The 233385-nt window shown below is 37.6% G+C and overlaps 3 protein-coding genes and 1 long non-coding RNA gene across 9 annotated transcripts; 2 read left to right on the top strand and 2 right to left on the bottom strand.

Annotated features, from left to right (window-relative positions):
- The first annotated feature begins 4724 nt into the window (after window positions 1–4724).
- SLC9A9 (solute carrier family 9 member A9) lies at window positions 4725–180705 on the top strand. 5 transcript variants are annotated; one of them, XM_085232522.1, is made up of 16 exons: window positions 4725–5097; window positions 10791–10993; window positions 15790–15867; window positions 16474–16550; window positions 42145–42260; window positions 49904–50009; window positions 72903–73041; window positions 73848–73953; window positions 81999–82087; window positions 96520–96633; window positions 98249–98360; window positions 102015–102168; window positions 126726–126774; window positions 130034–130113; window positions 177680–177785; window positions 178308–180705. In XM_085232522.1, exons 1-16 carry the CDS (start codon window positions 4923–4925, stop codon window positions 178530–178532), a joined length of 1929 nt encoding a protein of 642 aa, XP_085088648.1. In that variant the 5' UTR covers window positions 4725–4922; the 3' UTR covers window positions 178533–180705. The 5 variants fall into 5 exon arrangements, with proteins under 5 accessions (XP_085088648.1, XP_085088651.1, XP_085088652.1 ...); XM_085232523.1 differs by having other exon boundaries at window positions 4728–4847; XM_085232525.1 differs by lacking the exons at window positions 177680–177785; window positions 178308–180705 and adding an exon at window positions 176704–177672 and having other exon boundaries at window positions 130034–130095.
- Window positions 148114–206883, bottom strand: LOC146543626 (uncharacterized). The gene is made up of 3 exons (XR_014885379.1): window positions 206341–206883; window positions 205701–205774; window positions 148114–148253 (listed from the first exon to the last, which is right to left on the bottom strand). It is a non-coding gene; the product is annotated as an uncharacterized LOC146543626 (long non-coding RNA).
- Window positions 206884–221768: 14885 nt separating this feature from the next.
- CHST2 (carbohydrate sulfotransferase 2) lies at window positions 221769–224359 on the bottom strand. Its single transcript, XM_010716643.4, has one exon. The coding sequence runs from the start codon at window positions 224357–224359 to the stop codon at window positions 223076–223078; it is 1284 nt and encodes a 427-aa protein (XP_010714945.2). The 3' UTR covers window positions 221769–223075.
- A 125-nt stretch (window positions 224360–224484) lies between these two features.
- Window positions 224485–231414, top strand: LOC116217046 (uncharacterized). 2 transcript variants are annotated; one of them, XM_085233497.1, is made up of 4 exons: window positions 224485–225123; window positions 226018–226102; window positions 226740–226879; window positions 227253–231414. In XM_085233497.1, the coding sequence occupies exons 1-3, from the start codon at window positions 224485–224487 to the stop codon at window positions 226745–226747; spliced, it is 732 nt and encodes a 243-aa protein (XP_085089623.1). In that variant the 3' UTR covers window positions 226748–226879; window positions 227253–231414. The 2 variants fall into 2 exon arrangements, with proteins under 2 accessions (XP_085089623.1, XP_085089622.1); XM_085233496.1 differs by adding an exon at window positions 226477–226558 and having other exon boundaries at window positions 226740–231414.
- The last annotated feature ends 1971 nt before the right edge of the window (window positions 231415–233385 follow it).

Raw genomic sequence — 233385 nt, 5'->3', positions numbered from 1 at the left:
ATCAGCATTATTTACTGTTTGTAAAGGTTGTTTAAAATACCTGTGAATGGCAAAAGTTGATATTAACTTTTATTCAGATATCATTTTTCACTTAATGATCTTAGCCCATTTACAAACAAGCCTTGAAAATTACGTAATTATTGATCTTGCCAGTCGTAAGATTAAATAGCATGGTAGTATCTGTAAGGAATCCAGCTAAGTCAGTGATGTCCTACACATGTAGGTAAATTCTGACAGCTCACTTAAAAAAAGTTACCTCTTGCTTTGTATCAGCACTTCACAGTGAATGAATGATGACAACAAATCAGAAAGATGAGAAAGAAAACATTATCTCTGTAGGCAAATGTGTCCCCAAACAGGAAACAACTATGTTGTGAAACACTAGAATTTTTCAGTTACACAGACAGACAAGGAAGCAGATTTTTTTTCTGTTTGAAAGTTTTAAAGAAAATTATTCTCTCATGTAATCACAGATCCCCTTGTCTGTGATGGGTGGCTGTGTTTGGAAAGCTGATTTAAAATTCTTACATCTCTGGGAGGAAAGCCAGCCCTGTAACATGACAAACACTATTTAGAAGCAAATTTCCCCAAAACTATACAAACAGTTGTGCCAAGTTTTTGGCAGAATTTAAGCACCCAAGTCCAATACCTGCAACTTAAATCTTCCATAATGGAAAACACTAATTACAGCACTTCCCCAATATCTACTGCCATGCATGAAGAAAAACATTCAAAAATCACTCACTGAAGTATGCTTGTACACACAAACAGAACTGTTTAGCCTAGCCTAGGCATTATCTACAAGAGATAGAAATCTTATGTCATTTCTGCCAACTTTTTTGTGGCTGTAATAGATATTCCAATATTAAAAAACAAAAACAAACAAACAAAAAAAAAACAGAGAGATGTTTAGACTTAGGATCCAACAGCTGTTGTATATCCTCAAAGGCTGCTTTGGAATAATTTAGCTACTTTCTGTAGTGGTGTGATTTTTTTCTACCAGAATAATTCAGCTCTAGGCAGCCCACAATATGAAAGCAGTTGAAGTGGTAAAATACATAATTTATCCTCATCCATTACAGCAATAAGCATCTTTTTATCAGTACAGTTACGTTGAAGTTAAGGAAACTTACTCCTTTAACTATCAGTAAAGGAAAAGGTTTGCTTTGTGTCTAGATTAACTTGTTAAGCCTAAACCATATTCAGGAAGTGCCCTGGTTTCAGCTGGGATGTGCATAAAAGCCTTCATTTAGTTAAAAGTCAACCTTCAGAAACTTACAGCTTAATAAAAGTGTGAATCTCAGAACAAGTTTGCGGTTTTTTTGCTCAGTAGAAACAAAAGAACAAACAAATTGAAAATAAAAAAAAAATCCCTCTAATGACCCTTTGGTTCTTTCTGCAACAGTTTCACACCCAGAGACGTAAGTTGATCAACCACTGCAAAGTTTAATTATTCCCCATAACATATTTGCTTTTAGAAAATTCTTCCTGAAGAAGGTCTGGTTTTTGTTTTCCCCTTAAATAACATTTTTCAAACAAACACTTACAAGCTCGAGGTAAAATTATTTAGTGGAGAATTAAAGCAGAGCAAACTATAATAATTTTGGTCAACTAATGCACTGCTTGCCAATTTGCACTGCGTATGTGATAGCCAGCATAACCCTTTTTCCTAATATTTTTCTGAGGATGTTTAGTATGTTCTAAGATACTTCATATTAAAAGAGAAAACAGCTGGGAAATACAGAATTCCAGTTGTTACTACAAGCTAAATTCTTCTGCCTTGGCTCCTATACAATAAACCTTTTATTCATGTGATTACATACTAGTTTTCTGATGTGATGTGAACAGTATGCAAATGGACAGGACACAGAGAATGCATAACTCATATTCCAACCATTTCCACTACCCATTATAGGGTAATAAATTAAAATATGTTTATTATCCAAATCTAGTACTAAAACTATTTGTTTCTATCCACATTTGGGTATGGTGTAAATTGCTATAGTGTGTGATAGTTTCACAAACATGCTGCAGCTTATCTTGTGGGATGAGGAAGAATTACAGCCCTTCTTTGCAATAGGGGAAGTGAAGCTTTGGGAAATAAACACGTGTTTTTAGTACTGTATAGCACAACTGCTCTAACATTTAAGACAGAGAAATTCCATATTATCTGGTAAGAAATAGGGCTCAGGTAGATTCAGATAGAAGAGGAAATTGAACCTTGCCTCCAAACCTGATATGAAAACCATAATCACTGAGATCCTCAGTATAAAATGCCCTCCTTCCTCTGTTCTGTGCTTCTTTTCCTTTAATTTTGAGCACCTGCAAATTATTTATTTGGTGAGGAGAGCCAAAAACATTGGTTTTTATAGTGATAGATATTGAATAGGGTTCATTTCAAATTATTTTTGTTTTGCTTTTGTACATCTTCAGTGGAGAAGCATCAGTCAATCTCATAGTATCTACTGAGGTCACTGTCATTTCCAAACTATGAGGGTGATATCCAAATCAAGTTTTCATTCTTTTTTCGTCCCTTGGAAAAGTTTTAAACTTCAGCCACATGACTCTTAATATTTTTAGAAGAATTGAATCCTTTCCATTTATAATGAAATATCAAAGTTTTATCCTTATTTAAGATTGAAATGCATGAATCATTTAATTTGGGATGGGGTTTTTTGGCCTACTTTTCATCTCTGAGACTCCACAAATAATCAGTTCAGAGATACAATTTTGGCTTTGTACTAATGAAGTTTACAAATTATCAGGTAAAATTACAGAAAGAAAGATAAAAATAAGAGAATTACAAATGAGAGAGAAGACACTGTAACTGCAGAGTAAAATCAATGATAAAGAAAAAACACCTGGTAATTGAAGAAAAAACATGAATTTAAAAAAAGCCAGGCTCTGTTCAGTGGTGCCCAGTGCCAGGACGAGAGGCACTGTGTACAAACTGACACAGGATGTTTCCTCTGAACACCAGGAAGTGCTTCTGAGCTGTGTAGTAATAAAGCACTCAGACGGGGACCAGAGAGGCTGTGGGATCTCATTGGAGATCCCTGCCCTGGGTGGTCTTGCAAACAGAGCCTGGAGCAGATGGACTCAAAGCTCCAGCCATTATGTGGTTTTGTGTGATTCTGTGAAAAAGAACTGTAGGACAACAACTTTTCTTCACAGAAAGTGAAAGAAAATCTGAATACATGAAATATGATGAAACTAGCTTAGTAGGAAACTGAATTGTTTGCCGAGTGAAAGTGATTACAAAACATTGTAGACTGAAGCAACAGTGCCTCCTTAGAAATAGTCATTCTGTTATAAGCTACAGCTCTGAAATTACCAATAGTACAGACATCTAGGTATTTATTTCAAGTATTTGATCAATACTTGATTTGGAATGAATACTCTATATCTTAGTTTGCCCAAAATCTTAATAACTAACTAACTAACTAACTAAATAAATAAATAAATAAATAAACAGATAGATAGATAAAAATCAGTGAGATTGTGAGAAAGAATAGTGAGGAAAATATTATCTTCTTGTACGAAGAAGCAGAACCATTTTTTTCTTGATAGATTGAATATGAGAGCTCTTTTAGAATTCTTCCCTCCTGCACAGCACAATACTGCAGCTTTAGGCCAGGACAGAAATCTTCCGTGAGGATTAACTATTAAGAGTAATACAATTTCTGCTGCTTTCCTGGCTTGAGCAATGAAAACATGCAAAGAGCAGACATGGTATAAAGGAAATTCTACTGCTTTTTATTCAGTTTGATAGGTTTGGGGTTTTTTAATTCTTTAAATTCTATGTTATCCAACCTTTGCTTTTCCACATACTTCTGGTTACCTACAGGATGAAGGTGAGTTCAGGGCTTAAACCTTGAAATCCTTATGCATTGTTCCCTGCTCAGGAGGTACTCCAGCACTCTGAGGGCCACAGAGGTGATCAGAAGACTGGGGACTTCCCCTATGGGCACAGGTTAAGAGAGCTGAGGCTCTTCAGTCTGGCGAAGAGAATGCTCCTAAGAGGACTTTATAGCAGCCTTCCATTAACTGAAGGGGGCCTCCAGGAAAGCTGGGAGGGGCTTTTTATAAGGGCATGTAGCAACACGATGAAGGGAAACAGCCTTAAACTGAAGAGGGTGGATTTAGACTAACCATTATGAAGAAATTCTTTACTGTGAGGATGGCAAGACACTTGCACGAGTTGCCCAGTGAGGCTGTGGATGCCCCCTCCCCAGAGGCGTTCAAGGCCAGGCTGGACAGGTCTGTGAACAACCTGGTCTAGTGGGAGGTGTCCCTGCCTATAGCAGGGGGCTGGAACTAGATGATCTGAAGGGTCCCTTCCAACCAGGAAGCTGTAACTTCCAACCTAAATCATTCCATGATTTTCTTGAAAAAATGTAATACCACCTTCTATGTTGCCTACACTTAAAAGTGGGAAAGTGGAAAGATCTTTTATAAACTTCTAAGGAGTAGTGAAGGTTGCTATATCATTCTTTTAGTGACAGTTTTTCCAGCTAAAACTACAAAGACCAAATATGATTTTTAGGTTTCAGATTGTGTTTCGGAATGAAAATTTATGAACGCAGACTAAGTTTTACAACAAAATCTGAGCAAATTGGCAGAGCCTGAGCTTTGCAGACATTTGTGCATTTACAGCTGGAGCAAGCACAGTGCAGTGATGCAACCGTAACATTAAAAATAAGACAGGGCAGCTTTAAGACAGAAACAGGAAGCTGTAACTAGAATCCAGCTGAATTCTGAGCTGGGGCACTTTACCGTGAGGCTGCAAATCAAGCAGATGTGCTTGCTGTGAATTGCTACAGTGTCTGGACTTTTTTATACCAAAGGTGATAACACCTTCCTTCTTCTGTGATTTTTTTTCATTCTTTTATATTGTGTGTGTTCTCTGTAAAGGGAATGAAATGGAGAAGTTGAAGAAATATGCATTGCTGAAAGATGAAGATCAGTTTTATCATGAGGGAGCTGTGGAGTTGCTAGTCTTTAACTTTCTGCTCATTCTTACAATATTAACAATTTGGTTGTTTAAAAACCACCGCTTCCGCTTTCTGCATGAAACTGGAGGAGCTATGGTTTATGGTGAGTATAAATTCAAGTGCTGGTTTGACATAGGAGTAGTTGCATATTTGTAACCGGGCACTTAGATCAAGTGCTGACAAAGCTCAGAAAACATGCTGAATGAAGTGTCATCAGCCCCTTAAATGTGCAGTAAAATAAGAATGTAATATCATCTCTTGTGCAGTAGTACAGGTTGACTTGTTGAGTGAATACCATGGGCTGTTTAACCTCAAGATGTGCAGGTTACGTTCCTATACATGCAGACTGCCACTGAATGACACTTCCTAAGTCAGAGAATTTACTATTTCTCAAAGTACAAATGCCCGCAGTTAAAGAAATGATTTAACATGCCTATTTTACACGCTAGTTTTGTATAACATTCAAAGTTTTAGACTAAGAAGCTTTATTAATCCACCCAGTTATCTGAAGTTTGTTTTTTCCCCCACAGTTCTTTAGAAAAGCAGACTACAAAGAATGCCTCTCTTGAGCAATCTCTGAATGCTGTCATTGTACTGTAATTTCAATTTGCCTGTCAAATTCTAATCTTCTTTTATGCTGTTTTGCAATATTGTGCATCAGTTTCATGTGAAATCTTCTGCACTGACCACCAATAATAATTACTCACTAGTTGTATAGTCTTTGTGTATAAGAACAACTTATTATGCCATTCTCTCTTGCTACCATTTCATTTTTCTCATGTTTGATTTTCGATTCTGTAGCCATATGACACACATGCAATGTATAATTGTCAAAATGGAAGAAAAAGATGGAAATTATAGCTCTATAGAGACCTCATCTTGACTCATCTTAATCCCAGATTGACTCATTCTTTGCACGTTAAATACTTCAGCAGTGTGATACCAAAACCAGTTTTGTTAAAGCTGCACTTCTGAAGAATATTTGCATCATACCGCATGCAAACACTGCAATATTTTCATTGCAATCAACTTGTAGACTATGGCAGGTGAACTAATCAACTTGTAAACTACTATTGTTGTAATTGCATGAGTGACTTGTATAACAGCTTTTCCCCGCTGTTGTAGTTTCCCATGTGCAGCTGATGACATTTGCTGAAAGCTGATAAAAAAGAGAGAAATACAAATGGAGCAATATGACATTAGACAAATAAGATAGGATTTAGAGTTTTATCTTCTTCCACTTTGCTATCTGCTCTAGCTCCATTTTGCTGCCTGCCCAAAACACAATCTACACATCATGAAGATAACCAGCTCCTGATATTCTTTGGATCAATAAAGAGATCAGTGCTCCAGCAAGACAGAGTTTTTGAATTATTAAAACAGTCATGAACTAAGGAAATGATCCTCATGGTTGCAAGTAAGCTATTTAGACTTGCATTATTTATGATGACCTTTAAACATGGAAACATTTTCATTCATAGAATCTAGAAAGCTGATCATGTCCCTTCTATTCTTCAAAATTTTGAATATGGGTTTGGGTATCTTCAGCATTATGAAACTGTGATCATGAAAATAAAGTGGAATTTCTGAGGTAATGATAGAGATGTTAGATGAGCTGACAGCAACTCCAGGAGAAAAATCAGTTCAGGAAATCATCATAGCACCAAGTACTGACAGTCAGGTAAATCCTGTCCTACTCTCAGTGCAGCTAAGCCTGAGTCACTTTGCTATAGCTGATCTTCTCCTATACAATTTCTGTCTTTATTATCAGAAGTTATCTTTTATGTATGTTTTGCATTATAATACATCTGCCCTGCAGCTTGCTTTACTGTAGCCCATTGAGCTGTTTCCTAGATATGTGAATGACAGTACAAGAAGCCAACAGTTTTTCTTCAAGTGACAGAATATTGCCACTTATTTGCAGACTGTGTCCTACAGTATGATGGACAGGTCTGCATTCCTTATCAAGGCAGCATGCCATCAGAGGTATAGTGGTGGAAGGCATGGGGAAAGTGAAATACGAGGAAGACCAGGAGGAAAGAATAGAGACATAAACAGGAATTTTTAAATTTTCTGTAAAATGCTGAACAGACTCAACTTAAACACTAAGAATGTACTGATAGTACATTCTGTTTAAAGTATACATACAGTTTTCCCCCTGCATAAACTTCCTAGGTAAATGCATCCTTAGGCTGAACAGTTTCAACAAAAAACAACTTGAAAATAGTCTATTTAGAAACATTAAAAATTGAAAATAATTAATTTCTTAATCAAATCAGTGTTTCTACATTAAATATAGCTGCTCCATTTACACCAATAACCTTTCAATATTTACCAAAAAATAAAAAAAAAGCACCTTAGTTTAAGCTTATGCATGGGTGTTGTTTTTTTTTTTTTTTGTTCAAATACTGTTTACCTGTAGATATAGTGTATGCAGTTATTTCATGGTGTTTAGCTCTTTAAATTACTAACACTCTCAAGTTCTTCTGTTTCAGCACCAAATAAAAAGTCAGTTACTCACAAAAAAACAAAGAATGCAGACTTACTGTTTTTTTGTTCACCACTTTGTTCTCCAGGATCTTGGGGGACAGGTTTCTCTGCATATTGTAGCTTGCTTTGACAGACCCTAAACAAGAGCCTCAACTTACTTTCTTGTTTCTGTATATCAAGGAGGCAGGTGAATATGAAAGAGTACTGTTGTGCTACCTTGCATAGAAGGAGCAAAATTAACATATTTAGATGGTAAGCACTATAGTAAGCACTTTCTCAAACACATTGAGAGTGTACACAGAAAATCAAATAAGGCTTCAAAAGAAATTGTGCATGAGCTTGTTAGTCATCTCATGTAGGGCTGAATTTCTCTAGATCACTAAATCATAAACCAGGTCTATTGCAAAATTCCCCATAGAACACATAATTCATAGCCCTTCATTTTAAGAGGGAATTATCCAGGCATAGTAAATGAAAAAAGTAGACTGTAAGCAGCCAAAGTTCTTATCCACCTCAAAATTTAGGAATCAGAGCTGAAGTGCAGGTGCTACCAGTTATGTGTAATTAACAGGTTAAAGCACTCTTGGAGGTAGGCAACCAAAATTAAACTTTACTAACAAAAACAAATCCAAAACATTATCCCATCAATATGGTGACATTATCTGTTAGTCTCATTGGCTCTACCAGTTAAAAACCATTCTCAGTGTGGATAGTTCTCACACTAGGGAATACAAATGAAGGTGAGGCTGGTAAAAGGTGCACCTGCTTTTAAAGCTGTGTTCCACAGAACTGGTTTATCAGACTGAAAGGAAATCATAATGACAAAGAACAGAACACAGTAGAACAGCACTTAGTAGAAAGAAATGGCACCATGTCAGAGGACTTTGAGCTGCTTCATGAAGCTTGGAAGGGATTGGAGGGCTGAGATTGGAGGTATAGCACTCCCTGCCCCAGTAGCTCAATTCCTCACAGGTATGCAGTGGGAATACTTGTTGAGCCTAGACTCTTCTGGAGGTTCCCTTAATGTTCTTATTTAAAGGGAAGCTGACCACACAAAGGCCTGGAAAAAAAAAAAACAAAAAAAACAATCTTGTTTAGCTCAAGAATTTGGCATGGGTGACTTAGAAAATCCCTTCCAATACTCTTCCCTGGGATTAAGAACTTTTTTCTGCTTAGAGAATATGCAGAAGTTGGAAAAACTGCATTAAATTTGAAACATGGTTCAGGTCTTAGAAATTGTTAGCTTTTTTTTCATAGTAAAAAATGGTTACCATGGTATTTCCCAGAACCTTTTTTTCTTTAAACAAACAGTAAGAAATATTCTACACTATAGAAGCATGATTTCACAAAATCATGATTTCAGTTTGGAAGGTGGAGTAGAGGAAAGACAACTACATTATCCAGCTACTTAAAAATGAATTATTTATATTAATAATCTGGACTCCTGATTCTATCATTAAAGAGATATTATGTAATAATTTAAAGAAGAAAGTGCATTCCATAAATGATATACTTACTGAAATATAAAATATAATCTTCTCAGATTTTTAATTTACCAGCATTTTTATCTAGGGACTTTGGCCCAGTTATTATTACAGAAGGAACAATACTATTCCACCACTTAACTGATTCCTGCAGCATAATGTAATGCCACAACAATTGTCTTTGTCCAAACTTTCCGTAGAGAATTTGAAAACATTCTGAAACAGCCCATCATTATAGAGCCCATATATATTTTGTTCACATCTAAAGCATCATAGAATTGCTTTAAAAGCTAAAAGGACTTCAAAGCCTCACTGATGCCCTAAGAATATCGATTGTTAGAATGTGCTCTAATATAAATTCTCTAATATGTGTATGCTGTTGATGACACACCATTTCCCTGTACTTTCATTATTGTTTCATTGTTTTATTGCAGTGTATTATCCAAATCTGAACTCCATTGAGGATAAGGACTAAAACTGTAGAAGAAAATCCAAAGGCTGACTTGAATGCTAGTTGCAGAGAATTGATCAATACTGACTGAGAATTACAACTACTGTTGTCATATATTTAAAACAATCATTTTCTGCAAATTGATTTATTTATAATCAAGGGTCATCTTGCATGACTATGATCAACGAAGCATTTGTGTAGTAAATCAGATAATTTGTTTCCATTCCAGAAAATTCTTACAGAGGTAGCTTGAATCTGTCACTGGAGATAATGTCTTATAAGAATACAAAAAAAGAACGGTCCCTCTTGACTCCTAGTCTAAATTTGACACTAAATTTTAAAATATTTTTTCCCTGAAGCAATTTTGTTCAATTACATTACTGTAACAGAGAATAAATTATCAAACAGAATTTGGTTCAAAATACATGAACCAAAGAGATTCTCTGTTTTGTTGTTTTTTTTTTTTTTTTTGAGGAATTCAGTCTTTTACTACAGCTAGATTTATTATCTGATTTACTACACAAATGCTTTGTATCTTCAAAAAGTCTTGACATTTTCTGCTGCATATCTAAACCCTGTTCCATCTAAAGTAGCTGACCATACTAAAAAACATAAATGCATGTACATACAAAATATGCAATACAGATGTCATTCTGTTGCATCATCAGTTCAGGAATCTGTCAGCTTGCATTGTGTCTATTCTAGAAGCCTGCAGTTCAGAGGTCTCTCTTAGTGAAAAATGTGAAAATAACTGACACCTGACCAGGGTTTATGACCACTTTGATTATCCACGGCATCCATGCCATTACATAATGAAACTTACCTTTCAGATTCCTATCCACTATTTCCCACAGTTAATCATCTCGGGTAATGTTATCTAGATAAATAACAGTTACTTCTGAAGTAATCACTCTAGCTCCCACTAGTGCCAAGAGAAAGAAAGAAATGTACCTCCATGAAAAAGTGTGTAAAACCACCAAGATCACAACTGATTTTTTTATGCTCGGCACTTCCAATATGCATTCATGCCCCTTCTCTCAATGTCTGTTGAAAGCACAGTATTTAAGCAAGTCAACTGCTATCACAGAATGATTCCAGCAACTGCATTGCAAGAATAGGAGTACAGCTGAGGACATGGCAAACCAAAATCAGTATTCTAATGAAATTACCGTTTTGAAAGAATATTTTATGGTCCTCCATGGAGTACTGAGTTAAGTGTACATGTGTGAAGGTAAACACTGAGAAAATAAGTCCTAGCTTTAGGAGAGCAAGAGCCTGGAAGTTCATTTTTCCCCAAGTCAGCAATTGTGGAGCATCAAATGCTTAAACTCACCTGAATCTCTTTTGTTTTGTTCTGTTTTTACTCTCCAGGCCTTGTAATGGGATTAATTATACGATATGCAACAAAAACATCAGATGTTGAAAACGGAACTGTTTATGAATGTGAAAAGCTGAAATCTGGGCCATCCAGTCTACTTATTAATATAACTAATCAGGTCTATGAATACCAATACAAAAGAGAGATCAATAATCACAATGTCAATGGTCACCAGGGCAATGCAATGCTTCAAAAGGTAAAAATGATTTTATTTTTGTTCTGAATTGTGTAAGATATTTCTTTTATTCATTTTATTTAGAGTCCTTTGCAATGTTGTATATTTTCCAATATGTAACACTTAAAATATTCTAATTATTTAGTATATTATTTCTCCACCTTTGCAGTATTTGCTTCTCTTGATAGTCTGTTCAAAGAAAGGACAGCAACTTGAGGAATTCATGAGTGCATAGAGACTTTCCAAAATCCCTCTAAAATTTTAAATTCAAAGACGTCGCATATACTCACATGCAGATCTTAAGCCCTTACAAATGTCTTTTACAATATTTCAATATATTATTTTGATTTTAACAAGTATCATTGTTTATCTACCAGAGTAATACATATTTTTGTATAGTAGCAGTTATATTTATACAAAGCTTTTAATTTATGCTTAGAATGCACACTGGGCATCTCAGCAGAATTTGGATTTAACTGCCTGCTCAAAGTCCTTGCCTCGTGTCCTGTCTGTAGTCGCTGCTAGCCTCCTAACAGTGTAAGAGAGAACTAGATTAGACACTGAAAACCGAGAGCTGTGGTGGGTGGAGACAGGAAAGTACTGTGGCAGTCACGCTAACCAGATTTTGCTGAGTCTTCATCCTTTTTCCTGCTAGTTGCGAGAGGTTTATCTTAGTTCAAGTGTTTAGTTTCCAAGTCTTATGTACTTATCTATTACATTTGAATGTTTTTGTCAAACTTGGTATACTGAAGCTGGCTCACAGGAGAGGTCTGAGCCTGCTAACATTTTCACTTTAAGAGGGCAAGTGCCTTATTAAAAAGAAAATAAGTAAAAAAGGAAAGGAGACATTTGACAGTATTTAGGAGACAAAGGCAATGCCTGGCAGCCTTCCTGGTTGGTAAAAGCACTGACATACAAAACAGAAAACACGATTGCACCATGCTCTGGTTTTTGTTCAACTGCAATTCCCTTTTGACTTCAGTATATGAGTTTATTACGTGCATTTATCAGAAATAACAGGCTGCCTGTGACTTACAAAGATATATTCTTCAATTCATTTTGAATGTAAAACATTCATTCAAGATTTCTGATGCTTATGGAAGAAATATTTTAACGTTTGCTGAATTAGTTCCAAAGTCAACAATTGAGTTTGCAAGTGAAGAGAATTCATTTTCTATCACCCGTTCCATGAAGTTAGCAGCACATTACGTGCTAGCAAGTTTTTTGTGAATTTTACATTCCTAAGCAAGCAGAATGGGAAAAAAAGCTGAGCTCTCACTTCCTGTTTATCAAATGAAGCTATCTGCTAGCAAGAAGACAGAAGTCATTTTCTGGCAGCTTTCACTCTTCCAAATCTAAATAATTGATCTAGTACTCTAGCCTTAAAATACCACTTTATCTGAACAAAGGAGCTGCAAGCCATTGCTGTAATTGTGTTCTGTCTCTTGTAAAGGTACCGAAGTAGCACAACTGCTGACAGAACAGTGAGCAGTACATAGGCTTATTAAAATATTACTTTCTTCTCGAGCTTTAAACAGCACTCTGTTTATTGAAAGTTACTTGAAGTGTGGTGACTAAAAGTTGTTCTTGGTCACTGTCTAGGCTTGAAATTGAAGGCAAACTTGGACAGTGTACTGACAGCTGCACTGCAGTTTCTAGCTGTGGTAGAAAAAAACAACTAGTGTTTCATGTATATGAAATAGTATTAGGTGAGGAATGCATTTTATGTGAACTCTGGATGATTTTCCAGTTTCATGACACTTAAGTATTTGCAATGGCATTCAGAAAAAAAAGAATGAGATAGGGTGACTGAAGAGTTTTCTGTTTTCTATGGTGTTTTGGTCTTTTTCTACCACTCTTAAGCAGTCTCCATTCACTTAGGGATAAGTTGGTTTGCCTGGGTTTTACACTAATTGCCCTTTTTATGCTAAGCATTGATCCCACACTACATCAGAAAAGAACAGGAAGATGGCGCTCTGAAGGTGAAGCTAGGTTGTTCTCTCTTAGTTTCTTGCTGAAGGACAATCCCAGAGCTTGCTACCAACTGGCAGAAATCAGTTTTCTCTATATGCAAGTAGAAAAGCACCAGGAAAAAGTGAAAAAGCTTTAAGTATTTCTTCTGTGGAGAATAAAATGAGGCTGAACATACTCTAGGCCAAAATCCTTACAAACACGATTTATTACAAAAAAAGATTGCTTGTCCTGCATTCATACTCTACGATACTCAGTTTAAATATTTCACCTTGTAGCTTTTGATAGATGGTATGCAGATTTCCCACTTAACTGAAAGAGGAAATAATGAACTAACTCTATAGCTCGTATGTATTGATATAGTTTCTCTGAAATTAAAGAATTTAATGTATTTTAAACTGGCTGAAATTTAGGCCTTGAAATCTTTCCAAAGGAAAAATAGCTACAGTGAAATGGGGAGAATGTTACTTTGGCTACTGACCTGCAAATGAATGATGTTCATACTGTTACAAGTAACAATCATGAATTAGCTTCTCAGGTAACGTTCATCTGACAGACTGCGCAAACATGAGTTTTCTCTGAAGTTTTTCAGACTTTTGCCTGTGTTGTGAAGCATTCTTACTTTCTTAAGTATCAAAAGTAAATTTTACAATATTCTTTTTATCAGTTAAAGATTTCGTTAATGACATAAGACAAAATAAGCAGAATCAACTCAGAAAATGGCCATTGACATTTGATATCAAATCTGTTGTCCAGGTATTGTAAAGAAATTGGACTACAGTCTATTTTCAGCACAGAAGCAAACTGTTAATAAGGAATAAAACAAATACAGCCTGCTGTGAAACACACTTAAAGCAGAGATTTTAATGCATATTTTTTATGTGTTCACTGAAATTTAGTCATTAGTCTGTATACAACATTTGGCTAAGGGATTCTATCAGTGTTAATGTTTTTTTTTTTCAAATGGAGACACAGTATAGTGCTTTCAAGACCTAAGGAGCTTTTTTTTTTTTTTAATTGGTCACAGAAAAGATATATTGATCCAGCTTCCTTCTGACAATCTTTACTATAGCTCTAAGTAAAATTTATTACAATATTCATGAAAATCCAGCTGCTTGCAAATGACTGTAAAGTTTCCAATGATTGAATGATCTGAAGTAGACAGGCATTCTAATTTATGAGCGCATCTGATTCAATAAATCTCTGTGTGAGGTGATGCAGCTTCAGAGTCTGCGTAAATTACTTAGCAAGTTCCACAATTAGTTTAAACTCACCAAATTACAAAAGTAAAACCTTGGAATACATTTACTTAGAAACCATTTGGGGTCTTGTTTCATAGGTAACTGCACATATTTGAAATGATACTGCCAGGGGAATTTAAGTAACTTTAGTAGAAAACACTATCCTCACTCTGGATTTTGATGGCCATTATTTTGTACATGGTTTTAGAGAGCCAGCAAAATCATCAACTTAGTACCATCTTTGTAATGCTACTTCACCTGTCATTAAAGTAAGATTTATATAACACCTTTAAAGAGTGGGAAATCCCCTCCTTATTCCTATCGTGATATAGGTACAATATCCTAGGGAAACAAAAGCTACAGAAATTTGCAGAAACACTTTGTGTTTGGGTGCTGATCCCACATGTTTTGATGAAGACAATTCTGCTTATTCACATACAAAATACTGAGACTGAACTGGAGTGTGAGTCATTCTTAGACATCTAGGTTTAAGTCTTCTGAAATGTTGTACTTTCACATATAGCAACATTAGTATTGCCTTCGCTTCCAATTCACAAATACTTTTCTAGTAAAATTGACAGAATATCTGAAAGCAGATAACAGCATTTTAAATTGAAGTCTTCCATTCCTAAAGGCTTGTAATAGAGCTCAGTGTACAGCTTGGCTATGTACCCAAAAGAGAAGATTGCTGAGGTGAAGTTTCAACCCTGTTCTCTGCACAAAATTTAATTTCTCAGCCTCTTGGCTGTGGTAGAATTGGTCTAAGAAGCTCAGGAAACTGGGTCTCTTCAGAAGATTACTGGTGTCTCCCAAGTGCTTTTCTTTGTATTTTCTCTCTCTATTTCATGCCCCAAGGTGAATTGAGGTTACAAAAGATATGATCAGAAGAGCTCAGTGATAACTGGTCAGCATTACAAACAGTACTTCTGAACTATTCCTGCAGTGAATTTCCCATACAGCAGCTTCAGCTTTACACTGAGGAGGCAGTACAATAAATTCTTACTTCTTACAAAACAAAACAAAGGAGACAGATGTTGTCTGGTCCCTCACGCATAAGGAGGTTCCAAATGCATCTTAGGCAGGCTCCACTCAGAGAGGACCTGGGAATGGGGTTGTCACTACAGAGCAATATGAGTATAACAAACTCTGTAATGGAGTATGACCTGTTGTCCCGCAGTGGGATGGAGCAAGAATCACAAAGAGTGATCACAAAAAGTGACAGCCAGTAGCTCATCAAGCAACTTTAGCTAGCTCTGTTTGAAAAGAAGCGTTAATTTGGTTTGGGTAGTGCAGATCTTTTCTGTTGTCACTGCTGAGTAAGTGAGGAACTGACATACGACATGCATGAGTCTTTCCTGAAACAGTGCGAAAGTCCACATCTGAACCAGGAATTAAGCATGAGACTGTCCAGTTGGGCAGTACAATAGTGTAATGACAGTATCATAAGTAACACTACTTGTATATTTAAAATATTCATAACCAATTTCCTTCATTCAGATAGTATTTTATATATATATGAGCAGTAAGGAATTACACGTTAATATGTAAAACAGAACTCAGAACAACATTCTGTCTCCTTACCCTCTTTTTTGTCCTTTCTGGCAGATGACATTTGATCCTTCCATTTTCTTCAATATTTTGCTGCCACCTATTATATTTCATGCTGGATATAGTTTAAAGAAGGTAAGTGCCTCTGTCTTAAATTACAGAAATGGCTTAGTGTGACTGCTACTTTTTAGATCCAACAGATCAGTAGCAGAGAAAGAAGTCAGTTAACAATTATACTGTGTGGTAAGAACTTGACAGGAATGGTAAAAAATTTCAATCTGCTCCCTGTCACTGTGCAAAGATTTGATTGTGTGCAGTTTGCAACTTGTGGACATTGCTATTTTCAGAAAAGGCCACTTTGAATCTGGTAATACTACAAGTAGGCAGCAGCCTACGTATTTTTCATACACTGCGTGATCAAAACTTAGCTTACTCAAAGGATAAGGTCATGATAGTTTATATCAGACACTTTTACTGTGAACCTAAAGCATTTGGCCAGACACATAAAAGAGAGAATTGCAAAGGCACTCCAAGAGACCAAAAAAAAAAAAAAAAAGAATCAAATCATATTTTCCAAAACTACTTCTATAGCCTATACTATTTCATTTTATATCTATGGGTTGTAGAAAGAAAAAGAATGGATGGAATGGCACTTCTAGATGCAACTTGGTTTTAATGTTCTGTTACTGACTGTATTACAAAGGACTTTTTTTTTTTTTTTCTTCAAACTTTCCTCCCCAGAGACATTTTTTTCGTAACTTAGGATCAATTTTAACCTATGCATTTTTGGGAACTGCCATCTCCTGCATTGTCATAGGGTAAGTGAATGCTTTCTGCTATATTGCTGAAGTCTTAATTAGTGCTGGTTTTTTTGTTTGTTTGTTTTGTTTTTTATTAATTAAAAACTAAATGGCAAAAATAATTGCTCACCCTTAATGATCAATAGAAGTCACAATGTGTGTAATAGATAAAGTAATTTTATGTCAGGGAATGCAGAGAAGGCAAGACTGCTGGATAGTAAGAACTGTCTAAGGCACTCGGGAAGCTGTGTCCTGCACTTCTAGTCTATGATTGATAGAAGCATGGCCTATTTTCTATAACCTTGTAACCTTAACCACCTCTCCTGGGAAAAGAAACCATTCTCTCATTCGAAATGCCATGCTTCTGACCAGAATTCATTCCATAAGAGAACAAGTCTCTAACAAAAAATGAAGGACTTCAAAGCTCACAAGGGGATGGACAGAAACATACTGTATAATGTAAAATTATTGGAATCATCTCCAAGGCCAAGTGAAGCCTATTAAATGAAGGTCATGCAAAAAGTCTTATTATCACATCATGTGTGAATTGGATATGACTAAATAGTTTCTGCAGAAAAGGAGGAAGACAGAAGAACGCAGGGGCAAAAAAATCCTGCTTCATTTCCATACTTCTTAAGTAAAATGTTTCTAATTTTGTTGTGAAGTTTGGCTGATTTACTAGTCACTGTGGAGAGACATTTCATACTAAAATACTTGGCTAGCATTTACAGTCCACATTTTTTTTTCCTCCTTTATATTTTTCAGTTCTTTCTTTAAAAAACTGAATCTGAAATGATTTTGAAAACCAAACTCACACATTCATCTATATATAAAAATACGAGAGAGATGGAAAGAGATATCAGGAATTAACAAATACCACTCCAAATATTTTTGAGGACAAAAAAAGACATGAGATTGGCTTTTCCATTGTAACTTTTTAAAGTGGACACTTCACATTCAGACACTTGTGGTATCCAGATTCAATTATCATCTGAAAAGGTTTCTTCCTCACATTTAACTGCACACTTTCAATAGCCCTCCTCGTGTCTCCTGAGGGAGAAATGGATGGACAGAAGGAATAAATGTTCCTAAAAGCAACAGTAGCAAGAAATGCTAAACTTTATATCATTTAAATTAACACAGTGCATCCTGATTTAAGTACCTAAGTATTTTGTTCTTTCATAAGCATACCGGTCCAAACTGCTCCCAGTAGTGAATGTATTTTAAAGATTACAGGACAGAATCCTCCCACTGGCATACTGTTTAAACATTCTATTTACAATTAATCATTTTCAATAGAAAATAATTTTTCAAAACAAACAAACAAAAAGTCTGACTCCTCACTGTGCATATCCATTTTTTCCTGTAAACTTACAACTTTTTTCTCAACAATAAGCAGCTTCCTCTGACTTCATGATACTATGGGACAGAACTGTCAATATTGATAAATTGACACATTGACTTATTCTCAGTGCACACAGGTTCTATTTCTCATTAAGCTTTTGGAACACACACCTGAAAAGTTCAGCATCTTTCCTGTGCACTGCATGACTGGGGATTTGCCTTCTCCTTGTGCTTACCACTTCCAGAGATGTCTGGGTAGTTTGGCAAATGTATGGACATTTAATTAGGTTATGGGCCTGTTCTTTATTGCTTTCTGACTGAAGCTTTCTGGAAGATACTAATGGAGTCGGCTGATGTGAAACAGTATTGAGCTTAGAATCTGATTACTTTTGCTCATATGGGGGCTGTGGAAAGACTTTGCAGCTTGGAAATCGTTCTATGCTTCAGCAGAGCAAAACCAAAGAATCACACAGCACTGTACAGTAGGCTGAAGCCAAAAAAATATTTGGCTTGTATCTACTGTACTGTGAGATTCTTCTAGATTTTAGAAACTGTTTCTGCAAGGAAAAATGGGGCCACGTTAAGGGTAACAGAAAATCTCTCTCTGTTACAGAGCACTCCATAAACCAAGCAAATACTTTTAAAAAGATTATCTGTAGTACACCACCTAAACTCTTACCTTCCCAGTGGATCATTTCTGTATAAGTTCAGAATTACAAGCAGTACTTTTTCCTAATTTAAAAATCATTTTCTACCACACATTCCTACCAAATAATACAGGTATAGTTTTCCTTCACACACCACCCGTAAATAGCAAATACTTAAGCTCCTCACAGGCAAGAATAAAAGATTTAGTTGGGCTGCAAACAGAAACTGGTGAGGGCAGTGTTAAAGTATCCTGGTGCTGTACAGATTGATTGAGAGAGAAGGAAAAATTATACGTAGGCGATTCGCCCTCTCCAATGATAAGATATTCTGAATATATTTCAGATGTCTGTCTTTAATAATTTCCATTTATATTTTGAAGCTATATATTCAGCCGATGGCTGGAAATAATGAAAAAGCTAATAACCAGACATTAATTTGGATGTAGTAATTTATTTATTTATGAAATATTTTTATATTACTTTATTTATATTATTTATTTATATATTTGTTGGTAATGTTTTTGTGGGCATTTGCTTTGTTTTATTATAGGGTTGTTTGTTTTTTTTTAACTGCTTCCATGTCCCATCAGGAGTTAATGCAGGTATTTTCTTTCAGTCATGAGGCAGTACTGTACCATATCTCAATGACCTGAGGAAACTGAACATTGTTTAGATTAAAACAAACTGTGCCTCACCAGAGTTCTCCAGAGAAGGGGAAGTAACACAAAGGCCCACCAGAAAAAGAACTGTTGTGCTTACTTGAGTGTGTAGCTCAGTGCCCCAGTGTGGTAGCTTTGATTCTTTGGTCAGTGTGCATCTAAAATAATTCTGCGTGTGGGGTTGCAAGCTGCAACACACATTTGCAGCTGCAAGTGGTTCCTGCTCTTCACTCTTGGTTAAAGATGTTTAACAAATCCCAAACAGGTTTAGAGTAGTACTAATAAAACTACATAATGAGTAGTAGTACTCATAATGTCTTGAGTGTGGGAATTCTGCAAAGGGAATGAAAAAGGGAAGAGACTTACTTTTGGACATAATTCTGAGTTCTAGCATTTCTAAAGCTATAATATTATTAAAAACCACTCTCATCTCAATGACTTGCCAACTTGTGGACAAAAAGCTGAGTTAAACCAAGATACCGATATAAAATAGTGCTTCTTAGGCCACTAGCATCCACTCAGAGATGAATGCTTCCAAGAGTACTTTAATGCATTCAAATATGTGTTGCTGTAAGTTCAGTCTTAGTATTCGCAGCCATTTTGTGATAAGCATCTGATGTTGTCTACTGCAGCAGGGTTGATCACGCAGAAAACACAGTTCTTCTCAAAAACAGATGTGGTGAACAACAGGGTATGATTGTACTATTTTCCAGAATAACCACCTAGCACACTAAGGATATAAAAAAATTCATATTAAAGGGAAATGTACGTGGCTAGGGAAGCTAGAAAGAAAAAGGTAAGTCATGCACTCTTTCAGAAAAAGAGCAAATGGCATTTGTTGCAAAACAGGAAAAAGACTTGAGTCTAGATTTTTCCTTAGAAGAAACCTCTGTCTAGGGGCAAGAACTTATTTGTTTTGTTGGTTTCTATCACTATTATTTTATAAAGTTTCTTCCCAGTTTTACTGGAAGTTTTTTTACTATAGAAATTTACTTTCACACAGATCTCCTAGAGTCTTCTTCCCTGATCATGAAAGAACTAATACCCAGCATCGTGTCTAAATACCACCATTCCCTGTTTCTCTAGCAGTAGACCACTCATGCATCTCTTCCACCCAGCTTTTTGGCTCCAACAGCACTTGGAATAGCTATGATTCAGAGACAGATTTCTAATTCAGCCTACGCTATGCATTGCTACAGGCCATACAAAACTGCAGGGCTTTACTAAATTGTAGGACATGGCATACAGCAAGTACACTGCTTTCTTCTGAAGCAACACGAGCAATGATATGATCTCTGTTATGTACACACTCTGCCTTTAGTCTACTTCTGTCAGTCATTTTGTACTTTGATATTCTCTACCTTGTTTTCTCTACATTCATTTGCCTTCATCCCCCTCCTCCCATATCCAACAATTAGCTTCCCAGGCAGGAAGACAGGCATTTCTGTCTTCTCTCTTTCTTTAGAAATACAAAGACTACAGTAATAAAATTTTACTGTACGGCAAAAGAAGGCAACAACAGTGCCTTCTAACAGGATGCAGGCACATAGCAGGTAACAAAGAAAAAGAGATAGCTCACCCCTTCTAATGACCAGCTCAAGAGAAATGCAATCCCTACCCAGAGAAATACTGCTCCTTCAGCTGCTAACCCTTAAGTGAGAGTGAGGAGGGGTGGAGCCAGGCATTTGCTTGCACCTGAGTTCCCTGGATTAGCCACACATTCTCTCACCTGCTGCTTAACCATTGGTTCAGGCTGTGACCTGGCAATTCCTCTGCACTTACTGAAAAAAAAGCGATTAGGATTATTGTACTTCCTGCTGCAGCAAGGACTTTATGCACGTGGTTCCTGAAATGCTAATTAGTTTCTGCTCATAGGCAGCTCCATACCCTATGCAGAAAAATCATTCCCTTCTTAAATATACTGACTTGGCCCCTGCTTGCTCTTTGCACCACCACCTCTTCCAACATAACAAGCCCCTTTGTGAAGCTTAGCAGGAACCAAAGCAGATGTGTTACAACACCACAATCTCTGTTCTGTTTTGGCCTTTCCCTTACTGGGAGGATGAGTACCAATATCTGTTCTGTGGTATTTATGTGCATCCCACATACTGCAAAGTTAGAGCCAAATGACAGCACCAGTAAAAAAATAAAAGTAAAAATAAAATAAAATAAAAAACAAAAAACCAAGCAACTAATATATCTTTATCTGTGCGAAGACAATGACTAATAGTGAAACTCTGCAGTAAGAATGTAAGGTCATATATGGATTAGATACTCTGACTGACCTAGAAGCTGCACATTGATACCTTTTTTGTAATCTATGATATATGAGAAAATTGAACATTCATTCAGATTGAAAATATAAAACAAAGCATTTTTTGAAATTGCTCACGTTATTTCTTCCTTTCAGCTGTCCTTACAAGCCACTTCATATATTTGATTTTGGAATAAGACAGCGTGTGTTCATGCTATCTCTGTGGAACATAAGTATCATTAAATTAATTTTAGGAAAGCAGAAGAGCTTATCAGATGTTGTTCAGTCCTCTTGCAACCATATTACCTTGTTTATGCAGTTGCCCTCCATTGATCATGAGGGTATGAGTACAGCTGACTGCAGTTTCTCTCCCTTCAAGCAACATTCTGAGTGAAGCTATTCTTCATCACTCTTTTTTATTACAGAATCACAGAATAATTTAGGGTGGAACTGACCTCCGGAGATCTCTGATCCAACCCAACCCCTTATGAGGGAAAACTTTAAAGAAAAAGGAAAACTTGAAGGTTAGAACAAGATACTTGAGCCTTCTCTGATCACATTTTAAATACCTCCCAGTATCCACCTCTGAGGAAGGCCATTAGTAACCCAGTGCTATATGGATTTCAAACCAGTGTTCATTACTTTGTGAGCCCAGCAGATGAGTGGGTTTTCCACTCACCATGCCCTTCCATAACAAGTGACTCAATTCAACCACTTTTCAGTAATCTTATTACTGCTATTTTATCTGGTATAAACAGAAGCCCACACTTAGCTCTATATCTTACTTATTATATAGAATCCAGAAAGCATACCATTGTTACCTGTTGCCAGAGTACTACGTAGCCTTTCTCACTGGAATATTGTAAAATACCTTTCAAGTAGAGATTGATTTCTATGAAGCAGAACACTTTGTGCTCTTTAGATGTGGAAAGTACTCGCTGACAGGTTAAGGGATGGGACTGAGCAGCAGGGCTGTGGCACAACTCTGAAGGGCAGTGCCCGGCTCCAGCCATGTGACTGATGCACAGCTGTGGGTATCTGGAACGCCGTTCTCTGCCCTCACCACACAGGTGACTCAGATCTACATGTGTAGTAGAAGAGAGAACTGTGGTCAGGCCAGCATCAAAGTGCACCACCAGAGCCAGAGGGCTTACAAATGTAGCTGGGTTACTACAGAACCTAATTTCCTGTCCAAATCATAATCCCATTTTGGCATTTTTCCCAAACAGCCCTCTAATATAGCCAGAAAGCATTTGTTTGATCGTGAGTCAGCCGTTCAGTGCAAGAGCCTTACTCATGGTTTTAATAATACCTTGACTGATCCCATCTTGCTGTTGAACTTGGTCACGTGTGTAACAGACAGCACGTTCAGCTGAACCTTCTGCAGGCTCTTTTCTCTATTAAAGATACAGCCCAACAGCATTTACTTCCAACTGACATCAAAGAGAAATTAAAAAAAAAAAAAACACAACTGCTGTCAGAATTATAGTGAGAGAAAATGAGAGAAAAAGCAGATGGAAGTATTTCACGTTAGCATTCAGCACTGCAGCGAGAGCAGTGTCACACAAGGCAAGATTTCGCGTGCCGAACTGCTGCAGGCGATCTTCGGCGGGCATGGCGCGCTGCGGGCAGCAGGGGGCGGCCGCGCTCCGCCCGCGCCCCGGGCAGGCCCGGGAGCCGAGCTCGAGCCGCTGTTCCCCCGAGGCCCGCTTTAACGCAGAGCTCTGGCCGTCTTCCCTCCGCTCCTGCCGCTCGGTTCCGTGCCTCGAACGCTGGTTAGCTCCCAGCCGGCGTCACTCCATGCACGGCAACTGCCCGGGCAGCCGAGGGACGCGGGATTCAGCTGAGCATCAGAGGCTGGAGAGACGCCAAGCTCATTTTGAGTTGATTTTTGGCTGTTTAAAGACAAAGGAAAGACAAAGACATTGCGCTGAGCCTCAAACAAGCAATCCAAGAAAAAGATTTTCCTTTGGAGCTCATCGCTACACTAGAGATGGGGGCAGCTGCCCACACTGTGGGCTCGGTGTGCTGGATCCAGGCTCAGGAAGAGCCAGAAGCAGCTCCGTGTTCGTGGTGGGACAGGTCAGCTCCCTCAGCCTGCGTGGGCTGGGCCACTCACTGCTCTTCTCTCCAGCTTGGAGTGCTGCTTGTGAGGGAAAGCAAAGAATCATCAACTACATGTCAGCCTTTACACTTGCTTCAAACACTGATCCAAGGACTCCAAATAATACCGTCAATAAAACAATTCTGATGAACAGTTTTTAGTAAACTGGGGAGTTTATTAGCTAAAATTACTGGCTGTGATGGCTAATGTCAGAATGCTAACAATCAGCCTCGTTTTCAAATTACTTTGCTTAGTTTTCAAAGTATTTCAAAGTAGTTACCAGAATTGTGAAACGACAATCTGAGCACATCACAAATTACATTAGTTACATTAACGCTTGTGGGCTTGGAAGTGACTCAGAAGCCTGAACTAGTTGTCCCCTTGCACTTCTAGTAAAAGAAATAGACTGCAAAACCTGATACAGTTCCAACCATTCACTGGTAAATTGCAGCTTCATTAGTACTCTTGGCAAGATGCTGGGGGTTTTACATTACTGATCCTCTTGTTAGCCCCGCAAGTGTGTGACTGAAGCACTCTTTCGGGAGCAGTTTGTGGAAGTGAATGTTGTAAATATATTTCCTTTATAGGCAAACAGATGCTCCCTGTCTTTGGGGCTGTCAAACTGGCACACTCACAAATGAACAACTCAAAAATAAATGGGAAGATAAGGTAGTAGTTAAGCCTACCAAAATTATCTGATGATAATTGTAAGCACATACATTTTGTCATTTTTTTCTAAATGTGTTGAGACACAAAAATTAACTTCTACATGCTTCCCAAAAACTTTATCAACTTGTTTCTTCACTAATGTGGATTGGGATTCTTATATAATATTTATATGTGACATCCACACACACAACAAGGATGTAGTAAATAATTTTGGTTTTAATGAAAGAATAATCTATTAATGACATGTTAACCTGACATTTAATCCATAATCATAAATACATAAGACGACTGACAATGGTTACCTGAGATTTTGTTCCTTCGAAATATCCACACTCGTTCCCTTGTGAAGGACAAAGGTTCCCACAAACCTTCTCAAGTAATGTCCCCCCTGGTTAAAGAGCCTTAGTGACACCTTCTCTGCTGAGGAGAAACACACACACACACCATGAGGTTAGCTTGTCATGGGTGATAAACAAGGAGTTTCCAGCCATGCCATTCAAAACTTTTTCTCCTTTGTATTCTTCCTCACATTATTAGGTCCTGGCCCTGGGTGGCTCAGCTTTAAAAGAAATAATTATTCAAACTCTGCCTATATGTTTCTTTTCAACAGCAGCTTCTAGATACTAACCCCATTGTGCTCAAGGACAAAAACCCACGGTAACAGCTGGGACAGAGGATTGAAAGCAAAGTTACATTTTTCAGAGTTTTGCCACACCTTGTGCTATCAAGCCTGGTTTTATTGACAAACCTCTTTATCTTTGACATTTTAATTAATGTGCTACACCATGGGATATTTTTATTATTCAGAAACCTCGTATTCTATTCATTTGTTGATGCCCCATTGTGAAGAGCTGGAAAGCGTGATCCAAATGTAAACTAAAAGCTGCACAATCCAAAGAAAACAAACTATGTCATTTAATGAAGATCTTGTTTGAGGACTTATTTTTTATCTTTCGCTGCTTTTTTTTTTAACATGGAAACGCTGCCATGTTATTCAGCCAATATCCCTGCAGGAATGGTGTCTTTTTTTTCTGTAGCACTGCTATATAAGCCCCTGTCTTAAGGGAAGTTTTAACAGTGTGGTGTCAAGATGCCATGCAGACACATTTGTGCCTTCATACCTCCTTTTCTGTAGGGGTTTCTGCCTTTAAAGTGTGTCAGAGTTACTTTCCCCTCTTTTTCTTCTTTCTTTGATCTCTTCAATCATTATATTTTTATGACTTATTTTTAATTTTCTCTTGACAGACAATATAAAAAGCCTCATGTATGATTTTTAGTTGATAAAATTGCCTTTAGGGTGCCCTTTCTCTTTCTTTAGCATTGGTCGCTGTCACTCGAACAGATGCTGGGGAGGCCAACGATTTTTCAAGTGTAGCAAGGAAGACTATAAGGAAGGTGCCTGGAGGCAGATTCTACCACTTAGAAGCATGTAGTCACACACCATGGTGTTAGCTTGCTTCAGGTAGGGAGTGGAGTGAAAGCTGAACATCAAAGTGCAGAGGAAATGTAAAATCCTCAGTGCCATGATTTCTCCTTTCATCTGTTTTTTCTTCTGCTAAGGTGTTGCAGACAGCTCAGCTTTCTATGCCACAAAATAGATTCAAACTTCAGTGAATATAAATTAAGCTTCTGGGTATGTTTTTTTTTATCCTTTGGAAGTTCTAACACTCACTAGAATTACTTTGAGTTTGAAAACATTGTCAATCAGCAGAAGCAGGTACAAATTCTAGAACAAACAAGGCTATTCTTTAGGCTGCATCTGCAAGAAGGTGAGGAAGAGCAGGAGAAGTTGGGAAAAATCCATCCATAGGGACTCCTTGGGCTAAGTCAAAGCCAGGTGCTGTATGATAGCAACACTGGGCCAGAGGCTTCATGCAGAATCCTGCCCATCCTTTTGAGGCTGTGTCCCATCCCAAGTGCAGTTGGCTGAAAAGTTTCCAAAGAAGTGGCAAACAAAATGTACTGAAGTTATACTTACAACTCCCTTTCTGGGTTTGTACTGGGAGCTGGGAACATCCCAGACCCAAGCTCGTGTAAGATTTTGTGAAGAAGAAGGACGCTGCACGACAAGTATACCCACTGTTTTATTTCCATGCCCAGGAAATATCGTTTGCTTTGAACAGGGTTTTAACTGGACAAAATGACTACTGCTTGGATAGGGTTTGGACAGCAGGGGGTGGCAAAGTGCAGCTCATACGCAGACTCTGGGAAGTGGCCTGAGCTGCTGATGCCACCCTGGATGTGGCCTGATGAGGCTTCGTGAGACGGGGTGGGTATTTAACATTCATTTCCAGTCCTGAGGCTTCTTCATCTATCAGAGAGGATCGAGATTTATTCTCCAAACTCTTATCATTGGTACTTAACTGCAGACAGCTCTGCTGTGCTCTTCTGTCTTGTCTTTCATATTCTGCGTGGTTTTTACTACACACTCATTTAATGGTGAAAAAAAAAAAACAAAAAACATTATCATCATTATTTCTATGTACAGCACAAATTTCTGTTAGCTTCAGTCAGTGTCTGATAAGTGCAAGTAGTTCTGTACAGTCTCTAACCTTTCAGTGTTCCAAAACGTAGACCAGTGGTTTTACTACAGGAGAAATCATCATGAAAAAGAAAAAAGAGGGCAGTGTGCCCGTGCAGAAAACACTGAAGTGTAATTAAAAATAAAAATAATTAAAACAACAACAACAAAACTAATACTTAAGTTAGCATAGAAAGGGCTGTAGGAAGTAGAGATCTTAAGGGCGCTTTATAAAGTTTTGTCTATAAATTCCAAAATTACTTGTTAACTTAATGACGTGGAATTATGCCAACAGGCAACCTAGAACAGCTTATGTTTCTTTATTTCTGAAGTACTTCCCACTTTTGTGAATAGTTTCAAACAGTCTGCCTGTCTGTAGAGGTCCTGTCTGCTTTAGGAAAGAGTTCTCCAATATGATAGGAGCAGTATTTTATGCATTGTTGTTCAGCCTATGGTACACACTGCTACTGGCAAGCATTCTGAGAAATCCATTGTCCATATGAGATTTACAAGAAAAAAAAAAAAAAAAAAAAAGATTTCTGCAACTTACAGTTTACAATGAAATCTAAACAGGTGCTCTGTAAAATGGTCTTAGTGCATAAAAAAAAATAAATGACTACAGCTGCTGTATAACAATATCAAGAACAAAAGTTACCATAGTTTTTAGTAGGCAATGCTCAGTGATGTAATATCAGTGTCCTCCCAAGAAGGGAATGTTCAGTCTGGCTCATTTAGGAATGTAATCTTTTTTCTCTGATCTCTAAAGTCATAAAATGAACATGAAGGCAGAGAAATTAGAGCAAGAAAAGAGCTATTAGACCATATATTATAGCTCATTATTCCCTCCCTAAAAGGCTACACTGCAGTATATTCATGGGTGCTTTGTCCAGTACACATAAAAACCTGGGAGCATGGAAATAATGAAAGAACAATCCTAGTGTGCAGAAATGTCAGTTCTTTACTCTTCTCTTTGATCCGTCTATAGGATGAAGCAAAGCTGTAATTGCTGCCATTATGGGGAACAAATCTATTTGCATTTCTACAGCTCTGCAGCTCTAGCTGTGAATGTCTAATCAGTCCTATTGCTGGAAAAATGTTTTCTGCCTGTTGTCAAGTCTGATTGCAGCACATTACCACATAGATGCTTTACTCCACCCATATCCTGGCCCACATCAGTGGCTGTGGTGTGAATTTTTGGAGCCAGTGCAGACGAGTATGAGACAATGTATTTCATGCAGCAATGTTAGTGCTTCAGTAACTACTCCTTTCACCTTTAATAGAATACTGCATAGCATAGCCTGCAAAGCTGTCTGTGCTTCTAGAAGAACTGTAAAGCTGCTTGATGTCCTGAATAATGCATGTATACAAATCCCATGGCACACTTTTGCAGGAATAGTGGCATTTGCCCCAGTGTCCTTATCAGCCTAAGCCATAATAATTACAATGTATATTTCTCACCCAGCCTTCTCTTGCAGTTCTGATGGCAGGCTTTGCTTCTCGTTCCCTGCTCTACACGGCACTATAGGAATGGTAAGCACTCCATAAGCACTGTGGAGTGTCTGCTGTGTTCCGATGCAAACGCAGCAGCACAGTGTGAGTGAGAAGCAGTTATTAATTTAACCTGAATCTGATTAAGTTGCACTTAGTCTTCTCCTAGTTGGTAGCATTGTGCTTTCTTCACAAATCTGGAAGCTTAAGGTCAGCTTAAGTTTAGCATACAGTTTTTGTATCTGATATCCTTTTTTTTATGTTCATCCAGAACATAAGTGCTTTAACTTGGCTAAGTTAAAGGTAACTGTGGGAAAATGAGGTGGCCAGAGCTGTACAGAATTGGCACACTGTCAAACTGCTCATGTGAGCAATGGGCACTGTAGAGGTGAGGACAGATCTTTCATTACACCTGAGTCACAGCTCTGCTTGCTCCTTTATAGCCCTTAGTCCAACTGCAGGAACCCTAATATGCCAGGTAAAGGGAAAACGTCATGCAGTCCATCAGTTATAGACTTAATGGGGAAAAAAAAATAGTGTAATTTCCAATGAAGTAAGCTGCTTGCTCTTACAGGGGAAGTAGAGTTCACTTTCATCTGTTTTACTCTTCATTAATTTATTTTTTTGTAAGCGCTGTGTCTTGTAAAGAATTGTGTCACAGGGATTTGGTTTGCTGATATGCAAATGTTTATGATTCATCTGATGGAATTGTTTTTACCTAGAGGAGAAAGGGAGTCTCTTTCTCTGAGCTCTCTAAATACTCAAAGATCAGTAAAATATTTAAAAATCATGTTGAGAGAGGTGTCTGGGACATACAGTCATGCTTAGTGAATAGCAGTAAAAATCCCATGTTATTCATGAAGTTACTCTGCATTTACAGCCTATGGACAGGAATCAGCTTCTAGTGACATTCAGTCTGAGCAAGTGAAAAAGGGATACACATCTGATTTTTAGTGTTATTTTCAGTGAATGCCATATACTTGCCATATTCATCTCACTAATCTCATCTAACTTGGTATTTCATGAGGGTTAGGCAAAAATTCTGTCTGCTGTTGTGATGGTTTTACATACACACTTAAGGTACTTCCAATGTAATCCATTGTGACTGTGTTAGAGCTGTCCCAAAGTCAGAATATTTTATACAAATAACTCAGACTTTTCTCATCAGACCCATTTATTCTTCATATATTTACAAAGTACATTTTCTATGTGAAAGCAGCCAATATCTCACAACAGCATTTCCATTTAATCAGTTTAATTATCATTCATTTACCTCACCCAGGAAACATTTAAGGCAATTTTCTGCTTAATCATTTCTACTAAAAGCTACAGGAGTTGCTTTAGATTTTAAAGACTGTCAAACCTCATCCTGTAGAACGGTGAAGTTTATTTGTTAGTTAAACAAGACACACAACCATTATGAATGCCCTACAGTGGAAGTAGTGCATCCCTCATGAGATGCATCCAGTCACTTTGTCCTAAAGATGTTACTTCCATAAACTGCTCAGATATTCTGTTGGAAAACTGTCTTTTATACAGCTGACTGTTGTGCCTGTTTGAGTCTTCTTAATCGGATTTCAGTGCTAGTAAAATAAAGAAGTTGAAAAAACCAACAATTATTTACAAGTTTATTCTGCCTTCAGGGGAAAGAAAATGAGAAACTGGAGAGGGAGTGAAGTAGATTTCTTGTAAAGGTTCATTCATGTATCCTACAGGATCTTATAGGTTTATATCCTACAAACCAAAATGAATAGGCAATAATTTCCACCCACTGACATTTACTAGCAATAACTAACCACATTTCCTGGCAATCCCTTAGCTGTGGCTGGACAAGTCCAGCATCTGCAAAGCATTGAGTTTCACTAGAAATAATCAGCATCTATTTGTGAATGCACAATGAGCTCTTCCATGGCAAGCTTAATGTGGTTAAACTGGGCAAGCAGCTGAACACTGCCCAGCCTTTAGCTCACTCCTCCCCTCCCAGTGGCACAGGGACAGAATTGAAAAAGAAAAGGAAGGAAGGAAGGAAGGAAGGAAGGAAGGAAGGAAGGAAGGAAGGAAGGAAGGAAGGAAGGAAGGAAGGAAGGAAGGAAGGAAGGAAGGAAGGAAGGAAGGAAGGAAGGAAGGAAGGAAGGGAGGAAGGGAGGGAGGGAGGGAGGGAGGGGTGAAGGGAAGGGAAGGGAAGGGAAGGGAAGGGAAGGGAAGGGAAGGGAAGGGAAGGGAAGGGAAGGGAAGGGAAGGGAAGGGAAGGGAAGGGAAGGGAAGGGAAGGGAAGGGAAGGGAAGGGAAGGGAAGGGAAGGGAAGGGAAGGGAAGGGAAGGGAAGGGAAGGGAAGGGAAGGGAAGGGAAGGGAAGGGAAGGGAAGGGAAAGAGGAAGTTACTGGCATAAATCAATCCTTGTGGCTGAGGAGGAATGGGGACTGGAATTGGCTGTGAACCTGGAAGCAGAAGTCTTTATTTCTTTCTTGTCACTCAGTATTGACTCTTCCCCTGTTTCTGTGCTCCTCAGATACAGTAAAGTAGCTCAGTGAGGTATCTTTGCCATAGCTGTTTGCTGCATCAGAGAGAAAAGTCAAACCTGTAGGACAACATTAATCCTATCATAATTACCCATAATTGAAGAACTTGACAAATCCACATTTGATGGATTTTTGGTCTTTAATATATTTAAAAAAAAAAAAAAAAAAAGCTACAATGAAGAAAAAACTATGTTCTATGGAGCAGAACCAACAGTGAAAGACATGACTAAAATATTTGTGTACCCACTTAATAATGTAATCTTTATGATTCAGTAATATAATAATGGTGGAGAAGATGCAACCACAGATTCATAACTGCAGATTCAGTCTCTTTATAGAACACTGATACTGGTCAAATTTATTTTGTATTACAACTTCAAAGGCCACAAACCTATTAAATATGAGCTTTTTTAAAAAAATACAGTATCACAACAGGAGGCGTCTCTGGGACTCTGCTACTATGTTTTAGAGCATTAAAATAGTATTTCTATCCAGTACACCAATTAAGAATAGCAGTGTAAGAAGGAGGGAACTTATTTGCCACAAGTTACAGCATTCTGAAACTCATTGCTTGCTGACTGATTCTGAATCATATCAGGACAAATATATTCACCCCGAAAAGTTATTTTCTAGCCTGTAAGTTTCCTATTCCCAAATATTTTTCAGTCTAGTTTCATGTCACATTAGACATATCTGTTGATCTGTTTAGTTAAAGTCTTTTCCTTTGAAAAAATTCAGTTTGCACTTCGTTATTGAACATCATTGCACAGTAATACTCATATCCCTGGGAATAGAACCTCGCCTGCACACAAGAAATCTTGGCGTTCTCTTCCTTCCTTGTCTACTATAGCAAGAATACTGGCTTAGCCACCAGAGATAAGTAGTCTTTGGTCATAAACTTCTGTTAATTTTGAATTTGATCTGTATCTTTTATCACCTAATCCTAAGGGGTTTGATTCATATGTGCAAAGCTGTAGGTACAGAGCACATCGAGAGCATGAAATAGGCATGGAGAAGTCAGCATAACACCAAGTACCAATTTAAAATGTGAATGTCTTGGAGCAAGAGCAGAATGTAGCCTAAATGAAGTGCAAACGTGAGCAAACAGCTACTACCCAAAAAAGGACTTTTCTAGCCCCTCTACAGTTTCAGTTTTTCATTGTTTAAAAAGTAAATCCCATCTGGACTGAAGGGTTTCTTTTTGTTTCTGCACACTTACAGAGCTTGTCAGACTTTTAGATATCTAATGTTTGGGTTTCAGTTATGAAAGGATAAAAGAAATAACCCTAACTTGGAAACATGAAAGTCAAAGACGATATTCATATGTCCTTCCTTTTTGTATGAGACACTGACCCAAGCACAGGTAGATAAATACCTGAAAACTCTCAAAACTTAGCAAAGTTCCTGTCTGTGCTAAAAGCATCCATTTGTTTTATCTAAAAGTGTGTTTTACATTTGAAAACTGCACTGTAAATGAAGTGTTCATCTAGAATACCCAACAATCTGCACGTAAGATATTAGTTCTTTTCTTGTTCTTCAGCACTTTTATTGCTATTTGACTGAGCTAGTCCAATAAAACTGCTAAAATGGTTTCAAACATTTTTCTTCGTAGTTCATTTCATGTCCTATTCTACAACAGGTTACTCTCTAATCTAATTTACATTATACTGAAATCAGAAAATGATCATTAATTATCTTTGATGGCAACACAAACTCATTAAAAGGGAATATGAGGTGGTCCGGTAAGAACCTATTGTAACTGGTCCTTGCAAACATAAGATCATTGTATGCTGAAATACTAAACCAAAATATTTTCATATTTTAAATGTAGTATTCTTCAAATGTGGGCCAAAAATAGGGCTGTTTCAGAGTTCCTGTTGATTTTCAGTCTGAATTTTTAGGATAGCAGCTACCTTACTCATGAATTAGTTCAGAGTGAGTAGTAAACAGGAACATGTCTGTCTTCTGCACAGACTGATAACATTTAACAGTGTTTCAGTACCTGGAGAGAAAGTGAAAAATGTTGATTCTCAACCTCTAGTCTTTACATACTTTCCTCAGAATTTCTGCTGAATTTCTTTTTTTAATTCCTTTTAATTATGGAATCATTGAGCTCCATGAGTTTTGAAGACTTTCCCTCATCAGGTCTTTCTACTAACATTCTTATTTGTCTTGAAATGTATTTCTGAAAGTAGGATTTTGCTGTTACATGGAATTCTGAAGAAATCTCAATTAAAAGTTTTTTGACAGAAGGAATGTTTTTGAGGTAAAAAAGAAAAGGCAAAATGATCCTCATTTAATTCCTCCGTCAATATAATAATGATAGGGCATTTGAAGCTGATCAAAGGTGAAGAAAATAGATACAAAGTTTTGTTCTTAGTCCATAGCTAATCTGTGATACTTACTGCTATCAGACATTGCTAAAGCCATGGATTTAGCAGAGTCTTTAATAAAATCAGACATTTATATTGATAATGAGATGGGATTAGAGGTCTTCACATTTCAGAATACGAAGCACCCACTCATCTGTGGATCAGAAAGAAACTTCTTTTAAAGTAGTTTTCTGATTGTCTATAAGAGGTTTTCTTGAACTTAGGAAATCTCTTGAATGTTTTGACCAAGCTATATTCTTTAGGCTATCAATATCTTCTGGTGTAGAGAGAAATTTTCATTCTATGGCTGCTATAATAATGATACTCATTGAAATAACTAACTGGTGAACTAAATCACTGCTGTCCAAATGAATTAGCCAATTCAGTAGTGAATCTCATTTACCTAACAGTCTTACTTTCTGTTCATTATGTGTCATTAGTTCTGTAGACATCATTAAATGATGATGTTTTCAACTCCTATAGGGAATACCCTATCAATATGTTTTTATTATCTCTTCTGCAAACTGGGTATTGTCAGTCCTTCTCATATGGAGGTCTTCTCTTAGTGTTGTTAATATTTTTCTGAAAATTTAATCAGCTTTTTTATAACAGCTCACTATGGATTTCTAAAATCATTTACCAACATGATTTCTGGAAAATCTTACCTCTCATTTACATTTGTTTTTATTTTTACTTTCATGATGATACCTGTCTCAAAATATGCATGTAATGTTCTCAGTTATGCAGTATTTATTATAAGGTTTCTTAATAAATAACATTGAGTTAAGTAAATCTTGATATAATGTTTAAATCTTCGTAGAGCAATAAAATGTTCAGCAGTATATATTGGATGCAGTACAGCTGACAGTGTTTCATGGCTCATTTACCCAAGTAATTATGAGATTGTAGCCATCACTCAAAGACCAAGTGCAGCTTTTTCATTGCAAAGACATTCAGGTTTAATCGCTCTGATTTAAATGGAGATCAGGAGCAGAGGGATCCTGGAGTTGTGCTATACTCATTAAAAGAATATTTAAAAAGCATTAAATAATATTGTGCAGTTGTAAACTGTGGTGGATTGGCTGGTATGACTTTAATGCAAAACACTGTGTAACTATAGTAAAGAAAGGACTATTTGCAATCCAATCTGAAAAACTTTGTGGGGAGCTTTTAAACAAACAAAATGCAAATTGGAAACCTGTTTATAGACAGTTTCCAGCTATGTTCACTGACCTCAACTGACTTTTCAGCTCACCAAGGCACACATCTCACTTGGAAATCACTGCAAAGAATGAGTTTGCAGGTCATAAAGTTAAAATATAAGCAGCACATGGCAAAGCAAAGCAAAAAATATTCAACCTGGAGATATCATGATTTAAGAAACTACTTTAAAAGAAATTAAGAAATGATTTTGTAAGAAAAATATAAAGGTTGTTTCATTTTTCTAGTTAATTCTTAGCTAGATTAACTGACGGACTGTGACATAACTGAACATTAGTAAGTAGACTGGTTTAGCCTGGTAAAATATGTTTGAGGACAGTTTAGTAATGTCAAAATGAGATGTGTGTCATTCATCTTGACTTTTGCCACCCTGTTAGCATTATCTGCAAAATCTGCAGTTGCACCTTTAAATTAAACACATCTTTGTATTACAACAGACATTTTCTGTGGTCCATATGCTTTACAGGAGACTAATGAAAACACTGAATTGTAGCAATTCTCGACTTTCTTGAGCAAGACTCCATAGGAGACTGTTGTAAGCTAAGGCTACGTTCAGGTTTTTTGATCCTTCAGGCATTCTGCACTCTCAATCAGGCCAGGCTAAAGCATCAAACACCAATACAGTTGGGCCTTTTCTAAATTCCTAGTAAGCTTTGGCTTCATTTCAGCTTCCAAAGGCATAGCCTGTGACTGGGGACAGATCAGCAATGGGTGCACATGCACCCACTGTCACCTCTAAGTTAGCTCCCAGGGAGGCTGCTGATACATTCTGCTGTCCTCTTGCATGTGTGCCCCTTGCTGCAGCCTGTGATTGGACATGTGTGCATGTGCTTCAGTTGATCTCTCCCAGTACTAGCATAAGAAAGGACAGTCTCTCTCTTTGGTCTTATATCAATAAAGAGGGGTATAAAACCTAAGATAAATATTACTGCAATACAACCCTTCTTACTCCCATCCACCTAAATCCTTTCTCTGAGGTGTGCATTTCTCTCCACTAGGCCTTCCTATCAAAATTTCTGATTTAAGAAGAAAATAGGGGATTATCTGTGACTACTGGAAGACTTGCATGTTAGATATCGCAAAGCAAAAGCTCTTCTGACACCACCTAATGCCTAGTCAGGAGCACAGCTGTGAAAAAGAGTGAACTTTGTGGGGAGATTTAAACAAAAAAAAAAAGCAAATTGGAAACCTGCTTATAGACAGTTTCCAGCTATGTTCACTGACCTCAACTGACTTTTCAGCTCACCAAGGCACACATCTCACTTGGAACGTTTGAACATTTCTCTCAGGTCTATAGATACTAAATAGTAATGATGCTCATCAGCTGAGCCATCACTGTGCCTCAGGTAACTAGGTATGCAGAGGATTAGTAAAGCCCATTTCTCTCCTGTTTTTCCAGTTCTACCTGTGAGATTTATACAGAATACTTCAAGGTAAATTTACGGTTGGTTTACAGTTATGTGAGATGCTTCAGTGAGGTTTTCCCTTGCCTTGATTAGTTAGCAGATGATTTATTGATGAAAAGGTCATGTAATAACTTTTCTAGTGACAAAACTGATTTAGAAGACGACAAAAGGAAGAATATATTGGTGCATAATGTATTTTGAAACAGTGAATCACTGTTGCCAAAACAATGGTGAGAAGAATTCCACTGTACAGAAAAAGCTATTGGAAGAAATAGAATGATCAGATTAAAGAAATGAATATTTCTTTTTCGTCTCTACTATTTAAATTTCACGGTATACATTTTAAATTCTGACTCTTTTCATTGCTGTTGCAATATCAATCAGTCAATCACTATCTTACTTCATACACAACCAGGAATAAAATCTTCGTTCTCTTTTTTTGTACTATTGGGTTATTAATATTGCTATTCATTATGGAAAGAAAGAAAGAAATGCCACTCCTCAGGTTTTTATTCATCTTTCGCTTGCGTGATTACAATCTGTAGCTATGTTCAACTGGCTTCGAGCTACAAGCTAATCATATCTAGAAGTAAGGTTCTTTGGGGAGATAAAATATGAGATGAAAAATTCTCTGTAGATTAGAAAGCATACTTGGCAAGAAAGATTTAAATTACAAATCTCAGTTATACTACATAGTACATGTACAACTGCACACACATTTTAAATCTAGAATTAGTCTTTTTAAACCTTTAACACAATAAAAACTTCTAGTAGTGATATGCAGCAGGGATGCAGCAATAAATAACAAAACTGAAAGAAAAAAAAAAAGACAACTTCTGATAAAGTCATCAGGCAGATGGGTCTATCTGTACTGAGGACATGGCATGTATATTGTGCACCTTCATTTATTGGCTCCTGTTACATTCTAATTATGTTCCCTGCAGCTTTAGATTGAGAATAGAGTCTTGTGGAACTGATAGGTTTTTCTCTTAGCTTGCATATGAGGATACAGTTTCTTATTAAAGAAGAAACATTCTATAAACCAGCCCAACAATCTGTATGTACAGCCATACTTCTTTGTTTGCTGTAATGCAGAGGGACAGGCACTGTGATGCCACTTTCTGCAGCTGAGGATTTGGTCAGGAATCAAGGCTCAGCACAGGTTTTCTCTCCTCACTATGGCATTCAGGCACATTTTTACTATGAGCAATTTGTGGGATTTATTTCAGCTTCTATTTGTCTCCCCTCACACGTACCTAAGTTACCTTGTGCAAACAAAACAAACCCATACTTATGCATAGCAGGCTGGGTCAAAGCTCAGAGACAGTACTGCTTCTCAGAGTCTATCTCTGGAAATATGAGCAAGCAGAATACTGATTTTCTTTGTGTGCTTATGTTGTATGAATCATCTGCTGCATTGGGGGACAATCTTTGGTAGTTGTTTATGCCTTTTCCCTTTCTTCATTTGGATCTTCGTGATTCTGCTATTTCAGCCTGTTCTGTATGTACCTGAGACTAGTATGGGTGAATTGCTTTTACCACAATATCAGATGTTTGACAGTGATTCTGCAGAAGGTTTTCATCTGAACTAGCAACAATTGCTTTTGTGCTTTCTAAATGAAGATAGAAACTTCAGATGGAAACAATTTATTTGCTGTTAGAAGATCAAAATGGATAAAACTAGGGGTGTGACAAGGTTCTTCTGTCAGTGGCAATCTCTGCCTGTCATTGTCATTGTTCCCTCCTTTGCTTGCTGTTCATGCATATGTTGTACCTCTCCACAGTGTTTTTGGACCCCGCGTCCAGTGGTCTTGCATATCCAGAAATGCTGGTAACTTGCAGCTATTTGTCAGCTGCATTTAGGTATGGTAAAACCTTTTGTTATGTGTTTAGTTATTAGGTATGCTGCTTATTGACATGTTTCTTATATAGCCTTTCTTGTCCACTCATACGGCTAAACTCTCGCCAGGCGCTCATCTTTCCTGTCTTGGTGACTCCAGAATCTTTTTCCTCATGCCTTCCCTGATGTAATCTGACCCCATTTGTGGCTATTCACAACGCTTCTGTTAAAATTGTTGACAGCTTTAAATCTTTCCTATAGCCTCCTTCTATCCTACATCAAACACACCCTGCTGGTTTTTACTGTAAAACTACAAATAATTTCTTATTTACTGGCTGTGCTTTGGACAGATGTTTTAATATTCAGAACTTTCAGAGCTTACCCAAAACCCCCAAAGCAATTTCAGTATCTCTTTCCACATGATTTCTTAAAACCAGCTGTTGCTAAAAGAAACTCTCGCAAACAAACAGTTACGTGCATTTAAATAGTTTCTCCTTAGGAGAGGGCTCTTTTCTTCCTCTACATTTAAACACCAGCTGGTGTAGAACGTCCCAGTCCCAGACTAGACTTCCTTGAGAGCAGCTGTATTCATAAGCTCTCTGTAAACATCCAGCATTACCCAGACAGCCAATGTTCTCTACATACTTCATTCTTGAAGACACAGAAAAAAAGATTTGTAGCAACTGAACTGTGGCAATTAAAAAAAAAACAACCAACCAAACAAACAAACTGGTCCTCTAACAAACATTATTTCCCCTTTATTCACACAGGTAAGTTTGAATGCAGGCCAGATGCTTAGAACCACAAATGCCATGCAGAATTGTTGTTCTGGTTCTTCAGTAACTGTTATTTACTTTGATTTTATTTTTTTATTTTTTTTTTTAGTCTGAAGTTTATTTTGTGTTCTATTGCGATTTCATGTGGTCTACTTGTTTATTCACACCAGAAATACTTGTAACGAAAGCTCAGTTTCCCAGAAAATGATTCTGACTTCAAGTCAAATATTTATATGGTGTTTCCTCTTCTGTGCAATGACAACATTGTGTGTAGCATATTTTAGAGCTGAGGCACTTTGTACTTGCCAGTCTTGCATAATTTGGAAAATTCTAAATTCTCCTGTGTTTCATTTACATTTCTGTTTTTTCCTTTTCTGTTAAATGGCAAAAAATATATGTTCTGGCTTCATGTGATTCTCCCCATGCTTTCAAATAATATTACCTTGGGCACAGAAATGCAGGTCTCCTACAGTACAGCTGAGTTTTTTCTTCTACTGTATTGTTTTATTAATATTCCAAATCATTGACCAAATCAGTTATCCACAAATACTGTTTGTAGCAGTGAGCCACCGAGTCTGAGAAGTCTTCAGTGACTATTCGTTATTATTAAGTTTACACAACTTTTTTTTCTAAAATATTTTTCTAATCAGTCATACAAGGAATTTGATGAATTTGCATATTTAATCACGATGAGAGGGTAGGGCAACCCAAAATAAATTCCCTGCTAAATAATGATTATACATTGTTCCTTTAATATATTTCTAGATCCAAAAAAGATATGGATTGAGATACTTTGTCACCTAGCAAAATCCACATCTTCAAATTACCTAAACAAAGCTGAAGGAATAGAGGAGAAAAGAATTAGACATCAATGTGTGGTAACCTCATGCTCTGACTTTCCCTTACCCAAGATGAGGACCAAGGTCATCTGTTATCACATCAAACATATATTCACATACTTCCCAGCTGTCTAATTTAATGAATAATGGCTAATGCTAAGCAAGGTGAAGCAGCTTCTAGGCACTAGGAACCTGGAGTCTCTCTTTGGCTTCCTCTCTAGTAAAAATGAAGAAGGTTAACCAGGTGAAGCAGGAGTTTGAACCTGAGGCTCACACACCTTATGTATCAGAGAGCTGAGGAAAAGGGGAATGCAAAGTGGAACTATCCCTTTTTCATTCATCTTTGACCTTTGTGCCCAGCAACTCTCTAACAGACTTCTGTGGCAAGGAAGTCATTCACTAGATCAGGAATGCAAAAAGCTCTTTGAACAAGCAGTATCTTCATTACGCATTGCTGGAAAACCTCCTTCACCCCTCAAAGACTGGTAAGGAGTTAAGGAACTTTATTGGTGAAAATAAAGGATAGCAAGGTTCTAGGCAGCAGCTCCGAGGATTCCTATTCTCAACATAAGAGTCTTGTGTCTAAATCTCTTCTTAGATCTGTTGCTCATATTTTTTTGTTCCCTGGAACTATACATGCTTCTTCATTATGGGAAAAAAAGAAGAATGATATCTCAAGTGACTAACAGAGAGTGCTAAATGGTGCGTATTTCACAGTAAAAATGCAGAATCCAGACATATGCAGAAAACAGCAGTTACTTTATAATGTTTATTATCAGAGAAGTATCGCTCAGGGCACAGAGAGAAAGGTCTCATACTTCAAGGGGCATCCACTTTCCCAAAGAATCTACAAGATTAAAGTAGATTAAAAACATGATCTAAGAAGTATATGAGTTACGTTGCAAGTATATTTTAAAGGCAAGATTTTCAAAGTTATTTGGGAAATTAGGGTTATGTTAATTGCAGCTGGGCTTCTATTTTCTTTATGGAGCCCTGGAGATCTCAGTTCTGATACAAAATTCAGCACTATAGATTAGTAACAAAGATTATTTGACAGATAGAAACTGGAAAAACAGAAGTATTGTTTTATATTTTTTGTTAACTTGATCTGTGTCAATAGCCTATTCTTCATAAACAGTGTGGACTGGAATGGGAATGTATTCCAGTGGGAAAGAAACATTCTGGTGAAAATTCAAGAATGTACTAACACCTTATTTATAACTTTGTAACTGGTATTTTAATAGTATTTTTATTTTAAATATATACTAAATGGACTGCTGAAGATTATTAAGGCAATTTGATTTGCTGAAACTTGTCACTGGTGTATGCTTTGCTTAAAATGTTAAAGCAATGCTGGCATTTTTGAATAAACAATTTTGAATAAAAAATTAGCTGGAATGCACAAGGTTAGAGCTGGACATTTGAGTCCTCCAAGGTACAGAGTAACTTCTGTGATGTAAAAGGATATTTCTTAATTCTAACCTATAAAGTTGAGAAAAGGATCTGATTTCTAATGGAGAGTAACTGACGTATTATTATTTAAAAAGTAAATCTGTAAAAAACTAATCACGTTACATGCTCAGCTTGTGATACGTATAGATAAATGCAATGAGGTAAAATCAAATTCATTAATAGTAAGCAGATTGTATTATGGCAGATTTATTAAATGATTTTCCAGAGAGCGAACTCTCACCCAAAATTAAATTAATTTTACAAACATCAGAGAAGTTACTCCAGTTTAGAAGTGCCCTTTGATTTCCACTTTTCAAAATAGCCTCTATGCCAAACTTCTTGCGTAGTTTGGAGAGATAGGAAACTGAATTTTGAGAGGAGTAGAAAGTGACAATGGAAAATGAAAGAAATGTTTTCTATAAGATTAAGAGCACTTTATTTTTTCCAATTTGTATGGCTGTGTCCAGTAAGAAATCACTCTGAGTGATGTATAGCTCTTATTAAAAACATACAGCTTTTAAAGAAAAGATTAACAAACTAAGTTTTAAAAATTCATTCACAATATGAAAGGATTTGTGTGTATGTTTTCAAATGTGCCAGGTGGATGAGGTGCAAGTACAGATTCTTTGGATTCATTTACGCCAGAAGTTTCTCAAACAGTCCAAAAATACTTTTGACCACTTGGGGAATTCTATCATGACCTGTTTCCCCCTTTTTAGGTTTTTGTAGCTGAAAATTTGCTTTCCCGAACAATGTTATTGTAGCAGTTGTAGTTTCCATGAAAACTTTGGAGCCATTACTTTTGGAGTGATTTACATATTAACTAGATTAGAAATATACATTTAAAAAAATATATATACACTACAGTTTTTAGCAATAAGTAAATTTATTTTTTAAAAGATATTTCAATGTTATTCTTAGAATACACATCTCTGAAATTATTAAAGAATTATATAAACTTTGTGTAAATCTATGGGAGATTTAGCAGTGCGTTTTGAAGCGTGACTTTGTTGTGAAACACTGTGAGCTGTGAAACATCTACCTCATTTAAAAACTCATCGGGAATTTTGAATACAACATTAAAAGCTAATGGCAATGAAGATGATTAATTTAAAAATGTTAGAACAAACCACATAGCTGATTTTTACTGTTTTTGTGTAAAGGCTCTATAACATTAGGCAAATCTGTCTTGATAATGTCTTTTTAGGCTTACATTATCTTTCCTTCTCAAAAACAAACAACTTGAAGTATTGTCCTCTGCCAACAGCAGAGGGCAATTATTTATAAAAGTCTTTGCATTTGAACTGTCTATAAAGTTTGATATGGTGCTGGAATAGTTTAATAGGAAATAGAATTTTTATGACAGTAGTTTATGTTCATTATTCAAATGGTATGGTTATTTAAAAGAAGCTGAAGAGAACAAGAAACTGCTTAATATTGTGAAACTAGCAGAAGTGTTATATACTGTATCTGCATGACTCTCTTCTCTTTCCTGTGACAGGTTCATAATGTACGGTTTTGTGAAGGCCATGGTGCACATTGGCCAGTTAAAAGGATGGGAATTCCACTTCACTGACTGTTTATTTTTTGGATCGCTGATGTCTGCCACAGATCCAGGTAACAATTATTTTCAAAACTCAGAAGAGTAAATAAGAAACTAATGTCGGTATATGCCATCAAAATGTTTGAACTGTAAGTTCTTCTTGATTTTGATTCCTCTAGTTGATAACTATCTGATATTCTGATTATCATAAGACAAAGTGCCTCCAAAGATCCCTAGTGCAAATTGTTTTAGTGACTGGTTTACCTACGTTAAGTTCACAAACCTTATAAATGCAGTTGCTGACGTGACTGAAATAACTCAAGTTCTCAAGACACCTGTCTGTTTATTGCTGGGCCTGGTGCACTCCAGAGTGCAGTTGGCCCTTTGGGCTCCAGGGCATAGTGCTGGTTCAGATTCAACTTGCTGTCAATCAAAACTCCCAGATCCCTTTCTGTGGGGTTGCTCTCCAACATCTCATCCTCCACTCTGTGCATACATCCAGGGATGCCCCATCTCAGATGCAGAATCTGGCACTTGGTCTTGCTAAATTTTATAAAGGTGGTGGTTGCCCAGATTTGTCAAGATCTGTCTACAAGGCTTCTCAACCACCAACTGAATCAACAGCTCTTCCTAATTTAGTATCATCCGCAGACTTAGTATGCATTCAAGTTCTGCATCAAGATCATTTATAAAAATGTGTGATCTAACCCAGTTTAAAGATATAGGGAGCTAGTTTTCAGATCTCACTGTATAAATATTTTTATAAGGGATCAGTTTAAAATTTGAATGCAGTGTTGCATGGTAAATACAATTCTGAAAAGATAGATGCCAACATGTTGACATGAGCTTGCAGATGTTAGATTTAAAGCCTAAAGTTACAGCAAGCATCCAAGTGAGAGAGAAGTAGATTCAAAATTTGAATCTGAAATTTGGAGTTTTAAAATGAGAAAATCATTTAGATTCAAAGAGAACTCTAGAGATCTTACTATCCACCTTAATAATTAAAGCAGAGCTGACCTCAAAGTTATTCATAGATTTAGCAAGTTTCTGTTACATAGAATATGTTTATAGTCAGTACTCTGGCACTAGAATAAAGTACTGTTTTTTGCATCTCTGGAAACACAGTGAAAAAGGAGGAGAAAAGATAATGTTCTGATATCTTCTGGACAATACAGAAAAGGATCTAGGCATCCTGGTGGACAATTAGCCATATGCCAGCAACGTGCCCTTATGGCCAAGGCCAATGGTATCTTGAGGTGAGTTAAAAAAAAAAATGTGGACAGCAGAGCAAAGGAGGTTATCTTCCTCCTCTGCTCTGCCCTGGTGAGTACCCTCTCCAACAGTTTCACATCTCTCTTGTACTGGGGGCCCCAGACCTGGACACAGTACTCCAGATGAGGCTCACAAGGGCAGAGTAGAGAAGAACAATCACCTCCCTGTCCCTGCTGGCACTCCTCTTCTGATGGAGCCTAATATACCATTGCTCTTCCAAGTTGCAACAGCATGCTGCTGGTTCACGTTCAGTATTTCATCCACCAGGACCTCCAGGTCCTTCTCAGGGCTGCTCTCAAAGAGTTCTTCTCCTAGCCTGTATATGTATCTGGGATTACTCTGACCCAGTTGCAAAACCTTCCACTTTGCTAGATTGGACTTCATTAGCTTCACACGGGCCCCCCATTCAAGGTTGTTGAGGTCCCTTCCTCCTAATGTGTCAACTGCACCACTCAGCTTAGTGTCATCAGCAAATTTGCTGAGGATGCATTCAAGTGCATCTGCAATATTGTGTCCAGTCCAGGGCTCCTCAGTTCAAGGGAGACAGGGAACTACTGAAGAGAGTCCAGCAGAAGGCTACAAAGAGGATAGAAGACTGAAGCATCTGGCATATGAAGAAAGGCTGAGAGACCTGGAACTATTCAGCCTGAAGAAGTGTGGGAGGGAATCTTATCAACGCTTATAAATATCTAAAGAATGAAAGTCAAGTGGATGGGGGCAGACTTTTTTTCAGTTGCATGAGCAACAGGACAAGGGGCAATGAGTAAAAACTGGAACACATTAAATTTCATATGAACATGAGGATAAAATTATTTACTGTGAGTGTGACAGACCACTGGAACAGGCACCCCAGAGATGTTGTGGAGTCTCCTTCCCTGGGAAAATTCAAAATCCACCTGAAAATTTCCTGTGCAATCTACTCTAGGAAAGCTGCTTTAGTAGATTCACTACATTTCTGTGATTCTGTGAATACTGTGTAAAAGAGACAAAGTAAAAAAAAATAGAAAGGTACACTGGATTTTTGCAAAATTTCCAGTTCAGTAGTTAAAGGAAATAGAAATTTTGTGACACACGTGGCATGCTGTGTTAGTATTAACTCTTCCTGACAAGCTTCTCTAAGAAATGTACGAAAAATCTTTCAAATTCGTGGTTATTAGAAGAAGCGATAAAAAGCAACACTGTTCCACAAACTTGTTTCGCTCATTAAAAGAAACCTCAATATTTAACAAGAGACTTTGACAGCTTGTAATTTATCATTCTGGTGGCTTAAAAATATCGTGTAAAACAATTTACTTGTTGTTGTAAGACTGCTGTAAGAGCTGCATCAAATTGTTATTCTCAAATTAAATGAAACATCCAATATGCTGCCACTTATGAAACCACCCAACTATTTTAATAATATTCAGCCCATGATTGAAGCCCATCCTCACAGCAAGAGAAGAACACAGAAACTAAAAGCACAAATTAAACATGAGACAAATAATTGCTTCTGGAACAAAAGATTGCTTAAAGCAACTGAGTACATTTCTTGATTGTACCATGAATAGCGTTGTGTAGTTGGCTTAGTTTTTTTTCCCCATTTTCCATTCCAACTCTATTTAGATCCCTAAATGAAAACGTTGATTTATAAGCAGATATGAATAAGACAAACACAGTGATTTTGACTATAATAGCATTAAATCACCACTGAATAATCTAGAATAGTCGTGAAAGAAAAAAAAGGGAGAGAAACACTTTCACTGGAAGGAAGAAGTAACGATAACTACTTTTCCCAGCTAATAACTCCATAACTAATAACTATTAACTGTATCAGCTATTAATGCTACTTTTAATTATTCTTCCACTTATACAGAGTGCCCATATGTGTCCAAGAGTTGTCTGAATGTTCAGTCTTACTTCTGTTATCTATTGACAATATTCCAAGCTGTTACTTGTTTAAGTAATCTTATCAGTGAATTTCTGACCCATGTCTTATAGAATTTTGAATGAATATTTTTGCTTACTTTAATGGTAGACGTTGCAGAAAATATTTCACTGTGTTGTAGAATTTGATAGTGAATTTTGATCTCAAACTATACAAAGAGCTCACTGAAATTCCAGGATCAATTAAAACATGGTCTCCTGGGGGACTGATGAATGTTAGACTATATAAAATAATCAGTGTAATGATTTCATGTATGATATGTAGCTTTAATGAGGAGCAATTTCTGGTAATACGTTGCTGTCATGAAAGTACGATAGAATAATGAATTACAGTCCTAGAGCGAAATAAGAAATTCCTGTCAGATATGCTACCTGATTTTTAATTTAATTTTTTCACTGGCAGGATTATAAACTCATTTTAAAAACATTTTTAATTGCTGTTCACAACCATGGGAAATTAAGTCTCAAAAGTTGTTAAATCTGTTGACTTGGGGGAAGGTTTTTTTTTTGATTGAATTCCTTATTTGTAATAGTAAAAATGATGGTAGATGCTTACATGTTAAATGAAGAATTTTACTACCAGGACAGTAAACAAATATGCCAGTTAGAAGTTCTGAAATTATCAGGAAGAAGGAAATAAATATAAAACATTCTATATGTGAGTATTTTAAGATCTTCAGTATAGATATTTTTGCATAAAATTGAGAAAACAGTCTCCAATATCCTACAAGTTCCCTTATACAGAAAGCTTGCACTTGGATAACAATTAAGAAAAGTAATGATGACTGGATATGCTTTAGATTGAGTTTGAGATTCCTATATCTAATTTCCAGTCAATGCAGTTGAATTTTCACAAAGTAATACAAATGCAAGTATTACACCAAATGTTAACTGAAAAGAAAAAAATTTAAAGACAAAATTGCTTTGAACATTACAATTTAAGAATCTTCATTCCCTCATATATTTACTTATGTTTCTACATTTTGCAGTATAGACTGTTATCCCTAAACATCTGTATTTACAGATGTCCCAAAAAACTTTAGCTTTCTAGAAAAAAATAAAGTAAAAACTTTACAAGACAAAGCCAGGATTCTTTCAAGTGAATCACTCTTCTAAAAATACAAATATCTCCCTCCATACTTTTCATTTTCAGCAGAAAGACTTTGTGCGAGACATCTAATTTTTGAGAAATAGGATTTTAAAAGTGCATCAAATTCATCCTCCATTAGTCTTTAAAAAGTCAAACCAATACATATAGTTTTCTTCATTGTGATCAACAGGTATCATTTGTCATGCGTTTCGTGTAACCATGTCTTCTTGTGATTTAAGCTACTTAAATTTTAATTAAATTAGAATTAAATCTGCACAAATTCTGTTATTGCAGTGTTTTCACTGTTGAAGGGGTTTCCCTTGCGTTAGTAACGCATTTTATTTCTAGTATAACCTGACTTTGAAGGGTGAAAGGTTTTTTGTTGTGATTCCTTCATAAAGGATGGAGCAGTTGTTTATCCGCACATTCTGGTACATGGCATCGTTTATAACGTGCAGCAAAACAGCTGTGGAAAAGTGCTGATGCGGGGAGTGGAGTCCCAATTCCAGATTCCTGAGTGAAATGATACTGTCTCATGTGTGAGCATGGAAAAGGTTATTCTGCCATCAACTGTCCTCCACAGTCAAAAGGCAGATGCAGCAGTGAGTCCCAGAAACAGGCTGCCTCAGGATAGCAGTAGTTGTAATAGAATAATGTAAATGGCAGAAGAAGATTGACAGATCAACAAAAAAATTGACTTCTGCCTTTACCACCAAAAAAAATAACTGGAAAATACAGCTTTGGCAGTTTGTCTTTGTTGTTACAACACATTCTGCGCAGTGACCTTCCAATCCAGACATTTCATGTATCATTAGCACTTTTTTTTGATATTTCAAGCAGAGAAGAGAGATTTGCCTTCACAGGGTTGGCTGAAGCACTGCTATTTCTAAGCTACACAAACTCCCTTACCTTTGGTCATATTGATAATCATAAAGCACTTCCCTATTTGAAGTTACTATGGTTACAGCTGAACCTAGCATGTGAGTTACAATTCTGTTCTCGTTGATAAAATAGGGTGTTTATTGGAAAGAACAGTTCTTGCTTCACACATAATCAGAGGATTTTGCATTAAAAAAACAGCTTATAAATACCGCAAGATAATACATTTTTGCACTGGTTATAAAAGCCTATTTATAAATGTGTTTTTAATTAACATATTTTAATACTTTCTTCTTGTTCACCCCTGAACTAATCCATGAGAGGTGTGATGGATTAGTAGAAAAAGCAGTCTATAATTAAAATTGGAACTGTTATTTTTAAAGGAAACTTGATGGGAGACATCAAGTGAGATTCCTCTCATTTTCTTTACAGTTGTTAGGCCATAAGTTATAAAAGATATTAATTCTTCTACTCAGAATATGAAGGCAGCGTAATACCAGTACTTTATATAATGCTCACATTTATTTTCTGAGTTTCCTTTTTCTTTTTGAATACAAAACAGAGATGCATTAATCTTAGAGATTGTTGAAATTTGCTGATATTTCAGAAAGCTAATGAGGCCACATTTACTGCAATGTAGTATTTAAAAACTACTTATGTATGAAAGTTCTCACATTATATATGTTACTGTTGTATATATAAAGGCAAATACTCAAGTTTTAAATTCATTCTCTCTAGAATTTTCAAGTCATCCATCAGACAAAATGACATGCTGTGAGTATTTTAAACAACAACCACTCACAGATAACTCATAGATAGGATCTTACTGTACCTAGAGAGCAATTTAAATTAACTTTTTTTCACTATTGAGTATTAGTGTGTCCATTCTGAAGTATGTTTGTACATCCTCATTCGCAAATCCATCTAATGTGATGTTGAGTAAATGACTAGATGTTTGGCAAAACAAGATGAAAATGTTCTACTGAATTCTTAAATGGCATGCATGTGCTAAAGATTCTGCAGTTCCTTGTTCTTGTGCAGATACTATTTATCATTTTCATTAATGAATTGGATAATGCAGTAGAGGATGCTTTCTTAATGTAAAATACTATGCTGAGGAGATAGAAAACAGCTTCAAATGTAAGAATTAGAACTCAATATGATTCTTGCAATAGTTTGAAATAAACATTAAAATTATATATTCAGGAATAATCAATGGAAGATGAGAAATCAGCATTTACTAGTGAAAAGAATTTGAAGTTTATAGTCTGAAAGTGAGTAATTGAGACAAGTATACAGCAAAAAAAAGGGAAAACAGGGTTTATAAAAGTATTCTTCTTTTGCTATCATTCGAAAAGATCTGTAATTAGATTTTTGCGGTAGAGTTGGGAGTGAATGAGAATATGCTTCTTTGAAAAAAAAATGTGTTGGCTTTGTAGCAGGTAAGAAGAAGGAGAGAAGTGTGTAGAAATCTAATTTACTTGGCCTCCTATACTTAAATACCAACAATAAGCTAGACTTCAAGCACTATTTTCTTTTTCTTTCTATCATTTTTGGAGGAACTATTAGTGTAAGCCCAAAGCAATTAACTAATGAGCAAAAGCTGGAAAAGGCAAAGTGTTTTAGAGAATAGGTCTGTTGTTACACTAATGACATCAGAGAATGGGAGACTAAATTGGATCCACATTTAGCACATGAAAGCAGCATTGCCTAAATAAGCAAAAATCTGAATATACATATTCACAGAATATACTGCGTTTTGTATTTTTTTTTGTTTGTTTGTTTTTCCATTTAGAGATTCTGCAATGCTATGTAGGGCTAGGAAGGGATTGTGATCACCTCATCACAGGTTAAAGACTGAGAAATAAGGTAACTTAGGTGTCCTTTAAAATTTATAGGACATAGATACCAAATATGAAAAAAGTATCTAAATACCTTTACAAAAGGGTGTTTACATGATTTACATTTCTAAATGAAATAAGCCTAAATTGATTGAAGGGACTTTAAAATGGGTTGTAAGTATCAGTTGTCCTAATCTGGATGAGCAGGCTTCCTGACTATGAGTGTGCTGCACTTAAAGTAAAAGTGGTTGTATTTTTAGTAGGACAGGATACAAGGTTATTTTTTCCTTTGAGTTTCTCAATAAATACACATTACAGATGGATAAGCGTTACCATAAGCATCTTAAAGTATGCAAATCACTACTCAACACCCAAAAAACCAATGACAAAACCTAAGTATTTTCAGCATCCTTGTTACTCTTTGGCACCTAGGCCCTTTTGCACACTAAAGTATGCTGTGATGTTCTGAATTATGCATGATTCTTTGTGTAAGAGGGAAAGTATTTTCCTAATTAGCTGGAGAAGCAAAATACATAGAACTACTAGATTTAAGGATATTATATATACCTTTGTTGATCTGTTTTAAGTTATTAACCCTTCACGTAATAAATCAGACTAGGGTTTCCAAAACCCATATACTAACACTTGCGTTATTTCTTAACATGCCAGAGGAATACGAAAATAAAATACCCACTGTTTTGTCTCCATACAGTGACAGTCCTTGCTATTTTCAGTGAGCTGCACGTGGATACAGATTTGTACACACTTCTTTTTGGAGAGAGCGTCCTAAACGATGCTGTAGCCATTGTGCTGACATAGTAAGTACAGCCACTTCAATTCTTTGCTTGTTGAGGTAATTACAAGCTTTAATTGATTATATAGTTCTCCACAAACCCACAAACTGATATAGTTTATGCAAGTATGGATCTATAGCATTTGAAGTTTTCATTAAAGAAATTTCATTCTGGAGTTGTTTTTCATTTATTAAAGACCAGAATTCCAATATCTTCCAAGGCAACTGTGTATCCATAATGTAATTCTTTCATTTTCCTCATTTTAGGAAGCAGTATATTCTGAAAAACACGTAAATTTAATTTACCATGTGTAACAATCAGAAATATCAACACAATGAATAGAAGTACAGGAGATATAACGACAAAAAGACTACTGTGATGGAAAAGTGCTACAAATGAAAAGTAAAAGTGCTCATTTAGCCCTGAAGATCTAGGCTCACAAGGAAAACTCCACAAGGAAGGGATCTGCAGAAAGAAATCCTTCCCTACTCTCGCATAGCTTTTAAATGAGATCTAATTGAGGTACGGCCAGGCTCCACTCCTTCTGGTCGCACAGATGAATTGCCTTCACCTATGATCCCAGGACTGACTGGGTCCTTTCCCCAGGTGCTCAATCAGTGGTTCAGGCCAGGACTCAACAGTTACTATACAGCATGATTTCTTTTTCCACCTTATAAGATATCTTGAATAATGCTGAATAGACACCTTGGACATAGGGCAGCCTATGGAATTTGTTATTTTCCAGGATTCAAATCACAAAGTGGCACACTATAACTCAGTTTATCTCCTTCTGCCTATTAAATCTGACAGTTTCAGGTGGTAATATTATCTTAAATTTGTTAATAGCCTTTTCATCACAACTGATGAGCAAAAGTCATTTGTTGTCCTAAAAAAACAGATGCTAAATACATGATTAACAGGATCTCAAGTTAACTCTGCTCTACATGTATTACATGCTTCCTAGAGCTTTGCTAGAAAAACATAATTCTCGCAGATAATGTTAAAGTAATATAATTCCATTAAAAATCAAATTCAGTTTTCCAGGATGCTTGAAGATGCTGCACAGCAAAGCCCCACATTGTTGCCAACTTTTTTCCCTAAAATACAGCTTCTTGAACTAGGATTCACCCTATTCTTGAGAAGAACAGACTTACTATACAATCAATGAATATACAGATGATATAGTATATCCAGGAGTTTAGCTGATGTAATTATTATACTAGAGTAGGAAAAAAGGACACTCACCCTATCCTGGGCTCACGTGATAGACTCCAGTGGAGCAGATCTCCAGAAGAGATCCTTCCCCACTGGCAGTCAGCTCTTAAATGGGTCTAGGAGAGGTGCAGCCAGGCTCCACCCCTTCCTGCAGCACAGGTGAATTGCCTTCACCTGTGCTCCCATGGCTGACTCATTGCTCGCTTCAGGTGATTAATTAGAGGTTCAGGCCGTGATTCAGCAGCCCCATACACTTACCAAGATTAGTCTTGAAAAAATAATCTTACATTTTGTCTGAAAGACACAGAGAATTTTATATTAGTTGAATAAAAAAAATTAAGAAATAGCATTTCTATTTATCATTTTTCATCTTCAATTATCAGCCTACTTATATTTACCTACACTAAACTTCTTGCATTGATTTTAGAGCAAGAATAATATTTTCAAACACTGCCAAATGTCTGAGCATGTCTGCCACATTCAATGAGTGTGGATGGAATGTGTCATGTAGCAAAGCATCAAGTATGTCAGACAATAAAATGCACAAAAGGAAAACTAAGCAAAGAATGGAAAGCTCAGTAGGGAGAACAGATAGAAAAGTATCCATTAATGCTGCTATCAAAATTGGAAAGAAGCATGTACGTGACCAAAACTCTTGAGACCTATTTCTGTTTTCAATTTGGTTTTGTTTAATAGAGACTTAGACATATATAGATCATTTAGACTCTTCGTCTCTTAGTGCAAGGTGCACAGACCATGGAAAAGTTACCTACAAGCAGGTCAAACCCAAAATCTCTTAAGCATCTTAAAATCTCTTAAGTCTAGTTTTCAGTCACTGCGATGTCAAAGCACATGGATCTGTTCAGCAGTGAAACTCAGCTGCAAAGCAAAACTAGGAAGAAAATACTATCAGTGGTACGTGATTCATGAGTTTCTAACCTCTGCTCTTTCATGTACTCAGACTTTGGTTAGGACTCTCTGCCTGTAAACTGATAGAATAATCAAAAAGAAGGATGTCTGCTACAAATGCTAGTTATTTTCTGATGTCTTTGCTGTACATGGAATTTTTTTTTTTTACTAAAGAATCTCTTGTCATTGGGAAACTATTGTAGTGCCTGTATATCCAGTGTGAGTAATACTTACTTTGACTTCTTTAATAGATTTAGTAATTTGCAAAAACTGAAGAGAATATATGTCATAATCAGTTTCACATTTCGTTAATTTCTGGCTTAAATAATCAGCTTCTGTGCAAATACTATGTTTCTGCAACCTAAAATGAACTTCCTTTCTGTAGCTTTTTAATTAAAGCTGCACTATTAATAATGTCAGTTTCAGTGTGTTAATGCCCTTGTAAACCAAACTGAGTTTAAATGAAGAATATTATTTTTTCTGTTGCTATCAAAGAACAGCTAGCTTTTTTCTCTGTAACACATACCACTTCTTGGGATGGTGCAAACAGTGTATTCGTAATTACAGTAATAGGGGACTATTAAAAAAGGTGTGAGAACAATATTTATAAATATGGAAAAGCAATAACAAGTTACCTTGTATATTGTGGTAAACAGAAGACAGAATAAGAGTACACTGTGTTTCACCAACTAACAGAATAACCAAGTTAATGTCTGAAGGAATTATTTGTTACAAGAAAGGGGGTAAAGACAGGAATCTGCTTAAAGTTGGTGGTGAAGGTATTACGGCAACCTTTTATGAAAGCTGTAGGACACAACATTCAATGCGATATATTTTTTTCTTAGATTTTATACCCAGGAATGTTTATCATTGCTGAGGAATGTTAATAGTATTGTACAGACAAATGCAATTAGCTGTTTGTGTGCTTGGGCACTTAATAGCTGCAGAACAAATTCTAAAGATCGTAACTTCAATTGGAGTTGTGTGATGAAGACTGTTGAATCTGGTTGAAAATTAGTAATTTAGTAATATTTGGGGGCAGATCTTGAAGACTAAACTTTTATTTTCATTCTTTATTCTCTCTTTTTACATCACTTGTTGAATTAAACAGTCACGTATATGAGTGCACATGCTGTAGCTTTTGACTTCATAAAGTTTTCGTTCCTTTGCATAAGAATTTGCTGAATAAAGTGTGTAAGATGTTGTTGAAACAGCACTAAATATCTTGAGATATGGCAGAAACATAGCTGAACAGGTCATTAGAATTGAGATAATATATTTAGCAGAGCTATTTAATCTTTCTCATGCTGAGCAGTCTCTGAGTGCAGGATGTGGAAAGCACTAATGAATATTGGTACATTCCCTGCTAATAAATTTTCTAGGAGAACATTGCACAATAAATGTTTCCATTGTAATCAATGTCAGAAATATTTGTATCATCATTACACAAAAGACATGCCTCCATTTCTTCACTGGCTCTTGTACTATTTATTGCTCAGTGGACCTGATGGGTTTCTTTTCTTTCCTAGAGGAAGTGATAGTACTGAAGTCACAAGGCATTTTACCTAGTCTGAATAACAAAACAAAGGATCAGCATATACGACACTGTATTTCTTTGGAAGTGTTCAACTGCAGGTGTGATGGGGACTTGGGAAACCTGGACTACTGAAAAGTGTCTCTGCACATGGCAGGAGAATTGATGGCAGGGGAACAGATGATCTTTAAGGCTCCTTCCAACACAAACTATCCTATCGTTTATGATTCTGTGATTCTATGACACTGTGACATGTAACAAGAAACTAATTTATTATAGTACATGTCCCCCTCTTATATGCAATTAAGAACAGTTTGCTACACGGGTAAAGTGGAAATCTTGAAGATAAAGTGTGGAGAGAAGCCAGAAACGTGTTCTCTTTTATCTTTTCATCTTTGAGATTCTGAAATAATCTCCTTTGTCAGAATGCTAATTTTCCTAGAAAGGTTAGAAGTGTGAATATTTTGAAGCAGAGAAGAAAGTAATACTGCAAACAGTCTTCTTGTGAAGTTTGACTTGCCATTTTTAAGTACCTTAAATGATATGCTAGTAGGAGGATGTTTCTATGTGTTGTTTCAAAGATTTACCACGCAATTTGCCATGGTGAAGATATTTCATTTCCCAGAGTTCTTGGAATATGATTGTTCTCTCTATTAACAGATACATTTCAAGTGCTTTTTTCATGATGTAACTCAGCATATGACACCATCCTTAGAATCCAGACCCATTTTTAATAGTGAAGACTTTAAATGTGTGACAAATAATTTGGAGAATGCCCATTTCATCTTTCCTTCCTCATAACAGAGGTTACCACTAGAGTAGGATATAGTACAAAGAAGACACTCCAATTTTTCAATGTGTTTGTGACAGTAGGGCTAGTATTAGGGGAAATGTGGAGGGCTACTTATATAGGTGATGATCAGCTTTATGATGCTCAGTAAGGAAGATCTTTGTAAAAGAAATTTCACAGCTCCTCTTAAATATTTTCAGGGACGTTTACCAACATTTTTCATAGCACAGCTCCTCTCTGCTCAAAAAATACTTTCATTCTAGTGTAGTATTATCATATTCAAATTAATGTCACACTCTAACCATTCTTTCTTGTCCATAGTTCCTGTGGAAACTTGTATGGGGCTTTCTAAAATAATAAAATAAAATAATAAAATAAAACTGAGACAAATTTATTGAAAAACAGTATCTATTCCTAAGGAAAATAACTTGAAAGACAGAGTTCATCTCAGTTTATGCTAGCTCCTTCTAAGGCTGACATTTCTCAGACAATGATTCCTGTAATTGCCTTACGAACTAAATAGAATTTCTTCTGTCATGTTGATGATTCTTACTGATAGGTACAGTCGTGATATAACTAATTTTAGTTTGGTTCACATCTCTGCAAAATAGAAGAGGACCTCAAATGGACCTCATATAGAACCTTTAAGTCTTTCTGATTTTAGTTACTTTCTTGTTTACCAGTATTTTTACTTCTTTTGTGATTTAAATCATATTGTAAGATTGTTGAACATGAGGCTACTTTACAAAGGAGGAAAATGTAATCAGAGACTGAAGAAACTAAAGTTTCACAAACACCAGATTTAGGTACAAGTATTCATTTTATGTTTTACTTTTTCACTGGTTTGTTCACATAACAATCCCTTAATTGCAAGTGTTACGTTCCTACTCTTCATCAGCAGGCTTTATTTCTAATTGTGATTTCATGTTTCGTATATTTTAAAATCAGCAGTCCTATGCAGGACATGTTGAGATGCTGTAATGATGCTGCTGAATAATGAAATTAGGAACTGTTGGTTTTGAAAGGTATGATGTGTGTCTTCATGGTGCATACATCTCACTAGATGCAAAGCTCTCTTCACAAACATTTTAAGCTTTCTCCTTTTGTCATGGAATGTCCATAATTTGGTTTCTTTGACCTTCAATTTTTAGATCATTATTCTGGATAGATTTTGCCACACTTTGATCCTCAAGCACATTGAATAACAAATTCAGCAGAGGAAAGATTGCTGAATATTCTCATCTCATAATTTTCTATTATACTGCATTGCAGTTGGAAAGTGGACATTAAAAGGGACATTGTGGGCTTCCGTATTTACTATCTCAAAACTTTTTGTATCATATGCTGCCATAAAAGGCTTTCCTATACTCTGTTTCAAATTCCTCATATCTGCATCAAAATGGGAGTTCAGTCAGTCTAAGAATATGGTGACATCTGTCAGCCTGCATCCCGTATCTCCTGCTGGGATTTATTAGGAACTGTTACCAAATAGCAAAAAATATGATTGCTTCAGTATTGAGTCAAAGGAAGAGAAAAAGCACGTTTCTACACTGCCCTTGTTTTTAGCCATTTTAACCATACAGCTTCTTAGTATCTATTAACATATTAATTTCAGCTACTGATGTGGAAAAAACACCCACCTCATTTAAGTTCTGTTTGTTTCTGACATGTACATAAGTGCAGAGATATTACTCACACAATCTAAGTAAATCAGCATGTAATTAACAGTGTAAACCTCCCACCCCCTATTCATAAGTGGGCATTTATCCACACACAATTAATAGCTTTACTGTACCCACACAAAATTTTTGAACCTAGTTCATTCTTTTTCAAAAGTGTATATACCTCATTCATTGCCAAGCTGTACAGAGGCATATTTCTGGCCTTGGAAGTAAAGACAGAAATAGAAGCATCTGTGCTATCAGACAGGAGAAACAGATAAAAGGATTAATACATGCAGCATTTTCCTGCTTCAAGAAAATAAGTAGCACATATATTTCTGAGGGTAGGAAGAGATGGTGAAATGGGGATGAAAGAGAAAGTTTGAAACTGAGCTTGTGAAGGCAACACATGGACTCTGTGAAGAGACGTCTAGAAAAAAAAGAAGCAAGGATAGAAAAGACAAGACATGATAAGAAATCTAGATGTGGAATGCTATGTAAATACAGACCATAATGTTAACACAAAAAGCTGTAGATTATAAACTCTTAAGAGGGAAGAAAGCTTGCTCACTCATAGGGATACAAAGGAAAGCCTTATTTTACATACAGATATTTTGCTTTGGTGCAACTTTGCAGAAATTTATTGTTTTGATAGGAATGCCTGCTTTTGAAATTCTTAAGTAGTACGTGAAAAGGTGCTTATGAAGCGGAAGAAAACTGTGAAAAGCACAGGAACTAGGTCTGCCACTTCTAACAAATGGTGCATTCTAATCGTGTGATGAACTGAAATCAGGAAAGGAGCGAGATCCTACACAGGGATTTGTCTCCAGACACTTTGGAACTGTTGTTACATAAATAAATTTGGCAGAACTAGAGCTTTTGTGAGTTCAGCTTAGTAGTGGCAGGCTTAGACAGGTGACTGGAGTGAAACCTCACCTAGAACTTGCGGATCAAAGAGAAACCAGCCCTGCCTCACAACAGTCAAAGAGTTGTTCCACTGTACTGATTCGCATGACCCTCAATCCTTGACAAATATCTGGGGATTGTGGAAAATCTGTGAACTACATTTCTGGAAAAATAACCAAGCACATAAACCTAGATAAATTACATTTGTGATTATTCCCACAAAGATTCTTAGGAAGGAATGACTGTTATTCTGCAGAAGGGAATAAAATAGAATTTGCTGAAAACTTGTAACAGAGCAAAATGCTGGATGGAAGCTCAGCCAAACATTTTGCTTACTGGTTCCCCTTGGACAAGACAAATTTGGCTACTTTCATACTGCTATTAGAAAGCTTACACACCAAGCAGCAACTCAGCCAGACAAATAACAGAGTAACTGATAAATTAAAACAGTAAGCAGTTAATTGTTCAACAAGTTACTAAGTGATTTTAAAAAGTGAATGAGGAATCTTTTCAATCTATTATTTCTGTAATAATGAAATTATGGTTGCCCATCTGCTCTTTTTACCTTTGAGGGAGGGCTTAGTTCCCTGCTTATTTTGTTGATGATAATTAGAGTTTCACGTCACTGACCATCTGGAACAGGAGATGCAAGCACCGGGAAGCTGACCAAGCTTGCTATTAGCAGAAACTTTAAAAGAGCTGATTTCCTGGAATAGAGGAAATCCTGCATAACATAGTTAATGTCATTTTACAATAACAATATTGTATACAATTGTTACATTTCTACATATATAAAATAATCTATAATTATTTTTATTAATAAAACTTCCTTTCTTTTTTGTCCATGAACCTTACTGTACAGAACAGTTCTGTGCTTAAACTGGGGAAGTTACTATGGAATTTCTGAAAATTCAGGATGGAAATGTACATTTGGGACAGAATTTTGTTAGGAGATAGTCCTCATCACTGCATTTCTTTCACTTTCAAATATTTCAAATTCATATTTCCAATACTAGTACTGTATTAAAATTCTACTTAGCTTCTCGTTATTACGTGATGAAGGTCTCTCTAGTTATAGGTTATCTAATTGGCTCTGTTTTGTTTATGCAGTTTATTTGAATAGGCAGCCTTCAGTTCCGGTCTGACAAAGTAGAATAGATTTCATTAACTACTGTTATGGAGATTTCCCTTAGGGATGTATGAAAATGTAACTTAGCTCAAATCAGCTGGGAATGTCTGTACTTGTCATAACCAATCAAATCAGACTAGCTGCAGGTATTTCTGTCCATTTATACACTAACAAACTGATAACACTGAAAAATATGAAATGTAAGCTGAGAATTAAGAATGCTGCTTGCAGTACTTGCAAATCACATCCAAAAGGCAATTATTTAGATACATTTTCCACACGAATGACTGAATTGATATCAAAGCTTCTTCATTTCAAAGATTCCTATTGGGAACTCAGAGCTGAAGTACACCCTGGTACGAGTCAGCTTTTTTTCTGAGCTCTTCCAGATTTTTTTCTTATCCAAATAACCTTTCTCTAGTGAATAAGACAGATTTTCTGAGAGGAAGATAATTACACACAGAGCGTAGTTCCACTTACGGAGACAACTCCCTTAGAGTTTAAAATGAATGCATTGATGCTATTTCTCTTGAACTGTTCCAAAAGAAAGCTCATCTAGATGAGATGTTGTCTGCAAGAATCTGCCTGGTTCCTGTGATAGATCAACATGTTTTCAAGTCATCTTAGGAAGGCAGATGGAAGAGGAACATGTGTTGGAAATGTGAGGGGAAGTTCGCCTTTTTATTTACCTAGTACCGACCAATACCTATTCATTGCTGAAAACCTTTCCAGAAATACAGTATTGAAGAGTATGGCTATTTCAAAGACATAGAGGTTTTGTTGCACCAGTATGAAACCATGAAAATTCTTTTATTACCTGTAGATGAGATTGTGATTATGTGAAAAATATATAGGAACAACCTGCTTGCACTTTTTTAGAAATGTACTGCTTATTTCCTGATCGCACTTCCATGAACTCTCCACAAGCTGTGTACTAGTGTCATTTGAATTCTATCATTCTAACCTGCTCTAAATTTTATTTTTCATTTGACTAGTAGCAGCATCAGGTAAACTGTTTCCAGCTGCAGACCTTTATCTGTTAAGACTCAAATCCATAAGCTGCTAAGTCTGTTAGAGTGAAATGACATCACTCCGCATGAAATTCTTTTGGATCTGTACACATGTACATACATGTTTTTGTTTGCATGGGGAATCATCCATAAAGTACACCAAATAGCAAAAATGTTGTCAAGTACTCAGTAGTTACCTAATGCCCAAAATATTTTTTCATATTTTAGAAGGCAAGTTGAGATACAGCTTCTGTAAAAATTTTAATCAAATGTAAATTTTTGTGTTTGTTTTTCATACACAGAAAACCTTCCTTACTCCATACTCAAGGCATTATTTCAATGTGCATAGTTTGACAATTGAATTAGAAACTTGAATGTTTTCAAAATATACTTTTGTCACTTGAACAAAGAGAATAATTGATGGCACCAGTGTGCATCTGCCTTCCCTGAGGGCAAGGCACGGCAGGAGGACTGTATACCTCTAGCAAGTACGTTTTACAGCTGCTTAAACAGTGAGACTCAGCAAACTTCTGTTCTTAGAACTTATTCCAATGGCTGTGGAGTTCCAGTCTTTCATTTCCATCTGATTTTTTTTGGTTCCAGCCTTCCTCCTTCTCCTTCTTTCATCTTTTCAACAGACAATGGTCACTGTCTCTCTGTTTACCCATTCCCCTGAATTGCATGATCTACTCCACCACTACTGCTGCAGTCACCAGTCATTTTTTCTTTCATATTACATGGGTGGGAATTATTTCTAAAGCATCATCTGGTGCTCTTGTCTGTTAACCCAATCTCCTTCATTCCCTAAAGCCAAGAGATAACTCCTCTTTATTTCTGGTAAGCTCTTTGTTCTCTACCTCATTTCTTTGTGAAAAACAGAGAAGAGAGGAGGAGAAGAGAGCGATGCTGCAGTTCAGTTTTGACGGCTGGTAAAGCAGCAGGTGGCAGAATTTGGGAAGCAACAATTGCAGGAAAAAAATTACACTTAAGTTTTAGATAGCACAAGCCTAATGTAAATGAGGTCTTAGAAGGTTTTTAGCTGATGACATTTGTCAGATCTGTGCTGAAACTTGTCAGTTAACATTTCAGAAATTTTAAAAATTTACTAGATTTAGACATATATTCTTAAGGATGAAAGAGGAGTAACAGATGTGTAAATTCCTCTTTCTTTCCCTGAGAAAAGTCTAGCTCAGGCAAGGATTTTGTCAAACACAGGCCAAAAAAAAGCTCTATATTGCTTTTGCAGAATGACTAGATTTCTTCTGCAGAGATTTAAAAATAATAAAGTCTTTCTGAAAAGTGTGAATGCAAAAAGGAAATCTAAACACTATCAGTTTGACAGTCACAAACCAGGAAAAACCAATGACCAGTTAAAATAAGGGCATTGCTTGGCATGCTGCAGGTATGAACTAGGCTGAAAGATGTCAGACAATCGGTGGCAGTGGTGAAGAGACTCCAGCATGACAAAGCGCAATGGTTTCTACACTGTTTAGGGAAATGCGACTTAGGAAGTGCTGCAAAGACCATTGTATTAAGGAAAAACATCTAGTCTTATCAGTTTCCTCTTAAACTGTTTGGTACTTTGATGTTCTCCAACTATTTGCTAATTACAATGATCTGCATATTTTGAATGTAATATCCATATGCATGTGCTATTTACAGTTCTAATGAAATTTCAATATATTTCTGAGAAGGCCTAGTAACATGAACAGAGGATCCAGATGACCTAAGGGCTGGAGCACCTCTCCTATGAATAAAGGTTGAGGGAGTTGGGATTGGTGAGATTAGAGAAAAGAAAGACCTCATTGCAGCCTTCCAGTACTTAAAGGGAGCTTCCAAGCTGGAGGAAGACTGACTTTTTACATGGTCTGATAGTGGTGGTACAAGGGAGAAAGACTTTAAACTAAAAGAGGGGAGATTTAGGTTAGACATTAGGAAGAAATTTTTCACTCAGAGAGTGATGAGGCACTGGCAATATTGCCCAGATTGCTGTGGATGCCCTGTCTCTGAAGGCATTCATGGCCAAGTTGGATGGGGCTCTGGCAGCCTACGCTGGTGGTGGGCAGCCAGCCTGTGGCAAGTGAGTTGAAACTGGGTGATCTTTAAGGCCTCCTCCAATCTAATCTGTTCTATGATTCTATTATGATTCTTTAACATTACAATTTGGATTTGAAGAATAAATTTTAAATAACAACTTTGAACTAAATAGCATTCTAACAATTTATTGATTAAATGGATAATTTATTGATTAAATGGATATACCCTGTTTTTAACTAATTTCTCCATTACAAAATTTCACAGAAGTGAAATCATTTTTAAGCACAGCATTCTCATTTTGTATTCCCATTCATTGCTTACTTATACTCAATTTAAAAAAAAACAAAACAATTTGTTCTTCCTTTTCTACATTGTTCTACTAATGTAGAGCAAACACAGAAATGATAGCAAGAGAGATGAGCATGCATAGCAAACAACTGTTCTCTGCTTTAAACAAACTGGAAAATGGTTATGGATAGATGGAAATATTCCTGAAGAAAATACTTCCATCTCCTGAGCCACTTTTATTCTATGTTTTTTATTATAGTATTTTATTTTATTTTATTCCTATATAATGATGGTAAATATATGTTAGGATCATGTTAAGATCCTTGTTTGCAGCTCTTCGTTCTATTTCTAGAGTTACCATGACTGAGCCCATTGTTAGAAGAATGTTTCCATTGTGTATTTTTACAGTGAGGTGAACGCGTAGGTTTGTGAGGAAAGACTCCCTTATTGTAGTAATTTTGAGGGCGATGAAGCTAGTGAAATTATTTTCATTTTAATTAATAGCTATATTTAAGTCTCACAGAACTGCCAGTCTGGGGAAAAAAATGGTGGCAAATAGTGTGTTGTAATAAATATTTAGCTGTAAATCCATGGAATCTTTACAAGTCAAGAAGCAAGAATTGTTTGGTTGTGTATCATTTCTGTGAGATTTATCCACACTGGGTCAAAGCCACAGATAATAAGCAGGGATCTTAATTTTAAACTAAGGGAGATCTTCCTTAACTCTCCAAATCTTGTGGTTAAGGAATAGTTCACACATGTGTCCAAAAATTTTAGCATAAGCACTTATGCATATTGCATGGTTGTGAAGAGCCAGCTACAATTCAGAGTGGGTTCAGCCAAAGTGGTCTTTTCAACTCCAGGCAAGGAGAAAGAAAAAAAAAAAATGATTCAATGCCACTGTTCAACTGTACTTCATCCAGCCCAACTCCTATACTCTGTCAGACTATACAGTTTGTCTCTAAACTCTTGCCTATGTTTTGAGTAACTAATTCCTACTACGGGATTTTCAGCCAGCATGTGCTAGAAATAGAAGTCCATACTCTTTTTTTTTTTTCCATTTTGAATAAGTTCAATTATTCCTCTATCACATCCTCAGAACTTCTCTCACTTTTTTTTCTCCAGAGTGATTTGAATGGACTATACCTAACCAATACTGAGCAGTTTTCCCAAATCTATCATTACTTGTGTTGGAATTGGCTGGATTAGACCTTCCTTGTCTCATGATTTTGAGTTAATGTACTGTGTCCAACATTAAATGTGATTTTAAAAAACTTCAGGATACAAAGTAGTAAGACAATAAATATGTAAGATTGTAATTAAAAAATTTCTACCATGGCTTGGATTTTTTCTTTTTTTAAGTTGCAAATACCAAAAAGCTTAGTGTATTTTCAGAAAGGTAAGCGAGGAGAGTTTCAGGTCTACCTTGCTCCTACAGAAATACTACCATCATTCTCTGTTCAAGGCTTACCAGCTACTGTAGCAAGTGAAGTGCATTTCCCTCTGTTTCATTCTGTTCATTTGCTATATTTGGTTCACAAGCAGAGCCCTACAATGCAAAATATCCCTAAATCCCTGTTGTCATATATCAAGACGACAAAACATGTAACACGTTTTGTTTCTGACATTATTACTGCCAACATCAAAGCATGCAGTTCACATCTGGATTTATTTTAGACTTTCTCATAACAGCTGCAGTCCTTGTCTTCACTTGGACACATTTTTTTAAATGAAAATTGCCATGGCAACAACTGCAACCATTTATTATAAAGCAAAAGAAGTGGAACTAATATCTGTGAGAAAAGCTCTGTTATCAAGATAGAATTTCATTCAGATATCACCAGAGTCATTTTTTCCCTAGTCTTACAGTTTTTTTTAAAGAAAATATAGAAAATATTTTCAATAATGAAATGTACGTGGGATTGAACAGCTCAGGCGATTATAAAGATTTTCTTCTTTAGATTACTGGCTCATCTCAAATCCAGATTAGCAAGAGCCCAAAATTATCATCTGTTTGGTGAGGCCTTGAAAAAAATGGATAGGGTACCAAGGTTTGAATATCTCATTCCCATAACAGCTATGATCTCAGCTGCAGCATAGAGACTGCAAACAGTACATATGAAGGGTATGTATTCACTGAGAGAAAAAGGATTTTATCCATCCTTGAAACACACTAATATCTAATGTAAAGGAATATTTCAGGTAGTTTGAAATACTAACACAAAATAGTTCAAAATGAGCTATGCTTCAAGACTTTCATTCATATTAGTTGCAACTGCTGTTAATGGACTACAAGCTCCCCTACTGAAAAACGGCTGAAAAGTATTGCTCCAAATCTCAAGCTACATGTTGTGCCAAGTCAGGATTGAGGTATGGTAACCCAGTGTGTGGTCCAGGTGCCTTAGGAATCACAAAACCCATTTTCTTTGCATGCTTCCAAAAGAAGGAAAAAGGTTTTTTGTTTTTTGTTTTTACAATAAAGTTAGGGAGGTACTGGCACGAGTTGCCCAGAGAGGAGGTGGAATCCCCATCCCTGGAGACATTCAAGGTCAGGCTGCACCAGGTTCTGAGCAATGTAATTGAGTTGGTGCCCCTGTTCTTTGCAGAGGAGTTGGACTAGATGGCCTTTAAAGGTCCCTTCCAACTCAAACCATTTTGTGATTCTACTGCTACAAGCAACAGACTATCTAGACAGTCCAGCAGCTATATGCATTCTCAAACAGCTGACTTAGCTCTCTCTAGGATAGCGTTTTCATCAAGAACTGTAGCTTACAGACCTCTTAACAGACAAGAAATACCCTTCACTGCTTAATTTTAAAAAAAATCTAGATTTTCTTTGAACAAAGACAATCACTTAATCTAGATTAATTCAAGTACTTCTGTGTCAAAGACAGTTTATTTCAGGGAGATAACATAATGGAAAAATGGAGGAAACAAAATTACTTCTACTGTTATTGAGATAAGTTTACCAAAGAAAATCTACCTCTAAAGAAAGGATTTCTTTCTTGTTTTATGCATACAGAGGAGAGAAGCAGTGAAAGAGCAGGCTATTTGTTTTTCCCAAGCTGAGAAGCACTGAGCACTTAGAACCTCGTGCTTTCTTTGTGTTCACTGAGCTGCACATCTCCTGTGAACTTGGAGTGCTGTCTGGGAGGAAAAGTTGGACTCATCACCCCAGAACACACCAATATCAGGATCTCCATAAGCAGAAGCCAAAGAAGAGAAAAACTCTGAATAGTGAATATGAACATACTGCGTATGTTCTTTCATCAGCTAGCAGTATGAAAGTGCCCCTCGATCCTTCATTCACATTCATGCAAGAGGATTTCCAAGCTGCTACAACATTATAATGTGCGGATAAAGACTTGCTATTACTACAAATGGAAGGCTGCTATACATCCCTCAGTACTTTACATTGCAGACGGATGTAGTGAGTTCTGCAACAATATTATGACAATGAGTCAAATCCTAAATGAAGCTAACATTGTCTGCATAAAATAAACATCATTTTCTGTTATTTCAGCTTTAAGCATCTCTTGAGCAAAACTGTGGGCTGTGTGATTCTAAGAAAGAAAATTACAATTCAGTAATTCTCAGTAAGACTTTAGTGCAAACTGCTTCCCCTTAATCTCTACTTGTAGCCCATAAGGGCAGAGGATTTATCATAGCTAGCCAGCCTCTTTGAAAAGTTTCAGAAAGTGCTGGGGTCATATTCTACTTTTTTATGACACCAGTGCAAACCTGGAACAATTGCATTGAATCAGTGGAGTTACTTCAGATGCTCATCAGTTTAATAGCAGTTTGAGGCAGTTTCTTGTCTAGAATGTTCAAGCAGAATGACAGTAAATTTTAGTCATTTAATGATAATGTGCTGTAGCATTCTAATGTATCACTTCATACAGGCAACCATCAGACTGTATCATTTTACCAACTGGAAGGTAGAATTTAACTGGCACAGATGAATATCATATTTATTTGTAAGAGTGCAATCACTGTAAAAGACAAGGATAGTTAAGTGTCTTCCTTGTCTCACCCTGGAGTTATCCCAATAATTTTAGTACAAAATGGAAGGTTAATTAAAACCATCCATCCAGCAGTCAGTCACTTCTCTTGCTTCTTATGGACACATTGGACAGCATCTTGCTAGCTCTGATTGTTTTATTATTTGCACTCCAGGTGTACAGATTAAATTAAGTACAATAGTGTCCCCTTTTGCAAGGTCTGTGGATAGAATTAAGCCTCCAAGAGCACAATGAACTCTTTGCCATACACTCATAGAACATTTGCAATTACACTTGACTTCAATTTTTGTCTTTCATAAGAAACATATCCACTATTTCACTGAATATCCTTATTTCATGAACAGATCACCCTGGACTAATATAGGAGCCACCACATAAATGAAAAGTTGTGTAAATGTTTGATAAATATTTATCAACTTCACTCTAAGTAACTTTGCTAGTGGTTCACAGGCAAGACATTGAAGGACAATACAAAGATGAAGAATGATATAATAAAGAATATTACAAAAGTAAAGGTCTAGCCACACACAAAGAAAGCAAGTGCTCTGCATTACCATATTATTTGAGAAATACAAACCATTCGATCATTTAAACATGAAATCTGTGAGTGGACAATAACTATTCTAAGTCAGAGATCAGGAGTAGAGAGTCAAAAAATAATTTGAAGTCATGGACAAATAATAGTGAAAGTGAACTCAGAGCATATCTATTTCCCTCAATGGCATAATATATCCCTTCAAATTTTAGGTTCTTCTTTTCAGTTTATACCATTTTGAAACATCTCTTGGGGATTATTTCACTTCCCGGATGCCTGAAGTTGCTTTTACAAGTATGAAGTGTTATATTTGCTAGATATTCTTTATCGGTCATGTGTGGCTGCTCAGGCAGCATGGTGCAGAAGAATTGTTTCAAATACCATATGGGACTGACTTTATTTTTGTTGCTCCTCTAGAAACCATTTGGAAGATACTTTCCTTTTTCCTTTCTTGTTAAATCAGAGGATTGTTGGTTTGATACATTACTGGTAACTTCTACAGTCATCTTTTCTACACAGAAATACTGCATTATTTTTACAGTACTGCTCTTCTAATTTGCCAATTCTGTTTTGCTTAGGTGTAAGTGATTCAAGGGGTAAAAAAATCCCAGCTCTTCAAATGAACATATTAATTTACTTATATGTGTTTCTTGGTGGCTGATTGTTTGTTTCTACTTTCTTCCCACTACATGCATCTTTGCAGTAGCCACTCAAGGCTCCATAAATGGGAGGACACATTTCAAGCCTCTTTAAATATACAGGCCATTTCACTTTATGTAATATTTTAAAAGAAAGGAAGTTTAGCTCTGGGGTGGATTATCGTTATGGCATCCAAATGAGAAAGGATCACATTTTCAGGCACAAAAGTCTCTAAATTATGTGCCTTTTGATATCATCTGCTCAAAGTAAAGATAGTCATACAGTGGTAATAGTATAACACACTATGCAGCACATCCCATCATAGATGAACCACTATCCGCCATCTGTTCTATGCTGATGTGCTTCATTCCTCTAAAAGATATGGGACAGATTTTCTGGAACAGAGCTGTCACTGGAAAATATATTTTCAAATACATGTACAAAAATTAGACATTTAGAAGCAATAACAATCATATAAGAACAGAACATTCCTGTCCCAAGCCTTGAATAAATGCTAAGATATGAAGCCTTAGTTTATTTTACAAGGAATGGAAATTTTAAGACACTTGAATATATACATATATATATATGTATATATGTATATACATGTATATTGTATATACATTGTATATGTGTGTATATATATATATACACACAATAGTCTTAAAATTTCCATTACCTCATCCAAAGCAAATGCTACCTTATTGTAATATATATATTATGTATTTTTATATATAATAATATTATACACATATAATATAATGTATTATAATGTAAATATTATAGAACATACAGTTCCTAGAAAAGAGAAGTGAAAATGGGCTAAGGAAGATTTAAAATACAGCTGAGCTAGGGGATCAGCATATGCTAGGGACCTCTTGTGTTTGATCTGAGAGGAAAAGTTACTCCCCCCAAAAAGGTAAATTTTAGGTAATTAGATCAGGACACTAACACCTTTCCTGAATCAATCGGTATTGTTCTGAATGCATGGATGTGTGCCTGGCTTCTCACCTTCATCGTCTCTTCCAGGCACACTAACTCTTTTGCAGGCTTCTCACTGCATGTGTACATAAAATTCAGTTATAAAAACGAATTGTTTCTATCCAGTGCCTATGAAAAGCAAAAATTTCATTTACTTGGAATTTGGTCTGGAATACTGCAAGAAAAGAATACTATGCCACATGTTCAAAGGTATGAATTTTTGTATAAGGAACATAACTTGTGCTCCTGTACTAATTAGAACCTTATTCCCTGCTTTAATTTTTCTGCTGCACCTTGTCATAATGAATACAAATTTCAAGTTTCATAAACAGCACCTCATGTTTCTGAGATGTACACAGGTAGGGAGCCCCCAGACCAGACCAGATATGGCTTTGGTTTTGAAATTATTCAGTATTTTTGTCCAGTAGGCCATTACTATGTCAACCTGGAGTAAGACAACTTACTTGTTATTTGCTCTGACTGTACTGCAAGCTGCTGCTGTCTGTTTTACTGGGTCTGAACACTGAAGAAAACTGAAATACTTATCAGTGTAGAAATTATCAATAGCTGCCAAAAATGATTCCTGATGAGTTAAACTGATCTCTAATTGCCCAAGTTAAGGGATGGAGTCATTTGAATTTTGCAGCTGCTTTTTAATTCCACAGGTGAATTTACTGAGTTAAATTCAGACTTCCTGTCACTTAAAAAGGAGCTTGAATCTATCAGTAAATCTTCTTTATGATATTTTATGTTAAGTGAAAATCTAGCAGAAAGTCTGAATTCCTTTCTTATTTTCATGCAGATGTTGGTTTTCCTCATAAATGGGAAAACATCTGTTTTACATGAACTCTGCAACAACCTTACCTTTCTAGCATGCCTGTGCTTTGACATCTGCCATCTGCTATCCACTTTGGAACTGATAACAAATCCATTTTGAGAAAGGTTTCCATAAACAGTAAATGTCCTAGGTACTACAACAGTAAGTATTAGTTTGGTTTGAAGTAATCAAAAATAAAAAGTCCTTTAACAGCTCATAAAGTCTGGAAAAGCCCAGAAAGGAACAAACGCACAGACAGAAAAAAGAAGAACCAAATATGCCATTACACAGAGAAAACTGAATAGAGTGTAATTCCTGCTGTAAGACAATTTCTAAAATAGCTGCTAGACCTTTTTCTAGAATTAAAACCAGTAGAACTGCTAACAGCATGTGGAAACCATGCTGTGAATGGAATGAAACCACAATGTGATGAATTGCAAAGAATAATGCTTTGGACATCCAGAAAATTGAAGGTTTCAAACACTGACCACTTGAGCATCCATCTGCTAGTAACTTTTTCTGCAGTTCTTATACACATAATAATAGAATGATTGATTTGTTTATTTCTATGAAATCTTTGATTCTGGAGCCCTATTTTTCTAAATATTCACAAATACTGTCAGGAATAAATTCCAGGGAGGCAGATTTCTTTATGCATAAGGATGTTCAGTAGACTCATCTACGTTCTTTTAGTGCACATTCTGTGCATTTACTTTGCTTACTGGAAACCATTCTATGCATGTCTGAAAATTGCATCAAGTTGGCTATGGAAATTCTCACCTACACACCTTCTCACCTACATCTCCACATATTTGCCTCAAAACTACTTCCTGAAATGGTTTGCCTCTTCTTTCCCTTAATCATCTGCAGAGCTTGTCTCTACTTCACATATGCTTTTATTGGCTGGCTTAGCATACTCACATCCCTACTTTATCTCACTTTTTTACATTTTTATTGTTCATCTGCTATTACTTGGTGAGGAGCTAGTTCATGAGGCAGCCTGGAAGACCAACCTAAAAGTTGCCAAGAGAAGGTGTATGTGTCTGGTGCTATGCGTACAATTTTATATCAAGCTTCTGGTTCAAACTCTTACAGGAAAATGATAGTTCTGTCTTTTGGGCTTTCTTCCAAGACTTTTAGGAAAACTGTAGACTTAGAAAGTTTAGAGGGAACAGGAACTGTTAAGTTCAATCCACTTTTCTGAAAACTCTAACATAATATAGTGACCTACCTTTATCTGTACAGATTTTAAAAAAGGAAAAAAAAGAAAAAATTTTTTCCTTCTTAAAAACAACTTGAACTCTGGAATAAAATGACCTATTTTGATTTTCTTAATTAGTAGCTCATGAAATCACTATATAGTTGAATAATTAATTACTCACAGAAGATATCACTCATTCAGCAAAGGCATTTTAAGTAATATCTGAGATTTGTATATTTTCAGATATGGTTTTTAATGTATATTGCCTCTGATTCTCTTCTGCCTAGTATTATGTAGCACACCACAGAGGTGAGGTACTGTAAGTTTAATTATGGTTTTCTCCAGGGTTAAACTTTGAAATTTTACTTTTAGGTAAAATGATTGACTCGGTAGGAAGCAATGAAATAAATGATAATAAATCCTGTTCTATTTAAGTATAGCTTATGTAGAAAAACTATCAGGTAAATTAGCATGTATTTTAGATGCCTGGGAGGTTAAAAGACAGTGTTAGAGAAGAAAAAAATTCAGAAGAATCAATAATAAAGTTAGTACAGGGTAATGTAAAATCAAAAATAGAACTAAATACTTTTAAAATTGTAGGAAAAAAGATACACATGGAAAACCTGAGCTCTGGAAAGATTTAGAGCAGAAACTATAGCTTCCATAATGAGCATATGTTGTGTTATGGTGGTTAAAATTATCACATTTCTGGGGGGCATATTAAGTAGAAAAATTTCCCAGTGAGAATGAGTCACTCTGTATTTGTTATTGAAATAACTACACCAAGTATAGGATGTTTTTTTCTATACCTGAAAGCCCTTTTGGAGGGTGACCTCGAACCCTAATGGTCTTAACAAAGTCAACATTTCTTGTCTTAAGAAGCATACTTAATAAAAAAAAGTCAGTTAATGGCTATAGCTGAAACTTGACTAGTAAACTTTCACTCTGTCAATACGTCTTTCATTTCACTTTTTATTATTGATAATTATTTTTGTGAGCAGAGCCCATAAATTTAATAGAGGAGTTTTTGCTTGATTTTAGAACATGGTCAGGTTCACCTCACTGAATTCGCCACTCGGTGGTGGTAGTATTTGTGACATAGAAAGTCAAAACTTATTTTACACTTCATTAATCAATATATATTAGCACCTACAGTCTCTGTACATTTATTAGAGTTAAATAAGAGAGAATCAAGTGGCTGCTTTACTATCAAGTCATGTCTAAGTTTTAGTTGTAGCATTTCAGGTCACATTACCAAATACTTTCAACTCTACATGACTAACTAAAGTCAAGCCCTTATTAAGTATACAAAATGCACTTAGTAAATTACATTATAGAATCACAGAATCATAGAAACAAGTTGGAAGGGACCGTAAAGACCATGTCATTCCAATTCCCTTGCCATATGCACAGATGTATTCCTCCACATCAGGATGCCTAAAGCCCCATCCAACCTGACTTTGAATACTTCCAGGCCATCCACAATTTCTTTGGACAACTCATTCCAGTGCCTCACCATGCCTCTATCTTTCTTGGAGGCCTCCTATAAATACTGGAAGGCCACTTTAACATAATATGTAACAGAATTATAGAATAATGCCTAGAGCCTTCACTTCTCTAGGCTAAACACATGCAGCATCACAGCCAATAGCTATGTCTATGAAAGGAAATTCTGTCTCATCCATTTTGCAAATATATTTATGGCTAAAGACAGTACTTTATTTCCCTGGGGTTTAAAACAACAAATATTCAGTAGGCCAGAAGTGACAAACATTTCAGAAGTTATTTGAGAGCAAGAAATTATAACTGATCCTTGGTCTAAGATATTCACAGTTGAAAAAGGACTGTCAATTAGCATTTCCTCTGGGAACAGTATTTGTGCAGTTATATTAATGGGACTTTCCATTACAAATCATTTCATTAGTTTTGTAGAGTGCATCAGCATAACTAGACATATCAGATTTTGGTGATCAGTTATTTCTGTTTCAGGGGATCTGTATTCATCACTCATATTTTGTAGTGCCCCATCATGTGCTTTTAGAAACCTAGAAGCCTTTTTTACACACTGAAAATGTGAGATCCATTTTCACATGCCTTCATATTGCATGGAAATTCCTAAATTATTGTAACTGCTTAGAAAATCCTCCATACAGATTTGCATTTCTAAACCTTGTTTCCAGATGGAAAATATCACACTGATGGGATCAGATACTTAATATGCAAGAGCTTAAAATATTCAACGTATTTTAAGAATTCTAATTTTTTAATGCTTAAAATACCAGTCATTTTCCAGCAACCCAGGCTACTTTCTGGAATCCAGTGCCAGAATTTCTTTGACAGTATATATGAAAGACCTACTGCACTGAAAACAATGAACCAGAAAGATCTGAAACATAGCTTAATTAGTGTTTGGGGGTCTTAGTGAATCTGTTAAATTCAATGTTTTCAGAAGCAAAAAAAGGCATGTGAACTTCGTATTCTTAATGTTATGGGCAGCGACTGACTAGTGACAAATACTAAACTTGAAACTCTTAAAAATGTTTAAGTCTCCCCTCTGGTAACAGCATCTCACATTCAGATATACTCTTGGGAGATGCACTCAAAAGCAGGATATGGGAGATGACCTTTAACAACTTCACTAATTTCTTTCTGTGGGACAACGTTCATCCTGTCCACAAGGTTTCCTGTTGTTTAGCTCCTGCTATCCTTTCAGTTCTATTTATGAAGGATTACACCAAGAAGGGAACTACTAGGTAGTTTATGACAAGATCACTGCTGCAGATATTTGGTACCTACTGTGATTTGTATCACCCATTTGAGCCTCAGCCATAAAGCTGCAGTTTTTATCGGGAATATCTGTGAATATATAACTGCTCTGAAGACATATGGTCAATAAATAATTCAGTTATCTATCTTCCCTGCAGATTTCTCATACACCTACCACCTATTAATGCTTAGTTGGTCTGGAAACAATATTCTTTATGGCACTACTGGTATAAAAATGTACTGACTGGCAGCAGACTGTTGATTTTCATTGCGATATCTTGAAAATAAACTGTTTCCCACCCCAGTCTCTATCTACTATGCTTTCCCATCTGCTGTCAGTCCAGAGAAGCCTAGTTTTGTATTTTGTGTCCCTAAAAACATCCATTTCCAGTTATCAATTCCAGTATCACACGAGTGTGATTATATTCATGATTGTATTTTCTCTCCCTCTCCCCAATCCCTTTGTTCTCTTTTCAGCTCTATATCCATTTACAGTCCCAAGGAGAATCCTAATGCATTTGATGCTGCTGCTTTCTTTCAGTCAGTGGGAAATTTTCTGGGGATCTTTGCTGGATCGTTTGCTATGGGATCCTCTTATGCAGTTGTCACAGCTTTAATATCCTTTATGGTTCATTTTCAGAGAGAAAACCCGTATGTGTGATATCTAAGACTGACTGTCTTTACTTTCAGATTGAACCTTTCCACTGTTGACTCAAGACTTCATAAACAGTCAAATTATAAATTGACAAGTCACTTAATTTGTCAGAATCCACAAAGAACTTAAGTCAATCTCCAAATGTTATGCAAATCTCTTTAACATTAGGCATGACCGTGGTCTTTATTGTTTGTAAATAATGAGATGCTGAGGTTTTGAAGTATTCGGAGATTAAATTATGAATTTATAACTACATTGATTTATTTACAAATTACACACTAGGAGCAATCATAGAAAAATGTAAGGCAAACTCCCAACTACAAAACAAGACAAATTAAGTCTACCTAAAAAAGAAATAAAAGGCACATATATTGCCCAGCACTTTTTGTTTTATTTTACAATTATTCATGTAAAACACTATAAAGTAGGAATAACACCTGCTTTCATCTTTCTTGCCTCAATATAAATGTTAAACAAATGCCAGTCAATGCAGAACTGGACAAAATTAGTTTATTTCCCCTATTTCTAGGAAAATAAAGCAAAATGCAACCAATTAGGCACTAGTTCAAAAACTACAGAAATACTTCAAACAGAAGACTTGTTGAATTAAGTAATTTAGAAGCACTGTAGTTTTTCCTGAATTCACTTTGTATAGATGAGTATAGTGAGTTTTCTTCTTTCATCTTCCCACCCCACTCCCCACATGGGGACAATTTTAGCTTAAAAAATAGTTGCTTTTTACTTTTCCTTAGTAAGTGTTTCAGCACTTGACAAAATTTACAAAGCTGTGTGAGTTCCCCATGTTGGAGACAGGTCTGTTTTTCCTCCTATCTTGGAGTGCCTTCTTATCAGCAGAAGCTGCTGGTCTCACAGGTAAGTGTTGCATTTTATCGAATAAAAGCAGTTTCACAGTATACCTCCTAACATGGGAAAATGGCATGTTTATTTTGGGCATGACATCATCTTATACAAAGCTTCCAAAAGCCAGTTGCTGTACTAGAGGTTGTTTCATCCCCAAGAAGAAATCTGTATGGACACTGAACAGTTCCACAAGACTTACTAAATCAGGCTGAAGTCCTCAGTCTTCTTTCCTGTCTATCTACAATTTCCCATCATTCTATTAGTCCCATTATTAACCCACTATTTACCACTCGCTATAGGGCCAAAGACAACAGTAAACATGAGGAACAAAATATACAGTGCTGTGTGACATACACCCTTAGGGGGTGATGTGCTCCTCTTCATGCAGTGGATGTCCTGTACCTGCTCCTGGTTTCCCCACTATCAATGACCAAGTGGTAGACAGGGCTACCCTCAACATTGCCAGTGGGGTGCAGCCACTTCTGGATTTTTCTAAAAAATAATTCATATTGTTTGGTGTGCCTATGTAAATGCCTTTTACAAAAGGAGTAAGTTACTGTTGCATCCCAGTGAAAGGTGAAAAGACAGACCTGATTGCTTTTTTTTCTAATACTGCAATCATAGTCAAGGACGTACCCAGGGACTGCTTTTAGCAACATAAAGAGTCCACACAAATTAAGGCAAAAGTTCTAAATGCACATAGTTTATCTAGATAACAAACTATTGTACAGTATGATTTGAAAGAACAAACTTCATAATAGCTTGATCATTTTAACCGCCCTGATGCTGTCACCTTTAAAATCAAATGCTCTAATTAATGTCATAGAAAGCCAGGGGAAGAAAACTTCTTAATGAAGTGTTAATGCAGCCCATGCTGTTTTGTTTGCAAAACTGTTCAAAGTCTTTCTGAAGTTAAGAGTTATATTTTCATTGAGTTCTGTGGAACCAGCATGCTACCTCTTAAATCTTAGCCACACAAATTACTTTCAAATTAGTATTACACCTGTATCTGCCGATATCTTTATCTTATTAAATATAAAATCCCGTGCCCTAATTCCTGCCAAAATATTCAGGCCAATGGATACAGTGAAGGGCGCAAGAACTGAATGAAAATAGTATATTCTATCCTATGGGAAAAATCAGATATCACCTAGATTAAAAGCCCATTTTGTTTCTTCATGCTTAATGACTCTTTAAAATGTGATATGATCACTAAAAAATTGCCAGAGAAGGACAATAATCACTTGCCTTCAACCGGAGATAATGATTTCCTAAACCACTGACTTACAAGGAAAGACACTTTAAAATACAGCCCTAGCAGAGAAGTATGCTGTGTTTCATCAAGGAGAAAATGCATACTAAGTTATACATTAAATCCAAAAAGTGGATTTGTAAGGAAAATAGTTTTACTTTTTATAGCCTTAGGTGCTCCATCAAAGGTTACATTTGTTGTTCCTATGCACAACTGCACCTCCAGAAAAAAGAAAAAAATTGTCATTTGTCTTTTGCATGTTGCAAGCGTGATGAGAGTGAAGACTCTCCTAGTAGTCAATGTGAAGAGTGTTTTATTTCTCTTTTACTTTACAATATATAAAATACTTAAAACAAAAAGCTTAATTACTGAATAGGAAATTCTTACACTAGCCTTGGCAAGGAATTTTAAACATACATATATTACAACACTGTTTTGAGAAGGCAAAGGTCTATCAGTCAGGTTTTGTCTCAGTTTCTGTGAAAGGCTGTTATCAGACTCTGTTAAGGTAGAAGTCTTTGAGTTCAACAAACTTGATTCAAATATTAACTTAATCCATTGTACATCACTTGCACCTATATTCTTCATTTTCCCTGGATACTGTTTCTTCTACTCAGTTTTTTTCTGAATGAACTTCAAAGGATTTCCACTAGACATCAGTATTTCCCTGTAGCTATTAAGTAATGTAATCTAAAAATAATTTTATTCTTATAATGCTTTCCACACCATCTCTTCAATCACCAAGCGTCTTTTGAAGTCTAATACTGAGGTATGTCATAACTTATAAGTAAAAGGCTATGCTGTGTTTTGTGTAGGTGTAGGGTAGGTAAAGCAGAGCATTAAGCTTGTGGATTATTTTTGTTTTTTTTAATTAAATGAGAATGAATAGTAGTATAGGTTAACATTATTAAAAAATTACCCTATACCTCAAAATATCCCATGATGTATAACAAACAATATATGACTCTGGTCCTACTTTTTGATGCAATCAAATTAGCAAAACAAAATGTGAATCTCAAATGGCTACACAATTACTATTGTACAGATAACTACAAACTATAAATTAATGGAATGGTTATTAATCTTATAGCTATGTTGTCAATTAATCTTATAGCTAATTTGTATGGTAAATTGATTCTTAAGCAGTAGAATCGCAGCAATTTACGCATTTTCTGATTTGCCCTGAAGTGTATCACTCATGACTGCTAAGTCATAATAGGGGAATACTACAGCAAGAACAGTGTTAATATATCTGCTTTCTAACCTCCATTAGAGAGCAATTACATGTAGGCTACAAAAAAGTAAGCATAAATAATTCAAACTAAATACTTGTCAAAATAAATGAAGAAAACACATCTAGCTTTTATTATGTCCCATCCCTGGAGGCATTAAATGCAAGGCTGGATGTGGCTCTGGGCAACCTGGTCTAGAGGCTGGCAACCCTGCACATAGGGGAGTTGAAACTAGATGATCATTGTAGTCCTTTTCAACCCAGGCCATTCTGTGATTCTGCATGATTCTGTGATTAATTGCTTATTCTCCATCTCATTAACAAAATTTTTAACTGATCAAGAATTCAATAGTCTATGAAAGATTCCATGATACATGTGGGTATATAATGTCCACCTCAGTTAGGCCCTCTGCATCTACAGCAGTTTTAACTAAGTAGATACTCAAATAAACTGAGATATATATCTTCAGAAATGCGTTCAAATTTATGTATGTATTCATTTAACGCATACTTCAAAGTCACATAGAATTTAGCAGTGTAAAAGCATCAGAATCAATTGCTCTACTTTCCTAGTGTCTCCTGAACATGTGTGAGAGATACCGAATGAGTCGTGTAGGTAAAGAAAGAAGGATTTCTTAAAACCTTTTCTGCTTTTTATTTTACATGCCAAACAAAGACCTATGCTATGAATCTCAGACCATAGGTCTCAAAGGAAAAAATTTTGGAGATCATCTAGCCCAGCCCAAAATGTTTTCTGATTTTTATAAAGGAAGTAGTTTGTATAATAAATTACTAATAAATAATTAATAAATTATTGCTGCTCCCTCACCCCCTGCAATTCTTGTCTGAGTGTTCAGTGACATATCTGACACCTACCTTCTAATTCAAGGGCTAACACGGGAATATAGTCTACCTAGTGAGAAAAGTTTTCCTCCAAAAATAAGTAAGCAGTTTATTTATGACAGATGTATCTAGTCCAAAAAGAGACCCCAAATGAGTTGGTCCACTGGGCGGTTTTGGGCTACCTTTGTATTTAGGGTATAGCAAGAACAAATGCACCAATTCCCAGTTCCTTTATTAATGCTGATTAAGTGCATTAATCCCTTTGGCTGTTCACTGCTCCCATCTGTTTGCTGTAATTTGCCTTAGATCCATCCTTTACTTCGTTGCTTTATTGAACTGTTGGGACCAGTTCTTCACCTTTCATCCTTGTCAGAAGAGATCATCATATATCCTTCCCTCTGCAATTCTGAGTAGTATGAACACAGTGCAGTTCAGTACCTAATTGTCTTCAGTTAGACATCTTTAGACATTATTCCAAAAAAGCAGGTTATTTGGGGCTTTAAATTTTCAGATTTGGGGTTTTCTTTCCTTACTATTCATATTATTATTCATTCATAAATAATATGTCGTGTCACACAGGTAAGTAGATAGACTCTCCTAGTAACCAGGGAGAAGGAGTAGCGTGGCTTCTAGGTGAAAAGGAAAGAGACTTCATCTTTCTTAAGCTCATTTCCTGTCACTCACAGACTCAGACTGCACTGGAATATGCCCTCTGGGCTGCGTGGAGATTTTCTGACATAAATATAACTCCACATCGTTTGATTTACATAAGTTCCCCAATATCCGGTTCTCACTATTGTCTTTTCCGACATTTCTCTGCCTTTGATGCAGGATTGGTTCCTCTAACTTGTACTTTGGTATGTGCATGTTGGGAATCATTATAGAGGCAACCCTGAAGCACTGGAATGCTTCAAAGTTGTGATGAAAACCTGTCAATTTACCTGCAGATCTTTCCAAAAATCCTACATTTTATCTAGTCATTCCCTCCTTTGTTTCCCCAGAAGGTAGGGTATTGGGTTTTATTTGTTTGTTTTCTAAATCCTTACTTCTACCATTAAAGGACCTGACAGCTACAGACACAATGGCAGGTGTTTTTTTTTTTTTCTCTAAAGTTAGTGAATAATGTTTAAGTTTTGTCCAGTCACTTCTGGACTTGCATTAAAAACACTCCAGACATGCAGCACCTCTCTGACAAAATATGGGATTTTATTCTCCATTATAGCACCAATTGTCAAAAAATGAGGGTATATTTCCTTTGTCTACTTGTAAAATATTACATAATGGACATTTATTCTCTTTTGCTCACAACAGAAATTATTTTAAGATTAGCATTTATTTTTACACACATTAACATTTGGCCTTCCTATATTATCTCTGAATATTACCAGCTTTTGTCTTAACAGGAATTTTACTACAAGTATTCAGCAAAACTAACATAAGATCTCAAATTACATTAACCGCTAATAAGCAGTTTCTCTGTTAGATAAGGAGCAAAAAATCAAGCACAATGGTATGTTTTTATGCTTAATCAAGCTTCTTCAAAGAGTTTAAGCTGCAGTTGAAATTTGACTGGTGTCTATCAACTGTACTGTGAGGTTTCTCGTTTTTTATATCAAGTGAAAATTGTCAGTAACTTTATCTATAGAGAGACAAGAAGCCGTAATACACTCAACAGCTCATTTCCCATTTCATCTCTAAACTTCTGCTCAGGTTAACCTGCACTGCAAGCGTAGTACTAAAATTGTCTGTAATCACTGACTCTACCACTTAACAAATGATGTACTGTAACAACACTGAAATTGAGCCAGACTCCAAACCCCTGAAATTACAGCACTGGCTGGTAGAGGGGACCACCTCACTTTATCTGCCTCGTTACATCCAATAAATTCTTCCTGTTTACAATTTCAGCATTATCACATTTGTTCTCCTCTATTTCTCTGAAAAAAAAAAAAAGCCTGCAAAAAATTTGACAAATCAATTTATGTTCCATATTCTATTTTGAAATCCAACTAACTTCAGAAATCAGCTTCTATAGTCTTACAAAGAAATCCAAATTTCATTTATTTTATTCCATCTAATAAGACCCCTGTTCACCTCTTGAGGTACTGTGCTCCTTTATTCTTTATAGTTATGCTAGCATGTAATTGATCATTACCCTTAAGTTATCATTTTTAAGAAAATGGAATTTTTTACAAGCTTTTTAATGAAGCATTCATTGTGAATGGCATGGCAGGCTAATACTTATTTCCAACTGTAGCAACTGAAATATTCCACTGCGTTCCTGGTTTTCTGGTTTCTATGCTTGCATAATTACACGGTTTGGATAATTTATGACTATTGTAAAATCAGATTTAGGGCATTTTGTTCTTTAGGTCACTCTCTTAGTTCTCTTGCTGCCAATAATTAACAGTTTCTTAGCAGTCAAAAAACACTGTACAATCATCACTGAATTTAATAGTGAACTTTTAAAATGCTAGACTTGGCAGAATGATGATTTGAATAGAAGAAAGTGAACCACAAACTTGTATCTCTTTTCCGGTTACCGAGCCCCAAGCTAGCAGTACTTAGGAACATTACTGACTAGGTATGATTTTTTAAGTGAATCTTCATTGTTTGAGTATCTATTGCATATGAGAGCACCTTGAGAACTTACAAACTTCCCAGATTACATCTGCACAATAGTGCACTTAGTAGAAAAAAAAAAAATTAGTCTTAATTAAGCGATCAATTATACCTCAGTAAGAACAAAGAACTTGAGCAAAGAGCAGCTAAAGCTCAGTATAATTTCTCTTAGCTACAGAGACTGTGTAATGTAGAAAAAATACAGGCAAGTTTATGATACAAAGAAAACCCAGATGCAAAGAAAACGTTCATGCTGCATCATGGGGAAGAAAGAAGAAAGATTTGCTTTCTCATTTTCTTCCCTGGTGCTAAATACACGTTACAGTTTTGTTCCTCCATACTTTTTCTTTCATCAAGTGCATTTTAATGTCTGGCCTCTCTTCTTACCTGCAAGAAGAGAGGCTTGCAACTAAAACACAGTTGGGTTTTGTTGGACAACACTTCCACAGTTAGCAATCCAAAGAGTCAGGAACTTGAGAAAAATATGATAAAATAATGATGACTAACTGGTATGTGTTGATGTGCTCTTACCCCACATGTGTACTCCCTCAAGTGAAATAGACAGCATTATCCTTTTTCTTGTTTTCTTACCGCTACCTTGATTTAGAGAAAGAGGATATTTCACCTACCACAGAGTCTCTAAATCTATAAGGCTAGGGTCAAACTTAAAGGTTTGAATAAACCCTTTAAGAAACTATTGGGTAACTACATTAAGCTTTGCCTACTTCTTTTAATCCTTTTGAAATAACAGATTGTTTTACATCTGTTTTGCTGTACTAAAGTCCACAGCGCTGTAGATTCTGTCCTCTAAGTCTCTTCTTGCCAGCCTTTGTCATTTCAGGAGCCACAATGCTGAAGTAGATGAAGGAAGTCTTGTCCAGATCAAGACCAAGATTGATGGCACAATTTTAGTTCATATTGTTTGTTTCCAGTAGAACTTGTTAATATGATTCATTTCATGCTAATTTAACACTGTGAAATTCTAGAAAGTCACTGTGTAGTTACGTTGTACGACCCTGGGCTGGTATACTTTTGTTTCCTTTGTTGCTTCAGTGAGTTTTCCAGAATTCACCACTGCCATTTCAGTACATCAGCATCTATGAGCTAAAAATTACCTAACAATTCACAGAATGGTCCACAAGGAAGAATTTTAATGCCAATTCAGACAAGCTGTAGATCTTAGATGGGAGGCAACAAGTAGAAGAGCTGAAAAGCAAAAGATCTAAAACACTGTAGAATGGATGGCAGAAAACTGCCTGTATCAGAGTCCTGAAGATCACAGGACTGCTATGATCATCCTGCAAGCTAGCTCTGTACAGAACCAGTGGATGTTGTGAAGGTGTGTGCCAAGAAACCACATAGAACTTGCATGCTTTATGTGCTTCAAGAAATGCGGGTGGAGGTTTTCATGGACATGGTGATTGGAATGAGCACAAACCATCCCCTGAGCTGTGGTGCAAGCAATTACCAAGTAGACATGCCCCAGGTTTAAGATACATATAGTTTTTTTTCTTCTGTGGATATTTACATATGGTCACTGGTAGGCATTTATTTCTGAATTTCTATTTTCTGTGTGGGTTCTTTCTGCTTTTTCTGTTTCCAGAGCTGGAAAAAATTGAGGTTACAGTCCTATCAGCTACTCTAATTAAAATACTGCATTACAGTGATGCAACTCAATGGTTCTAGTGAGTTAGGAGCAAGCTCAGCACTGGGAAGAAAGTATTCAAAAATCTCCATCAATTCCTTCGCTACCAAAGTTTTCATCTAGTCTGAAGTCCTTCCCATTGTAATTATGTTTATCTTACCTAATGGTGAGATTATGATTAGATACCATCCAAGGAAGTTATCAGGTTTGCTGGCAAATTCACAGCAGCAGCAATGGTACAAATGTGTGATAGCCGTGTTGAAGATTCAAGATCTCTATGATTTTTAGCAAAAAAAAAAAAAGTATCTACTTTGAAATATACTTTTATAAAGCATATCTTATAGTTCTTTTTTTTTTTAATTACAAAAATCTTTTCAGCAATCTAGTAACCTCTTTTATGCAGCCTTTTGAAAAATCTTAGAAAGGAAATGGAAGCTGCTAACCATCTTCTCTTTGCATTTCAGGTATTGTTGCAGTTCTTTTCTGTGGAGTCACCCAAGCCCATTATACCTACAACAATCTCTCATCAGATTCCAAAATGAGAACTAAACAGGTAGGATATGGAAATAACACTGTGTCTTCAACATGTACAAGGAATAGACAGAATCTGAAATATAGCTGGATGGAATTCTGTTAGTGCAACTGAAAAGGTCTATTTCTTCAATAGGGGAAAGATGAGATTTTTGGGGGGAAAAAGTAGCAGTTCTCTGGCCAGACAAAAATGTAATAATCTGTTCTTCCCAAGATATCTGAAATGTCACTCAAGGAGATAAAGGGTAGGGAGATAATAGTTCAGACCAATTTCCATAGAAAAAGGCCACAAGGTTAAGAAAATCCAAGAGCTCCACTAAATAAAAGAAAAGCATTCTGGAAGGTTAGGTCCATGTGGATTTTTGTAAGAGGACTAAAAACCGCAATCCAGCCCACTGTCTTTAGTGACGACATCACTTAATTTCTACTTTAAAAATCTGCTGTAATTAGAAAATAGAAAAAATAATTTCCATTTTATTATTTCAAGTTCAAAGATGAGAACCTACATGACCTGTTTTAGTTTGAACAAGTAGCACAATTGCTGAAAAGCATGGGGCTGTTCTCAGTACCATTGCAACGTTGAAAATACTCTCCAGCAGAAGGATTAATGTCAGACTACATTGTTGCTCCCTAGTTCCTGTGACAAGTCATTTGAATGTTGTTTGCTTCACTTTCAATGTTGATTTGTATGTCCCAAGTACCTCAGGCTATAGAAAATCCATCTCCTGGAACAAAATGAAAATATATGGTCCAATGCTACAATTTCCATTAAGCAATCCAGTAACTTTTTCAGCAATTCCTGTTTTAAGCATTAGAAACAGAATACAGAAACTTTTACCTCTTCTTGCACATCTCAAAATCAATTTAATCAAAAATCCAATTTTCTATCAATAACAGTTTGATAGAAAAAAAATACTGGCCACAATATTACTTCAACTATCAGACTGTTACAGATTTTAAATCAGAAAAAGTTTGTTGTCAGTACTTCCAGAATGAAATGTTAGCTAGTGAACAGGATAGGCCTTATCAATTGCATTTCTTCATACCAGGGGAGGCTGAGAGGTGGATGCTTTGAGAAAATATTCTAGCAGAGAAGGGGACCTTTCTCTGGTGAATGTATTATAAGAATAGCATTTATATCTACTATAGAACTGCTTTTATTTTGCAGTAATAATGAATTCCATATAGTATTATTAGTCTTGCATATAATTGTTAAACTTTGAATACAAGGCTGTTCCAGGAATTCATCTGCATGATTTAGTGATCCATAGCCAGAGAGAGATTGGCCATTGAAATTTTAATTACATACAAATCTTTTCAACTACAGAAATAACCAACATTTAGTTTAAATGCATACTGGCTTTGTTTGTTTTCATGCTTTTATTTCCAGTCATTCAGCAGTTCCAAACAGAATAGCGAAAACAGGCTGAATCTATGCTTGAACACACAGAAATAGAACTCCATATTTCACTGTGGAGCTATAGGTTTTATGCATTCCTATTCTGCTTTTTTCTTCCAGCATAAGCTCCAAATCCTCAGCCTCTCTGAGAATAGTTCAAAAACTCCTCTGAATTCTTTTAATTTGTTTTCTAATCCATAGATTACCCTTTCACACATAGCTGTTTCAGTGAGAACTGTACTCCCCTTTTCTTTCCTTCCCCCAAATATTATGTTGAAGAAAATTTACTAAACTACACACTTTATCATCATAATTATGTATGACTTCATTGCATTATAAATGGATATCGTTGCTAAGACCGATGGCCTTGCTCTCAAATTAAATCATTTTTATTGCTATTTACTGGCCAAAAAAAGATGACTTTTTAGTTCATTTATATAATAATTCCAGGGCACTCTGTATCATTTTTTACAATATGACAGGTTCTTCAGTATGAACTGGTGAGCTGTAGTGCACACTGACAAGACTGAGTTGAGACTGAAGTTAAACTAATAAAAAAAATCAGAAGTGGGATATAAAACTGTAAATCAGACTGAAGCTATGTTATTTGTCTAAAGAGTAATGCTTCTTCCCTATTGTCTTGCATAATTTTATTTACAGTATCTACTGCCTGTTTAAATTTCATAGCTCAATGATAAAATTCAGTATACAGTGACAGGCAGCATTTGAGGCCATGCTGCTGAGTTCTGCATTTCTCATAATACCTCATCATTTGCTCTAAAGAGCACATGAGAGAAAAGACAGGTATGATTTTCTTCATATACTAATATCAAATTAAACCCTACCTTTTGTTCTTAAACAAGAGCTTTATTAAGAACGCCTGTTAAAGGATGCCATATAATTATTAGTCCTCATGTATTTTTTGTTATCCAGTCAATCACTATCTAACATCTGATAAAAGAGAAACATTACATACTAAGGATCTGAAACTTACAGAAGCTGAAAGTAGAAGGTAATGTAGATCTTGTCACAGACAATGGATTATTTTAACACTGCCATAAGATGAAAGATTTAGTGAAAACACAGATTTTAGAGAGTTTTCATTCAATCCAAACATCCCAAGTCACTAAATATTTATTCAAATTCTGTGTTCTTACTGCTTATTATTTATTCCTGCTTACTATTTATTATCGTGAATAATGTTTAATGGTAATATTTTAATCAGGTCGATGATGATGACTTAAGTCAGTGACTGTAGCATTAAAATTGACACCCCTTCCATGCCAACAAGATTTGGGCAGAGTGTTCTTGAATTCAATACATATAAAGTTTAATTTGTCCAGTATATCTTCAGATAAGGAGAAAATGGAACTGCTTGCACTTTATCAAAAGTTATTTGATTTTGTGCAGTTTTTGCTAGAATTATTTACAGCCGCACAAAAAGCCGCAGGCAAATATCTGCTTCTAAATCTTAGGACACTATAGTCCAGATTTCACATTGGATTCCTCAGAGGTACAGTTGTACTGGTCTGATTTGCTCAGGTACAAGTAAATTGGTGACTAGACAGGATGTTACTAGATAAAGAGGAATTACTGGTTTGCTGAAATTGGGCAGACCATAAATATCTACAGGTCAGCCCTGGAACAGGATTCATGGACAATACTGTATCTTCCACAGGAAGATAAGATATTCTTCACTATTTTTTGTCTCCACACTCCAGCATTTTCACTCAAATGCCAGGAGTAGATCAGGATATTTTCCTGATGATGAAGTATTAAGAGAAGCTTTTAACTTTTTCTTACAGCTATAAATATCCAACATACTTATGAGTTAGCTCATTTCCTAATTGTTTTTTTTTCCCCCTTTAATTCCATGGCATAGACACAATGAAGAGACCAAAGAACAGAGCAATGCCTCTCTTTGGATAAATGTGCAAGGGTCTTTGCTTTCAGCCAAAATACTGTGCCAGAAAGTTATAAATTCTGGAAAGGAAATTAAGAAACTCATCTCCTATGGAAGCAGTGGAAGGTACAGCAAGTTATGTTCAGCCAATAAGGGATTGTGTTGCATACTACCCTACCTGTCTCCATTTATTTCACCAGTCTAATCCTTGTTTATGTAGTGACCTCTGAAACACCCGTGTCTATCAAGTTCATAAGAGCTGCTTTCTGAAATTAAGTGCAAGACCCTTTCTTACTGCATTATTTGTTAAACAGTTACTGTTCCTGATAGCAAACCATTTGGGGAACACCTACCCTTACAGAGAAAAGCTTCTGGCCTGATTGTTCAGCTGCTCTGGGAGTGCAGTGTGTACAAGATGTAGTGTTAAGATTTCAGTGGCCCTTTACCTTCAAAGTCTTTACACAAGCTTGAGAATAGGGCAAAGGTAAAAATGAGAACTGCGTAACTTCTGAGAAACTTTAAAGGAGCACTTAATGTTAGTAGAACTACTTCAGCAAATTAACTGATGCTGAAGGATTGAAAATCCAGACTGCAATCTTAGTTCTTTGCCCACTGATGGACATAGTACTGATTTATTCAAATTTTCATTTCCACACTATAATGCAGACATGATTATCTCTGATTGTGGAAAGTCATCACCTTGTAGAGAAGTAGTTAATATCATCTGAAAATCTCTTGAAAATACATTTAGTTTTCAAAATTTGTTAAGCTCATTTGTGACATAGCTATACATTTTTCATCAAGTTAGGAATTAATCAGCTACTTTCTACATCATAAATTGAGCTGTATTGCAGGCAGTTGGGTGTAGCAAAATATCTATTTTTTAACTCATCAAAAACAAATTCAAGTCAGTATAGTCTCTCAACCCTGATCTGCTACTAAGCAGCCTTGATACAGAGTTTAGAGTTCACTGTTCCACTTTTAATTATAGACTGAAGCAAACTGGAACGCATCTGAACAAATCTGAACAGTAGAATGTCACTTAGAAAGTCAAATATCACAATGAATAAGTCCAAATCTACTAGAAGAGGGGGGAAATCTCTAAATTAAAGGAATGGTTCCTGAATAGCAGACTGCTTAATAAAAAAATAGTATTCTAAAAGAAAGGAGGTAGCTAGAGTCAGCTTTTAGCTGACTGTGTCCAGGTGAAACACCATCACTGGGAACTAGTCATTCTACTGCAATTCTGCTGGCCTAACTATCACTGTAAACAAGTTATACAAAAGCAGAATGACAATTTGAACAACAGATCTCCTCTCTCTGGATATACAATGTAGGGATTATTCTTCAAGATTCTTATCAGCTGTCTTTTCCTAAGAGAAGAAACAACATACTGCAAATTCTGCTCCAGTAGCAGAATGCTTTCACCTGAGTTTGTAACTGTTGTTAGAAGCACACACCAGGAGTACAGCTTCTGTTTGTCTTCCCTGTTAGAGAAGGGCAGTGGCAGTGGAGATGGCCTTGTCCTACTACTGCCACAGGTGCACCAATGTGCTGTTCTCAGGGCTCCCAGTCTGGACACCCCGCACTTAACCTTTGTTAGGGAGAGGCAGTCCTCTCAAACCATAGGAAGCAATAATGCAGTGCCCCTTAGCTTATAGCCTCCACAGTCACGTAGGACACACATGTCCTGCGTGGACCTGCTATTTCTATGAGTCTTTAAGAAGTAAAACATTTACAGCTATGAATATTTCTCAAGCGTACAGCCTATATTAACTTATCTCTGGTTAATGCATACTATTTTCTGTTATTAGATATTGGATTGTTTATAGATAATTAGTTATCTTCTAGGAAGAAAAGGCCACAAAAATATTGGGATGCAATGGCTCTTACAGTTCAGTCTCTTGATTTTTAAAAAATTCAGGAGTATTTCCAGGCTGAGGAAAACCCTACTTAGAGCAAAATATCTTTGATAATTAGCAAAGCAGCAATCACCACAGCATATAATTCTCATTTTGAAGTGAACAGCCTAATTGGCAGCTGTTGTTGTGATTTGTTGAGGAACATTACTTAGGAAAAAATGACCTTTTAACTACTAAGAGATCAGACATGTCCACATAAATGATTGGCAGAGACTGAAATAAATTTATTTTGAAACAACACTACCACCAGTATCAAATTCTAATCATTCTTTGTATAAGTGCTGTGCACTAAAAGGCATCCCATAATCACAGCGCCTATGGGAAAATTTCTTACTAGAATGATTTTTCCATTAAATTCTGAGGTATATAGTACCAGTGAAATATAGTACTGGCTGAAATAAGATGACATATTTGATGGTTAATACTGTGGGAATAAACTGGAAATTCTGTTTAACATGACATTCAGATCTGGCACACACAAAAAAAAGAGGGAAAGATTCTAGCCTAAGGGAGCCAATAAAATGCAAGTTCGTGTTTAGCATTAAACAAGTTGCATGCATAAGGTATGTTGTTTCATTTCAGTGGAGACTGAGCATAAAGGCCTGATGTACACCATCCCCTTGTTTCTCATGGTCCTGTTTCTGCAGTTGGACAATCACTGAATCCCAGCTTACTTGAGTCCATGCAAGTCCACACTCAAAAGCATTAAAGACAAGACTGGTGCTTCAGCCAGTGCTGCTCAGGAAGGAGTCCAGATGACCATATTACAGTGGTCAGTACAGAGGTCTGAAGCACCTATTTCTCATAATAAGAAGGAGCTAGTTTTGCTCAAAGTTAACACTTTGGAAATGTTACATTAGGAAAAAAAAACACCTGCTCTTATTCTTATATTACATGTACTTTTTTTTTTTTTTTAAGAGACAAAACCTATAGCAAAGCCTCCATTTTGCAGCTATTCAAAATGAACAGGGGGAAAGCAACACTTCTGCCTGCTCCCTAATCTGAGATTCAACCAACACTCAGACACTGAAATCATGGCAGAGGAATGTATTGGGTCTCCATATTCCCTGGACCTTCTGGCTATTTTCTGTCCTCTTACAGAGATCAGGGGATCCTTTTTCTTTTACAAGAGAAACATTATAAAACATGAAAAGGATGCAAACACAGGGAAAGGAGGAACAGCTTATGCTGCATTTAGCACATGGCCATTAGGAGTAGATATCTGAAATCGTTCAGGAGTTTCTTCTAATTTTGAGACACTTGAAACACTCAGACTCATATTGAAAACAAGAGAAGTCCTAGTAATAGAACCTTCTAAAGTTCAAAAGGTTGTGTATGCTTAGGTATTCACTAGGCTTGAGCCTAGTAACCCCTCATTCTAGCCCCTCACTCTCACCTTGTGCTTTCTCTCACAACTTAGGGGTTTACCTCCTGAGCCACTGATGAGCTCCAGCTGCACTACCAGCATGCTGACTTAGCAGTGTGTTCCTGAGATGGACCATCACTAACTCAGTGCATCTGTACACAGCCAGTGGGTTGCTCTAGTTTCTAAATTGCCTTCTTATCTCAAATTGAATATGTACCACATGCATAGTGTTTGTATAATTACCTTTAAAATGGATTGGGATTGACAGGAAGTGTACAATGAATTCCAGTTTTCTACAGTTATTTTCGGTGTTTAGCAGAAAAAGCTGAACATTGGGCATATGCCAGATGCATTATTTAACCAGATGCACCACAAGATCTTATGGAACCCTGCAAAAACAGTATAATGCTATAAAGAAAGCTAAAGCTGCTTACTGTATGGGTTTAACAGGAAGAATGATAACAAGAAAAATCTTGATTTCTATAAAAGGAATTTTACTACCATGTCTTTCAATTGGTATATCTCAACAAAATCCTTCATTATCTAACTGATGTTCCTGATTTCTTAATCATGCTAAAAGAATGTTAATCTTCGATCTCCTACATGCAGCTCCTCTTAAATTTATGTGAAGATGCCTTTACTGTTTTCTCTCATTTTTACCTATGAGCTACAAGGTGGATGGTAGGCAGCTAGGAAATACTGCTGCAGGCAAGCTGAGAATAGTAGGCTTTGTAACTACGGTACATGAGTAATTAGCTAAAAAAAAATCCTTTATTTTTCACAGGAGGAAATGAGAAATACTGCTATCCTGAGTATAATACCGAAAATATTCAATTCTTTCATACAGAAATCTTGTCTGTGTATCCATTCTATACCATATTCGTTAATCTCCACTTTACTCTGGTTTTGCATACCAACTTTAGCATTTCCTTAATTTAGAATGTGCAGATTTACTCTGACTTTGTTAGCTCCTATCAAGGATGTGTCTTATCATTAATCAGTATCTTATAAGGAATAATACCTTCAACCATCTTCTACCCACACAGACCCAGGAATAAAAATAGTATTTTGGATATATGAAAACCAGATCTTCTCTTGAAACACAAACGACAACAATTTTCCTTCATTTTGCTTAAGCACAGAAACTGGAAAATACAAATGCTGAAATGTAATCGGTACCCTGAAGAAATCCAGAATTGTAGTGAAAGCAGTTCTGTAGAGAAACTTGTCTTCTTGAAAAATGATGTTGTTTTTGATGCTAGTAGGATAGGGGAGCATAATGCCATATGCAAAACAGCTTCCAAATGGTTTCATTAAAATTTTTACAATATGTTTAAACAGTAAACCTTTTCCTTAAGTTATTGATAAAGTTCTTTGATTGTTATAGTTTACTCTTCACAGCACAGAAGCAGAAGCCAGCCATTAGCTAACATATACCAACCGGAATTAAAACCTATAGGCCAAATTCTCATTGGAATGGAGCAGAATGCATATGGGAATTCCAAAATGAGTTGCATGCTGTGTTTTTTTTTTTAATGAAAGAGTCACAAATGAGTCTCTCAGTCTATACAGAAGAGTAAAATTGTATGGGGCTATGTAAGCTACTGCAAAGCCAAAAACCTGAGTCATATTGCAACGCAGGTCGTGCAACTTCATGTCTGTCACCACATCTCTTAATCTTTTCACAAGAGCTTTGAAGAACAAACTCCAGAACATTTCCCCTTACTGTGAATAGTTAGCATTTATCTCTAGTTTTTAGGTCTGTGCTCTGTGAAGATCTAGCCTTGGGTCTCAGCTCTGTAAAGCACATCTTCTAATGCTGTGAAGAGAACTTTCTCTAAGCATGTTGACCATCAAACCAGGTCCCTTCCTAATTATTGCTATGTCATCATCACTGCAAATGGTGAACGCATAGAGAGGGGAAAATAAAATCTAATACTGGCCTATGAAAACATTATGTCTCATTCAGTAGAGCTGAAACAGATCAGAGTGTGGCTTACCATCACATTCTTAAAGTATATTTGGTTACTTTTATTTTTAAATTAGAATTTATTTCAATTCCTGTGGCTTCTCCTTCTGCCAATAGCACTTTCACACTGCACAGACTATCCTGGGGCAGTGGGAGGCCTGAAGGAGTCTGAGCTGTTGTGTGATTTCTAGCATTAACAAACTACTGTTGACTAAGGTCCACTGCAACTCAAATATGTTTTTTACATCACTGCTCTTCAGTTATGCTGACAACATCACTCCCTACAAAATTCAGTATCAAAATAACCATACAAAAGAACTGTTTCAAAATATGTAACACTAGAACTCTCATACAATAAACTGCAATAGGAGGTAAATAGATACAAGAAAATAAGGCAGCATAACCCATCTATTTAGAGACTGCACAGCTGTGTTTCCATTAAATGATTAATGGATTTCATACCTTCAAAAGAGACATTTGTACCAAATGGTAGCACAGTGCAAGACAAAAAAAAAAAGACAAAAAAAACAGCTAACTGGAGCTCATCAGTTTCTCCTGCTGTCATCTGTGGAAATCGTCAAGGGCTAAAATGCCCTTAGTCAAAATCTTTAAAATTGCATGCCTATGTCACAACTAGGATTCGAAGAAGTGTCCTTTTATTTCTCAGAATAGAGACCTGCTTCCATTCAGAAAAAACACAAAAAGTATCCTCTAAGCTTGAGCATCAGTTTTGAACTTTTGACTTTTACTTCTGCTTGTCTCACCAATTTAGGGATGGTCAACACCTTTTGCCTCCAGTCAACTTCTGAAGAGTTCTGAGTGCTTAGTATTTCAAAATAGACATTTGGTATCCTCAGAAACTTATGCAATGACTAATACCTTTCTTGAAAAACCGTTTCTCTGGATGAGGTGCTAAATGATACTTCTCTATTCCACTCGCCTTCCACATTCCTGCAGGAGAACTGAAGATCAAAAAAAGCTCTGATGATTGTTTCCAATTTGTGAGCCAAATAACTTAGAAGTTCCAGGAGCATCAGCATCATCCTTTCTGTCTTGACAATATTTCCATTAAGGTGACGCTCTCAGGTCATTTTTAGGAACAAGTTAATGACCAATTTATAGCTGTAAAAGCTCTTTCTTCTGCAGGGAAGGGAGACAAACATCTAAAAGGCTCCCTGTGTTGCAAATGCATTCAGAAGAAAAAGTTTGCAGAAATCCCCTTCCTAGGCAACTTAATTGCAAGAATAATGATAGAGTCATTAATTTTTCTACAACTAGATCTGAAGTTTATTGAAGTCAGCATACAAATTCTCATGAGGTTCTGAATCGCTATATTATCACAAGCACATACCAACATTTCTACGGCTCTTCATGCTTTATTCATATAAGTAACAAATATATTGAGTGTTAAATTTTGAACAGTGTCTCTTGTCAATTAACTGATAAAAGAGAATAAAGTTCTTTCTGAGGGCTGATTTTAATCATGTAATTAAAGATTTTGGCAGATTCCTTGTAAATATTACCATCCTATGCTTTCTTTCACCCTGAGGTCAAACTTTTTTTTTTTTTAGAAGTTCTGTACATTTTATTTTTTTAACTTTCTCTGTTGCTCTCATTGATTGAGGTAGTAAAAAAAAAAAAAAGAAAAAGATTTGAATTTCTCTTCTTAATTTTCAGCATTTTTTGGTTTAAAATTCTTTTGTTCAGTAAGGCCATTCCAGACCTCTGCATTTAAGAAAGAATTTGCCTTAATGCCTGGAACAAACATTTTTCCTTTATTGTTACTAGTCAGAAGTTAGCATGTTCTATGGCAGTAATATATCTATTTTCTTAAAGACAGAGTTTTGTAGTGGGGTATAGATTATGCTACAAAGAATAATCAGACTGTATAAATATGAAATATTGTTAACCTTTCCTCTTCCTTGATGCTGACATTTTCTTTATTTCTTTCTCCTTTTAGTTTCCCCACTTCTTCCACGGGCTTTAGAAATCTTTTACATCTCCCAACTTTAGAGAGAAATAGAAAATTATTGTGTGCCTTCCACAGATTTGTTGGGATGAAATTAATCAAATCCAGTAGCAAAGTCTACTGATTGAAAAAAAAAAAAGACCAGAACTTCTCACCTAGACATAAAAATAAAACTTGTAAGAATTTTCCTGTTAGTGTTTCTAACCTCACAGCCAAATACGCTCAGATATCAAAATTGTTACCAAATACAAGTTATAGTCTATCATGAATTTCAGTTAGTTTTACTAATTCTTCATCTAAGCCTGTTATTCTAGAGACAAGCACTATATCACTATGCTGCAAAGATTCATTAGAGCTGTATAAATGATTTCAGGCAAGAGCTTCAAATTCAAACATTCTTTTTCAGGTTTTGAAACCTCTAATCAAAAGAGAAAGATTAAATAAAGCAATTACATTGTAATAAAGACTTCTACAATCTTAGAAAAATACGATAGCCTGCATACTCACAGCATTTTAATTCAAAATAGAGAAAAGCTGATTTTTATCAGCTATTGATTTAGCAATATCCTTGACTTCGTGGAACTTTTTTTTTTTTACAGTTGTTTTCTAATTAAATAGCATTATTCAAATACCAAATTTTATAACCATCACTAAAAACTGACTGCTTGGGATTTTTTTTTTTTTTAAACAGCTCTGTCACCGCCAAGTCTCTCCTACAAAATATAACCAATTTTACATCTCAGATCCCCAGGTGATCTGAGACTGTTGCAATTTTCCCTGTTTTAATGTTATATAAGGATATATTCCTTTAAGATATAACCCATATACTGGTGGCATTTCTCCATGTTCTGTCTTAACCGTATACCTGTAAGAGGTGAATGACATTCCTTCAGCAGGTATTAAATGGAGGAATATAATATTGCTACAAGGGAGTAGAATTCACTGAGATTTGCAGGAAGTTTTTACCCAATACTCTCATACTAATATTACTCCCGAGATAAAAGAGTGAAGTTCGTAATTCTGCTCTTACCCAGTACTCTGATAAACTTTACTCTCATGAGATGAAAGAATGCTCTTTGAAATATTAATACTTGACAAATGTTACATTTGCCATCTTCTCAGCCATAAGGGATTGTGGTATAGAATATGTTCATTTTCTCTTTCAAACAATCCTATTTTCATTACAGTAGAGATGGAAACTTAGTGTTCCAACTTCCAGGTGCACTAATTACTTACCAAGATAATCTCTGTAATGCTCAGTGAAAATTGAAGTAGTTCTATAAAATGGATCAACTTACAAAACCTGTTCTGGTGTAATTTCCCTAATCTCACTTAACTGTAAGGAATAGAGAAAAGGAAGAAAAAGAAGGTGCTTAGATAAACTTAGTATTTGCAGTAAGACCTGAAGCGTAGATAATTTACACTCATTCCTCTCTCTACCAGTAAGTAACTGAACTCTAAGTGACACTTCCCAGAAGACTATGCCAACTTCAAATAGATTTTTTTAACATCTCTGTGCACTTACAATGACTAAGGGTAATAAAAAACAACAGCATATTTATTGGACGGTGAATTTTTAAATACCTAAATACTTATATTAATTTTAATAGATATTTTTCATATCAATCTTTTGTAATATCCAATCATTATAGAAAAAAGAATTCAAGTAAAGCAACAAGCAGTGCCACTAATTCACTGCACTAACACCTAAATCCAGTGCCAAGACTGCACTCAGTTTTTTTATTCTGAACTATACTCTGAGATGTGTTGATATTACTTCAAATTCATATTAATAATTACAAATTTTTTTTAGACCTATAAGCAAATTTATAGACTTCACAAAGAAGTCAAAATTGACTATTACAAATGAGAGGTTATTCTGTTTTATACAGAAAAGTAAATTAATGCTATGTATATATTGAAATGGTTTCTAGTATAATTTTCTGGTAGCCCTAGGGAAACTAATGGCAGCATAAAAATCATTTCAATGCCAATTTCATTTAAAGTAGAAAGAGGTTAGTTGGCTGTGTGGGAGACGAGGGAAGAGAATTGATGGTTATGAACAAAATACTTAAGGACTTCGTCTAGACAAGTTTGCTGAGAGAAAAGAATTGTGAAGTCTAAAATCAATAATGTCATGAAAGCACTTCAGGCAAGAGTCAAGAGCATGAATCTACTGTTGAAGACTTGAGAAAAATGTATAGCAAAAAATAATGATATAGCAAATCTATTTTCCTTCAATAACTATACATCAAAAAAGTTTGAAAATGTTTTAGAAACTACTAGCAGCAGATTAATTTTACATTACTTTAAATCTAAAACAAGATTTTGTAATGAAGAGTGAAACATCACCCAGCTTTGAAATCACTGACGAAACTTTATCTTATCCCAGCAATTAAAGCATACAGTGCAACTCCTCACAGTGATGCCCCTTCTTCAAAAGACTTCTACAGATATGATTTACATATATCTGTAGACACCAGTCATGACACTCCTGCAAGACTGTTTAAACAATTAGAAATATTTGTCAAGTGACGTGCCCACAAAGAAACAGGACCATGTTTATCTGCTGTGTGGAAATGCAAAGATATATGATAATCCTTATTGGTCTCTAGGTCTCATAACTTGAGTCTCTTTGACAAGTAGTTTTTCACTGAAATTTAATTTAAGCTTGAATAATTTAAGTCAATTAAATTGCAAATATTTCTTGTGTTTGTTCTCACGTTGTTCATCAGTGCAGCACTAAACAGAGACTATAGAGTGTGAGCTTGGGATAACTGATGGTGCTGCCATGGGGTCCACAATATCCTCCCATATACTACTAGGCTTTATACCTCTTTCCCTGTGAAAGTTGTAAATAATGATTCTGACAGCTCTCATTTTTCCTTTGTTAGATCTTAGTGACTGCTATTAGATATTTATTTTTAGAAGCACAAACATATTACACAAAGTACATAAGCCCATGGAAGATGAAGAAAATGTCTCCATAGTAACATTTCTGGTAGAATGATTTATGACTGTTTGTAGACATATTGACAAACTTTGGCCATAATTCTGTATCTCCAGAGCCTAAATGTGATTTCAGAAGTGTAAATCCTCATCTTCTCTCCTCTCTAGATACTCATAAACAATGATTTTTTTTCCCCAGATGTGAAGAAACATGAAACTTTATATTCGATATTAGGTTTTATATAATCAGCTGCAAGGGCAATCAGGAACATCCCCTCAAGGCAAATGATTATTTTGGCTTTGTTTACTCAGTGGGTTTTTTGTTTGTTTTTGTTCTGTGTTTTTTTTTTTTCTAGGAGAAATCCTACCATAATATTGGCATTTTAGTCTTACAATACATTTAAAGTTATCCTAAATACAAGAATGTTGTTTGAAATGAGTACTTCATATTTATGTTAAAAAAATGCAATAAAATGTTCACCTACAGAATAATATTCATGATAATAAAAAATGTCATGCTATATTTTAAAGGCATAGGTTCTTTAAAAATCCACCCTGGAATTTTGTTTGTTTCTTGGCATTACTGCACCATCCCCATTACTGTAGTGGGCAGTCGCTTTAGCCAGGTTCTGAGCCATTTTGCAGGTTCACCTGTGTAAACATGACCAAAGCTAAATTCCCTCAGCTTCTTTGCAGTTTGCACTGAAGGCTGTATAACTTAATTTCTGTTCCTGTATTTTACTAGCGTTCATACCAAGCATTATTATACAAATCAGAAAAAAAACAAGCAACTATGACTTTTAAAGCAAATTCACTCATTATACGTAATGCTAAGTGGTTTTCAGATTTCCCCATGAAATGGGTTTGATTTCTGATCCCTTAATATAAATGTATACATATATATAAATATTCTAAGTTAACTCTATGATAAAGAGTGATTACTTAAACATGAGTCCTAATTATGTTCTCTCTTGCAGCTGTTCGAGTTTATGAATTTCTTAGCTGAGAACGTCATCTTCTGTTACATGGGACTCGCACTGTTCACCTTTCAAAATCATATCTTCAACCCTCTTTTTATATTTGGTGCATTTGTATCCTTTGTGCTAAAGAACTCTTCATCTATCCAAGTACATACTTACATTTGTGTGTATGTATAAATAATGTCTGCTCCATGTTTAAAAAAATTAAAAAGTCAACAAGCAAACCCATCAGCTCCTTAGATCCCCAAAAATCTAATTTTTGTCAGATCCAAAGAATTCAGCTTTATTATGTGTATCTGGAAATCTGGCTTGATGCACATAATGCTGGTGGTGTTACAACTGCTGCTGCTTTACAGCTATACCGTCTCTACATAGAAATGTACCATAAGCAGAACTTTCCCAATGCTACCTAAATTATATTAAGCCCCAAGGAATAAATTAACAGCCAAGCATTTCTCAGATCTTTCCTCCTTTGTATTTCTAGTACACACAGTTATTTACATCATGTGTGATAGATATAAATAGGAAGTTTTGTCTTGGTTTCTCAGCCAGTCCATTACCCACTTACACAGTGATATCAGTTCTTTTCACTTTAATCGTTCACATAATGATTTTTCTTCAACTCAAAGCAGCAGCCCTTTTGCTCATCACTTTTTGATGAACAGTTTAAGCTTTGAAATTTGGGATTACACAGTTTACTTGCATTAAATTTCTGCATGATTTCCAAACTATTAAGGTCTGCACCACAGTTCTGCCAGCAAAACATTGTTTGAGACGGCAGAAGAGGCTGCAGGAGCCACCCACCACCACAACACAAATGAATCCTGCACTCAGTGTAAGGAGAAGTTGGAATGTGAGAGCAGCTCTCAGCAGCCCAGCTGAAAGCTTGTGTTGCAGAGCACCATCAGGACCTCAGCCTGTTTCCTCTCAAACTAGCTTGGAAAGTACAGGGCAAGTGAAGCAACTGCTGCTAATGCTTGTTCTCCCAGATACGTGGGAGCTCTAAGCAAGCACTTGGCATCACAAATAAGATACACTCAGACACTACCACTCAAGTGCTTCATTGATTCTACAGTACACAGCATGTCTCAGACTCTTACAACCATAATTGAGCCCTAAGAACCACAAGACAGAGAAAAGAGGGAACCTGCTAAATGCATGTATAAGGCATTATGGTTCTTTTATTTAATCTGAAATAGCCATGTTTCTCAAAGTAACTTTTGTGACAGTTCCACATATATGTAACAAAGAGCTCCTTTTGAAAAATCTCCAAAGAAAGTGAAAGAAAAAAGTACTGGACGTGGTCTATAGGAGCTATCAGGAAACAAGAAATAATCATGTCCAAAAGCATATTCTTTTCAAATTGCTGCTGAAGGAGATAATGCCATCACTGCAATCTATGGCAGTGATTTAACTGAAGAACAGTAGATGAAGTCATGTGATACAAATGTGATGAGTGAAAGTAGAGTGATTGAAGTGGGATATGTAATGATGAATTTGAAACCAGGATGTCTTGGGAAGACAGCTTCTGCCACTGCACAGTTCTATAATGCAATTGGAACCAAAAAGATGTGGTATGTAAAACAAAGGGAGATAATCTCATTTTTATTTTAATTACACATCAAGAATAACTACGTAGAAATACTAGGTTTAAGTTAGCTCCATTGTTTTGGCTTTTTTTTTCCAGTAGTTCCTCCACTATTTTCCCCAACATCTTACATTTTAGCTGGCAGTCTTTGTAGCAAGAGCTTGCAACATATATCCACTTACTTTCCTTTTGAATTTTGGTCGAAAACAAAAGATTCCCAGGAATTTTCAACACATGATGATGTTTTCAGGTAAGAGCAATTTTGGTATTGTTCCCATTCCCAGTCACCTCTAGCTAGTAGTACTAAGTCACAAAGAAGTCACTGTCCTAGAATTCAAGATGCCTCCTCAAAGCCACTGAAAGAAATGGATATATTCTTGGCAACTCACTCTGTTCTGAACCTATTTTAGTTAACGTTCTTGAAGATCTATTACCCAGGAAGTCTGTCTTTTAATCAATCGCCAGTTTGGAAATGCCACATTTTTATGTTGGGTAGTTTGAGAGACATTTGTAGTATAACTGGCAGTATACTAAGAAATATCAGACTTTGAGGGTGTTAGTACTGATACTCAAATCATGGTTTTCAGCAATTCTTTTTCACTTCAGGGAACAGTTTTATTCTGAAACATGACTAGGAGACATTAGTTCCACAGGCAAATTTTCTGTGTGCATTTCAGCTGTTATCTGTTTACTATCAAATTCAGGTTTACTTTCAAAATTGAGACTTTACTCATTTTTAAATCTGGTTAGCTTTGCAAATTACAAAAAAAAAAATCCAAGAGAGAAAGCCAACTTCTATTCTCAGTGCATCATTCACTGAACTGTTAAAATCTCAGTGGGAAACTATTTTTGGACTTGTACAAGCTAGAAATACCTCCACTTGATTTTTCTGAGGCAACTTAGAAAAAAACTCAGTTTTTTAAGTAAGAATATTTGAGAGCTGAGAGTATTTGTTCACTAAAAGACAGAAAAATGGATTCCAATGACATTTATGAAATCATTTTCTAAGGTTAGGAATTCAGCACTTCTTTGTCTTTTTTTATACCAAAAAACATCCCTACTTTTATAGCTAAAGTTCTTGATTGACAGCCCTGCTGTACACTGATCCATTTAGCCAGGTAACAAGAAGAATACAATGCACCACATTTGAAGCTTCCTCATCAGGAATACTCCACATCAGGGTGCCTCATTTATGCCTATATAATTCCATGTATCTAGAGAGCAGCACAGTAGTTCATTTCTATATCTGTTCAATACTTCTGCTGAAAGCTGCCACTGAAAGTGTCAGTTAATGTCAGCTAGATTGCAGCCTGAGATGGTGACATATATCCATTAGGAACTGGCTTTCAGACTGCCTGCTCATCTACAATTGTTAGCAGCGTAAGATATATATGTAGATCATCCAGGTGAAGTTAGCAGATGCCTACTAGACAAAAGCTTGCAGTCATTTCTTATCCAGTTTCTAGGGACTGTTTTTTGTTTTATTTTTCCTCAAATAAAGTATGAAATTCAAGATGTTCTAAAATATATCTTATTCAACAAATTTTTGTCCTCATTCTCTCAGATTTCATTCTCCACAGGGCTAGAGGCAGAAAACAACCGGAAACTAAGAGAACTTGCACACATGCATTTAATTTTCTAAGTACATCTAGCAGCTGAACACTGAAAATGGTAGTACTGAAAATGTTTAAAATGCAAATGTTAAAATAGTCAGAAAATATTTAACTGTTTTCAAAGACTTTAGTGAAGAGAAATAATTTTAAAGCATCTTTTTAAAGTAAATTGCATGATCTGTAAGACCACCATAAGGACTGATAGCCTTTTATGCTGCCAGCAGCTTCACCCTTCACAGATGTGTGATTTTTCCCTTTAAATTGCACTTTATAGTTGGTATTTTGTGCTCAGTTACCAATAGTGTTCTTTCTACAAACTGTGTACTATGGTCTCTAGTCTGCATATGGTGATAAGCAGAAAAGATTATCAGAATAGACATTTCTGATATGAGTAAACAAGACAATGAATCTTGAGTTCAGAGGAACATGCTTATTGCCTACAAAACATCAGCAGAGCTCCTGAGGCAACATTTCGGCATAGCATCAGGTTTGAATAGGTCACGAAGAAAGCTGGGCTTTGTGCATCATGCCATCACACACACAGGAGTGAAAAAGAATCTGGGATTGCATTTGTTTTCAATCTTACTGAATGCATGCAACATTTAGTATTTTCTTTACTGAGTTTCACAGCCAAGATCACCATGAATATCAGTGTCTGAAAACAAACCCTTAAGATTGGGTGGATGAGTTAGGCTTGGAAGGGGATTATGTAGCATTTTGATGTATTACATTCTTCATCTGTTTATCTTAGGCCTCCACCAACTCATAATTAAGGGTGGATTCACTTTTACAACAATTTTTAATCATGACTCCTGATAAAAATTTACTGTAAATCAGAACTAGATTAGTCCTTGTATTATTCAGCCAGAGCTTCTCAAATGAAGTTCATCAGCTAAAACAAGGTCAACGGTCTCTACTAGCAAGAAAAGGAAATATTTTAATGTCTTGACCTATTCACCTAGATAAATACTTTAATCACTGCAAAGTGGCAGTTTCAATGGAGGAAGGAATGAGCTACCATTAAAATGAGCTGATATTCTCCTCCCTCCCCCCCCCCCCCCCCCCCCCCCACACACACACCCAGAAAATAGTTAAGCATGAGCATCCTTGGACAAATCTTTTACATAAAGCCTACTTTTTGAATTCTGTGCCATATTTGTGAGATTAGAGCTTTTAAACCTGCTGCCACTGATCTGTGCCAGCTGATGCAACTAGTTCAGTACTTCCTTGCAGAAACAGCTTTGTGTTGTACTCTGCTTAAACTGTATATCTTCTATACCAAATAACACATTCTAGCTGTGCACTCGTAAAAAGCCTTAGAGTTCAACTACAAAAATAGTTCCTTGCTAGCAGTTAATTAAATGACTCTGCATGAACCATTAGTGTGAAATGAAAGGTTTAGTTATTAGGGTTAATCTCTTTCAGAATACTTTTTAGATTCCGTGCATATTGCATACATATAATGGCTTTGCTCTCTACACTTTGTACAATTATTTTAGAAAACAATAAATTAAATTTAAACAGGTAAGTGAAAATCATTGGAAAATATTGAGTGTTATTTGTAGAACGCATCCTGACAGCTGGAAGCACTGATGTGCTTTCTTCTCCCTCCCCTTTTTTTTTTTTATTAAATGTGTCACTGCAAGTTCCTATTTAGCAAGCTCTGTACTACCCACAGAGTTGTTTTTTGTCAAAACTGTTAGCTGTTTTCACCACATAATTTTACAACTATTATATTATTTCAAGTATTTCAAGTTCAGTCTACACATATTCTGCACCCCTTTTCAGATAATTAAATTATCTTTTAAAAAGTATTTATTATTTTAAAAACATTTATATGACTGTACTTAGAACATAGAGATGTTTTAAAGAAATGGAGCTTTCTACTGCCTCAAGCAAGAAATGGGTATTGGATTTGGCTACAGATTATTTTGTTATGCCAGCCCCTTTTCTCACCTGCTCTTGATTTCACAAGCAGTTCTACTGCAGTGAATAGATTTATTTTTAACATGTATAAAAGCCAAATCAATGTTTAATATGATATTGTTCAAGACGAAGAACTCAGTGGCTGTAAGACAAATGTGATTGTACATGAATATCAGAGTCATTTTGTTGTCTACTTCTGCAAAGTTGTTCAGACTTCCATTAAACACCATACTTTCAGTTATCTTGTGTCAGCATATTTTAAATGTAATAGAAAAATCCATCTACCCTTAGAATTGGGTTTGGCTGGAAAGAGTAAAATTTATTTCTCCATCAAATAAATTTCACTATTTTCACCTGTTTTTCAGGTTTACGTGGTGCAATAGCTTTTGCATTGGCTATTCAAGACACAGAATCCCAACCCAAACAAATGATGTTCACAACAGCACTGCTTATTGTGTTTTTCACAGTCTGGGTATTTGGGGGAGGCACAACACCAATGCTCACATGGCTTCAGATCAGGTTAGTACTCTTTTCACAATAATAACCATAAAAACAATGTAATCACTATGATCAATCACTGAATTCCTACAGCTTTCTGACCTCACATTCTTTCTAATAGTTGGGAAGCACAAAGCAAGTACATGGCTACCTGTTAGCGGTAGGTTCAGATCACAAGAAGTAAGTTCTTCCCAATTTTAAGGATTTGGACCTTGGTCAGAACATCCTTATTTCCTGAGAATTTGTTTTGCTAGTGCTGCTTCTAAATACCGTAAGTAAACGGTACCAGTGTGTCCTCCTCACTACAGAAGAAACTGCTATGAAGGATGCTCTTGCACTAAACTATAAGTGTGTGTTCTTTATACAGTCATCATGTGTGATGCATTTCTGATTTTACTGTGAATATATTAAGAAATCTACCTACACTGTTGCATCATTTAGCTATTCACTTACTGCTCATTATCTTATATATTTGTTCCTTAATAGTAAGATTTTCTCAACAACTTGATAGTCATTTGTAACAACAACATACGTTAAATGAGAAGAGGGTGAGGAAGCTGAGACAACATTTAATTTAAATACGGTGCCCTGCCCAAGATGCCTTTTTAAAACCTTACTTTCAACAAGAGCCTGATGCTGAGTTCGAGTTATTTCATTATTTAGACCTTCCTGCCATGGTTCATAATGCCACAAGAAAGAAAATCTCTATAAAAGTTCAGTTTGTATTTCACAATTCCTTATCCTTCACCCTACATGTAACGTACACTTTTGCTTACTTATAAAATGATGTCTGATTAACAAGCTACCGCATCTTACTGTTGTTATAAAATACCAGCTGAATACGACTAAGTTGAAGCTTTAATAAAAAGCAGATATAAAAGCAGGCAAAAGAAGTAGACTACAAATGCACTACATAAACATAAAATGCAGCCATCCGTACACAGCAAGGGGGCTTTTCTTTTCTTTGATGTTCAATTTTCTTCATTATATCTCTCTATAACATCAATTAAATTGATTGGGTTTAGATAACACCTCTACTATCACCCATCTTCCTAAGATTAGAAATTTATTCACTGTCAGCAATGGAGTTGCTCTGCATGGAAACAGAAATGGGGAAGGATAATCCCACTAGATCTTGAGAATTTTGTCATGATGGTAGGAAGTTAAGAAATAAGTTTGAAAATATAAGGTCCAATTTAAATATTACCAGTTTTATAGTACAGTAATATAAATTTTCTGAGCATAAAGGTATGTGTACAGTCCTTGTATTACCAGCTGGCATTCTGAGAGAATAACTGATTACCCACATCACTAAGTAATACCTTATTTTTTGGTTTATCTGAGAATTATAGCTAGAAAAAAAAAAAAGCCTCCCTTTACTCCCTAAGTAGGACTACAATATACTGCTCCAGCCAGACAATGAGTAAGCCTGTTCCAGTGTACAAGAATAATATCATGACACATCAACAGCAATACAAAGATATCTATTTAAGCATGAGTTCACAGTCAAATTGAAGTACTCAATAAATGCGCCTTCAGAGATGTTGAGTATTATCTGCTAATGCTTTTGGATGTATGTCTCTCCTCATTCCTCATATTCTGATTGAAACATTTTACAGTAAGTTGCAATGAGTGGTTTGGGGATAAAGGATTCTCCAGACAGGCAGAAAAGACATACAAAGCTGTTAATAAAACGTGTCCTGTGAAAGTATTGTTATGCCAGGTATTAGGTCTGGTTTGTTTATCATCACCTCCTGTGCAAATGTTTGTCAAGGGATTTTCAGGTTCCTTGTGCATCTTTTTGTAGCAACTCTTCAGTGAATAAGGAGGTTTTTAATCCATATTCCAAATAAATACTAGGCACTATTGAATAGTAACTTTTAATACCGTACATACCAGGCCATTGCCTTTGGTATGTATTTTATAGACTGACTATATCTATATGCCTGGCTTCTCTTGAAATATGCCATGTTGAGCTTACTTAAAGCTTCAGTTCTAGACCTCCAACTGACTCTAAATACATTTGCCAGATGCCTGGTATATCAGATTTTTCTTTTTTTTTTTAAATGACCAATACTGTATAAATTCTTATTCTCATCAGAAGCATCTCCTCATTGAGTTATTCTATGAAAGAGCTCCAACCCAGGAAATGAAGCATATCAAAACAAACTATTCTCCTCATATTGAGTACCTATGTACTCATTACTCCATAGCAATGATCACATAACATAATGTAATGTTATAGAAAACACAGAAACAACAGCAGAGCAGCAAGGTCTTAGGCTACAACAAGTAAGGATTTACTCAAACACAATGCCCATAAGCACAAAAGTAAATGAAAGAAGCTACCTACCTTCAGAAGGTCTCAAGAAGATCTCACAGAGATCTCCAGCATAAAGCCCTCACTTCCACAATCAACCCTTAAGTAAGGTCTGGGAAGGGGTGCATCCTGACTCCACCCCTTCTGGTCACTCAAGTACATTGCATGCACCTGAGCTCCCCTAGGTTGGCCCTGCCTTCCCACCAGGTGCTCAATCACTGTTTCAAGCCGTGACTCAGCATTTCCACTACAAAGCCACATTTTCAGATTTGCTCCCAGAGGTTTCCCAGAGCTCTGTTTATTCTCTCCACTGTTCAGATTTCAACTTTATAACTACCTTCACCTATTTTTTATTGTACATCTAATCAAAACTAAAAATGCCAAGGTACACTTTCATAACTTTCTTTACATGGACGGAGGCAGAAAATTCATACTATGCTGGTATAAATGAAGCATAGCTTACTGTAATCAAGAATTTCAGCGTACAAAAAAAAAATCAGTAAAAATAATTTAATGAATCTTACAAGGATAGGAGGTGAGAACTCATGTCCTATGAACTGAACGTCCTCACACCTAACTGCTTGAAGTAAGTAGACAAGCAAAGGGACTGTCGTTGCTCCAGAGACTCTTCTCTGTTTTGTAATCTTGCTGAATGACTACAGGAGCAGTGTGCAAGTAAACCAGGAGAAATATTGTTATCATAATGAAAAAAATGTGCAATCTGAAATGTTAAGAATATACTCCACCATCCAGACTTAGAACCATGAGGAAAAGGACAAATCTGTTACAAATGTGTAGATAAATCTCTATCAATTATGTAAAAACACTGAAGTCAACAGCTTTCTCAATTATGCATTTGGTCCTTCTATCCATTCTTCCTATGCTGAATCACTTGATCAACCCAAATATATAGTCCTTGTAGGGATTTATCCTTATCCATCTTTACTTCAAATTTGTATCGAATAACACTAACAGAATATAACAAATCAGACTAAGAATTGCAGAAAGACCTAATTAGAGGAATTATCACCAACTCATAGTATACTGCTATGCTGGCAAAATAAACTTTTTGAAGTTTTAAGGGTTTTTTCTTCCACTTTCAGAAGTTACAATATAAAGCATCAACACTCTGGATTATTTTGTGGAGTTTTCCATGTGGTATGGCTATAGAAATGTTTTCTAAATTAAAAAAATTATATATAAGGTTGCATTCAAAACATTTTGAGAATCTGACTTAGCTGTTTATGCTTTTAAATACACCCAGCTATTTGACTGTAACTCATCTGAAATACAGAATTATGACATTACTCAGAGTTAGGGTGTAAAAGTAGGAATATCAAATATTGCTAGCTCCTAAATTCCCAGCTATTTCCATATTTCACAAATCCACTAGATACGATAGGAAATGAATGTTCAATATACATAAGCAAACAAAAGATATGAACCAGAAGAGTACAATGCCATGGGAGTACTGATTTATCTCTACAATGAAAATATTTCTTGGATCAGTTATTATTCCAAGAAATCAAAATTTTTGATCCTTCAGTAGTCAACTCTTTAATCCACAACATCTGAGAATCATCTTCTTGATCTACAAAAATGATTTAGGAAAGGCTAATACAGTCTGTATTTTTTTTACCAGAATATGTCATTAGGGATGCAAGTGAGCAGCAGGGTGAGAAAATGGGCTAAATGCTGTGGCTTGACATCTTGTAACCATGGCAGTGTCTGTCTAGCAGAAAAAAAAAAACTGCTTGTTAGGGTAAGATTCTGTGCTTAAGCCAGTCCTTTATCAACTGGTTATAAACTGCTAAAAGAGAGAACTTTCTGATGGAATAACTGGAGTTACAACATGACATTGGCCAATATTGTAAGTGTTTCAGTAACAGAAATATTCTGCAGAGAGGCAGTTTACAATGCCACAGGGGTACCACTCCTAGCTGCCAAGTGGGAAGCTTTCGTCAGATTTGGTCAGTACTTTAGGCTTCCAATACTACTCAAAGACAACTTGTCTTTCTGCTTCCCAGCAGAGACTCGCAAATTTAAAACACAATATTGTGGGCAGTGGAAAGAATTCTGACTTACCTAGAAAGACAACTGTTGTGAAATTTAGGGGCTAAAATGGAAAACATATGGCTTAGCCTCAGGGCTCTTAACAGGCAGTGCTGAGGAGGATCCTTTTTTTCTAACACAGCCTAAGAATGAAGAAGAATGCACTTTTTGATCTAAGAATTTACAGACTTTTAGGCAAAGTGGATGATGCTGCATAAATTTGCTGTGCTGTGGGCACACAGCTGGAATCATGTATTACTTAGCACTGTGACAGTGACCTAACCATTATCAGAACCTGCTCAGTTTCACCTTTAACTTGATAAGAAATAAAGTAAGGTTTCTTCTATCTCTACCCAGGCTGGGGTTCTGCAGCTTTACCTGATAACCAATTTTTACCTGATAAAGGAAGAAACTTTACAAACAGTGAGATAGAAACAACATGCAATTCTCTGTTCTGTGGGTAAGAGATAGGCAGCACCAGTCTCTGGTATTTGCAGCTTTAAGATGGTATAACACAGCAAACTCAGGCAGAAGTCACACCAATCTCAGCCTTAAATTCATCTGAAAGCACTGACACGTGCTTGACAACTTCTCATCCCAGTGTTTTAAAAGCAAACTGTACGGAGCCCTTTTTATTGCTTGCCAGCTGGTCACTGAGCACCCCCCAGCTCCAGAGGCACACGAGCAATGAGAATCTCAACTCTTCCGACCACATTTGAACCATCGGAGTGATAAAGTAACTATTTTCTGCAGATTCCCGGACTATAAAACAAATAATAGTAAATCTAAAGTCCACATTCCACATCAAATTGCAGAGTCCCATATGTTAAGGTGGCTTAGAAACCTGAAGTACATAAAAGTTCAAGAGAGCTGAAGTTCCTAAGTTACTTTCAAAAGTTTGATTTTGACTGCTTCATGTAATGTGCAGTGGAACAATGCCTTCTCTAATTTTCCTGGTGTGAGGATCATCTCCTTACAACAGCTCTTTTGTTATACGGAAGAGAAAGATGAAACTAGATGGTAAACCAAAGCTTATTCCTAGTTAGTGATATATGAAGAAGCATCAGCTTCTGCTTCATGTTTCTCCTTCTTGCTTTGGCTGCTCCCTGAAGCACTGCAGAAGATGCATGTTCTCATGACAGTGCTGGGAACACCTTTAGGGTTTCTAATGTTGCCTCTCTGGAGATAGCAAGAGAGAGGGCAATATGTGGAAGGGAAAACCAGTCATGTACCTACTGACGTCCTGACAACCAACCCTGGCCAAAGGACTGCAGTCAGCTGAGATAAGGAGTGATTTTTTAGCTTGGTCAGCCTGAATATTGTGCTCTGTCACTGACTTCTACACAGCTCACAGAGGAGAGAATGAAAGAGTGCATCTCCTTGCAGCAATTAATCGTTAACTAGATTCATGCAGAAGTTTGTTTTTTACTCCTCCTCATTTACTCCTAAATTAAGTGGAAAGTTTCCCTCTGAGTAAATGCATCTCAGTTTTCATTTTTAAGACTCACATAGGCATGCAAAGATTTTCCCTCCTGAAGCACAACTAGTCTTTGAGATACTTGGAAACTAACAGCCAAGAGCATGTGTTCGCATCTTCGGATGATCCATAATTCAAGAGCTATAAATTATTACAAGCCTTCTTAATTGTTTTACTTGTATCCCTTTGAATACATTTCCCTTTCACCGTTTGTCAAGAGGAAGGAAGGTCAGTTTATAAAAGGAAGTTTAATTAATTTTTTTTCTCTTGGCCTTGGCATATTCTCTCTTCTATAACTGCATTGCTTTGGGTCATATTTCCTCTAGAGTCCTGGAAAACAATTTAGTGAAATCAAAGGATCTGTTGATTTACTATTGAAAATATATTGTCAGCCTAAGTATCTTCAACTGTAATTTGCTAGTGACCACAATACAGAGAGAGACAGTTAAATTAGAGGCAATATGTTTTCAAGTGCTGTTATATTTGTGTACATCATACTGCTTATTACTTTGTTTTGTTTTTAGAGTACTTGTTTCAAAATGAGTACTGTACTTGGTTGGCCAGCTGTCTGTACCTACATTCAAAGGACAACATTTCAACAAGCATCTTTTATACTGATGATAGATTGAATGTAACTGCACTAGCAAACATGAAAAGTGGGCAGACACATGAGAAGCCACACTTCTGTCTCCCTAGACTCTCCTCACTATTAAGATATTGCTGATTTATGTCGATTAAAAAATATAAAAACGTTGAGTTTTACCTAGTTAAATATATTTTTAACTCAAAAGTATTGCTAGATGTTATTATTTTCCTTTGCCTGGTATTCTTTGCCACTGGTTTTGGACCTGTGCATATGTGTACCCTTAGTATGTATGTGGCATCTACAAGAAACAGGGAATGATCTGGTGTTCCTGGCTAAAGACGTATTAGGGAAATGTATTCTGCTTCAAACACTAATGTGAGCAAAGAAAAGTCTTCTAGGGGTGCACCCACACTGAAAGTGTTAATACAATTGCTGCTTTTATAGAAGTAGCCAGAACAGGATTAAGCTGCTATATGCTATAAATCAACCTGCAGTATAAAATTAGCTATTAAATGTACTGAATGTTATTATAAAAAGAAAAAGTGGATAATTTCCTTCCATTTCTATCTGAAAATGAGAAATCATCCAGGGAACGAATCTCAATGATCTGCTGAAATGCCTATCATTTATTTGTAAGGTACTTTTCTGCTAAGATAAGGTGCGTATTTGATCTGTTGAAGTTATTCACCATAGCAGTTTGCCTGAGTGATACTAAACAAGATTTATAAACATTTGCCCTGTAATAGTCCTTGTTAAAAAAATACAAGGACAAAATACACCGGGCTTAGGCTTTTTGACTCTGACTGTAAAGGCAGACCAGGGCTGCTGGTGAATGGGAAATTTCAGATTGCAACTGTGAACTGTGCATGAAATGAACCGGTCTCTTGCTGTCAGCTCTGTTGGTCCTTATTGGCCAGAGGGGTCTAATTTTGGGCAGAGTTCCCTAAAATAGCATACTGATCATTAAATCTCACATTGTATTTCTAGCTCTGCATAGCTATTGAAAACAGAAAAGATGAAAGATAAGCTTTTATCGCTAGAAAATTTGTTACAGGAGAGGGGGAAAATTCCATAGCAGTAGAAAGATCTGTGCCTTTCTGCAAATCAGGAATAAAGAACATGTGAAATTTCCACATCTCAAAATCCTAGAATAGTTTATTAATATTTCCAGAAAACTGTAAATTATCCTATAGCTTGGAATATAATCTGCCTAGAAGCATTTTAGCATTGGTGTCAATTGAAGAATTTTTACTTGCTTTTAAAATCCTGTTGCATTGATATGTCTGAGTAGGCAAAAAAACCCAAGTGTTTTTCCATTTCATGCAGAGACATTGCTCTGCCTTAAAAATGTATCTTTTTTGCACAAGGTAGCTGTTGTGCAGCAACCAACGTGATAAAACATGTACGATCTACAAAAATGGAATGAATCAAACCATCTACAAATGCTGCTAAGGAACTTCTTAATTACCTGGGACTTCAGAACAAACTGCTGCTTTATTGCTTTATGTCAAAATATGCCAAATTTGGACTTCTAACTAGTTCACCGAAATTAAATCAGCGCAAGTATAAACCCAGTTGACCTCAAGCATATGCAAAAGTTGAGTTTCTCAGAGTAAAAGAGAAAATAGAGAAAAATAATTTGAGCCCTTAAAAGTTGGAGATAAATATGTGGTAATGAATCCTGGCTCTAGAAAAATATAATGATCAAATTTTACTGAGATGCATTCAAAATGCCTCTTAACTCTCTCTACTATTGATCAGATACTGTTGCTTTTTGTAAAATAATTCATCTGGAAACTGAGTTGTTTAAAATTTCTTGTCTGAAGAACAAGCATGTTATGGTTTAAGCTGGTTTTCCAGGGCAAATTAGTTATATAACAGAACTCTGCGACTTCATCTTGGTAATGAATAATATGCAGTGTTCCCTCCATAGAGGCTGGCTGCTGCTTGGGATCACAACTTTGTAGCTTCTCTGTTAAGCTGCCTTATTACATAGGTCACTCCAAAAGTAATGCCTCGTATTAATTTCCTGGGGAACAGCAACAGATAGTGCAATAACACTATTGAATAGAGCAAATTCTCAGCTACAAAACACTATTTTTCAACACAGTCACCACCATTAGTTATGCATTTTTGCCAGTGATGAACATGAGCTTGCATGCCATTCTTGTTAAAATCTGCACCAGTGTGACCCACCATCTCCCACTGCTGAATGTGCCACCTACTGCCTCCCTGGGCTCAGATCCACTCTTTGGTCTCCATAAATATTCAGCAGAATGTTAATGGATGCATTTTTTTCCATATGGAGGAATTCAATGACACACTTTTACTTCATACGCACTTCTATGTCAGACACCATTTTGTTGGACAGCCCTTCTGCTGCCATCTGTCACACAGCAACAAAATGTAATATTCGTGAATATTCGTGAGAAGATTCAACCTCTACTGCCATACCACCAGCAGCTGCCTCTGACATCATGGGCCAACATAATAAAATAGGAGGTATTACTTTCAGAGCAGCCCTTGTAGTTACATAAACAGTCCAAGACAGAAACAAACATTAAGTGCAGGTAAAAGGAAAGCTCTGGCACCTTTCATAACTAGTCTAGTAATTTTGTGCAGAATTAGTTGAATATGGAAGGTAAATTAAAGCAGATATTTAATAACCTGGGCTATGTGTAGCAATATGGGCTTTTAGTGTTCAGTAAACAGCTAATTACGCTAGAATACAGGCTTTTAAAACTGAATTATCAGTGCAGAAACAGTCTGACAGTGATTTGCTAGTCAGTACATCTCTCAGATTTATATGAGAAAATTACCCCTTAGCTTTGCAAGAAGTAATTGATTTCAGTGTATTTAAAAATACATTATTAGTTTCTGTTTTTTCTTTTACTTCTTCAAAGAGATATACCATTTTGCCACGTAATGACAAATAATATATAAGCAATCTTGAAATTGCACATTAAATTATTCTTTTTTTAATAAATCCAAGATATTTTCTGTGTAAATAAAAATATACAACAGATGTCAAACATCTGAACTCTTTGTTCAGGTCACTGCTTGGAACATTGTTAGACTGTAGGTTTCCTTCTGTTTGAATTTTTGTGTGTGTGTTTGTTTCGGGATTTTTTTGGTTGGTTGGTTGGTTTTGTTTTAAATAAATATCTATATTCAACCTTCCTTTTTTTTCCTTAGTAATAGGTCTGATTTAGTTAAGCTGTATACCTACTCTTTCAAATATGTTATCAAAAGATCAGACAGCCTTCTAAACAAAGTGTAGTCAGCTACAGGTAACTGAAAGACAGTTTGAAGTACCTGGAAGCATGTTTAAATGCAATAAATTAAAATACATTGTATATTTAAAGATTTCTTACAGAGAATTATTTTCCCTCCTTGTTATCTACTTGGGACCCTTTGTCATATAGCAATATTACTGTATCCCAAAGGTAGCTGAAGCAAGAAGATAGAGGAACAACACTTACAGCCTTCTAATCCAAATTTCAAATTAACTTTAAATTGAATTGATCAAGTTGACACAGCTGACTTGCAGTTGTTGCATTTCAGTTTCTTTAGCATTTCCAATTCACTGATAAAAATGTTTTACACCTCAGTTGGATTTGCATGCATTTCTGCCCCCTTTCGGGAGGAATCCTAGCACAAACCTCGCCATGTTGTAGGCAGCTCCCTACAGGTATGCGTATACATTCATGAGATGAGGAAAGCAGAAAATAATTTTAATTTTAATCTACTGAACCAGAAAGTGAGGTAAAATTACTGTGTTGACTAGTTGTTGTCGGGTTCACTAAGGAGGTTCCATCTCTTGTCCGAGTAAGTATTTCTGTTTTATGTAAACTGAATCATCAGCTGAAGTACTGTAATCTTCTGGAGGAAAGATCAGAAAACAAATCCTTCTTCTTCCAGTAACCTATTCAGTAGCCTACAAGATAATGCCTGTTCATATGCTTCTGACCTCATGACCGACACAAGCAATTTGAATTCACTTAATATCAAGTTTTCAGAAAAGATCAAAGATCAGGAGTTTTTCCTCCTGAAATTAGTGGGACTGTATTATCCAATAAATCAGACTCCCCTTTATTGGCTTGAGGACCTCATGTTTTGGGTGACTAGCTCCCATTTTAAATGAGCACCACTTAGGCTCCCAAGTGCTATGTTCCTTTTGAAACTGATGCTGAGACATGGCTTCACATTTCAATGTTTCTGGAAGTATTAAGAAAACTTCTCAGTCCATAAAATAAGTTGCTAAAGGTGCCTCAGTACCTATGTATTTCTTTACTACATGGTGGTCTTAAATATCCCTTCTATCCCAAACCATTCTATGGCTTCACATCTCCAAAAATCATATTTTAATGCTTACAGATTGATAACTAATAAAACCATCCATTCATCCAATTTGATTCTAAAAGCCTGAAGCCTAAATCCTTCCTTACTTATGTTCAGTATAATACTGGAAAAACAGTGTATTGAACCCAGCACCAGAACATGTCTTTGCATTGCCGTATCGCTTTCAAATCTAAATCAAAATGGCTATCTGTCATTTTGCTATCACTTATATTGAAAATCTGAATTACAAACATGTGACCAGTTGACCAATTTACATTAAGCAAATGTCACAGTTTTCAACCCTATTTATTACAGATACCTCTGCTTGCATTATGTTTAAATAAAAGAGGAAAGATGAGAGTTCCCAGAACAGTAAAACATTTAAAATGAAAAACTATTCTTTTAATTTTCCAGCATATTTTGCCTTTCCGGATTTGTCGTTCTGATAGTAAGCTCCTGGGTTATTTTGTAAAAACTCCCAGTCATACTAAGCTAAACAGACTGTCAGCATTCATCCTAAGAAATAACTATGCAAAATCCATTTCAAAAAGTTTAATTTATTGATGATTTTGACAGTAAATCCTCTCTAGACAAGGGGAAAGTTTTCTTTTATAGGACTTTTTAAAATATTAAACAGCTTTTATGGTTTAAAAAGCAGCTCTCACATATATACTCTCCCTGGATCCCAGTGTTACATCTCAAATATTCAATAAATCCTTTTGACTTAAGAAGTACTGTCTTACAATATTTACTGACTCATTAGGAAGCAGGGTATGTGGAATTTTAAGCAACAGACTTGCCTTTCAGCTACCAAGTTTTCTTGCTCTCTTCACTAAGGTATGAACCTGAAGCCATTGTCAAAGTATCACACATTTATGAATACATCAAAAGAATTAATATATGCATGAAGTCACTAGCCATAGAGAATTACTTACAACCCCAAGGAAGATAAACGTCAATGGATAATTGGGACAGATCCTCAGCTGGTGCACACTGTCAGCATAACATTCGTTTATTTTCTTGGACTATAGGCAAAAGTACAATATGCTTTGGGAATCTCTGACTGAGGCAGTCTCTTACTTTGTACTTTCTTGCTTTGACTCTTCATTATTTTATGCAAGCTATTGTCATATTTGCTTGAACTCTGATGTTGGTTCATAGTCACAACATGCAAGTTATTCTTACTTTTACAATATAAAAACATAGTGGGAGTGAAGTAGAGCCTCTGTCGTAACTATAATGCAGCAAACACCTTGCACAGAAGGATAAGTCAAACTGCTTGCAGTACACATCCTGTCTCTTCCACCACATGCACCTCAAATGGCAGCCAACCTGAAAGTGCTTCAGACTTTATGCTCAAGCTACATATGGTTTCAAGTCTAGGAAAATCAATAAATAAATATACAGCTTTGAAGAGCACCTGCATATGTTCTTGTAAAAAGATAAAGATTTTATTTAATTAAAAATAGATTTAATTAAAAATCTGTCACAGATTATATATACTATTTAACAACAACATTGTGAAAATGTATACATATCATCTGAATTTCAGGAACATAAGAGCACACCTGGGTCCTGAGTCATTTATGTCTACTGAAGGTCCTGTTCTCTTCAGACGAGTGTATTTCTTAAATATGCATAGCTTGATAATAATGTGAGAGAACTAAGTTCAAGAGTTAGAAAAATAAAGCCTAATATTTGTATTTAGGGTATTTTTTGAACTCTAGAGAGGGACTCAACCTGCTTTGAAATAAGGACAATATCTGTAGTTTTGGATAAATACAACAGATAATGTAAAAGCAGCTCTGTTGTTGTTGTACAAGTAAAACTGTCCTGCATACAAAAAAAGAAAAAAATAGAAGAACATTTTTTCACAGCTGTATACTACATGATAACCGTGTGATAAGCAAAACTTGCATTATTATAGATAACGTCTTGTCCAGTTTTGTTAACTGTTTTGTTAAAAATATTTTTCTCCTCTGGAAATTGTACTGCAAAGTGTCAGGGAATTTGTCTATCAACTCACAATTATGAAGAATTATGTCTTTGTACACACCTATATTAACACTAGTAGCTTTTGTGCTATCAGACATTTTAAACAGTGTTACTACAGATCAGTATCTATTTTATGGCTTTCTGTGAATGATCCTAGATATTATTTGAAACATCCACAGGAGAACTGAAAGTAATGCCTGAAAATGGTGAACATAGCCAAGGTGAACGTAGGATTATATTGCAAATGCAAACTTGCAGTCATCTAAAATCTACATTAAACTGAATAATGCAATCATCAGACCAAGATTATATTGAATGAAATAATTAATGAATTAGAAGCAACATGGAATGAGATGAATACTAGATCATGAAGGGGAGCATACTTTTCCAGCACTTGCATAGAGCCACTCTGACAAAAAAAGATGTTTGAAGTTCCATAGGCGTGTGTGATATCAGAAACGTATAATTTATGTAGAAATTTCATTAGAATAGTGGAGTAAGAAAACTACAAATAAGTAAATGTCTCTTTTTGAGTCATTTTGCTACTCTTTGTTGTTGAGAAGCAAACCGTGTTAAAAGAAGTAAGAAGTTAAATTTTCCATTAAGCAGTGCTTTTGCATGTTGCCTTCACAAATGACACTGCTGTTTTATCTGGCTGTATTTAGAGCAGCATTAAAAATGTTTCAACACCAATGAGTAGAGATGTTTCTCTGACATTAACACTGCAAGGATAATAATCGTTGTCAGATAACAAAAATTTATGCGATGCTCTTCCTTTCTAGCACACAGTATTTTACTCAGTTTGACACTTTTCCCTAAGCTTTTCCTTCATAAAGTTTGACCTATCCTTTAAGATATAAAAATGTGAAAGCCCTAAGTTGGCAGAATTTAATCTATGCAACTTATCTCTTATACAAAACTGTGCATTTTTCGGTTTCATTATTATTCTTGTCTTTGTGTATATGACCGAGTTGCACCCAACCGAGCACTCACTTCCCTACAGTATTTACTCCTCAACCAGAAAGCATGCAGAAATCCTATCAATGCTTACTCAGATTACCACATGCAGTGTAAAGGCTATTGTGCATATGTGGTTAAAACCACATCAAGTTTTCAGAATCATCATGTTCACTGACACTTTAAAACAATTGTTCAGTGTACCTTTGAAGCTATTTTCACATATACCATTTTTGTTTATTTTTTACAGTAATGAGTACAATCCTTAGTATCATTTCCTGCTCATCTGAGCAATTCAGACAGCATTTGGGAAACATATCTGAAGCTAGGAAATAAGTATGAACTTGAACAATGCAGCTGATTTCAAATTTGCATGTGAAAAGAGCCATCTAAATGTAAAGATCAATGACATCGATAGCCTTTGTACAGTTTTCAGAAGCAAAGCCAGTAGCATTTCTGCAGTAATGTCTGACTATAGCATACATTTACTTCAGCCAGCTTTGTTCCTCACTGACAATGGCTGTGCAAAATCTGTTCATAGTACCAGCTGTGTGTGACAAATCTCCAATGCCAATGAAGTGCATAGTATGTGTTTCCCTACACTGGGTCCAGGGAACTTGGAGTTGATCATCTCATTCTTTAGACAAATGCCTCAGGAGCACTTAATATTTTACTTTAGCTTAATCACCTTTATAGTAATGTAAAACATCTACAATGGCTCACGCTTCTCTCCAAAGTTTTTCTGTTTATGTTCAAGTAAAATAAAGAAACCTAAAGTGATTCAGAGAACAAAAATTTTACTGCTCTAAAAATCATTGACATCGTTCACTGGAGAGAACTGTTATTTCTCAGCCAAGAATTAACTAGCCTCATCTGTAGGAAATTGTGAAGATACATCTCAGCAGTTTTTTTCCTCATACAGAACCTTTGTAGAATTTTCTAGCTGTCAAAACTCATTAGTAGTCTAAGAAAGAAGCCCAAAAATGGCCTAATTCCTGAAGATTTGGGTGGATTTTGTTTGGTTTTTGTTTGTGTTTTTTTTTTTTTGGCTATGAGACATAATGATAGTTCTTGTGAAGTCAGTACTGTTTCTGTCTTTATTATCAACTGAAAATGCATTCTAAATAATGTTCCAAGTTGTTTTGTTTTTAAATAGATAGTTTGAGAATTGTGTGCAGGATATTTGATTTATAGACTTGCTCACAGTGTGGGGATAGGAACAGTAATGCTGAGTTTCTTAAAGCATGCAGAGGCTGATCAGTACTCTGCTTTGTGCACTGCCTCTTATAAAAGGACAATACAGAAATGCACTTCTATGTCTGTATCTTTCCATTTTGTAACACCTACATTTTAAAGTCAAACTGCACCTATCATCACTAGAGTAGATCCTTGTCTCCACATGATCACTTTTCCTTCACATATTTAGGCTGATATCAGTGACACCAGGTGGTAATAAAAATACAAGATCATTTGGCTTAAGGTGAGGAAAATCAACATATAGGTTTTTTCTTTCTTTTTCTTTTACAGTAGTTACAAGATAAATAGTTTGGATGTGAGGAATCACAGTCAACTCACAACATCCTTGCCACTGTATGCTGTGGCCCAGTAATATTACAAAAGCTGAGCTTTGTTGAGATTTACTGCATTGACAGCCCAAAGAATTACTTCAACACCACCCAAAGAGGTGTCAAATCCTATCCTTTCTCCTATGTCAATGCTACCGTACTGTGTCAAGAGATCTTATTCCCCATCTCATCTCAGACATAAAACTCAGGTGAAAATTAAATTGCAAAGTGCAGTCTCCATGAGAAAGTAAGTAGTTGCACGGTATACGCCAGCTACTATCATGTATTTTCTTGAGGTTTTAGATACTTATCTATGTTATATTATTTTTCAAGTATTTTTTTTTTTTCAGTGTCTCTAATCATGACTTACTGTTCCTGAGTGATGGGACCTTGGAACTGCATTTTTCTCCAGAAGTGTCTGCATATCAGTTGAATGTGAAAAGATTTTTTCAAATTAGGACCAACTCCCTTTTTTTTTTTTTAAATAACTTCATAGCATAATTTAGTATTAAAGTTCCTACTAATTTATACACAGATTAAAATGCTTAAGAAGCAGAGAATAGCATGCTCACCTTCCTCTATAGATCTCATTTTTTACATAAGGAAGCTGCATGAAATAATCTTTTGCTTTCACTGAGAAAACAGCAATACCAAGAAATGCCATTCACCAATCAGTCTGCTAGTGAGTGATGCCAGTACAATGCTCAGTGGATTATTAAAATAACCACCACATTCCCAAGCAGATCAGGAATGCTGACAGATGGCAAAAAAATGCTAAGGAAAGGCTCTTTGACCACAGTCAATGCTAGTCTAGCTTTCCTTCTTTTGAACTCTGTGATACCAGGGACATTGCCTTGAAAAAGAGGGCTTAGGCCTGTGCTGAGCATCTTACGAACCAATGCTCAAACTGTAATTCAAGTTTCTACAAAAAGCACAGAAGGCATTAGAAAAAGAAAGGATGAAGTAAAACTTCTCTTTCTGGGGGGAATGGCTGACACAGAAGCACACTACATACAGTTCAGTCCATGCTAATGATGGAAGAACAGAATGAAGTTTTGCCAAGCTGACTGAGAGGTACGAACTTCATCAGATTCCTAGGTAAACAGTTGCATCTGGAAGATCTGATTTCCAGAAAAGAATATGAAAAGAGGTAAAAAATATAGAGATTTTCTTTGTAAAACAAAGTTTATTAATCTAAAGTTTATTAATCTAAATTCAGACTGTTAACCATAACATTTTATGAAGGTTTTTTCCCTCCCTAAAGCAAGCGTAGAAAACAACACAAGTTACTTGGCAAAGCAGGACCATAAATGGAGAAAATTAAAGTGATAACTCTGCCATGTCCTGAAATGCAATGAAAGGTGCAGGAACAATGTGACAATAACCATGTATAAATAAGAAAGCAAAAAAAAACAAAGAAAAACTAAAACAAAAACAAAAACAAAAAAAAAAAACCTACCTTAAAAATGGGGAGCACTTTTTCTGAGACACAAATACAGATGGAATCTAGCAGAGTTGAATCCAGAGAGTATTTTCAGGAAGACACATCCATGAATAAAAATGAAGTCTTCAACTGGCTTCCAGCAATTTTGAAGCATGCATTTAACAAACCAGAGGAATTGTTCCTTCATACCTCAAAGGTTTAAGTCCAACTTCAGTGTTACATGGTTTATGGCATCTCGTAAATCAGTGAATTTACCAGTTAGTAAGATCTGGTTAGTTTGCTGCAGGTCATATGTCATAATGGCATGGTAAGTGTGCAGAGTGGGTTTGGCATTCTGATTTGACGTAGAATTCAGTGCAATTCATGCAGCTGCTGTGTCTGTGGAGATAAACATTTCCCCTGTCAACTAAGATTTGGTAATTTATGGTGTAACAAGATGCCCATACGTTACAGCGCAATGAATCGTGCAAAATCTTATTCTAGACTGAGAATCTACTGCAGTGATCTGAAGACAAGCTCCAGCTCTTATGCTGTCACCACACATAATGAAGATCATTTCGATCACTGCCAAGCTTCACACCCATTTTATTCCAGTTCTATTTGCATGCACTGATAATACTACAAATGATGATTTCCAGAAATTCCACAGAAGGAGTTAAAATGATGCTCATTTAAATCAGCTTTGGCTGATACATGTAAATGGGAGGCTTGATTCCTCACTGCAAGTATGTCCACATAGAACAATGACATTCATAACCTATTTGACATACCAGAAGCTTTATAAAGACATAAATCACTGCTTCTCAGATTGTCATGATTATAAGACATCCAATATTGCATTCTGCCACACAGACATACCTTGCATTACTTCAAAGTGACCAGACTATTTTAGTCCCTCTGGTGATAGCAAAATAAAGCAGGATTAATGGAATAGTGAATCAGGTACCTGATATTTGAAGATCCAGTTTATCATTCTGGTTACTATCTGTATAAGTACATGATGTAAATGTAAATGTAAGTCAAAATCTACTTTTACATCTTAGAATTTTACTTCACACAGCTGCACAGCTGTAGGGAAGTGATTTGTAAAATTTTAAACAGTGGTATTATCCACACTTAACTCTCATTCACATGATTTTATAGGTTTTTAATCGTATTCTTTGTTCCATGATGTATACATGACAGAAAGAATTAGCCACATGACAAACAGCTGCCATAAGCATTTAGAAAGTATCCTTTACCTGATAATCTACTTTAATCCTTCTCAGCATGAAATTGTACTGCTTGGTTGTTTCTGCTGTGAGACACAAGCAATTATTCTTGCCTCGAACTTAGGCTAAATCATATTCATTTATTAATAAAATCAGCTTGATCTGAACATTGACAATCTATATTCTGTGGTAATTCCAGAAGGGGTTTATGTCATTCAAAATATTGTACTACAGTTTTGAGGGCATCAGTCCCCAACAGCAGCAGTATAAACCAGCAATACAGCAATCTATAAGAAAAAGCATTTTAGGTGTCACTTTGTTAGGCATACACATCACAGTTACTGCCATCTGGACTAGAATCATGGCCTGAGCAGTCATTATTTACCATGAAGTGTTTGGGTTCTTTTATTTCAATTGTTATGATTTACTAGAGTTGGTGAAACAATCTTTTCTGTATTTTGTTCATGTTTCTAGTATTTTAGAGTTAATAATTTGTACTGAATGCAATATGCTGATGATGGATAGCCACAAGCTTCAGATTTATTCATGCAAAAATATTCAAGACTCCTGTTGCAAATTCAGTTTAATGACCAGCTTTGAAAATTGGGTTATAAATCACTTATTCAAAAAGCCTTTCATGATCTGGACAGGTTTTGAGATAAAAGCTGAAGTTTACAGACTGTTTTAGTAGCACCAAGACAGCCAGGGGAAGACTGAGACAAGTGCACTGAGGTTACTTCTTCCATTGAAACTTATGACAGTTTGGGAAGTATGCCACTATTGCTATCATTTTGCAGCAGCACTCCTAAGGCTCTGAACAAAATCATGGCTCTGCTGAGCTAGAACTGGTACAAACACAGGGTATATTTGTAAAGCCTCCAGTTAGAACCTAAATACACAAGACAGAAGAGCAATGGTATGGAGCAACTATTATTATCCCCATTTTATAATAAGAGATCAGACACGGAAAGAAATGCCAGATTTCACTTCTTGAATTCTTTTCTTTTTCCTACTGAAGAAGGTAAATGAGACTTAGCTAATTCTGACCCTTATCTGACAGTTCTATAATATCATGTGCCATCAGGTACACATTCACCATCATACACTTAGAGCGGGGACAGGTCTCTTACAATAGGAGACATTTCTCCTATTTTGTTAATTGTATCTCTTGTTGCATTATTTAATGCAGCTTTTAGGTGTATTATTTAATACACAAATTAATAGAACTTTTTCCTGGGGCTTTGTCAGTGCTTGAACACTGTTTGATGCAGCAGAACAGCCTCAGCAGGATAATGGACAGTACCACCATCTGTATCACTCTCAGGCCAGTAATTATGGCAGTTCTAGGAGGTGTGGTATGGAACCATCTCAGGTTGAGGTTACTGATAGGAGCTGGCCTTGCAGGACACTAATATATTAGCCATAAAATTAAAAGGGCCTAGATTAAAATACTTGTTTATCATCATGTTTAAGCTATCATTTTTTTGCTTTTTTCAAGCTTTTCAGCTTAAAGTAGTCCTGTTTTCTTCAACTGGAGCACAGTTCACTTGTGTGAGTATGTGGTAGATGCAAACTGGACTAGCTGGGACTACGAACATGATCCCGTGCGCGTAAACCAGGCACTGGACTGCTTCATTCTGCAAACACATATAGCCTAAACAGGCCCAAAAATAATGTTTCTATATTTATAATTCAGAATTGAGGGAAATATCTCTGTTTAGAGATTTCTCGGCAGCTAAAGTGAGTGAGGGCTGAGAATCCTAACTGTAGGTGTAGAACTGAAATTCTGCTCTACATTCTGAGATCCTTATGAAAACACAATTTGTTTTTTTCCATTCCTTTATTGTAGAAAGCAGAGATCTAATCCTAGAGCATTAGCTTTGTGGTAATTTGAATGCGAGAATGAAAAGTTTGCTGACAGAATAGTAATTTTGTACTCAGTATTCCTATAGATTAGTTTTGTGATTCTTACTAGTGGTTCCCTTGACAAATTGGGATTTATCTCTCCATCCATTTTCATTGCAAACCACATCATAAAAGATGTTATTGACTGCTTTGTATTCAGCGACAAAACCCTCTTATAATCAAATGCATTCTGACTGTTGATAAAAAAGCGACGCACTTGATAGCACACAGGGATTTAAATACTGAAAACTGCAAAGGGTATTTCTGCAGGCCAGTGCACAGTTCCTAGCAACGCTTTGGCCTAATTGCTAGAAACTGGCTGCAGTCACAAGCTTCAGTGCCGGATTTTGAATATAGAAACTTTGAACAATGTCTAAATCCGGGTTTTGATACGGCCATTATGGAAAGGCAGAAAGAACAACATAGACTGCAACATAGACTGGCTTTCAGGATTTTGAATTCCTCAATATCGAAGACATTATAAAGCCCACCAAAATACATACAGTAGTTAAACTGCACAGATTTGATTAAAAAGTCTTCATTGCATTTCTTTCTACGTGAAAAAAAGTGTCTTAAAATCTAAATCCTACTTGAAATGTGCACACTTCAGCAAAAACCATTCTTAAAATATTCTAATAAATTCTAAAAGAAAAGCCTATGCAAAAATGAAAAAGCATACTAATGGATACTTCAAAATCTAAAATAAATATGTTTTTTTAACCTAACTGTACAATTGTGGAGCAGGAAAAAAAATGTTTCATTGTGATTAGCAGCAACTGGAATAAATCATAGTGCAATCTGAAATTAACAAATTGTCATCTTATTTGTAAACATTACAACTCAAAACCAGAAATATTTAACAAATACATGAACCAGTGTGTACTAACACAGAAGGAAGTATTTGCTGGGGAAAAGAAACTTGCGCTGCCCTACAGCTTCCTTCAAACAGTCCTTTTGGCCTCTCACTTTATCTCAGGATACCCAAGAACGAGCTTGTACTGAGAAATCTGTTCAGTAAAACGCCATATCTCATATTCTCAAAACAAAGGAATAAATCACCTTATACTATCATAAAACCAGACTGCTTTCTGGGCTTATAGATGAAGTAATCTCAGCTAGTTCTGGGGCTAAAGAAGTCCATGTCTGAAAAGAGAGGATGAGAAGAGATTTCCCCAGTGGGACAAAGGGGAAGGAAAGCAGAGCTTGTGGAGGCTCTTTTAAGTTATCAGTGGAAAAACAGGATAATCTTAATTATTTTTAATTGTGTTTCTCTCAATGCACAGCAAATTGTCTCTGGCACCATCCTGCACCAAACCACAGCTCTTGACATGACATTCCTTATTTGAATAGGTAGGCTTGTTTCACAGAAGTGTGCACCTGTGATCTACAAAATAATCCAATCAAATTTTGTATCTCCCGACCCTATGTAGTATTATATACTGAAATAATCTGCCATGTACCATTTCCTTAAGTGCTATAAAAATAAGTTTTTCATATTATACTTCTGTTTCATTGTATTCTAAAGAGTCAAATCATGGTAAACAATGATTCTTGCATAAAAAATCATCTTTTGTAACATTTTAACTGAAAGGAGGGAAAAAATGTAAAGATCTCAGTGGTACTAATGTTCTAATGACAAAAGCCAGATTTGTGTCACAGAAAAAGCCATCTAGCCTATTTTCAATCCCAATAAATTGGTTTAGATGTTAGCCTAAATATTTAACATATAGAATTAGAAGGTGCAAAATCAGAAAGTTGGAAATAAAAACATACAATTTTTAGAGGAGTCGAGAAGAAATGAACAAGGAGTACAGAAAAACCAGAAGGTGGGACAGAAGGTTGGAAGAGGGATAATACAAGCCATGAAACATGGTTACAGAAGGGACAAAACTGGCAACAAGGAAGGACAAGTAAAATAATACTAAATGTGGAAAATACTTTTCTGACTTCTCACAGAAATGGAAAATTGAGAATGCTAAAAGTGACACTTATCCAAACATTAACAGTAGAATATTTCTTAGGGGTCTTCATTGTAATTGATCATGAATTTTAAGTTTGCGAATTCTAGATTTTGCAACCCTGCAGAAGTCAAGGATAGAAACCTGAAGCACGTAACATCTTAATTTCAGTTTTCTTGACTGTCTTGTGTAATTTGCTATGTTTTCTGTTCAATATCTGCCATTTAAAAATAGCATTCTAGTTCACATCAAGTTCATCAAATTAATTGCTGCAGACTGTGATTTTCAATGGTAGATGCCTAACGTGAGGCTTCCAAGCCTATGTTCGGGTAGGAAATACTCAGCTTCAGAATGACTGAACTGAGTCTGCTTAGTGCACACTTAATGGAATCACTAACATTCACATTTTTGCAATCTATTTTTTATTTTAATCCTTTAAGAAATTTGACTATAAAATGCAAATGAGTTTGGGTTTTTTTTGCTTTTTTTTCTCAAGTGTCTGCATCAGTGGATAAGATAGTGCTATCCACACTAATTTTCAATACTGGGATTCTCCTTCACAAAAAGAGGTTTCATGTGAATATCTTCATATGTGCCATGTTATCATAATCTATTGTCAACAAGACAATCAAGGCGGAAGTGCTAGCTAACTCTGTAGCCATAAGGACTCGACGTAATACGTATTCATACGGAGAAAATATAGCATACCACAGGAAAGAAATATCTGCATAACTCTTTGAGCCTGGATTTTTTCTATGCCAGTGGATACCTATTGTTCCTGATTAGTTAACAGTTATATTTCTGATACAGTCAGTCCAGCAGCCAGAAACTGGTTCCTGTTGATCCCATTGTCTAGTCTTTTTTACATTCTCTCTTAGTGTTCTTTTAGTCTCGGGTGAAATGTTTTCTGTTGTCTTAGCTCATTCTGTAATAAATGCATCACAACTCCATACACACAATCAGTCAGAACTGGCAGTTTCTCAACTCCAGTAAACTCGGAACTGCATGAAGGCTAAATTACTTCTGTCCCAGGAGACTGATTCTTTGAGGTCAAGTCAAGCTCATTAAGGAGAACAGGGCATGGGGAACTTTATGCTGGAGTCTTTCAGCTATACCTATCATGCATAAATGCTTTGAATTCTCTGTATTATTTCTTTTATATTATTTCTAGAACTATGCTGACCCTTAACTATTGCATTACCAGTGTTTTTCTGTGTCAGCCAAGTGACACTGTCAGCGAACACATCCAATAAGTAAGCACAGTCTGAAAAACAGGATATACGATTGGGTTCAGGAGACTTGGATTCTCTGATTCTCACCCACTTTATGAGCCTGGGATGATCACACCTCCACCTGCACCACTGTTTCCTGCCATAACAATTTCCATACCCTTCTGCAGTTCAGCCATCACTGCAGCACAGGACTGTCTCACACTGCTGAGTTTTATAATGTTGAGCATAGACAAAGACACCACAGTTCCGTATGTGACAGTAACAAGGTCATTGTCAGACTGATGGTTAAACCTTCAGGCATATTCCTTTTTCTTTTCCCCTGTAAATGTTTCCATTACTGGAATGGAAAATAGCTAGATTGCTTTACTCCAAACTAATGAATAGGTTAGTACTGTCAGAAGACTTTTCTAGCAATTCAAGGAACAGGACACGAAGAAGCAAAATAAACAGCTATGCAGTCTATTTCCTTGTTGAGTCTGCACCGGATTCATTATTTAAAAAAAAAAGATTAAAGCGCTCAGTTCATTGAGACTCAAAAGCTGTGATAGAAACAAATCTTTTTTCACTCTTGCATCCAGTATTTACACACAAAAAGTGTCTACTGTGGATGTAGTTCCTGTCCTTGTCTCTAACTGAAGAGTGTATGCATAATATTTACAGAAAAGAATGCTGAGTATGTAATTGTTAACATTAAATATGATTTTAAAATTTATATTTCTGAAAGCAAAAACACACTCAAAGAGTAAGACCATCAGAAAAACAGTACAGTGGCTTCAGATGAACATCTGGTGTAAGAATACATTTTCTTTGTATCAGTAAATTTTGTATTAGCTGAGTGGCCCCAATACTGTGTGGGAGCTTGTGAGGCACTCAGGGGCTGTTGGCTGCGGCTGTAGATTTCAGGTTCCTGTGATAAGAAGGCTTGTTATTAGTCACCCCTCACTGTTCTCTTTCTTTTCTTGGTGTGAACATCATCAGAAGCTGTCGTTCATCATTCAGCTCACAACACCTTTCAATTGCAATTTCTATTCCATTCTCAGCATCAGCCATACTCAAAATATGTCATTTCTTCCATGTCACTTTTCTCATACAACTTTTTTTTCCTATTTGTAATAGTGAAATGCCACTCACATTCTCATCATCTTCCTTATCACCCACTGCAATCTCCTTTGTTCCCTTGTGGTTTGTTTGTAAAGCAAAGCACTTTCCAAATGCTACAAGCCATGCACAGTCAAGAAACTCCATAGTTCTGCTGTCTTCTCCTCCATTTACCTCTTAATCTCTAGTTCCTCCTCAGGTGACTTAACTGTCATTTACAAGATATGGTGAAGATTTAACCTCACTGTCATGTTCATATAAACTTATTAAGAACTGTCCTGATTTGAAAAGTGATCTCAATGTTTTGTCAGTTCTTCTCTGCTTTTCTCATCTGGAAGGAAATGTAAGGCACAAGAGGAACATTTCTTTCCACAAAGCTCTCAGAGATACATCTGACCATTACTACATTACCATATCTTTTTTTTTTTTTTAAACAGAGTTGGTGTAGATCCAGATGAAGATATGAAAGCAGAAGCTGCAAACCAGGTATGTTGTGATTTCAGATGTATGTGCTGCATAAATCTGAACCACTCAAGAAGGAGAACATTTGACAAAGAAAGCGTTATAGCTGGAAATTTTTTAAACCAGCAAATTATAAGTAAACTGCAAATTGTCTCTATAGTACAAGGTACAGAAAAGGAGATGTATTTCATGAATATTTTGTAACTAAAGGTGTTAGAGAGCTTTGAAGAAAATTATAAAAAGGTGCGAAGATATCCTGAGAATTCTGATAAGCAGAATAGTGGAAAAGTAGCCTTCATAAATCCAGCTATTTATCACTTTCCAGATGAGACTTTTTGGGAAATGCAACATTTCAGAACAACTTTCCATTTCCTGGAATAAAAATGGAAAGCATGCAATGTTCTGTCCCAGCAGGTCAGGTTTCTGAACAAATTTTTAACATAGAAATCTGTCTGTATTTTGAACATAAAAACTTTAAACTAAAAAAGCTCATTTAAAAAGCTGCTGAAGGTCGTCTGCCGCCCTCCCTATTTTGTCACACCTGTATAGAATTCTTTCAGATGCAGCATTGTCTGCAACTGTAACTCTGTAAGAGTCTGTACACATAGAGGTAAGGTGTCCTTTAGCATGCTAAGAGGAGTAAGGAAAATCAGTATGAGAGTTGGCAAATTCTCACAGCAAAAAAACAAAAACAGAAACAACAGATAAAAAAAAAGTGCCAAATACTGTGTTCCTGTTTCTGGGTAATGCCATCCCAAGCATTCCTTCAAACTGCCCAACTGCAAATTACCCAACAATTAGAAAAATGTAGATACTAAGTTAGGGCAAGAAATGAATGAGAGACTCTATCCACATGGAAATACATAAAAAATATTATTAGACTGAACATCTAAACTTTACCCACTTGCATATATCAGAAGTCTTTTAGGGTCTCAGCTTTCACTGAGCTGAATGGAATTCACATGCCTAAATTCTCTGAAAATAATAGAAAACGTTGATTCATATCTGATCATATCTTTAGTTTTACATCTTAGTCCCTAGCAAATGGCTGGTACAGCACCCTGTTGCACCAAGCTGTGATACTGATATTCTCTGATGCTGAAGGCACAGGTTACAAATATCACCCTTCTTGGTGACTTCTTGCAATGCCTCTGCCCAAATTCTGGCTGAATACAGGATGCATAACTTTATTTGTGTTGTTAACCTTTATGTATTCTTGCATGAATTTCAAAACCATTTAATTTCAGAACCATTCTCCTTTGCAGCAGTCATGAGCCATGAAACATAACAGAATTATTTGAATTGAGTGGTACAAAATTGACCGAATGCACATGGTTTGTGAAAACTTGATTTCTCCAGAAACCCTGGGCATCTAGTTTCCTCCTTCTTTTAATAAAAATGAAAATAATTGTTTATGAGTAACAATAACATGTCAAGTGCCCAGCTGTGCCCTGTGAATCAACACCTATCTCTGTTGACAAAACTCAGGAACGCAATTCAGGAGGTGTAAATAAATGTAACACATTTCATGCTCTGACATGTCCATGGCAGTAATCCTTACGGTATAAATTTTATTTCGGAAAATAGCTTTGCTGCACTGATTTCTTCTACCCTGTGGTCTTCTATTTTCATTTCTCTGAGTTTTTTCTATTCGAGATCTCGATCTTTTACTATTGCAGATCTCCATCTCATTCTCTGTAGCCCTCTTTGCTTTAACTCAGTATCTATCAGAGTTGTTCGATCAATTTCAGGTCATTTATTTAAATTTTCTCTTTTTTCTCTCATCTTTTTCTTTTCTTTTCTTCCCCTTTGTTGTCTTTTTGCTTTCCTTTTATTTCTAATATTTATCTATTATAATTTTTGTATTTATATAATATATAATATTTTTATTTCATTTACCTACTTCACATTTTCTGTGTTGCATCTCTTCACAGTGAAACAAGTTGTTTTACTTGTAATGGCATTAAACTAGAACACGTTTTGGCTCTTCATAAGTATTACTAGCTCATATCATAGTTCAATCTGAATCCTGCACAGCGCATATTCATAAACCTCACGCAGAACTCGTATAAGTAATATATCAAGTGCCACTGTATTCTGTTGCCACTTAATCTCTCAGCCAGATGAGCTGTGAGCCACCTGCCAACACTTAGTGCCATTAATTAGAGCTTCAGGGGATTGTACAAGAAGGACTGAACCCACTCAAGAATAAGATATTTAAAAGCCAGCAAATGTGTGAAAAGTAAGCCTCTACACTCCCCCCTTCTCAGCCAGAATAAGAGGCCTCCAGATCTGCTGCAGAAATTTCTGTCCATCTCCTTTGTGACCAAAGATCCCAAGTCCATGATGGCTTGGAACTAGACCCTACAGTTACAGGATCAGAACACTAATATTATTATCATCAGCCCATTTACATGCATGTTTAAGTATCATGGGAAAATAATTTTTAAAGTGTTAGGTTAGAAGAAAAATAATTAGATAAATTGGTGCAGTTTTAAACTGCACAAGAAAAAGCATTCTATTACAAAGAAATCTAACTTCCAACAAAACAGAAACAAGAAAATAAGAAAATATCCTTTAGAGGACTGACAGTCCCATTCCTAATTCCATCATGCCACTGGTATTAATGTGATGCCCAGAGCAAGACCAAACTAGCTATTTTTGCACAGAAGACTCTCACAAATATATTATTCCAAATTATGATTCTCAGTAAAATGACAGCCTGTCTACCTGTGCAGGGTATCCCAGAATTAGCTTACAGCATGAAAAGCAGTATTTTGAGTCAGTGCATTTTGGTGCTTATGACTGCCCTACTTTTCCAATATTTCTGTGTTCCTCTCACTCTTGGAGAGCAGCACAGAAAGCAGTGTCATGGTTATTAGAATACCACAGTTCATTCAGAAATGACATTTGGTTAGCCATACAGCATCTGAGCTTGTAGGAGTAAACTGAAGTAATCCCACAATAGGAATTAGACCAAAATGTCATTTTATTGATCTTAGAATATAGGGCTTCTCAGCTGCTTAAAAAAATTGGAATAATTAATAAAACTAAATGCTGCATTCCTCCATCAAGTATACAATATAATGAGAAGTGTGTTATATGAGCCAAATTGCTCATGAACCAATTTGCAGAGATGACACTCCTGTAACAGAGGCTTTTCAGATTAAAAGGGGAAAAAAATGCAGTAAACCGTTACTGGTTTGACATGTCTTTTTAATATTGGAACTTCATGTTTTTTGTCATAAAATTGCATTTCACTTTTTTATTTTCTTATTTGCAGACTGCATGTAACTTGGATAAAAATACAACCAAAGCAGAGAGCGCGTGGCTGTTCAGAGTTTGGTATGTATTTGATCACAGGTATCCTTTTCTGTTCTAAGCTGCAGGTGATAGTTTCATTACAACTGGCACTTTCATAATACCCAAAAGTGGTTATACTTTCAGAAACAAAAACTAAAGACGTTGACATCAATTATACTTTTGCAAGGAGAAGAAATATTGAAAGTTCAAATACAAAGAAGTTCTAGAGGAGAAGTGCAGTGGTGAGGCTGCTTGCAAGAACCAGCTGAGATGCAAAGCTGTGCCTTACAGCAGGATTTCCAGGAAGCTCATAGTTCATATTTCCTGGACTTCCAAACCTTTCTGCATTCTTCCACATTTATACTGATGCAACACTCATATCTACATTTCCCTAAAGCAAAGGGGGAGCATATTCTCTTCACACTCATGCTCTCTTTCTCTTTACATCAGCATTAGTGACCCTTGCTGTCATTAACACCTGTGCAAAGAGATGGTAAAAGCAACCATTCTGATTTACTGCCATTTCAAATTCACTCTGGAAAGGCTCTGTGTATGTCAGCGAGATCCCAGAATAATAATCATGCCTTAGCTATTAACAGAAAATAAAATGAATACAGTACAAGTCCTGATAATTTCCAAGCATAGTAACTAAGGAGCTAAATGGGCAAAGCTTTACTAGTAGTCTCCATTATTCAGTAGCATTTCTACTGATTATTCCTTTGTCCTGCACTAGTGAGTAGAAATTAACATTCCAGTTATGTTTTTCTGATATGATCTGCAATGAACTAAGATGAAATATTTCAGCTTCCTAAGAAAAATTCTAGTGAAGTTATCTTTCAAAGAGTCTTTTGACAGGGAAAAAAAACAAACAAACAACATAGATCTGGTTATAAATAATTGTATTGACCTAATTCATCTATCAGAGCAGTTTCAAGGACCAAAAAGCTCTTAGTATTTTCTTAGAATAATTACTTAAGGATACTTATAAGTAGTAGGTAAATGCAATATAAAGCAGGAGACATGCTTAAATATTAATGCTGGGTACCAGAATAACTGACTTTAGCTACCATCCAGGCCTCTGTTTTTTCAGAAAGAGTAGCCTGTGGTTGTGATTTATCTTAAAAGCTATAGGTTGGAAGAGATAGATGAATGGGAGGGAAGGAGAAAGAAAAAAATAATTGTGCTCTGAAAAAGAAATAAGAAAGCAAAAGGCAAGAACTGGACAAAGGTATGACTTAGAAAAAAAGAATGAAAGAGACAACAAGGGTAGAACTACAAATCAAGGAACAGAGGAGGAAGGGAAAGAGAGAAATCGATATGAAATAGTTGGACAAGAGGGCCTGAAAAGTGAAAAGACTGTAGAATTCAGCAGAAGAGAAAAGTATGGTCTTCTTTACTACTGTCTTCCCAAAGGTTATATGGCAGAGATCTTAAATCTTCGCTTCTGACATTTTATCTAGAAAGTGATTTTGAATCTGAGTTTGTAGTGCTTTTTTGTACAAATTCTAGTTTCTAATTCTTTTGTATTTCAAGAAAATATTATAGTAGTGTGATTTTTTTTACGAGTCATAAAAAGAACGCATTCTTAAGTATCAACCTCTTTAAGTCATAAGCTTTCTTCAAAATTCAGATGTTCAAATATTACAACCACGCCATTATCCTAAAATGTATTTCCATTACAAATAAAACACCTCGAATTTTAAAAATAGTGAAAATATATATCCGTACACAATAATGGTTCAGCCCACTAATGCTGTGACTCACAGCACTGAGCATCTCATCAGTATGGTATTTTTTGAGATAACACTCTTTTTGTGGAGACAAATTATCCACACAGATTTTCTAGGTTTGTTTTTCTCTAACGTTACAAAGCTGTGCTGCTAAATTTTAAAGAAGAAATTGTCATGTAGCACCATGTTTATGTCCAGTAAAAGACTGCACGGAGGATTATGATATGGTTTCCAAAGATAAGATAGTGAAAAATAACCATCTATCTGGAAATGTACTTTGAAAGTATACATGATTGTGACATTTCTACAGTTAGGAATTTCCTCTTAGGCATTAACACAAATCTGCTGACTTTTCTGGCAGTAACATCTCTTATGCCTGTTTATTTTGTGGCCAAAAAGCAAAAGGGAGGAAACGTCACTGAAGAAGCCAAAAAGTGGTGCTGTTTTTTGCTGTCATTCTGAATGATTTTCACTTATTCCAGTCGATTTAGATGGTGACAATGTGCCAGACTAGGGTAGAATTATACAAAAAAAAAAAAAAAAAAGACTTTTGAGAATCAAATTTTATATTTGTTCTGAATAAAAAAGTAGAAGCCTTATCCAGAGCCAGCTGGATTCAATAAGGATTGTTTAAGCAAGTATCTTTGAATCAGGTATTGCCACCTAAGAAAAACATACCATTCTCTGAAATCTAGGCTAGGAAATTTTTATACTGGAATAAGAAAAATGAAGAGATCATTTAAACCATCTTAAGTAAGCTCAACGTATGCTCTTGGAATTTCATCTCAATTATTTAAACAAGTAAAATGCAAAACAAAATACTTGGTATCTGACATTGGGATAATTCCACTGAATTTATTTCAGCTTCCTTGCTTTTACAACTTAGAGTGAGTTATCATTTGAAGCTGTGATATACTCCTACGGGCAAGTGGAGATGTGAGGAAAGCAACACAAAATACTTTGTGAATTTGTTTTTAGGAAATAAACAGCATAATACACCTTTGTATTGTTTTTGTTGTTTTTTCAAGGCAGATGTAGCCAAGTTTAGCTACTGAACAAGTAAGTCAGTGGGAATTTCATCTTGCAGGGACAAGACCTGAGTACGTAAGGGCAGAGCTCAAACAGGTGGTGAGCAAAGATTTCCCATCCCAGATGCATCCCACAATGAAACTGTAAATTTACTCCCAACTGGCAGCAATCTGCTTTAGCTCTTCTCAGTCTTCTACCTCTTTACTTGCTTATAAGCATTGCTGTTTTTTGCTGCCTAATCTCTGCCTATCTAGAGTTAGAATTCTTTCTTTTCTACAAAGGCCTTTATTCCTGTCACAACCGCCTCCTTAAAATGAAGGTAAAATGAATCTAAATGTGTCCTATAACCATCCTTTACCTGCTTCTCCAACTACTTTGGACTAAATTTATTCTGCTATTCTTGGTTTGATATGTTATTACACAAAGCTTCCTTCTCCTTCTGTATTCATGTAATCCTGGCTTCCTCACATGGTGTCATTGTTGCTCTCACTGATTGTTCTGTAGCATCAGTCAGGAAGGTGATTGCACTGCTCTCCCCCTTTTTGTGGAGCAATTGCACTGAGGAGAAAGTATTTGGGACTGCTACGCTGAAATACACAATAATGCAATAAAATGAAGAAATAACTGAAACTGAAGATGAAAAAGGGAACATTGTGCTCTGCTAAGATTTTTCCTTCCACAAATGCTCACCTTCTTCATAAGGAGAAGTTCATATCATGTTGCAGGATAATTATGTGAGCTTACTCATCACACTCTAGCTTGTCCTGAGAAGAAATTTCTTACTTTATAAAAGGAAAATAAGTGCAAGGGTACAATAAAGGAAAGTAAGAAGGAAAGGAACAGAGGATGGCTTCACATGCTATTAGGTTTCAATTAAGAAGTGTTAAACTGCAAGAGATAAGCCTTGGTCCCACCTACAGCCAAGTCTGTTCTTTTCTGGCAACGGGGTAAGATGGAATTGTGTGCTGTGGTCATCCAAGACCAAATGAGCAGAGCTCTACTGCTGCCTATTTCTGGCAGACATGAGGGCTGATAAGAGGTCAGGCAGGAATCAGTTGGCAGAGGTGTACTGCAGGTATTGCAGTGACACATCTACTGCATCCCTTGCACTGAGCGACCAAACCCGCATAGGAACACAGCTGTCTGGCTTCCTCAGAGCTTTGCTTTTTGATACCCTTATGCACACTGTCACAAATAGAGTAGTACAAGGGGAGGTTTCTTCTTCTTTTCAGATTTCTTTTGACTTTGAGGAACTAACATTCGGTTATGCGGAATAGAAACAGGAGTCTGCTTCTGAGTGAGGCAATTCTCCATGTAACAGCTGCCAAAAATGTTTCTACTTGAACTGCAGTTATCCGTCATTCAGATGTGTACCGTTCACTTAAAGAAAAAGGTTGTTTGTGTCCTTTACACTCACCTGAAATCAATCAGCCAAAAGGAATTGTGTTATTTGTAGACTTCAAAAGTTTCTCCTCCTTAACTTATCAGGGCACCTAACTTTTTATTTCTGCTGTCCTTTGTACACAGATAAAACAGCCACAATGGCTGCCTATGAAGCACGATAAGTGCTTTTTTATGCTTGTGAGAAAATGGAAAAACTACCAAAGGCAAAATTCCATTCCAGGGTGAACTACCAATCAAATTAAAATTCAGAATTCTGTGGCTTTCAAATGAATTTTCCTTAAGGGATAACTTACCACTGTCATATCAGAGATAAACATTTTGGAAAGAAAAGGCAGGAATCTGTAAACATGCATGTGCATATCATTTTCTTTTAGCTGCCATAGAATTAAAGCTTTTTTAATTACTGCTACTTTGATTTGATTGTTTTATCACTATGGTAGTAGCAGTAAAATGACACTCAGTGTCCTAGCTTTGGACACTGGACCTTATTTTGCTGGACAGCTTCCAAACTGAGAAAAGACAACCCTCTCTGAGAGACTTCAGTCTCATTACCAATCAAAGAAGCATCAAAAAATTCAATGCAAGACATTCAGGTAGCTCACAGAAACAGTAATGTAGAATTGGCTATCAGAAAAGGTAGGGTTCAGAGTAAAGAGATGCTAATCAAGCACAGGAATCTGTTTTGCAGATTTTACAAGCAGATCGTAAAAAAATCTGAGAGTAAAACACAAACCCCAGCTGAGGGATTTTAGTGGACATCATAACACAACAATGACACAAGAGCAGCTGACTAATCATAAAGTTTTCTCAAATGCTACGGACTTGAGAAGGACAGGAAACCAAAGGACATTTTTTTACTAGCAATAACTACCTGAACTTAGTTCAAAACTTATTAAAAGAGAGGATTTGTAAGCATCTGATCCATGAGAACTCCCTTTTCTTCTCTCTTTTCCTGCCCAAGTATTTTTACATGAAAGTTCAGGGAGACCTTATCTCTTCCCATAACTACCTGGAGGGATATTGTCATGAGTTAGGGATCAGCCTCTTCTCTCGTGTAACTATTGATAGGACTAGAGGGAATAGCCTCAAGTTGGACCAGGGGAGATTCAGGCCAGACCTTAGGAAATACCACTTTTCTGAGAGAGTGGTCAGGCACTGGAATGGGCTGCCCAGGGTGATGGTGGAGTCACCGACCCTGGAGGTGCTCAAGGAATGTTTGGATGTTGTGTTGAGGGACATGGTTTAGTGAGAACTATTGGTGATAGGTGGACAGTTGGACTGCATATCTTGTAGGTCTTTTCCAACCTTGGTGATTCTATGATTCTATGCTTTTATTACTAAACATAATTTAACTGCCAACTACAAACAAAAATTTAAATAGAAAGAGATTTAAAAAAAATTGTGGCTCTTTTATAGTATTTGATGCACGGTCCTTTTCACCTTCCCTTTGCAAAAGACATACAGAAAGACTATTTGTGATAGTTTCGTGATATTTTTATTGCACAATATGAATCTTTTAACTCAGCCTTTCTCCATTATGATCCTGAAGGAAGAGGCGAGCTGCAGGAATTTTGGTTCCACAAACTATAATCAAAAGGATCAGAAGTAAGAAGCTGAAGTTTGAAATTTTTACTATTTAGGTTTTTCATCCTGACACTGAAAATCATACATTGTGAAAAGACCTATTTATATGTTTAGAGCTGAAAAATATAGCAAAGAATAGGCTAAGTACGAATTAAAAAATGACAAAGGAAGATAATACAAAGATGAGATGAGATTCTTTTCTGTATTCTATCTTTATCCCTTCGAGCAATACAAAATAATATACAAGCTAAATAATTCTGGAAACAAACTTTTTGTTGTTTATTTTCTCTTTACTTCAGTGGTAGCAGAACCATTGTTAAAACTTTCTTTAAGTCCTTCGTACTTTACATTGTTCTTGCCTATAAAGGAAGGAGTAGAGAAAAATGAGGGAATGGGATTTCAAAAAATCAATGTTCAAAATAATGATTAAACAGTGCAGGCATGGTAAGAGTGAAAAAGGCAAGCATGTCATTGCTACTGTGATTTGAGAAAAGGAGAAGTGCTTTTGTGTGAAAAGAGATCCACAATATCCAAGAAAACATTTTGTGAGCTGTTATTGAATCCTTGTTCCCATCCTTCAGAGACATGCAGCGCTAGGTTCTATTTTCTGTACTTTGTGTCAAATGGTCATTGATTTTTGAAGGAGTTTTGCATGGTTTCTAAGGCAGAATTTGGGCTTCAGCTTATTCGAAACAACTCAGTGTAGAATCGTCTGCTTTTATATGTAACATCTTAGCTCATTTGACATAGCATACCTTTTGTTTTTCAATTCAAGGGCTTCTCTCAATTTCTGATAACAAGAATCACAAGTGAATGAAAAGAATGTTTCACAGAGACTAACAGCCCCAATATAAATGTATGAGTCTTTGTGCAACTATACTGCTCTCTTTCATGTAAAAATATATTAAAATATGCGAAAATCTCCAATAGCTAAAAAGTACAATCTTCATTCCACAAGAAGTTCAAAATTTTAAAAGCAAAATTATTCATAAACAAAATATGGCATTTTAATCTTTCCATATAAAACAGCTCTAAAGCTTATTTTAAAAGCCAAAATGTTTTTTTGTTTTTGTTTTTGTTTTTGTTTGTTTGTTTGTTTGTTTGTTTTATGGTTCTGAAAGGTTTCCAAGGCTCATCAACTGCATAGGGACTAGCAGCCCACCAAGTAGTTCAGAAAATTAACAAAAAGTCAAAGTGGAACTGAAGATTCTGGAGTCTGCCTTATTCAGGGTGCTCAGCACTGGCTGTTAATGTGCCTTTCACACGGGAGCAGAGGGGACAGGAAAGGAGTTAAAACTCCTGTCTAGTGTTCTGCCATAGCTTTCTGTTGGTTTGTCTTGCTTTGTTATGTCACCTAACCAGTCCTTTAGACACAGAGATAACATCTGAAGGTTTTTTACTAGGTCTGACCAATTTCCTGTTCTAGCAGCTGAAATTAAAGAATCCCGTTGTCCTCAGGCACCAGTCTACTTTGTGCCTGTTGGTGAGCAGTCCGTGCCCCAGCCTAGGCAATCTTTGCCCATTCCCAAGAGCTGAGACACTCAAGCCATTCCTTCCAGAATTACCAAGTACAGAAGTTGTAAAGCAGCACCACAAGTACATAGCACTTCATACAACCAAGGCCCCAGTCAGACAATCCAATCTGCAGAGCCACTTTCATTTTTCTGTTAATGCTTTTTTTTTTTCAGCTGCATTAAGCCACTGTAGACAGTTGTAGCATTAAATCTTGACAGCATCAAGATTTAGGCTTTAGCATGAAAGAAATTCAGCAAATACAGTAACAAGATAGAGCAAAGTTCAGAGGATTTCTTTTACAGGCAAACTTTATGAAGAAGTACTATGTTAATAGCTGTAGTCAAATATTCTAGCGCAGACACAGTTTACAAATAGAAAAATTCCTACTTGAAAAAACCACTTTGCAGTTCTGCAGCTTCCTTCTACCTGTATAGCTGTCTATTACAGTTCCTATCAAGTCAAAGTACAGAACTTGAAGCAGTTGCATCAAAGCTTAGTGTACTGAATGAAATCCCAGTGTATTGACCAGAACAAACTGCTGCTCAAGCTACCATAGTATCTACTATAGTAGATTTTACTGATGGATATTGATTATTATTCCTTGTGACAATTTTTAATTCTATTTTTCCCTCCCCTTCTCACTCTATTATTACAGCATAGTGCAGCATGAACATAGAAAGAAGCAGAAGACTAGGCTTTTATCAGCCCACTCAAGCATGAAATTATAGTTTGTTGGCTGACAATACATAACGGTATAGACAAGACTTAAATATGATATAAAAGTACTGGAAGCTCATAAAACAGACGTAATCATAACTTAATTCCTTCTTCCAAGGCTCCTGCTATTTCATTTACAGCCTTGAATGCACAAAAAAATACTTTACATTACATCTAAAACATTTTCAAATGTTCTTATGCATGTGTATCTTTCACTGTTGCCTTCCCAGGCACTTAGCATATATTGGGATGGTTGGATGTGTGTGCAGTACACACTGCATATGTAATACCATCTATAAATGGTACTTCTTTTATAGCAGCAATTGTCACAGCAAGATGTTGCTAATTATAACATTACCTAAGCAAGAAATTGATACTCCTTCCTAGGAAGGGTCTGTTATTAATGTTAAATCACAGCAGTGTTGTTGTAAAACCATGAGACTATAAAGGAATTCAGAATAATTAAGGTTATTACCAGGAATGCCAATGGGGAAATTAATGACAAGCCATGTATTAGAAAGTACTGTTGAACTGAACTCCCTTACGGAAAGCTATTATTGGGATGCAAAAACCTAAGGGCATTCACAATGCCTTCAGAGGAGAATATGGATCAGACCCTCAATAGGCCTTGTTTGGAAGCTTTGTCTGTACGCTGGCATTTTTCCCACTTCAGTGGTTGCTGTTGAACAGGCACTGTTGGTATTGGCTCAAATAGCTGTGAGCTGAATTCAACTATTTCAGCGTCCTCAAAAACAGAAACACCAATAAGGCTAAGCAAAAGTACAAATGATGGGGAAAAAAAAATCTAAGAACATTCCAGCAATCAGTGATTCAAAATAGTGCAGTTCCTGACAGCAGAGAAACTCAAGAGCTGTTTTCTATTTTACAATATTGAAATAGGCGTCTGATTCACCATAACATATGCATGCATTCAAATATATGGTTGATCAACCAGTCTTAGCATCAGTTAATGGCACTTCTCAAAGGTATGCAAAGGGAAAGTGGAGGGGATAAATCAGAAAAAATAAAATATTGATTTATGGCTGACTGTAGGTTTTCATGAAGTGATGAAGCATTACATTTCATGAGTTCACTACTGTCAAAGGATGCATACATCCAAAACAGAAGACAGAAAGGTGGTCTTTTGTCTTAACACTGTTCTAAGTGCTTCAAGAGTACAATGAAAGTCAGAGCATAAAGCCGAGAGGAATACAGCCTATTAATTTACATGCCTAAAAAAATTGGCAGAGCCCTTCTGAAAATGAAGGTTGACCTTTTATTTTTCATAAATACAGACCTAGAACTGAGGAACCTCTCGATTTCTATAGGTTCAGGTCATCCTAATAGAGTGGTGGACTTCATTTGAATAGCTTTTGCTTTATAAAACTAGCATCATTCCTCCTAGCCAAACATGTTCATGGCTCTCCTAGTGAAGGCTATTTGACAAAACTTATCATCCTGACCTTCACTTCACAATGGGATCTGCTTGGTTTCTCAGCAAATACAGATTTGACATTTACATAAACTTTTACAGGGTCAGATGAAGAAAATTCGTTGACAGTATTTTCTATACTTTATCAGTAGATAGCTAGTTGTCATTATCTATAGGTCAAATTGAACTTTGTTTAAGAAAATCTGCCTCAGATCCAAGCAGAGCACTGGTTCTACTACCATAAAACCTGCATCATAACCACAAAACCTTTTACCCTCCATTCTTAGTGGTAGAGGGGAATAGGAATATGCTATGACTTAAAAAATTTGATCTGTTGTAGAGAAGAACCCAATTATTTTATTTCGTGAACACTGTTCTTTCTACTACTAGGAAAAGGAGTAATTCCTAAAGGTGGGCAGTAGAGGAGTAGCTGGCTGCACAGAAGATTTCTCTGTTCTGAGAAGGTGTTCTCCTTCTATCTATGTCACAGCTGGTCACAGAAGTACCCAGAGGGAGGGGAATGATAATTGACTGTAATGCTAACTTTCAAAGAGCATTTGTTTACCTAAGGGACAATGAAAATCACATTAAAAATGTGCAGGTTCAGTGTTTGTGGGGCTGTTTCAAAATGTAAGAGATACTGTCATGGAAGGTTAAGAAATGCAGATTTAACCACATGAAAGTATAAGTGTTTTATCTGCTGAGTTTGATCAGATTTTTAACTTCATGCTACCTGATGGGAAAAAAGCTTTAACCTGTTAAACATGTATTTATAAGTTATTATAAAGGATGTTTTATTTTTTGAGACTATTAAAAAAAAAATTGGTCTTCCATGTAATTATGTAATAGAGACACAATCAGGCTATGAAAGGAAAATCTCTCACACAATCCTTGAAGTTCCTAAACAGTGGTGATGGACTTAGAACTATTGGCTGTCTATTCACTAGAAATGCATATAGTATGTTCTGGTCAGTCTCCTAAAAGCAACCTGATGATTTTTCTAACTGATTCTTTACCACATTGTTGTACTTTCAGTACTTAATTTTGGATGCACAAGTAGAGAAAAACAGTTAAAAATTGAAAGTTTTCTTTATGATTCTTTGAAACAGGGTATTTTTAAAATAATGCACTGAAATACATCTTCAAATGTTTAAGCAACAGAAAATAGTTACTTGTAAAAAATTCAGGAATAAAAAATTATTATCAGATCTTTTATTATAAGATTTGCTCAGTACCACCTATTTCAAAGAAAATCCCCCACTCTTGCTTTGCAATGTCTCTAAGTAGATCAAGAAGAGGCTCCTTCCTCGCTTCACTTTGACATATTGTTGAGGATCTGCGATCTGAACTGAGATGACTTCAGCTGTGGTTCTAACATCAGGATAACAGCACAAACTTCGGGGCAGTCAGTTAGTCTCAGTTTATACCAGTACAGGAGAAGTTGTTGAAATACAGTCTTTAAGCCTTTCATCATACGTCTTTGACTTCAGTCTAATAAGAGCCTCATTCACAAACCTTCCATGTGGATGTCAACTCTTTTCTGAACTAGTTGGAAGGAAATTCCTTTTCATTCTACATGGTTTCAAGCTGGATTCCTCAATAAGAAAACATGAGGGAAGCAGATATTTCCTCAGCTGTGACACTACCCTACCTAGCCTTGGTCATGAAGCTGCTTATGCTGTCTCATTCCCCAACAGCCAGCTGGCAGGTGAGGAGGGGGAGCACAGCCACAGAGCACAGAAACCTGATTTGCACTTTAACTGTCAACAGAACATCTAAAATCAGTTTCAGGAATTTTGAAGCGTACTGATAAACCCTAATATTTTCAATATGACTAAAATAAGAATTGATAGACTCTTTAATAGGGAAGCACAGACATGGTTTTTACTCATGAAAAGCCCAGAATGACTTATTCAAAACCTGATTCTTCATTAAAGATACAGAAAAGCACACGTCATAAATGGTTAAGGTTTTGAAATTCTTTGTGGATTATTCACTGAAATTTGCATTGCTACACAGCACAGACTATTTTTGGATTCTGCATAAATAGAATATCTAATATAGAATTACATTATAATGAAATATGTAATAATTCAAGTACTCAAAGAGTTCTTCATGTACTGAAGGCATCCAAAATTTTCAAATGCATAAAATGTGATTACATTTGCTGCACAGATGACTGCATATTAGGTTTGTTCACAGTTAATTAAAACTCAGATTGAAAAATATATATATGCATGTATATACAATATGCTAAGACATAGCTAAATTGCTATTAATATTTTGTATCATGGCCAGCGGGAAACCGGGGCAAATAAAGATGGGATTGTTCTGTAGTGCTTGAACCTCCCAGCCAAATGAAAGGCTGGTACTTTGTGCTACTCAGAAAATGCTATTTATTAATAGGCTATGAAAATGCAGATAAAACAACACTGGATCTGATTGTTCCACAGGTTGCTACACAAATTCAAAGAGAAAATATAATAAAACGTAAAAACAGTATTTTTATCTGCTACTACTCAACTCAATGAAAGCTTAAATTGTAAAATATAAGAAAATAATATTTTAAAAAATAAGAATACAAAATATGTGAAAAATAAGTAAGTATAAAATACATAGGCACTCCATTTGAACATTTTCAACTCTCTTTTCCTTCACTTTTGTCTCAGTTATGTAGCAGTTATAGCTCAGTTATGCAGCCTCAACAGCACTGCCTCACCAAAGGCTGCTCTGTATCTTGTCAGCTAGGACATTCTCTCAGGAAACAAAAGCAGTTGATTCAATCCCTCTTGGGCCAAGAGGAACCAAAGATCCTCATTTTTACTTCCCAGATTTCAGGCTGTTATGTAAGAAAAGGCCAGTAACCCACCTGGCAGCTGAGATTTATTGGTTGAGTTCACTGCTGTCTCGATGAGTTAGGGTTGGTACAAAGACACTTAACTTATCACGTCACTTTGGGAAATAAGGCATAAATGAAATACCTCCACAATCATCTCCAAACTACAGTGATTCCAAGGTGTCTGCCTCCTTGGTGCCTCTCTCCCCAGCCCCATTTGCTTCTTAGTGTGCACAGGGATATGATCAGGAGCCTATGAAGATTTCTAGCTAAAAAGGCAGGTGTTCTATGGTACATAGCATTAACAGTGTAAAATGCCAACTCTACTAATATTAATGGATTACTTAGCTTCCATTAACATAAAGGGTAGCTGAAAATTACATTTTTGTTTAATTTCTTATATGCAATAAATACATCTACCTGTTTATATTTTTTTAAGACTGTTGCTGCACATTCAACAAGATAACCATTTATTTGTGCGTTTTTTTTTAAGCATAAAGACATGAAAGCTTACAGGTTTAAATGCAGAATATGCATTATGCCTTAGAGATAATGCTTTCTGAGTCTTCTACCTTTACTAACCTATCCACCCTTTATACATCCCAGAAAAGTAATCTGTTAATTATTCCAATAAGAACAGATTGATAATGTTTTCTTAACATCTGATATGTCTGATCAAAATAACCAATTCCCGGACCAGATCTTCCCACATTCAGTCCAGATGTGTAGCCGTTCTTCCAAAAGCACACAGCTAATCTTCAGGGGCATTTACAGCAATATCCCTCATGACAATCTGGCAAAAAGCATAAATAAAATTTGGGGTGTCATTTTATGCATAGAGTGGTAGATCCACTCAATATAAATAAGCAAAAATGTCTGTGCATTCACTAGCAAGCAGGCACATGCTTTTCCTGCCTCCATGTGCAAGGCAATTGCAATCTGACAGCTACACTGAACACAAGAGCAGTGCCAAGTCTGAGTAAGCATCAGCTGAGCGCACATGGAAGGGAAGGACCGAGAGGGTATGCTATGAAATACACTGAGTAAGCTGTGACAAATAGCCATGGATCAGATTGTGTTGGAAGCTCAGGGCAAATGCAGGACACATTCATGGGCCTTCTCTGCAACTCCTTCTAATATTCAACAGCTGGAATTAGCTTCCAGGACCTCCCCTGACAGATGCACGCTAACCTAGGGTGGGGAATTCATCCCAGGAGAAGCCTCAGCAAGACCTTGATCCCCTAAACCTCCCTTCCTCAACATCTGAAGCAGGCTGAGGGAGATACGGCTGTGAGCTTGTTGCTACCAAAAGATATTTTCTCCACAAACTGAAAGAGGTATATATTAAAGAAAATTCAGATTCTGTAGAGCAGTTAATCAGCTGCAAAGCAAATAGCTATGACTCAGTTTATCACAAACAATAACAGAACAGGAATTAACATTAATAAGCTAATGCTTCATCTGATTGTGTTCTTTTTAATCTTGTTTCTAATTAATTTTGACAGATTGAATTAAAATACTTATTTGCTTTGCATTTCTTGTGTATGGGGCCCTTCCTGATCATTTCCTCTCATAAGATTGCATGCTCTCAGCACCAGACTTTGTGAGAGCTTTTTCTTTTGAACACTAGAGAACTAAGTGCTTATTTCCATTTGTTAAATATTTTTGATCTATTAAGAAGCTTCTGGGTTTTTTGGGGGAAGGCTTTTCTACTTTTTGCTTTCAGTTTTTCAGATGTAAAAGTTTTCTTTGACTTGGATATAAATGCTTAAGTTCCCATTTTGGCTGTGGGGCCACGTCCCCATATTCCTTTTGAAAAGCCTTCCTGTGTTAGTTCCATCACAGCAGCACAGGAACAGGCCTTCAATCCTTCTCTGTACTTTCTGTCAAAACACTTACAAGAAACATTTCTGAGGCATTTCAGCTGGAATTAACAAGAGAAGACTGATTTCCTAAGGTATGCATTTCTTCTCCTGACAGAGTCAAGGAGACAAGCTGCTTCAGGAGAAAAATGACTTTTCTAGCATCCTTTTCTCTTTGGGATGTATGAACAACTCTTGTTAGATTAATTTGGATTCTAGTTGCTTACCGGGGTAGGTGTAAGCTCCTCAGCAATTAAAATTTTTTAGAGCTACTGTGTGCAAAACTATAACCATCAAACCATGCTCAGAAGTAATTTTAAAGATCTCCAGTCTATTACACACACTCAGGTTACTGGATTCTTATGTTTCTGTACCCTATGTCTTAATACCTGCAGTTTTGATGACTGTTGTTACAATGCAAACATTTCAGGAAATGAAAGCAGAAAAAGAAATCTTCTAGCAACAAATTTCACAGTAAATGGCAGAGAGCTTAGAAGGTCATGGGGTATAATGATTCCGCACAGATTTTCAGCTAGACCTCTTGGAACTGTGCATTAATTACATTTGTAATAGTTGTGTTATCTGAGCGTAGAGGTGAATTTTATTTATTGTTTATCCTGCTTATTTTACATTCTATTTTAAAAGTAGCATGACACAAATTGTTATGAAAATAGCATACAGGAAAAGTATAGAGATGAATTACGTGCAAAAGCAGCATACATTCACTGCCACCTTGTATTAGTGTCAATAAAACAACACACCATCCGAAGAAAAAGTAAATCAAAAGTAAGTCCCTTGGAATTAATGCAATTGATATGATGCCTGACATAATTTAGCTCTTGTGCCAAACACTAAATCCAGCACAGATGGAGTCAGTTACTCTGTGTTAACACTGCTGTAACCGAGGGCAGAATTTTCTTGTTGATACCTTCCTGTTGTTTCACTGGGTTACGAAAATAGATGTGATGGTGGTACCAGGCAAGGATAGCCTGTCTCTAACAGTCTCTAATGGTTCAGCATATGCTTTCAGTGTTTATCAATAACTATTCACTAGCTGGGAATGATAGCCAAGATTACATGCATGCTGCATGCTGACCAGTAAAGGAGTATATGCCTGAGCGGATCTGTATGCAAGCTCAGTTTCTTTTTCACATGCATGTACTTAAAAAAATAAACTATTCGTGCTCCCTTCTCACAGAATGGTTGTTGGGCCCCAGAACACAATCAAAAACATATAAAGTAAGGTTAACTGAGCTTTTCTGGTACTGTAGTGATTGGTGTTTGCATCCCAGTCCTACCAAAGCCTGTGATGCTTTTCCATGGACTGCTCTGAAGGTTCAAGTAAACCCTAGCTGAGCACAAGGAATCTGAAAGCATCCTTCTCTAGAGTCCTGCCAAGCAGAGGCACAACCTTTTTGCATGTGCCTTTTCACAGTGGCTTCAAATTCTGCAACCGAATTAAAGCTCTAGATGATCTAAGATCCTCTCAAGAATAATTGCACTAGGTTTTAACCTAATTTATGCATACACTGCATATAGGTTGTGTGGACAAGTAGAACAGAGAGCAAGTGATGTAAGGAGATAACACATATTAAGGAGAAATATTTCTTCAGACTGTGTATATATAAAACATATAGTCGATGAGAATATAAGTAAAAGCATCACTCAGCTTCAGTCTTCCCTTAAGATTCCTATACTATTAAATATCACAACCAAGTCAAAGGCAAATTATTACTCATATATTAGGCAAAACACAAGCAACCTAACATTTAAAGCTGTATTTATTCAGTTATATTTGCTCTACACACAGATACGATGGCATTTTAAAATAATGTGACCCAACTCTTTCTGAAATGCCAAACTATGCTAATTTACAGCAGTGGGGAGGGAGGGAAGCTGAGGATACTGATGGCTACAAAGTTAACCTGCAAATTACAAGCCAAGACCAAGCAGTGCAGCAATGCAAAGACAAAGCGAGACATTAACTGTGTGAATTGGGAACAGCCACCTTCTCAGCAGGAAGTTAACTCTAGAGGTTTGTAATTGCAATTTCCAAAGAGGAAGATTGTTCATTGAGAAGTAAATAGATAATCACGATTTTTTAGATTTGCATAAAAGCCATTAATGATGAATCAAGCTTTGAACAATCATTAACCATCAATTTCAGTTTTGTCCTTCCCATGCAGAGGGAAGAGTAAATCATTTGTGTACAGAAGACTGTTTTGATCTCCTGGTTAAGGGAAATTTTCACCATTTCTCTTTGGCACCTTTATTTACTCACTCATGTTGATTTAAGATTAATTATCTAATGAGTTTCTGAGTATGTATGCATGCAAAATACATGCATGTTAACATGTTCAAAGTTTCCTTCAGTTCCAAGAGACTGATGTTTCTGCAATCATATAGCATGTGTCTTTTTATTGGACAGCCAAACTCCTTCCAAGACATGTGCTTGAAAATGTATCTGCATTTTCCTTTATGATTTAGTAAATCTTTACCTCTAATTACGATATGTTAATACAAATACTACAAGCTAGCTGAAACTCTCCAGCATTGATCTGCACTGTTTTTTGTTTTTTGTTTTTTATTGTATGGTGCTGAGTGTCAAGTATTCAGGTGTTCCATTCCAGCTCTTTGATTCTCAGTGAAGAAATATGTCACTTGATTTCTCCAGTTTTTGGAGATGTATCGTTTATGGAGATTGTTTGGTATGTATCCAGCTGCAATTGTATCATTTTCCTACCTACATGGCTGTATTTTGTCTTCACCCAATTCTGAAAGAGCCTTAGACTGGTAGCTGAGCTCTCACTGAACTTACCAATAGACACCAATATTTTCATGTTGTATTGCTTTAAAGTTTTTAATTTTCATCCCTGTTTTTTGATATTTCAAAATCTTATTTCTACGTGTTTGGTTGTTTTTGTTTTTTTCAGAACAGACTGTTTACTGCTAAGATATGCTATTTAAAATGCTATTCTACTTTGAACAGGTAAATTTCAGCAAGAAAAGCAAGAAAAGACAGTAACAAAAGATCAGGGAGAAAACTAAATCTGATTAATGGTTATGACAACTCTTGCATGTTTACTCTGCTTCTAGTAGTACTGTCCAGTCCTGGGAGCTGGGTATAAATCCTAATGATGAGACCACAGTAAGCCATCCTGCCCCTGCTGCTGAATTGCCATAAGTTGGCTAATGTAGCATTTAATGTGTATTTAGCCTAACAAAGCTGCTACTGCATAATTGAACCTGGAGAATAAATAACAAATCAGAAGAATGAATTTGGGCATTTCAGAAAACAAAATGTCCTGACTGACAGAGCTAACAGCTTTCCAACCAGTGAGATAAGGTATGCCTCTGGTCTTATTAGAAGATTGTATTTTTATAAGCTCAATAACCAGATCTTTCACTACTGAGTGAAGGGAGGAGCGTTAAACCAAATAGCCAGGAAGAACTGGAGCAGAAGAGTTGTCAGGTTCACCCACTTCCTTCTCTGCCTTCTCTCAGCACAGCATGTGCAGCTGGTGCCGGATGGCTCCATGTCCCCCAGCACTGGGCCTTGGTAAAGGCTACCTGCTCCCTCTGCTATCGGGACACTCCATACTTCTATGTTCAGAGCAGGTAATTCCCATGACAACTGTTCACCCTCTGTCACCACTTTGTTTACAGATAGTGGTCAGCATGAACTACTTTTCTTGGTTCCAAAATTAAAAGAAGCATACACAGATTTATTTATTTATTTATTTATTTATTTGGAGTTGGGTTGGGATAATCAGGTATAAACAGGTATATAGACTGGGAGAAGAACTCCTGAAGACTAGCCTTGCTGAGAAGGACTTCAGTGCCCTGGTAGATTGAAAACTGAATACGAGCCAGTTGTGTGTGCTTGCAGCCTGGATGGTCAACAGTAACCTAGGCTGCAACAGAAGAGGTGGCAGCAGGGTGAGATGGGTGGTTGTTCCTCTCTGCACTCATGAGGTCCCATCTGCAGTACTCCGTCGAGGTCTGGGACCCCAACACAGGAAAGGTGGCAAGCTTTGTGAGGGGATCCAGAGGAGGGCTATGAAGATGATCAGAGGGCTGGAGCATCTCTCCTATGAAGACAGGTTGAGGGAGCTGAGCTTCTTCAGTCAGGAGAAGAGAAGGCTGCAGGGAGGCCTTATTACAGCCTTCTATATTTAAAAGATTATTATTAACAGGAGGGAAATCAACTTTCTACATGAGTCGATAGTGACAGGACCAGGGGGAATGGTTTTAAACTAAAGGAGGGATGATTTAGATCAGATGGCAGGGGAAAGTCTTTCACAAGGGTGGTGAGGTGCTGGCACAGGTTGCATAGAGAAGTAATGGATGCCCTGTCCCTGGAGATGTTCAAGGCCAAGTTGGACAGAGAGCTGGTACTTGATCTAGTGGTTGTCAACCCTGCCTGTGGCAGTGGGGCTGAAACTAGATGATCTTTGAGGTCCATTCCAACTGAAGTCATTCTACAATTCTATTATTTCTTTTTCCCCCCATTAGCTATGTCTTTTTTTTCTTTATTCACACGTTCTATTAAAAGCAATCCCTTCTGTGATTACAGTGGAGTAGAAGCGCATTTTTTTCTATGGGAGACATTTTCAATATTTCACTGAAATACCTCTCAAGTACTCTTAAAATTGGTTATTACTGGTACCCACGCCCCTGATTCTGTGCCATGTGGAATCAGTAGATATCATCCACTCCCAAAAGTGAGTCACTTTTCATAATGATTGGCATTTTCACTAATTAGCAATCCTTCCATGAGATGCACATGTCAAGACAGCATGCAAGTTTGTTTTCATGCTACTGCTGTGTGTCTTAATTTTGTTAATACTGGTTAGACATAAAAACCAAGGCTGCTCCAAAATATTTTTGATATTTTTCTTTAAGGATGACTGTTTTTTTAGGAGGTAAACTTCAGAAAATAATTCAAGAGCTACTGAATTAGAAATTCCCTGAAATTACAACAGGAATCCTTAGCAAACCCCTATTTTACCACCTAATTAAGCGTATGATAGACATTTGCAAGTTTAAGGCTTCTGGTCCAGGCTGCACAACAGTTTCAGTGTGCAACTTCACAGACATTGTGTGGGTCATCATTAGCACCACTGAAGACAAAGTGAGCTTTTCTATTCATTTGTAATACAAGCAAGCCTGAGCTTTTCAGCCCAATTTTCAAGCCAAAGCCCTGTAATGCACAGTCCAAAAATCTGTCAGGTGTCAGAACAGGTCTCAAAACATTTCACAGTACTCATTCTTCCAAAATCACCTTTGGTGTAAATATTACCATTCCCTTCCTGCAGCTGAATAAACTACAATACATAGTAATTAAGATAAAAGTTGCTGACCCAGATGTCAATTTCTACATACACAGCAACAATAAATTGCACCTGGAGCTTTTCATTCACAGGTGATTCACACTATTTAAGAATTTTCTATCTTTTCATTTAAGTTGTAAGAACATATTAGATGGACATGGAAAAATGTTTGTATTTTGTTAGAGAGTCTGGAGAGAAGATAAATGTTTAACATTGATGAAAGGAAACAAAACATTAACTTGACAATAAAATTCTGCTTTTCTTCTTAAGTGCTGGAAAGATTTAAAGATAATAAAATAAAATTGGAGTACTCTATTTATTACCAGTTATATCTGTGAACACATCAGAATAGCAAATTATACTATTTTTTATCTATAAAAGAAAAAAATTAATTTCAAGACATTCCCAAATGATTTCATTGAAGAAAAAATAGACTGCATGGAAACATTTTGTGAACGTTAGACATCCCTATTTTGCTATTGTTCCAGCTCTCATCAAAACTTTCTCATCAGATTTGGTGTCATGAGAGAGAAAAGTGGCAAAACTGGCTAGTGAGCATTTCTTATGCCATCAGTTTGTATCTGGCAGGCAGAGTAAGTGGTCTTGCTATGAAAAAAGTCAGCTAATTTTTTAGAAGGAACAGTACAAAAAGTATATTTTAGAACTCTGCTTTTGTGTAGTTCCTACATAGTTGGAAGAAAAAAGCCATTATCTTCATACAGATGAGTGTGATGAAAACATTAAAACACCACAGTTATGCAAATATAATTCATTGCATAAATGAGGAACTCAAAGTTTCTATATATACAAACATATGCTACTCTGTCTAAAAGAAATGTGTTTTTTGCAAACCGGAGGAGAACTAGAAGGGAAAATCCAGTGAAAGCAACTGAGTCAATAAAATAGTTGGAAGAAAATCTCATCACAATAGGGGAAAAAATTGGGTCTGATATCAGCAACATCAAGATTGCACTGTACCTCAATAATTGGTTTGAAAACTCTTCTTTTAGAATACTGAGTAACATTAACAGTGAAATATATTTTAAGTGACAACAAAAGGCAATTTCTTAGCTGGAGAGATTCTAAATAGAGGTCAAAGAAAACCGCTCATAAGCTCGAGGTCAGGTTTAATGTAGCCTTTTGGACATGAAAATGAGGGAAAATTTCCTTTTTACAACTAAAAAGTACAAATTTTGGAACTGTCTTCCTTGACCTACTTATGTGCAGGAAGCCTGATGGTTTCACAAGAATTCCCACTGAGATGAATGCTAATAGCATCTGTCTTTTCCACAATGTCCACACTTGCAAAAATTACAATTTGCTACAAATACAAACTACATTTTAACATTATGCAAAGCACCATCTTAGAGTAGCTAAAAATATATAGGTTCCCTTAAAATGATAACCATTTAATGTAACATTTACAAAATCATGTTAGTCTTTTATCCTTTCCATGGGTTATTACACTTACCTTCCCCCTCTTTTCCACTATAAGAGGGAGAAACTGAGGTGTATGTTTTCTGAAAGGAATGATTCGCTGGTTTCTGCAGCTGGAGTGCCAACTTTAGTTATTCTTGGAATACCCAGATGAGAACATATGGTTATCTGAGAAGTAATGTGCATTTCTTTCACTTCAGCTCTTATCAGGTGATATAATTTTCCTTTGCAATAATCTAATTTGAGGGAAGTTGTTCTATAGTCCTATTTACAATTGGTAAAAATGGGACTAAAACACCTCTTCTTGCACTGTTCAGATAACTAAAAAAATTAACAATATTTTGACTTTAACAGTTGACAACTTTAAAAAGGTTGAAGCTTGTCCAGAATGCTGCTCTTAGATAATTTCATTTATTTCAGATATCAAGCTGCCATTTAGAGGCTTCACAGATTAATCTAATAGATTCAAGCCCTAGCTCTTAACTAACATCCCTAGATTTGAACAAATCTTAGAGTCCATGTGGTACAGCCTTTGTTCCTGTTGATCTGTATTTCACAAAGTTATCTTTAATTTGCTAACTTTTAACTCCATTATAAAAAATAAATTAAAAAAAAACCACAAAAACATTTAGAGCATTAGTTCTGTCAAAAAAAACATCAAGTATCAAAATGGAATACATTAAATTTCTGCCAAATCAAAATTTCTTTTTAAGTTTATAGGGCACAAGTCAGCAGTGTCCAACAGTCCACTGTCATACCAGCCTTATGCATAGCTGTCTATCTTGAGCACAATATAAACACCCCAGAGATGTAGTTGAAGCCTTCCTTGCTGCTAAATAAAGTCTTTACATGCACAAATTTGAACATTTCTGACTTAGAGTGCCCACATGCAGTGCCCAGCAGCAGGCTCGGTGCCTATTGTGCTTGTGTTGCACTACTGCGTACAGATAAGGGCAGTTTCAGAACACAAAGGAAAAGTATTACTCAGGGCTTTCACTTCCATTCCACATATGCTCCCCAGCTCTAATCCACACTACAGTGGTTTCGGCTATTTTGGCATTTTTCTGGTCTCCATCCGATTCCATCAGGCTTTGATAGCATCTGCTTGGTCACATTATGGAGAAGAGTCTGATGAGCACTGGAATTATAGTATTAGTAAGTTGTTCATGGTTTCATGGAGAAAAGGCATAAGTAATACCAAGGGTATATTCAGTTCCATTGTCAGCTAACTGGCAGGAAATCCTATCACAAATAACATCTTTCGGTATCTGTTGACAGAGAAAGGTATAAAGCAGTTGAGCTGTAGCTTTTGAGCAAAATTCAGCTTTTAGTTACAGAACTGTAAGCCCAATGTATTTTTACAAACTTCAGAGAGATTTTCATTTTTTGCTAGTACAATTTAAACTAAAGTCATGCAGCATATTTTACTAGGATCTGTAAGAAACAACTCTGCCAGTGCCAGTACCAGAGAGCTCAAGACGATCCGAATTTCCCAAGATACCAGACAGTCTGAATCATAAGTGCCAGAGAAATCCATACCATGGAAACTAACATGGGCAGTAGAGTGCTTAAGGGCATTCAGAATGCATCGGTCCCACTCCCAACTGCTAGAGAACTTTTGTTCATCTTTCTATCTTGGCTATATTTCTATGTCTCTTTCTTATTCAGTCTATACCTAGCAACTTGCAAAATGCTAGTTGAAGACTTCCAAATGTTTCTGTAAAGAACATTATAAGTATAGAACCACATATCCCAGTCCCTCTCATACCTAAAGCTAATCCAGAATCCTAAAGTAAACTCATTAACATCAATGCAGAGTTAGAAAAAATTCTTGCATAGCTCTTGCAGAGATTCAAACGTTGTCCTTTGCTATTAGAAGAGCCTAACATGTATCTGTGACCTTAAATTAAGATTTATTAAGAGTCCACTAAGATCGGTTGAGTTGTTTTTCATTTGTTTGGGGTTTTTATTTAAGAAATTTGTCATCTGCATATCAGTCAGATATTTAGAAGGTTGGATTTCTGGGGTAGTTTTTTGTTTTCTTCTTTTTTAAGTTTTCTCTATCTTTGTGAAGTTGTTTTCCTGTCGGGTGATATACCTGTAGTGTATCATCTTCAGACATCTTTGTCTTAGGCTAGATTTAGCAACATCTTCATCTGCCTGTTTATTCTCCATATTTTTGTGAAGCAGAAAACACTGCCAACCTGAGACAAACGACCATCAGCAATGTTGGCCTAATAACATTTACCAATCAGGTTTAGATTACTTTCTTGAAGATAAATTTTTCTGTCAAGCTTCCTAGGGGGACTGTGTCCTGACACCTATCATGATAGCATGTCTGTAACTACAATATCATCTACCACACATGGAGGAATAAGCTTCCATTCCTCTGGTAGGTGGAAGAGACATCTGTCTCATGAACTTCAGAACAGAATGAATAAATAGCATCATTCTGCAGTGTTACAACCAATCATCTCCAGTTTTAACAACGCAGAGTTTTTTCTATGAAGATGTAGATAAACCACCAAATTTATTTAATATCTCTGCTGAGTAGAGCCATTTAAATGCTCTTCATAAAAGAATCAGAATATCAAAAAACCTAGCATTATGTATTAAATAGATAATACTAGATAAAAAATTTCAACTGGTTAATGCACAAACCTTTCATCTCCTAATATTAAATGCAACATCTGTTTATAAATCCAAGCTAGAATGAGAAATGAAATACATCTTAGTGCTCTACTCATATTGTACCAGGTGTCAAACTGCACTCAGGAATTTTTTCTCAGTTGGGAGTTTGCTTTCAGAATGGCAATAGGTTAGTAAATGTTTCAGTTCACAACTAAAGAGAACGTTTAGGTGTAGGAGTAGAAAATTGAACGTTTCCTGCTGTTCTTTGTACAGATATCAAGCAGTGACATCAATTCCTGCTTTTCTAAAAGCCAAAGTAAATTGTAACTAACCCACAAAATAAATCTTCATTCAGTACCACGCAAGAGATTTGCAGTGTAATTCACAGACATAATTCAGTCATAACATTCTGTTGATGGAGACAAGCAAAGAGCAAAAACAAATGTCAGGCTTAGTGATCACAGAGGTCAGACATGATAGTTATTTTTAAAGTATTTACAGGCTAGGATACAAAGAAAAATGAAAGAACAGTAAGAGTTGTTACTGATGCTGAATTACAATGTGATATATTAAGTGCAGAATTTGGGATATAATGCTGTATGTAAAAAAGAGGAGACTAGCTATTATCTGCATATTAAAAACTGAGACATGGAAGCAAAGAAAAACAGCTATAAACAGAATAAAGAATGTGTCTGAGGTGAGAATGGTGATTATAAGACATTTATTACATTTGTGACTGAAATGGTGACCTGATAGTACACATAAACTGCCTTAGACCCAATCTCAGCAGTGAAACGAGGAATATTAGAGGAATGTGAGCGTAACAGTGAGTGAGGAAGGAACTTAGCCTGCTAAGTAGTCCTCTCCATTCTGTGTGTTCCCACACAACATCTCCCACACTACTCTCTCTCTCCTCCTTCCCAGTGGCTCAATATAATTACCATTACCTTCTTTCCAAAGCCCTGGCTACTGGAGAGCAGCTCCCTGATCAGAAGAGGCAGCATTCAGTTATGAAGGAACAGTCCAATAAGACTTTTAGAGATTGAATATGTTGAGAGAACAGATAGGTAAATGTGTTAATTTTGGGGTTAGTTGGCAAAGCATTATTACACGTCTTTAAAGATACAAGTAAGGCATGATTGTTTTGCCTATTTTTTGGTGACGTTTATGTCATTAAGATCACCTAAAAATAGTCCTGCAAAAGAACTGTTTAATGTAGTCAAATCCAGTGGTTGACATTTTTTTCAGAATACTGTGGTTTTTTTCTGCATGTGTTTTCTGTGAACAACTTTTGTTGCTGACTCTGCAAGCCTCTTTTTCAGTGTCTAGCTTCAAATGCACAGATGCTGTATCTATCTGAATACTAACATAAAAAGTATTAAAATCTTGGGGAAAGGTCCACTGTATTAGGAAATATTGCATCCCACAAACTTGGCTTTTTCAGTACAGGAAATCCTTGTGACCTCAGCCCACAGAAAGCAGTCCATCTCAGCAGTGGACTGTGCTTCATTAGGAAGCAGAGAGGAGCAATCCCAAGTTAAAGAATAGTTGGCAATTTTAGAGTAAATACCTCAGGTGGCTAAGGAATGTAAATGGAATTACATAAATTTCCACTTTGCAGGCAGATTCCTAAATAAAGTTGCTAATTCTAACAATAATTCTTAGATTTAGTATAATATTTCTCTCCTTTCCATTTTGTCTTTATTCGGGGGCCCAAGGATATCAATTACTTGCTGCTTTTAGTACATACTGACTTGATTTGCACAGATGTCTTGCATGAATTACTCCTCCTATTATTGTGTTTCTCTATGTAAGTAACTTTCTCAAAAGGGTTGCGGTACTGAAGTAAATTAAAATATATTTTTTGCTCCTGATGTACTTAGGACTCTAATCTTGTTTCATATAATAGCTATAGCATAATTTGTAAGATAAAACCAAAGAAACAATACCATTGAACTCAAAGGAACATTTTCAGTATATTCAACTGCTATTAGAGCATGAAAAACAGCATACTGTAATACTTCCATGAAAGTATCCAAAACATCTAAGTAGCTTCCAAGCTCTTACATACTGTGACGCTTATCAACCTAAACAGCAGACACAATATTTTTTGTCTGTGAACCCAGAAACACCTGCATTTTTTGGTGCTAAATTTCTGCCCTGGGTGTCTGCATTTCTACCTGGGAGCAAACAAGCAACCCAGCTGCTACTGTCATCCTGGAGCAAAACTCACAACGTTGTCACCCCCACCTATGCCATCAGTCTGCTCCAATTCTCTAGGTCTGCTTAGATGACAAGACTGTGCAGGTTTTCCCTATACCAACAGAGCTTGCTGGCCATGTAAGTTAGATGAGAGCATACAGTTTAAAAAAAAAAAAAAAAAAAAAAAAGTGGGAATTCCTTCAGGTGCTTATATCTGTTTCTCCTATTGCAGTGACTTTATCTTGTCTAAGCAATGAAATACTCAATGAAGTAGAGAGAATAATGGACTCTAAAGCCCCTATTGTGCCTTGTGAAGAAAACTGAGGCTCAAAGCTATGTACAAATAAGTAAATATTAATAACATTAGACAGAACAAACTGATAGCCACCACAGAACATTATATCATCCTGGCTGTTTCAGCTCTGGATCTCACAGAGTAAATCTGAACTGAAGTCTTCTCGACATGCTCTAGCCCCCTGCCCTATGAGGTATTCAAATTTAAGGGGAGGGAGCATTATTGTTATAGAGAGTAACTAACACCATATCCAGCTCGAGGTCCCAAGCAGAGACAGACTTGCTGTTAGGAGGAGAGCAGAAACCTGAACAAGGGGAGGAACCTCCGTTCCCCAGTCTACCTCAGCATTTAGTTCATCTACTGTTTCCACGGCTTTTCATCTGGACTCTGGAAAATCTTTATGCCTAAGCCTGGTTATTACACAACCCAGAGCTCATAACTGCAGCTCACACTTGGGGAACTTGGAGTTAGGTGGTACAATACTGAGCATTACAACACCAAAGTACCCTAAAGTACCTCAAAACCCTGGAATTGTTGTGATAAGGACCCTGCAGTACCTCAGCAGCAAGTGCTGTAACTCCTGCGCATGTGCCTACCCAAATAAGAAAAAGCAATGAGAAAATAGAATACCAGCAAGGGCTATAAAACTGAATGCCATAACATATTGTAACAAAACTATATCATCACTTTAAAAAAAGCAATTATAATATCACGATCACCAGACTTGACTGACAGCTGATTACGAAAATAAGATACTTCTTTCCCTGTTCTCAGAGATATTTCCATCTCTGACAGTGGCACAAAACAGAACCCTCCGCCCAGCCGCACTGGTTAGACAGGATATAAGAAAGGGAAGCAATCCATTTTAGAGGTCTGTGTTGCACAAGCTTGCTAACTGTTTTTAGCCAGCAGCTTGCTTTATGTGACTACAGGTCTGTTGGCATTACTTATAAAGAAAATCTCTCTTCCCCTGTTCTCAGCATTGCCCAAATATGTAGGCTGGGGAACTTATACCAACCTTTATTTCAAGTTACACTGGCTCAACATTGATACTTTAAAACAGATTGAAAGCTGAGCAAATATTTGAGTAGACACCCGTAGTTCACTGGGCACTCAACAAACCTAATTTATGGAAGAATTGCTTGATTTAAGATTCAGTGCTACAACTCTGAATGTAAACATGCCCTGAGCTAATAAATAAAGTTGCAAAAAACTGCAAAAAGTCTGAGCACTGTGGTTATTCTTTGGAGAGATACCAAAATTTAATACCACAAAGAGTATAACTTCACAAACAAATCAATTTTTCAGAGTTATCATCTCTTTTTTGCACTGCCTTCTGGTGTGCATACATTCATCTGCACACATGCACAAATAGCCTAAGGGGGATTTTGTGTATTCAAACATCCATCATCAAATGATGTCTTCCTTAAAAGCAGGAATATGAGTAGAACTCCAAAAGTCTGTGAAACAAACTGGACTTTTTACATTTGTTGTCACAACCTTTTTTTTTTTTTTTTAATGAATTATGTCAAGTCCTAGAATCAAATCCTGTGTTTTCAGTAATATTTTTGCAATCTTTCCATATCCACAAAAAAAGAAACTTAATTAATCCTTTAATGAAATTTATTTTATTTACCCAGATTGAGAATGCTTTGAAAGGCTTTGGGGACTAGATGACATTTGGTCATGCTTGCTGCAAAGAAGGAAGAAGTTTACTCCATTTAAAAGATAAAGCCTTGGAGGACGTAGCTTTACAAGTACAGAATGCCATTGTGCATAATGGTGCCATCCACCTTTTCTAATAGTTTATTTACCATCAATTCCTCTAAAAGAGGAAAACGACTGCACAGATTTTTATTACAATAGACTAAAGACCATACACCTATATGCCTCTGTAGGAGACTGTCAATGACATCGAGTATATTCCACTGAACAACATAATAACTACTAGGAATTGTCAATTTCAGTCCCAATAAAAATCAGATCAGCAGCTGTGACTGATAGTAGCATTCTATAATTCATCGCAGCCAGTTTCAAGGTCTGATAACATTCAGTGGCAGAAGGAAAATCATTCATACCCAAAAGCTAAAGGAAAGCTCATTTTGAAGAAATTTTTCTTGCACTGGATAAAAGTACACTAAATAAGAGCCATTTGGAAGACAAAATGAAAAGCAATAAAGGTATCTCATTTCTTATGAGTTTGTTTTTTCAGGGGTTTTGTTGTTTTTAATTCTGTAGTGTGATTTTGAGCTCTCACTGAACAAAGTAAAATCATATGAATAGGAATCACTTTTAAAGAATCATTTTATCTGTAAAATTTGAGGGTAGAGAGTAAAATGAATGGGAGTGTGGGTATAACTATGTGTGTATGAATATTGTGTTGGAAAACCTTCACAATATAAGGGCAAAACTCTGCTTTATATTTTTATTATTTCTACACTGCTTCTCAGAACTCTCAGTAACAAACGAGGGACTACAGTGTGCTCAACACTGCATTAGAACCAAACACAAATCCCTGTATAGCATAGAGGATAACAATCTGCCAGACACATCACCATGCAGACAGAGGGAGATACAGAATGACACTTCCAGGCAGTTATCTGACAGGAGAATAGGCTGTGGTACGGGAAGATTAATTATTAATAATCACTGCGCCTTATCTGGGCATTTAGGGGTAGTATTTGGTTGTGGAGTATGGAGGAAATGGGTGACTGCTGGTGAGCCTCCTCTCCCAAATCTAGCTTACATAGCAGACCACCTGATAACAAGAGAGAGGAAAGTGAATCACAAGTCTTTCCTACAACAACTGTCTGAAAAGTGAAACTTTACGGAAGGAGTGCTCAAAATTGGAATGGTGAATTCAGATAATTTAGCTGCTTTACTATAGCCACATAAGTGTCATGAAGTAAAACTTACCAGCACTTATTTTCCACCATTGTGTGGATATTTAATTTCCTTGAAATTAATTTTAATTTGAGCGAGTGTTTCTTATCACATACTATTTAGGTTGCAATATACTGTCTAGTATGAGTGTGGTGTATTTAGGTAGCACCATATTAAGAAAATCAGAATTACATTATTACTAATACTGTATATTTGAATTTTCCATCCATGTTAATCCTCATGGTTTCTTACACATACATACACACAGAGACCTACTGCTACACCTTAACACAAAACTAAACTGGAGATAAATATCATACCATAGAGGGCAAAACAGAATGACTTCGTACAGAGGGCCACAAACACTCCCTGGGAGTTGGATCTGTCACCTGAAGCCTCAGTGAAACCATCAAGTATTTTCTAGGAATTTTTCAAAACAGTAAAGTCGAATAGTGGTCTGCTGTTAAAAGTTTCCGTGTCTTAAATTCCTTGCCCTTCCCATGTTACCATCTCCTTTGGCTCAACTCACCTGACAAGGCACACAGAACACCTCACTGACTGTCCCAGAGTGACAGGAGAGGAAGCACGTGCTTCCTAGGCACCTTGCTCACAGTCAGTGCACTTTCCTGCAAATGACAATCAGCCTGATGCTACAAGAGGAATGACTAGAAGTAACAAAATCAAGGAGGGAATTATACAAGGAGAGAATGTAACTTCTGGTTACACCTGCAGTAAATGATATTCACAAACACAGCGAGGGACAGCCTTGTGCTGTTGCAGTACACACCACCAGCTTGCCACGTTCTGATGCAGAACAGACACATGAGGCAGAGTGTCTCACTTTCTCCTCTTGTCCAGTCCTTGAACTCCTCTGCAAATACCTGTCAGAAAGGATAGCTAGGAATTATGTGACTCATTTTTCAACCATAGATTTCAAAGTTCTTGCTAATATGACTGTCTCTACCACTAATCTTAAAGGTTAGGAAAAAAAAAGGGGGGGAGAGGGGGCGTAGGGAGGAGGAAGCAGGCTGGAGGAGAGATGGAAAGATAAGCAGCCTGTAAAATATCACAAATGAAGTCAGTAAAAGACCAGGAAGAATGCAAACCTTGTATTTTCTTGTATCATATACCTTCTGACACACCTTGCTATTTTGTGGACCACATAAAAACCAGACCAAATATTCTTTTTCATGTGGCAGATCTGCCCATCACCTTGGAAACCATGAGTTCACTAAACTGTTTGTCACAGGACACCAAAACTTCATCAAGTTACCACTTCAAAACTTCATCGTTACCACAGGATCATATTATTCCAATAACTGCCTCCACTAGTTTAAAATAGTTTCTAAATTTCTTCTGTCCTTCATTTCTCTCAGTTTCAAGTCTCTTTCAGTCTCAAAAAAAAAGAGAGCTAATACCAAGGTTTTAAAACACAGTCCCTTTAAAATCTCATTTTTTGGACTTTCACAGTGTGAATTAAGAATAATTAACATTATAGAAAAAAAAAGTCAGTAAGAACTGCCAAGGTCTTTTGAAAAACCTGTCTATTTATCCAGACTTTGAACTACAGAGACAAAAGCCTCTGCATTTCAAATGGTAATTCTTTTTGAAGATATTTTAAAGACACTTTATTTCAGAAGCAGGGAGAGTTGCGTTAATAAATTCTCAAAAATAGAGCAGACTACAAAAATACACCACCTTCTGAATTCAGAACTTGGAAATCTTAGCTTAGTCAATAATTTGCTGGATTAAAATCAGAGAATCCTTAGAGTTGGAAGGGACCTTTAAAGGTCATCCAGTCCAACGCCCCTGCAACGAACAGGGACATCCACAGCTAGATCAGGTTGCTCAGACCTTGGTCCAGCCTGGCCTTGAAAGTCTACAGGGATGGGGCACTGACCACTTCCCTGGACAACCTGAGTCAGTGCCTCACCACCCTCTCTATAAAAGACTTTTTCCTTATATCCAACTTAAATCTCTCCTCTTTAAGTTGGAAACCATTTCCCCTTGCCATGCCGCCACATACCCTGCTAAAGTCTATCCCTTTCCTTCCTGTAGCTCCCCTTTAGATACTGAAAGGAAACAAACCTAAGTTGATGTTATTCAAGAGGTACTTTCTTACAGGCAAATCTAGGAATTACAAAAACTATCCCAAAAAGCTGTTACTGAGGAGTGATAAATCTCCTTATGCCTAAGTATTTTATCTAAGCAATTCTTGAGAATATTGCATCTGTTTACAGATGCTCAGAGCCATGTTTGCTTTTCACTCCAGCTACTAAGTAGTTTTTCTTCCCTTGCAGGGTGTTGTTACTGACTATGTACTCATCAGCTAAGAAGGAAAATAGATTAAGCAAGAATGTTTTGCAGTGTGTTCTCATTTTATTAGTCACTGGGTGCCTGATCATATTTGATACTATTAAATTTCTTCCCTTTCTATTATTGTTGTCTCCAAGATACTCTTTTTGCTAAAGTAATCTAATTGTCTTCTGCATTGGCGATTCCATCCTAATTTGCAGCTGTTTATAAAATCCACTTGTGAAAACTGCTTTCATGTCCCAGTTACGTTTAAAGGTATGATCATAGGAGCAGGGCCCAAGGCACACCTCACAAAACCTCTCTCAATTCTTGGATGCCTTTTGTAAGATGACCCAAGCTGCCTACAGGGGAAATTAATCTTGTGTTTTATTCCCTTTTGTCTCTCTTGAATATTTTCCCCATGAGGCATTGTATCTCACAGGTTTTACTTAAACGTACATATATTTGATCGGCTACCTTGACCTTGCCTAACAAATCATTTATCTTATCAAAGAAAGATACTGCTCTAGCCTGACGCAATCTGCTTTTCCTAAAGCACACTACATTTTATCCAATGTTCCATGTAACTTAATGTCCTTGATTACCCTTTTCCTTTAATATCCAGATGCTTTGCTTAGTACTGTGGACAAACTAGTGTAGCTCTCTTAACCCCCAAAATATTTATAATCTTCTGTCCTTCACAGCTGTCGTAGGTCAGACAAAGCTGTATTTGTATGTATGGTTGGGCCCTAACTGTGCTGCTAAGTACTTTCTCTCACAACTGTTTTCAATAGGAAAAAACCCTTTCACCTGAACAAAAATGTCCTTGGAAAATTCTGACATTTCTGTGAAGCATTAGGCATCTAAATCCAGAAGCATTTTTATCTGAGAAATCAAAAATACTTATAAATGTTAACTTGTCACCTCTCATGAATTGTTTTCTGATCAGAAAGAGCTTCCCTTCTGATGTGCAATAGTCAAGAACTGCTATGACAGAATCCAGAGTAATTTTCCACTGCCATGCTTAGATACAGAAATTCATACATATTTCTATCTCTTCAAAAGCTATTGCCTGCAATGTATGGAGGTATAGAAATAGCCAAGGGAGCTGCTCTAATGGTAATCCAGTAAAAAACGATTAGCAACACAAGCAAAAAAAGTATTTGTAGTAAAGCTGTCATAAGCCTTTACCTGGATCATAGCAATGCCAATCATCCAAAAGGGACAGATGAAGGGAAATTTTCCTTCTTGGATGTTCCTTTGACTGAAGTGAAACTAAAAAGCAACAATTGCATTTAGGTCTTTCATGATACTGATATTGACAAGTCATCGAGCTCCTGCCGACTACTGTCATACTGGATTGGGTGCTGATCCTGCTTCTGGAAACTGTATGTCGTGTCTCTCTCTTGCATCTCACCAACTGCCCAGACGATTAGCATCTGTCCCTGGGAGATGAACTGCCATGGGCAGAGGCGGTAGAAATATCCTGCCCTATCATAGCTTGCTTCTTTTCCCCTGTTTTCATGGATGGCATATGTTTTCATAGATGGTATCCCCAGCTGCTTTTCTCCTTCTTAGATATGGGTAGCATAGGAATAAAGAAAGCTGCAGCATGAAGAGACATTGATCTAAGCTATCCAGGGTGATACAGGGTCATGTACAAATCTAGTATTATAGATACAGCAATAAAGTAGTAATTCTTCTATTGTTTAGTATCATACTTATATCTAAGTACCTCACAAAGTCCTCAAGATGCCTAATTATTTATGTGTCCTCTGCATTCTATTGTTGACAGACTCCAAGCTAGTGATTATAATTGGGTACAAAGGCAATACAGATTTGTCAAACTCACTCAATAACTACAGGTTCACATGCAAAGACAATGAAATATTTATTCCACTGGCAGAAAGCAAAGAGGAGCTTAGAGGATGTGCTTGCACAGAATGTTACCAAGCTAAGTGAAGCAGAGCTAAGTGACTAGAAAGACTAGAAATTAAGGTTGCACAGACATAATTTGGGACAGCAAGTCACATAGAAATGAAGAAAACACCAAAAAAAGGTGCTTAAGTTAAACATTTCTTGGGTACTATACCAACTATCTTTTCAGAAAGAAATGACTTTCCTAGTGTCAAAGCGCTTCTCATGTTTGAAATAATTAAATTTTAAAAGAACAAATTTTAGCACAAGAGGTCTCTAAATTATCCACTCTGACCTCCTGGATATCACAGACTCAAGTTTTATCCTGTATTGATCTCAGGAACACATACAAACACATACCAGGGATGTATCCATTTCTGATCGTAAAAAAAAAGTCAGCAATGGAGAGTTTACTGCTTCCTTTAGGAATGTTTCCCACTGGTAGTTGCTGCTAAAACATCTACTTTTTTTTTTTTTTTTTTTAATCTTTTAGCAGATACAGATCTGTGCTATTTTAATCTGTTTGAGGCAGAATGGAAGGAATTTCAGATTTTTTTCAGATTGAAAGAGATCTTACATCTTACATCAACTTTTTGAAACCACTTTAAAATATGGACCACCATACTGAGTATACAATGTTTCAGCACTAGTCTCACTAACAGTCTTGTAGGCATTGACACTAGTTTTATTCTTAGCTCACAGCTTACATGCATTGTTCCCCCCAACCCAGACCTCACTTCTTAGCTACAGTCCACAACTGCTGTGGAGACTGTTGGCTGTTCTTATTTGTTTCCAGGAGCGCAACTAAAGGAAATATATTGGAGTGAAACCAGCTTATGAAGCAACTAAGTTGTGACTGCATGACTGCACTGCCTTTATCATGATTTAATCTATATCATCCATACATACATTTTTCCATTACCAAGAGTGGTGAAGTTACCAATTATCAAATTTTCTACTGATTGCTCTAAAATCTGCATGGAAACACTCACCAATCCATGACAGTTTTCCACCAGCAATTACTGTTTCTAGACTATCAACCAGCCAGTTCTTAATCATTTTAATGCATATCTTATTGATACTGCAAAATGCTAATTTCAATCATAATACCATTATAAATGTCTTACACAGCTTATTAAATGCAGATCATTTTTATCAATCAAACTTGTAATTTCTTCCAAGGATAAAATCTGATTTGTCTGACAAGTTCTATTTTCTACATATACAACTTTCTACAGTCTTATGAGTAGGTTAAAGAGATATTACCACTCTACTATAGTTATACACTTCCTTGAAAGCTGAAGATAAAAAGGGTCTGAACACACAGCCTATGATGTTCCATCTCTGAGGTCTGCATTTATAGACGTAGGAGAAGTTTCTAGTACAGTTTCAGAATCTAAGATCTTACTTTTTAAAATTTATATCAGGTGATTTAAAATTGTGATTCATTAAGCCTGGACTGGTCCTTTTGTTTTCGTATTTTTTTAAAATCTATTTGCAATGTTAGGCCTCTTTTATACTTTGGCCACAGATTCCACAGTAAGTAGGGGGAAGATAAATGTCAACTAGTTTAAAATCATGTCTTCAAAGTTTAGATAATGTCTGGTGCAAAACAGGAACAAATTGCAGGCCAAGGCAAGTACATTTATTTGAGTCTGTCTTACTATTTTTTTTTTCCCTTTTTTTGTTTTCCTGAGAAGAATGTGACCTTCCAGCCAGCTCACTTCCTGGTAGAGCACTGCTAATTCTATATCTTCTCAGACACTGCATAAATGTCAACCATTTCAACCATTTCTATACTACAATGTTACATAAATTTCATTAAGTATTCAAAATATGACTATATGACTACTGCTGCTAAGATATCCAGTGGGCTCATAAATATGTTTTAGATTTCCCAGTTTCTAAACTCCCCACAGTTCTGCCTACCATCATGGATTTTAGAAACCTATTAAAAATTGTCATCCTCCTAATAGAGGTGACTTCACTCTGGATTATTAATTTATGAGACAGAAATCTCATGTATCTGGTGAGGAGTTCAGAGCAAGGATTCTGTTGAATAGAAAAAAGAAAAAGAAAAGCAGTAATCTCAGTGAATATGTTTCTTAAGCAAATCACAGTCATGGAACCGCTGCTCTTGTTTGTGCACTGTATAGATGGCTCTTGTTTAATGAGAGACTCATGGCTGAAACCCCAGTAGCTGACTTCTCAGGCTGTAATGAAACACCAAAAACAAGAAAACCTCATGCTCATTCATATTGCACTGTACATTTCCCCATCTCTACTACTGTTTGCATTTGGGTCAGTGTCTACGTTGGTACGTGTGCAATGCATTGCACCGAATACAAAGAAGATGCCAAACAAAAACAATAATATATTTCATAGTGTGTCTCCAGAATCCTTCTTTGGAAACATAATGAACTGTGAGACGTGAGGTAGGCAAGCCTTAACAAAATGGCTTAACCTCTCTGAAACAGTTGCCTAATATCCGCAACATCGCTTGTAACATGTCAAAGTTATCCTGTAAAAGGGATTACAAAAACATCTTATCCATTAGCCAAACCCAGCAATGACAGCATCACAAGGACACAGATTTTCTTCTGCAGTGGAAGATCCAGGTACCACTGTGCTGATTCTCCAGCAGCAAATAAAATCTAAAAAAATCCTCCAAATAAACTTCATAGGTTGTAGAGCAGGAGACCTAAGGTCTAGCACCCACTGTTGTTGTCTCAGCTTGCGCAGCTCTACGTGTGTTACAGTATCGGTTACAGTATGGGATTATACATGCCTTTCTCACACAGCCTGTTATTCCTTCAGGAAATGATTGCTGCAAGTTGAATACCTGCTGTAAAACCATACTTTTTTTTTTTTTTTTTTTTTTTTGCCTGATAGCAAATACCTTTTCATTCTGTTAAATCCTCACATACCCCTAAAAATGTAGTAAAATAGTAGAAAATCTTATATATTCTCATTGCAGTTTCTAGCCTGAAACACCTACATCTGCAAAATGATATCCCTTCCAAAGCTTCAGTCAAGCAAAACTCATCCTGTTTTCCCACATTCATCCAGCTACATTTCCAACTGTGCATCTCAAGTTCTCCCATCACAACACACTGCTCCCAATACTGTTCTCTAGCATTCACAGTCTCCCAGAAAACTTTTTCACACAAAGAGAGATATTAAGAGTTTAGCCATTCCACTGCAGACTAGACAGGTAATAGAAAGTGTAAAAACAGCCATCCTAACTGGAAATATAGTGCTAGTTTTTAGATTTGTTTCTATATTCCATAAATTTCTCCACTGATCAAAAGGCAGTTTAATCTCTTAATATGGATCCTTTGTACTGTTATTTTAATCTGCCATTATTCCTAAGCAAAATACTTCATTTAACCAATTTAGAATTTTAAACTGTAATATTAGGATAAATACCTCACATTTATTTCTCCTTGCATTATTAAAGCTGCTATTATTCTTGTTCAGTAAAAATCTTTCTTTTGCTAGGATCTCTGTCATCATTCATTATCCTCAATTGTTCTTCACTCTGAAATTTCCATATATCTTCATGAATGTTACATTGTATTTTCTAACTGGTCTTTCTCTACTTAAAAATATCCTTTCAAAAGCAAAGATCTGGCTTGCTAGAAGGCTGCTTTCTTTGGATTACGCTGGAACCTATTCCTGTGCAATATCTTCCCTTCTTCAGACACTGAGCCCTCCACTTCTTAATGTGCTTTCTTCACAAACCCATTAGAGACTTTCAACTTCGTCCAGCTAGCTAATTGTGCACATAACATGGGTCACACATCAGAAAAAGCTGCAAGAGAATCTGCAGACATAATCTTTGGGCAAATCTGCTCACAGGACTAAAGGTTCTCAGAGGATATATTAAACTAAACAAGCTTTCTATTAACAAGGCTTTACAGAGGCTATCCTGCTCTCAGCAGCTCAGCAGGATTAAAAGACGTTTCTTTTTTTTGACACTCCCAGCAGCTCCCTTATTCATTACCTAACTGCCTATAAGCACAACATGTTACATGAGTCAGTATAACATTATTCCAAAAATAGGGACAGAAATGCCCTGTTTTTCTTATACGGTCTTGAATCTACTCCCTCACCTGGAATATTTTTCACACAAATGTACAAATAAGCAATAATATAATTTTATGACTGCGTTGTATGTTATTTTATTACTATTGGCTTTGCCATAAACTTCACGCAAAAATGATCATCGTGGTGCTCCGCTTTTGTATTCAGTAGGGATACACACATCTCTGATCACAGGGTAGCTTGTACATTCGTATTATTACTGACCTATCAGTCTCACTTCTGTGCCAGGAATGATCATGACACAAATCCTCCTGCAAGCTACACTATGGCACATGGAAGACAAGGAGGCGATATAGGAAAACCAGCATAGCAAATCCTGCTTGGTCAATCTAGTGGCATTCTATAGTGGTATAACTGCATCGATGGATAAGGGAAAAGCCACTGACTGCATCTATCCAGACTTCTGTAATGCCTTTTACACAGTACTGTACAACATCCTTCTCTCCAAATTGGAAAGATATGGACTTTATGAGTGGATCTGAATCAAATCCAGAGAGTAGTAGGTTGTCAATAGCTCAGCATCTGCATGGAAATCAGTGACAAGTGGTATCAGTGCTGGGACTCTTTAAAATCTTCATCAGTGACATTGACAGTGGGATCAATTGCACCCTCGACAAGTTTGCAGATGACACCAAGCTGTGGGGTGTAGTCGACATGCTTGAGGTACCTAGACCAGCTTGAGCAGTGGGCCCAGGAAAACCACATGAGATTCAGTAAATCCAAGTGTAAGGTCTTGCACCTGGGTCAAGGCAACCTCCACTGCCAACACAAGCTGGGGCATGAAAGATTTGAGCACAGTCCTGCCAAAAGGGACCTAGAGGTACTGGTGGATAGTTAGCTGAACATGAGCCAGAAATGTGCCTTCACAGCCCAAGCTGCCAACCGTATCCTGGGCTGCATCAAAAGAAGCATGGTCAGCAGGTCAAGAGAGGTGATCCTGTCCCTCTACTCTGCACTGGTAAGGCCTCACCTGGAGTACTGTGTCCAGATATGGACTCCACAGTGCAAAAAAACATTGACTTGTTGCAGCACAGTCAGAAGAGAACCATAAAAATGATCCAAAGGATGGAACGACCTTTCCTACAAGGAGCTAGAGAAAAAAAGGGGACAGATTCTTTAGCATAGTCTGTGATGAGGGGGAAATAATTTCCAACTTAAAGAGGGTAAATCTAGATAGGAGATAAGGAAAAAATCTTTTACAATGAGGATGATGAGGCACATGAGGTTGTTCAGAGAGGTGGCGAATCCCCCATCTCTGTAGACTTTCAAGGCCAGGCTGGACCAGACTCTCAGCAACCTGATCTGGCTGTGGACGTCCCTGTTCATTGCAGGGAAGTTGGACTGGATGACCTTTAAAAGTGTCTTCCAACTCTAAGGATTCTGTAATTCTATGATATTGAGCCAAGAGATTAGCTGTCTGGTCTATCTTTCACTGCTTTACCAAACAGCTTTCAACAAATCTTCAGAGTTTTCATTCTCTTTAGAATTACTGATTTCTTCCCTTCTGGCACGATATCCATCTCCTTATTTACTTGTCTTTATTCCCCAAGCTTACGATAGGTAAAAAGATTGTTTTTTTTTTTATAGATGTCATTCTTTATATTTTTTTCCTTTCTAAAATATGTATGAATCATCCCTTCTGTTTCTCAGTTTTTGTCAACATTCACAAAAACAGGTAAGCATATAAGATGCATTGCTCCTCCAGGCCTTTCTTCCCCATTCATAGCTCATCCTTTTCTTACAAAATTTTGAAGGGTTTTGTTTGGTTTTTACAGTATTTTCTCAAACAGGATCATATTTCCCTTTCAAGTTGCACCCCCATAACCAGAATCATTCTTTGCATCTTGGCAAAGCAAGAAGCGGAGATTTTGACAGAAAATATCTCCATAGACCCGTGGACCATTTTAAATGTAACTGTGCAGCTATATCTATAAAGATAAAATAACCAATTTCCTGGGAAAAAAAAATACCAAAGAGTTCTTTCCCTATTAGAGCATAGCTTTGATGCACTGGCTTCAGTTCTCAATCCATGTCACCAGAGGACTGTAAGCAAGAATATTATTCCAGCTGCTGCTTGCAAAGTTCTAGCTGTCATGCTTTGCTTTCACTGTAGTATTTTGCTTTGAGCTGAATTACACCGATGATGTTTGGAAAGTATGCTCACGTTACCTTCTTCCTAGCCATTCCTGCTTCCAGCTCCCTCCTGCTCTCTCAACTCTCCACTTCTGTAGCAGAGGCCACGCAGTCAGTGCTAATCCCATAACAGTATTAGTAGGTGTGAGATCATCATACCTGATATCATTTATTTGCTGGAGGTTTCTAGAAGCTTTGTAGTTTTCATTTTATTTGAATCCAGTCTTTTCTCTAAGATGTGATTGAAGTAATTTATTAGATCAAAACCAATTTATACTTCACTGTGCTTAACCTTTAGGTTTAGTCTCCCTGCATCTCAAGAATGACTAGGTTTGTGGTCAGCAATGGACACAAACAGTGCCAATTCTCTTTTTTCACACATACATTTTTTGGGTTCATTCTCAAGCAGGCAGTAATGTCAAGAACATCCTTCTGAAATACCATCTTCCATGCAGAGCGCGGAAATCCCTGCTAACTTGCTTGCTCTTCTGCACTTATTCCCTCTGCCAATTCTGGGGCTGAAGCATCTTATACAACAGATGTGTTTCATGTGAAGAGTTTGAAAGCGATCTCACCTGAGGCAGATGGCATCAGGTTTTCTAAGGTGTTAAGGTTCTATGCGCAGCCAGGTCACAGCACTGTTCCTCCTTTCTAACGCAACAGTTTTGCTTGCTCATATCAATGCTATCTCCAGTTTTGTAACCAAGCTAAAAGGTGTAAAAGGTGTCCACAAGCAAAAGTTTCCTTTCTGCAGGGAAGATTACCATTCACAGCACAGGTACTACTATACTCAAGCTGCACATATAAAAGTTTCCAAGGGTCCTGTAGATTTCCTACATCTTCAAATATGCCAGGACTCTTTTTTTTTTTAATTATTATTTATTTCCTGAGAGGAAATTCTTTCTATGAATATCATTGCCATTTAGGTTTTCACAAGCCTAATGATTTTGAAGTTTTTATTTCTCTTGCTAACTTTGACATCAAAATTATTTCACAGCAATCTATCTTTTGTTTTACCTTTTTACCTCTTAATTTCCCTAATATGGAAGATGCTGTGTTTGGTTACTTATATTTTGCCTCAGGAGCTCAGATGGTTTTTTTATGTCCTAGAGTGAAATTCATGACATCAAACTTTAGATACCTAATTATTAGTTAAGTCTAATCTAGTTGTTAAGACTCTTCTATAGTCAAAGGGAAAGAAACTCATCTTAGTTTCAATTCCAATTAGCTCAAACACTGCAGGATGAGACTGCCTAGGGATTTGCCTGTGTTTCTTTATTGATGAAAGACTGCTAGATTAGCTTTGTTCTGCATATCCTGCTATAACGTGTCTGATGGTGGGGAAGATAGATCTTATGAATGATGCCAGTTGTGATGCATGCACTTTTCTCTGAAAAATCACATGCACGCCAGTAATACCCTTCATATTTTTCTTTCTTTTCCTGCACTGTCACCCAAAGGTTATCCTTTTATTTTACTGTTTGTTTTTTTTTTTTCTTGGAGACACTTACTACAATATGCAGCTCTGAGAAAGCTCTCAGGCATTATCCAGTAATAGAGAACATCTCTTTTGCAGTCTCCTATACAGTATCTCATTGAAAGCTACCTCTTTGACTTTATTATATGCCCTCCTATAATGAATTATATGGCTGTTGTCATTAGTACACCACAGTCTTCCCTCTTCATTGCACATTATCATGGTTTCATGGCTTTCATCAGTATTCCACATCATAACCTTTACATATATGTAACAGACTTCATTCATTCTCACTGGGGCATTTTAAAATGTAGATGTGTATATGATTATTTGGATGCAGTCTGAAGAGAGGGGTGGCTGTTGTTAGACAGATGGTCATTTCCTTGTTTTCACATTATACAACTGATGTCAGGGAGGTTGTTTCTTCTCTTTAGATGCCTCATATAGTCTGCATCTTCCAGAGCTTTCTAATGCTAATTTGCCTGACATTCACAGCTGTTCATGTATTTCATCTGAGTATTATACGAGAGTTCTCTTACCCTTCCTCATGTCCTATCCTTCTCTTTTCAAAAGTAGCTGCGTTATCCACTCATCAATTATCTAAGCAAGTTTCCATTTACATCTCAGATTTTTTTCTTTTCATGTAAGTGTTAAATTTGGGAAATAATAGGCTTCAAATAACTTGAGTAAGATGTCTCAATTTTCTTCTTTTCATTGAGCTCTCAACTAGAAACTCATGGTCTGCAAATACACCAGACATTTTACTCAGTGCATACCTGATAACAAGCCACTTATCTGTCAGCAGCTACTTATCTGTAAAAAGACTCAACTAAGATTAATTCTAGCAACTCTTTCCATTTTGCACACATCTCTACAGGGCCTCTAGTTTCAAAGCTGAACTCTTCAAAATTTAGTCACGTTCTGAATAAAAGCCAGAGTTTGTTCTTTGGGTCAGACTTTACATCTAGTTCGAGAACCTTACTTTAAGACAAACAGACTTTCCTGTGAGGATGTATTAAACTAGTTTTTATTACCCCTGATTTTCATCCACCGTCCTTGCCCTCGGGTGTGACTAACCCCCATAATCACTTAAAGAGACACAGTGATTTGACTTTGCAGGCCTGCAGTGTGATTCCATTTATCCTCAGTTGCTTAGTACTTCAGATTACAACAGTGATGGAATATTTTTTAATCCACTCCATTAAAAAAAAAAAAAAAAAGAGAGAAAGTCACAAACAGCCAGACAGAATTAACTAATATTGACTCTACATTAAAATATCATTTAGAACAGATGTAGTCACTCCTCTTTAGCTTTCTCCCCAGTGCAGTTTAGGTTATCTGCACAAGTTAAATCACCTTAAATTTCGTGGTCTTTTCAAAAATGTACTAGCGATTCTAAGAACTGAATTTTATGAAATCAAGCTCTCCTTTTTTTTGAACCACTCTACACCAATTATTCCCCTTATTCTGAAGAAAGTTCTTTTGTACGAGAGGAAAGATCATCCTCCCCTATAAGGGTCAGGAGGAGAAACCCCTCTTAAACTTAATCTGCCGTGTATGTATTTAAAACCTGGAGATGTCTCTGTGCCTCACCAGCTCAGTCATGCACACAAGCTGTTGTATAAGGTAACCAAATAATCTCAGTCAGCTGTTAGCAGCAGCTAGCCACGTGCAGAACTTAGCCAGATAATCAAAGTTTCATGGTTTGCTTGCTCCTATGCAAACATTTTAAAAAATGGAAATATTTGTTCTTTATACTATCACATAGCTAATGTTAAACTGAAACTCTACCAAGTTGCAAAATAAAATATGCTGTTATTATGGAAAACACTGAATGAACTGAAATGATATATTTTCCTTAATATATTCTATATGTTTCTTCATAAATACAAAAAAGAAATAATAAACTCGTGACATAAATAATTCACAAACCCCAATTTAAGATTTCACAACAGGGTAACTTTAAAAATAAAAGCTGCAGTACTGAAGAAACCTTCAAAACACTGCACAATGGAAAGATACTGGGAGTGGTGATATTTGCCTCTAGAGACTTATGCCTACAGCAGAAATGTAACACCTAGCAAAGCAGTATTTAGGGGCATACTTGTAACAAATGTGTACTTATAACACAGCTTACCTGCTTTAGGAAAGCATCCTTAAAAAAAAAAAAAGAAAGAAAGAAAAACTAGATGTAATTTTTACTAGTATCATAAGAACTCCTGCACTTTAGGGCTTTTTAATAGTCAGTATTGCAGTGCGAGAGCATTTACCTCCTTAGGGAAGGGTGGGATTACACTGAGTTACAGAGTCACCATTATGTGAGGAGGCAAAAGGCAAAAAAACACCTTCTGAGCCAAATGCAGTACTTCATAGAGCTGAAACTGAGCTGCCATATGTATTTATAACTGTGGCCACTTCTGCTCATAGGATTTGGGTTTTTTCCCCCCTCTTCAAACTATAAATTAGCTTTCTCTCAAAAGCTCAAGTCGAGCATACAGAAAATGAGGATGTGACAATTACTGTTCTGCTCTTTAGCAAAGCCACCAGGGTTGGACTAGGACTTGCTCCTCGAGCAAAAGAGAAATGCATTTCCTTTAAGGCTTTGATTCAAAACAGTCACAACATTTCTGACTTGCTATTTTTCTCTTTGCACAGCTTCATACCATTAAGTTAAAAACAGCAATTTTTCCAACATTCTCCAAATTTTGTCCAATGATGACATTTTAAAAAAACATGGTCATTTCAGCTTACTGATTGAAAGAAAAATTGAGATTCCAATTTCTTCATTTTGAAACTTGGCAAAAAACTGTTTTCGAATCTCAGAATTTTCTGCATAATGAAAATTATCAATATATGGCTACTGACATTGGAATTTCTCATCAGGATTACCTGACAACTCTCATTTGAAGATTTCATTCATATTACCTGTAATTATTGAAATATTTGATGTATGAAAGGAAAATTTCCAAATTTCCGTAACAGCCATTTCAGGCTGTGTGTGTTTGTGTGTACTTATATATATATATATTTTTTTTTTTTTAATTTTTTTTTTTTTTTTTTTTGGCAGGGGGGAGGGGGAGGATGCGGAGGAAGTGCCAGGTAAAGGTCAAACAATTTCAAGTTTTCCCACTGAAAAATCCTCAAGAGATCTTCTCTAAATTATCTATACTTAGAGGAAAGACCTCAAATTCCACCTTGGAGATGTGAAAGTTCAGTCTGAATGTCACATTGTGCAGCTTTGAAAAGTTTGCTATCCATATGCTTTCTACAAAAATCAACTTCTAATTCACAAGCAACTCCCTGAAGGTCCTGTTGCTTTTGAGCATGCTGCATCCTCCAACAGCCCCTGCTTCACTTGCTCAGCCTTGTCAGCCCCAGCAAACCATCCGTGAGAGGTTCACTTCAGGCCACATTGGCCAGACATACCTGCAGATCAGACTCAAAGTGCTGTCTTCATGACTATCTTCTCTGCAAAAGCATTATATTTCCTTATTGCTGAGCAAGAAGTAGTCACATGATTCAAACTCAGAAAAGGAGAAGCAGAACCAGGGAGCAGAACCACTGACTCAGGTGCTGAGTCTGGCAGCAATGAAGGTGGTAGAGGAACTGTGCCCAGACAGTGGGGACCGCAGACTGGAACTGTCAGGCCAAAGGGATATTCAAGTGACAACAAGGGCTCCCAGCGTACAGATTTGTGAGAATAGAAGCCTGGACATATGAGGACCCAAGGGAAAATTTAGTATTTGATTACATGAGCAAAAGCACACTAACATGCCAGTATTGTACACTGATTATATGATGGACCACACATGTACATACGAAGGCATATCAAACTCAGTTTCCCAACCTCAAAATTACCACACCACTTTTCCAATAATAATAATAATGCTCTTTACATAGCACAGTATCTGAGCCATGCCTGTTCTGCCCACGGAGAGCTGAAATGCAAGTCTAAGAGTAGGTTGCCTGATGCAACCTCCTTCTGCTGTCTTTTCCCCAATCCTGTATTAGGAAGGCATAGATTTGGTTAGACAATAATTTCTTAGTTCTGCTAAGAAACCACTTTGGATTTTTTTTTCCAATTTTTAAAGCAGCCTTAGTGCAAAATCTATCTTATTCTATTACTGTATTTAAATTCTTCCTCCCAGGAGATGCAACCAAAGCAACTGGAGTGTGATAAGATTTTTTGCCAGTCTTAAAATGCTATAACCCATGTCTGATATACTCTTGAAATGCCAGCATCACACATGGATTAAAATTCCCCTTTCATGCTGCACTGAACAATGTGATTACATCTGTAATACCATAAAGAAACCATGCCAACAATGGAGAAAGCATTTACAGCACAGGTCATTAAAACATGACAAATAGGCCCAGCAAGTTAAGCTCTTTCAGTGGACTGAATAATTAATTACTAGTTAACTAGTAAGGAACAAGAGGTAAATAATTTATTACAGAATCAAAAGCATCATAACAAGATGGAGAAAAAATGACTTCACTTTAAACAGCATCTCAAGAGACCGAAAAGCAAAAGCATGGACAACGCACAACAAATGTGAAAAGGAAAGGGATTTAGAAGATCTGTCACAGTCCAAAATGAAGTCTTCATACAAGTTTATGCATAGCAACCAAATACTTGCTGAAGTTAATCCTAAAAGCGGTGGTGGCTCAAAAGATTGGGGAGAGGAAAGGGGTTAGGGTAGAGATCTTCACACTGAAGATTACTGCTGGCTGAGTAGTCTGCCTGTTTCAGCACACATCCCCTATTCCCACCTGGTATGATGCTAGGCTTTATGCAAACACATGTGCTGTCTGTACAAAGCACAGGAACAAAACAGGACAAGTTAGACTGAGCGCTATATAGTTCACTACAGAGTTATAAGTCTGCTTGAACATGAGGCCCCACTAAGAGATCATAGTTCAAAGAGGAAATGCAGAGAAATATTCATCTTCCGTTACTTACACTGGAAGAAAATAAAAGAACGGAATGGAAGGACTTGGTTTAATCACATGAAGCTTCCATTAAAAGCCTCGATTTTTCACAGTGGTTCTAACAACTCAGTGCAAGTGCTTCAAGTTGTTAGTACTAATAATGCCAATATTTCTAATGATGAAAAAAATAGAATTAGGCTCTTATTTACAGTTTTGTTTCTTCTAATCAGGTTCATTTTTCGTTTTTTTTGAGATGCTGAGAACAAAACAGCTAAAACTGGTAGCTTCCATACATTGCATTTTAAAAATAGCTCTCAAATACTTGGCACTTGGAGGTCTTTTCCTTCGAAATTCAAATAAAATTGGGTCAGGAAGGTTTCTTTTTTTTTTTTTTTCCTGCTCCTACAGAAAAGAAAGGACGTCCACTTTCCCTACACAATCCCATCAAATTGCCACTTTATATATACTTTACTTTAACACTTTAAATCCCACCTGGATTGTTGTTTTGATCAGATTTATTTATTCGAGTGGATTCAATATTCATCTTTCCCACTAACTCAGTATACAACTTCACCTTTGGATGAAGGAATCACATGATCTTCTGATAGATGCAATTAAATTTTTTAGAATTGCTCAGAAGAAAATATACATACAAATAAAAGACTCCAAAGAACAACTGCTATGGCTGTAGTATAGAGGACAGCCAAGTACGTAATCTTGCCTTTCAATCTGTGAGATTTTGAGGGTGTTTCATGAGACTCAGTTTCTTCAGTAGACAGTTTATACAGAGTGGCTAGCACAGTGGTGCCAGACAATAATGAAGGAAGAGATGGTACTGGAAGGACTAGGTCTAAGAGGTACACTGTTACTCACTGAGCATTTCTACAATATCTCTGCAGAGCTCAAGTCATCATTCAATTTGTTATGTCTACTTTCTTCTTAAAGAAGGGAAAGGGAGACATCTGGGACAGGAGGAGGAGACAGAAGGACAACAATCAATAATGAAAGTTTTCCCTTGTTTGCAAAAAAAAAAATCTGACAGACCTGCTTACCAAAGAACACCAAAAATCACTTGGCAAGTTAAAATAGCAGAGAAGATATGTCAGCTTGAGGGAGCTACTACCGGCAGATACAAGGATGATATATTTGCTTAAGATGAGCAGGTTTTTCTTTCATCTCAATACAGCACTTTTGGATGAAAAAAAGATAGGAAAGACGTGTGAGACATTAACATAAAGCCTGTTCTTAATGTTTTTGCATGCTTTTATGTAAAGAAGCATTGATGTAAAACAAATATGTTGACTGTTGTAAAATAACTGTGCAAAACAAATGTATTGAATACAAAAGATAGAGTATTACAGAGAAAAACATTTGTACACTCTTCAGGATAAAGAAACTTGATACTTGATGAAATATTCTTTGCCAGCTGAAGAAATCCATTCATCTTACAGAAAACTTAGTATATGTTTAAGAAATTGTTAGCTACCATTTTTGCATAAATAGCTGATATAAACGCATCTTATGCGATTATAAAAGGAAATACTTCAAAAAGATCACACTTTTACAGCAAACAGTGAATGAGAACAGCAAACAGGATAATCTAGTGTACATTGCACCTCTTCCAATTCCTTTTCCCATTTCTGTACCCCATGACATTCAGTTCAGCCATTCTGCTGTGCTTCAGGACAGATTTTGAGCATTGCCTCATCAAAACTAGTGAGAGGTAAAAATCAATGCAATAATGGATGAGTAAATAAATACTATTTTGTTTCTTTCTATCCAGTTGGTTGATTGCCCTGCTTTATAATGAAGTTTCCTATAGAAGCATCTTAGTATCAAATCCACATAGGAAGTTTTCTTTAACAAACTTCACAGATACCTAAAACCTATTTTAACACATGCCGGCCCACCTCTCACAACGACGTTACCTGAATGGTGTAATCCTGTTGCCAGAATTCTGACCAGTCCCAGTGCATACGGCGTAAGTACCTAACTTGGTTAATGGTATTGCAAGTGTACCCCCAAAGTCACTGTATTCAATAGAACAGCCTAGCACAGTGCTTTTCCTAAAGCCTATTACTTTTATAGTGAAGGATTATAGGGAGTTCTTCAGGATTGTGGAGAGGGATCCCAGAAGGTGCCATGCTGCATTTTCAGGAATGGGGACACATACTCAGCTTGTGAGTCAGATTTTAATTCAGTCAGATGTTGAAAGAAAGCATTAGCTGCTCCATCTCACTAACGTCAGTGATATGTAAGCACTGAAATTATCCTAGAGATCTGAATAGAAAATTCACTTCACAACATGGTCCAAGAGCTGAACATGGTAAGCAACTATTTGCCCTAATCATCACCAAAATTTCTTGAAGATCATAAGTTAGTAATTGAAACAATAAGGAAATTAAGTGAAAGGAATTGCATCTATCCTGTTCTTCATTTAAACCTTATAAAATCCTCTTCAATGTTCCTTTCACTGGTATTTTTCCTTGTTTGAAACATACAGGATCAGCTGAAGAATGAGGACACAGATTATATCATAAATAACGATGAACTGACCAAAAACTATGAAGCATCTGCTCACACACCAGTGCCTGCACAGGACAGAGCAGGCTGCAGCAGCCAGACTGCAGGCAAAGAAGATATTCATGAAGGAGACCTTGGGTTAGGAGCATACAAGCTCCATCTTGAACACACTCCAGGTCAACCTGAGCTGAATTCATCGACATGAACAGTGTAATTTTAAATCATAAGAAATAAGTAAACCAAAGAAATAAAAGATGTAACTTCATGAACAAGAAGCAAGAAAATATAGTAAGGTTTCTTAGATTTTTGTCGTAAGATGTAACCAAGTAAGTTCTGGTTCCTCCACTGAAAAAAAAAAAATAGTATCATCTACACAACAATATGCAATTTTTCTTTACTGCAGCACTTCTTATTAATAAAAGATAGATACTGCCAGCCCTCTGTAAATCCATTACAGTCACATGTTGTCTTAGATGGCATTTGACTGCATCATGTCCCTTACACATGTATGCTTTCCTTTGAACATTAATTATAATCTTTAGTCTGCTGGGATGAAGACAAATACCTTCCTAACATACTCAGAGCATGTCTGATACAAAGCTCCTAGAACCTTTGCATTGAAGACTGGATTCTCAGAGGTAAAATGTGCTTATTTTACTCTGTTTCATCCTGGTAGCAAGATCTGTGGTAGTTAGAAAAACATGAGGAGAATTTAAGTATGAAAGTATTGATTATATCTGCATAAATGCAACAATGGAATAAACAAGGATTCAATCTCACACACAGTTAGATGTCTTATCCCTATTATTGTGTGCTAGCACAGACGAGCACTTGTACCTACTACACAGGTAGTGTAAACACAGGGAGAGAGCCAGACTCTCATTAGGTCATGTACTTTTTCTCACCTCCAGAGTTTCAACAAGCAGCACATAATATTCCTGACTAAGCTTTTTAAGTAGGATCATTCTTAATGCACACCATAAGCAACGAATTTGTAATCTCTGAAAAAATATCAAGCTATTTTCATGAATGTTTGTAAAGACAAATATATCTTTATTTCAACATAGATGGAAATTGAAGTACAAATTTAACTATAATCAAACCTTAGTCATTCTTTTCCAGCCTAATTAATTAGTAAGTGCAACTAGAACAGCTGCTTTAAGCATTAAATTTGAACACTGGAGTTCTATGTGCTGTTATGAAAGATCAGAAGCCTAGTTTGAAGTTTTATTTTTCCCTAAATACTAACCAAGAAATTTCAAAGGAACTTAGTTCACATGTGGTTTAAAAAAAATAATATACATATGTATGTGTGTGTGTGTATAACAGGTTATGAGAAGGGATGGAGATAGGATGAGGATATAAGATTTTATGGCCCAGTACCTGTGCATCCAGCAGCACATCATCAGAATGGCAAAGAGAGCAGTAAACAGGATAAACAGGGTGTTACAAGCTGCAGTGAGAAAACTATTATGACAGATGGGTAGAAGCACAGTACTGATTTCAGTAGCCAGAGTTTCCAATTTCTATCTTCACAAGTTCTGAGTACTTCTCCCAGGTTTCCTATGTTCCTTGAGAAGCATGGACTCCCACCCTTAGCCTATAGCACAAATCAATAAGCTGTTGCAGAATTTCAAAGATGCCAAGCTGTTTTTCCCAACTGCTACACGTACTGGAAATGACAAGCTCTTAACCAAAAGTTCTGGTCTGCAATGCATCCTGCAGCACCCTGTGGAATTTTTACTGATTTATTGTACCTACGTCCAAATTTCTCATACTTCTGAGAAACATGATAAATGAAGAACTCCGGGGTCTGAAATTCTATTTATTCTAAAAAGAATCAATAGTGAAAACACTCTTCACTGTTCTATGTGCACGCCTAAAAGTCCATATTACTTGGTAAAGAAAGTCATTTCTTGTAACAGAAGTGCTCATTCTTCATGTCTTCGCATATCAGATTTTTATGCTAAGCTTGTCAGGAGGCTGAATCAAAGGTCCCAGCAAGATGGGGTTTTGTCCTCTAAGGCTAAGCTCAGCCAGCCATATAGTATCACTGTTTTTTAGGAAAACTGGTAAAGCGAGCTGCAAGAAAACATGAATCTTCTCCTGAAAGGCAATAAAAGCCTTAGTGATTCATTACACTATTCAGCCATGCCATTTTTTAATTTTGAGCTATTCTTTTCAACACATGCAGTTCAAGAGAGTTAAGACTATGGTAGAAGAGATGATGTATCTGTATCCGAGTAGAAACTGCCGGCAACTATTAATTCTGCACAACCTTTTAAACAGCATAATGAATGTTGAGAGGCCTCTAATGTTAATTTATAGTTTGTACTCCGGAGATTTAAACTATTAAATATCAGTGTTTGAACATGAAAGTTACTCATGATAAATGTGAATTTATTCTTCCTATCTGAGCTAATCTAATAAAACAGTACTTGGAAAAATAAAATGTAAAATACTGTCAAAACATAGTGACTGCACATGCAGTATGAAGTCCAAAATATTATGAAACAAAAATCTGTTCAATCACTAAACCTTTCAGGTTTCAGAAGTAATAACTGAAGTTTTATACTTAGCTGCTGAGAGTGTTTGGCAAACATTCAAAGCAGCAGAATGACTCTTGGATATGTAGGAGAGCCAGTCCCAAAGACATTGTACTAAAAATATCATGTCACGATGCTAACTTTCACAGAGAACTGTAACATTTGGTAACCTCACTGAAAGCAGAGGCCACTCGGAGCAAGCATTTACACTGCTGTGCTAAAAGCTCTAACTTTTCCATAGTAACTGGTTAGGGCTAACTTCAGAAAACCAATTATGTCTGTGCAGAACTTCAGCTGTGCAGAACTTCAGAACTGAACTGAAACCAAAATTACTCTTTCCATAAAGCAACTTAAGTGCCTTGCTGGGCTTAGGATGGTCCATACAACAGGTCTTTCTTTCCTTTCAAAAACTGGCATGTATTTTGCTATCAGCCATCAAGTAATGCAGTAATATCCTCTCCAGTCTTCATGTTTCCAATTGTATTCTTCCAGCTTTCCCACTATTAACAGCCACACTGGCTTCCTCCCACACAAGCCCAGCCTTGCTCTGGACCAACCCTTGCTCTGGGCTGTCTTCCCCCTGTGGCAGAGAAGGCACAGAGTGCTGCACAAGCTCTGCTGCATGATGGCTGTAATAGCAACAACTCTGCTTCCAAACAATTTTTCCATCAGAGCAGAGGAAAAATTTTCCCCATATAATTTACTGTCACTGGTCACTATTATTTCCTTCCAAAATTAGATTTGAGGCACAGAAGAACAAATATTGTTTCAGGCCTCAGAGGATTCCCAAATCTGAACAAGTCAAATTACCGTCATCCTTCTGAGGACACAGCTCAAAATCTTGGTGCCAGAAACAGCAGAGAATGCCCGGGAGTGTTTTCCAGCCCATGTTCTACATCATTCTTTACTACGCAGCTGTCTGCTTCTGTATGTCCATCAGCACGGAAGCAGATGGACATAAATAAAACACTACTTTATTCAGTAAGGATTTGAAACTAGAGAGCAGTACACCTAACAATCTAAAACACTGACAAAAAAAAACTTCACGCTACGATAGTAGGCATTATGTAGGTCTAGGACAAGTTATACAAGTTATACACAAGTGAATTGAAGTAGAATAATATCCCATAAGTATAATGAGATTTCTGACTCCAGAGGTACAGTTCCATCTAAATATAACCCAGTACTTCTGCATACATGCCTGAATGGAAACAAAAATAAGAGAGAAAAGGAAATGAGTAAATGAATGATGAAGGAAGAAAGAGGGTAGCAAGGCAGGGAGAAATCAGTGCCAGAGAAGATATTCAGACTGAAAACGATTACCAAGACATTCTGTCGTAACTGCAGACTAATGAAGTATTGGCCAAGAGCACTAGAAACCAAGAACTAACTTGAAAAAATTCTGCTAAAAGCTGCCAGAGCCATATTCATGACTCAAATACTGTACTATAAGGCCTAAAAGGGAGCCACATGTACCAGATGAAGATTGATCAAATTTAAAGAAAACGAAGGAAAAGGAGCTGGGGTGAAAGGCTAATTCTTCTGCAGCACTCTTAGCAAAGCAATAGCTGGCTGATATTTGTGCAAGTTTGAATAAACAACTGAAGATATAAATTCTTCAGTCTTCCTCATTTCTTCTCTCCTTCCTTTACCAGCTATTCATTATTTGAACATTTGTATCTTTCATCTTCCCTGTGTTTTAGAATGAAATTTTGTTTTCCTTATGCTTTGACTAGAAAAAAAATATGATCTTCTTTCCCCTCTAGCACGGTAATGACAGCCAAAGTTGTAATAGTTCTTCAAAAAGAAGTCACAACAATGTCTGTCAACTACATGTCTACTTTAAGTACAGACTGTGCTCAAAGAGATGGCTCAAGCACATTGTGGTATACTTCGAGCACTTCACTATGGCTACCAAAGTTAAGAGCAAGCACTTTAATTACAGGAACAAACAAGGGTAAAAAAAAAAAAAAAAAAAAAAAGCAAACAAACAGAAAAAAACAACTTATTTTTCAAAGAAAAAATGCTGAGCGCAACAGACACATGCAAAAAAAAAAAGTCACAATTCTGTACCGTAACTTTTTAGTTTACTGTAGGAATCAATCTGTAGACTCTGAGTTCCCAATATTTAGAGTTCTGAACACCAGTAATGAAGAATCTGACAAGAACCTTTGAACTCCCTAAACTTGGTTTAAAACCAGCATCCTCCCCACTTGGACAAGCTCCTCACACGCCAGCATTTGGCAGGGTTTAACCAGAAAATGCAAAACTCTGTTTCTGAGATGAGGTTTTAAAACACTAGCAGAGGATTTAATTGCACAGACAGGAACATGGAGGCAATACCCCTGACTTTTAATCTACTGTAGGTAGAGAATAACTTTAAACCACCACTTAACTTTCAAAAAAAAAAAAAAAAAAAAACATATCAGAAGCACAACCTGCGTAATTTTGTAACCAAAGGACCAAAGGCAGCCATCCCAGCTAGATTTCCCAAGGAAGAACACTCTTCTGATCGTATTGCACAAGTTTTATACTTTCAGTACATGTAGCTAGGAAGTTTTTTGAAATTATTCGGAACACTCATGAATCACAGTGAATACACAAGTAACACTTCAGATTATATACAATCCATACTAGTCTGAATGCTGTTGCATAAACAAAGAAATGATATTAATTTTTGACATTGGTTTTTATGTCTCCTCTTAATCAGAAGGTTGAGAAAAACTATTCACTTCGCAGACATTTGGCAGCATTTTCTGAAACTATTTAAACCCTGGCAAATAAAGTTTATTAGAGCAAAGCAGATATAGATTAATGGGTGCCCTCTGATGAAATAGTCACAGTTCCTCACTGATATAGAGCAACTCTTCTAAAAAATTTTAACTGGCTGTATCACAGGTATTACCTGAATGACCTCAGAGACTTCCACTAGCCATCTTCATTCTCAAAAATTCTATACAGCACAAAGAGGAAGTATAGAAGAAGACCAGAAGCAAATTCTGCCTTCAAGGCTTTCCAAATTATTTCTATCAATGTCTCCCAGGTACTGTACAAGTTATTTCAATATCCCTAAAAAAAACATGGGTGAACCGAGCCAGCAAACTAGCAGTGTACTCACACTGCTCCAGCCCCTGTGAGTAGGGTATGGGAGACCTAGGTGCTGCCAGCTAAGCACAGACTCCCCTTTGCTATTCCACTTCCCACAGTAACCTGAGAAGAAGATAGGCTGTAGCAACCCTTGCTACATCTTCATTACCAGATTCATTTTGGAAAAGTCCAAGGTTGTTCAAAGCTTTGCTTCACGTTAACCTGAGCTGCGATTTTTCAAGCAGCAAGACTAAACTTAAGATCCTGAAACTACGGGCTCCTAATTAAATGATTCAGTTTGTAAAAGCAAGGAATACACAGCAGCTTACTCTCAAGCCCACTGCAGCCTTCAAGTCACATTGAAATCAGTGCATAGGAGGTGCCAAAACACTCACTGCTCCCAAAAGAGCTTTTAAGTAGAACAAAAATGCAGCCCAAATACTTTTTTTTCTTTTTTTTTTTTTTTTTTAATCAACACAGTACGTTCCCTACTCAGATAATGGAATCAATTTCCGTATCAGCATGACTCAGCTACAGTTTAAGGAATAATTCAGAGATCTAAGAGGTTCTGTACCACTCCTCTTCAGTCCATTGCTTTCTCCTTCCTCACCACATATCCCCAGCTTTTTCTCTCTCTGCAACGATCCAAGCTAAGACCTGGACAAGCACAAGGAGTGGTGATCCCCTGTTTAGTATCCCAGTCTCTTCTGAGGCAGTGTAGAATAATCTGCATGACTTCTCAGGACAGCCAGGAGTTGTGTGAAAGCCCAGGGTGTGTTGCAACATATTTTTCCATGACTGCTCCAGCATATGCCTCCCATCCAATTTGGCCTACTGCCCACAGAAGTCTTAGTTGACATGAACTTTGAGAACCTTCCTGAGCAGAAAGGTATTATTTCAGGACGCAGGAGTACAAGGCTAGAGATGGAGTACTTAGACATAAGCAACACCTGAAGCACTTAAATTCTTTGAGCTTAACTCACGTTAAGAGCCCTGCTCAGGAGTCAGTTTATTAAGACTAAATTTACACCACACATTCTTCCACATTCTGAAAACACGAAGAGAATATTCTTCACAAGCAGCTACAACAATAGATGAGCTCTGTGATTTTTAGAATGCAATGCACGCAAATACATGGAAAACAGTGTATAGAAGCATCTTTGCCTTAACACCTTATTAAAATGCTATATGCAGATATCAGTGAAGGCCAGCAAGCATCATCCCTTTGAGGATGTTTTAAGGTTACCTCCAACCATCTTGCCCTCAGATTCATTACATCTCTTCTTTCTATACATATGCATATGTGTAGGCAACTGGCAAAGCCAGCACAAAAGTTCACAGGACAAAATCACAGCCCTCTATTCTTGATGTTCATTGATAGTTCATTTTCTGTACCTTACTGTTCCCTTTCTCACTGGACATTTCATCTTGATTGTTCTGCTTCAGGACCACGCATAACCCACAGGATTCAAAGTGACTTGAGCACAGCTACATCAGCCCTCATGAAACATTTTGATTGTTGCTTTGTTTTGATTCAAATTTTGAGTACTTACTCCCTTATTTCATCAAATATTAATATGGAAGGATATTATTCAAAACTAAAGCTGAAGAGATTAGAGTTATGAAATAATATTGAATCTTATAAGAGAAATGTACTTTTGTTTCAGTTCAGAGTGGGAAAGTGATCTCAGAAACTGGGATTTTCTGTTCCCCATAGATGGGCATCATAAGATAACATCAACATGCCCTCTTGAGCTGTGACTAACAGCATCTTTTCTGAGTGCTACCAGGCCCAGTGTCCAACCCCTGCAGTCAGCAGCCCAGCTGGGGATGCAGGACATGCACAGAGCATCTAGATAGAGCAGGAGAAGTATCTCTTAGCTCCAGCAGTGGCAGGGTAGTAAAGAATGTCACATATCATACAAACTGTAATGCTCTCAAAACAGCTCACTTCCTTTCTTTAGCAGCTCAGGGTCTGCTTCACCCAAATCAGTTCCATCCCCCAACAGTATTCTTTTTCCATGACAAGGCTTCAAAACCCCCAGAGGCTTTGAATGGGAACATGACGACAAAGCCAGGAAACTCACATTAGTTAAAAGGAACGAGAACTGTCTATTAATAAACTCATGGGCAAATGCATCTGTTAAACTGGTGTTAAGCCTGAATTTAGGAATAAGTTTAAAAAGGATTTATGAACAAAAAAATTTCCTGCATGAATTGTTCAGTATGAATTAAACCCCCAGCTGCATGTAGCTGGCAGATTTCTGTTCAAAAAAATCAAATCAGAAATCATTCATAAGCTGTCCTAAAAAGAAAGAAAAAAAAAAAAAGAAAAAAATATTCCTTTTATCCTCTTACAAAGAAAATGGAAGCATTTAAGCATCATGAACTTCAATGTCAAAAGAAAACCTATACAATAACAACCACATATCTGGAAGATCTTGGCAAATTGTTTAGCTGTTCTTCAAAGAAAAGTTTGGGAAAAGAACATGTGATGATGTTCACATGAAGAAAAAAAATATTTACTTTAAGAGAAAATTCACAAACCTAGACTTTTCATATCTCTATAATACCACATTTTAATTCTCGTCTTTTCCTTTTGACTTTTCTCAAAACTAAAAAAAAATAATAATAATAATTTCAAAACAAAAGTGGAAGTTGATTACTTTTTTTTCTACAGAATCTAATTGCTAGCGTTCATGAGAAAGCTGAGAGGATAAAAGTTAAAATAAGAAAAAAAAATCAATTTTTCCTGCAATTACATATTTTCATCTTAAATGAATTAGGGAAAAAAAGGAAATTTCAAATCTCCAATTTTGAAGCAATATTTTGTTTCAGGAAGGTGAGGGAAACTAACAGACATTTGTAACAGTCAGAGGAGAGAAGGACCCAGCAAGGCTCCCACCTGGACTGGGCACCGAAGATGGGGAAGGAGCTGCAGCACTCACAGCTGACAGCTCTGCCTTCTCAACACATAGGGTCAGGAAAAGCCATCCATCTGCCACCAGAACTGGGCCAGCCAGGATCTGTGCAGCTATTTCCCACGTGCCACTCATCTTTATCTCCAGCACTGACAAGACAGACGTCACCGGTAATGTTTACAACAGTCCTGTGATGCATGAGTTTTAGTCACTGTGTTTCGTAGTTGCAAGCAGGGTGGATATCATCCAAAGGGGACTGTCCTTTACAACATTGGTAAGCTTGGAGTCCCCTGTGATCTTAATTTCAGTCTACCTGCTGAACTCTTACTCCATGCATGAGTTCAGCTACAGGTTACCATTAGGTATGAAAAGCTTAATTCCACACTAGTCCCCCACCAGAGTTATTTACTGTGCTAAGAAAAGGGTTTGCTGTGCACTGTGGCAGTTACTCTGTAAATGCTTACTTTTTTGCAAAGCTGCTTTTCCCTGTCTTGTATCAGTGGTTTGAATTCAAATAACTAAAGCAGATTTTACAGCAATCTGAAGAGCTGAACAGAGTGTATATCTGGACAGTGCAGCAAATTTCTCTCTGTAACGCACTGCAAGGACCGCTGTGTTTTCCCTAGAGAATAAATCCCTAGCAACCCAGTTTGTCTCTCTGTTTTTGAAAAGGATTGTAGGACTTCAGGATTTTTAAAACTCAGAAGGTACCTATGAAATAATGGCTCTGATCTTCGAGCTTTAAGGGGATACCTTCAGAAGCTTCCAGCCCGCCTTCCATCTCCAAGCGTGAGGCACTGGATGAGTTACAGAGCCTCTCTTCACCTTATTTTGGGGAACATAGTGCAGGAAGTTACCAGGACTGCTATCTCAGCCGCATGCCACTGTGCACTCACCTACCTCCTTGCCAGTGCTGCCAAGCCAGCTGCAAAGAAGGCTACACTGCCCTTAGCTCCATACAAGGAGGCCAGGCTGAGAGAGCATTGACATCTTTTCTGTTAAACTGGAAGAATCTGAGATCAGCACCTCAATGAGTGAGAGGGCATGAGAATTAAAGGCACTGTGTTATACAGCTGAGAGAAGTTAGTAAGAGCAGACAAGTGAAAACATTTCTGAGGTGTGGTTTATTCACAGCTATTTTCTTGACAGCTGAGCCACTGACACTAAGAACAGTCAGTTTATTGCACTCCTGCTCTTCCAGCCTTCAGCATGGGTGGAGAAGAGGAGCAGGTCACTGTCTGACTTAAAGAACCTCTTTAATTGGATAATAACCACTGTTTGTTTGATTATCTCCTATTCTTCTCTTCTCCCCACAAAAAAAAAAAAAAAAACATAATGAAAATTCTCAATTTTATCTATTTTTAATTCAGTGAAGCAAAAAATTGCATCTGCTGGAAAAAATACATGTAAATCAGCAACTGCCAGGTAACTCCAGCAAAAACGTATTGCTTCATTGCTGTTATATGATAAGCTGCAGATAGGGTATCTAGTCTTGTCTTCAGACAGCATAGTGGATGCAAGGTTGCACTTGGGGCAAAACAGCCCCATACTACAGGCCCTGCCCTGGCAGCTAAAACCTGAATTGACTTCATCCAGAGTTTGGAGAGGCTATGGATCCCTTCACAAGTCTTCTATTGCAACTGTCTCCCTCACCCCATAGCTTTGTCTCTCACACAGGCAAAGTACCCACTCACCAATCTAACACTCCAAAGCTCCTTAGTTAGAGTTCAGTTTGCCAGTGACAGAGGGGAATATGCTAACATTAAAATCAAAATAAGTTATTTCATAATCTTTGCAGATCATATTCTTTACAGTGTTTCTTAAGCCTGAAACTGTAGATGCTAATATATAGCTGTGGCTCAGAAACCACCCCAGTGAGGTTGGAGGGAGCGCTGCTGCGACCCATGTTTGCCAAGCACCGAGCTCATGAACACAGTGGCAACTTCATTCTACCTGAACATGAAGGGCTCAGACCTTCATGCCATCTCCAAGTTTCTGCCAGAGGATCAACAGCTACGCAGCTCAGTGTTTCAGCTTTCCCACTTAAAAGAGCCGGCAGCTGTCCTTCTCTGCCTCAGGAAGTGGCCCAGTAGCACGTAGGCTTCACTGAAAGATAGTGATAAAAGTCTGATTTTTTCTTCCCTTAATTTCAATCTGCTGTTCCCAGCACATTCCTCATCATTATGAAAATGAAGCCTTTTTATTTAAGTTTCTGAGGGGTGAAAATTCCAAGACTTAAATGTTTTCACAGAAGATGAGCTTGCTTTTTGTTTACCTCTTCTTTGTAATGTCTGATCCAAACTTCACTTAAGCTGGAAGAAGGCTGGAGCATAAATGAAAAAGTTTACTGTTAAAAATTTAGGCAGAGAAGTGACACTTTCAGCCCTTATGTATTCACAAGCTGAGAAAAGCAAAAGACAAATCCCTTTTAGAGCAACCTACACTTTTATTTCTAGAGGAATTGATCCTATATGTGAACATAATCCTTCCCTCCTCAACCCCTGGAAAGCAGAAGGGCATCCTTTCTGTCACAAGTAACCAAGCATTCATGACAGCCACTTAATCTAAGTGAGAGCAGAGTTCACCTGGCCTCATGGTGCTACAAGACTTAGTCAGGGAGAGCAGCACTACATTTGGAATCAACAGGATTGCTTCACACAGTTACTCTGTTGAAGTCTGTTGATATGGGTTTAGTGTAGTACTGCTTAGGTTTAGCTGACACTGAAGAACGCTGAGTTGAAAGTACTATGAACTGTAAATAAAACAGGGATTATTACTACTACATGAGCTCTGCACCGCCTTTCCAAGTGTTTCCCTCCCCAAGGGAGGGGAAGCACATAACCTGATTGAACACTTTCATTTGTTCAGCAAGGCTGTTGGCTGCCTCCCCCTGCCCCAGACAAAGGGCTGATTATTTCCTCCCACGTTAATGGTGACTCCTCTAAGCAGGTAGGCTGCCATCTATCACTCTCATCAGTGCCTTTCGCTTCATGAGAAGAAAGATCCCTCCCTGTGGCACTGTGGGGAACACAGAGCCCTTTGCACCATCTGCAGTACCCGATTGGCAAGAAGGGCCAGGGCTTTTACTGTTCTGAATATCCCCTCCTGAGACCCACTATATTGTCAATTCATTTCACCAGCTACAATAATATCCCCTTTGTGGAGGTCTGAAAGACAAATCCATTTGTGGTGTAATGCTACTGCCCTCAGTGGAGTTGTAGCAGAGTTGAATTTGGACCAACCTCTTTACCTTGATTTGCTTTAAAAGCTGCTTTTGCCCATGTGTATAATTAGTAGAGGCAGATCCCTTCTCTCCCAATATCAAACCACTTCTCTGTATCTTCTAGTTCATCTTAATGCAGCCATCTGAGTTATAGACATGCCTACGTGAAACAGATCGATAGATGTTTTCTCCCACCCCTGCCACTATTAATTCAACATCAGACACATCTCTGCCACTTGCCTGTTTAATGTTTTTGTGTAGGAGGTAAGGGAGCTGGGAAGTATTTTCATTAATTTGGTGTCTTTGTTTATGACAGATGGAAAGCTTGCCAACAACACCAAATGCTCCCAAATTAAAGTCAGTTCAGTGACTGCAATTAGATGAATTCTGACTGACTTCTAAACCCTTCACTTCTCAGCCATAAATCCCTTCTGCTCCCTAGTCACCTGAAGCGATGACTAATGCCAGGTTCCCCTAGCTACACGGCAAAAGGGGAAAGTGCCTGGGGATTAGACACAAAAGTCTGCTGCCTCCAGCTTGTTTTCAGGCTTTCATCCCCATCAAAAAATTAAACATGATGATAGAAGCCATATTAAGTATACTGCCTCTCTCCTTTTCATCCCTTGCTGGGTAGTGCTGCACAAATAGCTCATTTTCCTTTCAGTTGATATTATCTGCCATTTTCTGACTATTTCCCTGATATGTTCCTCTCCATTTGTTTCCTGATTCATTTGTCATTATCATTCACACAAGGAGACTTTCACTGCAACAGCCAATATCATCAATTAAAAAGAGAAAAATAAAAAGCCAACAGAGATCCAGTCTCCTCTCCCTGTTATTACAACCATGACAGAATACTGAGTATGGGTTTTTACTCCTGATTTACATCAGCAAGAGAAAATTAAATATCTTATCCAGTGCTGGGTATTCTTTTTTCTCACTGAGATCTCAAAAAACAATTCTCATTAGCAGCACAATTAGCCAGGCATGACATGCAACATAATAAGCCTTCCTCGCCATTTGAAGCATAGTTAGCAAGATGAAGTAATACTTATAATATTTGTATTGACCGTGGGTTACTGCAGTACTAATAAGCTTGTCTGTTCTCATAAATATGAGGCCTGTTCCTTTATAAAATGAAGAAATAATCATGCATCTTCACTTTACTAGCTGTAGGGAAACTGCCTCCTCCTCCCACATTTCCCCTAAAAATAGTTCCACAGCACAGGTAATGTTTGTTACACACAATTACTTCTCCTGAAGTTGAGTGGCTTTAATGATCAAGGCTACAAAAGTTAAAAGAAAATTTCTCATGGAAACTGCACATTGGGTATTTTATGGCATGATTTTCTCTGGGAAATCCCATTCCTAACATCCACCCAAAGGTAATATAATTGCAGTCTAACAAAGACAGGCATAACAGACTGAAATATCCTACAAGATTTCAGCACAGAAATTTTCACCAGCTAAGAAGTCATTAAGCATAGGATAAAATTAACTCTTTGCACACAGAAAACAGGACTTGTTAACAGATAGCTTCCCCTTTTCTGAGGTTCCACATAAAGGTTTGTGCTATTAGTTGCAACATGGATCTTTGAGTGTCTAAGCATCACTGTAATCACTAAAGGCTGGTTCTTCTCTGGTTTCATTATTACTATAAGAGGGTTAAGGACAATTTGCTCCTTGCAATTTCTTTCTTCAAAGTAAATTGATCCAAGATACTAGACTGCAGGGGCCGGATTGTCTTTTTGCAGCTGCTTTATAATGGATTATTCAAACCATAACCTCCGCTTCATAAAGAGGAGAAATCTGTGCAGTTGATGTTTTATTCTTGTCCCAAGTATCAAGCATAGTGTTTCCTACAGAAATCTTTAACCTGTATGATACGTACTGGATTATATCAGCCAGAAACACTGGCTAATATCTGCCACAAAGCATTTCATCCTAGAGTGCGCTGAAGCTCTGAAAGCCAAGACACACACAGAAACACCATTTTTCAGTGTCTCTGCCATTTGCAAGGCAGCTGCTGCCCAACCGTTCAGGCACACAGTCCAGGCTGGAGTCATTTTCTGCCTCTAGCTGCCAGTAGTGCCAGGAGAGAGCATTGCAAGGCAGGACGACAGCATCCCTGTGACATCGCACCCTGCTTGCCAGTCACAATTGCTAGGGGACCTCATAAGGGCTAACGTCACACAAACAGAGCTGTTTTCATGGGGCTGCTACTACCCTGGTTTCAACCCAAAAGCCAAACTCTTGCCCGTATTGCAAAGAAACTCCCACTAGCACTGACATCCTTCAGTGACATTCTCACTAATCCCCAGAGAAAAAGCTAATGCATTCTGAGGCACAGAATGTCGACTGCCAATTGGTATCTGTACTGCGTCCTTGCATACAAGAGCACTGAATTATTTCTTAGGTATTTTTGCTTTTATTATGACATTTAAATTATACCTTCACAGAATGGTCAAATCACCTCGTTTTACTACTTTAAATCTACATCATATGTTAGCTAAGAGCCTTATAAAGGATTAAAAATGTGTACTTCTGAAATGAATAACGTGCACGCCTTTAGACAAAACTGTACAAGATGAATTTGAGGCTTAATGAAGAGGGAGAGTGCACCACTACAGTGGTCCTGTATTCTCAGTGACTTCCACTGGTATAAAAGCTATTGCATCCAGCCAAGCCTCACTTCAAACAGCAACTTGTAAATTGACAATCTGGTTATTAATTTTCCTTGCAAGTGTAGCAAGCAGGGAGAAGAGATGTGGGGAGGAAGTAAGATAGAAGCTGCAGCCATTCCACTTCCTCACCCACAATTTCTATTCCTTTAACTGCAAATTGTACCAAATGCCAAATCAATGGTTCCATGACCTTGCACTAAGTGAAAGGGCAAAACAAGAATCTCTCCAAATGATAAAGGTAAGCTATCACTTCTTGTGAAAATGGCAATCAATAAAACACTTCCCATTTAACAACCCTACTTCTAACCAGATTGGGATTGAATGCACTCTGCCTACATCATTCATTTAGAGAAAACATTTGGCCCAACTAAATGCATACAGAACACTGAATAATTTTAACTAAATTTTAACTATGAGTTTAAATGACAAAATAAACGGCACATAAATTACCTAGCCACATAAGTTACAGGTGATTACAAATGGTCTCACTGTACTCTCATGGCAAGAGCAGATTTGTGTCCCACTCCTTTTTCTGAAGTATCTTAAGTATTATTTACTTTTAATCTTGATCAGAACTGAAAGGTCAGGAAAGAGGAAAGATTCTATTCTCAGTTCTGCCAGATATTGGAAAATCTGTTCTCACTATTTTCTGACTAAAACTAAGAAGTACTGTGGTGTGAGCTTAATTTACTTGATTCTTGCCATTTCTGTTATTCTTCGCTTCCCACCTATGTTCTCCTTTTTCAAGTCACAACGCATTGCCGGAACTTATACAGAGATCTTTCCTACAGTGATACATAAAACTTAAATAGCAAATGAATTATTTTTAAATCTGTCTAAGCGCTTATGATGTTTACAGCTCTTGGTATGACAAAACTCAGCCTCTGCCTGGGGGTTCTGGGCCTTCCCACACACACAGCTAGCCTACACTCCCATCAGTAGGCTACAGAGTATTTATTTCCCCATTCTGTAAGCAAAAGAACCTTATAGCAGAGAGGAATTTAATTATTCCTCAGTGGTTATGAGGGTCATTTGTAGTCAAAGCAGCTACCAGAAGTATCTCAGGTGATGCTGTCACAGCCCTGCCCTTCCCCACCATCTGAGCCTGGAAACCTCTCCCTCAGGCTGCTCCTTTTTGCTGGCTTAGCTGCTGACCTCTGACTGCCCCTTGCACTGTGCACATACACTTTACGCAGGCATCTCAGCACCTTCATCACAGAGTATCGTGTGAAGTTGTTCAGCAATCTGAATCAGCACAGGATTTCTAAAACAACATTTTGTACTACAGCTGTAGGCTTGGCCTTAGGCACCACTGTGTCCTAATGCTCTTCTCTTCTTCTCTGAACAGCTGCCATTCCCTCTGGAGATCCAGCAAGCTGCTTTCCTTAGACAGACCATCAACTCCCTTGCTGCATCCAGTAAGTGCCTCTCATCATAAGCAACAGCAAGTGGAACTTAAATACCAACCAGTCTCCCTCAGCTGCTGGTCTCTGTAGAGTGAACTGCAGCAGCCCGCACTCCCTGAGCACCAGCCAACCAGGCAAAAAGCCCAGTGAGGAACAAGCAGAGCAGTGCAAACGATTCCCATTCTGGTGCATCATCCTGATTTTAATTCAGTTTTCTGTGTGTTATCCAGAATACTAAACTCACGCCCACCTCTGCAGCCAAGAGGAATTTAGACTGCAAGGGTGGGTCATTTCTTTAGAAAAAAAAACAAGCCAGGAGGCACCAGGTCACTTGCACTGCTTCTCTAGTTTGTTGACACGTATGTATATTCTTGGAGACAACTCAGCCTGGCAACAAACATTTGCAGCTTATAACACACAGATGTGGAGCTGCTCTGAATAACAGCACTGTTTTGCAGCATCAGTCAGACTGCTTCTCCAGCTCTGCTGCTTCCAAACACAACATGCAGTTTCATGAAACTCTGCAGACCTAATTCACAAGGTCTGCTTTTGTCCAAAGCCTGAGCAGGCCTTGTTACATGGAAGAATAACTGGATACATGAGTCTATGGCATCCCTCCTTGAGCAATGGAGACAAGGCATGTGATATGCCAAATACAACGCGATACAGTCAAATATGAAGTCCTAACAAAGGATTTGCTCCCCATCTGTTACTAGACTCAGAGAAGCAGAGTTCTGAGGGAAGAAAAGCTCTTCACAAAGTCACATCAAGTCGAGAAAACAGGTTTTGAGCAGTAGCACAGAGGGAGATTCTTGAAGAGATTTGAATACTCCACTTCAACATTTCTGTACTCATACCAAGTTGTTGTTTTTTGGGGGGTTTTTTGTTGTGTTTTGCTGGGTTTTTTTCCCCACACTTGCAAAATGTATATCCTCAACTTCTTTGAAATTACATTTCTATGAATAGATTCTAGTGAGAAGGAAATAGGGAAAAAAAAAAAAAAAAAACTAAAAAGCTACTATGCTTCAGTTTAACTAAAAAGTTTCACCACTGAAGTGTTTGCTTTTTTCCAATTTTGTTGAAAAATACACACACAAAGTCTGTTTGACCTAAGCAGAGGATTTTTACCTTTCAATTTTTCAATTTTTTGGCTTTTGTAAAGGAATTCTATTTTTGAGTAGCTTATTCTAACATCAAAGTTCACCAAAACCCTCAGCTCAGTAAATCCAACAGATTCTTCTCAACTGTAGAATTACTAAGCAAGCAAATACTTATTTGCAAAAGCTGAGCCTGAAACAGCACTAGGTTACAAGCTCTTCAAGCTTGATTCATCTCATAAATGTATGGATACATCCGAAACCACTGGATTCACTGCTGGAACAGCCAGATGAAATTGCATAGAGCAGCTTGAGAAGCTACATCACAGAAATCTCACTGTTCACTGTGGACAAGTACTCTCCCCCCATCTCCATCCCACACAACTCTGATTTAAAAAAAAAAAAAAAAAAAAGTGTGATTGATTCTGTATTCTCAAATGTATATTCCAGCCAACTGTATTTTTTCCAGGCTATTTGATAAAATCAGTAGAGCATTTAAAACGCAGTTCAATTCCCAAGAAAATATTATATATTTGAGATTGGATAATGCTTCAGCAAACAAAGAGATGCTCATGTATTTCCAGAGAAAGAAGCCTTACAATCTAAACAGTTGGATGACTATGGCACATCATTTGTAACAGCCAGCCATGCTACTTCCAGAGCTGCTTTTTGCATACACTGCAGGGTTGGATATATGACATTCTTGTTTATTTTTTTCTAGTGTTTTGACAGTAGTGGTTCTGAAGCAGCATCTAAGTTTAAAGGGCTGTTTTGCAAGTCAGCCAATTTGAAATCAGATCCAAGATCAACAGAGCTGAATCCTTGAAGGCACGTTTTTCCCACTGACTCACAAATACACCCCTTCTTTTCTCTATCACTAATTAGAGCCATGCCGAACTTTAAGTTCTGGCACTTCAGTGTGCTCACAAACTTCAAAGAGACAGAAAAAGGTGCAAGTTTATTTGCCCTGAACATTTGGTTAAACTTATTTTCTTCCATAGTTGCAGGGCACATAGCGGTTTTTGTTACAGATTATGGTACTACATATAGAACTCCACATATTACTATTATCTCATATTTGATCACTGCTTTGAAAACAGATGGAAATTGTAATTATACTCTGAAAAAAACTAATGACATCATACTAAAGGAAGCTTGGTTATACTGCTGATAAGAACAGGCATATACCATCCTCCGCAATTGTTAGTAGTTAAGGCGAATCCACTCTAGTGGACAGTCACCAGCCTATTCATCAGACTGCAATTACAGGAACGTAACACACTGCCTAACGGCGGAGCATAACTCCATGGACCACCACTGAAGCAGCCTTGTTGTGCTCCAGTTATCCACAGGGCTAGGACTCCACGTCTTTCTAATTGCTTAAACATCAGGAGTTCTAGCTCTGAACATGTGCTGAAGTATGTTCAACATTCTCAGAAGCCACACAGAAAGCATTAGAGAGCTTTTAAAAAAGAAATATTCTGTTAAAGTAATACGCATTTTATAAAGTTCTATAGGAAAATAAAATTCTTTGAAATAATTTTATAATGTATTTATTTTTTGATCAATGGTAGAAGTTATTGTTGTCATTTGCTCTCAGTGGTCCACAACTCCACAATTATTTAGGCTTATCGATTATTATTCTTTTTGATAATTCATGACCAAGTTCAGCTGAAGTTTGATCCACAAGATCAAATTTGAAACTGGCAAGCACATTTTGACACTTCCAGTTGTCCTAAAGGTTAATTTGCATGATCAAATCTGGAAATATTTTTAGGGAAATATTTTCTAGTGTAGCTGCATAATCTTCTGCTGTGTGCAAAGAGCTATTTCAGTAAGACTTTAATAAATAAAGGTCTTCAAACACAGAAATTATACTAAGAGAGTGTAGTCAAGTTTGTAGAAGGTTTACACCCACAGAAAGATACGAGGATTGTGCATATGATAAACTTACTGTATGATAAAAAAAACAGATCCTGTTTATCAACTAACTGAATGTATTTGTGATTATAACTAGCCATAAAGCCCTTACAGCTTTTGCATATCCAGTTACATGTTGATGAGATGATCTCTGTGAGTTGTAAAACTCACTACTTTTTGTTTAAGCAAACAATATTTCAAATAATCAAATTCCAGATGGCTAAGAACTATGATAGCCAAGGAGTAATTGTAAGTTCCACAGCACATGTAAATACATTTATTCCTAAATTAATTTCATCATCATCAATAATTAACATCACAAGCTGGAAATTTTAATAAAGAAAGCAAACACGACTTCTCGTTTACACTAACTTAAAACGTGAGAGTAACCTTACTGAATTATCCTGGTATGAGATGGCAGCCAGACTCTCCATGAATAAAAGAATAGTTTATAACAGAACACAATGCCCAGTGATGAAAAGAATATGTGGAGAATAAGTTATCAGAAATTAGAAGCAGCCATATCTTTAGGTGAATTCATATAGCCTTAACACTAATTTGAATAAGAATTATTTTAATACCACTGAATACAAAATCATCCCCAGAAGATGAAAGGGCTTTGTTCAGGGCAGCATTAATGCACAGCAGCTCTCTTCCTTCAAGCAAGAAAAGAATAAAAAGGGTGTGCAATTTTTAATGCTGCCTGGGTTCAAATCTTTCAGCTTTTCTGAGCACACATTTGGTTTTGTGGTGTTTGAGCTTGTTGTGGCCTCCCTCCTTCATCACTTTCTCCTCCTTGGTGTGTAATTAAGTTCTTCCCACAGATTATAACTTACATTTTGAATTGAGCCATTCTTAGCCATGAAGCAGGAATGCATCTCCAATTATAGAAACAGAGCTAATTTACATTACACCATCTTTGCAAAAGACAGCCCAAAGAAGGCCACCACACTTCATGATGCTTTGCTCATAGCTCAGCTAAGGGTCTCAGACAGCAGCAGCCTCCACAAAAGAATTAACAGGGTAAAAGAGAGAGGAGAAAGAAGGGAAAGCAAAAAGGAAGAACTTTAAACAGTAAAATAACACCTGGTAGGCAGAACAACTGAACGTGGTCTTGTGAATCATTACTGTTTTAGTAGCATTATAATAAGCATACTCAATTCTGACCTAAGATACAGTACAGACGAGAACAAAAGAACAACATATTTCCAGAAACATGAGCAGTCAAATACAATTTTCAGTCCTATATTTGATGTTCTACATGCAAATGATCCCAAGAGAACCTCCAGAAAGTTGCCTATGCCTCCTTGCTGCATCTTTACTGTAAGAAAGAAAAGATATTTTCGTAGACAGTCCTTCACGTATTGCCAGGAATCATCTGTTAGCAGAGCAAGTTATTCTTCTGGGGCAAGTAGCACTTTCTCTGTTATGCATTACTAATTAGCTCCAAGCTGAGGGTCAGGGTTAGCATAGGAGACTCATAGTGCAAAAACATTGACAAAAATATTCACTGAGCCATGCAAATGACTGCTGCCAGCATGGAGACAGTAACTCCATTGTTCTTAAAAGTGAATTGATTTCAGAGATATCTCAGAGGGTCCAGGAAAGAATAAACGGTAACACTTTTGCAAATTCAGCTCGTTTTCTGCAGTTCTGGAGGGGTGGTCTTTTTTCTTCGATATTTTTTCTTCAAAAGAAGGGATGTTGAGCTCAGAACTTAGATCCTGATATTCTAAGCAATAATTTACTGTATGCCAATTTTAATGCAATTACCTAATTGAATAAAGCCAAGAAACACGTCCTTCATCCTGTTAGAAGGACTGAAACAAAGAGGCACAAAAATGAGAATACGCTATCTGATGATGGGTCACGTTATTAACTATTTAGATGTGTATTTTAGAAGCCTCGTTTTTCACTTCTCCTTTAATCCCTAAGAGGCCCTAAAGTCTCTGCTGCTGATGGCGCATGACTTGTCTCTACTCCTTTCCAGCTCCACAAAGCTGTCTGAGATGATGAAAATAGAATCTCATGGTCTCCTGCCTTCAGGTACAAGACCAATGGAGAATAACATTGGTAGCACTGCAGGGTAGTAGAAGCGACAGAGCTCTGATCTGTACTGAGGAAGTAACACCAAAGTCTGTTAGTAGTATGAAAGAACAGGCCTGCCAGTTTGCTCTTCCTACGTTGCATCCTCCTCCTCCCCATGAAGGACTGGTAGGAATGATGAAATGATGCTGACATTGTCCTTGGATGCATTTCATCGCGGACCACATGGCTTGACACTGGGAAATATTTCATATCCATATATTTGTTCTAATCAGCATACAAAAAGAGACTTTCTCCATCATTAAAGATTGTGTTTGCAGCTTTTGCTCTTTGAAACCTGGCTGGCAAAAAAACATTTCTTTCTTTAGGTGCCACTTCAATAATTCATTCACGTTGTAAAGCCACACTCAAAAGGAAACACTTATGATCTCAAAATCATAATCAGAAATGAACTTATGATCTCAAAAATAAAGTTAAAAATTCACTCAAAATAACACAAGTTTCAGTTCAACTCAGCAATTTTATGTCTGCAACTACCTAGAACACACTGAGCAAAGCAACCCAGAACAAGTTGGAAAGCCAAGAATTGAAGTCTAACAGTGTTATGTTATGTGTGTTATGAGCACTGTTTACTGAGAAGGAAGAAAAGAGTCGGTGCTCTCAAACTGCACCACTACACATAAAGGTCTGCTGTTCACCAGACTTCCTGGTCAGTCAGCAATTACTCGCAGCCCTCAACCGCTTCCATTTGATGTCATAACTTCCATTCTGCTTTATTGTTCTTACCCATCTTCTCTCCATCTGTCTTTCTAGGGTGTCCTTCCCTTGCATATGTTTCTGTAGGTGCCAAACAAGCTCAAATACAGGGATTCCCCTATGACACTGCTAACATTACATGAACAGATTTTTGCTAGAGTTCTTTGATTTAGAGAGACTATGTCTAGATTCCCAAGTTAAAAAAAAATTAAGAATATAGCTTGAATTTTATACAATGAAATACATAACAGGATTAGGTTTGAACTGGAAGACATTCGACTTTAAGCTTCAGACCGACTTCATCAGTGTCATCAACTGTTTTATTTAATTGTTGCAACACTGGTGTCAGGCTACTGTGTTTATCTGGGAAAAAGCATTTTAGAGTTTTTCTTCTCAATTTATTTCTTGCTGACGTTTATTAAACACTCAGGCAAATTTCTTTTTATATATGTAAATGAGCTCACACAGGAAACAGAACCAGGTACCATTCCAACTTCACTTTTGTCCAGCCTAAATCAATACATAGTCATGAGTTTATTTTTCCCTCTTTTAAAAGAGCAAGAATGCTAGTTCTGGCGTTAACAACCTTTGAGTTACATTGCATTTACTTTACAAGCAAAACTTAAAGTTCACTGAGGCTGTGGAGAAAGAACAGCAAAGGCAGAAGCCCCTGATAACATGCGGTCTCTCCAAACACATGCTAAAACAAAAGATTTGTCTTTAAGTTTTCCACCTGTGAGTGGGTTTAACAGATCAGACCCCATACATCCTTAATGCTTCCCTCTCTGGAATCAGTCCTATTTTCTAACAAAATTTGATTTTTATTTTTTTTTTTTTTACAATGATTAAAAACTGACTGACAATTTAATGTGGGATTATTGCCTCTAACATTTATCCTGCTGTTGTTACAGGCTCAGATTTGTCTGCAAAGCAATTTTCCCAGAAGGTACAAAATTCATAGGTCACTTTAAGAGCCCTCTGCACTATGACAAATTAAACATGGAACATTTCACAGAGAAACCCAGTTTCAGCCAACAAGTCATCTTTGTTGACCTATCCTGGAACATTCTTATCATTAAAGCAGCCTAAGGCTCTAGAAAATAAGCTAAAAATCCATTTACCTTGAAGTTATTTCTCTAGAAATCCTTCCTGCTACAGCCCTTTGGAAAGTTGCATGAATAGTTTGACAGGGAGGGCAGATGAAGGAGGAAACTGTCATTTACACATCTACAGTTATCCATACATTTCTCTGAAATTCTTCAGCTGATTGATACAGTGAGGTTACACTAAGCAACAACTCCTAAGCTAATATTCTTAGCTTGAAGCTAAGTTTTGCCAAGCCTAATAAAGGGACCTCATACCCAGTTTTCCTACTTATTCCCAAATACATCAGCCTTTCCATAAAAAAACATTTTCAACCTATTCATTCTGCATCTCAAATTTAAGAGAGTGCAGGATGTCTACCAGTATCACTATGCAAGTTCAAACTAACAGATACTTTAAAACACACACAAAGAAATGCACTGAGGATGCAAAATCCTCAAGTCAGAAGCATAATGATTTTGCATGATATTGCATGCAAGATGTAGCCAGTGCACTGCTCCAAGATTGTCAAAGGAAAGTTTAAGGAAGTATAAGACAGGAAAAACTAATAGCTAAATATCTCAAAATAAATCTGAATAGTCTACAGCACAAGAGCTCAATCCTTGCAGTTTGCATATCAGGGTAACTTTTCTTACAGTTACCAGTAATTTATCAGTACATGACCCTTCAGACATGCTTGAAAGAAAAATTCACCATTAAAAACTATTAAATATAGACCGCTTATTTTATGGTGCCTGAAACATCACTATACAAGTTGGTTATATAGTTCACCAGAGAGCTAAGCCAGCCTCAAGGCTGGGACTTGCATGTTTACACACAGGTCAGCAGTGCTCTGAAGGTACCACTGACTGCTCTCACCATTCGTATTGCAACCTGTCCTCTAGATTAAGGACAACTGAATTCACACCCAAGACTGCACTTACTTTGAAACACATTTAAAGACCTATGCAGCATGCACATGATGTAATTACACTCTGCATCATACTAACAACTCCCATCATCTTCCCACACTTTCATTATCAAGAGGCCCCCTGGTACAAATGCAGGAAGGTTCAGTAAAGTGCATTAATATTGGTGGAACAACCTGGAAGAGAGGAATTCCGTAACTCTTCAACAGTAGTTTTTTGAAAAGTACTTCCCCACTTTTGGAGATGATAGTGAGAAGAAAGGAAGAATAACTAATGAATAAAATTTCCTTTTCACAGTTAGGTTCATACTACAGTACTTCATGAACAGCATCACGAGCATTGAAAATTATCATTGATTTCAGTGCTAAAAAAATGCAGATGTCTTATTTTTTTCTTAAATAGCAGCGCATTTGCATATATTATCATTATTACTATACAACCTCTTAAATATTTAACTAGCCAGAAAGTTACTACTGTATCATAAATCCTCAGTACTTTCATGAAACAAAAATTGAACATATGTTCCTCTTCAATCAACTTTTGATGAAACTATTTCATTTTTTCCCCGTGTTTATGTGCCTGCATAAAGGGACAAAACAATGCTGTTGTTTGGTTCCACTACCAAATTCTGCAGTTCCAGCCCCTACTTCCTGCACCATGGGCACACAATTCCTACCCTCACGTAACTGCTGGAAAGCTTAACTTTCGTAAATTACTTCCAACTCCTCTAACAATGCATTAAATAATCGATTGAAAAGCAAAGTCACAATTGACATGTAAAAAACGGTTGAGAAATCAGTATTACTCTTTCACTGGTAAAGTGATGTCTGGGAAATTTTGCGATAGATTGCACTGAGACACACAAAGATAAAGTTAACATTAATCAATTAATTTACTCAATTTTCTCATCGTCTTTAATGAAGGCAAAAGCAGATAGGAACAACATGGTCAAGCTGTACCAAACAAACTGATTATTCAAGTTGGTTAAGGCTCCTTAGTTTCTACCTATAAAAATATACCAATTAAGACAAGGCTTGGCTTTCTTATTTTATTATTAGTAGTAGTAGTAGTGTGGAATTAAAATATATATATATATATATACACACAATTCCAGAGCATATATAACCTCCACAGACTGGAGGCAAAAACAGTTAGAACTCGATCAACCTAAAACACACTTTTTCTCCTGTTTTAGCCTCCTTTCCACACCCGGCTCAACTGGTCAAATGAAGCATGAGAAATTGTGTACCAGTGGTACTGATGTTGCATTGTATGCTGGAACCCACAAGCTTCAGGCCCACTCCTCTTTGATAGGCCTCCAACAAGATTTCAGCAGTCTAACTGTGCAGCCTTTAGCTTTTGCAGTTATGCTTTCACTCCCTATTTTGCTTTCCCAACGCCTTACCAATTCACAGGAGTTGGTGTACTTCGCAGCATTGGGCAGGGGGTTTGAATGCCTGTATGTACCACGAAGTACTGCTGCTGTTGAAAGAACTGTTAAGCTTTGAAGAGAAGCAGCAGGCAAAGCTGTTAAAATACATATTTAATTCACAGCTGTGATTGCACTGCAACGCTAGAAACTGAGAGAAGCCAGCAGGAGATACAGCCCCTACTCCCAGACATTGCAAGAAGTGTTTTGAAAAATTTGGTTCTATATATCGCTTTGAACAATGTAGAGGTGCTTAATTTTAATTACCACCAGGGTTCTGAGAGCACAGATGGATGCCTGTTAATTGAAGCTACCATGGTAAATCAAAAGAATAAATCAAATATCAGCCTCCCACGAACATTCAAAGTAAAAAATGGTAGTGAGTTTCAGAAGCAAGGAAGGAAACTGTTGTCAGTGAAAACAGCCACTGAAGATAAAAGACCTCTGCTGGGAGACAACCAGCAGCACCAACTCTGTCTTAACAGGATGGAGCTTGTCAGCCCAGTCTGTAGATCAGAAGAATAGCCATAAGCCAGGGAGATGCACTGTAGGGACCGATCAATTCAGTCAGGTATGGTCTTAAATCCAGTAGCAACACAAACAGCAATTCAAGTTACATCTCCAAAGGGAGATGCACGAAAAATGTAGTCAACACGTATGAAACTGAAGATTAGTGAGAAAGATCAGTTTTCAAGCTGTCTTGACCATGGGCATGAAATGGGAAAGTGGAAGACAAAATGTGAACAGCTAGATAAATTTCCATTAACATCCTCTACTACATTTCAACAATAGATATTCAAGTAATTGTTGATTTAGTAGTCCAGTGGAGTGACAAATTCACAGCCCTGAAAACTTAAATCATGAAATACTGAATATTAAAATAATTTTTGCAGACACTGCCATGTGTTTTCTTCAACATTAGCAACATCAACTGTAAGGATAGATTCTTGCTAGAGTCAGTACCCACAATCATCAACAACCTGCTTGAAATATGCCAGCCAACAGCCACAGACTGTAGACACTTGATAAACACAAGCCTGAGATAAGCTGAAAAACCCCTCATGATCTCTCCTCGCACTTGGCAACGTACTCAAGAAACCACCCCACTAACTGCTCTGGCACGTGCTGTGCCAGCAGAGTCCTGTGATAGCCTCCTTGTTTTGTGCCTTTTGCTTGGTTTATTTAACAAGACAAGAGCAGTGCTATTCACAATACACCCCAAAGCAAAACTCTCCCTTTGAGGCTATTTTATTCAGAGAACAGATGTGGCAGCTGCAGCTGAGCTGCATTACAGGATCTGGACATGAAGAGAAAGAAACCAAGGAAAACAGACTACAGATACAGAAACAGATTCACAAACAAGACAAGGTTCCACAAAAAAACAACAATAACAGGCCTATCTTAACAAGACTCATTAGTTGTGTCCTTAAAATACAAAGCCTGGATAAACAGAAGTGCTCAGTGTAGAAAAAGACAAAGGATTCTTCGAGTGAATATTTCTAGTTACAGACAGCATGGGAAGAACAAGATGAACAGCAAGTAATATGGACAAACAACATACATAGGATTTGTAGATTATTCTACGTAAGCTACTATTCTACCATGGGGAAAGATCTCATCCTGTTCATAAAATAGTTGCATGATTTTCTTTTCTGTAAGAATTGAAAAAAGTCTTCAGGGAGAAGTCTATAGATAAGGCTCAAATACAATATCATCATAGTGTCTTAAGAAAAAAAAAAAAAAGAGAGAAACAAACCACCACATAAACTTCAGCACCTTATGAGAAAAGAGCATCTGTGCAAAATTAAGCTTATGTACAGCTATTTTAATAGCATAAGAACTCTTGAGCTATAGAAGCAAGGCTGAGCAATTACATCTATTACAAGCATCAATACATTGAGCACTAATATAGAGACTTTCAAAACCACATTGTTCCTACTGGCACTACCCATAAATATCTCTCCAGCCCGTATTAAAAATTGTCAACTGAAGAATGAGAGGAAGACATTGGTAATAACAAGTACATAGATCTGCAGACAATAAAATTTACTATTCAAGGAAGAGAATCGAGGAAAAGATGGCTAAGTTTGTATTACAAAGTACAGTCAGACCTCTCCAGACCTGGAAACAGTATAAACACATCATTGCAGCCTTCTATTTAGGCTAATTAGCGCTGCTGAGGAGGAGGGTATGTTTGTAGAGGTGAAGCGCAATGTTAATGCAGTTATGCTGTTTCTGGGACCCACCTCGTTAAGCAATGTGCTATGTAGACACATGCAAAATGATTCTGGGTAATAGCCGTTATTCCTCTTAGGTGTGCCTGTGAACAGAGATGAACTTTCACATTTGATTTTTAACATTTCGTTTTTAAAATCTGAACAAACAAAAACAACCAAAAGTAACTCAAAATGTCAAAGCTCAAAAAGACTGAAATCTTACTTATTTCTGAGTTAAAGGACAACTTAAGATATTTCCAAACATCACATCTGTAAAGTCTTTTCTCAGCTGTTTTCAATTACAAATCTGCCTTCACAGAGTAAGTATATTCACCGCACATTATTTGCTGGTCAAATATTAAATATTGTGTTTGGGGGTGTATTTTTAATAGAGATATTTATGACACTCTGCAGAGCTGTGCACATCATTAGTTTCAGCTGCATCTAGATGTCTATCTATGCAATTGTGCCCATAAATCCCAGAATTAAATACTAAAACAGAAAACACACCCACGAGTACCCAAGCACTCTAATTAATTGTTCTTGCCTTAGGCTCAGTCTGAAGCCCAGTTGCAGATGGCTTCCAAATTTCAATTATTAACAGGAAAAAAAAAAAACTTTACTTATTAGCCTACCCTATCAGCTTCCCCACATCCCATTAACTACTTACAAGTTGCAGAGCACTGGCAAACTCAAAGCAATGCTGGGGCAAGAACTCCCATGGGAAAAGCAACCCAGAAGATGTGACTACTTCACTCCTGGGATTATGAACACATTTTAACTGCTGCCAAACACAGTCCTTAAAGCAAGGGACAAACTCAGTGCTCTAATTAGTAGGCTATGAAGCCAAAGACTTTTTTTTTTTTTTTTTTTTTTACTTCCCCTCCCCCAGTGCTACAATTAATGCATTTTTTTTTATTTTTTTATTTTTTTTTTTAAAGTCCTGTCCCAGTTTTAAGTAGTAATTTGAGATACTGGAAGTCAAGACAGTACCTCTTCAAAACCTACTTTAGACTGATTGCTAGAAAAAATTTCTACTAAGAAAGGAATTGACCTACATTTTCTACTCCCCCCATAGCTTGGCTCTCTACAGACTGCAGTTCTGTTCAGTATCCTTGGGAATAAGCAAAGCATCTGTCCAGTTTGCATACCTGATCTGGCTTTCAAGAGAAGCAGGAGTTGATATACAGCTTAGCCCTAACACTTTCAGGGGGTAGCAAGGCACCTCCCCATCCAGCGAGCCTATCTGCCTTGCTCAGCCCTTCCTTCCCACTACAGAGAAGTTTCACATCTTCACATACAATGCAGACAGGCACAAGCAGGGAAAAGGAAGAGATGCTGGAGCTGTGTGAAATGTAGGGTTACTACAGAGGACATGAACTGCAGCTTCGAAGATGACCAAGCGTGCTGTAGTGCAGTTCTATTCCTCCCCTACTTTATATATTTCAGCATAACCCAGAACATCTCTGAGTTCCTGAGAAACACCATTTCTGGTCTCTGTGTTACAGTCATTTATTTGCTTCACTCTTTTTCTCTAATATATGTCAAGCTTCTTCCAATAAGCCAGTAGTCAAAAAGTAAAATGTACTTCTTCCTCCCTCCCTGTGTCTATCAAGTTCTCTTACAAGTCAGCCACTCTTCCTACAGACTAATCCCCTAATACCAAGCAGTGAAGATCTTGAAGGCCCACGATATCCTTCTAAGAACTCCAGTGGAAGTAACTAAAGCATTGATTCACGGCTGCAAGAGGGCAGATCGCAGACAGCTCGCAAATAGGATAGACATCAATAATGGGGATCATTCCAGGGATCTAGTTAAGCTATAAGAAAATTGGTCAGAGACAGTTTCCAACTCCAATTAGATCCACTGAAATTATGTACTGGAAACTAATCTCAGAACTCAAAATTTCAGCTAAAATTACTGATCTACTACTAATGGGAAAAAAAAAGCACATATGCCCACTGTTGAGTATCAGCCTGCTTGCAAAAGCAAAAATCCAAACTCTGAATATAAATATGGGCAAAGAGAAGTAATCTTGCTTACCAATTAAAAGATCATTTGCATAATCACCATCTGGAATTCAAATGTATTTTCTCCCCCTTAGAGAATGGAGAGAACCTTTCCTTCAGAGTGAATATGCCTTCAATGGCTATTAACTGTCTTGCTTTGAGTTAGATCTAGAATGATCTCTACTTACTAAATCAACCCTAAATCAACTCCAAATACGCTCTCAGATGGAACTGTTCTTACCTGATTGCTGGCATTACTGTTAGTCTTCTGTTTCTATTACTTATTCTGAATCTTATCTTTTCTATTAGGCATGGATAAGTTTTTCATAGATGTCAGCAACAATATAGTGGAAAAAGTCATTAGACATCAAAGCATCATCCAAAAGTGCCAAGTCACAAAGTCCAACACAAGTCCTTTTTGCTTCCAGACACAGAATCCAAAGTGTAAGCCTTGATTCCCAGCCTACACTCAGCTCTGAACAATGAGAATGAACTTTCCATAATGTCCATCGTGCAAGAGCTGAAGGATTATTCCACAGGAGACTGCAAGTAAGTTATTTGCTGTAGGAAAGCAGTGAGCATCGTCCCTCTAGATGATAGAGAGGTACTGCTAAGGCAGTCTGTGCCAATTGTACTCTAACACCATACTCAATCTGCATTTCCATTCTGAAAACCAAATTGTTTTACCTCTTCAATTTAGAATTGTCCAAGGCCAAAAGGCCTGTATGTGCTGGCTTCAAAACCCATATTTGGAATTATATCCCTATGACATCAGCTAACCAGGTACATGTAGATTAAATTGCATTTAATAAGCTATATGGTAAACAAATCCATACACATCATGTCACTCCTGCTAGATGAATTACTGTAACGGGCACTTGCAAGAAATCAAGTCAGCTATGCAGTTATTACTCAATAGCTTTGTGAGTAAAATCCAGTTTTACAAGCCTAGTTTAACTCCTATGTATGTGTATGTATATATTTCTCTTTTTCCAATATAAGTGACAAAATTATTTCAATAGCTAAGAATACCTAGGCCTTCTCAAGAGATGAGTTCAACCCAGCACTTCTTGTGTACCCTTCAGATTTAACAGTGTTTCAAAAGAATAGAATTATTTATTTCAAACAAACATTAACCCTCTCATGAGCCTATTAGAAAGAAATCAGATACTAACACTATAGTTGATAAGGTATCTAGTGCATTCATTGCAAGTCCAGTATCCTCAATTAATTCTTCGCCTGAAGTATTTTCATATTCAGTACATTAGCACAGGTTTATTCAGATGCTGTCATTCACAATAACCTTTCTAGTGAAGGAAGCCTCAGCAGTTAAGTTCTCAGAAAGACTGATGTTGCCTCATTGAGATAGCTTGGTATTTTCAAATGCTTTGGAAATTACACTTATTACTTAAAGAGTAATTATTCACATTGCTCTTCACCCACAAATATACATCATATGAATACGAGTCCAGTAAAAGGTAGTTGCAAAGCGCATACAGGTTTTTATATTGGAAAACCTCAACACTGTATAAGAAGCCTGTGTCTTTAGGCTTTACAAATGAAGGGAAAAGTTTGCTGAAGTTCAAACTACTTTGCTCAAAAAAGTATTACACAAAGAGCTGCAGAATCAAGTTTCAAAGCAGATAAGTAGAATTGAAAAAATAAAGCTAGGGACTAAAAATAAGAACTTTTAGCCTTAGTACCAGATACAGAAAAATCAGAATTTATTATAATACAAGTACTGAACACCACAGATCTATATAATGCATTTGGATTTGATCTGGAGCCCAGTTCTGGAACATATGCTAGATTTGATTTAGTGCACATTAAGTAGATGACTGATATAGTTTAGTTCATGTTATTTACAATTGTGAAAGCTTGATGACAAGTAGAAAACAAATTATACAAGTTTATTACACTCTCTCTTTCACTGATACCAGTGAGTGATTATAATGAGAGTTATAATCACTGAAGACTAGGAGAGGTGGACAGACAACTGTGTTGTTGGTTCAGCATCCAGAAACACAGGAGATGTCCCTCATAGTGATGAGGTACATTATGCAGACAGGGTTGTCTGAAGAGTACTGGCATGGCACTAAGCTGGGCTTCCCTCTCCTCAAGTTGATCTACATACTCAACTTTGCAACTCATCAACTCCATCATGGAACACTTTCAATCAGGGCAGCATGCCACAGAAATAAAGAGCCTGAACTGAGCAGATGGCTGTTGATTCTTAGAAGATTATGTGTTCCTGTGTCTGTTGCTCAAGATGCGTTCAAGACTATTTGAATTCACAGAAATTTGGTTTTGCACTGTTCATTAGGCTGCCATAGATGGTCAGCACCTCTCCGTCAGCCAGAAACAGCTTTATTCCACAGTTGTGTTCCATAACTATTTTTTTTTCTTCCATAACACTCCCAGTGATCTTGGTTATTTATAATGCTGGGAGGATGTAGAGCACATCATGTGGCTACCTTGAACCCTACTAACAAATCAGCTTGAAAGAAATGCTAATCCTTTCTGGAAACTGCTCACACTAGAAATTTCCAAGGCAAAGAATCCATAAATCAGTGCTTCTCTAAGAACAGAAGTGATTACACAAGATTCCAACTTCATTATTCATAGGAAAACACTTGATGTAAAGATCTACATATTACCAGAATCGAGTTACACTGTTTTAAGAGTAAAGGAAACCTATCAAGGCAATAGTATCTATCCTCTTAAACACTAATTACTCTAGAATACTAACGTCATAAACATCCTGCTTAGAAATTGCACATTTGGGGCAGTGTCTGTGAAAAACTGATCTTAGATATCACAGCTTTTCTTGGGAAGTTTTGCTAATCTTGAGATTCTTTAAATTAGATTTTATTATTATTGTCAATTACAGCCCACTAATACATTTGATCATCTCTTTTGTACTAGAAACAGATATTGCATCTGAGTTTCTAAATGAGCACATTGAGAGTTTTCTGGAAGCTCAAAAAAAAAAAAAAAAAAGCTTTTCAGAGGAAATTCATCTTTTGCTTGCCAAGGGGATCTCAGCCTCAGACAGGATTGAGTCGAAGATGCTGATTAGGCAGCTGGCACCAGAAGATCACACAGTGCTTTGCTTCTCCTCCGCTGAGTCTCCCTGGGCAGCCCCTTCAGGCACAGTGAGGAACGTCCGTTGCTCACTGGAGAGCAGGAATCCCAGTTAAAATTCACTTAGTTGTAGTCATTTGATGTAGAAAATAATGGTATTGAACATTCAAAGGTGCATCACAAAAGCAACTATCCATTGTGATGGGCAACACGCATGCAGTAGGAGTGGGTTTCACATATCCCTGGATAGATAGGCTTGGATTTGGCATTACTACAAATCTGATAAACATCATCCAGAAATATTCACCTTTCAATGAACTGATAGGGCCATTCATTTTACAGCCCCATCAAATAACCAGCTGATTTTGCTATATTATCTCCTGAACATTTCTACTCCCCGTCAGAACTGAACATCCCACTGAAATAGATGCACTCAGTAAAATCAGATGCATTGTCTAATGAGTCAGTGCATGGCCCATTACAGCTGAAGCCTTGCTTCTCATTTTGCATTCTGAAATGCAAGGCATTTTGTGATGAATATATTTAAGAATAAAATACACAATCAAATCTGAATCCTGATTCATAGCAATAACGGAAGTATCTTTAATCATTTCTCTCAGTCAATCTGCATATTAAAGGCTCTTTTCAGGGTTTTAACAGCAATAAAAAAAGAAAGCAAGCATATTTCAATACTAAAAAAAGTTCTACCCCTACCCACATGTCAGTCATATGAACAGTCAACACTGTAGAGAGGAAACAAGGTGCAAGCTGCATCCCCCCTCTTCACATCCTGCTTTGCTCGTTCTCCCTAGGAGATTCTGGCACAAACATTTCCTCTTGTCCAAAGAGATATTTCTAGCACCAACTACTTGATAGTAGCCAGACTGAGCTACTCCTTAGGAAAACATTGAGGTCACTACTTAACTGGATCACAGACTGTAATCCATTACTGAAACAAATATTGCAAGTGAACCTGATAAATCAACTCTTTAGCTGGATGCATCCACTCCCTAAGCAGTTGTAGCTCTTTCCAACTTCACTGTATTGACTTTCTGACAAGAGATATCACTGCAGTGAAATCATGATGAAGCAGCAGATAAGAAAGCAAGAGTGCCAGATAAGTAACATGAATTCCTACAACGCCCTAAAAATAACAGTAGCATTCAGGAAACTTATTGCTTCTACAGAGGAAAAAAGTAACTAAAGTACTGCTGGAAACGCACAGCAAAATTTCTCCTTACTTTCTTGTAAAGCAGGCTAGATCACATTACATTCCTGCTAGGACCAAAAGTGTTTCACTGTCCCCAAAAGCTCACTTGCAACGCTATCCCCACTGCATGGGCACAGATGACCATACAGCTCTACAAGGTGGAGAATGTTTTGAAACAACCACATGCTGGAGATGCTTCTATGATGCAGCATAGCTGCAGGTTGCTGCAAGTACCAAGGCATAAAGAGCTCTATACTAGAGTAAGATGCAGTTCTAGGGGGCATCGACAGCAACACTCTGAAGAAAGCCAAACATCCAGGAAAAAGTTAAGGTTGTGTACATGTGCAAAGCTGTAAAGTTATGAAAAGCACAGCAACAACAGCACAGTAGCAAAGCCCTAGGCTGCAGCAAGGGAGGATATGCTCAAATGTGGCAGCCATGGATACAGAAATAAAGGAAAAAATCTTACCCTTAGAAGGCCTCAAGTACACAGGGATCTCCAGCAAGTTACCCTTAGCTCCACTGTGAATCCTTAAAAGAAGCCTGGGTGGATCCTCCACCTCTTCCAGTCACTCAGGTACATTGCATGCACCTGAGCACCCCAGGGTTGGCCTGCCCTCCCTCCCACCAGGTGCTCAATCAGCCCTTCAGGCCATGACTCAGCATCTCTGCTACAACATCTGAAAGCAATTATTGGAGATTTCAACCCCATTTCAGGGAGTGGGAGCATATACTTTATAGACTTCTCAGTTTAACAAAAAGGGGGAAGAGTTATTATGCAAAATGCTTTATTAAAAGAATAAGATGAGAAATCTATACAAAGAGAATATTTGCCTCCTCTACACCTAGCCTCCATTAAAAGCCCAAAGTGAGTTCTGTTCACACCTCAACTCGCAGCCCTCACCTTTAGAAATTTATTTTGATTTGGCTGCCCAATAGGATCTTAGTCTTACACACACAACTGGAATGATCTTCATGTTTGCTCCTCCAACACATCTGTGTGGCCTCCTAATGCAACATCCATTCCATGATGATTTACATCAAAATAGGAAATACTCCTTATCTTTCTAAATTACCTTAGATACAGTTTCTCTCTTTTACTCAAAAGGCTTTTATGCGAGAATTATGTGTCTATGAGTTAAGACTATATTCTAGCTTTAAGGCAATCATATTTTTTACTAAGTATAGTTTTCAAATTAAGAGTAAGTTAAATCAATGGGCTAAAGCAGCCCACGTGCATGATTACCTCCTGCTTCTCCAGCCACTGAGCAATTTCTCATACTTCAACACCTGCCCATGTGCCATACATCCATAAGGCTGCCAGTGCACTGCACTTTTTGTCACATTACAGTTCAATGGATGCAAACAATACATTGCTTTCCCTGAAGTACTAGGGAGTTGAGTTAGAAAGAGTAACAGCTTTGTATAATGAGATATTTAATATTCAAGTGAGAATGATCAGCTCTGAAACTAACATTTTAGACAATGATACGGTCTGTTCTGTCCAGGCACATTATCATCTCCTCACTTCCCCACCAGAGCACCCAGCATAGCCTGGTGTTGCAGGTTGCTACCACACTTGCTCATGGTCAGCCACTGTATATCATTTGGTTATTATGGGATACTCCCTTCTCCCTGTAAGCCTGCCTATTTAAAAGGAAAGCAAAGTATTGATACTGACCCTTAACTGCAGGCACTAACAGCATCTAAAGACAGCATTAGGGAGCCCTCCCCTCTCCTCTGAGCATTTGAAATGTGAGGCAGATAAGAAATAATACTGGGCTTCTTGATTTAGCTTCAGTAACCTCACGCAGAAGAATTGCTGGGAACACTTGAGACAGCACTTCTGTTCTTTAATTAAGAGAATTAACTGAGTCATTTTGAGAGTTTTTAAACACAAACCATTTTAAATGCATCATCTGCCTGCACAGCTAGCTCCTCTTTCTCTCAAGTTATGTTTAGCTTTCTCATTTTTCCTTATTTCACCTTTCCACAGGGTAAAATTCAACAGCTACCCAGAAAGCTGTTACATACTATCCCTACACAAAAACCAAGATCATCCAAGGATCCAGTGCAAGACTGATTTGTGCCCAATTCATTGTTTCAACAAAGAGTAAAAAATTATCAGGACACACATTCACAGTGGTCAGGGCAATCAGTAAGCTATCAGCCAAACGCCCACACACATTCTCAGTGTCTCCCATGTAAACATCAATAAAAGAAAATGAGCCATTATTAGGCAGAGTACCAAGGCCTGAAACCTGTAGTAAGGAAAAAGTCCATCCGTTTCTTGATATGATTTAAGGAACCTGTTTAAGTACACAAGCTCTGCCATAATAAAAACTGGCAACTGGGAAGCATTAAACTTCAAAATAGTCTTTATTTACGTGAAAGTGGCAAAGATAAGTGGCGGGTTACCACTCACAGCAGGGCTTTTACCTCAAATTATTAATTACAGGAGAACTAATTAAGCAGCGAGGAGTCTGATCACCTACAGAGGCTGAATGACAAGTAAGGAGATGAGAGCTCACCTGCACAAGAGGACAGCAATTTCATAGCAGCCGCCTCAGCTAGCAGAGCAAGGGGAGAGGCAGACTTTTAGTAATTTACCTGGGGCAGGAATGCCTTTCCTCTAAACAACTTCACAGCCAGTCTCAATAGGACTTAAAACAGCAAGGAAATGCATGTAGTTTTTCTTTCTTCAGTCAGTACATGTTTGTGTGAGGAACGATTGACTCCAAAGGCTCTCCTTACCTGTAGGACAGTTAGTTCAGCTGCAGCGCATCCCTGAAGAGACGAAGATAAGCAGGAAGACATGAGTGTGTGGTATCAAGTAGGACATGGCAGTGCCACACAACCAGCAGCAGTGTGCTGGTGGATCATGGTGCAAACAGGAGCTCAAAGCTGCACACCCAGAGCCCCAGTCCTGTGCTCCAGCTTCTCAGGCCAGCAGCACCTTCCTGCCATTTCATGGGGCCTGCAGCCAACAGCCCTCAGACATCGCTGTTCCAAAGGGCTCCAGCTCCCAGCAAGCAGAGCTCTTATCATAAAGTCTCCATCCCCTTCAGAACTCACTCAACTACAGCAAGTTCTTATGCCACATTACCTCACATTAACATTGCCACAGTCTGGCTTTCTCCAGCTTCAGCCCCTCAGTTACCAGCCCAAAACAGCACTCTCACAGCACCTGGCACTCCTAAATTCAGATTAGGCTGCACTTCCAGCCACACTCCACCTTCACCCACAAACCTCACCAGATAAGCACCCTATAGCACAGCCATGCTCACCCACCCCACTGCCACAGCACAGTCACTCCAGCTTACCTCTATCTTGGCAAGGCGCCACATGAGCTTCTCCTCATGCAGTTGCTTCTCCTGGTAAGTGCAGGGTTCCATGCATTCATCTTGCTTCTTATTTCTTGTTTCCCCTGTACTCAAGAAACAGCTGTGTCCCAGACAACGCACTTTGAAAGTTTACCACGCCTTCTACAATACACCTGGGCACAGCAGCCTTGCCACCTCCATCCCTTTGGTAGGACACAGCAGCCCACTGCATCCAGACCTCAGGGTGACTCTTAGTCACCGTCCCACCAATTTCCAGCAGTCCAGAGGCTGCAACAAATACCCCCAACCCTTTCTTCTTATAGGGGCCAAATCCTCATCACCCTAAAAACCAATTTCACTCCAGTCAAGAGAAGCACCACCCAACACTTTCCATCTCCAGAGACCTCCCTGAGGAGGACTACCTCCCCCTCCCCTGCTGGGCTGGGCACTCAGCCAGCTGCCACCCATCAGGCCAATGGTGTAGGGCAGCCCTGAAATGAGTGCAGCTGGGCCAGGCCCCTGCACCCAGCAGGACACAGACACACATGGACACAAATAAAAGATGGGGGAAGGGAAGACTTCTGGTTTTGTCCCATTTTCCCAAAAGACTGTTACCTGTTCACGATGCAAAAGGGTTAAACAGCAGGTCTCCTCAATTTCTTCAGGTGGTCCTTCTCCACCTGCATTTGATTTCTAACTAGTACTTCTGTGCCACTGCATACAAAGGTTGAGGTTACTTCTCTGGCACACTACTAGATAAAACATTTCTTTATTAAAGCATCTTAGGTTGCTCAAGGATGTGTGAAATGGGCCCTATCAGGAGGTTTCCTGGTTTAAAGCAACGTAGCAGATCTCTGGACAGTGGCCACGGCATTAAACTTTTATGCTGTATTTTCACCTCTTCTCAGCATGAGAGAATGTGGGATTAGGGACCAGATGTTAAACTCCTACAAAATAAAAGTGCTAAGGTCAGCACTGGCTGTGTCTTCCTCATTCCCACAGCAAAACCGAGGAACACAAATAACTCCTTCCCACAACTTCTACATTACTGCTGTAGCAAAATCTTTCTGTAATGAATACCCTTTATCTCTGCCAGCACTGCTGCTATAAGCTGGAGCTATAGCCAGCAAAGCAGGTGAGAAACACATCACACCTCCTTCAAGGCCCAGCTCTGCTCTGGCAGTCAGAGCTCCATGGGTGAAAGACATCAAGTGTGTCCAGCCACCCCAAGACAGCACTGGTGGAGTCAGACGTATGTATTGCATTTTATGAGGAGAAGAGGGCTAGCAGATATAAGGAGTGTTCTGAGGAGTCAGTCATCAACACACAGACTAAGTTAACAGTTCTAAGAACACCTGCTCGCTGACCAGTTTTAGTCAATGGATCAGATAACGTGAGAATTAAAGGTTCAATATCAGACCAGTACAGCAAGCATGCATAGAAACTACCAGTGGCTAACAATCAAATACTGAAAATGACTCTGGAAGTTATACGAACTCTAACTACGCCCCTTTTCCATCTCACAACTCCTATGATAAAATGTTATGAGACACACACGGCTTGAAACAGATAATTACTGATAATCCTGGCTGGTGGGAGAAGCAACTGTCTGATAGATGGAAAATAAGAAGGTGACAAGGATTTAGCAGACAAGGACGCTTTCTAAGAATTCATGCATTGAAGTCTGAATAAACGTTTAGACAAAAGATCAACAATTCTATTTCTATCTAGACCCAAAACAAATTAGGAAATCAAAAGTATTCAAATAATTATGAAAACTATTCCCATTTAAAATTCATCTTAATATAAATCAGGAAATCTAAAACTGTCAGCAATGGAAGTGAGGAACTCATTCCACACACAGTGATTAATAACAAATGGTTACAGCACACAGCATCAGCACATTTCATCTTATATACTCTAAGTTTTATCCTCTCTGCTTTCAGCATGCAAATGCCTTTGTTCATCCTTGTCTGACCTTGTTTCATTGTATCATTTGCTTCTTTCCATTTTCCTTAACAGTGTCTCTTCCTTCTTAGAGGAAAAAAAACAACTCCTGGTGGGCTTTGCTTTGCATTCCTTTCCTTTCCTTTCTTCTAAATGAATTTATTTGCCTCTGCTCTCCTCTTTATCACTCATGGGTAAAAAAAGGGGACATTGCTGGTTGCAGTGTTCTAATTGTAAATTTTTCCACAGATCACTACTTGCTAACTGTTTTGCTGCTGGCCCTTTGAAACAGCTGAGCAGCAGCCAACAAGAAGTTTATGTAACATAATTAGCGACTGGGGGACAGTTGTGCCAAAGCATCGTGGTACACCATCAGGACAGCAATAGATTGCTTAGGGACCACACAGTCTTCCAAGACCCACAAGGATAGAGCCTGGAGTATCCTGGTTTGACCCTGATCTAAGCCAAAGTTTGGACCTGAAACATTCCGAGTCCTCTTCCAATGTGCATTTATGAGTCCAGCATTTTTGGAAGCACCTTGAAATATAGCTTCCACCAACTCCTGCAGGATACTAGCATTCCAATGAAAATGATGTGAAGGCATTCTTGAATGTCCTACTCAAAGCTGACTAATATCTTTAGAACCCTTACAATTATAGCTATAGGGTTCCAGTTAGCAACTTCAGCTCCCACTAATGTCATTAGAAAAAATTTTCTCAGCAGCAGCTACCAGCCTGCCTTACTCAGAGTGCTTTGTTAATAATTTCTCATTTGGAGAGTTCCTCCAATCGGATCTTTATCTTTTTTTCCAGCAGGAAAGACCCATTTTCATTCAAAACTCCTTGGAATAATGCTATTATATTCAGCCTGTGGTAACCGCAGGATGTCCTGGCTACTTACCAACTTTTATGATAGGAACAAGGAGATGGTAATCTACTGCTCAACCTCAATTCCCTTCCCACCGCCTCATTTATACTAAGAATATTCTTAAGGTAGACAATGAAGTGAGTGCCAAAATCTCACTTGCATCAGTGGACTGGGGAGGTCCCTCCTTGTGATACATAAATCTTTACATGCATTTTATATGTTTTGTGTTTCACTGCGTAGGTAGATGACTCTACAGTCCTAGTTCTCCCATTTGCAAACCCATTTATAAACTATTTTCATACCTTTTGTGGTATTGTGGATGCTGGCTCTTCGTGCATCAAGGGAAGACAGAGCGCCTTAATATTTCACATTGACAATATTTTTGCATTGATCCACATGTTAAACACTCGGTTATGCAGATATATTCTTGTGATCCTTTCCCGCTCTCCTGATGCACAGATGTGAAGAGCCGCAACCACCTCTCCAAAAAATAAACACATGGAAGCTTTCCAACTTGCAAAGTTACAAGTCTGTATTATTTTATAGGCTCTATGCATTCTCTTTGCAGAGCTGATAATTTATGTGAAGAATCATGGAAATCCTGACAGCCAATAGCTCTTATTGGAACATGTTAATTACTTATTTGATACCAGTGATAACGAAGACAGAAAGTAAACCATCTTTTTTCCTGTACATGTACGTATTATAGTGAATATTGCTGAAATACTACATATATTTTTGATTTTTTAATATATGCCCACATTTTCAGTAGATCTTTCTTAGGAACTCTGATACAAAATGCGAACTACGTCCAATGACCATCAGAGCAATTACCAGAGCACTATCAGAGATGGACACAACAAGAGCAGGCAGTCTCACAATTGCTTATAGCTTTCATATTAAATCTGCTTGCTCTATTCACACACATGATTCCAGCAGAGTAATATTTCTCCTGGTATAACACCTTTGATTGAAATGGCACTGGAGTGAGAACAATTGTGATCCATTTGATGAGACCAGGCAGCATTTGCCCAGTATTCCATCTGTTCACGTTAAGCAGCCCCACAAAACACAATTGGTTTTCATTGGTCCAAAGAGACTCATGTCTGCATTTTGAGGGAAGCACAGGAGTAAAACTGAAGTACTGGCTCTAAGATCACCCCTTGCAGAATGCAGCTCATGTGAAACCCCCCTTTGCTTTCAAAGACACTTAAAAACATACTACATAAATTAAAAAGAAATAAAGGAGAAATAAAGAATTAAACCAGACTTCTTCTCATGGCCTAAGGGATGAAAAATACTTGTTTCAGAATTGATTACAGCCAGCAGTAGTTCATCTCTGGAGACCCAAGCTCAATTCGTAACTGAAAAACAAGGTTTGTGGTTTTAAATTAAGGCAGTTTCATTCCTCTCCCCAGTCACAGTGTGAAGTCAAACACCTGATAAAGTACAAAGTGGTCAGAACAAGTACTTCCTCCTTTCGTTAGAAAGGCCCAAAGATACCTCATGCAACCATCTTTTCCTTTATCAGCATTTAGTAAGTTACAACTTGCACACTTCTGCACGTCTTTTTTAAATTGGTTTAGTATTTGGAGGACAGAGGGTTTTCTTGTGCTTTTGTGCATGTAGCAATCATGACCATTAAAAATGCTTCTACGATTTTCTGTATCTGTCAAAAGCAGAAAACAGAACATAGTCAAGTGCTAACCTTTTTGTTCTATCAGAATAACATGCCAAGTCCTAAAAATGGTCTCCATCTCAATTCAGTGCAACTTAGTGCACTCAGCATCTCCTTTATGTTATTGATTCTTCACTAATACAAGCACTATCTCCAGCTTAAGAAGCATGCTGTAATTAAATCAACCAAAAGCAAGCACAGGCATTATTTTTAAGTGTAAGAGTCGAGTGTTATTTAAGTACTCTGACCTCTGCTAGACATCTTCCCAACAACAGGCAGAGATCTTTGGAACCACGTCCATAATCTTTCTCACAGTGTATTTTTCCTCTATCATTTCCTAAATTCAAAACTTTTTTTTTTTTTTAATTCCTCTAATCCTCTTTTCTGAATATACAAAAGTACTAAAAATGGCCTCTTTTAACCGCCAGTTATTAATACTTATTCAATAGAGCAGCATACAGGGCAGGGCTCAGCCTTGCAGCACTGTACAAAGACAGAGTCCCACTCAATTCTCCTGAAGCTTTGCTAAACAAAACTGCAGTCCTTCATTTCAACAAAAGCAGCTTTCCATTACTATGTCCATCCATAAAAACATGCCCAGGTACAGCTGGAATGTGTGCTGGGTAATTCCTTGCTGCAGTGTAGTAGGTGGAGCTCAAATTATGGACCAGATTCAGATGGCATAACTCTACTGACACACCGTTCGTATCATCGAAGTGAAGCAGATGCTTCTAATACAGTGTGAGAAGCACAGCCAGCACTCTTTCAGAATGACAGGAAGCACTTTTTAATATAAAAAAGAGACTTCTAAAAGCTAAGTTAATTGGGATTATCTATTTCATACTCCTAAAAGTCAATTCCTGATCACTCAACCACAAAACTTTTGCAGAGGAGAGCAAGGAATGCTGCACACACACACAAACCCAAATTAAAAGAGCTTATGCTGACAGTGCTGTTGTGTGAAAGCCCCATTTAGAAATTGCATCAAAGTTTCACACTCCAGACAGCAGATCCGATGCCACAGACACAGCACCCACCCCAGCAGGAGCTGAGCTCCCTGTCCCTGCGGGAGCACACGGCTCTGCAGAGGCACTGCAGCCTTCCTGGGTGCTGCTGGCAGCAGAGCTGGGAGCGCTGCGTGGCTGCTGCCACGGAAAGCATGGGCAGTTCATGCAGCAGTAGCAGACAAAAAGCAAGTGACGTGCTCTATTAGCAGATGGGATTTTCAAGCACTATCTCAGGGCACTCCGACTGGGAAAAAAAAGCAGGCTACAGCCCAAACCCAGTCAGTCTGAGACCCACTCGGCAGCAAAGCAGAACACACAGAGTAGTAATAACACAAAGCACCACATCCCACAGGACACTGCACCTTAGCCTGTATTTCGAATACCAAGATAACTATCCCTTCCATTTTTAACGCTTCCACCTGGAATTTGGGAATATGTCCTAACAGGCCAATTATAACATTTCCCATTACCCATATCATTAATGCGTTTAGGCTGACAGTGATGAACTAAGGGAATGAGCGTGTGAATTGGTCATTCAGCAAGGGTATAGGCAATCTTATGCTATGATCTCCTTACTAGTTTATTAGATGTCTACTTCCTCTTCAGAGCAATCCCAGAATTTCATCAAGAATTCAAACAGCACAGCAGCCAGCTATCACCTGTTTAACTTAAAGTTAAATACAGCAAATAGACACTTGACGCATCACTAACAATTGCACACACACACACTTATTGTATCCTATCTGTATAAATTAATTTTCACAAATCCATTTTGCTTTCCCTACCCATACTCACATTCACAGAAAGCACAACACACAGATAATGTAAAACACTTCCTGTAGAAAAGCCTACGGGCTCCTATGAGAATAGTCTGGCAAAATCACTTTTGTTTAAAAACTCAAGTTCCAAAATGAGCCTTCAAAGAGCAACAGAGACCCACCACCAAGATAAAACGTACTCGAGTTGACCACACTTTCCATGTGCAACCATCACATGATCTTTATTAAACCAGGAAATTATAAAAGTAGTAGCAAAACCCCATATTTTTCATCAAGTTTAACAACAGGACAGTCTCTCTCAGCAGAGCTCCCAGACAGAGCCAGACCACCATCTGGCTCCATCGTGGAGCAATGACAACTCACACAAGCGAGCACCTCGCAGCGCTCTGAATGCACGCACTCGGGCGGCTCTGCACAGCTCCATTACAGCCATGAACACACAGCTGCACGCGTTCTCCCTCCTCAGAACAGAAACACAGCCTCGGACACTCAAACAAGGGGGAAAATACAACATTTTATGCATTTTTCTATGCTTCCCTGCTACGCCTGTTACCAATGAACGTCAAGAAATATCTTAAATATCTCACTGCATTGTTAGCACTATATAATATATATAATTTTAATTGTTTTCACACATGCTAATGTTTCCAGTATGATAAATGTCTTTTTAAATCCTGCAGTTTTGTCACACTTCTGTTTGACGGTGACTCCCAGGCATACATATCAAGACAAAAATAAATACTGCTCTGGTGGCAAACACTTCAGAACTCTTAGGACGCTAATACAGTGGCACTTAAAGACTTTTTAAATACAACAACAAAAGACAGTTGTTAAATAGAAGCCTGCTCTGACACAGCTACAGAACCCGCACTGCATCTGTGAGTCCATCCCTGTTTGTGCATGAACAGCTTCCCATCTTCGGACACGTCAATATTACACTCCAGCCCTCTGCCCATAACCTTAAAAAAGCCCTCGGTGCTATTCCAAGCAAGCCTCCCCTCTAGCTGTACATCAGCAACACTGTAATTCCCAAACAATTGAGGTAATTATAAAAATGAATATCATTTATTGTTTGTTACTCTCATGTCTTAACACTTACTTCCATACAAAAGCCTGATTTTCAGCATCGCTTCCCAAGGGCATCTCCTCTCCACCCAGGGAGATATTAATGGACGAGAAATTGTGCCGGAGTTTTTGCTACCACCTTCCAGCCCACACGAACTCCATAAATAAGGTTTTGGTAGGGAGGCTCCCCTGGCATTTTAGAGAAGGGGAAAGGGAGCTTCCACACATTTTCAGTTCCACTTTATTTTCTGTTTTAAATCGCATCTAACCCAATGCAAGTGAAGAAAAAAAAAAAAAAAAGAAAAAAAAACAACCAAAAATCATCACATTACTACTGCATGTTACCCTTCAGCAGTCTTTGGAGGAACCCAGAACCCTCTCCTGACCCCCACCCTCCCACCAGCCCAGAGGGGCTCAGCTATGCGGCTCTGCCCGCTCACAGCCGCGGCTTCCTGAGCAACGTTCTGCCTAGGTCCTTCACCTCCTCGGGGCTGCCGACCCGCTCGTAGCCCAGCAGGGCCATGGGCTGCTGGCAGTACTCCTCCACCTGCTTGATCTGCTGGAAGCTGAGCGCAGTCCTCCAGGCGCTCAGCGCCTGCGTGGCGTTCCGGGCCGATACCACAAAGGGTTTGGAGGAATAGCCGGGACCGCTGGTCATGTTGAGGGTGAACTTCTCCATCTCCGGGCTGACCGCCAGGTTAACGAAGCCGTACACCTGCCGCAGGGTCTTGATGGGCTCCATCACCAGGTCCTCGTAGCGCACGGCCATGTAGTTACCCCGCAGCCAGTCGGGGGGGTGCAGGGCGGTCTGCAGGGTCTTGGCCATACTGCTACAGATGACCTCCATGGCACCCAGGGCGTGGTAGTCCGAGCCGCCCCCGCCATCCTTCTTCCCGCCCAGCTTGTGGCCGGCGTCGAGGAAGGGCATGCGGTGGATGCGGGGGTCGCGGCTCCTCACTACCTGCAGGCTCTCCCGGATGAGGCCGTGTCGGGATTTGATGCGGGAGCTGGCGACAGCCCGCGGGTCCCGCACCAGGTGGATGACTTTGAGGTCCAGGGTGGGGTCCCGCATGAGCGGGGCGAGGACGGTCAAGTCAAAGACGCGCACGCCCTTGATGACCAGCGTGCGGTACTTGTGGCACTCCTCCTGGAAGCGGCTGAGGCGCTGCGGGGGACACTTCTTGCACACGCGGTCGTCCACCATGCCCACCACCTCCTTGCGGTAGGCCGGGCACAGCGGGGACGAGCAGATCACCTTGTTGGTGGCCGCCCCGAAGATGCCCAGAGTCGTCAGGTTCTTCCCGGCACCCGCCGTGCTGTACAGCTGGAACACGGAGAGGTCGCAGCGGTACAGGGAGCTCAGCATGTCGCGGGCCGCTCCCTGCAGCGAGACGGCGTCCCCGGGGTACAGCTTCTGCCAGACGTGCCACACGGGCTCGTAGAGAAAGAACACCTCGGGGTTCTGGTTGAAGAGCTCCCCGAAGAAGGACGACCCGGAGCGCCAGGTGGTGAACACGTACACCAGCTGCCGCCGCCCGCTCTGCGGAGCGCTGCTCCCGGCCGGCGGCGGAGGGGGCCGCTGGCGGGGGACGGCCGGGGGCTCCCCGCAGCGCCGCGGCTCCCGCCGCCACTTGTACTCCAGCAGGTTGAGGGCGGCGAGGAGCAGCAGGAGCGCGTAGCCCAGGCAAAGCGCCAGCGCTTTCCGCCGGCACACTTTCATGCTGGGCGGCGGCGGCAGCGGGGCCAACTGTTGCTCAGCGCCCCGGCGCCCCGGGGCCCGCAGCGGGCAGCAGGGCGCACCGCCCCCGGCGCCGTCTCCCGGCCGGCCCCCCGCGCCCGGCCCGCATGGCGCAGCCGCCGCGACGGCCCCTCCGCCGCCCCCGCCCCGCGCTGCCCTACTTAGCGGCAGCCGCGCGGCCGCCCGCGCTTATTCCGCGCCGCCATCGCCGCGCGGCCGCGGCCGCCGGCGCGAGGCGACACCGCGCTCCGCTCCGCCCCGGGGCGCGGCGGACGGGCGGGGACCGCGCAAAGCAGCGCATCGCGTCCCCGCCCCGAGCGGGGGGAGCCCCGGCCGCCGCCGAGCGGCCGCGGAGATGCGGCCCGGAATGGCGGCGCTCCGCCCCGCGTCCCCATTGGCCGCGGCCGCCGCAGTGCCCCGGCCCGCACCGCGCGGATCGGGTTGCGGGCAGAGCTACGCGCCGCTCCCTCGGCTTTGTCCCCGCCGGTCCGCGGCCCCGCACCGCTCCGGCACCGCCCACGACTCGCGGCGCCGGCCGTACCCATCCACGAGCTCCCGTCTGCGGCTCCGGGGCGGCCCCGCCGGACCCGGCTGCACAGAAAGCGGCGACCCCGAAGTTTGCTCCGAGCGCCGCGGCGCGGGGAGGAAAGGCTGAGAGGGAGAGCGTGGGGTTCTGCCTCTGCCCTTCGCGTAGTCACAATCCCGCTCCGAGCGGAGCAGGCTGCGGCTGCTGTACGGTACAGGAGGTACATCTCTGGAATGGGTGAGGGATAAAGACTGGTATGGAAGGCCCTCTACTCCGTTTCCTATGCTTGTTATTGTAACAGCTGCAGGAACCCACGCCTCCTCCTTTTCCCCTCCAACTTTCCCAAAAGCAAAAGACCCCACTTGACTTCTGCCCCCGCTGCTTCAGGAACGCGTATCCTCCTTCAGTTCTGAACGACGTGTGTGACTGCTCCTGCTGACCCGCCCTTGCTGCGATGTTTTGTCCCCTCCAGGTCTCTGAGCGCACAGCTGTGCCCCCACACAGCGCTGCGGGCAGAGAGAGCTGTACACACAGCTCTTCGTATTGGAGAGAAGCCCACAGTTCATCAAAAGGCAAGGGAGAAGGGAAGCTTTTTATTTTTAAAACCTACAGCAGAGGGAACGCTTAAAGCCACACTTTGCACAGACGAAGCATGTCTGGTTGGCAAAATAAATTGCAAGCTTACACCTGATGAGCTTATAACGAGTTACCTGCAGCCACTGACAGTACGTAATGCAGCAGAGTGTACTGACATAGGCTGCACTTGGAAACTTGCAGTTATTTTATTCTTTAGACACAGACTTTGAGTTCTCTGAATGCAAGAAAGGCCTCTGCTTGTAAACCTTCTATGAGGTTAAGGATCTCCTGCTCCCGTGATTGTAATCCCTGGTGAAGGTGAGGCAGCCTCCAACTCCTGAAGCAAAATCATTCATTTTTAGCTCTGGAATGCACTAATCCTAACATTAGAAGCTGTAACAGGATGTCTGCTGTCTGTGCCTCGAGTGCTGTCCTTCCATTCCTGCTCAGGAAACCCTGGCTCCATGCAGCTCTGTAAGCCAACCCACGTGCTGCAGAATGGAGCTGTATTTTTTTGGAATGTATTTATTCTGTGCAGGTGGACTCAAGCAGCCAGGTTTGGTGCAGCTGCAGCCTTCAGCCCTCTTGGAGCAAGTTTCAGACCTGGTCACCAAGTTATCACTGTAAGACTCTCAGCATCAGTGAATATCATTATGCTTATATATATATATATATATATATATATATATATATATATACACACATACACACACACACGTACATTAACTTATATACATATATATACATACATGACAGATTTCTATGGATTTCTTTCAATCCACACCAAATTTGAATTTTTTTCAAAACTGTCTACATGTCTCTTTCCCTTAAATCTTATTTGTTCCTCATAACCTTATTTCTAGGCCAACTTCGCTTTTAAACACTGCATCTTGCTTGCTTTGATGGAGCCAAACCCCATCCCTCTCACCATGCAGGTACACTGTAATGGTGTGCCAAGGGATGGTATAACTACAGCACATCCCTTCATCCCGTACAGATTCACCCTGCAAAGTCCCCTCATCCTTCAGCTATAAATAAGTCAGCTGCACTTATCTCACACTGCAGTGAGCTGGGTAACTGTGAGTAAAATTCCCCTATTCAAGCTACAAGATAAAAACATTTTTTGCATTTAATGCTTAAATATTTTATGCTCCACTTTAATATTTTATACTTGGCGATTATGTTTAGGCTTTTTATATGTAATATTTAGAAAACCCCAATCTAAAAGCTGGATGTTTGCCACCCCCCTTCATGAGACAGATCTCTGAGCACTGCCCACCGATGTGCTGGGATGGGGTTGACCAAGCACCGTGCTGCAGCGCCTGGCTCTGGGTGTGACTTCTGATGCTTCGGGACCTTGCCGTGTTCAGAGGGTGAGGTGGAGGAGATGCCTTCCTAAGGTGAAGTTTCAGCAAGACGTGATCTGTTAAAGCTGGTTAATTTGGGATGAAAAACGGAGGCTTGTGCTGTCATACATCTAGAATCTAAGTCCTGGGTATTAATTTAAAACTCCCATATCTAACCCAATCTATTTGAGAGGAACATTAATGCCAAATTCCTCAAATGCTGCTCCAAAGTGAGGTTCTTGAAACCAAAGTGAATGATACAGATTGCCAACTGTGAACAAAAGCTGGGTAAAAACAGAGAGGCTACCCAAACTGGAAGATCTACCAATTTGTTTAAGACTATTTTCGCATCGCCAGATGGGTGAGAAAAGACTGCCCAGCAGCCTTTAAAGCTACAGATGTTCATATTTTGCACCCTCCCTTACAGCACCGTGCTCAGCTTCCTACAGCCCGTGCCATCCCACGCAGCAGCGCTTGCCCTGCAGAATGCACCCATTTCCAACAGTGCTTCAACAACCATCCCATTAACTGATGGAGCTGCGGTCGGCCTTTACAGTGCTGGTTTGCTCTTCAGATGTTCCTTCTGGGCGGCGTGTGCAAAAGCAGTGCTGCAGAAGGTGCTGACGTGGGCCAAAATTAACGCAGGTGTTGTTCAAATCATAAGCAAAAATAGAGGGCCAACTGGAGAGCCCATCTGGAGCAAACTGTGCCCTGCCCCCACATTTCTCCACTACATTTACCTCCACTTATGCAGGTGACATTTTCAATAAAGTTAATTTCAATAAATATTTATAAATTCCTGTTTGTGCAGCTGAAGGAATCCTAGAATTTTATGAGTGTCCTGAGGACATTACAGCACAGTTAAGTCTTCACTTGACTTTTATTAAAATTAAAAACCCTTTCTCAGCTGTTCTGTAACTGTTCTATGTTACAAAGGAAATTAAGAGATTCTGGTCTTATAACCGCATACCTTACGCAACATCACTGCACAGTTCCACATCAAAAACCTCAAACCCTTTGGCATGGTGCATCCAAGAGCCAACTTAGCTGCACTGCACCAATGCTCTGCTCTCTCCCACACCCACATTAAGGTATCCCCAACCCTTTCACAACCAAATTCGTGAACCAGAGTTAATGGTTAATTAGCACCATCACACTCTCCAACCCCAGGGGTGCATTGTCCAGGCACCCCTCTATCTCTGGTCAGCGCACCTCTCCCTCTGGTTGGCAGTCCCATACTGGGGGCTGTCCGCAGGCTGCATGGAGGTTCCACGCTTGCTCACAGCTAACCCCTTACAGACAAGGGCTTGAAGAGTAGAACTGATGTTCTGTCTTTAGGCAAGCTAGCTAGTTTTCCAGGCCACACAACAGCAAAAACTAGGAAGTAGTTCCAGCAGTGTTGCAACATACCATGTTTCTTGCCTGTAAGCTTTAAGTGAAGACTTAATAACTGGAACATTCATATGATCCCTCCCAAGTGATTACCGTGGGCTCTAACATCAACAAGAGATCATTCATATTCCAGCCTTTCCCATCACGTGGGGCCACACGAACTCTCTTCCCCCTTTTCTGTTTTTGGCAGATGTTGCAGGAACTAAATGGCCTCAGAGCTGTTCGCGCCTCTTAGAGATGATGGGCTCAGACTTACAGGAAAAGAAAGGAGTAGACAGAGGCAGAGCCCACAGCTCACTGCTGCCGAGAGATGGCCCTGCTTCTGCATTTCTCCCTCCTGAGTACTTCACGGCACATACACTGCCCACCCCTGTGCTCACGCTGTCTTTCCACAAAGAGACTCAGCCTACTGAAGCAATGCGTGCACCCATTCGGTTTGCTTTGCCAGGCTACCCTTCTCCAGGTGCAGCAGGATCCTGCAGGTCTCCAAGTAGCTGAACAAGTGGGATTCAGAGTACAGCATTCACTCAGACCATCTTTTCAACAGGAATAATCCAGATCATCGTCTGAAGCTGATTGTTAACAAGGAACCCGTTATCAAGAATGAGGAGCATTCTGCCCACCTCTGATTCCCGCACTGAGTCACTTTAACCCACCAAGCCAGCAGGAAGTCAATTGCATGAAAAACTTAAGAAAAAGCTTTTTCTCTTAATGAATGGGTTACTTACGGGGCATTAAAGGCACCAGAAAAGACAGACAAGCATCAGAGCAGGTGGCATGGAGAGGCAGGAACAGGACCTGCAGCACACAGCAGCAAAAGGCTGCGACAGTGGCTGAGCCGTAACTCACGCCCTCATACAGCACTACACAGGCCTCGCTTCCTTCACTTGAAGTTCCTGCAAACAATGTCAGGGGTTGAAGAGCTGCTCATCACCTTAATACCTTAGCAGTTCCTCCAAGCGAGAGATTCTTTGTTCAAGAGAGGATTATAGGAGCAACTCCAGTGAACAGCCCACGCCTTGTTAGTGGGTTTCTAAGAAACAAGGTCACTGCTAACAGCAGGAGCACAGCAGCAGCATTACAGCTGGACAACGTGGGCACGATCACAGTCAGCCACCAGATGAGCTGGCAAAAGTAAGAAACCATTGTTTGCAGAACACATGTGCACAGTGTTAAAAATAAAACCATTACTGGATATTGGCAAACTGACAATTTTATTGTCACCGTGTCATTTGGGAAATTTTCTGCATAGAATACAAACAAAATAAGACAAAAAAGTTCATGTGAAACTACCGTTTCCTCTTTAGGTAACCACGAACAGAAAACTTTCCAGCTTATGACAGTCACACAGTAAGACATCCCTGCACAAGGTTAGACATCAGAAGAGTGACAAATGGAACCAGCTTACCCGTGAAAACTGACTGTGCTGACAGAAGCGAGTGGAGGAAAAAATATATGCAATTATTTAAGACTTCTGCATTCTACACAAGGAAAATACACATGGGCAAAATTAATTAATATTTGAGTTACGATTCTCACAAGAGTGGCTTTAATACTCGATAGCAGCAGTTACAGCAGCATGAACAGGTGGCACACTGAACGTCTTGCAGTATCTCACGCAGTAATGACAAGAGGACATTTCCAAGTATTACTCTGTTTGAATAAAACAGTTTTAGGAACTTAACAGCCTTATTAAACGATTTCCTGGGTTTTAGTGCAGGTGTCAGATTTGTAACTTGTCAAATCTCACATTACTAAACAATTGATTTCAGAAAAAGTGAACCATGAAATTCTCATACAGACTACTCCACAGTCACTGTCTTCAGCTGAGAGAATTCACTTCTCTTGTTGGACCTCTGTAACTAACCCCAAAATCTAGAAGTCTTTCAAGAAGGAATATATGGAAAGCAGATCAGGGTAGGTTAAGAAGGCAGTAATTCAAATATTCATCAAAAGCTTTTACCTTACTGCACCCGAGTACTTGAGTTCTTGTGTAACCGTGCAGCACAGACGCAAAATAGTTGAGCAAAACCTTGCCCCAAATCCCTCAAGAGGCTGTGCCCAAGGTCAGCAAGCCAGCAATCTAGCAATCTAAACCTAGACACAAAATTCAACCTCACTCCATATGCAGAAGTACAAGTTCTTCAAATTCATATCTGTTGGAAGCACAAACTCCAAAGGACTGTAAATGTATGTGGTCAAAAAAAATAAGACAAAAGATGATCAAAATGTATTTGCTATTTTTGGTTGATCTTGCTTTTTGTATCACAAGATACTATTTTTTTTTTCCTTTTATTGATATGGTTCAGAGACATGAGAAGTTTTTAATACGCAAAGAACACACCTCAAGCAGTGGCTGACTCCCAAGAAGCTTTGAGCACTCCATGCTTAGAAATCTCAAGTATTATTCATGCCGAATTAGAGTACCAGTACAATTTTCACAGTTCCAGCTTCTGCCTTGAAAACACTTTGAATAAAACCTGTACAAATTGAAAAGTATCTCAGTGCTGGGGCCTGGAGTCAACTACCAGTACACGTCTTCAAGGCAGCTCAAGTCTTTCTTCATAGAAACAAACTATTTTTTTTAAAAGTACATGCAATGCAGAAGAGGATATGCATGCCAATATGTATCCTCACAGCTTAAGGCAAGGGGAGAGAAGAGCATTTTGAGAGTTTGGTTTGTTCCAAAAACTAAAAAATAACGAAATCGATCAGGATCAATTTTGGCCGTACCCTCTTCAAATTACTGCTTTTTTTTTCACTGGAACTCATGCACTAATCAAGTATTTAGGTAGTTGCAGTTCTAAATGCGTGCTCTGGAAAACATTAATTGTTAGCCTTGGTGACAAATGCTTTATTCTCACACTTCAGAGCCACCAAGGGGGAAGCAAAACACGTGCACAGCATCCAGTGCCTACATATGAACCTCAACTTTCAGAAATCAGCTCTTCCTCAAGAACTATATTGCAAAGGGTATATGCAGCTGCTGTGCAGAGGAGTCAAAGGAAGTCACAGGGTTTCAAAGAAGCTAATTGTGAACGCTTCTGTATACCGATACGGAAAGCATGTGAACCAGGAGGAGACTGTACACAGCCAAGCAGCTTTTCTCCACTGAGGTGGGGCCCCCTCACTCCAAGCGTGGGTGCAATTCTTACAAAGGTTCACACAAGAGAGGACTGGTTCAGAATTAAAAAAAAGATGAATTGCAGCTCTGTGCCTAGAAGATGTTTGAATGTTATGGAGCATTTTGGTATTTGTGCAATGTCATCTCAAGCACCAGATAGGCTTCATCTAAGTCTGTCAGCAGGACAGCCGCAGTCCCTACTTGGGACTAACATATACTCAGTTTATAAGGTGAGCCCACCCCCCCCAGATCCCCAGCCCCATGCTGAGATGAGCCCAAAGAGCTGGGATTTCAGGCTGCAGGGCACTGCTCAGACACACCACAACTCAGCAGCAGCAAGCTGCATTGGTTTCTGTGCTTTGGAGAAACCTCATCACTCAAGCATGAACATTTCTCTCTTTGGTACCAGGGGTGGGACAAAAAAAAAAAAAAAAATCCCTTATCCACTCATGGTTCCTCTCCCTCCCAAAGCAAAGGGTTGGATACTCACTGAATATGGAGTGTTAAAAGATAATGGGCTGTCCCCATGTAGAATCAGAAATAACATTTGAAAACATCGGATCACATCACCTTGGATTAGAGCTTTTCCACAAACCTTCATGTCAACCCTACTTTCTGAATCCCAGATCAAAATTAAAAGATGCCCACCCTATGTAAAGCAGAGGCTTTTTCACCACTTCACTCCAAAACGGTGCAGAACACATCAGTCACTCAAACAAGTCCTGCAGTAACAGCACACAGCCACCACCCCTAGACACAGCACGGTGTGCAGCTTCCCCCTTCTCTGCAGAAAAGCCAAGGTATGAAAAAAGCTACTTATAAGACCATGGAAGAAAATGGAGAGTAGATAGGACCAAAAGGTGTTCAATAAGGGGAGCGAGGGGGTAGGAACTAAACTAAGAGCCAGCAAAAAAAACACACACACAAAAAAAAAAAAAAAAAAAAAACCAACCACCACGCATTCAGATTCTTAATTGCTCTGAGTAAGAAAACAGCTTTTCTAAAGTCAGGGATATGAAGCAAAGAGCAAGAGGTAATAAACAGTCATACAGATAGCATTTAGACAACAAAGATACTGATAAAAGGTAAATAAATGAATAAAGCTGCTACAAAATAGTCTAACAAGTGTGCTCCTGTAGCTCTGCAGTGCCTCGGTTTGAACCTTTTATAATCACTGATGAAAACACTGCAAAAGCTGAAGTCAAAACTAATTTTTGAAGCCTGTACACTGAGTGATTTTCTACCCTCAGCACGCTGCCATTTATCACTTCTCCATTTACAAGCAGCTCCAAGATGAAAACAATAGCTGTAAAGAAGTCAGCCAGACCTGAAATTAACCTGACTTTAGTACTTATTTTTTGTTCTAGAAAATTTGATCCACTCTGTGCTAGGTCTGAAGAGAATGTATTTTAGAGGAAGAAAAAAAAAAACTTAGTTCACAATAGTTCAGCTGCCAGAACCTGTACATCTGAAGTGTTATGTTACAGAAAGAAAAATGCAAGAAAAATAAGCTGCCTATTTCTAAAACAAATTATTCATATTTGTAATATAAAAAGCTGAATTCTTCTCATTATTTAGGCATCTGTCCAACACTCCTTGTAAGAAACCTTTACAGTACACGTGCATTCTCCATGCTTCCAGTATTACAGATCATCTCTCAGTTTTCATTAGCAAAGTTTTCAGTTATTTTTCACTCGGTTCTTACATTTAAAAGAATTTAAATAATCCTGTAAAAAGGCTCCCAGCAGGAAAAAAAATAAATGGAGAAAACATATATTCGTTCTAAATGCAATTTGTACATTTTTCAGAAGATTTTTTAGATCCCATTTCTGGAAGTGCTGCCTCCAAGGGTACATACATACAACAAATATTTTCCCCATCACATTTACAAAATTCTAATAAAGATAAAACCTCCAAATCCAGAGATACAATAGCAGGCATCATCCAACACTCTGTGCCTGTATTAAGTGCAGCTGTTTACTTTTAGAAACAGTTCACAGGAGGCCACATCCCTTTAGCATTATGCTCTTATTACAATCTGTCC

The sequence above is a fragment of the Meleagris gallopavo genome, chromosome 11, assembly GCF_905368555.1.
Source record: "Meleagris gallopavo chromosome 11, MGAL_WU_HG_1.1, whole genome shotgun sequence".
NCBI lineage: Eukaryota > Metazoa > Chordata > Aves > Galliformes > Phasianidae > Meleagris > Meleagris gallopavo.
This window is presented reverse-complemented; position numbering and strand designations above follow the sequence as displayed.

Bases quoted from the DNA above. Each gene is read 5' to 3' on its own strand.
- SLC9A9 (XM_085232522.1), top strand. From the start codon at position 4,923: ATGGAGAAGTTGAAGAAATATGCATTGCTGAAAGATGAAGATCAGTTT. The intron at 5,098-10,790 runs GTGAGTATAAAT...TTTACTCTCCAG, and splicing joins TGGAGGAGCTATGGTTTATG to GCCTTGTAATGGGATTAATT. The intron at 126,775-130,033 runs GTATGTTGTGAT...TCTTATTTGCAG, and splicing joins AAGCAGAAGCTGCAAACCAG to ACTGCATGTAACTTGGATAA.
- CHST2 (XM_010716643.4), bottom strand. From the start codon at position 224,359: ATGAAAGTGTGCCGGCGGAAAGCGCTGGCGCTTTGCCTGGGCTACGCG.
- LOC116217046 (XM_085233496.1), top strand. From the start codon at position 224,485: ATGGCGCAGCCGCCGCGACGGCCCCTCCGCCGCCCCCGCCCCGCGCTG. The intron at 225,124-226,017 runs GTACATCTCTGG...TATTCTGTGCAG, and splicing joins GCTGCTGTACGGTACAGGAG to GTGGACTCAAGCAGCCAGGT. The intron at 226,103-226,476 runs GTAAGACTCTCA...CATCCCGTACAG, and splicing joins CTGGTCACCAAGTTATCACT to ATTCACCCTGCAAAGTCCCC.